The 261,954-nt window shown below is 39.5% G+C and overlaps 2 protein-coding genes and 3 pseudogenes across 5 annotated transcripts, besides 5 other annotated features; 1 reads left to right on the top strand and 4 right to left on the bottom strand.

Moving 5' to 3' along the window:
- Positions 13,858-13,907: an enhancer, noted in NCBI's record as "active region_29518". NCBI's record gives its function as "activates an Ori minimal core promoter by ATAC-STARR-seq in GM12878 lymphoblastoid cells {active_cell/tissue: GM12878}" and the evidence as "EXISTENCE:reporter gene assay evidence [ECO:0000049][PMID:35858748]".
- Positions 27,408-73,747, bottom strand: XK (X-linked Kx blood group antigen, Kell and VPS13A binding protein). 2 transcript variants are annotated; one of them, NM_021083.4, is made up of 3 exons: positions 73,332-73,747; positions 64,990-65,252; positions 27,408-31,902 (listed from the first exon to the last, which is right to left on the bottom strand). In NM_021083.4, the coding sequence occupies exons 1-3, from the start codon at positions 73,574-73,576 to the stop codon at positions 31,076-31,078; spliced, it is 1,335 nt and encodes a 444-aa protein (NP_066569.1). In that variant the 5' UTR covers positions 73,577-73,747; the 3' UTR covers positions 27,408-31,075. The 2 variants fall into 2 exon arrangements, with proteins under 2 accessions (NP_066569.1, XP_011542280.1); XM_011543978.4 differs by lacking the exon at positions 27,408-31,902 and adding an exon at positions 55,231-60,855.
- On the bottom strand, positions 59,261-59,533 carry H2AL1MP (H2A.L variant histone 1M, pseudogene; annotated as a pseudogene).
- Positions 72,935-73,444: an enhancer, noted in NCBI's record as "H3K27ac-H3K4me1 hESC enhancer chrX:37545347-37545856 (GRCh37/hg19 assembly coordinates)". NCBI's record gives its function as "activates a minimal SCP1, AML or CMV promoter by ChIP-STARR-seq in naive H9 embryonic stem cells {active_cell/tissue: H9 hESC(naive)}" and the evidence as "EXISTENCE:reporter gene assay evidence [ECO:0000049][PMID:30033119]".
- Positions 73,445-73,956: an enhancer, noted in NCBI's record as "H3K27ac-H3K4me1 hESC enhancer chrX:37544835-37545346 (GRCh37/hg19 assembly coordinates)". NCBI's record gives its function as "activates a minimal SCP1, AML or CMV promoter by ChIP-STARR-seq in naive H9 embryonic stem cells {active_cell/tissue: H9 hESC(naive)}" and the evidence as "EXISTENCE:reporter gene assay evidence [ECO:0000049][PMID:30033119]".
- Positions 73,445-74,005: a biological region, named in NCBI's record as "H3K27ac-H3K4me1 hESC enhancer GRCh37_chrX:37544835-37545346".
- Positions 73,626-74,005: a silencer, noted in NCBI's record as "silent region_20731". NCBI's record gives its function as "represses an Ori minimal core promoter by ATAC-STARR-seq in GM12878 lymphoblastoid cells {active_cell/tissue: GM12878}" and the evidence as "EXISTENCE:reporter gene assay evidence [ECO:0000049][PMID:35858748]".
- LANCL3 (LanC like family member 3) lies at positions 75,075-187,877 on the bottom strand. Of its 3 annotated transcripts, NM_198511.3 has the most exons (6): positions 187,095-187,877; positions 103,727-103,850; positions 99,879-100,076; positions 92,049-92,256; positions 91,088-91,170; positions 75,075-83,884 (listed from the first exon to the last, which is right to left on the bottom strand). In NM_198511.3, exons 1-5 carry the CDS (start codon positions 187,665-187,667, stop codon positions 91,107-91,109), a joined length of 1,167 nt encoding a protein of 388 aa, NP_940913.1. In that variant the 5' UTR covers positions 187,668-187,877; the 3' UTR covers positions 75,075-83,884; positions 91,088-91,106. The 3 variants fall into 3 exon arrangements, with proteins under 3 accessions (NP_940913.1, NP_001163802.1, XP_011542206.1); NM_001170331.2 differs by lacking the exon at positions 91,088-91,170; XM_011543904.3 differs by lacking the exons at positions 91,088-91,170; positions 187,095-187,877 and adding an exon at positions 186,671-187,033.
- Positions 214,279-218,607, top strand: FAM47DP (family with sequence similarity 47 member D, pseudogene; annotated as a pseudogene).
- On the bottom strand, positions 253,503-254,271 carry FTH1P27 (ferritin heavy chain 1 pseudogene 27; annotated as a pseudogene).

Below are 261,954 nucleotides of genomic sequence, written 5' to 3'. Positions count from 1 at the left end.
TCTGACTCATTAGTACTATTTCTATTAAGTAGGCGAAGCCAATCTGTTACATAATTACACTATGATGAACACCACTACATTTGGGGTATGGTTCCAACCACCAGTTAATAAATCCCATTTTTCAGAGAACACTGACACCCACATACCCACAGAAATCATGTTTGAACTGCATAACCTTATCCCAGGCCATAGCTGGTTGGTTAACTGGTTAACACTACCCTAAGCTGGGCAAACCAGATTATTTTACCTGGAATTTTTGGATACCCTATCTCTGTCCTTGTGAGTGACTGTAATACCTCAAGTGAGTAATACCTAAACTCACCTGGGGGACAACAGAATGGCCATAAGTTTCTATGTGACAAAGAGCAAAGAAAGCTTGTCTGCATCTAGAAAGACACATAATGCTGATATACAAAGGGAAACAGCAATGAGGAATTGAGAGGAAGTCATGAAAGTATTTGAATTTCTGGTCCAATATGGCTTTATAATATGCCTTAGAGATATATATCTAGTACAAAACAAAGCCCATATCAAACCTCGGTGTACCACCATTACATTCATAATAAAATAAGATCATAATAAAATAAGATCCCATTAATTTGGAGGCCACTAAATCAAAGTTTTTAATGTAATTGTTCCATATTCAGCAACTCATGACATCTTATGTATACATAAGTTAAGTGGCACTTAACTAGATCTTGGAGACAAGGAATGATTTCCAAGGAAAACTGATAGCAAGGATGAGATCTGATGAATGAGTAGGATTAATGGCCAGAAAAGGCCATTTGGAAGAGTATTCTGCTATGGATTGAATTGTGTCCCCCCAATATATGTTGATGTCCTAAATACCAGTACCTTGGAATGTGACCTTATTTGGAAGTAAGATTGTTGCAGATATATTTAGTTAAGATAAGGTCATACTGGAGTAAAATGGACCCTTAATCCAACATGACTGGTGTCCTTATAAGAAGCGGATGTGAAGACATGAGGGAAGAAGATCATGTGATGATAGAGGCAGAGATTGAAGTGCTGCAGCTAGAAGGCAAAGAATGCCAAGGATTACTAGCAACCGCTTGAAGCTAGAAAGATGCAAGGATGAGTGTTGTTTCAGAGGGAGTGAGATCTTGCTGACATCTTGATTTCAGACCTCTAGACTCTAGAAATATGAGACAATAAATTTCTGTTGTTTAAAGCTACTACCCAGTTGGTGATACTTTATTATAGCAGCCCTAGGAAACTAATACATATCCCCTATAGAGAAAATGATATGTTTAAAGGCCTAGAAGTAAGAGAGAGAATGGCTCAGTTAAGGATATATAAATAGTTCACCATAGTTGAAATTTATAGGTGGAGAAATGAGGCTGGCTAGTTGAATAAACAGGGACAAGCTTATGCAGAAGTTTGTAATTTAATCTAAAGATAAATATAAGCTTCATCAAATGGTTTAAGAAAGGAAATAAGGTAATCAGACTTGTGTTGTAGAAGAGCACAATGACTTCAGTAAGAAATAGATTGGAGGGGAGTAATGTAGCAGGAAAACAAGTTAAGAGGCTACAGAATTTGTCTAAGTGAGTATTACTGTATAAGAAAGTACCCCAAACTCAGTGGCTTAAAACAACATTTAAAGACGATTTCTCATGAGCATACAGATCAGATGATAGATGGCTAATCTAAACTTGGTTTGTCTGGGCATCTACAGAAAGCTGAGAGTCATATAGACTGGGTTTGGCTAAGATTGGCTTCACACTCTGTGTGTTTTATTTTCCTCCTGGGAAAAGTGAGCAAGCTTGGGCACATCCTTCGCATAGATATGGAAGAGGTTCAGGTGGGCAAGCCCAAGCAGACAAGAATTCTATCAAGCCTCTGCTAGTATCATGTCTGCTAACACTCCACTGGGCAAGACACACCACATGGCTGAGTTAAATTTCAAAGGACAGGAAAACACATTTTGTCTTTTGATTGAAGAAACTGTAAAGTCACATAGCAAAGGGTGTACATTTAGGGAAGGGTCAAAGATTGAGATCATTAATACAATCCATCTGTCGTGGGAAATTACCTTGATGCAATGGTAGCCTCCAAGTAAATCACCAGGCAAACTATCCCAGAGGTCACAAACCATTTACCAAGTAAATTTTAATGCACACAGCAATAATCAAAGGGAAAGAGATGAGATAGGTTCACACATGTAGGACAGTGTTCAAAAAAGCAGAACTACTTTACTTGAATCCTGGGGTATGGATTGGGCATTCATCCTTTCTCTCTGTTGCATCAGTCAGTCTTCCTTGCTAATGGTATGGTTATAAACACCAGAGTTGAGGTTTGAGTATGGGGTCCACAGAGGGAAGGGGCTTGGGAGCAGTGACATGCACTGTCCTCTGAGAGATGCTAAGACAAGTACACCTGGCTACAGTTGTGGCTTGCTAATAAGGCTGCTGAACAGCTAAAAGCTTAATTGTATTTCTTAGGCATAGGACACATGGGACCAAGATGGGTGTCACCAATGGGTGGCCAAATTAAGACTTCATAAATACAGAGTGCTTCACATTCCTGAAGTAAAAATGGTGTGCCCCCTGTACCTCATGTATATTTATCACATATATCAATAAGTATTAGTGTTTCCTTGATCTTTCCATCATTTTATATGTTCACACATATATGTTCTACTTACTTCACTTATCTTACATGCCTTCAAGGTTAATAAGTTATTTATTGCTATGGGCTGAATTATGCCCTTCCAAAATTCATATGTTGAAGTCCTGATGTCTAATATGACTGTATTTGGAGATAGGGCTTTTAGGAAGTAATTAAGATTAAATTAGTTCATAAGGTTTGAGCTCTAATATGATATAATTGGTGGTTGTATAAGAAAAGGAAAAGTGAGAGAAATCCTTTCTTCACATTGAGCACACACAAACTGAGGAAAGGTCATGGGAGGACACAGCAATAAGGCAGTCAATAGCAAGCCCAGAAGAGGGCACTCACAGAACCTGCCCATGCTGGCACCCTAATCTTGATGTCTAGCTCCCAGAGCTGTGAGAAATAAATTTCTGTTTTGAAGCAATCTAGTCCATGGTATTTTGTTATGGCAGTCAGACCTGACTACAACAGTCATCTTTGCCTAGCACATTGTATGAATTTCATTCATCCCATTTATTTTCTTGTCTTTTACAGCATAATTGAATATTCTGAAAGAATATAGCAAATACACATTACACCACCACATGGAGAGATATTAGTGATGTGAATTAGATGAGAATACAGAGAATGGCAAGAAAGAGAAATGGAAAGACTCAAAAGTAATATTTCCATGAATTGTTGACTGAATAATAAGCTAAAATGGGGCTGAGAGGCAGGAAGGGGCCAAGGCTGGCCTCAGGTTTCTGGCTTGGGAATCTGAGTTAATGATAATGTCATCCCCTGGAAAAAATGCACAGCAAGAATAACCATTATGTGGAGAAAGAGAATGAATACAGCTTTTCACAGGATTGAGTTTAGATGAGTTGGGCAGGGACCATCTCTAAGTGGGACATATTGGCTGGTTAGTTGGATGCATAAAGGTGGAGTCCAATAACGACATCTGGCCATCTGGCCTGGAGACATAGGTATGGGTGTCATGGATAAGGATAAGGTAAACAAAGTCACAAGAGAGTGCAGCAGTTAGAAAGGAGGATGCCCCAAAGAAGAACGCTGCTTGGAGATCTTGGTTTGAAGGACAGCAGAAGAAGAGGGGTCTGAAATAGAGAAGAGAAAAGGCAGGCAGGGAAGAGAATGCAAATCTGCAACTATGGGGCTTGGCAACTACTGGAGTCTCAGGTACTACACATTTGATGCCAAGAGTGTAAATAAAAATGGGCTGATAAGTGACCCTTGGTTTAACAATAAGAAGTTGACAGTGACCCCAGTAAGGGGCCTACTGGAAAACAATGAGGGAAGCCAGATGTTGTGGGTTGAGGTGAGGTAGTGAGACACCTCAAAATGTCTGAGGCTGTGATAAGAATGAGAGGACTTGGCTACAATTGGGAAAACATGTGAACACCAGGAGGACCTAGTTTTATTATTTTAAAAAATATAGGAGCTTGTAAATATTGAGAAAGAGTCGCAACAAAGGGACAGGCTAACCATGGAAGATTTTGGATGGGGTGAGATTTCTGAGCCCAAGGCAGGAAGGAAATGGAATTTGCTTTAGACAGGAGGGGCCTCCTCTCTGTAAAAAGAGGGAAGGAGCAGAGTGCAGATGCAGGAGGATTTGTAGGGCTGGGGACAGCAGGGTGAGGGACTTCCTCTTTGTGGTTTCCATTTCCTTTGTGAAAGAGAGGGCAAGGTTATCTGTTGAAAGTGAGGTAGTGAGTAGACATTTCAGGAAACAGAAGACAGTTTTCAATGTTGTATCTTTTGTTCAGAAAGGAGACTTGACTGTAGAAATGCAAAATGATTTCCAGGCCCAGATAAGGGCCCAGTTGAGCCTGGAGCTCATAAATCAGTAATGGTAGGAGTCTGTGGGTAGCTTTTCTAGCTTTTCTTACCCACCCACGAGCAAGTATAGAGGACAATTGAGTTGATCAGGGTTGGTTTTTGCCTGCAGGTGGTACAGAAGGGCACTGCATGAGAGAATTCAGGATTTGTGCAAGAAAATGGCAGAAGTGAACTGAGTCTAAGATGAGTAGAATGCCAAGAAGTGAACACAAGATGGGAGCAAAGTCAAAGAGTCAAAAAGAACTCAAAGTTTGATGAGGTTGAAGGACAGTCATCTTGGGTGTGAGTGAATTAGGAAGCCAGGGAACAGGAGGTGGTAGTCAGAGGATGGGTGTATGAGATGCAGATTTCAGAAGCAGTGCACTTCTGAGAGATGACAGGGTTCAGAGTGTGGCTATGGGAGTCCATGGAGGTGAAGATCTCTGAATGAGGAAGTCAAGGATGACTGAGGCAGGGTATTGGATCCACTGAAGTCACCCAGAAAGATGGCAAATGTTAGCGAGGAGAGGCAGGCTGCAATGCAGTGCCCGAGTTCTTAATAAAGCAACTCATGTGAGGACACAGCAGTACATGGACCACCCCCATTACAAAGGAGGGGCAGAGGGAATTAGAGCCGAGAGGCCCACACCTCAGTGGGGCACAGGGATCTGCATGCAGTGGAAGGATTGAAAGTATAGAAATGTCAATGAGGAGCTAGGAAAAAAACAACTCTCATAGCCTAGTCCACTCTCATAGCATGGCATGTAGAGTAGTTGGAGAGCCAACTGCTGTAGCTTAGCTGTCTGTAGGCCATGGGGTCTTCTGGAGGAAAGAAGGCCATGAAGTTGTGGAGATGTTCAGAGAATAGTTGAGGGTGTAGGGGAGGCTATTAACCATGGGAGGAGAAGTACAGATGTCCGGTGGGAAGGTTTTGTAGGGGATGGGGATGACCAGGTTGTTGCCCAGATGAATTAAGAGAATGTAGAAGAGATGGGAGAATTGGAAGAGCTGTCCTTGCTTGATCCTGTTCCCTCAAATATATTTCAAGAGTTTCTTGGTTCGAGACAAGAGTCCCTCAAATACATTTAAAGAGTTTCTTGGTTCCTTTTATTTAGATGAACCACACTCAACCTTTGCCAAACTTCCCAGGTGGCTCAGTAGCCAAATACCTCCCCACCCTGTTTGCCCTTCTTTTCTTGCAAAGTGGTTTCATGATAAACTTACATAGAATTTGTTCAAATCCTGACCACTGCACTAACAAGCTATAAGACCTTGAGCAACCTATTTGACCTCATTTAGCCCCAGTCTCCTCATCTGTACAATGGGAGGTGGGTATTAATACCATCTTCATTGGGTTGGTGGGAGGACTAAGTGTACACAGTGCACATAGTCTGATGCTCGACATGTGGTAGCTGCACAACGCATGGGTTTTGTCTTCCTCTTTAAATGTGGTATGCAGAATTGAGAAAAATGTTCTAGGTGCAATCTGACTGGTCAAGAGTGAAGGGGGATCTTGACTTCCTATGTTATGGAGACCACACTATGGTTAACCATATCTATGGTGTAACCTCAGACTGATTGTGCTACCCTTTTAAAGACTTGCCTCACATTATTGGCTCATACAGAAGTGTGCAATCAACTACAACCACCAGAACTTTTAAAAATGTATTTGCAGCAATTGAGTTGGGGTAGCTGATAAGACATTATCAGGCCAGCTATACACGAATTAAGAAATCTAATGGGAGGAAATGTTGTTGCATTAGTTTGACAGGGCTTCCATAACAAAGTACCTCAGCCTGGATGTTTTAAACAACAGAAATTTATTTTCTCACAGTTTTAGAAGCTACAAATTCAAGATCAAGGTTTCAGCATGTTTGGTTTCCTTCTGGGGCCCCTTTGCTTGGCTTGTAGATGGTCATCCTCTTCCTTTATCTTAATATGGTCTTTCCTCTGTATGGTCTTTCCTCTGTGTGTACATGCCTGTGCCCCAACTTCCTCCTCTTATAAGGTCATATTAGTTTAGAGCTCACCTTCTGACTTCCTTTTAATTTAAATGCCTCTTTATAGATTCTATCACCAAATTAAGTCACATTCAGAGGTCCTAGGGGCTAAGACTTCAATATATAAATTTTGAAGGGGACACAATTCAGCCCGTAACAAAATAGTGAGGCTCTCTTATTTCTATAAAATACTTGCAGTTAAATCCCTGTTGTTTCAATGACAGGATTTCATTCTTTTTATGGCTGAATAGTATTCCATTGTGTATATATACCACAATGGAATGAGAATTTTATTTTCAAACACCTTCTTGTCACATTTTAATATATATTAGAAACACACAAAAAATGCTGAGAGAGAATATAAATTAAGTTTGATTAACACATAATAAGGGATGGGTGCTCTTCATATGAAAGAGAAAAATCTCTGAAAAAGTATTCACTGAGTGAAGAAGTAAATAATGCATCCCCTTTACCACAGATAAAATGTACAACTGTCAAGTCTAAGGGACAAAACGAGGCAAAATAAAAAAAAAAATCATGTGGGAAGTTTATCTTTTTCTATATTTCAGAACATGGAGGAACACATGGCTGATGTCTGGCCATATGTTCCTCCTTGGAAACATGGGCATAAATGTTTCTTTGAGTTTTAGCTATGGAAGAAGCCCTGGAAAGAATGGCTAGTCTGTTGCTGCTGCTGCCCTGCAGATACGTGCTTGGAGTTCCTGTTAAGAATTTTTGGGTAGACTGCACTAAATTATCCAAATTCTCTTGCCCAGTTCTTATGTGAAGGAGGTCACACAATTTCAAGATGACCACATAGGTATGGAAAGAGGAACCAATATTCCTCGAACATCACCTACTAGTAGGTTCTGTGATAGGTGGTTTGCATTCATTAATTTAATAAAGTATTCACATCAAGAAAAATGCCCAAATAATCTGATTTTAAAATGGGCAAGAGATCTTGATAGAGTTTGGATGTTATCCCAGCCCAAATCTCATGTCAAAATGTAATCTCCAATGTTGGAGGTGGGGTCTGGTGGGAGATGATTAGATCATGGGGATGGATTTCTCATGAATGGTTTAGTACCATCCCCTTTGTACTGTCCTGGTGATAGTGAGTGAGTTCTCACGAGATCTGGGCATTTAAAAATGTATGGAACCTCCCCCGTCCCTCTTTTGCTCCTGCTCTGGCCATGTGATGTGTCTGCTCCCCCTTCACCTTCTGCCATGATTGTAAATTTCCTGAGGCATGCCCAGAAGTCAAGCAGATGTCAGCATCATGCTTCCTGTACAGCCTGCAGAACCATGAGCCAATTAAATCTCTTTTCTTTATAAATTACTCAGCCTCAGGTATTTCTTTATAGCAATGCTGGAATGGACTAATACAGTTCTGAATAGACATTTCTCAAAAGAAGACATACAAGTGGTAAACAGGTATATGAAAAATGCTCACCATCACTAATCATTAGAAAAATGCAAATCAAAACCACAATGAGCTATCACCTCACCCCAGATAAAATGGCTTTAATCAAAAAGACAAAAAATAGTAGATAATGGTAAGGATGTAGAGAAAGGGGAATGATTGTACACTGTTGGTGGGAATGTAAAGTAGTACAACCACTATAGAGAACAGTATGGAGATTCCTCAAAAAAACAAAAAATAGAAGTACCATATGATCCAGGAATCCCATCACTGGGTATATATCCAAAATAAAGCAAGTCAGTATTGAAGAGATAGCTGCACTACCATGTTTACTGTAGCACTATTCACAATAGCCAATAGCCAAGATAAGAATTAACTTAAGTTCCATCAATGGATGAATAGAAAACGAAAATGTGGTATATATACACAATGGAATACTATTCAGCCATAAAAAGAATGAAATCCTGTCATTGAAACAACATGGATGAAACTGAAAGTATTTTATAGAAATAAGAGAACCTCACTATTTTGACTGATGGAAACTATTAATACAACATTCAATTTGCAGAGTTAATACAAGAAAAAATGTTACCAGAAAACTGAGTTATATGGGCCTCTCCATAGTTATTATCCTCTGTGAACACTGTTATTGGCTTCTTTCACCATGAATTAGCTATGTGTGACTTTTATATAAAGTAAAATTTATTTAAATTGAGCCATTCTGCATGTACTATTTTGTGGCTGGCTTCATTCATCCATCCATGTTGTGGTGAGAAGCAGTGATTAATTTATCTTCATAATAGCATAGTATTTCATTTGTATGAATATACACATGCAATTATTTTTCTATTAATGGCATTTGGGTTTCTTCTGTTGGGACATTTATTAAAAATACTGTTATGAATGTTCTTGAAAATGCATTTTGGTAAATATATATGCACATTTCTTATGAGTACATAGAGGTAAAGCTACTAGATCATAAGATTACATTGATTTAACTTTAGTATAGGATGCCAAATAGTTTATGAAGTAGTTATGGTACCAGTTTACACTCTGACCAGCTGTAGCAAAACTTACTTATTTTAGGGAAGAGCATATATAATATTGGTGTAATTTCATGCGTTCCTTAAATATTTGAACGAATTCGCTGGTAAAGCCAAATGCACTTGGAGTTTGTTATGAGAGTAGGTTTTGAATTACAGCCTCAATTTCTTTATAACAGAAAGAACAATTCTAATTTTTATTTATTAAATGATTTTTCCATTTATCATTTTGATACTGATAGTTAATTTAATTCTATTCTCTGCGAAGACCATAATCTCCTTTAAAATGTTCTGAAACTTGTTTCATTGTTCATAATATGGTTAACATTGGTAACTTTCTAAGTACACCTGAGAAGACTATATATTGTAATTATACAGTGCATTGCTCTACATACATCAATTAGGTCAAGTTCATTAATGGTATTCTTTAATCCTAATCAAAACCCCAGCAGTGTTTGTTTATTTATCCATAAAAATCTGACTCTAAGCAGGGAAAAACAAAAAAGGCCACACCCATCTCAATGTATATTATTACTCTTAGGACCTGGGCCTCAAAAGTCCTGACTTCTTTTATTGCCTCTTGATGTTCTTTGCATTTTACGTAGCTTTTATAGCTGTTTGCAGTGGGAGGGTTGTTGTGATATAAGCTGCTCTACCAGAACTGAAAATGGAACTCCTTCCCCGACCACCGTATTTTTATTGTTGGTATTATTATTTCTAATGGAATGAATGAATTTTCTTAAAATAGTACAAAAGAAATATATTCATGGGATTTAAAAAATCTTTTCTTTTTTCATGTTGCTTGAATTTATTGTTATTTAACTAGTGTGTTTCTAGAAGACAGAATGTATAATAAATATAAATCAAAGCTCTTTCAATGCAATGGGTATTATTTACATGTGGAGAAGGGCAGCATTTACCTCAAATCATTATGTTTATGTTTCCAAAGGGCTTGCCCAACTATAGGCAGAGTAAATTCTTTCTGTTTGGGAGACATGTTGCTCAGGCCTAAGGCAAATTTAAGCAAGTCTCATTGAACATAGGAATCTCATACGCACAATACTCAGGGAGGCTGAGGCGGGAGAATTGTTCGAACCCTGGAGGCAGAGGTTGCAGTGAGCTGAGATCGCACCATTGCACTCCAGCCTGGGTAATAGGGTGAGACTCCATCTCCAAAAAAAAAAAAAAAAATTCTAGGTTGAATACCACTTCCGGCAGAACTTTGAGTTTCTATGAAATTTCCCATGGTCATATGTACATAAAGAGACGGCATATGCTTTTTCTCTCTCAGGTGTGGTCCCTGGTCCATGGGCCTTGGTCCATGGTCTTCTAGTTTCCAGTGTTGCTGAAACAAGTTTGATTCTTGCTACTTTATGGGTTACCTGTGTTTTGATTTGTTTTGTTTTGCTTTAATATTTCCCTTCTGGAGGCTGTTGCAAATTTACTTGAACCTCCATGTTCTGAAATTTTGTAACAATATGTCTAGACATAAGAAATTATTTTCAAGGTGATGGCTACTCTGTGGACTCTATCCATATGATGACTTGTATTATTTGGCTCAGATAAAGTATCTTATAATTTCTGGCACTTTTCTCTCATGTGCTATTTCTATACTCTCTTTCTGAAACTTCCATCCGTTGGATGACAGACTTGACTCTTTTCATTCCTATGTTTCACTCTTCCCCTTCTTCATGCCTCTAGTTTCTCTGGAATTCTTCAGGGTAGGTAGGAATCTTCCTGAGCGTTGTCCCCTTCCTCGCATATGTCTAAGTTTGATTTATTTCAGCCTAGTTCATGATTTACCACTTCTCTATCAAAAAATTAAATGGTACCAGCTCCTCTTTGTAGCTCTGGTAGAATTTGGCTGTGAATCCAACTGGTCCTGGGCCTTTTTTGGTTGGTAGGCTATTAATTACTGCCTCAATTCCAGAACTTGTTATTGGTCTATTCAAGGATTTGACTTCTTCCTGGTTTAGTCTTGGGAGGGTGTATGTGTCTAGGAAATTATCCATTTCTTCTAGATTTTCTAGCTTATTTGTGTAGAGGTGTTTATACTATTCTCCGATGGTAGTTTGTATTTCTGTGGGGTCAGTGGTGATATCTTCTTTATCATTTTTTATTGTGTCTATTTGATTCTTCTTTCTTTTCTTCTTTATTAGTCTGGCTAGTGGTCTATCTATTTTGTTAATCTTTGCAAAAAACCAGCTCCTGGATTCATTGATTTTTTTGAAGGGTTTTTCATTCTATCTCCTTCAGTTCTGTTCTGATCTTAGTTATTTCTTGCCTTCTGCTAGCTTTTGAATTTGTTTGCTCTTGTTTCTCTAGTTCTTTTTTTTCTTTTCTTGTTTGTTTTTTTTTTTTTACTGAGTTTTGCTCTTATTGCCCAGGCTGGAGTGCAATGGCGCGATCTTGGCTCACCGCAACCTCCGCCTACAGGTTCAAGCAATTCTTCTGCCTCAGTCTCCTGAGTAGCTGGGATTACAGGCATGCGCCACCACGCCCGGCTAATTTTGTATTTTCAGTACAGACGGGGTTTCTCCATGTTGGTCAGGCTGGTCTCAAACTCCTGACCTCAGGTGATCTGCCGGCCTTGGCCTCCCAAAGTGCTGGGATTACAGGTGTGAGTCACCATGCCCAGCCCCTCTGGTTCTTTTAATTGTGATGTTAGGGTGTTGATTTTAGATCTCTCCTGCTTTCTCCTATGGGCATTTAGTGCTATAAATTCTGGAAAAATAAAAAAGGGGAACTTTCCTTTCGGTAAAGTTGAGATTTGGGTTAGCAGCAGTTTACATTTTTTTTTTTTTTTTGAGGCAGGTTCTCACTCTGTTGCACAGGCTGGAATGCAGTGGCGTGATTTCGGTTCACTGCAACCTGTCTCCAGGGTTCAAGCGATTCTTGTGCCTCAGCCTCCCACGTAGCTGGGACTACAGGCGCATGCCACCATGCCCAGCTAATTTTTGTGCTCTTTTTTTTTTGTTTTTTTTAGTAGAGACGGGGTTTCACCATGTTGCCCAGGCTGGTCTTGAACTCCTGAGCTCAAGTGATCCACCCACCTTGGCCTCCCAAAGTGCTGGGATTACAGGCATGAGCCACCACACCTGGCCAGTTTACAAACATTTTTGACCACAGCCACAGTAAGAACACATTTTATATTGTGACTCGGTGTACTCATAACTGTGTAGAATGGAAACAAAAATTCTCCCAAAGGTTACTTGACTCAACATGAGGAGTGCTGTAGGATATCTCATTTGTATTTGATTCTTGTATATTTCCTTTTTAAAAATGTTTGGTTGAGATTCACTAAATTTATATGAGGATCCATTAATAGTTTGTAACCCACAGGTGGAAGACTTCTGGAACATAAGTTACAAAAGATATAGCAACACTAGGCTAGTAGGGCCCTTCCAGAACAAGCCTTCCACAGTTTCCATGGCTACCCATTTTTCAGGTCAATGAAATTAGTGATGCAGTCAACCAAAACTATCATGGCAATCTGCCCCTCTCTTTCTTCTTCATCAGACCTGGGAATGCACCACATAATGAAAGCAACAGGAATGTGACATCTCTCGACAGTGCTCTCACAGAGAAACCAGGCCAGTTTTTGCAAGAATGGTTTGTTCATATACCTCACCCAGGCTGCAGAAGACCTGACCCCTTCCCTCACCTCAACAGCCACTCAGATGAGAATTTATTTCTTTATGGGTCCTTTGAGGAGTTGCCCTCCCCCAGGGTGTGGAGAATTACTGATGACTCAGAGACGCCAAACACCAGCTCTGAATCAGGGGACATGCCACCTCTAAGCCTCCCTTCGGGTTTCCCCACATGCCACAAGTCCACCAGGCTCCTGCAGCCCTGCTGGCGGTGTGAGGTCCCTCGCCTTAAGCCCAGCTACCCTTTGCCACTGGGCTGATTGCCTACCTGGGTACTATAGGGCCTCTTTCCCATAATGCTGGAGATGGGACCCTGAACTAAAGGACCACAGCCTTTCCAGAGCAGCAGATCGGCTGCCAAATCTGATCTGCAGAGCTATGAGTGGGGGGTGGCAAAGGGAAATTGTGGGTGTGGGTGGACATGGGGGTGATGGCGTTGCTCCACTTTTAGCAGCTGAAGGGAGAACATGTGGTGGCTTGGAGTACCTCAAAAGAGTGGGAGGTTAAGAGTAAGGTTTTGAAAGTCAGATGGTTTCAACTCAATGTTGGTTCTTCCCCTTATTGTCTGTGTGACTTTGCCGTTGACCAATTTTTTAACCTAGTCTGTGGTCTCCACTTGTGTAACTTCTACTTTTCATCTTGTTTTGAAGAATACATGTGATAATGCATATGAATCATGAATTGCCTCACATATAGCATGGGCTCATTAATAGTAGCTGCTATTATTAATGCATTGTTGTTATCATACTGGAGAAGAGAAAAAGGTGGAAAGACTTAGCCAGTGGCCCCTGGAATGCAGCTAAATGCAGGATGTAATGCCTGGGAACTGCACATATAGTGTACCCTATTACAGAAACTTGCCCTTCCTGGTTTGGCAGAGTGTGTCATGCTTGCCTGTTAGGAGGAGAAGCTTCTTGAGTAGCTGTGCTCAGAAGGACTCTGAAGCCATGGCAAGTCCCAGTGTGGTAACAGAGCCTCACACTGAGCATCTCGGCCTGTCATGGGTTTGGAGTGGTGAACATGGGCAGGCCAGCTGAGTATCTGTCTTCCCTTCCCCTTTAGGACTTAATATTTTGTGATTTAGTCATAATTTTTCAGGCTTTTCAAGATGGCTTGTTTTAAATGCATTATTTCTCATTGGGACTTTCAGGGGGTGATACGTAAGCCTCACCTACATTCCTGAAAGGCCACATTCTACAAGGCACATATTTGAGGAGGCTGTTAGGTGCATAATAGAGATGGGTCTAGCATTGGAGGGGAACAGAAGTGGTGGGAAAGAAACAACAAGTCACAGAATAAGAAATATAAAAGGGAGAAAATTAGAACACATGCAGCGTAAAACAGCAAGCTAAAACTCCTGCTGGGCCCTGATGCTAAGGCAGGGTCAATATTCTGTACCTCGATGAGCAAGCACTGCCACCTGCTGGCCAAGGGGAATGTGACTGCCAAGGGATTCCTTTGGAAATGGCATACATGCATACATCATTTTGTTGTGCTTTGAACATAATTGCATTTTTTTTTTTTTTTTTTTACAAATTGAAGGTTTGTGGCAGCTCTATCTCAATCAAGTCTATCGGCACCATTTTTCCAACAGCATGTGCTCACTTTGTGTCTCTGCTACATTTTGGTAATTCTCTGAAATGTTTTAAAGAAATGAAAAATTTCAAACTTTTTCACTATTATTGTATTTGTTATGATGATCTGTGATCAGTGATCTTTGATGTTACTATCGGAATTCTTCCACAAACCACACCCATATAAGACAGCAAATTTAATGGATAAACGTGTGTGCGTTCTGACTGTTCCACAAACTGACAGTTCCCCCATCTGTCTCCCACTCCTCAGCCCTTCCTATCCCTGAGACACAGCAATATTAAATTAGGCCAACTAATAACCCTACAGTGGCCTCTAAGTTTTCAAGTGAAAGGAAGAGTTACACATGTACACTTTCAACCAAAAGCTAGAAATGATTAAGTTTAGTGAAGAAGGCATGTTGAAAGCTGAGAGAGGCAAAAAACCAGACCTCTTGTGCCAAACAGCCAAGTTTTGAATGCAAAGGAAAAGTTCTTGAAGGAAATTAAAAGTGCCACTCCAGTCAACATAGAAATGACAAAAAGGAAAACAGCTTTATTTCTGATATGGAGAAAGTTTTAATAGTCGAGATAGAAGATCAAACCAGCCACAACATTCCCTTAAGCCAAAGCCTAATCCAGAGCAAGGCCCTAGCTCTTCAATTCTGTGAAGGATAAGAGAGGTGAGGAAGCTGCAGAAACAAAGTTGGAAGCTAGCAGAGGTTGGTTCATGAGGTTTAAAGAAAGAAGCTGTTTCCATAACATAAAAATGCAAGGTGAAGCAGCAAGTGCAGGTGGAGAAGCTGCAAAAAGTCACCCAGAAGATTCAGCTAAGATCATTGAAGAAGGTGGCTACACTAAACAACATATTTTCAATGTAGACAAACAGCCTTGTATTGGAAGAAGATGCATCTAGGACTTTCATAGCCAAAGAGGAGAAGACAATGCCTGGCTTCGAAACTTCAAAAGACACTGACTGTCTTGCTAGGGGCTAATGCTGCTGGTAACTTTAAACTGAAGACAATGCTCATTTACCATTCCAAAACTCCTAGGGCCAATATGAATTATGCCAAATGTACTCTGCCTGTGCTCTTGAAATGAAGCACATTTCTAGATGAAAGCACATCTGTGTACAACATGGTTTACTGAATAAGCCCACATAAACCTACTGTAGAGAAAAAAAATCCTTTCAAAATATTACTGCTCATTGACATTGCACCTGGTCAACCAAGAACTCTGATGGAAATGTGCATGGTGATGAATGTTGTTTTCATGTCTGCTAACATAGCATCCTTTCTGCAGCCCATGGATCAAAGAGTTGTTTAAACTTTCAAGTGTTATTATGTAAGAAATACATTTTGTAAGGCTGTAGCTGCCATACACAGTGATTAGTCTGATGGATTTAGGTAAAGGAAATTGAAAACCTTCTGAAAAAAGTTACCATTTAAGATGACATTAAGAACATTCATGATTCATGGGAGAAAGTCAGAAATATCAACATTAACAGGAATTTGGAATAAGTTAATTCTAACCCTCAGGGATAGCTTTGAAGGATACAAAACTTCAATGGAGGAAGCAACTGCAGATGTGGTAGAAATAGCAAGAGAGCTAGAATTAGAAGTGGAGTATAAAGAAGTGACTGAATTGCTGCAATTTCATTTTTTTGTTTTTAATTTTTGTAAGTATATAATAGGTGTATACATTCATGGGTCACATAAGATATTCTGATACAGGCATGCAATGCATAATAATCACATCCAGGTAAATGGGGTATTCATCACCTCAAGCATTTATCCTTTGTGTTACAAACAAATTACACTCTTCATTATTTTAAAATGTACAACTAAATTATTTTTGACTATAGTCACTTTGTGGTGCTGGCAAATACTAGGTCTTACTCATTCTTTCTAACTATGTTTTTGTACCACTTAACAATCCCCACTTCTTCCTGACCACACCCTCTCTGCCTCCAACCAATACCCTTCTCATCTTCTGGTAACCATCATTCTACTCTCCATATCCATGAGTTTAGTTGTTTTAATTTTTAGCTTTCACAAATAAGGAAGAACATGCAAAGTTTGTCTTTCTGTGGTTGGCTTATTTCACTTAACATAATGATCTCCAGTTCCACACATGTTGTTGCAAATGAGAGGATCTCATCCCTTTTTATGCCTGGATAGTACTCCAGTGCGTATATGTACCACATTTTCTTTCTTTTCTTTAAGCTGAAAGCAATGATCATTTACCATTCCAAACTCCTAGGGCCCATAAGAATTATGCCAAATCTACTCTGCCTGTGCTCCAGAAATGAAACAACAAAGCCTAGATGACAGCACATCTGCTTAGAGCATGATTTACTGAATATTTTAAGCCCACTTAAACCTACTGTAAAGAAAACTAGGTTCTCCATATTGGTTGTACCAATTTACATTCCCACCAACTGCATATGAGACTTCCCTTGTCTCCACATTCTTGCCAGCATTTGTTATTGCCTGTCTTTTGGTTAAAAGCTATTTTAGGCAGGGCATGGTGGCTCATGCCTGTAATCCCAGCACTTTGGGAGGCCGAGGCGGGCGGATCACGAGGTCAGGAGATAAAGACCATCCTGGCTAACACGGTGAAACCCCATCTCTACTAAAAATACAAAAAATTAGCCGGGAGTGGTGGCGGGCGCCTGTAGTCCCAGCTACTTGGGAGGCTGAGGCAGGAGAATGGCGTGAACCCGGGAGGCGGAGCTTGCAGTGAGCCTAGATCGGGTCACTGCACTCCAGCCTGGGCAACAGAGTGAGACTCTGTCTCAAAAAAAAAAAAAAATGCTATTTTAACTGGGGTGAGATAATATCTCATTGTAGTTTTAATTTGCATTTCTCTGATGATCAATGATGTTGAGCACCTTTTCATATGTCTGCTTGCAATTTGTATGTCTTATCTTTTGCCAAATGTTTATTAAGATCCTTTGCCCTTTTTAAAATCAGATTATAAAATTTTTTTCCTAAAGAGTTGTTTGAGCTCCTTATATATTCTGGTTACTAATCTCTTGTCAGATGGGTAGATTGTAAATATTTTCTTCCATTTTGTGGGTTGTCTCTTTACTTTGTTGATCGTTTCCTTTGCTGTGCAGAAGCTTTTTAACTTGATGAGATCCAATTTGTCCATATTTGCTTTGGTTGCCTGTGCTTGTCGGGTGTTTTTCAAGAAATCTTTGCCCACTCTAGTGTCCTGAAGAGTTTCCCCAATGTTTTCTTTTAGTAGCTTCATAGTTTGAGGTATTAGATTTAAGACTTTTATCCATTTTGATTTGATTTTTATACATAGTGAGAGATGGGAGTCTAGTTTCATTCTTCTGCACATGGATGTAGAATCATCCCAGCACCATTTATTGAAGAGGCTGTCTTTTCCTGTGTATGTTCTTGGCACCTTTGTCAAAAATGAGTTCACTGTGGGTGTGTGGATTTGTTTCTGGATTCTCTATTCTGTTCCACTGATCCATGTGTCTGTTTTTACGCCACTACTGTGCCCTTTGGGTTACTATATCTCTGCAGTGTAATTCAAAGTTAGGTGATGAGATTCCTCCGGTTTTATTTTTCCTTAGGATAGCTTTGGCTATTCTGGGTCTTTTTGTGTTCCATATAAATTTTGGACTGTTTTTTCTATTTATTTGAAGAATGTCATTGGTATTGTGATAGGGATTACATTAAATGTGTAGATTTCTTTGGGTAGTGTGGACATTTTAACAATATTGATTCTTCCAATCCATAAACATGGAATGTCTTTCCATTTTTTGCATCTTCTTCAATTTCTTGCATCAATGTTTTATAATTTTCTTTATAGAGATCATTCACTTTTTTGCTATATTCCTATGTATTTTATTTTATTTGTAGCTATTGTAAATGAGATTATTTCTTTTTCAGATTGTTCACTGTTGGCATATAGAAATACTACTGAGTTTTGTATGTTGATTTTGTGTTCTGCAACTTTACAGAATTTGTTTATTGGTTCTAATAGTTTTTTTGGTGGAGTCTTTAAGTTTTTCCAAATATAAAATCATATTATCTACATACAAGGATAATTTGACTTCTCCCTTTCCATTTGGGTGCCCTTCATTTCTTTCTCTTGTCTGTTTGCTCTAGCTAGGATTTACAGAACAGTGGTGAAAGTGGGCATCCTTATCGTGTTATAGATCTTCGAGGAAATGCCTGTAGTTTTTCTCCATTTAATATGATACCAACTACAGGTCTGTCATATATGGCTTTTGTTATGTTGAGGTATATTCCTTCTATACTCAGATTTTTCAGGGTTTTTATCATGAAGAGATGTTCAGTTTTGTCAAATGATTTTTCAGCATCAATTTTAATGATCATGCAGTTTTTGCCTTCCATTCCGTTGATATACTGTATCACATTAATCTATTTCCATACGTAGAACCATGCTTGCATCCCTGGGATAAATCTCACTTGGTCATGATGAATAATCTCTTTAATGTGCTGTTGAAATCAGCTTGCTACTATTTTATTGAGGATTTTTGCATCGATATTCATCAGTGATACTGGCCTGGAGTTTTCTTTTTTTCTTTTTTTGATGTGTCTTTGTCTGGTTTTGGTATCAGGGTAATACTGGCCTCGTAAAATGAGTTCAGAAGTATTCCCTCCTCCTCTATTTTTAAAAATAGTTTGTGTAGAATTGGTATTAGTTGTTAAAATGTTTGGTAGAATTCAGCAGTGAAGCCATTGGGTTCTGTGCTTTTCTATGCTGGGAGACTTTTTATTATGGCTTCAATCTTGTTACTTGCTATCAGTCTGTTCAGGTTTTGCATTTCTTCATGGTTCAATTTTGGTAGGTTGTATGTATCTAGGAATTTATGGAATTTATCTAGTTCTTCTAGATTTTCCAATTCATTGGCATATAGTTGCTCATACTAGCCACTAATAATCCTTTAGATTTTGGCAGTATCAGTTGTAATGTCTCCTTTTTCATCTCAGCTCTTATTTATTTGGGTCTTCTCTTAGTTAATCTGGCTAAAGTTTTGTCAATTTTATCTTTTCAAAAAACAAACTTTTTGTTTCATTGGTATTTTGTATTGTTTTCCTCATTTCAAATTCATTTATTTCTGCTCTGATCTTTATAATTTTTTTCTTCTACTAATTTTGGGTTTGGTTTGCTCTTGCTTTTCTAGTTATTTAGATGCATCATTAGGTTGTTTATTTAAACTAACCCTTATTTTTTAATGTAGGCGGTTAATGCTATTATTATCTTTCCTCATAGTACCACTTTTACTGTGTCCCATAGGTTTTGGTATGTTGTGTTTCCATTATTATTTGTTTCAAGAAACTTTTCAATTTCCTTCTTAATTTATTCAGTTGCCCACTACTCATTCAGGACCATATTGTTTAATTTACAGGTGTTTGTGTAGTTTCCAAAATTCCTCTCGTTATTGATTTTTACTTTTATTTCATTGTGGTCAGAGAAGATGCTTAATATTATTTTAATTTTTTAAAATGTTTAAAGACTTGTTTGTGACCTAACATATGGTCTAACCTTGAGAAAGATCCATGTGCTGAGGAAAAGAATGTGTATTCTGCAGCCATTGGATGAAATGTTCTGTAAATATCTATTAAGTCGATTTAATCTATAGTACAGATTAAGCCTGATGTTTCTTTGTTGACTTTTTTTGTCTTGGAGGTCTCTACAATGCTGAAAGTGGGGTGTTGAAGTTTCCAGGTATTATTGTATTGGGGTTTCTCTCTCTTTAGCTCTAATAATATTTACTTTATATATCTGCGTGCTCCAGTGTTGGGTGCATATATATTTATAATTGTTATATCCTCTTGCTGAATTGACCACTTTATCATTACATAGTAACCTTCTTTGTCTCTTCTTATACTTTTGGTCTTGAAATCTATTTTGTCTGATGTAAGTATAGCTACTCCTACTCTTTTTTTTGGTTTCTATTGAAATGGAATGTCTTTTTCCATCCCTTTATTTTCAATGTATGTGTTTCTTTATAGGTGAAGTGTGTTTCTTATAGGCAAAAGATCACTGGATCTTTTTTTTTTAATCAATTCAGCCATTCTATGTCTTTTAATTGGAGAGTTTAGTCCATTTACACTCAATGTTATTATTGATAGGTAAGGAGTCACTCCTGCTATTTTGTTATTTATTTTCTAGTTATTTTGTGGTCTTCTCTTCCTTCTTTCTTTCCTTCCTGTCTTCCTTTTAGTGAAGATGGTTTTCTCCTGTAATATGAATTAATTTCTTGCTTTTTTATTTTTTGTGTATCTCTCACTTAGCAGATCAAAAGCAAGTCTTAGAGGGCTGAGGCCACAGTGCCCCCACAGTGCAGAGAGGACACTGCTTCAACCTGGGATGCCTGGCACTGGAGGCTTGCTGGCCTAGAGCAAGGAGGCTATGAAGTAGAGCAAGAGGCATTAGGCATCCATAGACTGTGGGAAGAGGGAGGCTGTTACTGAGGCCCCTGTATCCTGACAGCCTCCTCCACAACTAAGCCTGGGAAGGACACAATAAATTGGTTGAGGCAATACCAGAGGCTCAGGGGTTTCTCTGTCTCTTCCCATTGGGCACTGTCTGAGGGTCCCTTGTCTGGGGTGCTGTCTGATCCCACATTCCCAAGCAGGAGAGCTGTGGTCATGCTGACAGAGGGCAGAAAGTGGCCCTTTGGTGAGGCAATGTGGAACCCAGGAGCACAGCCTCATCCATGGGAGGGTGGGATGTGAAGCTGAGGGATGAGAGCCTTCCATGGTGCCCCTGTGTAGAACTGCCCAGTCCAGGCCCTTGGAAGAGGCCATGGTGTGGCTCCTGGGCCGCAGCTCACAGTAGACCAACCCAAGCCAAGGCCTGGAAGCAAGCAGAGGACAGGCCCTGACAGCTGAAGAGCTCAGCAGCAGAGTCCAGCAGAACTCAGAGGAACCCATGTGAGCAAACTCGGGCCTGACCCAGCCCTGGGCCCAGCCTCAGGCCAGTAGGTCCTGGTACCCCTCTGCCAGGAGGTGGCACGCAGTGTCTCTCCCATACACCTGGGTGCTGCCATCTCAGGGAAGGAGAAGGGCAGGGGAGGCATCCTGAAAAATAGAGTGCTTAATTCATAGACGTGCAGTCACTCCAAAGAGACAGACGCACCTGGTGAGCAGAGATGGGGACACTGGGCTTAGCAAGGCTGGTTCCTCACCCCCCACCTTTTTTGGTACCCAATTCGGGCAGGAAATCACAAGGAAGTTCAAATCCATCTAGGATATAAAGAAGCTACATTTACTTGAACATCTGAACACAGTGTGAGGAAATCAGTGATTCTGTTACTTTTAGATACTTATATCTGATGACTGATTGACTGTTGTAAGCCCCAGACACCTACTTTTGCTTATAAAGAAAGATTTCTGGAATACTGGAGAGCCCAGATGCAAACCCTGATGCTTGGGTCCCATGCCCAGAGATACTGATTTAATTGGCCTGAGGTGTGGCCTGGCAGCAGCATTTTCAACGACCCCATCATCTCCAGGTGATTCCAATGGGAAGCCATGTTTGGAAACCACTTAATAGAAAACATCTAGGCCAGGCATGGTGGCTCACGCCTGTAATCCCTGCACTTTGGGAGGCTGAGGTGGGCGGATCATTTGAGGTAAGGAGATCGAGACCAGCCTGGCCAACATGGTGAAACCCCTGTGTCTACTAAAAATACAAAACAAATTAACAGGGTGTGGTGGCAGGCGCCTGTAGTCCCAGCTTCTTAGGGGGTTGAGGCAGGAGAATCACTTGAACCCGGGAAGTGGAGGTTGCAGTGAGCTGAGATCGAGCCACTGCACTGCAGCCTGGGCAACAGAGCAAGACTCTGTCTCAAAAAAAAAAAAAAAAGAAGAAGAAGAAGAAGAAAGAAAAGAAAAAGAAAACATCTCCTCATTGCTCAGGACACTCTCTGAGCACATAAATAATACATTAGAGTGAGACATCCTTGTTTTTATTGTAAACACACTTTTCCTGACATGAAAAAAGGGAAATGCCATCCAAGGAACAGATCTTGGCTAATCTGGCATTTTTCTGGTGTACACTTAGTGTACATATCTGTAAAATGTCTTGTCCACTGTAACACAAACCAGATATGGGAGCTACAGGGGAAATTTTAAATTTCTTAGTAACCACAGTAAAAAAAAGTAGAAAGAAGTGAAATTAATTTTAATAGTATCTTTCATTTAGCCTCATATATCCAAAATATTATCTTTTCAACATGGTATCAAATGTAGAAATTATTAAGATATTTTGAATTTTTATACTAAATCTTCAAAATCTCATGTGGGTTTTACACTTAGAGCTCATTTCAATTTGGAATAACCACATCCCACTTGCTCAGTAGTCACATGTGGCTAGTTGCTGCCATACTGGACATTGCTGGTGTTAATATTGTGGAATTAGTATTAGATGTTGAACTGAGTGCTTTTAAAGAGATGGCATTCTAGCATCAAATTTATTTTCCTTTGGAAATATGCAAATGATACCAGGGCTCCAAGAACATAATATTTGTTTTCTCCTATTACCCCAACGCTCTGTCTGGATATAAATTGTCCTGCTGTACCCTGTTAGCTCTTTAGGGCTTAATAGAAAGCTTGCTTTTCTTTTTCCTTCGGAACCAGTTCTCCAGAGAAAGTACACAATAAATTCAGTTTGAGGGGTGGGAAATGAAATGTAAAGCAATACCAAAGAATTCTAAGACCTAGAAAATAAGGTCAACATTCAGGCAGAAGGATTAGGACTTTTTCTCTGTAACTCACGGTACTGGAGGAAATGTGTGACCCTGGCGGCTGAAAAAGACCACTTTGCCTCCTTCCGGAACTCTTGGGACCTTCTCCATCTTTCAAGAAGGAGAAGCTCAGATTCAGTTTTGTATACGTGATACCTGGAGGTCAGGTTACTATGCTTCAATAATGTGAAGACAAGCGTGAAGATGGAGGAACAGGTTGAAGGTGACAGGAAAGATGGAAAGCCTCTGGGGCCCAAGGATAGTTTGCCTGCCAGAATCTAGAATCACCTCTTTCCAAACTGCTTGTTAATATAGATAACAAAATCCTATTGTTTAAGCCACTTTTAACCAGGTGTTCTACAAATTGTAGCTGAAAGCACCCTGATATTATTTATAATAAGGCTAAGGAAGTAAACTGGGAGGTGAATTGAAGACTGTAGAAATCATATTATTTTGATGGATATTATGATAGTAATATACATTTAGTAATAATTTGAAACGATAGAAGCATTTCACCTTGATTACATACTTCCTGTGAAGGTAGATAATGTACTTTTTTAAGGTAGGACATTTACAGTACACTTTTAAAATAAACATATTTCCTGATCTCTTGAATCAAGCTGTAAATGAGAGAAGCCGCATGATGTGTGGGTGATCTATCCTCATTTTAAAAGGAAAAGACTATACCATAAGTCCATAGGAGAAAATATTTCAGCAGAAAAAAAAAAACTTCCCAGGGTAATAGATCCCAATAACCTCAATTACAAAAGACATACTTTAAGGTCACCCTCCACATAACAGTGGTTGAATTTTTAATATTTGTTCATGGTGGGAGCTGGGAGAAAAATGACAAAATTACTTTGACTACAGTGACACTTCTAATCAGTCCTGTCCTATCACTCACAACAGCATTCCCATTGGTTTGAAAAAGAATTGCACAAGTGTGTGCCAGATATCTGTAGTAGTGGAGAGGATCACAATACCTCTGATTCTTGGAGGCCTGCAGCCCTACAGCCAGGCACCATTTTTCTAGAAAATTCTGCCAATCCAATTAAGAAGGTCACCTTGTTAGGGGAAGATGACAAAAGGGAATCATTCTCCTCCCTGCTAGGGTGGCGGTGGGTGTGGTGTTGCAGCACCACTCCAAAATAGAATTTCAAAATCCTGTTTTATTTCTTGAGTGCTATCACCCCTGAAAACCTAACTCATTAACTGTAGAGTTTAGGTAATTAAGATAGGAAGCAAACTGATAAGAAATTAAACCAGTATGCATAATGTATATGTCTAAGGGAGATGGTATTTCCACGGCTTTAGGAAGCAGGCTAATCAGGTTTCAATCAGGAACTCATCATTCAGAGATAGAAAATTAATTCAGGATAGGAGGCAGGGAGGGAGTGAAAGCACAGGCAGAACCTCAAAATTGATTTAGCTAAATCTATCCTTCTTGGGAGGAGGCAAACCCTCCACTCCCTCACACAAAGGTGCATGCTACAGCAGAGTCTGAGTGTTAAGTTTTCTGATAACCTGCAGCAGAGAGACACGGCTGCATGCTGCTGTAACACTCTTTAAAGATGCTCTGGATTCTAAAACCTGCTTAAACCAAGTATTCTAGATCTCCTTGGCCTAATAATTTCCAGAGAAACAACCATGCAGAGAGGGTGATAAGATGTTAGGTCATTCCCTAGAGCAGGCTTCTGTGGCAGACTCAACTTCTTAGCATATTTGGGGTCTACTCTGACAGGGTGTGTGTGTGTGTGTGTGTGTGTTTGTGTGTGTGTGTGTGTGTGTGTGTGTGTGTGTGTGTGTGTGTGTTGGGAAAGGAGAGATTGGGATGCTTCTGAATTTCCAGCTCTGTACAAATCTCTGCTGCTATAAAGTGCCTTTCCCTGAAAAAGAGGAAATGCTCAAAATGTTATTCATTTAATTAAAATGTATAGTTGAGATTTCTGAGCTCTTTCCCAGTTGGAGAGATGTTCATAGAAAATATAGTCTCCTGGAAGAGGGACACCCAGAGAAATATGGTCATAGCAGAATAATATCTACTTAACTCACCTCATTCCTAATCTTTTAAAATTTGGGCCCAAACACTGTAAAATAGAGTTATAACAGCAGGGCAGAGGATGGGAGTGAACTACAGATTCAAATATTAAACAGCAAACACTTGAAGCCTAAAAAGGATGTTCATGAAAAAGAATTACCCAGCTTGCCAATAAACATCTCAAATTTCCAGTTTTTAAGCTATTAGTTAGTACTGATAGCATCTACATATTTTCTTCAAATAACTTCAACGTCTGCTGTAGATCTCCCATTATTCATAGAAAAGTTAAAACTTACTCATAGTTTTAAATAAAGACAACCCCACAGAAGAGAACTGAGTTGATTCACATGGTTTTCACAAGCTTTGTGAAAGCAAATAAAGTGACTGGCACAATTGTTAACTGGAGTATGGATATTAGATTAGATATTAGTATTGTGTCAATATTAAATTTCCTGAATTTGATAACTATAGTGTGGCTCTGTAAGAGAATACCTTTATTCACAGGAAAAACACATCATAGTATTTAGGAATAAAGGGGTGTAACGTTGGCAGTGTAATCTCAAAGGGTTTACAAGAAAGAGAGAGAAAGTGACAATGATAACGGGCATGGAAAAATATTAATAATAGGTGAGTCTGGGTAAAGGGTATAAAGAAATTCCTTGCACTATTCTTCAGGCTTTTCTATTAGTTTAAAATTATTTCAAAATAAAACATTAACAAACACCAAATTAAATAATTTTATATTGACCTACTTGAATGCTATAATTGTTAATACTCAGTTTTTTTTAACATGAAAATATTTATTTTAAAAGACTTCTGCACAGCAAAGGAAAAACATCTACAGATTGGAGAAAATATTTGCAAACCATATATCTGAAAATCTCCAAAACATGTAAGAAACTCCTACAACTCAATAAAAGAAAGCGTTTAATAACCCAATTAAAAGATGGGCAAAGGACTGGAATAGACCTTTTTCCAAAGAGAACATACAAATGGAAAACTGGTATATGAAAAGGTGCTCAACATCCCCAATCATCAGGAAACTAGAAATTAAAACCACAGTGAAATATCACCTCACACCTGTTAGGATGGCTACTATCCAAAAAAACAAAAAATTAAATGTAAGTAAGGATTTGGAGAAATTAGAACACTTGTATACTGTTGATAGGAATGTAAAATAGTACAGCCAATATGGGCAACAGTATGAAGGCTCCTCAAAAAATTAAAAAAATAAAACTTCCGTATGATCCAACAGCCCCACTTCTGGGTATGTATCCAAAATAACTGAAATCAGGATCTTGAAGAGATATCTGCACTCCAGTGTTCATTGAACCATTATTCACAATAGCCAAGATATGAAAATAACCTAAATGTCCATTGATAGATAAATGGATAAAGAATATATGGCATATTCCTAAATACTACTCAGCCTTAAAAAAAGGATACCTTGCCATTTGTGACAACATGGAAGAATCTGGAGGATATTATGCTAAGTGAAATAAGCTAGACACAGAAGGACAAATACTACATGATTCCACCTAGATGGGGTGTCTAAAATAGCAAAACTCATAGAAGCAGAGGATAGAATGGCAATTGCCAGGGCCTGGGGGGTAGGGGAAATGGGAAGTTGTTGTTCAATGGATATAAAGTTTCAGTTACGTTAGATGAGTAAGTTATAGAGATCTGTTGTACAACATAGTACTTATAGTTGTCGATAGTGTATTGTGAATTTAAAATATTAAGAGCATAGATCTCATGTTAAGTGTCTTACAAAGACAAAACAAAACAAAAACAAAGAGGGACAAGGAAATTTTTAGAAGTGATGAATATGTCTATTACCTTGATTGTGGTGATGGTTTCATGAGTGTTTGCATATGTACACATTCATCAAATTGTATACATTAAATATGTGCAGTTTTTTGTATGTCAATTGTGCCTCAATAAAGCTGTTTTTAAAGAGATTTATCCTATAGCTAAGTCTTTGCAAATTCCAAGGCCACCTTCAGAAGCAAAGGAATTATTGAAACAGTCCATGTCTCTCTCATGCTCTGAAATGATCCCTTTAATGACTGATGTTTTTCCCAACCATTTACATTTGATTATGTATGTTAATACCAAGCCATTTCTTTGGTGTTTTATATTTCTGAATCAGTATATATTTATGTTTGTCTAGAAGAGATGTGTATTGCCTCTCTTTTTTGTATTGTGCATGGCAACTGATGGACAACTGAACAGAATCTTAGTATCCAGCAGTGTAATTTTAACAAGTGGAGTAAATGTCTATAAAACAATCAGAGAGGTTTTCATGGACTGTTGTTGTTCTGCAAGGCTGAATCTTAGCACTCTCAAATTTCTCAGCCTACAGAAGTAATTTCCAGGTGAGTTTATAAAACTATAATCAGTTACAATGAAACAATTTTAAAATTTCTGTTTTAAAAATAGTCCCTGAAGTAAAAAGGCCATGTAAGAATTGTATAAAGAATGAAATACAAGGAGAAATTGAAAAATTAATTTATTATATGAAGAAACAGGACAATATTTATTAGCATCAACGACTGCAGAGAAGCAGTCAACGAAAGCTCATATCCACAATGCATTGACTGGTAAGTACTGGCACATACACTCATAACCATAGCACTAATGTTTTAAGGTGGTTTCCAAAGAAATGCTGTATTTGACAATCAATTTTAATATATATTTTCCCATTTACAAGGCTGAAAAGATTAAACTCACATCCAAATAATGCCTTGAATCAGCATTCAAGTTGTAAAGCACAATTATCAAAAGATGTTGCTATATCCTTTATCGAAAACTATACTAAAATGATAAATTCATTTGCCACCAGAAAGTACTTTCTCAGATTCAGTGGGTCTTTTTCTTCCAAGTGCCATGTGTTTGGGTGCTATTTTTGTAAGCAACTAGTGGTAAGAGAAAGGGCACCTGTCGAGAAGACCAAAGATTCGCATATCCACTCAGGAACTCATATGAATGACACTACTTATTTCTTTTCAAACAGTAAAAAAATAAAAATAACCTGCTTATGGATTTGAATAACTATAATAACTCTATAAATATGCATAGCACTTAAAAACATTTTCAAAGCATTTTCACATCTATTATTTAATTTGATCTTTCTGATAACCTTGTGAGGTAGGTTGGAAAAGGGTATTATGGGGAAACTGAGGCATAGAGCAATTAAGTTGTAGTGCTGGACAGGGAAGTGCCAATCTCTACACTGGGCTGTCTCCAGCAATGAGAGGAAGTCTAAACATGTTTGATGAACTTACTTCAATATATTTTGAAGACATACTTCACCCCCATCCAGCCAAATGATAGCAATTCAGTTGGAGCAACTATCCTGACAAGTTATGGGATGTAATTAATTAGACAAAGCACCAAGAAATTTAAAAATTGAAATTATAACTGAAAAACACATTTTAACTCCAAACACATGAGAAAAGTTGCTGGTTTGTTTTATGCCAATAGGACAACCTAGCTCTGCAGTGTGAACTGTAATTTTGCCAATTCAGTAATATAAATAATTTAAAAACAAAAATTATCAGTTCACCATGGCTTATGTTTTCACCACACAGAAAGAAAGTACTGACACCCCTTCCTGAAAGTGAATGGACATACATGTGCCCAAAGCTGGGATACCTGTATATTAAGGGTTAAAACTGACAAAATACCCAAATGAGTTACCAAATCTCTGTCCTTATAAATGTGTGAAGTGGGCTTTGGGTGTCGGACAAACCAGCACTGTTAGTTTGGTTTGGGATCACTCAAGTTGCTCACCTATCTTCTAAATTAAAGTGATTTAGAATGTATTTGAAGGTTAAGATTTTGTAATGGTTTTTGAGACAAGCTTCCAAACCAAGGCTGGAAAAAACCAGTCTCTCCATCCTTGTCTAATTCCTAACATGCCTAGTCAGTGGGAGGCTGGTGGCTACTCCCACACCTCACTCCCAAGGCCTGAGCTGAAGGCATTTCAGGTGAAAAGGGAGCGCTATTGCCCCTACCATTTGCCACTGCAGAGCCTCAAGGCAAGAATCTCTTTCTCACAAAAAGCTTGAAAATATTTGGTGTCAATGAACACAAGTAACTGGTGTGATACAAATATACACTTGGAATGACTAAAGAATGGCCTTACAGCTCTCCTAATCATTATAGAGCCCTTTTGTTAATTAGGAAGAAACAAAAAATGATGTATTAACATGGTAGCTTTATTTTATTCAAAGTCATATATTTTCAAGGGTGTTTTATGTAATACGATTGTGTATCTATGCACATATGTGATTACATGAAGAGTGCATGGAAGTATATGTTGTATGAAGTATTATTTTGATTATATATGCTCACTATTTTAGGCCTATTAAGAATAGTGCAAGTGGTAAGTGATGTGTTGGGATGGAGAACATAGTCTTGAGTGTTATTCTTATTTGGTTAAAAATAGACAAAAAATGATCTACTGCCTGGACACCCCCACAAAGTTAAACCACAAATATTGATAAATCAAAAACATTTCAAATGAGAAAAACCAAAATTGAGGCTCTATAATTTAGGAGCTTATTGATGTATTTCTATGAACTCTATAAATATTAAACAGTATGGATGCCTTGTGAAAGAATATATACTGCTTTCTTGACCTCCGAATGTAGTGGAAACTGATTATCAAATTGCATTTTCTCCTGTGTGCATGAAATTACTTAAAAATTTGACACCAAGAGGAATTAAAAATGAAAATTATCCGAAGTGCAATGGCCAGATAAATACGTTTTGTAGGTTAACAGAGAAGTGGATCCCTATTCCATATGGTAAAATCGAGTCCATAGAGTCCCTTTTGTAAATTTCTCAGACTTTAATATTCATTCTAAATTGGTGTGATCTTTATGGTCACCTCTTTTCAAGTATTTCGCTTTCAAGATTTTAATGGTAGAAATAATGGCACTAGATCTACGCATTTTTCCAAGATAATTGAGGATATGCTACCCAATCCTCTTTAATGAAACAAATAGGGTCTCCGATTAAAGGAAAAATTATATAGAACATTAAAGGGTGTCAGAGGATACAACTGGAGATCTTTATCAAATTAACTCACAATTATGCCAAGTCAAATTGCATTCCATGAAAGACAAAAATTTTCTGGTCATTCCGTCTTTATAATTTAGAAAAAGTTTCTGAAGTCAATCTCTAATTACAAGTGGTAGTGAGGAAAACTCTATTCCTTGAAATAATGAAAATGAAAATTCCCTATACACCTGAACTGGGTGAGAGATTTCTGTGGGGTTTTCTAAAAAACCCTTAAGTTAACCAAGGTAACTCTTCTAAAATGGTCCTGACAGGCAAGGAATGGGGAGGCAGGAGTAAGATGGTAAGAATTCTACTTATACAAGTCGCCATCATTTTGATGTTTTAACACCCCTCCTGATCCAGAATTTCATCAACATATCAAAGAATCACAACTTTCCTAAAATTCCAGGGCTTTCATGGCCAAATTTATCACTCATTTCTGCATCCATGGATGCTAAGGAACAAAGTCTCCAAATCTAGGCCCTTGAATCAATTAGAGACAGCATGCCAGGGTGGCTACAGTTGGCTATGTACAAAAAAGCCCTAATGAGATGAAAATGAAACCTCTGTCTATTCAAAAACCAAACTTGAACAGCCCTCCCTGAAAGCTCTGACAGGAATGATGTTGCTGATGGCAAAACCCTAGTAATCTTTTTTGGTCACCAGGACAGCTCTTGGGTGAAAACTATGTTCAGGGATCATAAAACTTCAGGTTACCCAAACCAGCAGTCTGGAAAACTAGAGAACAGGTAAGCCCCTCTCCTCATTCAACCTAATGAATCTAACCAGTACAACTCAGATTTCAGGGGTAACTTGTCAGTGAAAAGGCCAGTAATGCCTAGAAGAACACAACATGGTTACCTGTGAACTGTGATGCCTTGGGTTGCCCCTTCAACACTCAGAGGTTTTCCTGGCTTCTTCCCATACAGTTCTACATACCCAAGAGCTCTATAAAGAGAAGCAGCTCACAAGGAGTTAACAGCTAACTTCCTGCCTTGTTCCCTGTGTAGGGCTCATTATTTGTATGAATAACGAGTATCAAACCCAGAAAATAATATGCCTGTGCTCTGAGACCTTGGGTCCCATTAAGCAGAGCAGAGATCTTCAGCATTCAAGAACTGACCAGGCTCAGGACTTGTTTTACTGCTAGAAGGTGTCTCATCTCTATCTCTGGATGACTGTAGATCTTCCTTTCCTATCGGCTCACAGGGTTTTTGCTGCCTGCAGGCCCAGCAAAAACACCTGAGCCACCTCTGAAAGCCTTCAGAAACACTGGAAGAAAAGAGCTTTTTGCAAGGGTGGAAGAACTGATAGAATACAAGCATGAAGAGAATGGCTGTGCAGTACCCAATGAGCAGCTGCAGGACCAACAGAGGTGCGCACACATACATATAGATGTCAGTCTTGAAAAGATACCACAGGAGGAGGAGGATGGCATTCTCGATGAATCTTATCATGTAATACACCAGTAGCTGGTACCAATTATGGGACTTGCTGATGAGGTCAGGGCTGTCAATTTTCAGCTGTACAGCAGACCAGCAGAACATGTTGATACCAGTATAGAGTAAAGTTAGAAAGCATAGTACAATGGTGGTGCCCACTCTACTGAGGGCCTTCTCTATGTTCTCAGGGAATGGGGAACCACTGCACCAGAAGAGGATCCAGGGGTACAAGAAGAAACTGAAGAAGTTGATGAGTATTATAACCACCACCCAGGTCTTCAGGACGGAGGTAAAGAGGACCAGGACTACAACTCGAGTGGCAATCTCAAAGCTCCTCCACAGGAAGATACAGACATAGGCCAGAGGCTTCACTTTGACTTCATACTCATCGTACTTGATTTTGATGGCTAGGATGTTGCAGCGCAAGGCTCCATACACAATGGACAACAGGGATATGGTCATGAGGAGACCTGGGGAGAAAAGAGAGAGTATCATCAAGTCTCACCTCCACTAGGAATCCTACTGCAGCAGACACTCTGTCAGCACCCCACCCGCATTCCTTGGACTCTTCTGTTTTATGTGCACAGCCTGACTTCCAGTTGTTAGCATCTGCCCACTGTGCTTGAGTATGTTTTCCAGAACTGCAGAAAGCTGCTGCATCCAGGTGCCTGTCAGGCTGAAGTGCCAAGAATTAATACTCCCGAGAGCGCCCTCAATGCCCCAATTCCAGCCCAGATTAGGAGCTGGAATACAAGTACTATGGCTTCCCCATCCATCAGAGAGAATATCTCTGAGGCATGTGTTCTATGACATTTCCTAGTATTTGCTCTTTGGATTAACTTCTAGTCACGCATGGTGATAGTTGTCTAATAGTTGTCTCCCTTTATTGGCTGCCTTCCCTTCCCTGCCTCATTTCTCTTCTTCCACACTCCTTACATCTTCCTCCCCAGATATATGCACTCAAATTCTTCTCGTAGGGCCTGCTTCAGGGTAACTCACACTAAAATACATTCCTGACCTCATCTGGGCCTGTCTGAATATGTAGAGTCCTTTACATGGTGTGTTTTGTTTCCTCAATTGGCTTCTAAGCTTCTGGGGAATCAAGACCGACCAACCAAATCTGATATTTCCTTTTGATGTCCCTCAGCACATACCAGCAGTAGATATACAAACAGTAATAAGTTGCTCAGTATGTTCCTCTATATCTGCAGGATCTTTTAAACTGATACACTGACTATAGAATACTCACTGTGGTTGCATTCTTAAATTCTGTGGGGAGCTGAAGAAACGAGAACTTCACTGTTACTGAGAGTCTATCTGTCTTGGGCTGAAAGTCCTTAGTGTTTCAAGAAGTTTCAACTCTGTTTATTTCTTAAAATGACTTATGGGTAATGGGTTTATCCAGTTTATAATAGAAGCAGAAGTTTGGGGAGACAAGATGTAGCTCATTTAAATGGAACGTGGTATTACATTCCAGAGCACAGCACTGTTGGCCTTGAGTTGTACTATCTAAGATATATGATGCCAACCCATAAGTAGACTGTGGTCAAAACTGAAATATAATCACTTACTACAGGCTGCCAACATCTCTAAATACTGGCACAAGGAAGGATGGGAAGCAGGGCTATGAGTTAGGAACCGACAGCCTGGCTCTCGTTTTTTTCTTGTCTCACCAGTTTACACTGAAAAAATGGCAACCTCTCTGGGTTCTGTTTTCTCACCCATAAAATTGAGATAATACCCTTCCATGCCTGCTGCTTCATTTTTTAAAAATATCTTGAAATGTTTATTTATTCATTTTAATAAACTTTATTTTTTAGAGTAGTTTTAGGTTCACAGTAAAGTTGAGCAGAAGGTACAGAGATTTCCCATATATTCCCTGACCCCACACAAGCATTATCAACAACCCCCATTATCAACATCCCCCACCAGAGTGGTACATTTTTTTACAACTGATGAACCTATACTGACAGATCATTATCATCCAAAGTTTACATTTACATTAGGGCTCACTCTTGGCATTGTACATCCTATGGGTGCATTGGACATTACACATTGGACAAATGTATAATGACATGTAGCCACCATTACAGTATCATACAGAGTAGTTTCACTGTGTAAAAATCCTCTGTTCTCCACCTATTCATCCCTCCCTAGTCTCCAGCTCCTGGAAACCACTGATCTTTTTATTGTCTCCATAGTTTTACGTTTTCCAGAATGTTATATAGTTGGAATCATACAATATGTGGCCTTCTTAGATTGACTTTTTTCACTTAGTAACATACATTTAAGTTTTCTTCACCATATCTCCTCATGACTTGACAGCCAATTTCTTTTTAGTGCTGAATAATAGTCCATTATCTGGATGTACCACAATTTATTTATCCATTCACTTGTTAAAGGACATCTTGGTTGCTTCTAGGTTTTGACAGTTATGAATAAATTTGTTATAAACATCCATATGTAGATTTTTGGAGGGGCATAAGTTTTCAACTCCTTAGGGTAAATACCAATGGGTGTGATTTGTTTGCTGGATCGCAGGGTAAGAGCATGTGTAATTTTATAAGAAACCTCCCAACTGTATTCCAAAATGACTGTACCATTTTGCATTCTCAACAGCTATGAATGAGAGTTCCTATCGCTCCACATCCCCACCAGTATTTTCTGTAGTCAGTGTTCTGGATTTTTGCCAATATATTTAAAGTGTACAACATAATATTTTGTTATACATATATACTGTAAAATGATGACTATAGTCAAGCTAATATATCTATCACCTCACATAGTTACCTTTTCTGTGTGAGAACACTTAGCAAATTTCAGGTATTATTAACTACAGTCACCATGCTGTATATTAGATCTCTAGAACTTATTTATCTGACATAACTGAAACTTTGTATCCTTTGACCATCATCACCCTATTTCCCAGAGCCATTCCTGCCCCTAGTAACTACCATTCGATTCTCTGGTTCTATCAATTTGACTTTTTTAGATTACACATATAAATGAGATCATGCAGTATATTTCTTTCTGTGTCTAGCTTATCTCACTTAGCATAATATCTTCCAGGTTCATTCACGTTGTTGAGAAATGGCAAAATTTCCTTATTTTTCAAGCCTAAATGATATTCCATTCCAATAGGTATATAGTGGTACCTCATTATTGTTTTAATTTGTATTTCCCTGATAACATATAATGTGGAGTATATTTTCATATGCTTATTTGCCATCTTGTCCATCTTTGGCAAGGTATCTGTTAAGGTCTTTGGCCCATTTTTTTTTTTACTTGATTGTTTGTTTTCTTATTGTTGAGTTTTAAGGGTTCTTTGTACATTTTGCATAAAAGCCCTTTATCAGATAAGTCTTTTGCAAATATATTTTTTCAGTCTGTGGTTTGTCTTTTTATTCTCTTGAGAGCGTCTTCTGCAGAGCAGGAATTTTTAATTTTAATGAAGTTCAGATTATTAGTTCTTTCTTTTATGGATCATGCCTTTGGTGTTGTATCTACAAAGCAATCATCAAATCCAAAGTCACCTAGATTTTCTCCTATGTTATCTTCTAGGAATTTTATAGTTTTGTATTCTGTATTTAGGTCTGTGAGCCATTTCAGGTTAATTTTTTGTGAAGGGTGTAAGGTCTGTGTCTAGAATTTTAAAAATTATCATTTCTCCATTGTATTGTTTTTGTTCTTTTGTCAAAGATCAGTTGACTGTTTTTATGTGGGTCTATTTATAGGCTCTCTATTCTGTTCCATTGATCTATTTGTCTGTTCTTTTGCCACTACTACACTGTCTTGATTGTTGTAGCTTTATCCATGCTTGATTCTTAAAATTCAATTCTATGTAATTCTGTCCATGTAACATAATTGTCTCTATCTAAATGTACAATTTAAAATGTATAGGAATAAAGGTTTTTCCTATTTACGAATAAATGGAAAAACATCTATAATTAGACATAAAAACTCTGAAGCTTTGGTATTTATTTGCCTGGGAGAGAAGCTCACTCTTACTCAAAGCATCAGTTTTTCTCATAGTCTTTTGGCACTGAGTTTAATTAATGATGTCATTCACTGGAAAGACTGGAATCTACTAATCAAATTTAAAAGGTAGAAACACCATTACCTGAGTTGACTGGGAAGTAATTGCACTAAGTTATTTTTCCTGAGAGGCTAATTCAATGGAGCATTGTAAAGCAGAACATATTAGTGATATACTTTGTATATTACTTATACATGTATGTGTGGTTACAAATTTCCAAACTCTAAGGATCCATTATTAAATCATTTTTTCATAGTCCTTATGTTTTCTCCAGTATAAGAAAAATATTTTAAGTGCAGAAGATGAGCTAAGCATAAATTATTACAATCTAAGGTAAGTAGTCACACATGTACAGTATTTATATTGTTATATTTATGGTATTTTAACTCCAAAATATTTATTGCTTTAAGCAATACTATGGCCCACATAATTTTTTCTAGTATCTATCCATTTTTCTCTTGTTCAGTCAATTATTTCCAAATTACATCTTTTTCTCTATCAAGAGAATTAGGCAATTATTACCCAGTTGGTGTCTAGTAGTAATCAACCACAGAAACCTTCTGAGAATGCATAAAAAATATTTTGAAATCATTGGCTTTAATTATCATTGCTACTGTTGGGTGCTCACTACAAAATGTCACAGATAGAAATGGGGTCAGGGAGGGAGACACATTTGGGAGACAAGAAGCTTGTACAAAATGATTCCAATGTACATTTCCAGCTCTATAATTAAGCTGTCATCTAATGAACGATGAGAATGATGCTCATGCAAATACCTACTGATTCAGACTTAAATGGAGAAAAGTTCCCTGACAATATTTCCCAACCTTATCTTCACAGAGCCAACACAAAAGGGGATAAATTGGCAGTACTGCCTATTTAAGTGGCATTTCACAGAAGTCTAACATCCCCTAGTAATCCTAATCTCATTTCCTAGGGGTGTGTATGGATGGAGGCATTTTGCTGTTTTCATTATTATTAGAAGGGAAGACATTACTTTAAGTAAAGCTAAAAGGAAGGCTTTGGCAATATTTCAAACCCTTGGCATACTTCTAAAGCTTCCTCCTACCCAATTCCAGCCAAATGAACTCTTTCCAGATGAACCTTCCTAATTCACAGAGAAATTAATTGTCACTAGGCATGGATTTGTTCATTTCCTGACTTGCCACCAAAAACTTAATCTCTATGTAAAGTTATGGAGAATATTTTCTTCCCCAGAATTCCTCTTAGGAAAGCAATTCTATTTATAGTACAAGGGAACAGTGTGTCTGTTGCTTTAGAGAAATAACAGAGTCTGGCTGTAAGATGGAGGATGGTAGATGGTTGTTTTCTGTATTATGATTACTCTCTGTAGACATTGAATCTTCAGTAAAATGACTGAACTCATGAAATGCTTTTATGGAATAGACTTTTCAAAAAAATTAGTGAATGACTTCAAAGAGGTAACTGGCGAAGCCAAAGGGGATATGGAGTGCAGTGGCAGAGGGAAACTGGAGGAAGTTAGCAAAGCAAGCTTCTGAAAATTAGAATTTTCAACAGATTTCTGAGAGACAGTAATTTTTATCTGTTTTCTTTCAACTCAGTGAACAAAGAGTCTTTCTTACGATCTGGAGCCGGGATCTCCCCACCTGCACTACACTCTATCACTTGCCTCCTCAAAAACTTTGCTGTATCAATTATCATCTTTCCCTTCTAAATTTTCAACTACTCTCTTAATCCTGACTCTTTTCCCCTAGTGTATGAATCTGCCTATGTCAGCTGCATCTTAAAAAAAATCCTTCATTGGTAAAAACACATAATTGTTGAAGACGTGATAGATGCATGGGGGTTCATTATAACATCCTCTCAATCTTTTTGTATGTTGAAAAATTTCTATAATAATGAAGCTATAATTCACAAACATTTAAAGTGAACAATTTAATGATTTTTAAATATTCGCATATAAGTGCAACCATCACCAGTCAATTTTAAAAAGTTTTCATCACCTCAAAAAGAAACCCCATATACTTTAGCTATCAATTTTGCCCCCACTGGTCCTAAGAAACCACTGATACATTTTTTATCTTTAAAATTTTCCCTATTCTGGACTTTCATATGAATAACATAATAGAATATGTGGTATTGGGTGACTGGTTTCTTTCACTCACCATAAGGTTTCTAAGGTTCATCCATGTTGTAGCATGTATCAGTACTTCATTCCTTTTTATGGCCAAATAATATTCCATTGTATGGATATACAAGACATGGTCCATTCATCAGTTGATAAACATTTGGATAGTTTCTACCTTTTGGCTATTGTGAATAGTGCTGTTATGAACATTCATGTGCAAATTTTTGTGTGAACATATATTTTCTTTTCTCTTGAGTTTATAGAAGTGGAGTTGCTAGGTAATATGGTAACGTAATGTTTAGTTGTCGAAGGAACTGCCATAGTGTTTTCCAAAGTAGGTTGCACCATTTCATATTTCAACCATTAGTCTATGAGGATTCCAATTTTTCCACATCTTCATCAACATTTCTTATTATCTAACTTTTTTATTCTAGCCATTCTAATGGGTGTGAAATTGTATCTTGTGATTTTGATTTGCATTTCCCTGATGACTAATAATTTCCAGCCTATTTTCATGTGGGTATTGGCCATTTGTATATATTTTGTGGTTGCTTTTCATTCTTAACTATGAATCAAACTTATAATAGATTTCACATTGTCCTATAGGTATCCCAAAAAGTGTGTCAGAATTCAAAGGCCAGATCTGCATAGACCAAATATATATTATAGAATAAAATGTTAAAAATGCTCAACATCACTAATCATCAGAAAATGCAAATTAATGCCATAATGAGATATCATTTTATACCAGTCAGAATGGCTATTATAAAAAAGTAATAAAAATAACAGATGTTGGCAAGGATGGGAGAAAAGGGAACACTTATACACTGTTGGTGGGAGTGTAAAATGAATAGAAGATCTATGTAAAACAGTGTGAAGATTTCTCAAAGAACTAAATACAGAACTACCATTTAATCAAGAAATCCTACTACTGGGCATCTACCCAAAGAAAAATAAACCATATTAAAATGATACCTGCACTCATATGTTTATCGTAGCACTATTTACAATAGTAAAGATATGGAATCAAACTATGTGTCTGTCAATGGATGACTGTATAAAGAAAATGCGATATATAATGGAATACTACTCAGTCATAAAAAGAGAATGAAATGTCTTTTGCAGTAACATGGACGGAACCAGAGGCCATTATCCTAGGTGAACCAATTCAGAAGAGTCAAATACCATATATTCTCACTTAGTGGGAGCTAAATAATGTGTACACATGGACATACAGTGTGAAATGATAGACACTGGAGACTTGGGAGGGTGGTAAAGGATAAGAAATTACTTAATGTACATTGTACTTAATGTACTTAATGTACAATGTACATTATTTGGGTGACGGAAGAAGTAGAAGCCCAGACTTCACCACTATGCAATAAATTCATGTAACAAAACTACTTGTACCTCTGAAATTCATAAGATAGAAAAAAGGAAAAGAAAAAAAGGATAAAACAGTAATTAGCCTTGTGGCCATCAACAAACATTTAAAATGACAAAAAAGTCCAATTTTATTTTCTCATGCTTTTTGAATTCCCTAAAAAAGGCATCAAAAAGCAAAAGATTTCCATACTAGCATGGCAGATTAGCTTGTTTAATCCATTATTTCTGTCAAGAACAACTAGGCAAACATCTGTTCAAAGGCATCAGAGATCTTCCAAAGCAGTGAGTACTCCTGGGGCTAAGACTTTTGAAAGAAAAAAAAAATCTCTCGAGAAAATTCTGAAGCTGCCTTTTCCCTCAAGACATTTTCCCAAATGAAAATGAGTACTAAGAAACAAATAATATGAATACAACTTATAGAAATCTCTCAAAGCTGGTGGGTATGGGAGCAAATATTGACATTCAGGCCCCATAATGATCCTGGTGTACACCCAAAGCTTTCTAGTAGAAACTCAAAGGACATCAGGAGTAAGGATGACTGGAAAGAGATTAAGCCCTCGCAAAGATTGATATAGATTTCAACCATCTCAAGTCATGACTGAGTCAAGTTGATCTGCATCTAGTCCATCTGACTGCCATAAACAAAAGCAAAATCTTCCTGGAGAAAGATAGTTCATGCAGAGCCTCAAATTTTCTCTAGTTTTTTTCTTACAAATACCTGGCATTAAATTAAAAATAACATGGTATGCCAACAACAAAAAATGGCCAAAATCCAAAAATAATAATAGATAATAAAAATAGACCTGTAGGAGATACAGATTTTGTAATAATCTGACATGGACTTAAAATAACTATAATTTATATGATTTTAAAATTGTGTGACAAAATTGGGAACTTATCAGAGACTGGAAACTATTTTAAAAACTCAAATGACAATTCTAGAACTAAAAAAATACCATAATTACAATTAAGAAATAAACAGGTTTAATAGCAGATTAGATACAGCTATAAAGATAATTAGTACTCACTAGAAGGTAGGTCAGAAGAAAACACTCAAATGGAGAAAGAAAAAGCATGAAAAACTTACAGTAGAGTGGAAATGTCCCAGATAGAGAAAAAGAGAGAGAGAAAGAGAGAAAGAGAGAGAAAAGAATGGCTCTGACATAATATGTGAAGCAATGAAGGCTGAGAATTTTCTCAAACTGCTAAAATATCAAACCACAGATTGAGGAAATGCTACAAAACTCAAGTAGGTAAATATGAAGAAAACCACAACTAAGCATATCATGTTAAAATTGCTGAACACCAAAGTCAAAGAGAAAGTCTTTAAAAGCAGTCAGAAAGTATAAGTAGACAGATGAACTTCAAACGAGTAACAATAATGACAGAGGACAGTAGCATCTCAACAGAAATAATGGAAGCTGGAAGATGAATGATAATCTAAAAGTAGGAAGTAACACAGTCCCAAAGATGAAGGGAAAAGAAATACATTTTCTGTCAAAACAAAAATGAGGAGAGGGAATTTGTCACCAGCAGATCTGCACTAAAGGAGAGATGTTAAAAGTAGTATTTCAGGCCCACAAGAAATGATCCTATGTGGAAGCATGGAGATACAAGAAGGTATGAACAAGGACCAAAAGGGTAAATACAACTCAGTTTTGTAATGAGCGAAAATACCTGAACAGTCATTTCACACATGTGTATGCATGCACATACACACACACAAACATACCCCTAAAATGGCCACTAAAGACATGAAAAGAAAATTAGTTCATTAGTCATAAATGCAAATTCAAACTACAATGAGATACTATACATCTACTCCATCACAAAAAGTAAAACCAAGTGCTGGCAAGGATATGGAGCAACTGGAACTCTCATACACTGCTTATGGGAGTGTAAAATGGTAAAACTGCCTTTGCAGTCTCTACTGAAGCTAAACATTGACATTGCTTTCAGCCCAGCAGTTCTACTCCTGCATATACATGCAACAGAACTGCATATATATGTGTACTAAAAGGCCCGCACAAGGATATTTACAGAAGCATTATTTGTCATAGTCACAATCTGGAAATAACCTAAATATTAATCAAAAGCAGACTGTATCAATACATTGCGGTATATTCATACAATGGAATCCTATACAGCAATGCTAAGGAACAAACTTCTGTTACAAACTGCAATATGGATAACTTTCATGAATACAGTGTGAGTGAAAGAAACCAGAACCCTGATTCCATTTACATAAAATTTTAAAACCCAGGAAAAAATAATCTGTAGTGTGAGAAGTCGGCTTTCTGCTTAGTGGTTACCTTTGGGGGAGGTGGGTGAGGAAAGTGACTGAAAAGAAACATAAGGAGTCTTTTGGGGATTCTGATACTCTTTTGTTTCTCACCTTGGATACAGAACTACATGAGTAAGTTTACTTTGTGATAAATCAAGATTTGCCCTTATGATGAGTATAGTTTTCTGTGTGTACTTTATACTTCAATAATAATATGTATTTGAAAAAACTAGGTACACTATTACTATACTTAGTAGGCACTCGATAAATGTTTATTAGATTACAATTTTTAAAGGCAAAAAGGACTATCATTTCATTGTTACAATGAAGTTGTTTCAGAGATATTTTTCCCTACCCTGGCAAAATGCCAAGTAGAAAATAGACATTACATAAACCCCTATTTAGATTACTATAGCAAAACTCATTCTGCAGATATAACCAGTATGATACCCTAGTACTGTTAAAAGAAAATTCTTAAAGTCTTACTGACTAAGATCTCACTGTTACCAAAATCTCTCTTGAACATCTGCCAGTTTACCAGATGTTTAGTCAAAAATTGAGGACTCTTCCTTCAATACATATTTATATCTTGTTTTGTTCTCAGAATTGTGAGAACAAATACTATGGCCCATCACTCACAACCCACATGATGTGATTATAACTGTATACTCTATAATCCTCAGAGGTCCTGAGTGATTTTGTTCTTTTCTCCCAGCTGTATTTCGATTTCTTGCCTAAGTACCTGGATGACAAGATCTCCTCCAGCTCATCTTTCTTATGCAAAAAATTATTGCACTCTTAATTCATGACAAGGGACTATTGTAAGAATTTTACAGGTATGAATCACTTAATTCTAACAACAATCCTATAAAGTAGATACTGTTATTATCCTCATAATAGAGATGAGAAAGTGGAGACATAGAGATGTTAAGTAACTTTCCAGAGATCACTCAGCTAACAGAGCAGGAATTCCAACCTAAGTAGTCTTGCTCCAGAATCGTAGCCTTAACCAGTAGGCTCTTCTGCCTAAATAAATATAATTAGTCTATTTCCCTAGCAGTGGTCTCAGCTCCACATTTTATCTCTTTTATCACTTGATGGCAGGAAGGAGTCTGCTACCCTTAAAACTGCCCAGGACCCTAAGGAGTCTGGAGAATCCACCAAGCGTACTTTGAGGATTTGTCCAATTCTTCCTTGCTTCCACTGAGCCCAAATTTCACGTCTGTCTTCTATTATGTGAATATTTCATATGTAAAGACCTTCTGAAATCATGCTGGTCAGGCACCCGGGAATGGGTAAGCCTCACTATGCTAAGCTGGTTTCTGAGAATTGCCTCTCAAGGAATAACCAATGATCAGAGAGAAGTGGGGCAGAAGCAGATCCCTCTATCTGCCCTAGCAACTTGTCCTCCTTCCTTATCATCCTGCCTCAGGCAGAGAAAAGGGACATCAGTGAGTTGAGTTACACCAAAAAAACAAACAAACAAACAAAAAAACTCTTCCTTTAGATAGCCAGATCAAGGAAGTAAGATCCTAGACTCATGTATGGGGCCCTCTATCAGCAAAATGGTAGCAGCAAAATGGTATCTAACAGCAAAATGGTAGCAAGACCACTCAGAATCCCAAGATAGAGTTTCTCTATTCTACTGCAGATTTTCAGGTAGGGCAAGGCATCACAAATCCTCTTAAAATGTAGCTACTCATGTACAGTGAACCTTGTAAATAATTCAGCATGGCCATTAGATCCTCCATGACTGAAGCAATTTCTTGTATTTTTCCCTTTGCCAACCCTTGAACCACAGACACTCACAAATATTTGCATGCACATTCTTACCTCCACTAATCTTTTCAACTACCACAATAATCCTCAGTGTACTTTTCCTCCCAATCTATCTTCCCTTCCCTCTTTTCAAATACTTTATTTTTTGTTCTTCTTATTTTATGGTCATGTTTGGTATGTGTCCATGGTTGTAAACAACATGAAAGCCTTTTAGAAACAGGTAGGATATAAAGAATAAACAATAAATGGTTTGGACCTTGTGAGGATATCACTTCTTCTGTGTGTGATTATACCTGCTCAGTGCCTCTAATTCTATGCAGCACTACCAAGACCTACTTACTTTACAGAGATGTGGGTGAGGAATCAGAAGGTCTATACTGGATATTGGATTATTCAAATAGCTATATAAGCAGCAGTTACACGTTTCCCTAAACTCAGGCACAGCCTTGACAAGACACCCTTGTGTGGAGGTGGGTAGGAGGCATATGTCTTCCCGCTGTGTACCACTAAGTAACTTCCATTGACTTGTGGTCACAAACTCCAGGAAAAAATCAGAGCCGACATCATGCCAAAGCCAAACCTAAGTGAAAACTCTTGGTGGGTGGATGGAAGCATTCTCCCCCCTGGCCCATTTGGAGGTGGGTTTAATTTAGGAGGAATGAATATGAACCCACCTTCAAGTCTTGTAGACTTAATATAATCTTATAATAAGCATACACCATTACACAATCATATGGACCATTGTTTAGGTTGCTATAGCAGCTATGTATACTATACTGACTATAGCTGAAAATGACCTCTGGTGCAGAAAACCATTAAATGGAATTGTTGTTAGAAATGTAAGCCAATAAAGTGAAAAAAGTACCAGGGCATCCAATCTACTATCAGATATATACAAGTTATTTCTTTCTTGGATTTGCAATATGTGACACAGACCATAGATGGCCTGCAAAATCTAAAATATTTTTCTTCCATACCTTTACAGAAAAAGGTTGGCCACCCTGCAATAGAACACTTTTCTGCCACAAAAATGAATAAACTAAGTTTACATTCATCAATGTGTATAGTTCTCAAAACTATAATGTTGACTGAAAAAAAATGCAAGTTTCAGAATGTTATTTGCAGTGTGATAAAGTTTAAAGACCTACAAAATCAATATATCCTATTTATGGATACTGTGCCTATGCAGCAAAGTTATAAATCATGCACAAGAATGATAAACTCTGAAATCATGACAAGGAAGACTCACAGGGTGCCCCAACTATACTATAAATTTTATTGCTTAGAAAGGAAAAAAATATATATCTAAAGCAAATATGTCATGTAAAGATTTGATAAAGCAAAGAGGACTATATATACACACACACACACACATATTTGTATATATTTGGAAATATATATATATACACACACACACGTATACATGTATATATTTGGAAATATATATACACATATATGTATATATTTGGAGATATATATATATATACACACACTATACACCTATATAATGCTTTTCTAGAGAATCCTAACACACCAACAGGGCTGTAGACGATTGAGCAACAATAAATGTGTTATTTAAACCATTAAGTCTTTGGTGGTTTGTTTTTCAGCAATAGCTAGCTGATACAGCAGAGACCTCTCACCCCCTTTCCAGGCATATGGCACCACAGTCTTTATTCACTCCAGGCTATTCCCTCAAGTCTCCCTCCTTCAGGAATCTACAAATGAAAAGCAGGCCTCAGTCGCTATGCTTATAAATACTCCTAAACTCCAGGGTACACACAACAAGCTATCTCTAAGGAAGGTGAGCAACTGTTAGATAGGCCTATGGGTTCCCAGCTTCGTAAGCCAGGGAGTGGCTTGGCTACCCTTGTTGCTAGCACCCTTCATCTTGAAATTCTATTTTAAGTGGCTTCTGGAAGGGAGGAAGTAACCTCTCACCATAAATAAGTTACAGAAGATCCTATTCTCTTCTGCCCTTTCTCCCCAGGTAAGTCCTTTTAGAATTGGAAGGTAGGGGTATGTGAGGTTGACTGTGGTAGTGTTAGTTTGTCACTCTCAGAAAATTCTGAAAGAAGAAGACTGGCCAGTCCTTAGTGGCTTTTTTTTTCTGAATGTAATATATTCAGCACATGGGCCAGATGTCATTTCTGCAGGAAAAGGAAAAGTCCCACTTAATTTCTTATTATATAAGAAATAATTTCTAACAAGGAGTACTTCACCAATAGAAGTGTCTTTTGAATACTGACAGCTCCACTGCTGAATATAATCAAGCAGAGGCTGGTGGAATACCTTTCAGGGACACTGAATAAGTGGTTTCTACAGAGTGTGCAAAATCAAACATGATGATCTCTTAGGTCCCTTCTACCTCTAACATTCTCCAACTCCATGAGAAGCAGTGTTGGTTAAAACAACTAACATTGGGTCAAGTGTCCAAAAACTGGGTCTTAGTCTTGGCTTTGGGCCCTTAAACTTCCTAAACCTCAGTGTTGCAGATACTGTGGGTCTCCAACTTAATTGGTATCCTTCCTCTCTTCTTCCTTAAAGGCAGAACTCTAATTCTGATTAGGTACTGCTCACCCTTCCATGTGTTCAAGGAAGATGATCCCAGGTTTGACCACTGGAGTAAATAAAGATTAGTATAGACCAGTCTCCTAACTTATTCTCTGTCACAGACAAATACAAAAATTATACTATTTGTAATTAGTATTCATTGGGTTAAGAGGATGAAGCTGGTCTATCCATTCCAGGCCTTGCCCAGCTGTTCTGTAGGGTCAAGGATATCTACACCTCAGAGAAATCTGTAACTTCGTTTTCTATTCCTGTACCTAGAGATTGGTTTGGCATGGACATGTGACCCAATCTTGGCTAACGGAAACTGAATAGAATTATGTTAAAAAAAAAAAAAGAGGCATTCTTCCTCAGTAAAAAGAAGTACACAGGAAGAAACCTCCCTCTTCATCATGTCTGCATGTAATGTCTAGACCTAAAACTACCTGTAGATGTGTTAAAACATGGCTCCTGAAGTCCTATGAAATACCACCTATCAACAAGTAGGGTCTATATCTTCTCTTCTTGAATCTGAGATCATGTGACTCCTAATAGGATCAAGCAAAAATGATTCTGGTTTCCAGGACAACATATTAAGACACTGAAAACTTCTCCTTCATGTCTCTTGGAATCCTCACTCTTAAGATCTAGCTTCCATGTTGTAAAAAAGCCAAGAGAGGTCCACATGGAAAACAACCAAGGCCTCCAGCCCTCAGTCCCAGCTAAGCAACCAGTATTAAACAGTACCAAATTGCCAGCCCCTAGTCAAGCTGCCTCAGCTGATGCCACATGGAGCAAGGTAAGCCCTGCAGATACCTACACAAATTACAAAATCATAAGGAAGAGAAACGACTGCTATTACTTTAAGTCACTAAGTTTTATGGTGGTTTATTATGCAGAAATACATAATGGATACATGGTCCTCTTGCAATCATCAGGGGAGACACCAATAAGAAGCCAAGGAAGACAGATAAAAAGATGGAAAGTGCCTGGATCCTCGACACTGTTGTGCTAGTAAGTTAGTCAACCATAGGATCACTCTGCCTCTGAACTTATTATATGAAGTAATACATTTTTACAATTTTAAATTGCTTTTAGTTGCATATTCTAACACTTGCAATGAAAACATCTCAAATGATACCCTCACTTTTTTCGTCTATGAAACTGAGATTAATTTAACTTCCCTGCCTAACTCATATTCACTGACCTTACATTGAGTGGTCATATGTGCCAGAACTGGGCATGCACAAACGAGCAAAACAAAGACCCACAGCCACCCAGAGTAGCCCATGATGAATCACTCTCTCCATTGCAACAAAAACTTACACTCATTGTGAAAGCATGAAAAACACAGATAAATGGAAAGAAAAAAAGTACCCCATATTCTCGCTATCTCAGGACAACTAATTGATATTCCAGTGTATTTCCCTTCATACTTTCTGAAATTTTGTGTTTTCTGTGTATGTGTGTGAGTACACACATGCAAAAAACAGATGATGTTGTGCCAAAAGTTTATAAGCTTATATCATGTAAAGCACCACATACAAACATAAAAAGCTATCCCTTCAACTCCCTCCTCACAATATTCCTCTAAGAATATATGAATTAAAGCTATTATCATTAGATTAGTTCATAAAATACAGTTGGTCCAGAAAACAGCAAAAAATTAAGTAAGGTTTTTTCAGAATCTAGTCAACGTGTCTGGCCAAAGTAGATCTCTGGGCAGCGACCTGATCAAATAGAAGATGATTGCATCAGGTTATCAAAGTTCAGAGAACTGTAGTATAAAATTAGACCTATGAATCCTAGCCTATTCAGCCTGCCCCCAAATACAGCAGAAGTGAAATTGCAGGATTGAGTTATTAAGAGTGCTTTCCTAGGAATCCAAGAGTCAATAAACACCTCTGAAATCACTAATTCAAACACCCTATCGTGACCACCACCTTCTATCCATCTGACTTGCTTGCCTAAGAGCTACTACAATTGTTTTTTTTAATTTTTACCAAACCCTCCAGTGAAATAAATCCTCTATTTTCCCACTTCTAGCTAAGAATACTTGGTGTAAAACTTCATTCATTCTCTTGCACAAACCTCAAACATGCTTACCCTTCAATTCTGTCACATCATCTGTGACAGAAATTGTCCCTGGATGAACCTAGCTGTCTTTTTCACAGCTGCATATGCCTAGACAACTGTGATTCAAATTATCATCTCTATTTAGATGACTACTCTCAAACTGAAGAGCTTGAGGCAAGCATCCGGGTGCAGGTGGTTCATTTGGGAGGTAAGCCTAGAAAGCAGAATTGAAGGAGTTGGGTGGGAAGTGGGAGAGGGGAGGAAACAAGGCTAATCAAGACTACATTTTTAAACTGGTTACCACTATAGCAAATGGGGCTCATTCCCACTGGAGATCCACAAAGGATTGTGTAAATTGTACCCCAAATTATCCATCTAAAGGACAGAGAGGCTGAAGTCTTATCCATCAACTACCATCTCCCTTAGTTTGGGGGTGGCCCCATGGGCATTACCTTACCCACACTTCTCATCAGTACCTGAGCTGCATTCCCTGCCAGAGGAGAAAGACCTGAGGCACAAAGGAAGAGAAACACTGCAGTGTGTGCTGCGACACATGCTCGAGATAGGATATTGGCAACGTGCACAGAATCTTTCACCACAGCTGCATGGACATACGGCTCAGAGCATCCAAAGCCTGCTATCAGCCTATGTAGCTCTCCAGGCTACACAGCCATTCCTGCCTCCATACTAAATCTTAAAAATCTTTTATGGTATGTCTTCTTTTAGATGCCCCACAGACACCTCCAACTAAAAATGACAGAAACTGAGAGGAGTCAGAAACACATCCATGGATTTAAACTTTTTGAGAGAATTTGCTGATGGCAACAGTATGGGGCTTCCTCAACTGAGTGGTTTTGCCGAAGGATGAGGCTGTGAGGACCCCTGCCAGGCTCTGGAACCCAGGCATCAGCAATTCTTCTTGAATTGGGACATGTCAATTAGACTGACTGTCCCACCCCTAAAGAATCGGTGGCACTCAGGCCTGTGCACCGGCATTTCCACATTCTGTGGGGCGATGTAACTCCTGTTGTTGTTGCTGGTCTTATTATTTTTCAACTCCAGGATATAGGCTATCTGACAAGTCACCGATACATACTGCAAAATGCATTGTTCAATACAGGTTCAACTGTCTTCCCTCTCAAAATGTCATACAAGAAGTTTTGTTTCCAATTACATACTTATTTTGATATCTCTAAACAATCCTTTGTTGGTTCTCTTTTATTTAATTTATTTATTTATTTTGTATTTTTAGTAGAGACGGAGGTTTCACCATGTTAGCCAGGCTGGTCTCGAACTCCTGACCTCAGGTAATCCACCCACCTCAGCCTCCCAGAGTGCTGAGATTACAGGTGTGAGCCACCACGCCCGGCCATAACATCTGTTCATTTCCTTACAAGTAAACAACAACAGGTTCACATCTGTATGAGCAACATAATTTTACCCTTTTGAAAAATATATTTTAACAACTTTGGAAGTCATAATGAGATGTCCAATAGATTCACCTGTAAGAGTCAGGTAAACATTGCTGACAAGGAAGTGCACCTCATGAGCAGTTAAAGCCTAAGCATGTCCTTTCTTCGCTCTCATAGGTGAATCCAGAGCACCAGTAGAGCTTTGTTGACACCCTCGACTTCTCATTTGAAATCCTCTCTCTACAAATTTTGTGTTTCTGTTTTGTTCTGGTTCACTTAAAGCCATTAAGTTACTCCCCCTTATTGAGAGAAATGGTTTGAAATCCAATTTTAAGGTCTAACAATCTGGAGATCTAAGTGCATCCATGGTTTACAGAAATCTAGTCCCTATTGGGTGACAGGCAACAGAAAGTCTGGTTTGTCATCCTTTTTGTTAGTTTATTTTTCTAAGCTCAAATCACTTAAGAATTTCATGCCCTTTGAGAGGAAAAGAGCTATTAAAATCTGGACTGAGGAGATTTTCTGATTTTGTGTTCACTCTTGATCCATGCCTGAAATTGAAGAATTGAAGCTACAAACTCTATTTCTCTCTATCTGTATGTCTATATGTCTGTAATATCCTCACCTCTGATTGTACGAGTGTGTAATGTTTTCCTACCTATGCACAGTACTAATATATTAGATTATAAACTCTCCCAAATTAAAAGAGTTCTATTCTGATTGGCATATCCAGAAAAATAACTGCTTATATAAATTGAATATAACTAGAATTTCCTAAAATACGGAAATTGTACTATTGATTTTTAAATGTGCTAGTTTAAAAAATGTATTATCCTAGAAACCAACTCAAAACCATTTTAAGAATTCAGACTTCTATAATTTATGTAACTCTTTGGCAAATAAGACTAGTTTAAGACTTTGAGTTTAATGTAAACATCTCTGATTTATCAGTGTCATATTTAATACAAGCATATATTTTTATACTCTTGAGTATGTTTCTCCTAAACTTATACAGCTTTTTGATCAAATGAGCTAGACTTACTCCTGTTAAATATTTAAAATAATTTAAAAACTTAAATCTATTTTTAAGCAACTTGAATCATTGTTCTGATAAATTTATAGTTCCATAGTAATGAGGTTGTGTAGTATGTTACCCTGAAGAGCATTTCCAAAATCTTTAGATAACTGAAGATCTTGGCCATTCACTGGCTTTCTAGATCATTTCTAAGTAAGATAGAATACTGAAAAATTTATTAGTAAGTACAGTTTTCATTTATACACTATTGCTTGTTATTTGTACATGCTACAAAGAGGCTCTATCTTTGGGTCTGTAAATGAACATGTTCATTTCTGCCACACTGTGGAATTAAATAAGGGAAGTATGTGGCTGGATAAAGCTCAGTGAAGTATATTCATGAGATTGGCTAGGCTGCTAAAATGACAGAAATTCACAATTATCTACTCCTTCATTTTCTTTGTGAAATACAAGGGGCTGCTTAAAAGTTATAATTAATACATGTGAATGAGATTACTAGGAATCTCAAGATAATGAAATTTTTATTATGGGCAAAAAAGTATATTTCTGTTCTAAAGAAAAATGACTTGTTCCAGGATAGGAATGAGGAAGAATGGTGAAGGATAAAACCTGAATGAATAAAGAAAGTTGTAGGAGGTTTGCAGAAAGAGTCTGGAAAGGAACACAATTTTGTGTTAACATTTTGCCAAATCTGGCTCAGTATTGATGGGTTTATTTGTGAGACTGTCAAAAGTAAATAGTGGGTTATTTAGAAGCAAATATTTCATTGAAACAAATCTAGAATTAGTTTTTCTGTGAAAATGAGTTTTCTTGGAGTACTGGTCTGTTCTTAATAAGAGGTTGTAAAAGATTACTTTTGGCGTAAATTTGTTTCCTATGACTGCCATAACATATTACCACAAACACAGTGGCTTAAAACAACAAATGTTTGTTGTCTTACAGTTCTGGAGATCAGAAGTCTGAAATCAGTTTGGCTGGGCTGAAGTCAAGGTGTCAACAGGGGCATGTTCCCTCCAGAGGATCAAGGAGAGAATCCATTTTCTTGCCTTTTCCAGCTTCTACAACTGCATTCCTTGGCTCCTGCCTCTTCCCTCCATCTTCAAAGCCAGCAGTGCAGCATCTTGTTTCACTCCTCACATTGTCTTCTTCCTCCGTGATCAAGCCTGCTGCTGCCTCTCCCTTATAAGAACATTTGCCCTCTCCCTCTCCCTCTCCCCACGGTCTCCCTCTCCCTCTCTTTCCACAGTCTCCCTCTGATGCCGAGCCGAAGCTGGACTGTACTGCTGCCATCTCGGCTCACTGCAACCTCCCTGCCTGATTCTACTGCCTCAGCCTGCCGAGTGCCTGAGATTGCAGGCGCCCGCCGCCACGCCTGACTGGTTTTCGTATTTTTTTGGTGGAGATGGGGTTTCGCTGTGTTGGCCGGGCTGGTCTCCAGCTCCTAACTGCGAGTGATCCGCCAGCCTTGGCCTCCCGAGGGGCCGGGATTGCAGACGGAGTCTCGTTCACTCAGTGCTCAATGGTGCCCAGGCTGGAGTGCGGTGGCGTGATCTTGGCTTGCTACAACCTCCACCTCCCAGCCGCCTGCCTTGGCCTCCCAAAGTGCCGAGATTGCAGCCTCTGCCCGGCTGCCACCCCATCTGGGAAGTGAGGAGCGTCTCTGCCTGGCCGCCCATCATCTGGGATGTGAGGAGCCCCTCTGCCTGGCTGCCCACTCTGAGAAGTGAGGAGCGCCTCTTCCCGGCCGCCATCCCATCTAGGAAGTGAGGAGCGTCTCTGCCCGGCCGCCCATTGTCTGAGATGTGGGGAGCGGCTCTGCCCCGCTGCCCCGTCTGAGAGGTGAGGAGCATCTCTGCCCGGCCGCCCCGTCTGAGAAGTGAGGAGCCCCTCCGCCCGGCAGCCGCCCCGTCTGAGAAGTGAGGAGCCCTTCCGCCCGGCAGCCGCCCCGTCTGAGAAGTGAGGAGCCCCTGCGCCCGGCAGCCGCCCCGTCTGAGAAGTGAGGAGCCCCTGCGCCCGGCAGCCACCCTGTCTGAGAAGTGAGGAGCCCCTCCACCCGCAGCCACCCCGTCTGGGAAGTGAGGAGCATCTCCGCCCGGCAGCCACCCCGTCCGGGAGGGAGGTGGGGGTCAGCCCCCGCCAGGCCAGCCGCCCCGTCTGGGAGGGAGGTGGGGGGTCAGCCCCCGCCCGGCCAGCCGCCCCGTCCGGGAGGTGGGGGTCACCTCTGCCCGGCCGCCCCTTCTGGGAAGTGAGGAGCCCCTCTGCCCGGCCACCACCCCGTCTGGGAGGTGTACCCAACAGCTCATTGAGAACGGGCCATGATGACAATGGCGGTTTTGTGGAATAGAAAAGGGGGAAAGGTGGGGAAAAGATAGAGAAATCGGATGGTTGCTGTGTCTGTGTAGAAAGAAGTAGACATGGGAGACTTCATTTTGTTCTGTACTAAGAAAAATTCTTCTGCCTTGGGATGCTGTTGGTCTATGACCTTACCCCCAACCCTGTGCTCTCTGAAACATGTGCTGTGTCCACTCAGGGTTAAATGGATTAAGGGGGGTGCAAGATGTGCTTTGTTAAACAGATGCTTGAAGGCAGCATGCTCGTTAAGAGTCATCACCACTCCCTAATCTCAAGTACCCAGGGACACAAACACTGCAGAAGGCCGCAGGGTCCTCTGCCTAGGAAAACCAGAGACCTTTGTTCACTTGTTTATCTGCTGACCTTCCCTCCACTATTGTCCTATGACCCTGCCAAATCCCCCTCTGCGAGAAACACCCAAGAATGATCAATAAAAATAAAATAAAATAAAATTAATTAATTAATTAATTTTAAAAAAAAAGAACATTTGTCCTGGGCCCACCTGCACGACCTACAATACAATAATCTCCCAACCTCAATCTCTTTATCTGCAAAGTTCCCTTTGCAGATATAAAGTGACATACACAGGTTTCAGGGAGTAGAACCTGAATATCTTTGGGGTCATAATTTAGCCTAAAATATTACCTATGTAATCCTATCCTAAAAGTAGGGATTTGGCATCTTACCACAATAACACTTTTTTTCCCTGACTTTATCATGCCCTTGATTATTCTCTTCAAAAACAAAAAAAATTTGCATTAAGAATGTGTCAAGGTCTTTTGGATGTTTATCTAAACATTGTACTGTCACTTTAATTAATAGATAGCCAAGCTACAACCATTCATGTACTCAGTCACTCATGATCCTAACTTAATTCTCAAATCTTCTAGCAATTTTGCCTTTCAAAATAAAATTCAAAATTTTAAATGAAATAAAATGAAACTCTATAAATCTTTTACACTTAGACTTATCTTTGAGATTTCCAACAGAGTACCTAGAAAATAGGAAAGATTTGTTCTTTCACCTTATAAAAAGACAGATATTAGATAAAATTAGCTTTGTTGCTGTTAGTATTGATGAGTTGCATGGAAAAAAATAAAATCAAAAGAGGTGTTCTTCAGCCTGGGCAACATAAGTTAGATCCTGTCTCAAAAAAAAAAAAAAATCAGCCAGGCATGGTAGTGTGCACCTGTATTCCCACCTACTTGGGAGGCTCAGTGGGGAGGATGGCTTGAGCCCAGGAGTTTGAGGCTACGGTGAGCCATGATTGCACCACTGCACTCCATCCTGGGTGACAGAGTGAGACCCTGTCTCAAAAAAAAAAAGAAAGAAAGAAAGAAAGAAAAAGAAAAAGAAAAAAAGAAAAGAGGTACTCAGCCTTCCCTAGATTAAATCTGAATATGAAATATATTATTAGTATAAATATTTCAGAAGTTCTAGATTGTATGAGAAGTTCCTAGAGATTTGTCAGTGCCCCCACTGTCCATAGTATGTTTCTAATGATCATAGTCCTGCTGGTGCTTTCCTTCATAATATTAGGCAATAAAATTATAGTGTTAACAGTCATCATTTCAGTAGATTTCTAAAACTATCTAGTCACAACTTTCTCTTTTAAGTTATTTTTTTTTTTTTTGAGACAGAGTCTCGCTCTTTCACCCAGGCTGGAGTCCAGTGGCGCGAGCTCGGCTCACTGCAAGCTCCACCTCCCGGGTTCACGCCATTCTCCTGCCTCAGCCTCCCAAGTAGCTGGGACTACAGGCGCCCGCCACCACGCCCGGCTAATTTTTTTTTTTTTGTATTTTTAGTAGAGACGGGGTTTCACCATGTTAGCCAGGATGGTCTTGATCTCCTGACCTCGTGATCCGCCCGCCTTGGCCCCCCAAAGTGCTGGGATTACAGGCGTGAGCTACCACGCCTGGCTTCTCTTTTAAGTTTTATGAAGCATCTTCCCTCATGGCTTTTTAAATTGAGGATACACATCAAATCTTTTTATGGAGGTATAGTAAAATACAGATGTCTAGAATCTACTGTAGACTTACTTCAAAATAGGATTAATCATTATGCTTACATATGTTTTGTTCAAAACTTTTTTACATTGGCTTTATTATCTTATTTTGTATGTCACAATTTCTTCTTCAGTTGTATTATGTTTGTTATGTACTTCCACTAGACTTTTCACTTTATCACAAGTCATAAGTGAACCACAGGCACTTTAAGTGTCTATCATCTCCAGATACTTTTTTTCTTTTGAGACGGAGTTTCATTCTTGTTGCCCAGGCTGGAGTGCAATGGCGTGACCTCGGCCCACTGCCACCTCCACCTCCAGGGTTCAAGCGATTCTCCTGCCTCAGCCTCCCGAGTAGCTGAGATTACAGGCATGCACCACCAAGCCCAGCTAATTTTGTATTTTTAGTAGAGACAGGGTTTCATCATGTTGGTCAAGCTGGTCTTGAACTCCTGACCTCAGGCTATCCACCTGCCTTGGCCTCCCAAAGTGCTGGGATTACAGGCGTGAGCCACCACGCCCGGCTGATACTTTTTTTTTTAAGAATTGTGGTCTCATTTTGTGGCCCAGGCTAGAGTGCAGTGGTGCAATCGTAGCTCACTGCAGCTCAGAACTCCTTGGCTCAAGAGATTCTCCCAGCTCAGCTTCCCATGTAGCTGAGACTACAGTTATATACCACCACATCCAGCTAATTTTTAAAATATTTTTGTAGAGACGGAGGTCTCACTATGTTGCCCAGGGTGGTCTTGAACTCCTGGCCTCAAAAGTTCCTCTTGCCTCAACCTTCTAAGTTGCTGGGATTACAGGCATGAGCCAGCATGCCTGGCTCTCCAGATAGTTTTTTATTTACACTGATGTTTCCCTAATGACCCTACAATCAGCTACAGGAGGGAGATTTTGTCTTCAGCAAAGAAGGATTGTCTTAGAGCACCATGAAAAACGTCACTACCTCAGGTACTTCAAAGACTAGGCTCCTGAACACAGGCTTCTCATGACATCACATCACCACATTTAAGATAATGGTTAGTGGACAGAGTCAGAATTTCCAGAACACCTTAACTGAGACAAATTTGTGTTCATAACACAGTTTAATACAATGTCCAGTGGAACAAAATCTAAGTTTGCAAAGTCCAAAGACCTATACTATAAAATCAGCACTTTTCTCCTGACCTGTCTGGCCTTACCCAAATAAAGCACAAGTGAATATTCTTGGGAGTGAGTTATTGAGTGCTTCCCAAGAAATCCAAGAGACCCTAACACCTTGGTATTGAAGACTTTAGCTTCTTTTTCTCAGAGGAGAACATTAAACACTTTCTCTTTTGAGACCCCTTTTTCAGGATACAATAGAGGAAAGAGCCCCAATAACAGGTAAGGAAGGCCAGGCCATCATTCTACTGTGCTGCCCACTCACCATGTGACTTTATAAGAGCTGATTACTATCACTGGGCCTCAGTGGCCTCAGCTGTAAAATGGAGACCCTGTACTCTGAACCCTATTTACCCATTTTCCATAGAACTATTTTGTTAGGAAAAGAGCACAGTCATAAGTACACATCTCTAGCTGAGTTTTGAAATAATTTTTCCATTTTTCTCACTGGAAACTGATGGGTCCCCAAGTAAACTACACTGTAGGAGACCAGAACCCAGTTCTGCCTCTCCTTTCATGAAGACTCCCTTTCACAGTTGCCTTGGTGAATTCTTTTTATCCTACATTTCAGAACTCAACAATCTCACATCTGCCGCATCTAACATGCCCCACTGATGCTAATTGGTTTCCTTAATATCTTTTGCTTTAACAGAAGTAGTTCAGCAACATTTTCACCAGTATTATGCTAAAGTCCTAAATATAAGAAGGATAAATCTGTTTTCATGAAGACTCTGAAGGAGAAACAATACCAACTGTAGGTCCTGTTTACTGCTTTTCATTAGATTTAAAATCTAAATCTAAATCTAAAAAGTTTGAGGACTGGTACAATGAAATATCTGTTACCAGTCAGTTATGATAAGTATGGACATTGAGAGCTGGCATTTAGGAATCTGTATAGCATCTGATTTAGCCACAACATTTAAATTAGTGGGCTCACTTTTTGAACAAGGTATATACCAGTGCAGTTGTTAAACTCAAATGACAAGTCAAATATGAGTGGCATACTAGTAATACAACCACATATCAGTTCACAATTTACTGGAACAAGAAAAACAAGGAAGTTTGCTACTACTGGTCCTACCCCAATGATATTTTGAGAAGCAATGCACAATATACTACTTCATTAAATGAGATTGATTGTTCTGAGTACTGTGAACTTAGAATTAACTTGTAGTGAGAGTAACAAACTCAAGTATCTCTATTAATCAGACAACTACTATAAATTAATGAAGTGAATCAGATATGGGACTTTATAGGGAAGAGTGTGGAAGGAATGTGGCAAACCAGAGGCCCAGTCTTCATGGTGCAGTAGCTAGTCATCTCTATGTGACTGTAATCATGTGTACCCTCCTTTTTACTTCTCAAGAGAGCCAGAAATCCAGACTTTCAGGTAAAATGTTATTGATTTTCAAATGCTACCAGCTCATTAATTTTCTTTTAAGATGTCTGCTTAGAACTAGCAAACCTATCTGCCATCCAGATTGAGTTGTAAGATGCCACTTTGTAGACTGCGCTTTAGGAAATAATATATTAGAGATTAGTACTGTCAGGGTTGTCCTTAGGGCCATGTGGAAGATGTGCTTGTCTAAATCCCAGAAGTCTTTCTTGCCATATCATGTCCACTGAACCTCATATTTCCAGGCACCTCATTGTCAAGCTGCCCACCCCACCACTGCATGATTCCTTAGGGAGCGCCGTGGAGCACTCCCAGCCTTAGCCCAGCTGCTCGCTTCCTCTTCTGTGCATTTGAGCTGCAAGCAGGCCTCTCTCCAGCAGCTTCAGGTGGGGAGTCTCCTTCAGCTCATCACTTCATGGCAACAGCAGCACCCCCTCCCCTGGCCGAAGTGAAACATCTTTGTGTCCAGGACATGGGTTTCTCACAGCCCAGTTTTTAAACACATAACCGCTATTTCCTTCATTCTCAGGACACTCCTGTGAATTAGCCAAAGGCCAAGCTGGGTCCTTCTGCTTAGACAGAGGCAGAGAGAGGGCGAGTCACAAGGCAGGAGGAGAAAAAGGGACACCAGAGTGGGGACTGCCTGGCTCGTGTCCCTCTTCCGCTGTCTCCTTCCTCTGCTGGGCACTCTCCTGTCTCTCCATAGGGCTCAGCAGGATGTCACTCTCACAGCCAGTGGCCCAAGTGCCCAACAGTAACCTGAGAACCAGACCCAGATGTACCCTGGGGAAGCCTGCCTGCGTGTCTGGGGTTAGGGGAGGAGACAGATGCAGCTGCTTATTAAGGGCCACACTGTGCATATCCAAAGTGGACTCAATCTTTGGGAAAACTAAAGATAGAGGGACTCTCTGCTATTTTACACATGAGCAAACCTGCCCAGCAGGAGTAAATGAAAGTCCAAGATCACATGGCCAGAAAGTGGTGAACTAGGATCTCAAACCCAGGTTGTCTGATCTGTTATTGAATCTGGCTGGGCAGCATCTGGCCAACAGGCAGCAGAATGTGGCCACAGAGGATCCAAGGAACAGGTGAAAACCTAAAATATGGACATTCACAGGCAAGGGGACAGATTGCTACAACACTTGATGTGACACCTTTTTTAAACAGTACAGAGCACAAGTTTTTAAAAGTACAGTACATGCTTTAGAGGCCATCACTCAAGACAGAATTACATAGGTTATTTCTATACCTTTTGAACCTGTTTTTGGCCATTGATAACTCTATGCTGTTCTATGAAATACATGATCATACACAGATTATTTTTTCTGGGAATGCGATTGATAATTGTGTTTATAATGGAATACATTTACAAATAAGTTTTGTAATATTTTGTAACCATTAAGAACTGATTGGATTGCATGTCCTAGGCCAGAGAGCTTTTATATAATGTTACTACTTAATTTAACAGTGTCCACAAGAGGACAGAAGAATATATTCCAAACAATGTGTCATAGTACCAGTTACTAATCCCTGTCTCAAGTCCTCTTTTGGAATGAGGCAGGGTACAAATAAATAAATAAAATAACATGACCATAACTTTTTTTTTTGCATTTTTTCCTTATGTTTTCCCCATCACTCCTCAATCTCCATGTAAAGCCTGTCCCATGAAGTTCATGCCAGCTAGTATGCAGTGTGCCCCCTCTCCACCCATCCCTGTGGCTACTGCCCTCTGACTTCAGACCTTTGCTATTCTGAATAAAGCCTCCCGCACCTCAGTCAGAGTCTGCAGCTCCACCCTAGGTCCCAGCATCAGGTTAGGAATTTATCAAGCCTAGGAGGCTCCCAGCAACTACCTGGCCTCACAAGGCCTTCCAGTTCAAAGCCAATGAGGAAGTCTCTATATCTTTATCCCCAGTCAGCTCCTCCCGCCAGGGCCAGTGCTCTCACCAACCACTGGAAACTGCCCCTTCTAAAATCACTGATTCAAACACCCCACACTGGCAACACCTTCCACCCATTCAGCTCTCTATGGGATAGCTTCTCCTGGATGTCTCAAGGACACCTCCAACCCAAAATGAGAGAACCTGAGAGAAGTCAGGGGCACTGTCATTAAAGACTTTAATAGCATGGGCTGATGGCAGCAGCCTGGGGTCTCTCATCTATGGGAATTTTTGAGGCTGGATGAAATTGTTGATGAAGTCCTGCCAGGTTCTCAGACCCAAGCATCCCTCCTTCTCGGGCTGGGGCACCTCATCAACCTGATGGTGGGTACATCCTCCAAGAGGCATCTGAGCTGCTTATCCTTGTGCATGGCCCTCTCTATGTGTTCTGGTGTGATGCGCACCCTGCAATTGTTCTGGGCCTTCTTGCCTGCCTGCTCCAGGATGTTGGCCATCAGATACTAGAGAATAACAACCAGGAAAACAGGTGTGGATGAGCTCAGGCACTGGGCATACTGACCTCGCAGAAAGCCGTCCATGTGGCTAACAGGAAACTGCAGCTAGGCTTTTGTGGAGCAGGGAAGAATCTCCTTTCTAAGGCTCCTTTTTGCCTTCACATGGTCTTGGTGAGTTTTGTTTTGATCAGCCCTCGTCGATTTTCCCACTAGCCTGAGCCTCTCCAGGTACCAGTGCTTATTCCCGCCCACTGTGCTCCAGGCCCTCCTTGGTCAGGGAGCTGCCTTCAAGACAACCTCAACTTTGTGATATTATTGGTGTTCACTGAGCCCTGATCAAGCCCGGCCTCAAAATGTTTCTGACAGGAACCTGCTCACCCTAATAACTGGACCGTCTTTTTGAGGAAAGTCTAACTTTGTACTTGACTTAAACATTCTAGCAACAACAAAAAAAATGTGTTTCAATCAAAACATTGTCCTGTCTTCAGTATACCAATCCAGGTTCTCTGATTCTAGCTTTGTATTGCCAGTGAGCTCATTTACATTCTTCTGTAAGCTATAAGTCACTAACAGACATGCTCAATGTCTTGTACAGTAGAGGTTCAAATGTCACCCCCCCATGCTGTAATAAAACCAGTTTTACTTCCATTTACATATTCATTTTGATATCTCTAGTCAATATTCCTATGTCTGTCCTTTGGGTTATCTTATAAGCTGGTCCGAAGAGAACATCTGCTTGTTCTCTCATGAGTTAAATAGAATCTTTAAAATGTATTCATTTCTTTAAGTCTGGAACTGAAAGTAAAATATACCTCGCAAACCTGTCACTACCAAGACAAATGGAGATCCATGGCTACAGCAGTCCATATCAGGAACTGGGAATTATTCTTGACATCTCTCACTGCCTCACCTTCATATCCAATCAATCATCACATTGTTCCACTTACGCATTCTTAATATTGCTCCAATAATCCACTCTGACTATTCCAGTCCAGGCCATTATTCTCACCTTGACAACTATAGTAGCCCACTTCCTAGCCTCTCCATTTGTTTCTTCACTCTCTTCAAATACATTTTGCAGAGTAATCAGTTTCTAAAACTAAATTTGATCATGACACTTGTTGCTTAAAACTCATCAGTGCCTTCCCATTGCCTCTGGAATAAAGCTTGAAATCCTGGGATGCTCTTTCCTGATTTTTCTTCACCTGGCTTCTTTTCTTCATCTAGCAGTTTTCAGTTTAAATCTAAGTTTTGGAAACATTTGCCTCATTTCCCAGACTCGGTTAGACAACCCCCAATATACCCTCAGAGAGGCTACTTATCTTTCACTTTGCAGGATTTACCTTAAATAAAATATGCATTTGATTAATAATTTGTGTGATGTTTATATATCCTATTTGAAGATGATTGGGGCCTGCCTACCTTATTCACCACTTTATCCTCAGAGACCAGCACAGGGTCTGAAACACAGAACATACCCAAGAAATACTCATTGAGTCCATAAATAAAGTCACACAAATCTAACCTCAAATTCTGGCTCCTCTATCTGACTATAAGTACAATTTTCCTCCTCTTTTTTTTTTTTTTTTTTTTTTTTTTGAGGCAAGGTCCTCCCAGGCTCAAGCAATCCTCCCGCCTTATCCTCCCAAGTAGCTGGGACCACAGGCATGCACCACCACTCCCTGCTAATTTTTGTATTTTTTGTAGAGATGGGGTCTCGCCATGTTGCTCAGGGTGGTCTCAAACTCCTGGGGTCAAGCGATTTGCCCACCTTGGCTTCCTAAAGTGCTAGGATCACAGGTGTGAGCCACTGTGTCTGGCTCAATTTCCCTCTTTACTAAGATGGAGATAATATTATCTACCTCAGGGACACTGAAAATGAAACACAAGGATGCCTATCACAGTGCCTGGCACAAATCAAGGGTTCATGAAACAGCCATTTTTACTACCAACATTACCACCTTGAGTAGAATAGAGAAGGGCACTGTGAGGGCCAGGCAAGCCAAATGGCAGGCTGCAGGGGCCTTCACAAAGCACAGTAACATTGGTATGCTCACTTAGGCTTCAACCCAACCCATCCTCCAAGATCTGGAGACTTGAGCAAGCCCTTGCTGAGAACTGATTAGACTCAGGGAATCTCAGGATGCCCAAATTCACCCAAGACTGAAGCTCACAGACACAGTGTCCGTTATTCACTGACTATGAGAAAGAAAACTTCCCAATAGCATATGATTCCACTGATATGAAAGATTCATAATAGTCAAATCCATAGAGACAGGAAGTAGATTAGTAGGCTGCCAGGGGCTAGGGGCAGGGGAAATGAAGAGTGACTGTTAATGAATAGGGGACTTATTTTTGGTGTGATGAAAATGTTCTAAAACTAGACAGTGGTGGTGATTGTATAACATTGTCAATATATTGAAACCTACTGAATTGTACACCCAAAGTAGTGAAATTTATGTTATATGAATTATATTGCAATGAAGAAAAACAATAACTCTCCAGTGACCATGTAGCTGGCTCTCCCTTCTCTCCCTCATGGCAAACTCTGCTAATGCCAAATCCATCAATGTTTGCTCAATGAGCACAGAATCAGAGAGAGAGGAGAGAGTTACAGAATTTGAATGCTGAATAGGGTCATGTTGTGATGGACTCTATGTCCTTCTGTCAAGAGGGACACATTTCTATTCATCTGGACTGCATTTAGATGATGTGGCAGACACTGTCAGTTGCCTATTCATTTTCCATTCCTCTCACTATCTTAAGAGAACATGGTTTTGTTATGGGTGGCAATGGGCCCAACCACACGCAGGCCATGACTAGTCTAATCCAATGTTCTCAAACTTTGCTGATAATAAAATCACCTGGAGCCCTTGTTTAAATAACAAAAGGGAAATAAAAAGAAAACACATAACCTTGGCTCCCATCCCAGACACAGCAAATCACAATTTCCAGAGATGAATCCTGGTAATCTATATATTTAACAAGCCCCCAGGTAACTCTAATCATCATCATCAGGGAAGTTTGAGGAATATTAGTCTAAGCCATTGGTGGCAAACATTCCTAGACCTGGCTTTCCTAGCATCCCTTTAAGCTAAATGACTGATCAGTTCTGGTCAGAGACCTAAAGTCATTTCTGTTAGGGAGATTTCTGGAAAAGCTATAGTTTTTAATAAAAGGAGGAAGACAAAGTAAAGTCTATTAGGGAAATTTATGAAAAAGCTATATTCATTAATAAAAAGAGAAATATATCTACCCTTCCTTCTTCAGCCCTTCTTCCTATTTTGAATGTAGCTATGATGGTTGGAAATGCAGTAGCAACCCAAGCAAAAGGCCAATGGATTGGCAGGGACATCAACTTTGCCACTATTGAGCAGCTGAAATACTGTCAGCAACTGTCTACTTCCAATTTCCAGTTAGATAAGAAAAATAAACTCTAGGTTAACTTTACAGTTAGGTGTTTCTTCCTTGCACCAAATGCATTTCTAACCACATGACAGACACTACCAACATTTGCCTTTGTGGCACACCCTAGACCATGCTCCATTCATAAGGGTCTTACCCTTTCCGGGTGAGATATTCCCTCCTTATATATGTTAAGGCAGTGATTGGGGTTAGTCAAGACCTGCATAAATGGCAGCCATCTATCTTTTTAACAAGACCATGCCCACTTCCTTTTTCCATATCTATTTGATTTATCATTTAACTCTCAGAGGACTTCTGTTTTTCCAAGTTCTTTTGGGACATTTCAGATATCCCTTGTGACACTGACATTTTACAAGACAGATTTTATTTTTCCTGAACAGAATTATGTCTGAAAAATTATAACAAGGGTTGGCAAACTTTCTTTGTAAAAAGTTAGTAAATATTTTAGGCTTTGTGGGCCACATTATGTTTATTGCAACTACTCGACTCTGTTGTTTTAGTCCCAAAACAGTCACAGACAATACATAAATGAAAGAGCAGGGCTGCATTCCAATAGAACTTTATTGACAAAAACGGGCAGTGCCCAGATTAGGCCCATGGGATGTAGTTTGCCAACCCTTCAACTGTGAGACAATCTTCACTAAAAAAACTTGAGGAAAAAAATTGGATCTACCTCTAAAAATCAAATAGGCTATCATCACATCTGATTTCTTGCTGTATCCCTGCCACTTGGAAAAACAATAAACTAGGAAAAAGAGTATAGTGGCATGCAGCTTGGTCAAGACCCATTCCAGTTATAATTCCTTAGAGAACACGGATGTTGCTATATTTATTGAGCTTTTACTCCCTACCAGGTGTTGCGGAAAGTATTTACATATAAATGTTGATCCATTAAGGTTCAAGATCTCTACTTAAGATCCTGACTCATATTTTAAGAATCATAATCAGGCAACCTGGATAAGGGAGATGGCTCTAACATGTAAGTATCCTGTGACTCTGACATGAATTATTACTAGCCAGTCTAAAACATAGGCAGAAAGAGGATAAAACTGAGTGAAGTAAAATAAATAAGAGTCTTTCTTATCTTCAATGTTTTCTTAAACATGTATTTTTTCAACTTACGGCTTTTAAATCATTTTGTATACCGATAATAAAACTTACCATAATGGTTTTCGTTTACCCATAATATTAATACTTGGGAGGGGGTTGTTTCCACTTCTCATTTGTAGGCTTTTCATTAAAATCTTGACTCTGATGCAAATAGTGTTTTTTTTTTTTAACTTAACCAAAATCTGCTCTTAATTTGATGATGTGAGAATAGCCCAAAGGTAGAATATTGTCTTGACTTATAAACTGATATACCTATTACAAGTCTAAGAAGACAGGAAAGTGGCCTTGTTCCATTATTCACCACAAAGTTGTTAAGCCAACTGTCTCAACTAGTTTAGAACTAGCACTGAAAGACAGAGTGAAATCCCAAGAGAAGCAGCCTCCAGTAGCTGTGTTTTCAGCCTCTGGTAAACTGTATTTTCTAAAAATGGCCACAGTGGTATTTTTGGTCCCAGGTGATCTTCTAGAACTCTACCATTCCACAACAAGAGTCAGAGTTTGCTTCCCTCTCCTCTCCCTTGAATCTGGGCAGAACTCTGTAAGTATTTCAACAATGAGAAGGAAGCAGAAGTGATGTCCCACAACTCCCAAGCCTGGATCACAAAAGCTGATGTGGCTTCCATCTGGCCTTCCCTCCTTCTTAGAACACTCACCCTTGGAAGCAGCTACCATGCTATAAGGAAGCCCAAACTCACCCACACAGAGAAATCAAATGGAGAAGATCTGAAACTCCCAGCAACAGCCAATATCAAAACATGTGAACAACAAGACATGTGAGTGAAGGGGCCTTGAATAGATTCTAGCCCCCTACCTTTGAGCCACCCTAGCTGATCCACAGTGGATCACAGATTAGGTAACCCTTTTGAGCCCTGCCTAGAATGCAGAGTCATAAGCAAAATAAACGTTGTTATTTTAATTGAGTTTTGAGCATAGTAACTAGAACACAGATTCAGAATTAAGTGCACTTAAGAACAAATTTCCTTTGAAACAAAATAAACTGCATATTTTGCTTCTCATTTTGATCCCCAAATGCAGGCAGAAATAAAAAATACACGTACTTCTTCCAACAGTGACGTCCTGCTGCATGACACTTATGTACAGCTGTAGGGTCAGCTGGGGGGCTGAGCCCAAGAAAGCCTGGATCACCGACGCCCGGCTGAACGCTGATCGGTGGGTGATTAGTTTGCCTTCTGCCTGGCCCACCTCCTTCTCAATCTCCTCTGAGAGGCCATTTTTTGGCATTTGCCTCTTCTTGGTGATACTGACATAAGGCTCTTCATTGTTGCCTGACTGAAAGTAGATGCAGAAGACTTCAAAACACCTGAAAACAAATCAGGAAATCATAATAATTAGAGACAGACAGGATTCTGACTTTCCATGCTCATCCTACTTACCTTTAGCCTGATTCTTAAAGCCTTGACTTGGCTACTCTGAACTATAGTCACTCTTCTAAATCAACTACTCCAAGGACCAGTTCTCAGTATGCAGTCCTCTTGATGCTTTCCAGCAGGCCAATGGGAATTGAATGAGAACCAAATGAAGAGGTAATACCAAAGGCCACTGAAGCAAGGAAATCTCTTAGAGAATGGAAAGTGGTTCCGGCTCCAGAGCCACAGAAAAAATGTGCAGTTTCCCTTCCTGACACATACTAGCTGTGTAGCCATAGCCGAGTCACCTACTATCCCCACCCCAGCACATTCCCTCCACTATAAAGCAGATATAATACCCACTTTGTCATATTGCTGTGAAAAATGGTGATTATATAGTGTGACTGCATGCATGCATGCACGCACACACGTGTGTGTGTTCCACATCCAAAAGATGCCCCAAACCACCCCAGTTAAAGCAGAAGCTATGGCTCGGAAATCCTCCAGCACAGGGCAGCTTGCCATCTAGCATTTCACTGGGAGACCACAACATGTTACCTATCTCTGTTTTCATAAGTCCTTACAGGGCGGGACTAAAGTCAGTCCCAGACTTAATCAGTGACTTTTCCAGACTGAGAGAATACCTGGCTTTTAAAATTTGGATTTCCTCTCTAGGTAAAAATATGGATGCTGAAGTGGGAAGAATACTGATGTCTGTGATTAACTTTGAAGTACATACACACACACACACACACACACACACGAATTGATAGATGGATAAATATGTGAAACAAAATGTTAATTGTAGAATCTAGGTGGTGAGTACTTGGGTGTTCACTATAGAATTCCTTAAACTTGTCTTCTGTGTGTTTGAAAATTTTCATAATAAAATGCTGGTTAAAAATGTGTTTTCCCTAGGAGTAAGAAAAATATTCATGGCCGTAGGTTTGTAACTTGTTAAAGGACTTTTTGTCCCTCCTCTAACATGCACTTTTATAACAACCTTATGATGCTGCCAGAAGATTTTAATGGCTTAATCTATTTCATTGAATGTTTATGTTATAATGTTAACTTTATACTCTCATCCTGAGGTGACTACGGCAACTGGAATGTATTTATAATTTGAAATAATAAAATAAAGCTTGATGTAAGAGAGGAAATGCAGGAACCTTTCTGGTGAGCTCAAAGTGGACATATTTTGTGATTAATACCATTGTTCATTTGTTGCTAGGAGAAAGAAGGTGTATGGTGTGTGTGGGTGTGTGTGTGGGGGGGGGTTGATTTGTGTACGACATTTTGTCCCATGGGGTCAAGAACACTTTAATATATTACATGAAAACAATGTAAAACCACACAGACCAGTTTTTTCAGTTGGAAATAATGTCAATGAAGTTCAGGCCATGAGTTCAATCCCAAGCACGTCCAATTGAATTTTCTCTGAAGGAAAACTCAAATTAATGACTGAGGACTGTATGAGGCCTAGCAACTTTACACTGTTGGACCACTGATCACATCAAAGATTAGAAAACAGAATGAACTGGCCGGGGGCAGTGGCTCACGCCTGTAATCCCAGCACTTTGGGAGGCTGAGGCAGGCGGATCACCTGAGGTCAGGAGTTTGAGATCAGTCTGGCCAACATGGTGAAACCACATCTCTACTAAAAATTAAAAAATTAGCCAGGCATGGTGGTGCACCCTTGTAGTCTCACCTACTCGGGAGGCTGAGGCAGGAGAATTGCTTGAACACAAGAGGCGAAGATTGCGCCACTGCACTCCAGCCTGGGTGACAGAGCGAGACTCTGTCTCAAAAAAACAAACTAAAACAAAACAAAAACAGAATAAACTGATAATCATCTTTATTCTCAAATATGAGATGAATGCGGGTGTGGTTTACTAAGTGCTGTGGGGAATGCAGACAGCTGGATACCCCTGCCTCATTTGGGGGCACTCACAATCTAAATGGGATAGTGGGACATATGCACAATAATAATAATAATAAACGAAAATTAATATTTATATAGCACTTTTAGTTATGACATGTTATCACGTATGATCTCACTTAGAAGAAAACGTATTGCAACAATTTAAATCATAGCATTATGTATAATAGCAAAATGCTGGGAATACTCTAAAGGTCCCAAAAATGAAAGAATAATTAAATAAACCCTAATATATCAATTCAATGAAACATTATACATTCCTTAACATCAATGGTATAGAAGTACATATACCAATATATAAATTTTTTTTAAAAGACAGTCTCACTCTCTCACCAACGTTGGAGGGCAGTGGTGTGATCATAGCTCACTGCAGCCTCCAACTGCTGGCCTCAAGGGACCCTCACTCCTGAGCCTCCTAAGTAGCTGGGACTCCAGATGCATGCCACTGTGCCCAGCTAATTTTATTTTTTGTGAGGAAACAGTCTCACTATGTTGACCAGGCTACGTATTTTTACCATATTTGGTATGTGAAAGAAGCAAATTACAATAGAATCATATATTTTAAATTCCATTTTTTGTAAAAAGAAAATCACATATATAAAAAATATATACAGATTACACACACATACCCACACATACATATAAACAGTGAAATGTTTGAGCTGGCTCATACTGACTCAAGAGAGCAGACTGTTAAAATAGGAATTTTGTGAGCCAGTTGTTAAACAACTGGTAGCTTGATCAATCATGATGAGAATATACGCATTTGAGAAATCAGCAAACACTGAAAATCAGGGCTTGTTTTCCCCAACAGTTTACTAGCATACCATTATAAAAATATTAGTAAAGATATACAACAAAAACATTAGGAATTGTTCTGTCTGAGCAGTCAAATGAGAGCTTTTATTTTCCTCATTGTGCAAATCTGTTTTCTGCTCTTCTGTCATTTCAAAAAATGTTTTACTTGCATAATAAAATCAAGCTTAGAGTTTTGAAAGACTAAAACATACAAATTAAATACCAGCATATGCTAAGAACTGAATGAACGAAATGAGGGTTCAGAGGAGAAAGTAATTTTCTTGATGCGAAGGAAGGGGCTATATGAAACTGGAAGCTTTCTGCAGAATTGTAGACAAAGTAAAACTTCCATGATCAGTTGATGGAAATGAAAGAAGGTCCTAAAGCTCAGGCGGAACCTCTTGTAAGCCACTGTTTTTTCCCAGGTGATACATTTGTATTAGCATAGAGTTTTACATGTAGTCATAGGTGTTTAATACATTTGTAAAAGGCCCCAAGACCTCCTGCCACTGTTGGTTAGGAAAACTGATAAGAAACAAACTACTATTCTTGGAATTCTGCAAGACTCATCTAATTACTCAAAATCTGTTCTTATTTTTTGGTTTTTTATTTGTTTGTTGCTTGAGAGGTCTAAATAAAGCCAGAAATTAGATACTTTTATCAAAACTGAATACTCAAGGTAGTTTTTCAGTATCATCTACACCAAGGGACAGCAAATTTTCTGTGAAGTATTTATAAAAAAGTAAATATTTTATGATTCACACGCCATGGTCTCTGTTGCAACTGCTCAAGTCTGTCTCTGCAATGTGAAAGCAGTTGTAGCCAGTACATAAACCAGTGAGCAACGCTGTGTTCCAATAAGACTTTACCTACTAAAACAGGTGATGGGGGTATTAGGCCTGTGGGGTACAGTTTGCTAACCCCAATGTAGATAATCAGTAGGTTGATCCTTATTTTTTACTTTATCCCATTTTCAAGCATCATATATCCCACTTTTCAAGTATCATAGCAGAAGGAGCTTATTCCTTAGCTGAAATCATGCATGCTGATGTGAGCATAAATAATCTGTGGTACCAGAGACCCTAATTAAAATACTTTTTCCAAAGAAATACTATAATTTCCAATAAGCCACATTATCTTCACATGACACACATGCTCTGTAAGCCTACACAAAACCCAAATTGGTTAAATAGAAAATGCTGCAAAACCTTTGAAAAGCCACTTGCTTAATCTCACTGAACCTCAATTCCTGGACTGTAAAAATAAGATAATGACAGTTAACTCACAGGGTTTTACCATGGATGAAATTAAATACTGTATGTAAAAGCACCTTGCAAATGAAAAAAAAATTCTCTTCAAATGTAGACTATTAATATTTTAAATTCTTTATAAAGTTTAATATAGAAAGATATACTATGGTGAATCATTTTGCAATGTTCTGGAAAGGTTTCGGGAACTTCTTAGCCTTTATTTTATAAGCTCAGATTTTTCATGTACCATTTTTTCCTCACTATACCAGTAATAAAAAAGAAATGAGGGGAATTCCTTGAAATTGTAACTCATTTATATTTATTCCTCCCAATTAATTTATAAAAATTAGCATAAATGTAAAAGAATGATAAACAGAATTTTTAAAATGTTTTTGTGTTTTAGGTAAGAGATCTTTTCCCTGCTCTGGTTTGCTAGAGTATCTATTATAATGCGCAATAAGATTTTCCTTAAAATTATAAATAAATTCAAGGCATTATCCAAAGTTCGTATCATTCAAACTCAGGCTTAATGTGAAAACAATCATAAAAACTGTAACTACCATTTTAAATACAAGACTGATACAAATGAAATATGGTGCTCTCCCTATGCCTCCCTAAAGGAAAGAAGGAGCAAAGCCTAGTTAGTAGTATTTAGTCCAGAATCATTAGTGTAATGTATTGCAGTTTAACTGGGCCATCGTGCTGCATGAACTCAAACGCAGCATCTACCTAGCAAAAACACGAGTTTGGCTAGTACTCATCCAAAGGCAAGAAGAGTTAAACTGTCAAAAAACAATTTAGAAATATTATTAAATCCAATCCATAAGGAAGGGGGTAAGAATCACCATGCCTCTCCTTTGTTTGAGGGAAATAATTTTTATCTTTATGTAAAGCTGATGTCTTAGAGTTAAAACAGAATCAAACAGTCAGCAGGAAGAAATTCCAGTAAGATATTAAGTCAGGCTAATACACAAGAACAAACTGCTTTTCTTTTAATCTGGAAGCTAAGAGACTTGGAACCACATTTTGTATCTCAGCTCTAAGGTCATGGGTCCAATAACTCCTTGAAATAAATCAGCTGCATTAGAATCAGTGACTCCTTGTTGATGGAAGGGGTTTGCCTGTTGTTTTGTTTTTTATCTTTTATTTTGTTTTTGCTCCAAGAAGACAATGGCCCATTCAGAACTTTCTGGAAATAGGTCTTTTTATAGTGTTGAAACTTTATATATAGCTGAGAAGTTATCTCTTCAAAGCACCAAAAGTTTTCTTTCCTTAATAAAGTTAAAATATTTTTATGGTAAAAACTGAAAAATATAGAAAAGTAGATAATTGTTTTATTATATAGTTTTATATATTTTCCAGGATATTATCACTCATAACCCCACTATTCAGAAATTATTATTCTTAACATCTTGGTATGTTTCCTTGAGTTCAGGTTTATACTTGTCATCCTGTTTTTATATATATTATGTCATTAGCTTTGTCTTGGGTTACTCTTCGTGTTTAGAAACACTTTAAATGGCAGCAATGATAGGGTATTATCATTTATTGGATTGCCAAGATGACCAAACTTTTTCTTAATTTAAAATGGAACTACTAATAGAATGTACTACACAGTCCTCTGCTTTCTTCCACTGAGCATAGGGAATATAATTAGCTCTTTTTAAGGAGGCTTGAGAACATAGTCTGAGGCCTCATTTTCTTCACCTACAAAATGGGGACAATTACGTCTATGTCATGGTGAGGATTCAATGAATTGAGGCATGTAAGTACATATCAAACCATCTAGCACAAGAAGCTTTTGAGAAATGTCAGTTCCCCTTTTTCCTGTTACTCCACTTAAACATTATCTGTTTTCTTCTCACAGATAATGTTAAGAAATGATAAGGCCGGGCACGGTGGCTCACGCTTGTGGTCCCAGCACTTTGGGAGGCCGAGGCAGGCGGATCACGAGGTCAAGAGATTGAGACCATCCTGGCTGGCACGGTGAAACCCCGTCTCTACTAAAAATACAAAAAAATAAAATTAGCCGGGCGTGGTGGCGGGCGCCTGTAGTCCCAGCTACTCAGGAGGCTGAGGCAGAAGAATGGCGTGAACCTGGGAAGCGGAGCTTGCAGTGAGCTGAGATCGCGCCACTGCACTCCAGCCTGGGCGACAGAGCAAGACTCCGTCTCAAAAAAAAAAAAAAAAAAAGAAAGAAAGAAAGAAAGAAAGAAAGAAAGAAATGATAAGTGCCCTGCCCAAAGTCAGATCACACTTATTTTACTGAGCAAGAATACAGTCCAGACCACAGGGCTTACCTGGCTAGGAAGGACTAACTCTCTCCTCACTAAATGGCTCCAGGTTGCAGGACTTTTAAAATTCCCCTCCCTCCCTTTCTTTTTCCCCAGACTCTTCCCCAGCTATCAAGAAGTCAGCAGCAACCTCCCACTCCTGCCAGTGTACCTGTTTATTTTCCTTTCTAGGATTCTGCAGCTTCTGGAGGCTGAGAAATTTGTTCACCAAGTTTGCTGTGACTGTGTGCAAACTACAAGTCAGTAGTTTGTGTGTCAGCTGGAACAGTTTTCTTTAATATGAGGTGCAAAAATTTTATGGCCAGGCGTGGTAGCTCATGCCTGTAATTCCAGCACTTTGGGAGGCCTGGGCAGGAGGATCATTTCAGCTCAGGAGTTCCAGACCATACTGGGCAACATAGAGAGAACTTTAGGAGGCCCAGACAGGAGGATCACTGGAACTCAAGAGCTCGAGACCAGCCTGGGCAACATAGGGAGACTCTGTCTCTACAAAAAATACAAAAAAAAAGAAAGAAAAAAGAAAATTAGCCAGGCATGATGGCGCTTGCCTGCAGTCCTAGCTACTCTGGAGACTGAGGCAGGAGTATCACTTGTGCCCAGGAGGTGGAGGATGCAATGAGCTATGATCTTGCTACTGCACTCCAGCCTGGCTGATAAAGCAAGACCTTGTCTCAAAAAAAAAAAAATTATAACTTTGTAAAATTTATCTTGCTCCTCAATGTGTGTGTGTGCGTGTGTGTGTGTGTGTGTGTGTGTGTGTGTGTAAGAGAGAGAGAGAAAGAGAGAGAGAGAGAGAGAGATTTCCTGGTAGGGCTAGCTGAATTTTCTGGCAGCTGAGGTGTCTCTCTGGCCTTTCCATCTCTTCAAATTCCTCTGTCGCCTATGTCTAAAATTCAGTATTATAAACTTATTTCTAATCCAAATGGACGGCCTTTGTTTTGCTTTTCCTATAGTGATGAAAGGTACTAAAACAACACATTTTAAACTCCTTAGATAAGCCAGTCTGTTTTATTACCATGTATTTCTACTTGCTTTGTGTTAATAAAAATTAATTTCCAGAAATGTCACCAACAGTTTTTCTTTACTTAACACACAGCAAGTTTTGTTTTCATGGTGCATTGTGCACCAGCTTTAATGGCTACGTTTATAAGTTTGCCAGGGCCGGAAGACATTTCTAGAACCCCATATGTTTCCATATCCCATAATATTCGTAACGCCACCAAGAGAAAAGAATGGTGCATGGATTTCTTGACTTCCCTATGAGAATTAAATACTGTTAAAGCTTTTAGAACAGTGCTTGGCACACAGTAAGCTCCATGTGTTTGATAAATTAAAATTAAATCACCTGTACATGCTGTCCCCGTAACCACAGCTTAGAACACACTTCCCAAGGGTTTGTGACAACACAAGCCAATCCTGTCAGAGCCTACTTGACCCCAGAGAAACCAATGTCTTTAATGAGGTTGAACCACAAGAAACTGCCATTTTTGTTGGTCAATTTCAGTTGAATGTTGGCTATTTCATTTGACGGAACCTAACAGGAATTCAGTGTGCCCCAACTTTATAACCATTATGCCATGATTCGTCGCGTTCCTGACTGGAATAATGGGGCTGAGGGGCATGGCGGACCGGCTTGGGGCTCAGCCACCTGTCTCCACAGGAAAACCGCCTCCCTCCACTCGAGCAGGTGGGGAGATCAGGCTACAGGACCGAGGCTGCGGCCTGGGGCTGGCTCTGGGCTTCTGCACGCACCTGAAAAGGGGCCCAAGTTGCAGCAGGTGCAGCAGCAGTACGAGCGGGCGGTCGCGGCTGAGGTCGCGGTGTACGAAGAGAAGCGTGAGCTGCACGAGCGCGCAAGGCAGTAGCGAGAAAAGCAACGTCAGCGCCTGCCACATGCGGTCCCCGCCCGAGCGGTAGGTGCTGCTCAGGCTGAGCGCCGCCGTTGTCTCGGCCACGAACAGGAACACGGACGCCAGCACCGAGGCCGGGAATTTCATCTCCGCGCGTCAGCGGCGCTCACCGGGGACGGACGCAGTGGCGGCGGCTGTGTGGCTGTGGCGGCGGCGGCCGTTGCCCGAGGGGCTCCCAGCATGCCCAGCCCCAAACCGCTCCCGCGCTCTGCGCAGCCCGCCGAGGGCACGCGGGCCCGGCCGACCGGCCTGGGCTCTGGAACTGGACCTGGTGGGGGCGGCCGACCTGGCTGGGGTGGGGTGGGGTGGGGCGAGCTGCGCAGCCCCGCCGGGACACGCCCACGCGCTCCGTGCGCCGCCTGCTCGCTCGCTCGCCAGTGCCGGCTGCGTCTCTGTGGTGACCGTCCCCTGGCGGGCCGCGAACCCGCGCCCTACGACGGCTCAGGCCATGGAGCGGGAGCTCAAAAGGATGCAGTTCGCCCTGCGGGCGTCGCGCGCAGCCTCTGGGTCCTAGAGTCCCTTGGGTCCTATCTTGGGAAACCGTTCACATCCCTTTGAAAAACTGCAACCACCCGGGCCCAGAATTGGAGTCCGGGCGCCTTTCTAGCCCAGTCTATTTTCTGGGCCGAGGAAACGCGTGATTCTTCAAAGGGCCAGCATTTCTGGCCTTTTAAAAATAACCAGACCACACAGAGGCTTTTCAAAGTGCAAGTATATTGTCATGCACCCACCACCAAGTGGGAAAAGATTTCACTTTTCACTGTGCCATGTGAGCATGTCCCTTTGTCTTCCAAATACAGTGGTCTGAAGCATTGCTTCCAGTGGTGAAAAGGCGTCAAAGATCGTCTCTAGGAACCTGTCCTTACCTCCCAGAAAAACTGCCTACAAAATATATTCCTCTGTAACTGTAAGTAATTCAGGGCAAAGATCAGGGCCTAATAAGGAAGTAGTTTTTTTTATTCCAAGACAGACCTCTGCTTATTGGTGTGCCAATACCAAGACTAACACAACTCCTTTTAGCCCATTGAACTTTCCACCATCTTCTTGATATCAGGATGTACTCAGTCCACCCCCGTCCCTCAGACCTCGATCAAGTCACTAAATCTTTCTGAAACTCAGGTTCCATAAAGGGATTAGACTTAAATAATTATAAGATCTCTTCCCCTGTTGAAATTGGGTGATTTCAATCTTCAGGCATCTCTGGCATTTTTCTATTTAGGAAAATAATGTAAACACAAATAGAATATAAAGATTCAAAAGGAATCAAACCAAAAAAGAGGTACAGGGAGAGAATGTGGTGGGCTGTTTTTCTGTTTTTTATGTGGCATGAGAAAATCCATTTATGAGTTAAGGGGCAGATTCAGCCAGCAGCTGAGAGGTAGCAGGCCCTTTCCCTAAAAGGATTACTAATGTCTATTTATAGAACCCAGAAGGCCACCATGTCCTGGGCCAAGATACATACACTGCCACAAATACAGAATCAGCAGCAACACTCCACAGAGTATTTGTGTAATGTTTTACTTGACATCATGGTTAGCTTTAAAGGAAAAATTGGTAGCTTAGAATTATTAATCAGGACACTGAATATTTAGCATTAGATTTTATTTTAAGGCAAAGGATTATCACAGGTTTTACATTAAGTGTACTGTACATAAATGTATTATAAGGAGGGGCAATAAGCCAATAAATAACATCGCTTTAAACACTATAAAGTCCAGTTTATAGCGAATTATTTTCTACAGTACAAAACGAATACAGAAAACACATTTGGAAAGATCACAGTGTTTAGAACATTGTAACAGCAGTTGTAAAAACCATAAAGTGCATCTCTAAGCTTCTGACTCTATCTTGCTTATAGAGATTTCATTATACCATGCAGTGGGCTGTGAGCAAACTCCCACATGAAAGGGAAGCAATATCAACTGACTAGTACTATCCCCTGCAGAACAACCAATAACAAAAGCTAAATTCTGATGAGCATTTGCAAGTTGATCCTTCTTAGTCTGCACACCAGCTAACTTGCTCCAGTGATCACGTCTTTCTGTATTATCATTTGCCATTTTGTCCTTGAAAATAATATATATCTTATAGCTTATGATTGCTAATTTCCCTGTCAGACACCTCAATGGGTTTTGACTAAAGATTAATGTCATGTATTGCATTATACTTTTTCACTAGGACCAAAATACCCATTATTTTTAAAAATATTATGTACATAATAATAGACTTATAGAAAGTGATGTTTTGGTATATTAATATGTAACATACCAGAATACTTGAGAATTTGGTTTTATTATAAAATACAGTAGTATGACATTTTGTGATATAGTAAAATATCTGGCAAAATATTCTACTCTAAATTTAGACCTAATTGCTGCAGATGTCTTTGAAAGAGCCTCAAAGTGCCCCTAAGGAAATATAACAATTAGCAAGAGGTCATATAACCTGTTATGGCAAAGACATTTTTAAAAAGCCTTTCATTTTGTGTCCGAGTCTTTCAAAATTTTACTTGTATACAACAGATAAGTGCTGTTTGATTTAGTGCTAATGGAAATTAGTAGGATTTTAAAGTAGTAACAACCAATCACTATTATTTTTTTTTATAATTTTATGTTTTTAACTCTGCATTTGTGCCAAGGCAAATATATTGCAAATAGTACAATTTTATTAATAATACTAATTCTTTGATCAGTTCCTCAAAATTCAGTAGTACTTTAAATAATAGTAGTTATTCATTCCTAGATACAATTTGAAATAAGCAGTTATACTATATTGACAGAGTATTTCTTTGTACCTCCTCATAAGTAAGAAATTGCCCTAATGTGCAGTTTGTGAAATGTATCATTAGGAAGGTGAGCTTTGTTTTTTTCAATGATACAATTATATTTCTGTAAGTATTGTGATTTATGCCAAAAAAGCTTTTTGGAGCAGTAAATTCTATTCGCTGGGAAATACACATTCCAAAACTAACATGTGGTGCTTGACCCAGTATATATTCACCAGTATATGGCTTTGCAAAGTGCTCCCCCTAATAATTTGATTCTACGAAATCCATTTTTTAATGTTTGTTAATTTAGAGCCATTGGATTAAAGATATTAAAATTCAGACTTCCAAGAAGAGTTCCCCCAGATGTTCAAAGTTGAGAAAGCTGTACCTTTTCAAAGATTGGGCCGTCCTTCCTTAACAGATTCTAAAACCAAACTTCTGCACTTAGAATATTCCATTTCTACTGCTAGAGAGTCTATGTGCAACTCATGTTACATTTTGCATTTTCAAGAACATAGGGATTCTACTGCTGCTACAGTATTCAAAAGACATCTTTAATATTGAAATAGCAAAGTCCTAAAAAACAAAGACAAAACGGATGATCTAAATCAATCCACATGTTTGAATATATCCACATATAAGGGTTACCACATTCAATATGAACCAAATTCAGCAGCAGAATTAATTATATTGGTAACTGCCACTTAAGCATAGATTTTAAAATGAAACTTGTGGGGACAACGTCAGAGACCCCACTAAAACCAAGTTGCAAAAAGATCACTTGTTAAAGATTGACAGTAGTCAATTATAGTCTGTATCTTTAAAACTGACTGCTATGTCACAGCTACTTCATACATATTACTAGAACAGTACACATTAAAGCATGTACATTGTCACCACACACAAAATATAAAAATATTGGGAGGCCGAGGCGGGCGGATCACGAGGTCAGGAGATCGAGACCATCCCGGCTAAAACGGTGAAACCCCGTCTCTACTAAAAATACAAAAAATTAGCCGGGCGTAGTGGCGGGCGCCTGTAGTCCCAGCTACTTGGGAGGCTGAGGCAGGAGAATGGCGTGAACCCGGGAGGCGGAGCTTGCAGCGAGCCGAGATCCCGCCACTGCACTCCAGCCTGGGCGACAGAGCGAGACTCCGTCTCAAAAAAAAAAAAAAATAAAAAAATAAAAATAAAAATAAAACATCAGCAAGAATTGCATTACTCTACTTAAGAAACTGTATGTATTTGGTGTTTACACATATACACATTCACATATCCCCCACCACACCCCCACATCTTTTTAGAGTGTTCACCGTTTCTGAAAGAATAAGAGGAAGGTATATATTTTGGTACTTTCTGAAGATCTATGTCCAAGTGCAAGACTTTAAAGCCATCTGTTGGTTTCAATTTAGGAGGTGGTTGTTCTAGAACAAAAGAGATATTGTGGCTCTCGGGTGATTCTGAATACAAAGATAAATAGAAATGGGCCCCAAAAGGAGTGGAGAAAGAGAGGAAAACACAAAGTTTTTCTTATGGAGAGACACTTGTGGCAATTTCTAGGATTCTTATAGACACAGAACTCAACAACTAAACAACGTCAAACAGGTTTTTTTACCCAGGAGAGTTTACTCAATCTTTAATATGTTAATGTACCATGTAATCTTCAAAAGGGGGTAAAATAATAAAACTTTCCTAACTTATTTAATCACAGATTAAATTTTTCCACAGGGCAGCTCATGGTACTGCTGGGCTGCATTTGGGGAAATATTGCAGCTCTCGTGTAATAGGCAGGTTCTGTTTACATTTTCTCCCATAACAACGAAGGAAGGTAGGAAGACTTTATCAATACTAGGAAACAGGAATGGGACTGTCCAATACAATAGCCAACTCACATGCAGCTCTTATACACTTGAAATGTGGCTACTTCGAGACTGGAGATGTATAGTAAGTATAAAATACACACTAGAGTTTGAAGACTCAGTACAAAAATGTAAAATAGCTCATTCATGTTTTTATATTGATTGCATATTGAAATGCTATCATTTTGGATATATAAGGCTAAGTCAAATACATTATTAAAATTAATTTCATCTTTTTCTTTTACCTTTTTGGTAGCTACTAGAAAATTTGAAAATTGCATATGTGGTTTGCATTCGTGGCTCACAGCACAATTCTAGCAGACACTGCTGCTGTATTTGTGAAACTCATGGCTGTTATCTTCTACAGATGGTTACTAATGGCTTCAACCTAGCAGAAGTTTTAATAAGCTTAGTCAAGCTTAATAAATAAGTTTAATAAACTTAATCAACTTAGCTTGAACATATCCTTTCACTGAGATCTATCTAATAGCTAAATGTTGGCTTTTGATTCATATGCGATATTGACTCTCCTTAAGTCAGTCTCATTCTTTTTCACTCAACTACTTACACACACACACACACACACTCGCACACAGAGGGGTAAACTTTTTCCTACAGGGACTAAGAAAAACCAAAAGGGAAGCAAACAGGAAGACTTTGCAAACTGTTTTCATAACCCTGGGTAGTTAAGCCTTATGTATCTTTACCCCCTTCTCCCTCTTCTTCCTCAGTATTGGACAGGGAGAAGAAAGACAAAAAAAGAGAGAGGATAGTCTGTTCTTTTAATCCACATAACTCACCAAACCCTGCAAGAACAAAAACATGGGTGATTCGGTTATTTTAATTAATTTTTTCAAATTCAGTTCAGAGGGGGTAATTAGCAGGTGCACAAAGGCAAAAGAAGATTCTGGGAATTCTGCAGATAAGTGACTTTGCCATTTGTGGAAGAGTCTAGATAAAAATGACAAGTTTCAATGATTCAAGAAAACAAAAACAAAACAAAACAAAAAACTCTAAAGGCATCATCCACCAGGCCTCGATTCATTGGTACTTTCAATTAAAGAAACAAGAAGAGAGATCACACCTCCAGTATGAGATTTATGATAATGGATGAGGGTAAAACATTTAATGTAGCATCAACTTTTTTTGTAACATTAAAAATAAAATTACCAGGTTTATTTATGGAGGGGAAGCAGGATAAATGCCACCACCACCCTATTCTCATGAATAGCCACACTCACTTGTGATCTGACTACTAGGCCCAACTTCTGTTGCTGCTGACCTTGAGGTTGTCTGCCCTTCTGTCCAAAGGGTAATCCAGCTGTACTGAGGCTGGAACTCTTAGCTAAGAACAGACATGGATGGAAGAGATAAGGAGAAAATCTGCCCTCCCAGGCGAAAGGAGGTCACATGATAGAGCAGATACAGGAAAAACATATCACAATGAACTATAATATTTAAAGAGGAGAAGAAGGAGAAGTTGGTGAATCAGGGGTGGTCCTGGGTTAGAGGTCCCAGAAAGCAATAAAACTCATGGGTAAGAATGGACTGGTTCTTTATAGTGTTAAACACGCATCCACAACTCACTTTGAGATACTGAGCTTCAGCAAGCTTCCCCTCACCCACCCCTTTGCCTGCCTTCTCATTTGCTTTCCTTGCCAAATTTATACCAATATTACACGGGCTCGGCAAATTTGAGGCTCAGTCATTTAGCTATTAATTTGGGACAGTGCTGAATAAATAGCCCAGGTCCCCAAAGGAAGGCCTAATATGCAATTGAGAGTATATTTTGATCACTATATGTCACGTGGTTCTGAGACTTGAATTAAAGTGCAGATCAAACTCACCCCAGAATTACTTTATTTTCCAGTTCATTTTCTCTCTACAGACCTGGCTTGCCTGCTCCTTTTCTTGAGTTATTGGCACTGTAATCCTTTGTTCTCAGCAAGCAAAATAAATATTTGCATTAAAAGGAGCTCCTGAGCTAAATCAGTCTATTCCCATGTAGTAAGTCTTGGTGAATCAGAACCTTCTGAGGCAAAGTGCTGTGCTCAGGACTGGTGGTAGAATATAAAAAAATGTACACTTGGTTTTTATCCATCTAGTGACCCAGACCTCAAGCACTACATCCACATATAGAGATTCTATTTGGTTGAAATTCTTATTGGAAGTCATAACTGGGCATGATTTTTCTATGTATATAGTGGGTAAAATATAACATCCCTTTTAAATATATAAAGGATCTGCACATTAAAAAACTCACTTATATCCATTTTATCATTGACAACTTTTATAACAACCCTGTGAAGTAGACAGGGTGATTATTATTATTACTACAGTGGCCCCTAAAAGTGGCAGAGCAAGACTTTGAGATTTCCAGCACAGGGCTCTTTGCACCACTAATGGTTTTCCTTTTAATTGTGTGTTCATTTAACATGGCTAGAAATCACAAACCCATTTGTTTCATTGAAGTTACTGAGGTTCGCTCTTTCAAATTTGAAACAATTTCAGTATTACCATGATTAAAATCTTAATATGTCAAAAAAGTTAAAGAAATAAGCTGCCACTGGAAGAGATGCAATTTAGCACAGACCAAGAAAATGACTGTTTCTCAAGTTATCAGTAAGCAAATACTGTTATCTTAATAGCATAGTCAACTACCTAAAGAAGCACAGGGAAATATACTCTAGCAAACCCCTGTTCTACTCAGTTATCAAGTTACAAGTGGAAGTAAAAGACTACAAACTGATGACTGAAACAGGCTTGGGCAAAATAAAAATGTATAATATTCTGGGGTGTGTGTGGAAGAGATGGTATGTAATTACATTAATGAAACAAAATACACAGAGTTGTAATGGTTTCCAAAATGTCTTGCTATCAAAGCATAATGCAGTCTCCCCATTATTGAGAGACTATTTCAATGTATCCTCAAACATTTCCACTATTACCTTCAGGGTTTATAATTGCTCATGCTGTATATAGTAAATAATATTAAAGTTATACTAGTGGTGGTGAAAATGCCCCTGTAGCCTTTAAGAGACAACAGCCTTAAGTACTACATTAAAAATGCTACCACAGAGAAGGGGGGCAAGTTGGATAATTAAATAAGAAGTAACATGCCACACTTTCCTACAGCAAAATGTAAGAATCGTTTTCCCCTTCTTGGAAAAATAATATAGAAGAGGACCTTCCAAAATCTATAATTCTTTCAGGAAAATGAAAAGTTTCATCAACATGTTTAAGGGCTAAACAAGCCTATTGTTGTTTCTAATTTACCGAAATGTCATTTCATAAAGACAATACTCAAACATGGTCTTTGCTTAGATTTGACACACAAATCAAAATGGTTAGCACATCATCATCAGACCTATCAGAACTTAAAAGGGCAGATAGGCCTGAAAGTGGTCTTGTTTTTCTGAAGTTACTAGAAATGGAACTGATATGATAATGAACTAGAGTATCAGTTCTGAGTGCTTTAGGTTTCAGGTCTCAAGGATGAATTGTGAAAGGAACAGCAAATGGAAACAGAAGGTAGCTTTGAGGGAAAGTTTATTTTGTTCACTATTGTATCCCCAGATTCTAGTCTAGAATACTGAATAAATAAACTTAGAAAGTGAAACCCTGGGTTTGAATCCTGGTTTTGTCCTTTTCTAGCTGTAAGACTTTGGAGCATTTACCAAACACATCTTGAGGGGTTCTTGGACGATAAAAACTGCATGTGTTCCATAAAGCTCTGTATATAGGATGGTTATTATATTCAGCCTATATGAAAGAACTTCTGGACCCAATGTGGGGAGTCATCTGAAAGCTGCTATTTATGTGGTATCACCCCAAACTGAGCATTTTCACTGATGAACAACTGAGGCCAATTTGATATGGTTGTATCTGAGGATGTAAAAATGAAACAGGAAGCTGAAAAGATGTATGCATTTCAAAATCATTTTGTCCTACTTTATTGCAATGAGTGCAAACACACACAGTCATAAAATACACAAAGATAGTTGTTACCTTTCTTTGGTCAGATTCTTTGAGAATGTTATGAATGCTAGAGATCCTTGTCCCCTCAAAATGAGCACACACACACACAAACAAACTGGTCCATACACATACACACACCAACATACTTGTAGGTTTGCTTTTTAGGCAACAGAGCATTCCCTAACTCGTTCCAAAGTCTATGATTCAAGTTAAGAATTACTGAAATAAAGAATAAGTATTTGGATTTACATGGGAATAGATATGGAATACACACCATACACACACACACACACACACACACACACATAATATATCCAAATATTTAATGACTATTTAAATAAGTCTTATACAGTACACAATTTCCTACTCAATCTGATATATGCAATTGCCACTGACAAAATTCTAGGAAAAGGATCAACTTATGCTCTGCATAATGAAGTGACAGATGCTCCTACAGTGTTCTGCAAACCACTATTTACTTGAAGCAGTTTCACAACTTCTATGTGTTTACAGCAGGGTTGAATTTGATATGACAACTTGGCTCAATGAGTATTACAGCCAATTTCTAGTGGACCCTGTATCTTGGAAGGTAAGGTAACCAACCACAGAATTCACTCATCTCTTCATTTAATAGTATAAAATGGAGCAAAATTATTTCCACAATCACTGGTGACTTCCTCAGCCTGTCTGCCTGTCCCAAACAAAGGCAGAAATGACACGTCTTTGTAGTGGTTCCCCTGATCTTTGAAATTAGTGATATTTACCAAGAGCATATTTTATAGTTCAGCTAATAGCTCCATCAAGATTATGTACATAAAGGCATTTTTAAAATTACTAACAATAGACAATACACAGTTCACACTTCCTATGGAGAAAAACACTTTACAGCAACACTTGCTATAGTATAAGTTTACTAGCTTATAAATTTTGCTATTCTAATTGAGCTTTGAGGAAAAAAAAGGAACCAGGAAAAGAGATGTTCTAGGGCCTAAGGAAACTTCAAATTTTAGTATCTGAACTACGCTATGATATGATTTCTTTAAATTGCCCAGGGTAATGAAAAAAATAGAGATTCATATGCAAATATCTTTGCTCAGTAAAAACCATAAATTTCAATAAGTATAAGCACAGGACAACCAAGAGTTTATTTTTATACTTCAGCAACCTGACAATCCATTCCTCATAGCAGTTTTCAGCTGGGCAATTATTTTAATTTTTTATTGTCTTTATTTCTGAATTTAAGGGTAGAGGGCACACACAAATGGTCAAATTCTCATTCAGATTGCAAAGGTATTAGTGTATTTTTTGTCATAGTCTACACTTGCAGTTTGGTTTTCTATGTCATAACTGAAAAACAGATCATTTCTCTTTCCCCTTTTCCTATGATCCCTTGTTTCACATCTATTCCCTGACACATTAAATCTCTGCAGTTTTAAGATGAATTGTGGTATCTTTATTTTGCAGATCCTTTCTCAAATCTGGCATCATGTTGCCTTCACCTGCCTGATTCCTTCCTTCTGATGGCAATGTTAAGGCTCATGGTTGCGATACCATTGAATGTGGCTTATGTGGAAACTGCCTCGGCTTGGCTCAGGGGATCTCTGCAGGGCCACAGTGGAAGATAGAGCCTTCTAAACAAAGACGCTGAAGAGTGGGAATTCAGCCTGATTGGGCTGCAGCAGGTCAATCAGAAAGCACACTGTCCCAGAGAAGCCTTCATACAAGCTGTATATACTTTCAAGGACCCGAGAACCGGCCTTGAATTCCTCGGTAAATAAGAATTGAGCAAACCTAAGAGAAGAAGAAAATATGAACAGTTTAACATGAGTGTTTCCATATTATGGACCTTGGGTTGCTTCTTCCTCTTCTATTAAAGTTTTAGCATAATTTTCTTTCCAGAATTATATAATTAAGTATTTTAAGAAACACATTTTCTCTGTTAAAGAAGAAGATCCATTATATAACTGTGTATGTTTCACAACAAATTATGCTGGCAAGCAAATCCAACTATTCTTAGAGTTTGCAAAGCAAAGCAGTTTGGAATTTTCAAGGATCTCATTCTTTCTGTCATCCAGTAATTAAAGTAAAAAAAGACAGACAAATTGCTCTACTTTTATTTATCTTGAAAAGAAGCAAAGTGATACGTGACTGTTCCTTTAAAAAAGTAAATATGCTGTGTTTCTGCAGACATTACCTCTAAGCTGGGTTTTTGTTTATATATGACAAAAAGCAGAGACTGTAAAAATAAATGGGCAAGATTTTATACAATCTGTGCTGTGAGCAAACAAGGGAATAAGATGAATAGGAAAAGGCAGCAACCTTTCACAATGATAACATCATATAGCAAACGCAGCTACAAGACAGATTATTTTTGAGACATTCGCCTTAAATTAAATCACAGGCCTCTAAATTCCCTATGAAAGACCTTTTTTCTTTTACCCATATTTGCCACAAATATTATTCAGATTATTTTTAACAAGTAACATTTTTACAGTAGTTTACAGCTTCCAAAGTGCCATTACCTACATCATCTTTTTTTACTGACTTGCTCTACTCATTCCCATCAAGAACACAAATAATCACCAATTCAGAGGCTGGAGTTCACAGCTTGGTAAGGCCCAAGCGCTGATACTGTCATAAATTTAGGTTACTGCTACTACATAGGGGGTCTTACAAAGGGTAATTATTTATTTGATTTTTTTAGGGCTCTTAGAATTACATACGGCAACTTAAAATAAATTAGCAGAAAACAGATTGTAATTATATTTGTTACAATTTTTCTATAACTGTTTTCCTGAATATGAAACAATTTTAAAATGGAATTTAAAATTTTAAACAGTAGACTATTAATGCATCGTAAGAGTTACTTCTAAATTTGTAATAATATAGCCAGCATCATGATATAGCTTCAGTTGGGCTCCTCAGAAAAAAAGTTTTCAAGTGTATAAAATAAGCCACACAGGATTCCAAAGGAAAATAATTATATTAAAACACAACAAAAATTTTAAAGCCAAATTTGTGATATAATAACATATGTATTATTTGCTAACACATTAAATTCCAAGGTACAATAGTGGATTTAGTAACTGCTAGCATTTCTGCATATTGTAAAATTAAGATTTTACAATATCTGCAACAAGAGTAATATGACATGAGAATATCTATGAATTCTATTGTTTGCAAAGTCACAGCTACTAATACTTCTGTGACTTACTACCTACATTCAGAAAAGAAGGAAATGTTACATTTAAGTTTGAGACACAATCTCTTTGTCAAGCAAACTCACAAATCCTAGATTAAGAACCCCTGGTATAGTAGAAAGAGCAAGGGCTTTGGAAGTGAGATACACAGATTCCATAATTTCATGTTGTATGACCTTTGGCAAATTTCTCAATTTGACTTTAAAATGGTGAAGTTGCAGAACTGGATAGTGTTATATGTAAAGATAAAGGGTATTATATATCAGGTTCTGAGAATATAGCAAGCATTCAATAAATAGAAAATATTACTTTTTACATAAACATATAATAAAAGAAGATTTATAAAACAAAAAGATGATTTGTAAAATCATAGTATAAAAGAAACCCACAATGTTGCTAGCTCTTCTTCTGACCTTTCCCCCATGCACTCATTTATTTGTTGCATTATTACATGTTATTAAAGTATATATGATTTGGTATCCTGTATTTTTTTCACTTAAAAATATGCTAAATATTTTTCTATGCTTTTCAAAATAATTTCTAAATGATACATAGCAACTTAAAATAGTACCAGCAATGTCTGAGGGTAGCAGTTTCATTGTATTCTGACCTGTATTTTGTGTTATTATTTGTGAAAAATGTTTCAAAAATCTATCCAGTGGTGCAAAATTAAACAAATTTTTTTTTCTAAAACGTTCTCAGTCAAAATAGAAGTCAGCATGCTAATTACAGGACTAAAAAGAATAGAAGACACAATAAAATATGAAAACATTTCATATCAAAACCCATTGATTATGACCAAAACTGAATGCAGAAGAAAATTCATAGATCTGTGAGTTACCATTATTATTAATAAAATGATGGAATGCTTTCTAATTCAGCATGTATAAACTCTAGAACATAACAAAATAAAAGGAAGTAAAAGTGGAAAACAAAAGAGAAAAACAAAAAAAATTAATAAGCAAAACCAGGAGCCAGTTCCTTCAAAGGATTAACAAGACAGAAAAAACACTGGTGCAGCTCACCAGGAAGGAAAAGCATTAGAAATCACAAAGGGCACATAGCCACAGATATAGGAAATTAAAAATATTATGGAACTATATGATTAGAACTCTATGTCAAATATTTGAAAATTCATAAGAACTAGATGGTCTTATAGAAATATGTGCACTACCAAAAAGAAGAGGTAGAAAACCCGAGTGATTGAATAAACATAAAAGAAAATTAAGAAGTTGTCAAATATTTTTATGCAGCCATAAAATCCAACTGTATGTTAAAAAATAATAGGTGACAACCAAGTAATATTCATTTTAGGGAGGTACATATTTTTTAACATGCAATTGTTAAAGTATGCCCCTAGCCAACAGACAAAATGGGCTCCCCATGGCAAACTGAGGTGCTCCAAGTTAAAACAGAACCAGGCAGCTATGGCTGGGTGAGGGAGTGATCATGTACTCTGTGTTCTGAGAAAGACGTTGTAAAAGCATCACAGGACCTTTCTCCAAACCAGTTCCCGTTGTGAGTGCCAAGATATGCCAGCCCTCCACCCGCCATTTGGAAGAAACAGGTGACAAAGACTTCTGGTTTTGAGCTTGGAAAGTAACTAATCAGATCACACCTAAGCCAAACAATCAGAGTCACCTGCCATGGCCAATCAGGGCTCAGCTGCACTGACCAATCGGAACTGAGATTCAATCCTTCATTTGCATAAAAAGACCTGACCCTGGGCAGGCAACTTTGCTATAAAACCCAGCGCTGAAAGGCTGCTTCATTTTACACCGCAGGCCGTGTATCCTCTGTTTGCAAACTGTTCACTGGAATAGTGTCTTTCCTACACATTCCGTTTCAGAGAACTTTTGTTCACACAATGCCCAAACAATACTCAGATATTACCTCCACATTTCCAGTCTTCTACCTGTTAGTGAGAAATGTAAGTTGTCTAAAGAGACCTGGACCCTAAATCTTATAACCAAGACTCTGTAAGCTAGGACTGGCCTGCCAGAAAATACTTAATGGGTACAAAGTTCATTGAGTGATGGATACCCTAAAGCCCTGAATTCACCACTATGTAATCTATCCAAATAACAAAATTAAACTTGAATCCCATACATTTACACAAATTTTAAAAAATTAAAATATTAAAAATTACAAAAAAGAAAATAGAGGGGTTGTTCTGATCCCTTTTAATACGCTTTATAGGGAATAAATGAATTTCATTCATTTCTGATGAAATTTAGCCCAAAGGTGAAATCCCACTAGCCTAGATGATATCCAAAATTACTTTCTTTTTCTATATTTGGGAAACAACAGGTCTGGCTTCCACCTAAAGAGATTAAGAAACCATGAATCAATTATATTAACAGATTTCCTAAACAACAGAGCTTCAAATCAAAGACTTACATAAGTTAGTATTTGCCCTTCAGTGCATTCATGTAAATATCACAAAAAATAATTTATGTTTTCTAAACATTAAATATTAGATAAGTTGACTTGGGAGGGCCTTTCTGAGAAAATGACTTTTGAGTGAAAGTCTGACTGAAATGGGGGAGCTAGGAGATATACGTAGAAAGTGAGCATTACAGGTGGAGGGAACCAAAACTTCCAAGGTCTTGAGGTGGAGTGTACCTGGCATCCTAATGGAATTACAAGGAAGCCACAGTGGTAGACAGAACCAGGAGGAAGAAGAGTAGGGAATGAGATTAGAGAGGTAATGGGAGGCTAGATCATGTAGGACCTTTCATTCGTAGGAAAGACTGGCTTTTACTCTGAATCATATGGGAAGCCGTTGGATTACACTGAACAGAGAAGTGTTATAATCTAACACTTATAATCTAATGTTTATAATGATAAACATTATAAGAAGTGAATATAAAAGACCACGGTAAAACATAGGAGCATTCCTAGTAAAATCAGCATAAAAGCAAGGGTGTTTACTATCCCTCTTATTATTGAACATTGTTATAGGGTTGCATTGTTATAGAGAAGAACCATGTAGTGGAAAAAAAATACCATGCACATGAGAAAGGAAGTAACAGAATCATAGTTATTTGCAGATATGTGTGTATCTATTTAGAAAACCCAATAGAATCAATAAAAAACTAATAGAAACAGTAATGGAGTTCATTAAGGCAGCTATATTATTATGATGTTTATGAAAAGAAAAATACTTATAAGATACAATCTATATTTATATGAAAAATTACATATTAGAATTGATAAACTTCAGTGATGTGTGTTTTAAAAGCTTCCATAAATACCAGTAATAAATGATATGAAAATATAATGAAGGAAAAGAGTCCACTCACAATAAACCTAGAAACATAAAATACCCAGGAATAAAATTAACAAAAAACATACAAGATCTTCTTCATAAGATCAAAACTTTACCAATGACATTTGTTTAAACTTAAATAAATGGAAAGGTATACCATGTTTCTGGATGGAAAAATTCAATATTCTAAAGATGCTGATTCTCATTAAGCAAACTGTAAATTCAATGAAATTCCAATCAAATTTCTGTGAGCTTTTTTAAAAATATGACAAATTGACTCTAAAATACAATTAAAAGAATAAATAAGAGAATGATAGGTGGAATATGGGGAAAATATGGAACTCATATATTTATATAAATTCAGTTTATAAAAAAATGGAATTTCAAATCATGGGGGTAACTGGTCAACAGATGCTATTAGAATTTTTTTTAATAAACAAAAATAAATACCTATCTGAGACCATTTAAAAAGTAATTTCTAGCAGAATCAAAAATTTTAATGTTAAAATCATAAAATTATTACAAGCCCATGTAAATTAATAGTTTTCTAATCCTGAAGTGGGAAGGGTCTTTTTAAGCATAACAGAAAATCTAGAAATTTTAAAGAAAAGATTGAAAACTTTGACAAGAAAAATACTTAAAACTTTGGTATGACAAAGGCTACAAACAAAATTAAAAGAGAAATGGCAAAGCAGGAAGGTATTTACAGCATACATTGACAAAGAGTTACAATTCTGAATAGAAGCATCACAACAGGAAAAAAATGGGCAAAGGATAAAGACAGGCTATTTATAGACCAAGAAATACCTATGGATCTAATGACTTCAATTCTAAAATTTCTGACAAGTGCTTTCACAAGTGCACAGAAATGTATGTATTGGATATTTGGGGAAATTTTGTGTTATTAAAGATTACACAAATGTCAAGTGTCCATTATTTAAGGATTGGTTAATTATCATACATGCATAGTGAATAACTATATAGCCATTTTAAAAAATGAGATAGATTCATACAAAATGAAATAAAGAATGTCCCTTAAAAATTGTTCATTTAAAATTATAAGCTGCAAACATAGCGGGGAGGTGGTGGGCTCACACCTGTAATCCCAGCACTTTGGAAGGCCAAGGCAGGAGGATAGCTTCAGGCCAGGTGTTCAATGCCAGCCTGGGCAACATAGCAAGATCCTGTTTCTGCATACAAAAAATTAATAGTTGTTGTTTTAGTCCATTCTTGCACTGCTATAAAGAAATACCTGAGACTGGGTAATTCACAAAGAAAAGAGGTTTAATTGGCTCATAGTTCTGCAGGCTGTACAGGAATCATAGCAGCTTCTGCTTCTGGGGAGGCCTCAGGAAGCTTCCAATCATGGTAGGAAGTGAAGGAGAAGCAGACACATCTTACATGGCCAGAGCAGGAGCAAGAGGGGAGGGGGAAGTGCTATGCACTTTTAAACAACAAGATCTCTTGAGAACTCTATCACTATACAGTACCAAGAGGGGATGGTGCCAAACCATTCATGAGAACTCTGTCCCCAGGATCCAATCACCTCCTACTTGGCCCCACCTCCAACACTGGGGATTACAATTCGACATGAGATTTGGTAGGGACACAGATCCAAACCATATCAGCCACATATGGTGGCATGAACCTGTAGCCCTAGCTACTCAGGAGGCTGAGCTGTGCCCACGAGTTGCAGGCTACAGTGAGCCATAAATCACACCACTGCACTCCAGCCTGAGTGAGACCCTGTCTCAAATAAATAAATAAATAAATAAAATTATAAGCTACAAACAGTATGTATAGAACTATTATACATATATAGTAGTAGGAGCTCATTAAAATATACATGTACACATATACATTTATGTGAACATACATTTACACATAAAGAAAAGTCTGGAATTATAAAACTCAAATTTATACTAATAACAATGAACATTTACATTGCAGTTACTATATGCCAAGCATTATTTCTAAATGATTTTTCATACATTAACTTGTTTAAACTACCAAACATCCCTATGAGGTAGGCACTATTTTCCATATTTTATGAATGAAGAAATGGAGAATCACTTGTTAAAATGAGCTAAGTGACTTGTTAAAGGTTGTGTGACCTTGTTAAAGATCACTTAACAGTCACTTAGCTCATTTTAATAAGTGATTTGTTAAATGTCACACAATCAATTTGATAATTATCAGCTGTACACTTTCAGTGGGAATCTTCACAACAGTACAGGGGCTACTCTAGGACCCCCTCCCACCTCTGCCAAGTGACAGCTCAGATTCATGGGAACCAGACTACATGGGTGGGTATGAGAGAACACTCTGGCTTAGAAGACCTAAGTGCCACAAAGGAAAACAATATCTTTTGTAACCATTCATGGTTATGGACAGCTTCTAAGTCCCTTCAAAATGAATGCCACTTTCATGCCACTCTGCATTCAGGGAAGCCCCTACTTGTGCTTTCTATCAGATTATTTAGAGTTCATTTATGGTCCTCCTGGCCCAGTTTACCCAGCTTACCAGTCAGAGGTAATATCTATTAAAAGCAATGTTGTCTGGTATACAGCAGATGTTCCATCTTTATCAAGTTTACAGGGAATGAACTATAAAGGAAAATTTTATATTGTCAAAATTATAAATATATATATATTTATGTATATAACTAGGATATATATATTTATATATATAACTAGGATATATATATATATATATAGTCCAGCAATTTCATTTCTAGAAATTTATCTTTCAGATATACCTATACATGTGCAAAATTATATATGCACAAGATTAGTCATCATAGCATTATTTGTAGTACACAATATTAGAAATAACCTAAATATCCCCCTAAGACACACACACACACACATATATATGTATTATAGTTTAGAAATTTGACCCTTCAAATCTCATGTTGAAATTTGATCCCCAGTATTGGAGGTGGGACCTAGTGGGAGATGGTTGGATCATAGAGGCAGATTGCTCATGAACAGATTGATGCCATCCTCTGGTAATTAGTGAGCTCTCACTCTATTTGCTCCCAAGAGATGACTGTTAAAAAGAGCCTGGCACTTTCCTCCTCTCTCCCTTCTTCTCTCCCCATGTGATGTCTGTTTTCCTTCCCCTTCTGCCATGAGTAGAAGCTTCCTGAAGCTTTCACCAAAAGCAGATGCTAGTGATGCTTCTTGTAGAGCCTGCAGAATCATGAGCCAGAGGAAACTTTTTCTTGATAAATTACCCACCCTCAAGTATTCCTTTATAGCAACTCAAATGGATTAAGACATTTACTTATACACTATGTATATAGAATATCTTTGGGAAGATAACCAAGAAACTGTCTCTAGGGAAGTCAACTGCATGGCTACAAGGCACAGTTGATGTATTTATTTTTATGCTTTTCAAACCATGTGACTATATTAGTAATTCAGAAAAATAATTAGATTAAAATTTTGAAAAAAAAAAAGACCCATAAAGAACAGCTGACCTTTGAGCTCGGTAGATGTATTTAGAGTTTCCCGTGAGCCGGTACAGCAGCAGGAAGACATAGGCACTGCCGGCTACTCCATGGCAAATCCCAGGCCCCTTCTTTAGCAGGCCTTTCTGCCATGTGAGTTCCCCACACCGAATACATGTGTCCAGGTACTGCGGTTTCTTGGAAACCAGATAAGCTTTGGCAAACAGATAGGCAATTCCTGTGAAAACATCAAAGATATTAGAGGTGACTTTCAGGACTTAATACTTTGGAGCAGAACTTCCAGAACAATAAAAAGCTCATGAATCACCTGAGTACTGGTAAAACACAGATTCTAATATTGTAGTTCTGATGTGGGCCCTGAGATACTGCATTTCTAACAAGCATCCTTCTAAAGACCACACTTTGAGTAGGAAGGTGCTAGAATGTTCTATAAGAGAATCTTATTTTCCCAGTGAGATTTTAATTTGTTTTAATTGTATTGTGGGGTTGGCCCCGGGAGAAAGAGCAACATTTTTATTGACGTACATAGATTGATAAAATCTAAAATTTAATTTACAAATGGGTTAATATTTAATGACGCATACTCTAGTAAGCATTATGTATATTTGGTTATTTGAAATGGCTAAATATTTGTATTGTAATGAATTTGTAGTTTAAAATTTGTAATGTTTAAGTACTTATAACTATACACATTTTCTTAAAAGCAAAACTGGGAGTTTTTCCAAGAAAAACAATGCTCCAGAAGGATCTTGCCAAGACTTCTACTTTAGCTGTGAAGTGAGTCCTTCCCACCCTGATTGTTCCAAGGAAAGAACTGTTCCTTCAAAGCTCTTCAACAAAAGTAGTATCAGTTACAAGAGAAACAAGAGAAGCAACAGCTATTAATAGAAATGATTTTCCCCAAGTTCTGGGTGTTCATATTCAGTGAGGAGGTTGGTATCACAAGATCACATTCTCTCCTGCATAGCCTACCTTTCTCCTATATAAAAAGTGTGAAAGACTGAAATATAGCTGGTATCTTGACTACCTCATCAATCAGGGTTATCATTGCCTTTCATTGCTTTGACTAGGCTATTTTACAACTCTGTAGAGATAGAAATTGTCTTGTAGAAAACTGATAGTAATGTAAATATTTTCTGTCCCTAGAAACTCACACTCTGTCTGGTAGAGGTTGACTTCCCTCTGCCTCTGTGGAAGAAGCCAGTTTTGCATCTATTAAGCAAATTTATTTCAGCATTCCTAATGGCCTATATAAATATGTCTACTCTTTGGATTTCCCTTTGAAACAGTTGTAACATCTTTCTGGTTCCCTCATTAAATAATGAGCTCAGTAAAATGGTTCATACATATTCTTTTTATATTTGTATGAGAGTCATGATTTCATACCCTTTTTAAGTGTATCCTTTAATATAGCCTGTGGTTAATACTTACAAAGCAACAAGCTCTTTGTTCAGTCAATGCTTTCCAGTCAACTACTGACAATGTTTACCTACAGCATTCTCCTACCTCAGTTTTAGGAACAAAGTACCTTGCACAAACTAAATGATGATATTAAAAGAACTGAACTTATTTATTCATACATTCATTCATTCATTGCATCCATTCATTTGAGAGTAGTCATTGATTATGTACTGTACGCACAGCCCTAGACAAGGCTGGAATCATGGGCATGCCACCTGTGCAGGCCTACAGCCCATACTCCTTAAAAGGGTTCCATGTTGAGTTTAATGCTCTGCTATTACCACCTTGAAATTCTTAATAATTTTTCTAAAAATAACTTGCATTTTCATTTTGCTATGGGCCTCCCAAATTATATAGTCAGTTCCAGCCCTGGGTGATATTGAATAAATGCTAAACATGACTCCTACCCTTCAGGAAGGCACTCTCTAAAAAGGGAGATAAAAATATATGCATATGACTGATACATAATAGGATATATATTTCATGATGCTGCTGGAACATAAAATAAATGGTTCTCTCAATAATACTAGCAGAATCAGAAAGGTGGAAGTTCCCTACGGAGATAGTTAGATGAGGCCTTAAATGGAAGGAGCACTTTTTCAGAACTTTGAAGGATACATAGAGAATTCCAGGCCCAAGATGAAGCAGGGAGGGCATTCTATCTAGCACTAAGATTAGCAAGGGCAAAGACATGGAGGCAGGAAGAAGCCACATGAAGGCTAGTGGGGCAATGTTCTAACCAACAGACCAGTGGGGAAGAAGGCTAGACTGGGTTCTGATTATGGATGGTTTTACAAATCTAATTAGATAGCTTGGACTGTACTCTGTGGTCATCAGGGAATCAATGGAAGTGTTTTTGCTTTGGATTGGTTGGCTTTTATTTTTTATATGACAATGTGATTATTATGGACAAAATGTCCCAATTTTAGTGGTATCAGGAGAGACCTAAAGAAGGGTAACAGGGTAGCTGTGAGCTGGTTATGTTAGCAGAAAGACAAAAATGAAGCCAATGACGTGTATGTTCATCACAGCACTATTCACAGTAGCAAACACATGGAGTCAACCTAGATGCCCATCAGTGGTGGAATGGATAAATAAAATGTGGTACATACACACCATGGAATACTATGCAGCCATAAAAAAAGAGATTATGTCCAGGAACATGGATGGTGCTGGAGGCCATTATCCTTAGGAAATGAATGCAGGAACAGAAAACCAAGCACCACATGTTCTCACTTATAAGTGGGAGCTAAATGATGAGAACACATGGACACAAAGATAGGAACAATAGACACCAGGGCCTACTTGAGGAGGGAGGGTAGGAAGAGGGTAAGGGTTGAAAAACTACCTATTCGGTACTATGCTCACTACCTGCATGACAAAATCCTTTGTACGCCAAACCCCAGTGACATGCAATTTACCCATGTAACAAACCAGCACATGTACCCTCTGAATCAAAGTAAAAGTGGAGAAAATAAAAAATAATAAAGTGGTTAATTGTATATTATGTAAATTTCACCTCAATAAAAAAAAGAAACAAAAAAAGCTTCTCTAAAAAAATAGAAAGTCAATGAAAGAGACATTTCACAGAACTTGGTAAGTGTTTCTATATTAATTGGGCATCTGCTATATGCCAGGCACAGTAGCAGGTGTTAAGCTTTTAAAAAGCATCTATCTTCATGGTGTTTTTCAGCTTAACTGGAAGTATTAATTAGACTATGTGAGGGGAAATAGAAGTCTCATGGAAGCACACAGGAGGGCCCCTAGCACACACTTGGTAGAAGGAGATGACTACTAGAGGGGTGACACCATCTAACCTGATTATTGGGGGTTGATAAGGAATTAGCAAGGTGTACTGGATGCTGTTGATGACCTGCATGGATCAGCTTTACCTTGCCAGCAAGTGCCTCATTTCCCAGTTCCTGTGAAAGTTGGCAACTAACAAAGCTCACTGCTGCATCTTCTTGAGAGATTTGCCCTCAGACAAATGAGAGGCTATGCTATGCAGCCACCCCTCACAGGGATGACACAGGGATACAAAATATTGACTTCCTTGCCTCAAGAGAGACCCAGCTTCTTGATGTAAACTGTGTTTCTTAGCTTCTCCTCAGACTCAGGGTGAAGCTAGTCTCCAGGTAAGACATGCTCCTCTTTGGCCTGTTCTGCTTCCCTGCTCCCTTACAGGTTCCTCTTGATACCAAGCTCTAATTCTAGAACCTGAGGAAAGAGCTTGGTGAAGAAGGAGGGTATTACAGCCAATCAAAGGAAGGTGGGTGGGAAGACCCTGCTCTTGCTGGCCTCTCTCAGGCTCTAGGTGTCCTTCTTAGATGATTGCTTTAGCCTCCTGTCCCCAGGTCTGCCATGCCTTAAATTCATTCTGTGGCAGAGTGAATGACCTTTCTAGGACCGTAATCTGACCATGACATTCCCCTGCTTAAACTACTAAATGACTCCCTATTACCCAGATGCCTTAGCATGACACAGAAAGCCCCTTGTGACTGAGCTCCTTTTCTATTTTCCCACCTCTTTTCCTCCATTCCCTTCTTGAAACTTTTCACTTCAGTAGAACCAAACCACCTACAGTGCTTCCATGCTTCTTACTACCAATGTGGTTCACTTTGCTTGGAACAAGCTTTGTACCTTTCTTGATCTGGCTAACTTACCTTAGGCATCACAACCTCCAGGAAGCCTTCCCTGGACCTGAAGGCAGCATGAGGAACCCCTCTGAGATTTCATTGATCCTATACAAACTTTAGCACTTACACAGAACCCAGTTAAAATTACCTATTTCCATGGCTGCCTCCCCTAATACAGTGCAAACTACTCAAGAGCAGAAACTGTATGTTGTTCACTTTTGTTCCACTAGTGTGTGGCATGGTGTCTGGCAAATGCCAAGAACCTCATACATGTCTGTTGACCATAAAGTGCCCCATTTCTCAACCCAGCACAGGCTGATACTGGGGTATAGATGAGAGATGTAGAAGGAAGAAGGGTGAGATGGTCTAATTGCTGTACCAGGCCATGAGCCCCAGAACGCTTAAAAGGTATTGATCCTGTGGTTCTGGCCAGGGTGAAAGAGCCTCTTCCTGCATCCTGGATCACAGAATGTTACATGGAAGTGACCTCGCAAAACTTCTAAACCAAAATTTAGTAAACCTGTTGGCTCCTAACCCAGCATAATGGAAGCCACAATAAGGCTGCTTAATTAAAAAAAAAAAAAAAGGAATGGTGGGTTTCTTTGCTTTTGATAGGAACCAGGAGCCACATCATTTCATCATAGGAACACTAATTATTGTGCATTGATAAGAAGCCTGAGTCAGTAATGATGTATGACTTTGCCAAATGCAACTGGGAAAAAGAATTATTACTTAATAAATATGTTTTGAGAGACTAAACTTTTGAAAATATGGGATCTAATAGGACCTTGTGACAGCCACACTTGGCACGTATAGCTTCAACACACTGGAGAATCACCACTGAGGTCCATTCTGGGTTGTGTAATTCCGCTGAGGCATGCATTGTACAGTGCGCACTACAGAGCTTAATGACCAACGATATCTGCACTGCAAAAGCCTTGTTGTTCTTTATTCAAAGTCACCTACCCAAGAGCTTTTATGAAATGAGTTTTTTTAAAAAAATACCCACTCCTGTACTTCATGCAGAGTCAAGGAAATGCATTGTCAGTGTTACCACAGCAATGATGTAACCTAATGCGGTTGAGAGTTTCTTTTAGCCACAGCATTTGTTTTAATGATTTTGTAAATGACTTTGGTCCTGTATTTCAGAATTGTCAAGGTTATGAAGGGGTCACATTAATCTTCCTGTAATACTTTACTGCACTTATTGAGAAAAAAGCTATATGCCACACAAGGTATTTAAAAATGTCTTGTTCACAAAGCTCTTGAGGAACAGCCCTCAGGAATGGCAAAGGACCAAAGTATAAAAGGGGGTCTGTGGTGATAAAAAGATTGAGTTCCACTACTCAGTCTCAAAGTGCTCATTTCACAGATAAAGAGACAAAGGCACTAAAGAAACAAAGTCACCCTTTCTTAAGGTCAGTAAACTGGTTAGTGTTGGAGCTGAAATTAGAAGCTGGAGTTATTAACTCAAAGAACTATTTCTACACTGCATAAATGATAACTAGGCTTGTCACCTGTGGAGGTGGGTTGAAGGAGCACCAGTAGGAAACAATTATAGGAACAGATAAGGTATCATTAATGAAGCTCCACGTTGTGAATTATTTCTGGCAGGTTTTTAATCACAGAATTAGTCTGCTGCCTCAAACCATCTGCACTGTTCATAAATCTACTCTCAAAAATGTTTTCCTTAAATAAATGAAAATTATTTTATAGTTCGTTTCCTGCATAGAATTTTTGGAGATGTTGCCAACCTCTGCAAAATCTTGGTGGTCTTTGGACTGCACTGATTAGACTTATAATCAATCTTGATGCTGTTTTTAGAGCATCTCTTCAAAGAAAGACCAATACCCTTGAGGTGGGGATAGGGGTTGGTAAAATAATGGGCCCCACTTAGTTTTTTATTCATTTTTGAATTGGTTTATTTTTGGTAGTCCAGTGAATACATGGACTGAAAGATTTTTCTTTAAAACTTATGTTTAATCTTCTCTAGATACTGAACATGAATGATAAAGGAGGATATAGTCTCCAAAGTGATGAATCCTATGCTGCACTGTTACGGTAAATGATTTACAAAGACAGATGGTATTTAGTATACAGAAAGGATGGAATAATTGCCCTGCAAGACACCCACATCAATTAACTGACCCAGTCATTCATTTTAGTAGATTATCTTCCCACTTTTTTCAGGACTATTACTAGCACATTGAATCCTTTTAAGATATTCTGTGTTTAAATTGGTATGTCTCCAAAATTCAAGGATCCTTGCTGGTATGCTTGGAGGATATCCAGAGACCATCACTGAGAATAATTAAAATAAATGAGAAATGGAAGGATTGAGGCTAACAAGAAGAAATATCATTTCCAGCATGGTAAATAACTTGTTCCCCCCCCGCCCACAAAAAAGGTCAAATTAAAAAGAAATGGGCTCAAATCATAATTGGCAGAAGTTAGCCTGGACATAACACACAATGCATGGATACTGGTACAAGCACACATTTTGAACTTCCTTCCATAGGTAAATGTAGCAGGCAGAAAAAATATGACCAATACACTGCGACTTACATTATTCATCAACTCAAGACTATACTTTCAAGGATTATTATTCATCAACTCAAACTGTACCCCCCAAAATGAAATTATAGTTGGATTAAAGACCATTAATTAATGGGAGGAAAAGGTAATGAAACTCAGGTAAAAAAACTACAGAGAAATCAAATATATTTTAAAACTGTGCTTGTGGGATTGAAGCATGGCCTTGAAAATTAAATCGACTCAGAATCTAAGAATTTTGTATTATTTTGGTATTTTAAATCTCTCCCCTGGCCATCTAACCAATATTAATTTATTTATTTGAATTTAACTTTTTTTCAAATTACCCCTTCTGTGAAGGCTTAATAGCAGTGTGATGGAATTTTTTAAAAGTGGGAAAAAGATAGGGTTTGCTAAATTTCTAGCCTCAATTCCACAGAGTTTACTGGGGATGACTATTCATGTTTCTAGACATTTTGTTTGGTACTGATGGAAATTCTCATTTGAAGAAGTTGTAGAACAGTGCATCCCAACCTTTAAAGTGCATACGATTTGTCTAAGGATACTGTTAAAATGTAGATTTTGATTCAGTGGGTCTAGGGTGGGGCCTGAGATTCTGGATTTTTATCAAGCTCTCAGTTGCTCATGCTACTGGTTCCAGGGGCCACATTTTGAATTGCCAGGCTCCAGATCTGCACTATCCAATGTAGATACTGAGCACTTGAAATGTGGCTAGTCTAAATTGACATTTGACATAAGTATAAAGTATATGCTGGATTTCAAGGACTGAATACTTTTTAAAATGTGAAATATCTCAATTTTCAAATCAGATATACATGGAGATGGTAATATTGGGGGTACACTGGGAACTATAATATATATTATTAAAATTAATTTGCCTGATTTTACTTTTTTAATGAGGTTACTAAAAATGAAAATTACATATGTGGCTCATATTATACTTCTATTGGACAATGTTAGTTTAACTTTATAAACAAATAGATATAGATCATATATTTTAAAATGTAGAGGACCATTTTCAGAAGTTGTTTACTGATCAGGACATTTGGCTTTGAAAAATCTCATCTTGACCCTTTTATCTCACATAGTAATGACATAAGATTAGCTATCCTCACTTCTCAGAAAAGGAACCACCCTGTGGCTAACCTAGATGAAAGGCAATATTTTTAGGTAACAGAGTGTGTGAGACCTGGAGCGCCATGGCACCAGTGCACCAGCTCATTCTCTCTCTCGATGGTCTCGCCGAGCTCAGGTGGCCAGTTGCAGTTTTGTTCCTGTTCCATGAGAAAGTCCACGCTCTGCCATACCAATTCCCGATCTGAGGGCTTGAGATGCTCATGGTAAGAAAGAAGCATCTGAAGAATAGACGACAAGCCGTGAGCTGCCCCTGTATTAACAAACAAGGCATAAAATTCACACAATTGGGAGGACAGCTAGTTTGATTTAGTGAAAAGATCAACAGGATATAAAACAATAAAGCCAATATTACTTGAAAGCTCATATAGCAATGTGATAACTAAGTTGCCTAAGAACTAGGCTTCTAGCAAACTATAGCCTGCAGGCCAAATATGGCTCACTGCCAGTTTTTCTAAATAAAGTTTTATTAAAGAATAGCCATGCTCATTCATTTGCATATTTTCTATTGCTGCTTTCTGGCTACAACAGCAGTGTTGTATTTGTGACAGAGGCCATACGGCCCAGAAAGCTGAAAATATTTACTGTCTCTAGCCCTTTACAGAAAAAATTTGCTGACCAAACTCTGTTTTAGAGAAGAGATCTTTTAAAACTTTGTAATTGAAATATCAGTAGCTTTCATGAAAATGCTCCTAAAATGCTTGAAAATAATTTGGTCTAGGTATCCTAAACATTTATTTTTTTATTCATTCGACACACAAGTATTAAGCATCTACTCTGTACAAGATACTGTTCTAGGTACAGAGGATAGATCACTGCACAAAACAGACTAAATCCCTCTTTTGTAATGTTAACACTAGTTATTGATATTCATTTACTTAATCCTTTACATTTAACACTTGCATATTAGGCACTGTCTAACCCTGGTTATACAGATAAACATGATTTGGTCGATACATTTGAAGACCTCTCCATCCAGTCCAATGAAACGGCCAGATTTGTAAAGAAATAATTAGAACATGACATGATAAGTGTTCTATGAGCAATGTGTACCAGGAGTATGATGGTTAATTGTGTGTGTCAACTTGACTTGGCCATGGAGTGTCCAGATATTTGGTTAAACGTCACTTCTGGGTGTGTCTGTGAGGGTGTTTCTGGATAAAAATAACATTTGAACCTGTTCACTGAGCTAAGCACATTGCTCTCTCCAATGTGGGTGGACCTCATCCAATTCACTGAAGGCCTGAATAGAATAAAGAGTCTGAGTAAGAAATAATTAGTTTGTCCTGCCTGACTGTCTTTGAACTGGGACATTGGCCTTCTCCTGCCTTCAGATTTGGATTCAAACTGGAACTTACATTATTGGCTTTCCTGGATCTGGCTTTCTCAGCCTCCATAATCATGTGAGCCAATTCCTTACAATAAATCATTTAGTTATATAAGAAATCATATTCTGTTTGTCTAGAGAACCATGACTACTACAAGGACTAATAGAAGGAATGGAGGAGAGCTTAACTTGGCCTCAGAGGTGGAGGGGATGCTGAAGGTTCCATACAGACAGTGTCATCTGAGCAAAGTCTTGAGAATTCCTCAGAGAATTCTGAACTAGCAATGGGTATTGAACTAGCAAAGGCCTGAACCTGCCTTTGGAAAAGAAGTTAGCTTAACAAAGGTCAAAGTCCAGTCCCTCTAGGAGTTTTCACTCATTCCCAGTTAGTAGAATCCCGATTAGTGGGCAGTACTAGGGTCAATGTATTCTGATGGCTTGCTCTTTAAACTCAACTCTATAACTTTAAAGCTTTCTTTTTGCATTCAGGGATCTTTTACTTTGCCATACTCAGAACTCTTGACTCCCTGGAAACAGCTTTACAGTTTGTATTCAGTCAAAATTTCTATTGCTCTTAAAATCTGATCATGAAATGTGAAAATATCTTTATTTTGCTGGATTCGAAATTGTTGGGAAAAAAAGCTTGCTTTTCAGGAAAATATTTATGCACTAGATAGAAATATAGTTTAAGCTATATATATGTAAAAAGCCAGAATGTTAATTTCTGTAACGAAAACCTGAAAAATACTGGGAGGCTAAGGTGGTAGGATCACTTGAGCCAGGAATTCAAGGCCAGCCTGAGCAACATAACAAGACCCTGTCTCTATAAAAAAAAAAAAAAAAAATTAAAGATAAAAATTTGACCAGGCATACTGAAGCATACCTGTAGTCCTAGCTACTTGGAAGGCTGAGGCAGGAGGATCAACTGAGCTCAGGAGGTCGAGGTTGCGTGAGCTATGATCACACCATTGCACTCCAGCCTGGGTGACAGAGCAAGACCTTGTCTCAAAAAATAAAACCAGAAAAATGAATGGAATAGATTAGGGGACTATAGCAGACACTGTCAGTGCCCTGGCTCATCACCTCATCTACACTCAACATTCAGATGCATCTTTGCTCCCGCTTCATATCTCAAGCATCTATCATTTTGCCTGAGGCTTTCTCTGGCCACAGGAGTATGCCCTGCCCAAAGGGGCAGGACAGAATTGCTAGGGAATTAATACCTCTAGGAGCAGCCAATCAATAAAGCAGAGAGTTGGTGGATGAATACCCCAGCTTCCTCACCCCTTGGGTGAAACGATTCTGAGATGTGTTCTATAAAGTCTCTAAGATTCCCTAGGGGAACTGAGCCTCAGTTGTCCACAGTTGCTCATTATTACACACTCAATTAGCTTCTTTCTCTTTCTTGTCTCATTTCTCCACATCTCTATCAACACTTTCTGAAATTACCTTTCAAATAAACCTTTTACACCCAAATCCTTGTCTCAGCGTTTGATTTTGGGGAAACTTAAACAGACATAAAATTTCTTTGAGAAAACTCATTGAAGTTGTTTATTAGCTATTCATTCATTCATTTGGGTTCCCTAATTATTTGCAAGCTCTGTGGTGAAGGTCTAAGAATCATGAAGATAAATGAGAGAAAGTTCCCATCCTGAAGGTGTACAAAGCCTGCTCAGGCAGTTAGGCAGGTAAGCCACTAATTACAGTGTAATAAGGGCTCCAATAGAAGTATACGCAGGATGACAGCATGTTACCCAGTTTTGCTTTGGGAGAAAACCTGAAACTTGTGAATCTTTCTCCAGAGAGGATTCAACAACCCTTTTTCCAAAAGCACGGAACATTTTTCAGCAGATTAATGATGTTTGAGCAGAGTCTTGAAATCTGGGTATAATTATTACAGATAGATAAAGGGGTTGGGGGAAGTAGGGCATTCTAGGCAAAAGGAACATGGACAAAGGTGGAAAGAGAACACCGCATGTGGGAGACTATGCTGGACAGAACCTGGAGGGTAAAGATAAAGTTTGAGTCTAGAGAAAGAGGCAGGTGGTCCATAAAGGGCCTTGCAAATCTTGCTCAGTAGTAATGGTAAGCCATTGAAGGACTCAAAAGAAGAGTAACTAATTTCCCTTTTTTTTTTTTTGCATGGCCCAGAGCTCACCATTAGCCATTACAATTCAATAGTCTGTTATAAACACACTACTATTAAAAACTTCAAAACGTTAGTGGCTGAATCCTACTTCCCTATGCAGAGGCACTATTTTCAATCGTGTGTGAAAAGTTTTCACAATGTTTCAGCAAAATCAGGCCAATGAGCTTACAATCTAGAATAAAGATATTAGTCTTTAGTGAAAGTAATTGTTAAAATAGCTACATTTCTGTCAGGTAGACTACGAAAACAAATATTAACTTGTGATTTGTGTTATGTATCAGTATAGGTTTTTAAAGAAAATTTTAAAGTATTTCTTATTAAATGACTAGTAATGACCTATGGCAAAAACAAAATCTTCCAGCCTTTATTTGGTAGTATCTTAGAGACTTTCTCCTTCCTACAGGCCCATGCAAACACCTTCACTTACCCAAGTATTCGGTTCCATAGTAAGAATACATCAGGGGGAATGGTTTCCTCTTCTTTATGGCATACTGCTTCCCAGAGTCCAGAATTGCCTGACAAATTGACTTGATCTGTGCTGGAGTCAGCACCTGAATAAGGAAATCCAGAAGTAGAAGTCAAAGCAGGATCTCCTTTTTCCTTAGACACTGAATTTTCTTGCTTAAGAAGTCTAGCATCATATCCACAGAATCCTGTACTATATGTAAATAAACTTAGTCAACGAAAATTTATTCTTTTTTTACCACTGATTCTTCCTTTGTTGTCAAGTTGTCAAACCTACCCTCTTTAGAAAACTTGCCATTTCGGTGGAAAACACACACCTTTACAGCTATAGGTTGCTATAAAATACAAAGACTACCTTATGGCTGTCATATCATTAATCCTTGTCACAGGAACAAGGATTTGCTCAGAAAAGAACAAATAGTGGTCCTAACTGATTATGCTTAACAAAGCTGTTACTCCTGGTGTACAGTGTAGGTCTGGCCCAAACATCAGACCTTCAATTTGTGTTATTTAGACTGTGCTTATAAAGACTGTACTTATAAAGCCATGATTCTGTGATAAGCTGCAGTATGACGGACTCACTGTAGGCATTTGTACTACCTGAATGAAACCAAAGTCCAATAGTGTCAACACAAAATAACTTCTAATATCAAAATGACTCTGAATAGAGAATGGCTAAAATGTAATGACTTGCAGTCTTCCATGTTTTATTCAATCTGTCCACAGTCGGTTTTAGGACTATAGAGATTAAACGGTTCTCAAGCCTTCAAAGCATCATTGCATTTATTAAGATTCTGCTCAGGTTAGCCATATGTTTTGCATCCTGCCCTTCCTGGGACAAATTAGATGTTCCCTTTGGCACACTCCCTTTATGACAGTGACATTTGCTCTGCTGCACAGCACTGTTGTGTTAGATCTCTCTCTGTTGTGTTAGAGCTCTCTCTTTCTCTCTCACTAGACTATCAGTTCTTTGAGAGCAAACACTGTGGCACCTCATAATTTTGGTATCCTTGGTGCCTAACACAGAGTCTGAGGGGGGTCCTTCACAACCGATGAGTGAGTAAATAAGTGACAGTTTAACTGGTATGAAATTCAGAGCCCTCCCTCCCTTCATTCTTTATTCGCTTCCTCCGTCCCTCTCTTTCCCTCCGCTCCACGATTGTTTCTTAAGCCTCTACTACATTCCAGGCAAGACTGTTCTGGATGCTGGAGATATGACAGTGAGCAAGATAGACAGAACCTGTGCTCTCATGAAGCCAATCTTCCCAAAAGGTAGACCTGCACAGGAAACGTACTGGTCAGATTAACCAAAACTAAAAAACATCTAAGTTTAGTCTGATTGAATGAATCTGGGATCAATAAAAAGTCCGTTGGATTTTGGCCTCTCTCCTAAAACTGACACATTTAATTTTCCTACCCAATATCCAGCATTAGACCAGCCAATTCCTTTTGAAATAAGTTTCTAATGATTTATTCATAAATTGCTCCTCTGATTTACCTGGTATTAGAAGGAAAAAATATAATCCAGCTTTGGTTTCCCAAAATCTAGCATTTAATTTGGAAAAATAATTACTTCATGAGGATACCATTCATTAATTAATTCTGCCAATTAACATTTATTGAGCTACTATTCCAGTAAGGTCCCACACTAGGTGTTGTGGAGAAATTTGAGAAACCATGAGACATATTTTTTCCCTACAGGCAAGTTACCATCCAGCACTGGAGATGAGATATAGACAAGAGTCTACAATAGAGCAACTAAAGCTCATGAGCCTAGAGATAGAAAGAAACAGTAATGCAGAGTAGGTAAGATGGACTCGGCTTCAGTAAGACTACATTCTCTTTTTTTTTTTTCTATTTGCTGAAATAATGATGTCATGGCTTTCAACTTAAATTTCCCTTTTATTAACCACTCTCTCTGTCTCTTAAGTGTACTCCTCCTAACATTCCTGAAGACCCTATCTTCCTATGCTGCATCCCCACTGTCCTATCATATCAGCCCCAAGTCTTCTTTCCTTAGCTTAATAGCAAATTTCTCCTAAATGATTAAATACAACCATTCAAATTGCTACCATAATTTTCATTTGGTATTGAAAACATTTACTCTTTGTGTCTTTATCAGTGCCAACTGATCTTAAGTTTAGTCTTACACTACTTAAAATCTTGCATCATCATTTGTCTCAAATCAACCCCTCTTTCTCAGAAACCTGCTAAAAGCCCTGAAGGGCATGCACTTAATTGGACTCTATCCTGATTGAATCCCATAGTCTTCTGGGAATATATCTGGCTCTGCTCAATATTGATTTTGAATCCATATGACAGAGGAAGTTTTTGTGGTAGGAAACAGTCACTGAATTTTCAGGGATGTATTCATTTGCACTACTAAAATTTTTCCTATTTGACTTTCATGCCTATAACTGAAAATTGGCTTATTTCCCCAGCTGAACATTTATTCATATGTTGTGTGTGTGTGTGTGTGCATGTCTGTGTACGTGTGTGTTTGCCTGCTTATTTTTAACCCAGAAAAAAATCAACTTACACTATATGTGGTGCCCTCCCCCTTTCTTTCTATCCCGAATCCACAGCTTAGAATAGGGAATGAGTTTATAAAATATTATTTCAAAACCTCCCATGGTCATGTATCATGTCTGGGTGGTTTCCTCTTATCTCTCAGAAACACTGTGAAAAACAAAGAGAAACCGGCGCTTGTTCGGCTGGATAGAGACCAGTTATGCATGCAGTTCTTTATCTCTGGGAACAGACAAGACCTACCCTCAGTTTACTGATCAGCAAATAAAAACTAAAAACAGAGTTCATTAAAAGCCTGTGTGTGGGGAACACTGAGGAAGAGTATTTTTCGCCCCCGAACAAACAGTACAGAAAGAAGAAGGGAGTTGAGATTCTGGGGTAAGGGCTTGAGCTTGTTCTCCTGTGTCTGCTTTCTCAAATATCCCTCCACTCTCTGCCCCTAGTACACAGGAGCACAAGCATGAGCACACCCACTGCCTCCAAAGATGGCCTCTGTGCTTTTGAGACACTCTGAGATCCTGGGAATGAGGGAGCAGCATTTCCGGTGGGGGAACAAAAATGACTAGGAATGGCAGAGCGGGGCTCCCTGGCCATCAGGCCTTCACCAAACAAACCCAAATTATTCCCTCTCCTGTAGTTGTAGCCCCTAAGATCAATGCATTTGTTGATATTTTGGATGGAATAGATTCTTTTCTTTTTACATTGAATTAAAATAAATTAAGATATTTCAAAAATACGAAGCAAATCTGAGGTGGTTTGGTTTAAACCGTTTTGTTTAGTTTAACTGATTCACTTTACTGACCTTGTGAAATATTCCTATTGGTTTGGCCTGAGTATGAAGAGACAAGAGGGCAATAAAGCTCATACTATATTTCTTGGCCCTGCCTGAAAGTCATGCTATGACTGAACTACCTCCATGCAGAGGAGAGATGACTTTCTTTGAAAAAAAAAAGTCAATAAAAAGGACCAAACCACAGAATGCTGGCCTCACCACTGACTCCTTCCCAAGGCAAGAGTCCTACCTACAGGAAGTGGCAGTCTTTGCTAGCTGTATTTCTTTTTCTAGGCATCAAACACCTCCTGCCCCTCCCCCATCAGCACTGACTGAATATGCGAATAGCAACTAAGTCTTGGGTGTGCCAGTGTCCTAAGGCATACAATGCCAATCAAATTCCTCCTCTCAACAATTTGAAATGCATGTTCAAAAAAAAAAAAAATGAAGCTGTCAGCAATCCCAGCTGCTGCTGAAGACAGGTCAGGAATGGGTCCATGCATAAACTGAGGTCAACAGGGAGTAAGCAGGGGCTGTGATGGAGAAAAACAGAATAAACCACCCAGCAGTGAGAGTGAAAGGAGACTGACCAGCAGTGAGAGTGAAAGGAGACTGACCAAACACCACATGTTCTCACTCATAGGTGGGAATTGAACAATGAGAACACCTGGACACAGGAAGGGGAACATCACACACTGGGGCCTGTCATGGGGTTGGGGGAGGGAGGAGGGATAGCATTAGGAGATATACCTAATGTAAATGACGAGTTAATGAGTGCAGCACACCAGCATGGCGCATGTATACATATGTAACAAACCTGCACATTGTGCACATGTACCCTAGAACTTAAAGTATAAAAAAAAAAACTTGCAAAAACCAGAAAAAGAAAGTTTATTATATCAGTAAAGAGGGATTAGGAAAAAGGACACAAATAAAAAGAATGTGAGTGTGCATATTCACATTATTTCTATTTTCTAATATTGGTAAGTCTTTTAATTAGTTAAAAAACATAAACTTAACTATAAAGAATAACAAAATTGCCAACTCTAAAGACTTTAAAAAGTCATAAAATGAAACAAATTTAACTGCATGTCAAGTTAAAGGCATAACCGCACAGATAAAATAATTAATTTTTTAAATAATGGTTTTTTTCATTGTGGAAGACAGTGTGGCGATTCCTTAAAGATCTAGAACTAGAAATACCATTTGACCCAGCCATCCCATTACTGGGTATACACCCAAAGGATTATAAATCATGCTGCCGTAAAGACACATGCACATGTATGTTTCTTGCTGCACTATTCACAATAGTAAAGACTTGGAACCAACCCAAATGTCCATCAGTGATAGACTGGATTAAGAAAATGTGGCATATATACACCATGGAATACTATGCAGCCATAAAAAAGGATGAGTTCTTGTCCTTTGTAGGGCCATGGATGAAGCTGGAAACCATCATTCTGAGCAAACTATCTCAAGGACAGAAAACCAAACACCACATGTTCTCATTCATAGGTGGAAATTGAACAATGAGAACACCTGGACACAAGGTGGGGAACATCACACACTGGGGCCTGTCGTGGGGTGGGGGGAGGGAGGAGGGATAGCATTAGGAGATATAAATGACAAGTTAATGGGTGCAGCACACCAACATGGCACATGTATACATATGTAACGAACCTGCACATTGTGCACATGTACCCTAGAACTTAAAGTATAATAATAAAAAAAAAGAGAAAAAAAAAAGAGAGTGAAAGGAGACTGCAGCAGATATGCTAAAAGAAACAATGATACCAAGAGAGAAAGTTAAAGAAAAGTAGCTCGTCCTTATAGCTCCCTCTTCCTAACAGTTTAGGGCTACTCCCTTTAGGGCTTCCTACCAATTTTCCATACAATACCCACCCCCATACTCCGCCCTTTCTTTTTAGTCATTTGAGAGTCTCAGTTTCTTGCAAAAAGAGCCTAACTAGAATAGATATGAATATAAAGCCAAACCTTTCATTTGTCGTTTCATCCCTCACATAAACACATCAGTTTTCCTACCTACCATACTAGATCCTTTCACTCAAAATAACAAAGATACCTGCATCTATGGTGCATGATAAGGTACATGCTAAGACTCTTCTGGGCATGGGACCCGGCATTGGGGCTTTTTTTTTTTTTTTTCCCTGAGATGGAGTTTCACTCAGTCACCCAGGCTGGAGTGCAGTGGCACGATCTTGGCTCACTGCAACCTCCACCTCCTGGATTAAAGCAATTCTTCTGCCTCAGCCTCCTGAGTCACTGGGATTACAGGTGCCCACCACCACACCTGGCTAATTTTTTGTGTTTTTAGCAGAGACGGGGTTTCACCATGTTGGCCAGGCTGGTCTCGAATTCCTGACCTCGGGCGATCTGCCCACCTTGGCCTCCCAAAGTGGTGGGATTACAGGCGTGAACCACCACGCCTGGCCGGGATCTTTTTTAAGCTCCCCAGTGGATTACAAAGAGTGGTCAAGGTTGAGAACTACTGCCATAAAATACTAAGTGAGTGCAAAAATAGTTCTTAAAACCAAAGTAATAATAATATAATACAATATAATAATAATGATGAAGACGAGGGCTAAAGGGAAAACTAGCAAAAGAACTCCCAGGTATAAAGAAATGCCTTTGGTGTGAGTCATGGAGGACTCAGAATTATCTGTCCAGTCTTAAATTATCTGTCCTCAAACTTCTGTCAATTGCCCATTTGAGACCTCTGATATCTCTAAGAGGTATATGCTCCTCAAAGTGTGGTCCATGGACCAGCAGTAAAGGTATCCTGATAGAAATTCAAATTCCCAGGCCCCAGCCCAGACCCAGTGAATTAGAAACTGAATTTTATTTGTTTTAATTTATTTTTTATTGTTTTATTTTACTTTAAGTTCTGGGATACATGTGCAGAATGTGCAGGTTTGTTACATAGGTATACGTGTGTCATGGTGGTTTGCTGTACCTATTGACCTGTCCTCTAAGTTCCCTCCCCATGCCCCCCATCCCCCAACAGGACCTGGTGTGTGTTGTTCCTCTCCCTGTGTCCATGTGTTCTCATTGTTCAACTCCCACTTATGAGTGAGAACATGCAGTGTTTGGTTTTCTGTTCCTGTGTTAGTTTGCTGAGGATGATGCCTTCCAGCTTCATTCATGTCCCTGCAAAGGACATGATCTCATTCCTTTTTATGGCTGCATAATATTCCGTGGTATATATGTGCTACATTTTCTTTATCCAGTCTATCATTGATGGGCATTTGGGTTGTTTCCATGACTTTGCTATTGTAAATAGTGCTGCAATAAACATACATGTGCATGTGTCTTTATAGTAGAATAATTTATATTCCTTTGGGTATATACCCAGTAATGGGATTACTGGGTCAAATGGTATTTCTGGTTCTAGATCCCTGAGGAATCACCATACTATCTTACACAATGGTTGAACTAATTTACACTCCCACCAACAGTGTAAAAGTCTTCCTATTTCTCCACAGCCTCACCAGCATCTATTGTTTCTTGACTTTTTAATAATTGCCATTCTGACTGGCATGAGATGGTGTCTCATTGTGGTTTTGATTTGCATTTCTCTAATGATCAGTGATGTTGAAATTTTTTTCATGTTTTTTGGCCATGTAAATGTCTTCTTTTGAGAAGTGTCTGTTCAGATCTTTGCCCACTTTTTGTAGGGTTGTTTTTTTCTTGTAAATTTGTTTAAGTTCCTTGTAAATTCTGGATATTAGACCTTTGTCAGATGAGTAGATTGCAAAAATTTTCTCCCATTCCGTATGTCACCTGTTCACTCTGATGAAAGTTTCTTTTGCTGTGCAGAAGCTCTTTAGTTTAATTAGATCCCATTTGTCAATTTTGGCTTTTGTTGCAATTGCTTTTGGCGTTTTCGTCATGAAGTCTTTGCCCATGCCTGTGTCATGAATGGTATTGTCTAGGTTTTCTTCTAGGGTTTTTATGGTTTTGGGTTTTACATTTAAGTCTTTAATCCATCTTGAGTTAATTTTTGTATAAGGTGTAAGGAAGGGGTACAGTTTCTGTTTTCTGCACATGGCTAGCCAAGAAACTGAATTTTAAAAAGATCACCAGATGGTAGCATATGCCCATGAAAGTTTGAGAAGCACTGGCTTAAGATACATTAGCTATAAATTATTTAAATTTCCCAATATTAGGTTAGGTCCTGACAACACTGTATATCTGGAGTATACAAATCTGGCTTTCCACAGATTATTTTTTCTAACTATGACTATCGTGGCTTTGGTTTCTATATAAAGGAAAGGTTGATTTTTTAAAAAAAGACAAGTTTTGTAAAACTGCTGTTGAAGATATTGTTCACAGTTTTCTAACGCCTCTGTATGAAGGCCTAAGTGATAAGCTACCCTCATAGCCCACCTAACAAAGTGAAGTGAGAGTTTGTCTTAGTCTTGAGGGCCAAAAGGCAGAGTTAATTCCTGTGCTTAGTGCAGAAACTTCCTTTACCCTAGGGGTTTTGCTATAAACATTTTACCTCTTAAACCTTAATCCATGTTGAATGGTTAATGGTTTCACTGTATTTGTGAATTTTTGTTGTAAACCACCCCAAACACGTTTTTGGAAGTGGGTAGAGCCCAAGGAAACATTTTTACAATATACGGAGTATGCGTCTTAAGGTGACAATGAATTATTAGTGCAGAAGTACAGTTCTAAGTCTGACCTGACAGGCAATCCTTACAGAATCTGAAACAACTGTAAGGAGGTGCTAGACTTCCCACCCTAGGCCTTGCTCAAGCACCACCAACATTATCATGCAAGAGTCCAAAATGCCCTGAGTGCCCATCTGCATAGAATGCAGGGTCACTCTGATATCATAGCAAACATATATGTAACAGAGTAAGAATCTGATATTAACTTAATGTTTTCACCCAGCAATTTATTTCACCCAATCCTTTGCCTCATCATCCTGTTGGTAGGATAGGCTTCTGCCTAGAGAAAGAAGCCATCTGACTACCCAATAAACATCAAAATGACTTTTTTGTATGTCTTTTTTTAAAGTTAGAGCTACTGGAATGAGACAAATGACTTTTGATACGCATGAACAATAAAGAAAAAAGTTTTTGGGTTGTTAGATCCTGGGTTTTGTTTTGTTTTTTTGTTTTTTTGTTTTTTTGATGAAGTCTTGCCCTGTCGCCCAGGCTGGAGTGCAGTGGCATGATCTCAGCTCACTGCAAGCTCTGTCTCCCAGGTTCATGCCATTCTCCTGCCTCAGCCTCCCAAGTAGATGGGACTACAGGCGCCTGCCACCACGCCTGGCTAATTTTTTGTATTTTTAGTAGAGACGGGGTTGCACCCTCTTAGCCAGGATGGTCTCGATTTCCTGACCTCGTGATCTGCCCGCCTCGGCCTCCCAAAGTGCTGGGATTACAGGTGTGAGCCACCACACCCAGCCTCCTGGGTATTTTTAATACTTAAAATTGATACCATAAAACAATGGATTTGAAGGATAGTTCCGAATAAACTCAGGATGGAGATACAAGCTGTTCAAGGTGGGATGAGTTGACATAGAAAAGAAACCAGAAGTTGAAAGTCAGTGTGAGTGTGGTGTTCCTGCTTTCCTACCTCCATCCCATCATGCCAAGCCTTAGGAGTCTTACAACAGGCCTCCAGACAGGTTTGAGGATCTACAGTTTGTTAGGATATGTGCCTCCCTTTTGCCTGGAACTCAGGAAGATGGCAGCCTCAGAGGTGTGTCTCTTGCTTCAGGGTCTGGGACCAGCAAAAGAGATACCACCACGTGGCCTGTCCCACATGAAACAGCAGAAGATGATCCTGAGTTTCCTATGGGCACCAGAACAGAGTAGTAAAACATCTCATCTCCAAAATTAAACTTATTTTTTAAAATTCCCAGTCCAAATTATTTCAAATTAAAAAGTTAGAGAAATTGTTTATACAAAGTCAATATTCACAAGTGGTTAAATTTTTACTTCCTATATCTCTTTGGGGTTGTAGTTCACTTGGAATCCACTAGGTTACAAGAAAGAGCCAGGCCTTTCAGGAAATCTCTGTAGCAGATAAAGATTTACTTAAGGTATTGAGAAGACAGAAACTTGGAGGAGCTTCTTTGAGGAAGAACATCATGAGCACTCTTACAGTGCATAGTGACCTCCAGAGAACATCATGAGCAGAAAAGGTGTTGAGCAAGCTTAAAGATACAAAATAGGGCTTAAGAAAAACCTTCAAGTAGGAAACTGATCTTGACAAACTGAATAATTCATGAGTATTATGTGCAAAGCCTATGCTAGGTTGGAGAAACATGGAATCTTAATAATGAGACTAAGTAGACATGCAAAACATTTAAATAATGAAATATTCAGCATTCATTTAAATCCTAAAAGTAGTACTGTAAAGGAGTAACGTGAATGGAGTAAATATTGGCTTCATAGAGGAAGAGGAATATGAGCTGAGCTTTGAAGGACAAGTAGGAAGTGGGTAAATGAAAGCATGGGGAAGAGAGCATTTTTAACTTATTGGATGATGGGGAGAGTCCTGTGTATTGGGGCAATGCTTCAAAAACCTCAAGGTGCACACACATTACTTGGGGCTCTTGATAAAAAACAAAGATTCTAATTCGGTAGGTCTAGGATGGGGCCAGGATTCTGTTACTAACAAGCTCCTTGTTACAACAGTAGTGATGCTGAGGCTGACACTGCTGGTTCATCAACCACACTTGAAGTAGCAAAGGATTATGAAAATAGAGAGGCTGGTTGCAGCAGAGGATTTCTTTTGGAAAAGGTGAGAAGTTAGACCGAAGGAACAATAGAAGTTCCCAACGACATTCAAGGCAGCGAGAGGAAGCATCAAGCAAAAGTGTTGCATATTATCATTTAAATGATTAGATTACCCAGAAAAGGGACACAGCAACGATAAGAAATTCTCTTCCAATATTCTGCATGTAAGACAGACATGTCCATATTTGCATGCTCCACTGAGGAGCTCTTTTAGCCAGTGTGGCCAGGTTTGTTATTTTCTTAACTGGTCTCTAAATGGGGCATGTGTGCTGGTGCAGAATGAGCAAGTCCCTTCCATCTGGTTTTCCTGATGCTCCCTGATCATTATTATGCTGGGCTATGAGGAATAGGAAGCAGGTTGCTCTAGTTGATGATTATCCTCCAGTCATTAAAGGGATTCAGCATGGAATTTCAGTTATAAACATTTGGTCCCAGGTACCATTTCACAGTTGTTTCTTTTCCCTTCTCATGTGAAGAAACATAAACCCAGAAAACACTAGAAACCAGAAAAGAAAAACAGGTTTTACCCCATTCTTACAGCCTGACTGCTGGCTTTAAAGATTTATCAGAAGTAGCTGGTAACCCAGTCTGCACCAACTGTCACTAGATGATTTTATTCTCTTTCTTCTAAGACACTAAATGTCTCAGAGCACAAGCTTCCTTATCTACAAAAACAGGATTACGTTTGCCCCACCTATCTCCTCAGGTAATAATGAGACTCTTATGAAAAAGCAGTTCCCAACGTTTGACTGCATACTGCAATCACCTGGGGAGCTTTTAAAAATCCCAATGCCCTGTCCACACCCGACACTGATTACATCAGACTCTCTGGGCGTGGGACCCAGGGATGAGTATCCTTTTTAAGCTCTCCACGTTATTACAAAGAGTGTCAAGGTTGAGAACTGCTGACATGAAATACTGAATGAATGCAAAAGTAGTTTTAAAAAGCAAAGTAATAATACTATGATTATGATAATGAAGAAGAGGAGGGCTACAGGGAAAATATGGAAAAGACCTCCCGAGTATAGAGAAATGCCTTTGGTCTGAGTCATGGAGGAATGGAAGGAGAAACCTGATGTGCACATGAATGAACATGCTGGGTCAGGCCAGAAGTCTACTAAATGCCATCCAGTGTTTCCAACACAGGCACCAATGCACATTGTGGGAAGCTAATGAGGAAACCACAGAACACAGCAGACAGTGCACTGGACTAGGAATCAGGAGATCAGGGCTTGAGGCTCCTTTGGCACCATACCCATGGTTAAGTCATCAGACCTCCATTTCTTCATCTAAAATAAAGGGGCTGGACTAGTATCTATTCACTGGCCACAGCTTCTCAAATGTTAGTGTTCCTAAAAACCATCTAGTGATCCTGCTAAAACACAGCTTCCCAGGCCTCACCCTCAGAGATTCTGACTCAGTAGCTGTGGAGTGGGGCCTGAGGTCTTGCATTTCTAACAAGATCTTGGGTGATGGTGATGCTCCTGGCCAGAAAAGCACCTCTTGAGTAGCACTGTACTAGGTGACATCTAAGGTGCCTCTAGGTTCCAAGCTCTATGGTTCTCCAAAGCATTGGAGGAATCTGGTTTTTGAACATAAAAAGGAGAATAGCATGGTGATAAACAGGGACTTGGGGGTAAGATACACCTGAGTTCCAAACTTAGCTTTACCACTTTCTAGTAGTGTGAATTTGTGAGTTACTTATTCTTTCTTAGCCTCATTCTTCTCATTTGTAAAAAGTAGTGATAATAAGATCTATGTCACTGGGTTGCTGTAAGGGTTTCATATAAGATACTTAGCACGGTTCCTAGCATAAAGCACATGCACAATGCCTGCAAGCTATAGTGAAAAGGGACATCTGAAGTCCAATAGTGACTGAACTCCAGGCCTTGGAGGTTTGAGCTCAGCATACTTCTCATAAAATAACCATGCTGTTGCCTACTTCCTATACCTCATCTTCCACCCAAGGACCAGCTTATGTCAGCCTGCATTCCTAAATTGTTCTAACTTTTAATTCATAAACTAGCAATGTATGACCCTTCATGTCTGTGTATTTACTTTTATCATCACCACACTTGCAGCCTTCTCTGTCCCACTTTTCCCAAAATGTCATTCCTTTGCTCTTTCAAAATGTCTCCCAAGTTTATCTGGTTTCTAGATACGAACTAACTATATAACTTTAGACAAATCATGCAACTTCTCTGGACCTCAGTTCCTCATCTGGAAAAATAAGAAGTCAGGCTGAGGCGGTCTTTAATGTGTCTTACACATATAGCATTTTATGATTCAAGTCTTTATGACATTTATAAATCTATATACTGTATATAGATTTGGGCTGTAATTCTTTAATGTGAACATGATAGTATGTTTCAGCAGTTTAATTTCTTAGAGAAAAGGCAAAAAATCTTTTGTGGTGAAACTAGAACACAGGTTCAACTTGTCCTATTCTAGGCATTTTATTTTATCAATATGTCTATTTTCTTATGTACTTTCTTCCTAATAGGAAGCTTAAAGGACTAGAACACTTTGTAGCTTCCTGGCATCAGTTACTTGAATTATCTGCAGTTGTCAGTCTCCTGATGTACCCAAAGTGAATGCCGACATTATTAAGGCTGAATGCTTTGTTGACTATTTCACATCATACCTTTCTCTAAGCCACTGTTAAATGAGTATGTCATTACAGTATTCTCAAACCATGGTTCAAAATGTTCAAGTGCCTGTTTGGTACATGATAATGTACTAGAGAGTATAGAAATATAGGGATGAATAGTTGCTTATTGTCAAATATACAGTAAATGCCCTTCCTATTTTGAAAGGCCAATTCTGAATTCATAGTGGCTTACACTATTAGTTAGCGACATCTCTTTTCTCTTTATTTCTTGCTAACTGAATATCAGTTTTATTAGGCTGGCAATTGTGTCTAGCCCTAAGTGACAGTAATTAGCCTTAGCCAAACATATAAATCCCATTGTCCCTTGCCAAGTACCCTGCATTCCTTGTAGCTAGGGTTGGCTATGTGGCCTCACTTGATCAATGGAGGAATCTGCAGGAGCTTCATGGAAAGCTTTTTGTTTCATAATACATGGAAATAAAATGGACATACATGGCTGTTATCTTCCTTTCCTTTTTTTTGGCTGCCTTGAATATATATGTGAGGCCTGAAGTAGTAGCAGCCAATTTGCATTCTGCAGCTATGAGCACATGAATGAAAGGCCAACATTCTGAGAATGATGGAGGAGAAAGAAAAATTCTGGGATTTTTGGACATTATTGAGCATCTGTACCACAACCAGGACCACCTATATCCAAACTCTTGTTATAAGAGAAAATCTAATCCCTTTTTAAAAAGTCACTGTTCATTGGGTTACTTACAGCCAAGCCCACATAAACTGGGCAGCCATAAAGTGCCAATCTAACAACATTGCTAGCCTTCACTACCCTGCAAAGCAATTTTTGCCCACGTGCACCTCTGTTGCCACAGAAATCTCTAACTCTAAAGCTCTTTAAAGTGGGGCTGACTGCCTGAGTAGGCAAATTTAAATGCAGTTTCCAGTTCTGACTGCACTCACAAGGTTGCAATTGATTTTTCTCGTTAAGTGCTATCCTAGAGCCCAGGGACAAAGAGTAGAAAACACTCTTTGCTGCCATTGCCCTGGGTGACCTCCCTATTTCTTCCACTTATCCAGCTTCAGGTCAGGGGCAATGGACACCCTCCAATCCGTCACCATGACAGTAGATCCTCAAATCCTTAAAAGTCACTTTGGGAAGACAAAGAGGAGGCCTGTGGGAGCTTTAGCACCAAGTGCTATGAAGCAATTATCTTCTTTTCCAGGAGCCACAGTTCCCTCCACTCAAGTGACTCTATTATGTACTACCTATTTTGTCATCATCTCAGAGAGGTATTCACAAAAATGGTCCTGGTTGAACAATATCTGAACAATTTGTGACATTTTAAGGCTTAATAGCTCTTTCACCTAGATGCTTTCAACAGAACAAGCTGAAAAGATATCTTTTCCCATGTTCTTTGACATGGGCCTGTAGGATTGATGGATGCCCTGAAGGTCATAATTGCAGAAGGGAAGGCAGAGATACTTTAAAATTGCTTAGATCTTTCTTCCTTTTTCCTTTAGTACCTTAAAATACATTTTAATAAATGTATTCCTTGGATGTAGAGGAAGCAGTGTGATATAGTGCTGGTTGGGCCATGAATGGTACCTTTTCTGTGTATAACATGAAACCTAAAGCTACGGGGTATGTCGGGGGGTCTGGTAACCATGGTTGGAAAATTCAGAACTTCTAGCTTTGTCGTAATATGGCCCTGAGTCAGTGATTTAACCTCTCTGGCTTCACTGTATTCATCTGCAAAATGAAGTAACTTCCCAGGTCCTTTCTGGGAAATATATTTTATATATATATATATGAAATAAAATGGACATATATGTTTCCATCCTTCTCCCCTTATTCATTTATGTACTGTAGGGAATCCATCCTCTGTGTGATCATGTCCAAAGCAGCAGTTTTGTTATGTTGACATTTTCTGGTATTTTAAAGGGAAAATATTTCTGGTTTCTCTTTTTCTGGCTTCTTTTAATAATTTTAACCAGTAATCTTTAGGAGAGCTAGAATATAAAATTCAGATAGAATCATTTTCTATGTAAATGGCATATCTAAAAAGGATATTTGAGGTGACCAGAGCATGAAGGTGTGATCAAGGGAGTTGCCACCACCATCTGCATCCCCTAACTACCAGGAACAAAAGTGACACCATGGCCAGATTCAATTTTTGTTTTATGCCTAGTGGAAGGAGAAAGGAATAGAGGACTTCAGGGGGAGCTGGCTCTATGGCTGAAGAGGAGAGAAGGTAAATTGACACCCTTACTCTGTTAAGGGTAAGAAGTTACCCAAATTCTCTTCCTTAGATTTAATCTTTGACAAGTTTCAAATGGTCACTGTCAAATGAATGCAGCTGGGGAGCCTACTGGCCCTGGAATGGCTGAGATGAGCAACTGAGATGTGTAACCAGTAGTAGGCAAAGCAGGATTTATAACCTTGTAAGTTAGTAACTAAGGTCTTTGTCTTAGACAAAGATTTGTTCTATGATAATTATTGAGCCCTGCTATGGCTTACTAGGAGAACATCAGTGAGCAAAAGAGAGAAAAGTCTCTGCCACTATGGAGATTACATTTGATACGGTTTGGCTCTGTGTTCCCACCCAAATCTCATCTCAAATCGTAATCCTCACATGTCGGGGGAAGGGCCTTGTGGGAGGTGATTGAATCATGGGGGCGGGCTTCCCCATTGCTGTTCTCAGATCTCAGTTTTCAGGAGATCTGATGGTTTAAAAGTGAGGTACTTCCCTCTTTGTGCTCTCTCTCCTGCCGCCATGTAAATAAGTGCCTACTTCCCCTTCCAACATGATTCTAAGTTTCCTGAGGCCTCCCCAGCCATGTGCAACTGTGAGTCAATTAAAGCTCTTTTCTTTATAAATTACACAGTCTCAAATAGTTCTTTATAGCAGTGTGAAAACAGCCTAATATAACATACTAGTGGGGTAGTCTGAATAAACTCATATCATGCTCCATGTTTTATTTCGCCAAATGTGTCTTATTCTGCCACTGTCCATAATTTGTTATTATTTTAATGAGGGCATGTTTATAAAGTAATCAATATTAAGTGAATTGTGTACCGTCACCTCGTGTTGCCTGGGGAAAGTTTAACAGGAGATAAAACTCATTCATAGTCTCCAATGTGAATTCAACTGAAGGCAATCGCCAAAATTGTAAGGATGGACATATGAAAGAAATGGCCAGCTGCTATAGCACATAATTACATGGTGAGTTAAAACAAAACAAAACAAAACAAAACAAACAAACAGAGATCTCAATCTAGACCAAGACTTTGGGGGAAGTAAGAGAGAAGAATCAGACACTCATTTTTTTTAAAAAAAGCTCCACGTGTGATGCTGGGACACAGACACTGCTTTACAGGGCTTTGCATAGCAAATCCAGCATTATTTAGTATTGCAAATAGCACAGGTGGTTAGAACAAGCAACTGAGCTTAATCTCATGTGGTTCATGTAGCATAGCTGGATATTTTCCTAGTCACAGACTAGACTTTTAATTATAAGCTTAATGCCAGGTACCCTCACTATAAGTTTGCCTCATTAGCTGTAACACAAAATACTACTGACCATTTACCACTTTTTAAATAAACCAAAGCAGGCTTCCCCATGATACTGAGTAGCCTCATGTTTAATATGTAAAGAGAACATGTTCACTAGATATGTAATTGGTCATGAAGCAGTACTTTAAAAATACGGTCTCTCAATTACAATGTGAAGGAACGACTCAAGACAGAATTTACCTACATACATGCATGTTATATATATATATAATATACATATACACACACATATATACATGTATGTATATATATGTATGTGTGTATATGTATGTAGGTACACACATACATATATATACATACATGTATATATGTGTGTGTATATGTATGTATATATGGATATATATATAATATGGATATCTATTACAGTGCATCAACATCCAAGGGAAATAAATGCCTAGGCCCATTTGTATAAGAATATGTACAGCAGCTTTATCCATAAGAGTTAAAATCTGGAAACTTCCTAAATATACGTCAACAGAATGAATAAATAAATGATGGTATATTCATACAATGGACTATTACTTAAGAATAAAAAGAGAACCAATTACTGATACATGCAGCAACATGGCTGGATGTCATGAACAATGAAAAAAGAGGTGAGACACAAAAGAGTATTTGCTGTATGATTCCATCTCTATGAAGTTCAAAATCAAAGTATGGTGATAGAGGTCAGAAAAGTGGTTACCTACCTGTTTGGGGGTTTGGGTGTGTGTGTGTGGGGTGAATGATATTCATTGGGATAAAGGAACCTTCTAGATTGATGGAAATGCTCTGTATATTGATCTGGTTAATAGATGTATGAAATGCACAGTTAATTCACTGAGTTATACCCTTAAGATTTGTACATTTTGCTATATGTAAACTATACTTCAATTTTTTTTATAAAAAAGCAAAAATAAATCAGGGAATTGAACAGCATATCTGTTATATGGTAGAATGAATAGTTTAGCTGTCTGTTAATACATTTTGTCTGAATGTCAAGGCCCTTTGGTTGTAAGTAGGAGGCAACAACTTTACTAGGTATCCTGAAGTAGGGTCTTCCTAAGACTATTGGAAATAGAAAAAAGTACACACCCTACTGGGAAGAGGAATTACATAAAAGAGTACATTACCTCCAGGCTGATACACCCTCATGCCAGGGCTTGGTGACCAGAACACCATGACTGGATTTCACTTCCCCTGCCCTTTTGACCAGGTGCCTTTATACAGGGCACAACCTTGCCTGTCCCCCTATCTGGAAGAAAGCTGAGTCAGCTCCTGAAACCTGAGGGCAGCTAGGACCAAGAAGGAACCAATGCTTGGACCCAGAAATCCTCCAGGCTGTAGCCAGTGTTCTCTCTCTTGGTGACATGGGTCTCTGCCTCTCTTTCACTTTCTACAAGTCTTCTTTCTCTACTTTTCTGTGGCTGAAGGTGACCTCCCATCATATTATCTCTCTCTTTCTTTCTCTCTCTCTCTCTCATTCCAAGTTTAAACATATCCCTAAGTTTTAGTCACATTACAGGATCAAATAGAGTTACTGAAACCCAATTTTAAATTCCTAGGAGAATCTGATACATTCAGCCTCATTCAGGTTCAGCCTCATTCAGGTGTGTTTACACAATGGCATCCACTCTAGCTGAAGGAGCAGGGCCAACTAATTCAAGATGGCTGCAATGATCCACCGAGAGGAGAAGTAGGACGAAACTTCACAGAGAAATGGGGTTATTCTGAGCTAGGCAGACATTCCCAGAAGGGTCTACTCTATTTGTATCAGGAATGTATTTAACTTAAATGAATAGAAAATCTCACTTCTAGTGGCTTAATCAAACAACAGGTCATTTTTCTCATGTAACAAAAAGTCTGAAACTGGCTGACTGCTGATATTGCTTAGTGACTTGTGATGTCAGAGCCAGGATGACACAATTTGCACTTCCTTACTTCATGGTGGACTATAGGCACAAAATGGCTGCTGCCAACTCCAGACACCATGTTTACATTCAAGGTGGGAAGAAATGGGAGGAAGGGGCCACGCGCATGTATTCTCTTTTATCAGGAAACCAAAAGGTTTCCCAGAATACCCTAGCATATTTACACTGACATGTCATTAGCTAGTGTTATATGACATGGCAAACCTGACAGAAAGAAAAGCTGAAAAATCAAGCAATTATTGGCAAAAATCGCTATGTCAAATAAAAGTAGGGTTATATTAGTAAGGACAATGTGGCAAAAAGAGCTCTGGTCGGCAATAGTGTCCGTCACCACACTGAACTATAGGAATCCATATTGTCTGAAAATTTATGTTAGCCATTCATGATCATGTCTGAACACAGATGATGGAAGGCACACTTAATTCCTTTTTCAAAAATGCACTGCTTCTTGCCACACACTATGTCACTATATATTCAATTTTGTGCTCCACCACCTAGGATCCTTTGGCTAGGATTTGCATTCTATTTCCAAAGCTGTTGTGGAGATAATTGGTCAAGGCTGCTTTCTCAGCTCTGAATATAACTGTCTAATCACTACACAAAGGCCTTTTCTAAACCAAAAGTAATATAGAACTGTAGAAAGCATGCTTAGAGGATGCTTGGCTTTCTCTAAATATACTACTTCAGAAGTGATCTAAAGATAACTATTATTTCAATATATGCAAATAGATAATATTCCATTTAAAATCTGTTCCTTACTATGAAACAGGTGCAAGAGATGAAGAAAGTGTTTAAGTAACCAAGTGCAAACAGTCTTCACCTTTAAAAGGAATAGACAGACTAGATGGCTTCTAGGCACCCCCCATGCTTGATATTATACTTTCTAAATGGACTGCAATCATAGTCACTCCACATCATGAGGGACATTTCTAAGAATTGTCTAGATTAGCATTGTTTTTCAATTGAGAGTCAATGTATTCTACGAGGTGAGAAAAATGTCATGGAAGAGGACAGACTGTACTTACCCATATAATAAGCGAAGAAATTCAAATTTCTAGCTGACTTTCATATAAGATTGTCATGAAAGACAATTACGCAAGCTTTTTAAAAAGTTATTTTTTCTAACAGATGCTGGTGAGGTTGCAGAGAAAGGGGAATGCTTATACATGGCTTGTAGGAATGTAAATTACTTCAGCCACTGTGGAAAGCAGTTTGGTGACTTCTCAGAGAACTTAAAACGAACCACCATTTGACCCAGCAAGTCCATTATTGGGTATATACCCAAAGGAATAGATATCATTCTATCATAAAGACACATGCACATGTATGTCCATCACAGCACTATTCACAATAGCAAACACATGGAATCAAACTAAATGCCCATCAATGGTAGACTGGATAAAGGAAATGTAGTACATATACACCATGGAATACTATGCAGCCATGAAAAGAATGAGATCATGTCCTTTTCAGCAGCATGAATGGAGCTGGAGGCTCTATCCATTATCCTAAGTGAACTAGCACAGGAACAGAAAACCAAATACTGCATATTCTCACTTATAAGTGGGAGCTAAACACTGAGTACACATGGATGCAAAGAAAGAAACAATAGACACTGGGGCCTACTTGAGGGTGGGGGAGGGAGAAGAGTGAGGATCAAAAACCTACCTATTGAATACTATTGCTTATTACCTGGGTGATGAAATAATCTGTACACCAAACCCCCCGTGACACACAATTTACCTATGTAGCAAACCTACACATGTACCCTTGAAGCTAAAAGTTAAAAAAAAATTAAGTAATAACTATACATATTCATAGGGTACATAGTGATGTGTTTATATATATATATATTAAATATAGTTATCAGATCAGGGTAATTAGCATCCATCATCTCAAACATTTGTGATTTCTTTTGTTGGGAATGTTCGAAATCCTCTTTCTAGCTATCTCAAACTATATAATAAAAAAGTTGATCTCATAAAAATAAAAAGTAGAACAGAGGATACTAGAGGTTGGAAAGGGGAAGGGGAAGGTGGGGATAGGGACAGGTGTGTTAAATGATACAAAAAGACTATGCTTACCTATGGTTTTTAATGTTTAAATATTTTATTATACACATATAAGGACAAAATTTGGGGGGAGAACATGTTAATTGTGTGTGGGGAAATGTTTAGATATTTGTTTACAGAATATATATTCATGTTACAGCATATTTATCATTATTTGTTAATTTTGTCCTTACTTCATCTCATATTCTAACTTAAAAGTGTAAGAAAGAGAACAAACTTTGGGTATCCATTCAAAAATCAACAGGAAAAGGAATCTTAAATGTCTGCAAGTGGAAACTATATTCATTATCTTTGGGCAAGTTACTTTAGCTGTCTGGATGTCAGTTTTCTCATTCATGAAACGGATCTTAAAAGTCTTTTCTTGCTCTAAAGTTCCAGGTTTCTATTATCTCTGTCAAAGAAGTCTGTCCAGATCAGAATTGTTCCAGTGGCATCAAGTTTTCACTTCCAGTTTTCAAGGTTTCCATGCTGCCCTGAGTCTTATGTCGCTCTTTTTTTTTTAATTCTGTGAGGTTTCCCAGTATCTAGTAATAACATCCCTTTGAATTTATTTTTATTCCTATAATTTTTGTATATAATTCCATAGAGTTTTAAGAATAGTACAAAAATTCTCATATACCATTTACCCATGGTAATATTCTGTTCACATTTTGCCACATTTGCTCAATCATTCTATTTGGGGAGGAAAGGTGTTTTGGAGTAAGTTGCAGACATGATGCCTCTTTATCCAGAAATACTTCAGTATATATTTCCTATAAACATGGACATTCTCCTACCTAACTACAGTACAATTATCAAAATCAGTAAATCTAATACTTATGCAATACTATTATCTAATCTAGTCTATATTTAAATTTTTCCAATAATCCCAATAATATCTCTTACAGCTATTTTATTTTCTGTCACAGGAACCAATCCAAAATCACACATTACAAAGGGGACAGCCAAGATGGCTGAACAGGAACAGCTCCGGTCTACAGCTCCCAGCGCGAGCGACGCAGAAGATGGGTGATTTCTGCATTTCCATCTGAGGTACCGGGTTCATCTCACTAGGGAGTGCCAGACAGTGGGCGCAGGACAGTGGGTGCAGCGCACCATGTGCGAGCCGAAGCAGGGCGAGGCATTGCCTCACTCAGGAAGCGCAAGGGGTCAGGGAGTTCTCTTTCCTAGTCAAAGAAAGGGGTAACAGACGGCACCTGGAAAATCGGAAAATTGGGTCACTCCCACCCTAATACTGCGCTTTTCCAACGGGCTTAAAAAACGGCGCACCAGGAGATTATATCCTGCACCTGTCTCGAAGGGTCCTACGTCCACGGAGTCTTGCTGATTGCTAGCACAGCAGTCTGAGACCAAACTGCAAGGCGGCAGTGAGGCTGGGGGAGGGGCGCCCGCCATTGCCCAGGCTTGCTTAGGTAAACAAAGGAGCCCGGAAGCTCGAACTGGGTGGAGCCCACCACAGCTCAAGGAGGCCTGCCTGCCTCTGTAGGCTCCACCTCTGGGGGCAGGGTACAGACAAACAAAAAGACAGCAGTAACCTCTGCCGACTTAAATGTCCCTGTCTGACAGCTTTGAAGAGAGCAGTGGTTCTCCCAGCACACAGCTGGAGATCTGAGAATGGGGAGACTGCCTCCTCAAGTGGGTCCCTGACTCCTGACCCCCGAGCAGCCTAACTGGGAGGCACCCCCCCAGCAGGGGCAGACTGACTTCTCACATGGCCGGGTACGCCTCTGAGACAAAACTTCCAGAGGAACGATCAGACAGCAGCATTTGCGGTTCACGAAAATCCACTGTTCTGCAGCCACCGCTGCTGATACCCAGGCAAACAGGGTCTGGAGTGGACCTCTAGCAAACTCCAACAGACCTGCAGCTGAGGGTCCTGTCTGTTAGAAGGAAAACTAACAAACAGAAAGGACATCCACACCAAAAACCCATCTGTACATCACCATCATCAAAGACCAAAAGTAGATAAAACCACAAAGATGGGGAAAAAACAGAGCGGAAAAACTGGAAACTCTAAAAAGCAGAGCGCCTCTCCTCCTCCAAAGGAACACAGTTCCTCACCAGCAATGGAACAAAGCTGGATGGAGAATGACTTTGACGAGGTGAGAGAAGAAGGCTTCAGATGATCAAACTACCCCGAGCTACAGGAAGAAATTCAAACCAAAGGCAAAGAAGTTAAAAACTTTGAAAAAAATTTAGACGAATGTATAACTAGAATAACCGGAGCTGAAAGCCAAGGCTCGAGAACTAAGTGAAGAATGCAGAAGCCTCAGGAACCGATGCGATCAACTGGAAGAAAGGGTATCAGTGATGGAAGATGAAATGAATGAAATGAAGTGAGAAGGGAAGTTTAGAGAAAAAAGAATAAAAAAAAAAAAACGAACAAAGCCTCCAAGAAATATCGGACTATGTGAAAAGACCAAATCTACATCTGATTGGTGTACCTGAAAGTGACGGGGAGAATGGAACCAAGTTGGAAAACAATCTGCAGGATATTATCCAGGAGAACTTCCCCAATCTAGCAAGGCAGGCCAACATTCAGATTCAGAAAATACAGAGAATGCCACAAAGATACTCCTCGAGAAGAGCAACTCCAAGACACATAATTGTCAGATTCACCAAAGTTGAAATGAAGGAAAAAATGTTAAGGGCAGCCAGAGAGAAAGGTCGGGTTACCCACAAAGGGAAGCCCATCAAACTAACAGCTGATCTCTTGGCAGAAACTCTACAAGCCAGAAGAGAGTGGGGGCCAATATTCAACATTCTTAAAGACAAGAATTTTCAACCCAGAATTTCATATCCAGCCAAACTAAGCTTCATAAGTGAAGGAGAAATAAAATACTTTACAGACAAGCAAATGCTGAGAGATTTTGTCACCACCAGGCCTGCCCTAAAAGAGCTCCTGAAGGAAGCACTAAACATGGAAAGGAACAACTGGCACCAGCCACTGCAAAATCATGCCAAATTGTAAAGACCATCGACACTAGGAAGAAACTGCATCAACTAACGAGCAAAATAACCAGCTAACATCACAATGACAGGATCAAATTCACACATAACAATATTAACTTTAAATGTAAATGGACTAAATGCTCCAATTAAAAGACACAGACTGGCAAATTGGATAAAGAGTCAAGACCCATCACAGTGCTGTATTCAGGAAACCCATCTCACATGCAGAGACACACATAGGCTCAAAATAAAAGGATGGAGGAAGATCTACCAAGCAAATGGAAAATAAAAAAAGGCAGGGGTTGCAATCCTAGTCTCTGATAAAACACACTTTAAACCAACAAAGATCAAAAGAGACAAAGAAGGGCATTACATAATGGTAAACGGATCAATTCAACAAGAAGAGCTAACTATCCTAAATATATATGCAACCAATACAGGAGCACCCAGATTCATAAAGCAAGTCCTGAGTGACCTACAAAGAGACTTACACTCCCACACAATAATAATGGGAGACTTTAACACCCCACTGTCAACATTAGACAGATCAATGAGACAGAAAGTTAACAAGGATACCCAGGAATTGAACTCAGCTCTGCACCAAGCAGACCTAATAGACATCTACAGAACTCTCCACCCCAAATCAACAGAATAGACATTTTTTTTCAGCACCACACCACACCTATTCCAAAATTGACCACATAGTTGGAAGTAAAGCTCTCCTCAGCAAATGTAAAAGAACAGAAATTATAACAAACTGTCTCTCAGACCACAGTGCAATCAAACTGGAACTCAGGATTAAGAAACTCACTCAAAACCGCTCAACTACATGGAAACTGAACAACCTGCTCCTGAATGACTACTGGGTACATAACAAAATGAAGGCAGAAATAAAGATATTCTTTGAAACCAACGAGAACAAAGACACAACATACAAGAATCTCTGGGACACATTCAAAGCAGTGTGTAGAGGGAAATTTCGAGGACTAAATGCCCACAAGAGAAAGCAGGAAAGATCCAAAATTGACACCCTAACATCACAATAAAAAGAACTAGAAAAGCAAGAGCAAACACATTCAAAAGCTAGCAGAAGGCAAGAAATAACTAAGATCAGAGCAGAACTGAAGGAAATAGAGACACAAAAAACCCTTCAAAAAATCAATGAATCCAGGAGCTAGTTTTTTGAAAAGATCAACAAAATTGATAGACTGCTAGCAAGATTAATAAAGAAGAAAGGAGAGAAGAATCAAATAGACACAACAAAAAATGATATAGGGGATATCACCACCAATCCCACAGAAATACAAACTACCATCAGAGAATACTATAAACACCTCTACACAAATAAACTAGAAAATCTAGAAGAAATGGATAAATTTCTCGACACATACACCCTCCCAACAATAAACCAGGAAGAAATTGAATCTCTGAATAGAACAATAACAGGATCTGAAATTCTGGCAATAATCAATAGCTTACCAACGAAAAAGAGTCCAGGACCAGATGGATTCACAGCCGAATTCTACCAGAGGTACAAGGAGGAGCTGGTACCATTCCTTCTGAAACTATTCCAATCAATAGAAAAAGAGGGAATCCTCCTTAACTCATTTTATGAGGCCAGCATCATCCTGATACCAAAGCCGGGCAGAGACACAACCAAAAAAGAGAATTTTAGACCAATATCCTTGATGAACATTGATGCAAAAATCTTCAATAAAATACTGGCAAACCGAATCCAGCAGCACATCAAAAAGCTTATCCACCATGATCAAGTGGGCTTCATCCCTGGGATGCAAGGCTGGTTCAATATACGCAAATCAATAAATGTAATCCAGCATGTAAACAGAACCAAAGACAAAAACCGCATGATTATCTCAATAGATGCAGAAAAGGCCTTTGACAAAATTCAACAACCCTTCATGCTAAAAACTCTCAATAAATTAGGTATTGATGGGACGTATCTCAAAATAATAAGAGCTATCTATGACAAACACACAGCCAATATCATACTGAATGGGCAAAAACTGGAAGCATTCCCTTTGAAAACTGGCACAAGACAGGGATGCCCTCTCTCACCACTCCTATTCAACATAGTGTTGGAAGTTCTGGCCAGGGCAATTAGGCAGGAGAAGGAAATAAAGGGTATTCAATTAGGAAAAGAGGAAGTCAAATTGTCCCTGTTTGCAGATGACATGATTATATATCTAGAAAACCCCATCGTCTCAGCCCAAAATCTCCTTAAGCTGATAAGCAACTTTAGCAAAGTCTCAAGATACAAAATCAGTGTACAAATACCACAAGCATTCTTATACACCAATAACAGGCAAACAGAGAGCCAAATCATGAGTGAACTCCCATTCACAATTGCTTCAAAGAGAATAAAATACCTAGGAATCCAACTTACAAGGGATGTGAAGGACCTCTTCAAGGAGAACTACAAACCACTGCTCAATGAAATAAAAGAGGATACAAAGAAATGGAAGAATATTCCATGCTCATGGGCAGGAAGAATCAATATCGTGAAAATGGCCATACTGCCCAAGGTAATTTATAGATTCAATGCCATCCCCATCAAGCTACCAATGACTTTCTTCACAGAATTGGAAAAAAACTACTTTAAAGTTCATATGGAACCAAAAAAGAGCCCGCATCGCCAAGTCAATCCTAAGCCAAAAGAACAAAGCTGGAGGCATCACGCTACCTGACTTCAAACTATACTACAAGGCTACAGCAACCAAAACAGCATGGTACTGGTACCAAAACAGAGATCTAGATCAATGGAACAGAACAGAGCCCTCAGAAATAACACCACATATCTACAACTATCTGATCTTTGACAAACCTGACAAAAATAAGCAATGGGGAAAGGATTCCCTATTTAATAAATGGTGCTGTGAAAACTGGCTAGCCATATGTAGAAAGCTGAAACTGGATCCCTTCCTTACACCTTATACAAAAATTAATTCAAGATGGATTAAAGACTTAAACATTAGACCTAAAACCATAAAAACCCTAGAAGAAAACCTAGGCATTACCATTCAGGACATAGGCATGGGCAAGGACTTCATGTCTAAAACACCAAAAGCAATGGCAACAAAAGCCAAAATTGACAAATGGGATCTAATTAAACAAGAGAGCTTCTGCACAGCAAAAGAAACTACCATCAGAGTGAACAGGCAACCTACAAAATGGGAGAAAATTTTCGCAACCTACTCATCTGACAAAGGGCTAATATCCAGAATCTACAGTGAACTCAAACAAATTTACAAGAAAAAAACAAACAACCCCATCAAAAAGTGGGCGAAGGACATGAACAGACACTTCTCAAAAGAAGACATTTATGCAGCCAAAAAACACATGAAAAAATGCCCATCATCACTGGCCATCAGAGAAATGCAAATCAAAACCACAATGAGATACCATCTCACACCAGTTAGAATGGCCATCATTAAAAAGTCAGGAAACAACAGGTGCTGGAGAGGATGTGGAGAAATAGGAACACTTTTACACTGTTGGTGGGACTGTAAACTAGTTCAACCATTGTGGAAGTCAGTGTGGCGATTCCTCAGGGATCTAGAACTAGAAATACCATTTGACCCAGCCATCCCATTACTGGGCATACACCCAAAGGACTATAAATCATGCTGCTATAACGACACATGCACACGTATGTTTATTGCAGCACTATTCACAATAGCAAAGACTTGGAACCAACCCAAATGTCCAACAATGATAGACTGGATTAAGAAAATGTGGTACATATACACCATGGAATACTATGCAGCCATAAAAAATGATGAGTTCATATCCTTTGTAGGGACATGGATGAAATTAGAAATCGTCATTCTCAGTAAACTATCGCAGGGACAAAAAACCAAACACCACATGTTCTCACTCATAGGTGGGAATTGAACAATGAGAACACATGGACACAGGAAAGGGAACATCACACTCTGGGGACTGTTGTGGGGTGGGGGGAGGGGGGAGGGATAGCATTAGGAGATATACCTAATGCTAAATGACGAGTTAATGGGTGCAGCACACCAGCATGGCACATGTATACATATGTAACTAACCTGCACATTGTGCACATGTACCCTAAATCTTAAAGTATAATAATAATAAAAAAAACATCAAGTTGAAAAAAATCACACATTACATTTAATTGTCACTTCCCTTTATACTTCATTAATGTAGGATAGTTCTGAGCCTTTCTCTTTCTTGACAAATTTTCGAAGAGTACAGGCAATTTATTTTACAAGATGTCCCTCAATTTGGATGTGTATGATGTTCCTCATGATTAAAGTTACCTTACGCATTTGGGGCAGGAAAATCTCAAAAGTGATGTCCTGTCCTTTGCAGAACATCATATTTAGAGAGACATGATATTTGACCCATACTGGTGCCCCCTCTTTTAAAATTATGTTATTTCAAGTTGAATTTCTATTGCCTAAAATTGAAAAAGTTATGACTAATTTAAGGATTTAGCTGTTAAAGACCCACAGGCTCTTTTAACACTATCTCAACAGTAAGGTGTGGTTACATTAAGCCTGGTTACATTCAAGCTGGGAAGGTCTAGAACACAGGAGTTTGACAAAGATCACCAGCTAATAAATTAAACGTACTATGGTAGTCAGCTAAATCAGCCAAGTCAGTGGAACATAGATTGGTAGGTGCAAGAGGTCAGGGTCCATGAGGTCAAAATCAGGAAGTACCAGTCAACAAAGATACTGAGCACTGATTTCAGGGCAGAGGTTGTGGGCTTACTGCCCACTGTTATAAAGCTAATGGGTGGAGCTGGCCCTGGGCCCATGGGTGTTAATCATAGACCTCAGTGGAATACAGGAGTAAGCTGTTCCTGGCTATGACAGATTCTGAGGTGCTAGCACTCTCTCACTGAGTAATGCCAATACCTCAGTGTTGGCATTACTGTGTGCTTTCCTCTTACTCTAGACCAGTATTTCCCACATTGTAATGTACATGCTGATTCCCTGGCAATCTTGTTAAAGTACAGAGTCAGTAGGTGTGCTGTGAGGCCTGAGATTCTGCATCTGTAAGTCCCCAGGTGATGCCAGGGGATGCTGATTCAGAGCATCCTTTGAGTTTCAAAGCTGTAGGAGAACACTGTTTTTGGCTATGGCAGGACTGGAGGTGTTACCACTACCTCACATACCCTGGAGTCAGCATTACTGTGAGATTCTCCTCTATTCTACACTATCACATAGAAGCTTCTTTTAATCAATCAGTTCAGATCTCGCTGAAATATCCTACTATGTAATTTAAATAGAAAAAGTGACTCCAAAAAGGTGAAGAGGTGGGAAAGAAGGAGACATATATGGCATACTGCCGAGCCAGAAATAAAGAGAAACTCCATAAGCATTAAACAATGAATAATGGCTTTATTTAAAAGATTCACAAGAAATCTCATTTTGACAGCCTTGACAATGTGTATGCCCCAAGAAAGGATGGCTCTCCCTGGCAAAGAAGTGTTGGCTTTGCATCCATCCTCATTTTTTCTATAGAAAATCATAGTCTACCTACATAACATAGCAAACCTGGTGACTAGAGATCATTTCCTCTTAGCAAGCACCTCTAAATAGGTCCAACACAGCCTTCCCATAATACTCACAGATGTTCTAAAACTGAGAAGGTTAGAATTGAAGTAACAAGGGCGTTACTCACAGGGAACAAGAAGCTGCTTATTATTAATTCACATTCCTGGACCATTCTTTAAAATCAGTGCCTTTGGTAAAGCTCTGTTTTAAAAAGAAGTACCAGTCAGTATTATAGCTCTGTGACAGGTAAATTTGGGACATGGCAGCAGAAACACTATATGAAAAGGCAGTCTAGCAATGCAGCAAATTGTTTACTGCATTTGCTTTTGATTAAAGTGAAACTATCTTGAAGTCTTCAGGAAAAAAAAGATACCATTTTACTCCAGTAGAAGGAGCCTATAAAGCAGTCAAAATCAGTCTTAAAATATCAGTGTTCATATGATCTTGTCAGAGTGAGTTAAGGGTCATCTGCCAAAAAAAGAAAAAAATTCCAGTTATTGAAGCATGAAAAAGCATGACAATGACCTTGAAATAATGATTTCAGGTGCTCAATACTTGCTTAGTGAATAAATGGTTTGCTTCCTCCCTCAGGGAGCTGTCATATTGGTGACCTCATTCACTCATCAACTCATGGAATGCCAATATTAAATCACACACCTATCTTCTGGGAGAAGCTTAGATAGTAAACAATCAGAACTGAGTTGTGGGAGTGAAGAGCTAACTTTTGTTAAGGGTCTCCTATGGCAAATGATTTCTGTCTATCTTTACACCAACTCAGAGAAAAGGGCCCACTGCCATCTTGAGGATGAGGAAACTAAGTTTCTGAGAAGCTAGTAGCTTGCTTATGTCTACACACCTAGGAAGCGTGAGAAGTGAGAAGATGGAATGGAATATTGTTCAGTCTTCATTCTATTGTAATAGGATTATATATCCACATCTTTGCCATGTAACTGTACTGCTTTCCATTGTGGCTGAAGCATATTTCTGTGCCCTATTAATGGTCTTGGCCATGTGAATTGCTTTGATCAAAGGAATGTTAGTGATATAAGCAAAAGCTTGCATAGTTTGTCTTGTCTTGAAACATATAGAGTTGAACCCTGCATACAGCCTGAAGCAGAGCAATCCCAGATGACCTGCAGACCTATTGGCAAAAAAATCAGTATTTGTTATTGAAAACCATTGAGATTTTGGATTGTTACAAAGCAAGAATTGACTAGTACAACACCTCTGTACATTATACCTAGCCCAAATTTGCAGATGAGAACACTGAGGTACTGAAAAGTAGCTTGCTCAAACAGGAAAAAAAAAAAATTTCAAGGACACCTGGAAGAGCTCTCCTGATATCTCTTTAGCCAGAACCGTGTAACATGGCTACCTACAGCAGCAAGGAAGGATGGAGAAGTATCTGACATTGTGAGTCTCGACTCTGGGGACTAGGATCCATCACCATGGAAGAAGGAGAGATAACAGTGTCTGCCATTCCAGTGTTGTGAGGCTCCAAAATCCATTATCTTTATCAGTACCCTGTGTTGTGTTCTATTATGGGTACGCAGAAGCTACCAGGAGGTCCCTTCAACTTGGCATTTGTGAGCTCAATATGGTGGTATGGTTTTGGCTGGTCCTTTGGAACTTCTGCAATTTCTGTAAAAAGAAGATGCTTTGGGTAACTGACAGTCCAAGAAGAACAGGACAGACACACATGCAGCCAAGCTGAATCCACACAGAGATGCCCCATGAGTGAGGAAAAATAAAAACTTTTTGTTGTTGTAATACACTGAGATTTAGGGATATTTGTTAGGTATTTAAATATAACTAACTAAAACAGTGTTTTGAAGTTCATCCAGCCCTATTCCAAACTAGTGATACAGGTGAGCTTCAATTTGTAACCACCCAGGAGTGTCACCACATGGTACTGCATGGTAGCTGCCATAGTCAATGAGCTCTCCAAAGAGTCTTCTATAACTTCCCCTTCTCCCTAGTGCCCGCAGCCTGACCAGGATACAATAGTGTGGGTTTTCTTCTATACACAGGCAGTTGAAAAGTGGCTAAATCTCACAAGGGGGTGCCATGAAAGTGGTGAATGTGAGCTGATACACTTATTGGGGTTACTCAAGGCTCTGAGCATCTTGAGGAGGAAGCAGTGAAGGCCAGGAGCAGTGTTGACTCCCTGATCACTACTGTCACATCCACCACTGCCAACCAACTGCTGATGTTTCAGTAAACGGTGGTATGACCTCTTATTCCTCAGAACGTCAGGTCAGAGAAGCTTCTTAGAGGAGGCAGATAAGAAGAGCAAAGAAAATCCCGGAAATGTGCTACCCATTATATTTTGGCCACAATTAGTACTAAATAAATGTGTCTGACACTAGGTATACAATGGCTAATGAAAGAATCTTGGCCTCTGTTTTCATGGAACTTACAGTGATTTAAATTGTGTTATTTTTACATTAATTTAATAAATTAATTTCCAGATGGACAAAATATTTAAACATCAAAAAAGTAATCATAAAAGTTACAGTAGAACAAAACACAGAGGAATGATTTTATATATGTTAGCAAAATACATAACATGATATTAATATTTTAAATTTTACAAAGTAGTTAGAAAAAGAGCAACAATTCAATGGGAAAAATGGGAAAGGACATGAACAAGAAATTTGCATACAATAATATGCAAAAGACTTAAAACATATGCAAAGATTATCTTCATTCCTAATTTGAGAAATGCAAATTAAAATGAGCTACCATTTTTAATCTTGCAGAGTGGAAGAAATGGGTAAGTAAAATTTATAGCACAGGCGATTTGTGGGGAAACAGGCACTCTCATACACCGTTGAGAGAGGTCAACAGGCGCTACCTCTTTGGAAGGCAATTTGGCAACATTGATAAAAAATTGTCTTAATTCCAATAAATATTTTCCCAGATATACAAAGATGTATGTATAACTCACTGCAGTGTTATATTCAATGGCAAGACTGGAAACAACTAAAATGTCTGTTACTAGGGTACTAGTTAAATGAAGTGTGGTACATCTATATACAATGAAATACCATTCAACCATGAAAGCAATAAGGCAGATCTATATGTATTGATATAGAAAGCTACACAACATATAATGTCAAATAAAAAACAGGTTATATACAGTATGCATAGCATGTTCCATTCACATATGCATGCTCATGGATATGTTTAGGATATTCCTGGAAAGATTCACAAACATGTAAAATTGGTTGCTTGTGGGAATGAGAACTGGATACTGGGAATCTGAGGTGAGAGAAAGACTTAGCTCTCATTTTATATACTCTTTTGTACACTTGGATGTGTTTTTATTTTTGTTTTTACCAAGTACATGCAATACTTTAAAAAATGAATTCTAGTTAATAAAAATAAATCATATAATAAATAATTGAACAGTACTAAAAGTATTTTAAAAAGCAAACAAAAACAAAAACTAATAGCCTTTAAAAATCAATGCTTTTAAAAGAATCACTTTTTAAAACAATGATGTAGTGATTAGATTGGGGAAGGCTGAATTTTCAAGGACTATTGAATTTCATTCAGTAGACAGAGAATGACCTGAAACACAAACTAATGACAGTTTTTCAGCTAGGAAGGGAAGTAGGGTTATTTACATAACTCTGAGGACACAGCAAAGATAATGTCTACATTATCTTGGTGCATCTTCTACTACAGAAAGGCTGAAGGGACAATACCATCAATTTACACCTATGTTATAGCTGGTTCAGGAGAATTAAGTGTTTCTCAGGCACTGAGACACTATAAAATTTCAAAGTGGCCAGTTCTCTTAAATTAGAAAAAGTAAATAAATCCACAACATTCATGCTCTCCTTAAAATAAAGTGGAAATAAGTGCACTGGCTTTCATGGTGGTGAATGCAGGATAGTTGTATTCTTAGGTAAGAACTGAACTGTACCTAGCTAAAAACAAAAAACAAACAACAACAAAAAATGACCCTGCACTCAATGTAGAAAAACTGCCTATGAAAAGGTGCCAATTGTACAGTTGAAATAATATCCTCATAATCCATCAATCAATGAAGTGGTGTTTAGTGAATTTCTTATATCCTCAAAAGGAGCTAAGGAGAAATAGTGCAGTTGGATGTGATATAGCCATGTCTTATGGGAATGTACAGTTGTAAGGACAAAAGTAGGTCTTAATCTGGTACAGTAATGGAGACAGAGTATAGGCAGTTGGAGAAGGGATTTAGAACATAAGCTGTACCTAAAAGTAAGAACATCCAGGTGGGGAAAACAGCATTAGCAAAGGCCTACTGATGGACCACCAGCAAATTGATCAAATAGACACCAGTGCAATAACATATCATGTTGTGAAGGAGAAAAAGATAACATTCAGGTTGAATAGAGAAGCTCAGTTCAGTTTGCAGCAGGCTCAAAAGACATGAAGAAGTGTGCAATTCATGTATTACTCATGCATTTACAAAATTTTGTGCTACCAGATGATAACAGATGATTAGTATAAGGGAAACGGTGGGGAGGCTCCTGTGGTTAAATACTTGGGAAAGTTAAAAAAATTTTTTTTTCAGTGTAGGATTTCTCAGTGTAGTATGAATCTCTAAGAGTGGGATAGAGTTTGCAAAAAAAAAAAAAGTATTTGATAGTAAGTCCCTCTTTTTGCACAATCTCCATTATCATGACAACCCTGTTTGGGAAATGCCAGAGAAGACACAGGGAACCCTTATTGATTCCAAAGAAAGAAAATGACTTGCACAAGATATATAGGCGGTGGGTTGTAAAATGAGCTAAAGTATTGACATGAAAGCATTGGAAACTTTCCTTTATGGGTATCCAAGTTTCTCTCCAACTTGAGTTCCTTTCATGTACATATAATTCTGACACCTTTTTACCACTATAAGAATTGTGATTCCAGGGAAATGTCAAGTTGAAGGGAACAATCTCAGGGGACGGGGGTGGTTCTTAGAAAAAAAGAGACCTGAGGATTAGGAGGTAAAACAATGGTAGAGGAGGAGAGTGTTTGGCAATAATGTCTTGGGAAAGATGAAGGAAGATGAGAGTCATCCCAGGCCACAGAACTGTGAACTATCCTCACGCGGCACCAGGGAGAGGTGTATGAGGGATGCTGACAGGAGGCAATTTGGCCTAAAGCCATGAAGCAGGGCCAAAGGGATACCACCAGCCAAGGGGAAGGGGGCTGAGTGCAACTGGCTCCAATGCAGCTTATTCCATTTCAAGCTTCCAAGTTCCTTCACATCCCTGGAATATGGTGATTAACTAAGGTGGGCCACTTGGAGTTCAGGGTCAACTATCTCATAAAATCAGAAAGACCGAATATTTGGACATACAACCAGACATAGTCCAAAATTATCTTTTAACTAATGAATATTTTCTTCAACAAAGCAAAACAAATCATTTCATTGAAATAGCAGTGAGCTGAGGAAAATAGAAAAAAGTAACCAAATATTAAAGTGATAAAATGTTATTGATATTCTCTTTAGTTAGAGTGCCACTTTTAAAGTTTTATTTCAGTGAATGTGAAAATATCTGTAATGGGTTGCTATTGATCCACCAACACTTATTTTCACCATAAAGATGATCTTCAACCAGGTTTTCCTTAAGCTTAATGCCTGTAGCTCAGGATCCCAGAAGTGATGTCCTTCAGAATCAACCAAGTATCTTGAATTTTCTTATTAAGCAATGGTATCTATGTGTTCTGCCAGTGCTGTGTCAATCTCTGTGTGGAGTCTGAAAAACTAATAAAAGACAGTGCATTACCTCAAGGCTTGTATAACTGGACAAGAATAATAGGGACACACAAATATTGCAAACTGAGGAGCTAAGTAATGATGAAAAAGGACAAAGTATCTTGTTACTGAGATATCCAAATCCAGATGGGTCAATCTGGAAAGGATGAAATCTCATATTAAGATGTTCTTAATTTGGATATAAATGAGATGGGGGCACTACTGACTACTGATGTGACAGAAACAAGGATGTGATCTGTGGAGATCTGGGTTGAGATGTGAGCTGAGTGCCCACTTCTCCAGCTCTTCAGGCCACTCCAGAAGTGTACTAGGAGAGGAGCATGCATGCGATGGTGAGGGCCTCTGAGCTTTGGAAGGGACATCTTTCTAAGTGAGGCATGTGGGGTTCAATGATAATGAATAACCAAAGCCAGATGATTGTTCCAGAGACAAGGTCTCATTTATATGTTCCAAACAGCTGTTATCTCTGGTCTGAAGGTACTTAAGAAAGTAGCTGAGCCCCTCAGTCCAGGCCATGGTCTCATGGTCAGTCTTGCAGTCTTGTCCCCATTTCTGCTTCCTGGGGCAACGGAAAGTAAGACCGCCATAGGAATGTTGGAATTTCTGGTTCTGGAAGTGGGGCCATCGGCAATGAAAATCTGCATGAAGCAGGGAGGAATTTGTGCTGGAGTAGTGCCCCAAATCCAAGGTATACTGGACTTAAAAGTCCTTGAAATTTCTCTGCAACTTGCTTCAGCTTCTGTAAGACCATGTAGACTCTGCAGCTTATCCCCATTTCCCCAGGCCTGATGGGAACTAGGTAGATGAAATTCAATGATTCTATCACAGGCCTGAATATCTGCCTTTAGGAGGGGTTTCATTCTCCAGCAGCCAAGTGTTACCAGTTATCTTTCCATGTCTGAGACTCTAAGAGTTACTTACTCTTTTGCCTTGGGCTTTCTTTCTCTGGAGATTCCCACATTCTGTATTTCACTCTAGAAGTCAACTGGCTCTTAGGAATGTACAGTTCCAGAAAACCCCACTCGTCAATATTGAGGAGCATCTTGGGAATGGCACATTAGGAGTCTACACAGAGGAGAAAACCAGGCTGTGTCCCCTGAGGATTTGTCTACCTTCCTTCCTGGGGGCTTCCCCATTTCATGCCTTCCCAAATGTGCTCCAGAGCTCTCTCCCTGGCTAAGTCTTGAAGGAAGATGGGGTACATTTTTCCAAAAAAATTAAGAGGGAAAGACGTTTCTAGGTAGGAATGACAGTATAAACAATGACTAAGTGTCATGCTTTTATGAGGATGGGGCATCCACACTGAGGGAGAAAAATGCTCTGAAGAAGAGATGTGAACTTAGTTTATTGATAGATTGGGATAGAGAAAAGCAAATAGTTGATGATGCAAATAAGAGCCTTTGAGTAGAGGGTTGAATGAAGGCTCTGCGCAGCTGTTTTCCATTTCCAGGAAAAATAAGCTGAAGGAAATTTCCACTGAATGAGAGGAAACAGTCTTAACATTTGACAACAGAATTGAATGTAAGAAAGTGGAGAGACTGATACCTGCGGAGTAACTTCTCCTTTTTGCTTCCTTGATCAAGGGCAGATTTTGTCACTAAGAACTAGTATTTCATTAGCAAGTTTCAAAATTTAATAATAAAGTATGCTGCCAAATTAGGACCACATAATCTAAAAATAACTTGGTTCTTTAACCCCACTTTTGTAAGTGCCCTTACCCCCCTAAAATTTACAGTTTTTAAATTCCATTTTATATTTCTTCAGTGTCTCATTTATTGTCTCTGTCCATCTCCCTTACTTGGGTTTCAGCTCAGTGTTGTATGAACTCTGCTAAATTTAGGAAGATTCTGGTTACAACTCTAAGTAAAGGATTTTCCGCAGACAATCCTGTCAGGAAACATCCTCAAGGAGAATTTATTGTCAAGCAAAAGTAGATGTGAAAAGGGGATCTTGATTGCTGGTAGAAAAGAATATGCTTTCAAATGATAATCTGTGCGAAAGTGCTATACAAGGTAATGTTGGTAATAATTGTGATAATTTTTATTTGGTCTTTTGATTCTGCACTTTTTTATTCAAACTTAGGATCCCATGCACAAGATTGAATTATAATTCAATCTTGAATTAATATAATTGAGTGCCAGTGTTTATTTTCAAACATTATTCTACACAATTATGTCTTCAAACAGAATAGTGAGGATGAAACATTCCTTGAAATAACCCATCTTTCCCACTCAATTCCACCATAACAAGAGTTAAACAACTGGAGCATAGCCACTAGGATTAAGAGTGAGAGGAGAAGGCCTTAGAAAAAGGGAAGCAAAGGTTTGAAATATAGGATGTGTTAGGGGTTGAATGAAGATGGGATAAATCTTCATTGCCATCTTCCACAATTCCCTGGTTGAATTGTGTCTCTCCAAACAGAGATGAAGTCCTAACCTCTAGTACTTGTGAATATAACTTTATTCGAAAACAGATGATCAAGTTAAGATGAAGTCATCAGGGTGGGTTTTAATCCAATATGACTGTGTCTTATAAAATGGGGACATCTGAACACAAAGACAGTCATGCACACAGGGAAGACAATGTGAAGGCATACAGGGAATACGTCATATGAAGATGAAGGCAGAGATCTACAAGCCAAGGAATATCAAAGACTGCTAGCAAACCATCAGAAGTTATGGAAGGGGCATAAAACAGATTCCCCTTACAGCCCTCAGGAGGGACCAACCCTGCCAACACTTTGATCTGACATCTGGCCTTCAGAACTGTGAGATAATACATTTCTGATGTTTAAACCACCTAATCCATGGTACTTTGTTATGACCACACTAGGAAACTAACACAGGGTTGTAAGGGCAGGAAGTGAAGAGGCAAGCCACTAATCACCACTAATAGTGTTCCCCTTCCTCTAGTTGTTTTACCACAATGCTCTCCTCAACTACTGTTTTAGCAATTCAGTGTCAGGAATGGAATTAAGAGACACAGGGTCACATGTGGTATCTGCAAAAAGCAACACCACAAAAACGCATACACAGGTACCCCTAGCCTGGATTATTATATTTCCATACATACCTGTGAAGCTCCAGTTTGGGGCCAAATGAGGGACCTTGATGAATGCCTTGTGGCCTCCTGCAGGGAGAGGGGCCCAGAGAATCTTGGGTGTGGCAGGGTCAAAGTAGCAGTTTCTGGGACATTGTTCTTCAGTTTGGCTTTCAAGAAGCCCTTTCAGCTGAAGTAGGTCAGAGACAGAGCAGGCTGGCTCCAGGCATCCCACCCTACTTCTGACTGAAGCAGGTATGCTTTCCTCTGTGAATTGGGTTTCTGCACATGATTCCAATTGAACAAAAGGTTCCACAGATTTTTTTTAATGGCTAAAAATTCCTTTGTAAGACTCATATGCTTTAGCCAAACTCATCTAGTAATCATTCTTCATGCACACTTCACCTCCATGCCTTCATTCATGCCTTTCCCTCTTTGGGGAAATGCCCTTACTCCTGATTCCATCTACTCTAGTCTTCCTGGCTATAGGCTGTTGGTGGCTTACTCAAAAGCTTTCCCACTGAAACGCACTTGCTCCCTGCTAACAGCAGCTCTATCCTCCTGGAATATTGGGCTGAGATTACTAGAAGTCATGGAAAGTTGAACAGACCCTGGTATACTGGTAGTCTTATGTTCTAGTTCTAGTAAATCAGACATAGTGGAGATTTGCTGGGAGGCCTCTAGAAAAGAGTTGCCACCTTGATAAGAATGCAGAAGAGGGATCTTTTTGTGCTATGCCTATCTGCTTCTTGCATTTGAATATGGTTGGATGAGAATGTGATTTTCAGAGCTACAGCAGCCATCTTATGATTGATCATAAGGCAGAAAGCAAGAGGTCTAAGGAGACGCTGACCCAGAACCCTGGCATCCTTAAATAACTGAATCAGCGCTGGAGACTGCCTACCTCCAGGCTACTTATGTGAGAAACAAAAACCCTTCTTCTTTAAATCACTCTCAGTCAGGTTTTCTGTTACAGCCAAATGCACTTCAAACTGACAGCATTTCTTCATCCTCCAACGGCCCCTCCAGGAAACATTCACCAGTCTCTCCAACTACCACAGGGTTAAATCAGTCAATCTCTCTCTCTCTCCCTCCCCCCCACCCACTTTTCCTTGTTCCTATAGTCACATGTGTGAGTGTTTCTTATCAGATTTGATTATTCACATTCAAATGTCATTTTTTTGAGTTATAAGCTCTCAAGGACAAGACCTTAATGTGTTGTTCTTCCTCTGATAGAAGTGATCTTTCAAAAGAGCACTTTTAAGTTTTAATGTACATACAAATCACCTTAGGATCTTGTTAAAAGTCAGACCGCTGGGGTCCATCCACAAAGGTTCAGATTCAGTGGGTCTGAGGTATGGCCCAAGAATCTGAATATCAAACAAGTCCCTAGATGATACTGATGTGCTGGCCCAGGGACCACTCTGATAAAACACTACTCTAAGAAACTGTGTACCATTTGTATTATCCTTGTCACATACCATCTCCTACTGTTAACCTTGTTCCTGTTTGTATTATATCCCTAGTAATTTTGTGAACTCCCTGAGGGCAGAAACCATATGCTATTCTCCTTGTTACCTCAAGTTCCTAGCATAGTGATGCTCAACAATCTTTATTTAGGAACTGAATGTATGAATGAGTGAATACAGTCACTGATCTTCTAGTCAGGTTTATTATTCCCATCAGTGATAAATGAGACAAGCTAGTACCTCCCTGACATTTCTGCAGAGAAAGTAACAACTTTAGAATGCTAGTCAATAAAATCCAGCCAAGAGTCCTTTTTTAACACTGGACCCCATTACAATGTAGAGATGCTAGCATTTCGCCCCTGATTTTGGTTGTGTGAAGTCACATATTTTTATGAGCCACATATTTTATATTATATATTTTGTTCCCTCCAGTTCTCTGAGCCAAGAAGTGCCTCTTAAAATAATCTAATAAGTAAATAAATTTTCTTCCAGGCAAAGGCTCTTTGTCACATATATATATGCATTATCTGGTTGGAAAATATTTCAGAGTGGTAGGAGTGGATAGAGAGTTCTTCCTGGAACATTAATGGTTGAATTGTTATAGAGAACACTAAATTTGATTCTTGTTTTGATCTCTGATGGGCCTTGTTCTCAGGAGACCCTTCATGGAGGAAATCCATGGTATTAGGACACAATGGGGAATGGGAGCCTGAATCTCATCCACCACAAAATTGCACTGAGTGTGAGTCAAGGCTACTGATGAAAATATTTCCTTTTGTACAAAAGTGGAAAATAATATTTTTGCAAAACCTTAAATAGTGGCATTATTTTTTAATTATTTTGAATAATATTGCTTCTATATCTACTGGGATCGCTATTCAGACAATTTAATGAGAAATATTTATATCAGCAGGATTCCAGTTCTGTGCTATTTTTTCAAAAGCAAAGGCAATGGTAAACAGGCCCACAGAAAGATATCCTCAACGAAAACTTGCTGAGTTGTTTCCTTTGTGTTCCCTGCTAACAGCAAGGGTGGAACAACCTGCTTAGGCTATGAGAAGAAAATGTGGTAAAGATGAAAATTGATACTAGATTCATTTCCAAGGTGTAAAAAGAACAGACGGAAGGCATATAATTATTTGAGTTCTATTCAATACATTCCAACCTTTGACTATATAATAGCCATCTGTTAGACCCAGCAGTAAACTGAATATCAGTTTAGTTATCATTCAATAGCCATTTACCAAGCACCTAAGCAGAGCAGTTAGGCAATCACACTTGACACCCAACTGCAGGAATTCTAATTACAGCTTCACTGTATATTTGCTATGAGAAGCTGGTAATACCACTATCCTCTTTGAGCTTCAGAGTACTTACCTGAAAATGGGAACAATAATAGAAATTATCTCATAAGTTATGTTCTTGCCTCTCAAAATGTGGTCCATAAATCTGTAGCATCAACACCACCTGGGAGCTTGTTAGAAATGCAGACTCCTAGGCCCCATCCCAGATCTACTGAATTAGAATCCAAATTTTAACAAAATCCCCTGGGGACTTCTACGCGCATTAAAATTTTAGAAGCACAGGGTAGATGATAAGGGAGCAGGCTCTGAGGCCAAACTGCGTGAATCCTAGCTCTACAATTTACCATCTGTGAGGCCTTGGCATGGTACTTAACCAATTTGTGCCTCAGTTTCTTCACCGTAAAATGGGGATAATAATAAAAACCCAACTCATAGGGTTGCTGAGAAAAGTAAATGAATGAATATCTTTAAAGAGCTTAGAACAGGGCATAACACATAAGTGCTCAGTAAGACAGCTGGTATAATAGTGAGGATTGAGTTGTAAATGCTGAGTAGTAAATAACAGAAAGTACTCAGTAAATGTTAGTTGCAGTACACAAAATGGTGTTGAATGTTGTCAGGAAAAAGATTATTATAAAATGGACCCTGGCCTTATTACACTTGTAACCTAGTAGTGCTAATTGTGCTTATATGTGGTACACATGTTTTTAAAAATCACAAGTCTTTCAGAAGTATCCACTCAATGCTAGTCAAGACATCCCTGCCACAGCTTGGAGTTTGATCTAAATTGTAATTCATGAGCCAAATTTCAACTAACACTTCTCTTGACACCATAGAGTGACAACCATGGTAGAAGAAAAAGCCGCTTCCTTTGACATCCTTGTTTTTAAGCAGTTCTCATATAAATCGCTCCCTAAGATTTATAAAGTTGACAACATTCAAGAGTCTCATCTGGTAAGTTGTGTGGAAACAAATTGGTTGTGCCTGATGCCGGGGGAAAGAAGTGAGTTGATTCTACACATCTGCACTATTTCCTAAAACAAAATGTGTCCCGCAGTGGTGCTCAAATTTGGCTGCCCATTAAAATCTCTTGAACAGTTTTTCAGAAATACTAATACCCAGGTCCCACCCCCAGAGATGTTGATTTAATTGCCTTGGAGTGGGGCCCAGGCATGGGTATTTTTTTTACGTTCCCCAAGTGATTATAATGTGCAGCCATGATTGAGAATCATGGCTATAAAACACATTAGGCCCAAAGGTGCCCCCAGTTAGTGGAGGGAATTAGCAGAAAGCAAACAAGAACCAAGGACAAAAGAGGAAGTAAAAGAGAGGATATCCAAAGAGAAAGCTAATCAGCATTCTGCTTCTGTGTCCTGGGTGTCCTGGGATGAACTGGCAGGAATGTGGGTTTACTACAACACTAGTCCAACTAGGGGTTTTGTAAATTTGACTTAGTTCCAGAGAGACATCCCAGGTCCAAGCATAAATCAGAACCCTGAAGTAGCAGGAAGAAAGGGGACAGTTCGAGAAATGTAGGACTGATAAAATGGGGTAATGAGGAAAAGCACACAGAATAGTTGCTATCGAATCCATGCCCTCTACTCATGGCACCTTTCACGGACTTTCTCAAAGCTCATTTTCTAAAACACCAAAACCTAGAAACAACACACATGTGAGTAGAATGGACTAAACATACTGCAGTAAATGCAATGAATATTACAAGCAATAAGGCATGAACTGCTGCTTCACACAACACAGACATAATGTTGAAAAGGCTAACATACAAGAGCACAAACTACATGATCCCATTTATATGAAATTCAAAAATCACCAAAACTAATCAATTATGATAGAAGTCACAAGAGTAGTTATCTTTTGGAGGAGGTCCTGTATGGGCATTGTTTGAAGGAGCCTGCTGGTTAGGTGCTGGAAATGCTGCATATCTTTGTCTGAGTGTGGTTTATAAAGTATGCACATTTAACCAATATTTATTGAGTTGAATACTTAAGATGGGTGCACTTTACTATATGCAAGCTATACCTCAATAAAAAATTTAAAAAGAAACTTATTTGCTACTATTATAACTCATCCAATAAATATTTATTAGAAGCCAACCCTGAGCCAGGCCATGTCCTAGGTGCTAGATACTGAGGTGTGCTAAACAACAGAGCCCCTGCCTCCTTGACACTTACATTCCAATGAAGAAAGTAGACCATGGAACATAAACAAACATATGTAACATGATGTCAGGTAGTACTAAAGGCCATAAAGAAAAATCAAGCAGGGTAAGGAGATGCAGAGTTTGTGTGTGGAGTTGGGGCATGCTACTTTAGATAGCAAGGTCAGAGAAGGCCTTTCTAAGACGGCAACCTCTCATCAAGTTCAGGGTATCTGGTTTCCAGACCACAGCAGAATAAAGGAAGCACAGTAGATGAGGATGGGAATGTCCTTTGAAGGCAGAAAAATTGATAGAAACAGGGAGTGTCAATTGACAGCAAGGGAGAGACATAGTAGCTATAAGATAGCAGGCCCAAGCACTCAGGGGGCTCAACATCAGGGTAACATATCCTTCCCACTTTTATAGCTGTTAGGAATTCCCTGTAATAAAGCTCAAAACAGCCTTCTATTCTATCACTTCTCTCACTGTGTCAACATTTCCTGATCTCTTTTCTACTAGACAGTGAAACTCTTGAAAGCAGGGATTTGGTCCTGTTCATCTTTGTATCTTCAGCACCTACCAAAACGAGGGGACAGAGTGAGACAGTCAATAAATACTTACCATCTGCCTGGCTGTCTGATGATAACTAAGTCACTCCAAAAATATTGTTATAATACTACTTTCCAGAATTCTCTGTGTAAGCATGTGATATATCGTTTACAGTTAAGCATAATACATCAAGTGTTAACTTTTGAGATTGAGTGTTTAAAGAGAACAGTCTCAGCCATCTGGAGAACTCACTTATAAGAAACTCCTAATTTCCCAAAGTTGCTGGGGAAATGAGATGTTACTATGTTAAACAATCCTGTCTTGACATCACCTGATCTCTCTCCTGGGCTCTCAGCTTGAAGCACTGGTGTTCAAACTTCAGGATACATATAAATCACATGGGGAAGGGGGGTTAGAAATGCAGATTTCCAGGTTCCATTCTCATAGATTATGATTCACTATGTGTAGGATATGAACTAGAAATAATAATAAAAACAATAGGCCAGGCATTGTAGCTTACGCCTGTAATCCCAGCACTTTGGGAGGCCAAGGTGGGCGGATCACCTGAGGTCAGGAGTTCGAGACCAGCCTGCCCAACATGGTGAAACCCCGTCTCTACTAAAAATACAAAAAATTAGCCAGGACTCATGGCCCATGCCCGTAGTCCCAGCTACTCGGGAGGCTGAGGCAGGAGAATTGCTTGAATCCGGGAGGCGGAGCTTGCAGTGAGCCGAGATCGTGCCACTGTACGATCGCACCACTGGGAGACGAGAGCGAAACTCCAACTCAAAAAATAAAATAAAATAAAATAATAAAATAAAATAAAATAAAATAAAAGGTACATTATTAGAAACTGCCAGGCAGTATACATTCATTTCACATTCTATGTCACCTAATCCACAAAACAGTCATATGACCTAGGTGCATTTTACAGATAAGGAAAATGAGGCACAGAAGGCTCAGGTAATTTCCCAAGGTCATGCAACTAGTAAGTAGCTCAGAGATTCAAACTCTGGCACTCTGGCTCCAACGCCTATGCTCTGAAGCTCCTCAGTATGTTGCTTCTTGGTGTAGATTTACATCAAGCAGTCCAGTTATGCTGGCGGCCTGGGAGCTTCACTTTAAAAACACTGGTCTATATCAGTCCTTTCCTTTCCCTTATGTATCCTTTTTCTATAACTACTGGTTGCTACCTTGACCCTAGCCATTCAGGGAACCTTTACACTTTCCACACCAGAAGGGGACCACAGGCCCTATCCTCCTTGTTTAAAATGACAGGATGACTATGCCTACATTCGTGGCAAGGATGGAGTATAATAAAGGAGCAAAGGTACCTCAAATCATAGCTTGGGATGGAGGATCAAAAAAAACCCACCACAGCCACGGAGCAGAGGAGATGGCCAAGGTATAAGGACACCCATTGGAGGAGAAGAGGAGAGAAGGCTAATCAGCACTCTGCTTTCTGTTTTGGTCTGCCCAGAAGCATCATATGAAAGATAATGGAAAGATTTGTTCAATCTGCCTAAAGCCTTTGTTTGGCTTCATGAGCGTGTTTGGGCTGGAATAGGACAAGCTGCAAGTGTCAGAGCAAATGCCCCCAACCAATGAGGGACAGGGATTTGTGTATAAATACTCTACTTTCCTAATTCCTTCTAGGGGACAACTCTGGATGTGTTCTACACCATCCATCAAGAGTCTCCATGGGCTCGAGCCCTAGTTGTTCATGGGGATAACCTGCTTATTATCACACATTTTATTGGCTTTCCTCCCTGCCCAATCTCACTTTGCACTCCCTCACTATGTTTCCTGGGATCACCTGTCAAATAAACTACTTACTCCCAAATCCTTGTCTCGGGATGTACTTTGGGGGAACCCAAACTAAAATAAGGACTATATACAGTATAATAAATGTGGTGGCTACTATAGGTGAAGTTCTAATCTTGGTGAATCTCTCAGTGTGTCAGGGAGGGCCACTGTTGGTTAGAAAGGCCACTGATAAATATTTGCAACTTCTGCTTCTCTTATTTAATTCTTTTTTGACTGTCTCCTTCTCAGCTCTGTGACCTGAAGTGTTTATAAGTGGCCAAAATTGGCCTCAGGAACAAAGATGGGGGGAAAAGCAGGGTTGCATCTGGGACTGGCCTTGTAGTAAGGGCCAAGCATTCTATCTACGGGCACAGAGGGAGAAAAAGGAGCAAGATGAGAAACACTGAGCCATCTCTTTGGCTGTTGTAAATACTAATTGAAAACATAGAACATACCTTAGGGTCCCCTTTGTGGCAGACTGTATTATCCAAAAATGGCTACAAAAGCCCATCCACATGTTTTTGTAGCACCTTGCCACTCTCTTTCCCATTGAGCCTCAATGGCCACTGTGATTGCTGTGTGATTATCTGACATTTTATGATATCCAAGGCTAGGTCATGAAATGTCATGCACTTTTGCTATATTCTCTTAGGATGCTCACTTAATTCAGCAACCACGCAATGAAAAAGCCCAATCAGTTCATGGAAAGGCCAATACAGGGAAGAACCAAGGCTTCTAACCCCAGATGAATTCCCAGCAGACAGCCAGTACCAACTTGCCACCCATGTGAATGAGCATCTTGAAAATGGTTCCTCTAGCCCCAAGTTGAGCCCCTCGGCTAACAACAGAAGGAGCAGAGACAAACTGTCCTGCCAAATCCCATCCAAATTGCATATTTTCTAGCAAAATAAATGATTGCCATTATTTTGAACTACTAAGTTTTTAGGTGGTTTGTTAGGCAGCAGTAGATAACTGATACCTCTTGGTTTCCCAATAATGGAAAGCTGACTCAGGGTTTTACCAAAACAATATTTTTTAAAGTCACAGTATATTTTCCACTTTTTGAAGCCTGTACTCTCAGGTTCTCCCCTCAATCTGCATGCCCCTATCTCTTTTCTAAGTCTGCTGTAGCAATAGGGAAAGCTTCACATCTCACCAACTGCAAGAGCTTTCATGTGACTGTAAATATTTATTAATTTATAGATATGTATAGTGTGTCACTATACATATAGGGGTTTTTTTTTATCCCATCCACTCTGGTTTTCTTGGAAACTTAATTTTCCATGGATTTCCTTGATTCCCCCTAAGAAACAAATGTTATTAGAGCAGAGATTGAGTCTTAGGTACTTTGGGTAAACTTAATAAATTCAAGGACCCATGTGGTCCAATCTCAGTGCAGTATCTCTTTTAGCATCTACAGATAATTAAAAAGCAGCTCTTTCTTTACTTGGCTTTCAAAGTACAATAACAGAAATCCATTCTTAATCCACAATAACACTTCCTCATACCCTTTCCCGATTCTCCACCTCCTTTGTCCCTCATAGCTGCTTCAGGACCTTTTACACATCAGTGCTTTCTCAAGCTCCAGAAGCCATTTAAGTTTTATTCTCCCCTTCTCCCAAAACCTTAGTTTAGCCTCCAGATCAACAAGGAATATTTTTTCCTTCTCTAGGAGGATGAAAGGTACAATAAAGACGGCATCTAAGTAGGCAAATATGGATTTCTTTTTAGCAGGTGGAAGGTTGCTGAAAGGAGACTTCAGGAAGGAAGGCTGTTATCACCAATTTACCTAAAAATTTTGTCTCAATATATTGTAAAGCATCTACTTGAATGTAACTAGCTGATGAATACTGACCAAAAGATAAAAACAGAAAATAAGTGGAAATAAACTGTATGTTAATGAAAATATGTGCTTAGACTCTCAGTGGGAATTTGTTTTTTAGACTTAATCTTAGTATCAGGAAATCTTCCCATTCTGTAGCACCAAGGAAAACTTAAAGCACATTTCTGACAATAAATTTGTTAACTGGCCCAGACAAACAAAATCGGAGGGAATCAAATTCTTGTTTTAAGTTTAATTCTCTTTGTCAACTCAATTACCCATTTTGTTCATTTTCAGTCATCATTTCTGGTTCTCTTTTTTCCTATGTTAATGTGAATATTCAAGATGAGTAAAGGCAATTTGATAATTTTTAGTGAGGATTTGGATTCTCAAGAAGTATTTACAATTAATCATTGTCCCCAGTGGGTCATAATTCTGAGCCAGGCAAGAAATTCCTGAGGCATTTGTGCCAACAGTAAAAACCTTATCTAGTAATAATTACAAGGGCAATAGGAAAAGTAAACTTACTAACAGACCCTTCCATTCCCTGATTACTAATACTTAGTAAAATACTTGCTCCAATCAAAGATTTCCCCTTCTGCAGGAAATTCCACATTTATTCTTATTTTCCCGCCTATCCCTCCTATCCCTTTGACCAGTGGTTCTCAGTGTGATCACTGGAGCCACACCATCACTATTCCTTGCGAACTTGATAGAAATGTAAATTCTCTGGCTCTATCCCAGACCCATGGAAACAGAAACTCTGAGGTAGGGCCCAGCAATCTGTGTATTAGCAAGCCCTCCAGGTGATTCTGATGCCTGCTGCATTGTGAGAACCACTGCCTTAAAACATAAAATTGAATTACAATGATACAGTGACTTGAAAGCCAAAAGACCTGAGTTCTGTTCTGTGTTCTGCTATTAGTTTACTGTATGCCCCTCTCTCTGGACTTTGGTTTTCTCATCTATAAAATGAAGGACCTGGGAAACAAATTGTTTAAGGCTTTTACTAGTTCTAGGAAGCAACAAAGTCACTGCCCCCCGAAGCACTAGCTAAGTACTGTAATATCTTGGCATATGGTTCCATTTTTTTCATGTCAGATTTTTTAAAGTTTCAGGAATGGCTAACCCAGTCTTGTCAAAATGACTAAATACCTTAAACAGCTAGAAGCTGTATTTAAAACATTTCTGTCAAGACCAAATCATTTGTTAAAGTTGCTGGTAAATGCACCCTGACAGTTTATCTCCCTCAGAATTTGTCATTTCTCAGCTAGCCAGAAACTTAATTCATCTGATCAGCCCAGGAATTTTGATGTGCAATTATTTTTTATTTGACCTAAGAATAGATTCATAATTCCTCTTCCATTCATAAAAATATTCTCCCTATACAAAATGACTCAGCATTAGAGTTGTTATTAAGATGCCAACCTAGCATATTCTATTGGTAGGAATATTTCAACACATTCTTGCAATAATATTAAAACAATTTTGATGACAAATGTTATGAAAGATTTATATTCTAAGCTGGTACTATGATATTTGTTTTGAAAATATTTCTTTTTATCTGCTGATAAATTCAATTCAGTAATATTGAGCTGAGATTAATCTTAAGCAGAGAATAGAACACGGGCTGGGTGCTCTTTGTTGAATTTCAACAAATGATTCATTCCATCAATTTGTCAAACTTCAGAATGTGACACGCAAACCTGTGATGACACAGATAGACTTTCCAGATTGGATGAAATCCTGACACAAGTAGCTTTGAAATTAGCTTAATCCTTCTATTACTGATGGCACAGAGAATGAAAAATGAGATTTTTACCTAAAGAGTCACTGATACTAGGTAAATGGAAGAGCTTACATAGCCACAATGAAAAATGGTTCAGGAAGTAGAAAGAGAAGAAGGAAATGTATGTTATGGGAGAGGGGAATCATTTAACTTGGCACTTTTGCCTTTAAAAATAAACATTAGAAGAAGAAACTGCGAAATTGCTGACATAAATGTCAAAACCAGCCACTGGTAAAGTCAAATGATCCCCCCAAGCCAGTTTTCAGTCCAAAGAAATGTTTAAAGGCAATGTTGCATTTATTTAGCACAGTGCTAGGCACTGTGGATGGCAAAAGACAAATGTGGTGAAGACAAAAAATAGATGAAGAGGACTAGACCCTCACTAAGCAACTAACTAGGTTATTCTGAACATGTTGCATCTAAGCAAATGGGCTCTTAAGGGAGAAGAATTTTTTCCAGCTTGTATGCTGCATAATTCCATCAAAAGTGTTTGAAACACTGTTGAATAGATAGACTTACATGTGAAATAATCAGGATCAGATTAGGGCGTGGAAGCTGAGCTCGTTTCAGGCTCCTTGGACACGGAGACATCTGGGTAGGAGTACACGTACGTGGGACTGCTGGTTCAGGTAAAGCCTCGTGGGGGTAAATCAGGAGTTTGTTCCTCCTTTGTGTGGTATTTCTGCTATAGAGACAGTTAACTCAAGGGTCTGGGTTCCATCTATTCATTCAACAAATACTTACTGCACACCTACCAGGCACTGGTTTTAGGGGATGCATCATGGAACAAAACAAAAGATTTCTGTCCTCAAAGAGCTGATATTCCTGCATGGTGTAGAGAAATGTGTTAACATAGCAGCACTGGGAATGCTATTCTTAAAAAGGCCTGCTTGCAAGGTTGGTCCTTGGCTGGCATTTGGGAACTTGAATTTTGGGACGACCATTCCCAGGACTGGTAAGACTGGCTCACTGCATCTAAATTGTGCAAACAATGTGACTTATGCTGAACACCTAATTTCCTTCTGGGAGTCTGGAATTTTGATATGTTTTGGGCAGGGGGTGCCTATGTTACCACCCCCCAATAAAAACCTTGGATACTGAGTCTCTAATAGAATGCTCTGGTAGACAACATTTCATGTATATTGTTATAACCCATTGGTAGGGGAATTAAGTGCATCCTATGTGAGTCCACTGGGAGAGGACCCTTGGAAGCCTGCGCTGGTTTCCCCAGTATTTCAATCCATTCAATTCTCCCTTTGCTGATATTGCTTTGTGTTCTTCCACTGTAATAAACCATAACTGTGGCTATAACCATATGAGTCCTTTGAGTTCTCCCAGTGACTCACTGATCCTGGGGTGGTCTTGGGGATCTCCAAAACACAGGAAGAGGAGGTTCAGACAATACAAAATTTATATTATAAATGAACAAGCTGTCTAGTATACTAGAAGGTGATCAGTGTTCAGAAAAAAAGAAAATGCAGAGCAGGGGAGGAGGACTGAGATGTTTTGGTGAGAGCGTGGCAGTGTGTTGTATTAAATAAGAGGGTCCATGTAGGTCTCGTCAAAAAGGTGTCATTGTATTGAATACCTGAAGGAGGTGAGCATGTCAGCCAGGTGATGCTTTCTAGGCAGAGGGCACAGCTCATGCAAAGGCCCTAAGTGGGGAGTGTACCTGTGTTTCAGGAACAGTAAGGAGGCCTGTGTGTATGAAGCAGTAGAAGCCTAGGGGACACAGGTAGGACATGAGGTCAGGGAGGTAATGCCAGGAAGGGCTGTTGCTCATCTTTTAGGGTCCTGTAGGCCATCATGAGGATAATAAGAAATCAAAATAAGAGTAGGATAACTAAAATGGAGTCAGGGATGAGATGAATATACCGAAGATGTGCACCACTGACCTTCATTGTTGTTAAGTGGGCTGTATACTTGCATTGGTCTAAGAAGGAAATCTCAGAAGTTGAGTCATTGTATTTCAGTCTTAAGGTGGGAACTACATCAAAAGCAACAATATAATAGCTTAATAATGGGGTTGCATAATCACTATCCCATCTTTTTTTTGCTTTTCAAAAGAACAACAAATAGCAAAAGCACATAACTGAATAATACCACATCCACTGTGGCCTCAATCTGCAGTTTAATACCTAACATTGGCCCTTCGGAGGCGTAAGGATAAATGGCCCATGATACCTGTGAAGAAAGCTGTCTGGGATTATTTGTGGCAGCCCTAATGAAAGATGATGGCGACAAAGGGGATAGAGGGGTGTGAAATACTCCTCAGCATCTGCCCCTCCCCTTCTCCAGCACACACATCTCACACTTCACAGAAATGTAGAAACCAAGAACACACATCCACACATCTCAATGCATCTCTCATTTCATGCTGCCTCTGAGACCACATGCTGTGAAAAATTGCAAAGCCTGCCACAAAGTCTTTCCCTCTCTGCATCAATGACTTTTGCTATTTTACTTTGTAGCTCCTTCCATCAAAAAGTGGAATCCAGTTGTCTACCCTTCACAACTGAACTGGCTACATGACTTGCTTTGTTCGAACTGGCTGCATGACTTGCTTTGTTCAACCAAATGCTGCAGAAGTGACGGTGCAACACTTCCAAACTTAAGAGGCTTTGCATGCTTCCATCCCTGCTCTTGATTTTGAGCCACCCCTGTCACACCAGTCAATAGCTGGCTAGCTGAAAAACGTATAAGTGAGCCTGTGCCAGGCCAGCCAGTGTTAGCTGACTTTTCACCTAACTGCAGACACATGTGCAAACCCAACCCAAATAAGCCAAGCCTGACCCAGCTCAGCAGAACTATCAGGTGACCTATAGACATACGAACAATAATAATAAAACAAAACCTAAGCCACTCAGTTTTGAGGTCGTTTGTTACGCACCAGTAATAACTGACACATGTGCCCAAGGTGGAATATCTCTGAAAAAGTTCTCCAGATGACTCATAACAAGAGCTCCAAATCTAAAACCACTGCAGAACCTCTTACAGCACCTCATAGGACAAATGCAGATCTGACTGCCATTTCAAAGCCAGAAAGACTTGGAGGGAGGCCAATGACTTCAAAGATGGGGTGCTTAGCTTCAGAACAGCTCTGACATTTTGGCTTGAGAGTACAACAGTTGTCACACTGCTTCTCTCTTCCTCTCCAGCTCACCAGGAGAAGAGCAAATGAAATGTTGGGAACATTCTCTGCTCAAGTACAACAAAGGGCAGATTCTCACATGGCTCAGGGAGGCTGAGCCTTTGGCAAAGTGGGGAACAGCAGGAAGGGCACAGATGCCAGAGTAGCTGAGAAAGAATTCAGTGCCTAAGTGAAATGTCGGCAGGCTGCCCAGCAGGGAAGCTGGCATTGTTTCAATATTGCAGCCTCATTTTGTAGAGGTGAGATAATATTTTCGTCTCCCAATAATAGCAGAGCTGCCCATTTTTTAGGTATATTTCTTAAGCAGCAACTTGTAAAGTTAATTTAAACCTGAATGTGCTCATGCCTATCAACTTCAACACTTCTTTCTTTTTCCCTATCCCCGCCACCTTTTTTCCCTTTTCTTCTGCACAAGGTATCCCCACTAATCATTGTGCTCTGAAAAGAAAAGTTCAAGATATTTCAATAATTTTTCAAAGTCACACCAAGTAGTCTCTCAATACAAGTTGACTAAAGTACAGTGGAATGTAGGCATGATTTGCCAATGAGAATGTAGATCTTAAAATGAGATACAAACACAAGTCTAAGAACCACAGTGGGGTTCTTCATTCATTCATCAATTCATTGAACACCAAGTATGGTGGAAAACAAGACGGGATATACTCCTTACCCTTTCGGGTTTGAGGTTTCGGGTCTGCTCTCAAAGAACTCTCAGCACTGGCAGTGCTCAGGACCCAAAGTGCCAACTTCTGTACAGACACAAAAGAGGGAGTAGTACTTACAAATATGTCAACAAAGGGGCAGTGGAACCAATGGGAAGTTAGAATACAGCACTCCACTTCAATGTTCACATCTCCCCTAGTCTGTCAATTCAGCTCATTCACTCTGAGGCATGCATAAAACTCCTGGAAAATCTAGTTTCTGATATCTCTACCACATTGTCCCACTAGGACCCTGCTCATCTTTTAGATCCTGGCACAAGTTATTTCACATTTTCTTTTGGAAGCAGGAAAGTGATTCTCTAGTAAGAACTAATCTCTTGATTCAAGATCTATCGAAAATGGCCCACCTATATCTTTTCACAATTGACATTCCCTGCCAGACTTCCTATAGGAATCTGTAAAACACTTCTATTTCCTTTAGATCAGTGAAACTAAATTAAAGTTTGTCTTTTATCTCACTTTTCTCCCCAAATTCTAAAATCTACACAACACAGAAATCATTCCTTTTTATCCGGTGACTAGACTACAGATAAAAACTGTATGAGCTAATTCAGAAACAGAAAGCACAGAGAAAGGATTAAACAAGGCAATCACCTTCAAAATGTTACAAAACCAAGTTGAAAAGACTGATTTTGACTGTACATGCTGTTTTTAATTAAGAGAAAAAAAATCACCCCTCCAACCAAAATTGCATTTTTCCTCAATTTCAAAAGAAGAGTTACCTCCTAGTGATTAAATTATTTTAATAAGATTAAATGAAAAAGGGGACAAAAACAGTTACCCAGGCTCATCTATGTATAAAATCCTACTCCAATCAAATCTAATTAACTTTAGCTCATGCAGAACATTGACTAAAAAATCAAAAACAAATATATACTAACATCATTAGAGAAATATTTATTATTCAAATAATCAATGTCTAAAGAAAATTTTTTAAAGAACTATACCCCAAGATGTTCATGTTTTACGCTGCTTCATTCTTTAGGAAAAGACCTTATGGGTTGCTTCTTATCAAAAATGGAATCTTGAAGTGTCCCAAGAGGCATTCTAATGATAATTAATGGTACAGAGTTTTCTTTCAAAATCATTAGAGATTCATTAAGCTGACAACACAAGCTGTTTAATACTTGAACTTTCTAAAAAGACTGCAGAATAAGGGGAGCTGCCATAATTATGACTTTAGAAATTCTGTTGTTGAATTTGCAAACTGCTTTGCATGCATAACATGATGTCTGTTTGCCTTTCCTTTTGAATTCAGGTATAGTTTGTTACTTCAAAACTATATATATATGTATAATTTCTCACTGGGAGGGAGTGGAGTTTGGATGTCAAAATACTGTTTGACCTTTGCTTCTTCTCTCTACCAAAACTCCCAACCTGCCCCAATACACTCACTCTTTTTCCTAGAAATGATCATTGCATTCTGCTAAGAACGAAGTTTAATCACATCAGGCGGGGAAATTTTACTTCTAGCTACTTTTGGCATGGCACCAGTTTGTTGCCTACCCAGTAGCAATCTCTCCCTTCTTTCTTGCTAATAGGACCCCAATATTTTTCAAGGTAGGCCAGATAAATGCAAGCTTTCCAGATTCCCTTACATGGCCATGTAACAGTTCTGCTCAATAGACATAAAAAGAAATTTGCTGGAGATTTATTGGATAGCTTTCGTTTCCCTGATAAGTTCAGACATATCTGGTACAGACTTCACTCTTCTTCCTGCCTTGAACATAGACATGGTATCTGGAGCTTCCACACATTATCTGCAACCATAAGGCAAAAAAGGCAATGAAGTCCAGAGACACTGGCCTTGACATCACCAACTCATTGAACTCATTTGCTAGCAGCCACCAACTTCCAGACTTTTTTATGTATTAGAAAAATAACCCTATTTTAAGGCACTGTAAGTCATATTTTCTATCATTTGCAGCTAAAAGCATTGCTAACTGACATTTATCCAGGAAAGGAATCTAGCATTTGCCCTCAGATCTGGGTAGATTTCATTATTTAAAATAATTCTTGTTAGTTTACTGTAATGTGCTCCTTGAGAATAGAAGCATGCTAAGTATCCACAATGAGCCATGACTGCACACAGACTCAATAATATCTCGTCACTCGAGTTTCACCCAAGACCAAAGGAAGCAATGAAATTATCATTTTATTAAAGCAGTACTCATCCCATGCACAACTGATCATTGATCATAAGTTGAAATTTACAAGGGAAAGCTGTGGCTTTCTGAGGACATCATTAAGTGGCATATCACAGAGGCTGCATCTTTTATCTTTCCTTAGTATTTGGGGGCTTTTCTCTGATATTATGCTATGCAATTACCCACAATATGCTACTCATGACAACTCTTCCCCCACCAAACAGCATTTTCTGATGGAAATAAATTTGACATTTTTCATGCCCAAGGTAAAAATATCTTAAAGTATATAGACATAAAAGGAGTGGTTTCCAACACGAATAGTATCCCTAGTGTCAGCTGAATGTTTTTACTGAGTAGAGACACAGGCAATGACCACTTTGGGTGAGTGGGCTAAGCTTCTGGTAAAGGGTTATACCACTGTCCCACTTGCTAGTTTGTCAGACAGGCGACCTTACAAAAGCAGGGGTTCAAAAGTGTTTCGCATCCTGTCACTTAACACTTGGTCCTCAGACCAGGAACACAGATATCAACTAGGAGCTTAAAAGAAATGCAGAATCTCAGGCCCCATCCCAGCCCCCTAACAAGTTCTCCAAGTGATTCAGGTGCATGAAAGTTTGAGAAGTACTGAATTAGTACTCTAATAAGGTTCATAGCAGGTTACAATACCAGGGTGTTAATTATTCCCATCCCAGTGAAAGGCATGCATCATCTAATATTCAGAGGGCTACAGATGTTGCCTGTGGACACTGAAAAGATTAGCAGCATTTGCCATGGTGGCAAGAAGGAAGGTTACTCTGCCTGTGGCACCAATAATTAATATATTTGACTCATCCAATGATATTAATTTTTCCCTAATGGGTCATTTATTAAGGTCTCTGAGGTTGATATATATTCTAGTCCATCCTTATCCATAGGGGATACATTCTAAGATCCCCAGTGGATGCCTGAAACCTCAAGTACTACCGAACCCCATGTATACTGTTATTTTTCCTATGCATAACTACCTACAATAAAGTTTAATTTATAAATTTGTCATAGTATGAGATTAACAAAAATAACTAATAATAAAATAGAACAATTAAAATAATATACTGTAATAAAAGTTATGTGAATGTGGTCTCCCTCTCTCTCTCAATATCTTATTGTACTATACTCACCTATTTTCAGACTGTGGTTGACCAAAGGCACCTGAAACCACAGAAAGTGAAACTGAGGATAAGGGGGGGCTACTTTATTCTTTAAGATGACAATGATAACAATATTTGTTTCTGGGAAGCATGTCATGGATACACAATGCCGATTTTTTATAAACAAACTTCTTCCTGTCACCTCGATGAGCCAATACAAATATCTCAGAAGTCTGGCAGGCTGCCTGGTTTATGCCACTGGAAAGGGTTACCTTGGATATTTGTGCTACTTGAGCAGCCAGTCTCTAGAATGCTGTCAACAGAGTGCCCACAGAATTCTCAGAACTGGGAGCTTAATTATACCCATCATAGCACCAATTCACTTGAAAAATAAAATTCATGTTTTGCTCTTCTAAGAAGACTGTGAACATCTAACCAAACATGATCACATATACTCTGCAGCCTACAGTGATTATGCCACTGTATGTTGTGGTGCTCTGAACAGTGCACCAAGGAGAGGAGATTAAACTGAGTTTTAAAGAAGTTATTCTAACTTCACTAAGAGTGATCACTGGAAGCTGAAACTTTCCAAGAGAGCATCAGGACTTTGTGTTCTACAAATTAAGCTGGAAACCGTTGGCAAAATTTCTGCTGCCAGCATTATAGTGGTCTAGGACAGTGGTTCTCAAAGTGTGGTACTTGGATCAGCAGCACTGGCATCACCTAGCAACTTGTTAGAAATGCAAATTATCCCACCCTACCCCAGATCTATGTAAGGCTAACAACTTGTGCTTTATCAGTCTGGGTCAAGTGACTCTGATGAACACTAAAATTTCAGAACCACTAGGATCAATAGTATTCAAACTATCATTGGTGAAGAAATAGTCTTGTTTTTATTTAAATGTCTAATCCATAATGGACTGATATTTTCACAAAATAACATACTGATACATCACCAGAGAAATTACCGGAGAAAACTCACTCTAATTACTCAGTCTAATTGTTCATAAAGTTCCTAAGTGCTTACCTCAAATTTCTATACTTACATCGTGTAGACTAGTAACAAATTTGCAGAATGGCACTGACCTGCAAGCCATACTTTGAGTAGCACTAGTCTAGATACTTCGAAGTCCCTTTTCCTATTATAAAAAAACTACATAATTTTATCAATTCCAAGATATACTTTTTTAAAAAAATCTTAACATCTTTGAAATTGGAATATATGTCAAAATCACCATCGGCCAGGAGGCAGTAGGACGTGACTCTCGTGGTCTGTGCATGTGCATCAAAACCTTCAAACTAGGTGTCAACTACTTGGGAAAAAATGCCACAGACAAAGTGGAACACTCTTTTAAGAAATTCTGCATCACTACTGCTTTTGATGGTACAAAGGAAGGTACTTTGTGAAAAATCACGGAAATCAGTGACTGAGGAAGAAGTGATTCAGGACTGTAGAAGTCCGACTGTAAGAAAGTTTTATGAATATCTTAATGAACGTATCTTGCTTATATTTTTCTGTTAGGTATACACATGAGTGATACATGATAAAATCAATGTCTAAATAACTTTAAAAGATAAGTTATACTTGTCCTTCAATAAGTATAAAATCCTAAGTGATAAGAAGGTGTTGTGTCATTTTGATTGACAGTGATTTTTCTCTTTCTTACTGGTACATAAAAATGCATCTTACAAAAGACAGATTACTATAATTGACTAGATACTGCATATCAGAGTGCTCTACCTCGGTTGCACACTGGAATTACCTGAAGAACTTTAAAATTATTGATGCCTAGGACCTGGCCCAGGAGATTCAGATTTAATTTGTCTGGAGCATGGCCTGGACTCAGGAATTTTTAAAACTCCCCAGGTGATCCTAATGGGCAGCCAAGGTAGCAAAGCATTGATACAAACAATGGAGAAGATCATGAATTCAATTTAGACAAAGTCTTCTTAGATATGATACCAAAAATATGAGCAACAAAAGATAAAGTTGATAAACTGGACTTTATAAAAATTAAGAACTTGTGCTTCAGAGGAAACCATCAACACAGTTAAAAGACAACCTACTTTTGTAGGTTGGCAGAAAATATTTGCAAATCATATTTCTGATAAGGGACTCATATCCAGAATATATAAAGAACTCTTACAACTAAATAAAAATAATAATAGCTCAATTAAAAATGGACAAAGTATCTGAGTAGACATTTCTCCAAAGATGTGCAAATGGCCAATAAGCACATGAAAAGATGGTCAATATCATTCGTCATCAGGAAACTGCATATCAAAATGATTATCAGATACCACACTTCATACCCAATGAACATAACTATAATTAAAATGTCTGATAATAATAAGTGCTGTGGCCAGGCTTGGCAGCTCACACCTGTAATCCCAGCTCTTTGGAAGGCTGAGGCTGAAAGATGGCTTGAGCCCAGAAGTTCGAGAACAGCTTGGGCAATATAGCGAGAACCCTGCCTCTACAAAAAAAAAAAAAAAAAAAAAAAAAAAAGGTGGCGTGTGCCTGTAGTTCCAGCTACTAGGGAGACTGAGGTGGAAGGGTCACTTGGGCCCAGGAGTTCAAACTCGCAGTGAGCTATGATCACCCCACTGCACCCCCAGCCTTGGTGACAGAGGCAGACCTTGTCTCTAAACAAATAATTAACTGTTGGTGAGGGTATGGAGAAACTGAACCCTTCGTGCCTTGCTGGTGGGGATGTAAAATGGTGCAGCTGCTGTAGAAAACACTCTAACAGTTTTTGAAAATGCTAAATGTACAGTTGCCCTATGATCCAGCAATTCCATTCCTAGTTATATACCCAACAGAAATAAAAACTTATGTCCACATAAAAACCTGTACACAAATGATCAGGATTATTCAAAACAGCATTATGGCAGCATTATTCATAACAGCCAATAACTGGAAATAACTCCAATGTCCATTAACTGACAAATGGGTAAAATATGATGCATTCATACAAAGGAATATTATTTGGCAATAAAAAGGAATGGAGTACTAATACATGCTACAATATGCATAGACCTTAAAGACATTTTGCTTAGTGAAAGAAGCCAGTCACCAAAGACCATATATTATATTATTCCATTTGTATTAAATGCCCAGAATAGGCGAATCCATAGAGAAAAAAACTAAATTAGGGGTACCTAGGTCAGCAGGAGTGTGGGATGGGGTTGAGAGGAATAGAGGAGTGACTGTTAATGGCTTCAAGGTTTCTTTTTGAGGTAAGGAAAATCTAAAATTGACTGTGGTAATGGTTGTACAACCCCATGAACATATTAAAACCATTGAACTGTATATTTTAAACGGGTGAATTGTATGATATATAAGTTATATCTCAATGTAGCTGTTAAATGGAGAAGAGGCAATATTTGAAGGGACAACAGCTGTGAATTTTCTAGAAGTCACTAAAGATGTGAATCCACAACTACAAGAAGCACAACATATAACAAGTAGGATATTTTAAATGAAATATACACAAGACACACCAAATGAAACTTAAGAAAGCAAAAGACAAAGGAATTCCTGGCAATCAAAAATCAGAAGACACTGTGAACATACTGAAAGTATGACAGAATCGTAACTGCCAGAGAACACAGCTTCAGAATTCTGAGAAAGTACTACCTTTGGCCTGAAATCTCTTTTAAAAAACGCTACACAGTAACAGAAATCACAATAAGATTGTTCTGCCTTTGATTCGCATTTGGTTCATCAGGACAGGAACACAGCTTGCCTGATGAAAAACATAAAATCCCTTAAGCTCAAAAGCAAAATGTTAAAAGCCATTTGACACAACAATTTTAGTAGAACCTCTAAGAAGTCACTTGCGCTAAAGGGAAGAATTGGAGATTTTTCTCTGACTGCTGGAGATACTGATAGGGAGTTATCTTTGTTCAATTATCAACAGCACAACTCAGAAACAGTTGTTCCATACAGGGTGCCACCTTGCTAATTAAAAGCTCATGCTATCTAAGATGGAGAAATATTATATTAAGTCATAGTATGCTTCAGAAAAATTACGAGGACCCATTTTTCCTTCCAACTTCTGATGTAATTATTTCTTCAGGTGTCTTTATTCACTAGGAGAAGGATATGATTAGATATTCATTTCTTAGCTGTGGTAAAAGTAAACTTACTGGAAATAAGCTTTGACTCTTCCATACATATATAATTCATGAACATTGAATTTAACAGCTATTTGGGGAACAACACATTAATATAAAATTAAAGTGACAATTTTCTATATTACTCTCCATTCTTCTTTACAGGAAAAGTGCAAGCCCTTCAAAAGAAACAGACAAAAAGAGAAATTCTAATAGCTGTAAAGTGCATAGCTAGTCAATGTTCAATTTATCAAGAGTGAATGCAAGCTTTAAACATAAGGAGATAAGGGTCCAGAAATATATATGAAATTTTATCACCTGCATGAATATAAAAGTAATGATGATTATTTTTAAAAGCCAAACAAAAGCCTTTTTAGATGTCAGGTATTGTACTAGGACAAAATTACAGTTTCCTAAAAGATGTTTACAATCAGAGAGTTCTACTTGTCAGCACAGAAACGCGTAAGTGGATCATTTGGATCTGTCACAAGCTAGGGATACTTCCCATTTTATAATATACAAGTGGTAGAATTTTGCCATCTTTTGGCTGTCAAAAGGCAGATTGTATGTGAAAATGTGACAATATTCATGACCAACTAAGAATCCTGTCCATCAAATACTTAATCCTAAGTGGCTCTGCTGTCAGACCCATAAAAGTGAAAACACATTTAAGCAGGAGCATGTAAACAGCTAGTTTTAAAATGTAGGTTGCCATTTCTTTAGATTTTTATACTTGAGCCTCAAAGGGGGTTATTTGGTTTCATAAAATTAAAAACACGTCATCTGTATTCCTTCCTTCCTTCTGCAAATATGTATTGAGCATATTCTGTTTGCCAGGAAGGTGCCTATCATTCTGCTCTGTAGTAGTAAAAAGGCAGTGGCAATTAAGAGCTTGGAGTTGCCTCAGCTGAAGGCTCCCTAGGAAACATGTAAGATGAAAACAAAAGTGATTCTGTACGTCCAGTGAGCAATACACCCAAAAGGGCAGCCAGAAATGCCAGGGAAAAGGGAGCAAGAACATTATAAAAATGGCTTGTGAGAAAAATAGCAGAAGAAACTCAGGGAACAAATTTGTTAGAAACTTTTTGCTTTGTGGTTTATTGCACAACTTGCCATCTAATTTCGCTCCACGTACTTAACCATACATGCTTGTCTCCAGCATTGCACTACCAGTCCTTTTATTATGTTCTATTCAGGACTTCTAACCTGTACTTGAATGACCCCCAGACACCTTCCCTCTACAAGATTTCAATCTACTTTGGTGAGTCTAGGGTGAGAGTAAGCAACTAATTCAGTCCTGAATCCCCAAGACTGGTTTAGAAGCTTTGCCCATTCCCATGAAAGTTCTCTCAACAAACAAAAACAATTGCCATTCAGTCAACATTTATTGGTATAATTAGCTAATGGGGAATTTCGTTTAACATTAATGATACTACCAGCCCAAGGCAGCAGAAAGTTCACAACTTTGGAGAAGAATTTGAGTTCTGGACTAGGCTCCATCTCTTATCAATTGGGGGCCATAAGTCCCATAGGTAAATCTTGGGTTGTATCTGTTGTTAGATTCCCCACTGGTTGATGCCTGTCAAAAGTATCCTGCTTGGGCAATAAATGTTATCATTATCCTACTTCTCAACCATATAACCTTTGGAAAGCTACTTAACCTCTCTGCAATGTTTTCTATTTTCTATTCTGAAAATGAATGTGGTAATAATATCCAACTTGAGGAGATATTGCAAGAATTAAATAGGACAGCTTATGTAAAAAGCACTTAGCAACTTAGTGTTCTATATAATTATCAGTTTATCTTGGTTGCAATGACTTGAAAGCATTTTAAAAACTTGGAGTATCTTAGAGTCACTGCCATGAAAAACTGTTATTCTTGCTCTGCTTTAGATAAATGGTTCAACCAGTTATTGTATTCTAATCATCTATCTTTTCACTTTTCATTATTTTAACTGGGCCCTATCCCCATACCCCTTCTCACTGGGTAGAAGCTTAATATAGGTCCAGTACTCATTTTTAACTCAATACTTTACTACGGAAGGCACAACTGTGTAAATAAAGCCATAGGAAGATTTGAATCAACACAGAGCTATTCAACTCTTTATTCTACTAATAAAACATCATCATTAAATCTTAATTTACTATGGCTTATAAGGATATAATGGATATATTAAGCTATATTTTTGATGGGGAAATGTTTGCTGACAAAATTTATCTATAAATGACCACATCATTTCTGTTATTAGATGGCATTCCATAAATGTTCTCCAACAACGCTGTTTAATCATTGAGCAGGAAGGGGGTAAATGTGAAGAACAAAACAAACTGTGTATAAATAATGGCCAAAAAGCACAGGTAAAGTCAGCTAAGGAGCCCTCATTTATTTTCTTGATGTTTATATTTCTCAAAGAAATACATGTTCATTGTTTTAAAAGTCAAGAGCTCTTCAAAATAATAGCAGACTCCTGCCCCCACCTATTCCCAGCCATATATCAACTCCTTTGAGGCAAAAAATTAAAACACTTTTATCTGTGTATTTTTTTAGCAACTTATCTCCATATTTTAAAAATGACATCCTTATACAACTATTTCTTTATTTGTTCATTTAGGCATTATATATTAATCTGTTAACATGGAATATGAAACTTTAGCTTTTTTATGATCTCTCCATACATACTTCTCCTTTCTTACCTACCCAAAATAATAGTATCACATTATTTGGCTAAATCAATATTCATTGAGCAATATCATGTGCAATTAGTCCTACTTTTGTCTCCTTTTTCTCCCTTTGGTATTAATACTCAGCCGTGATCCTGGACTGTCCTTTTAAGACCACCCTGGAAGTTCCCTGTGGCCCCACTGGTATTGGGGCCTCAGGTTTTGTGATCCCATATTTTCCAATGTTTTGGTTCATTCCCTCTTTTTGACAAACTACAAAAAGGGTATCTTTTTGGAGACCTTGCATAGCTAAAGATATGTTTTCTACTTTCACACTTGATTGATAATTTTGGCTGCTATAGAATTCTAGTTAAGAATTTTCTCTATGAATTTTGGAGACCTTGCTTCATTGTCTTTTAAATTTCTAAATTGCTATGAAAAGTCCAATGCTAATCCTTGTATGAAACCAGGTTTCTTCCTTTTTGGAAATTTTTAGAGACTCTTCTTTATTGTTTTCCCATCCAATATGCTGGTGGGTCTCTTAAATCTGGCAACTCATGTATTTCACTTATAAAAAATATTCTTGCTTTTTTTCATAATTTTCCTCTTTCACTTTGTTCTTTTAATTGGGACCGACCACTAGACAGAGGTTAGACATTTCTAATTAATCTTTTCTCTTATTATCAATCTCATTGTCTTTTGGCTGAACTTTCAGGGACATTTATTCAACTTAATATTCTAATTTTTGCACTGAATTATTTTTATTTCTGCTATCTTTTTTTTATTTCTAAGAGTTCTTTTCTGTTCTCTCAACAGTCCTTTCAATAATATCCTGCTTTCATTTCAGACATGTGATTACTTTCTTCTCTGACAATATTAATTATAGATTTGGGCATTTGGGAAATTTTCTTATGCAGTATTATCTGTTTCCTCCAAGATTGTTTTCCTATTTGTATATTTTGTTACCATCACTGCCTTTTAAATCAGACATGTTCCTCAAATGTCTTTTGAATGACCGTTCCTATTTAACAGTTTCATCCTAAAAAGTTCACTGGCAATTCTGGGTATGGGAAAGGGCTAGCCAGTTGGCGGGCTTTAGCACAGCGTGATGAGACAGTGTACCTGCATTTACACTGGGATGAAGTACTCCTCCAAATGTCTGTATCTGTGGTTCTTTTTTTGTGAATGTATCTGATAACCACATATCGTCCTTCAACCTACTGCTTGTTGGAGGCAGTGGCTGCCAATGTTCTGGATGTGGATTTCAGGAAGAGGTTAACTAAATGTGTGTGCAGGAGGGAGGCGCCCACAATTCAGCATGTAAACTTTCAGGTCATTCTGCTTTCAGTGAAGTACCACTGACTGTGCCCTGGACTGTGCCTTGGGCCTCAAAGCTGAGTTTCTTTAATTCAATCTGTCAAAAAAGTGAATCTCAGGGCTTCTACTAAGGTGTGGAGGGCCCAGGTGGAGGAACTGCAGGTTTCCCTATCAAACCTTCTCAGATGCTTCTTTATCAGCTCTTTGAGTCCATCCCCCTATGTCCATATGCTTTGCTTCTAACAACTCTCACCTGCAGGCTTCTTTAGAGCCCTACTTTGGGCTACAAGTACAACTTCAGCAGCATGCCAAGAGAGTCTGTAGTACCTGAAAATGTACATACCCCCCCCACCACCAGCTGGAGCTCATTACTGGTACAACAGTGTACCTCTAGCCTAGAGTGTAATATACACTCTAGAGCTTCCCTACAAGATGAGACAGAGGCTGGAATTTAGCCTAAGATCACACTCTTGCTTCATTTCCTTCCATTCACTGCTTCCTACTTTCCCCATTCTTATACTGGTTTCTCCTTGGAACACTTCCTTAATCAACAATTCCATATTAATCCACATCTCACGGTCATCTTTGGGAAATCTGGCCTAAGACCATCATCTGGTTGCTCAGATTTGGGAAAGTATCTGGGAGTCTAACCACTGTTTATCAAACTTGCAACTAATTCTGTTTTCATACATGACCCACACCACCACTAACACCAGAGATGCCTAGAACCTCTAATTCCTGAATCTTTCTAGTGTTGAGTTGAGTTCAGGCTATTCTTCCAAACATCTTGGGGTGCAAGCCCAAGATCCTTGTGCTTTAGTAGAAAAACATGCAGACAGATTACCTGACTTAAATCTATAGAAATTAAGAAGTTATATAGTCAGACAAACGTGGGTTCTACTACTTTACTAGCTGTGTGATGATAGGCAAGTTACTAAACCTCTCTAAGTCACAATTGTCTCACCTGTAAAATGAAGAAAATATGCTTATCTTAGTGCCTGTCACACAGTAAGTCTTATCTTTTGATTTATTTTCCAGTGGTGATAAGTTTATGGTACTGCTGCCATATGCCCTCACCTAGTTCCCACATTTCAGAGATGTTTGGCCAAGGTTAAGGGTACAGTCTAAGAAATTCGTTCTCGAAATGTATTCCCCAGACCAGCAGCAGCAGTAGCAGTATCACTGGGAACTTGTTAAAAGTGAAAATTCTGAGGCCCATCTCCAGAAATTTAGGGAGTGGAGCCCAGCGATGTGTGTTTTAACAAGCCCTCAAGGGATTCTAATGCATGTTCACGTGTAAGAAACTCTTGTGTCAGAAAAAAAAATAACAGACCCACATGGAGATTAAAGCCAAGACTTAGAACCCAGTTGGTGTGGTACTGAAGATCATAAGCAGAGCTAATCAATACACATGACACCCCCAGCCCCGATTAGGGATAGGGGAAAGTCATAATTATAGCTTTATTATTAGAGTAGTGTAGTTGTTAACATCAAAAGCATTATGTGATAAATGAATATAAATAGGAGCTAGGAATGAAAGAGTGAAGTGCAGATTTAAGTTTGTAAAACTGACAGTGAGTCACATAGCTTTATATCACACAGCTTTCAAATACTAATAGAGGAGTCTATTAATGCAAGAAAAAAATAATTTCTGAGCCCAGTAGCTGAAGAAACACTTGAAAGAATCCTTAACTGTATTAACCGTTTTCTGAAACAAGCTAATAAATGTACATGACCTGGAACATTTGCTGAGGAAAACTCATTTGAAGTTGTCACTTTGACAGTGTCACAACTATTGAAATTCCTCTGAAAATCTGAATTAGTGCTATGTAAGCAAATTATCTCTAGAAACAAAGACGAGAACTTAAGAGCAAAAAATAGCTTATTGAATCCACCACTCAGAATAGGGGGTTGGAGTGGGGAACAGAGCAAGAAGCAAATATTCCAACATCACCTATATGGCAATTTACAGTATCTTCAAGCCAATCAGGTGATTTACTCCAAGAAGCACAAATCAGAGACAAGAAAGCCAATTCTTATAACACTGCAAAGATCCTACAGTTTTTAAAAGAGAAAAGAGTCCTTTCCCTGGAGGAAGTGCAGAGTAATTCACACAAGTTCTTGTTTTAGGGGTGATGCCCACTCAATTTACTTTGACATATAATCTGCCTGAGCAGCTCAGCTTAATCTCCTGCATGGCAGAGCAGAGGGCTTCCCTCCAGCCCTTTAAGGCCTCTGTGTGAAAATCTCAAAGCTTTGCTGTTGCCATCCAGGACATAGCAGCTCTGAATGCCACCACAGGGAATATAAGACAGATTGGCTGAACATCCAAAAGAATACATATGCTATTTAGTCAATGTAGACTGCTTTAGCACCCTACGCTAAAGCACACCAATACTCAGAATCAATATCCAGAACACTGGCAGCCACTGTCTTCACCAAGTAGTAGGTTGAAGGAGGGTTTATAGTTGTCAGATAGATTCAAGAAAAAAGAATCACAGATACTGACATTTGGTGGAGTACTCCATCCCAGTGTAAATGCAGTTACACTGTCTCATCACCCTATGCTGAAGCCCACCAATACTCAAAATCATGGCTGACAGAGGGAATTCGTAGTCTATGCCTGGGAGCATCCTCTGCCAAGCATGTTACCACACATTCTCAGTGGCCCTTCCTAGCACACCTATGAGGTAGGTGCTGCTTGAATTGCATTTTGTTGGTGAAGAAATTAAGCCTCAGAGATGCTAAATAACTTGCTTAAAGTCAATCAGATATTGCAGTGGAGTCTGACAATCCCAAGGCTACCTGAATCTGAAAAGGCTGTTCTTAACCATCATGCTTTAATGTCTTCATTGAGAGTCCAGACTATTTCAACAATTGCAATTTGTAATAAATGTGCAATTCTTTTTGTCTCAGAAGAAAAAAAAAACATTTTAAAAAGCAAGATTATGTTAATGATATATGCATAAGGACAATATATTGTTTCTGGTTAGACACTGGATCTCTTTGGCCTTAGATAGCCATAAAGTCTGTCAGACTGTGTCTCCTTCCTAAAGTCGTTGTGTGAGTGGAGATTCAGCTGGTACCAACAGTGCTTGCTTTGAGATTGGTGATGCTTTTGTTGCCATAGACACCAGATTTCAACACACCACTGAGCACGGGGAATCCATTCCATGCAAAGCAATGGAGCCAGCAGATGGGCACAGTAACAGCTAACTGCGCATAATGCCATAACCAATATTTGTTTTGCCACCTCTCATTTAGATGTTCTTACCAATGAAGTCTGTAAGACTTTGTCTCTCATCTGAAAAACCGCTTCTTTATGACCCAGATAGCCATACTCACACTTTAACAGGCCAAAGTCATTCATTTCTTTGGTTCATTGAATGGTTAAAGCTATTCAGAAAAGAAAATCTGATCTTACACAAAACACTCCTTTATTCAGCTTGCAAAAAGAAAGATCAAATACTTCTTGAAAATTCAGTTTGATCAAGTGGCTAGCACCCCAAGAATAATGGGCCTGTTATCTTGGTAGGTTTCCCTAGTAACTAAAACCATAAAGAAAATAATTAGGAAGAGTTTAGTGATGTGTGCATGTGTATCTTATATACACATGCATACATATATCTGTGTGCGTGTGTGTGTATAATGAAAACAACTTGTTTTTTTATGAGACAAACCAGTCAAGACATGGTACTTGACTGGTGGTCAGAGATGAACTTGTAAAGTTGAATCATGAAGAGAAAGACTTGGACACATCACGAACTGTTGAACCAGTTTACCTAGAGACCATTACCATGTGGGGACACTACAGGACCGCCCTGTCACTTGGAGGAAATCCATTGTATATTGTGTTGCAGCCAATCACATGACAAACATCATTTACTAAATTAACCAGCAAAAGTGTAATTAGTGAAGAAGTTAGTAAGAAATTAATATAATCTATCATTTTCACATTCAAAGGCCAATACATTTAATAAAATTCCATTAAAACAATCTCCTTACAGAGCACTGAGTTTAGTTATTGGCAAAATAAATAATTAAGTTCATTTAAAACAAGTTTTACTGTGTTTATTTTTCCATTTACTCTGTAACAAAAAACTACGAACTATGTTCTCTTTAAATAATTATAATACAGATGTGGTTCCAAGATGGCCAAATAGGAACAGCTCCAGTCTACAGCTCCCAGCGTGAGAGATGCAGAAGATGGGTGATTTCTGCATTTCCAACTAAGGTACTGGGTCCATTTCACTGGGGCTTGTCAGAAAGTGGGTGCAGGACAGAGGGTGCAGTGCACCAAGTGTGAGCCAAAGCAGGGTGAGGCATCCCCTCACCCGGGAAGCACAAAGGGTCATGGAATTCCCTTTCCTAGCCAAGCAAAGCTGTGACAGATGGCACCTGGAAAACCGGGTCACTCCCACCCTAATACTGCACTTTTCCAAGGGTCTTAGCAAACGGCACACCAGGAGATTATATCCCATGCCTGGCTTGGAGGGCCCCACGCCCACGGAGCCTCGATCCTTGCTAGCACAGCAGTCTGAGATCGAACTGCACGGCAGCAGCAAGGCTGGGGGAGGGGCGCCCGCCATTGCTAAGGCTTGAGGAGGTAAACAAAGTGGCCAGGAAGCTCAAACTGGGTGGAGCCCACCGCAGCTCAAGGAGGCCTGCCTGCCTCTGTAGACTCCACCACTGGGGGCAGGGCATAGCCGAACAAAAGGCAGCAGAAACCCCTGCAGACTTAAATGTCCCTGTCTGACAGCTTTGAAGAGAGTAGTGGTTCTCCCAGCATGGAATTTGAAATCTGAGAACGGACAGACTGCCTCCTCAAGTGGGTCCCTGACCCCTGAGTAGGCTAACTGGGAGGCACCCCCTAGTAGGGGTAGACTGACACCTCACACAGCCGGGTACCCCTCTGAGATGAAACCTCCAGAGGAACAATCAGGCAGCAACATTTGCTGTTCAGCAATATTCGCTGTTCTGCAGCCTCTGCTGCTGATACCCAGGCAAATAGCGTCTGGAGTGGACCTCCAGCAAACTCCAACAGACATGAAGCTGAGGGTCCTGACTGTTAGAAGGAAAACTAACAAACTGAAAGTACATCCACACCAAAACCCCATCTGTACATCACCATCATCAAAGACCAAAGGTAGATAAAACCACAGAGATGGGGAAAAACCAGAGCAGAAAACCTGAAAATTCTAAAAATCGAGCGCCTCTCCTCCTCCAAAGGAATGCAGCTCCTCACCAGCAACGGAATAAAGCTGGACAGAGAATGACTTTGATGAGTTGAGAGAAGAAGGCTTCAGACGATCAAACTTCTCCGAGCTAAAGGGGGAAGTTTGAACCCATCGCAAAGAAGTTTAAAACCTTGAAAGAAGATTAGATGAATGGCTAACTAGAACAACTAGTGTAGAGAGGTCCTTAAATGACCTGATGGAGCTGAAAACCATGGCACGAGAACTACGTGACGAATGCACAAGCTTCAGTAGCCAATTTGATCAACGGGAAGAAAGGGTATCAGTGATGGAAGATGAAATGAATGCAATAAAGCGAGAAGAGAAGTTTAGAGAAAAAAGAATAAAAAGAAACGAACAAAGCCTCCAAGAAATATGGGACTATGTGAAAAGACCAAATGTACGTCTGATTAGTGTACCTGAAAGTGATGGGGAGAATGGAACCAAGCTGGAAAACACTCTGCAGGATATTATCCAGGAGAACTTCCCCAACCTAGCAAGGCAGGCCAACATTCAAATTCAGGAAATGCAGAGAACGTCACAAAGATACTCCTCAAGAACAGCAACTCCAAGACACATAACGGTCAGATTCACCAAAGTTGAAATGAAGGAAAAAACGTTAAGGGTAGCCAGAGAAAAAGGTCGGGTTACCCACAAAGGGAAGCCCATCAAACTCACAGTGGATCTCTCGGCAGAAACTCTACAAGCCAGAAGAGAGTGGGGGCCAATATTCAACATTCTTAAAGAAAAGAATTTTCAACCGAGAATTTCCTATCCAGCCAAACTAAGCTTCATAAGTGAAGGAGAAATAAAATCCTTTACAGACAAGCAAATGCTGAGAGATTTTGTCACCACCAGGCCTGCCCTAAAAGAGCTCCTGAAGGAAGCACTCAACATGGAAAGGAACAACCGGTACCAGCCACTGTAAAAACATGCCAAATTGTAAAGACCATCAAGGCTAGGAAGAAACTGCATCAACTAATGAGCAAAATAAACAGCTAACATCATAATGACAGGATCAAATTCACACATAACAATATTAACCTTAAATGTAAATGGGCTAAATGCTCCAATTCAAAGACACAGACCGGCAAATTGGATACAGAGTCAAGACCCATCACTGTGCTGTATTCAGGAAACCCATCTCACATGCAGAGACACACATAGGCTCAAAATAAAGGGATGGAGGGAGATCTACCAAGCAAATGGAAAACAAAAAAAGGCAGGGGTTGCATTCCTAGTCTCTGATAAAACAGACTTTAAACCAACGAAGATCAAAAGAGACAAAGAAAGGCATTACATAATAGTAAAGGGATCAATTCAACAAGAAGAGCTAACTATCCTAAATGTATATGCACCCAATACAGGAGCACCCAGATTCATAAAGCAAGTCCTTAGAGACCTAGAAAGACACTTAGACTCCCACACAATAATAATGGGAGAATTTAACACCCCACTGTCAACATTAGACAGATCAATGAGACAGAAAGTTAACAAGGATACCCAGGAATTGAACTCAGCTCTGCACCAAGCAGACCTAATAGACATCTACAGAACTCTCCACCCCAAATCAACAGAATAGACATTCTTTTCAGCACCATACCACACCTATGCCAAAATTGACCACATAGTTGGAAGTAAAGCACTCCTCAGCAAATGTAAAAGAACAGAAATTATAACAAACTGTCTCTCAGACCACAGTGCAATCAAACTAGAACTCAGGATTAAGAAACTCACTCAAAACCACTCAACCACATGGAAACTGAACAATCTGCTCCTGAATGACTACTGGGTACATAACGAAATGAGGGAGAAATAAAGATGTTCTCTGAAACCAATGAGAACAAAGACACAACATACCAGAATCTCTGGGACACATTTAAAGCAGTGTGTAGAGGGAAATTTATAGGACTAAATGCCCACAAGAGAAAGCAGGAAAGATCTAAAATTGACACCCTAACATCACAATTAAAAGAACTAGAGAAGCAAGAGGAAACACACTCAAAAACTAGCAGAAGGCAAGAAATAACTAAGATCAGAGCAGAACTGAAGGAGATAGAGAAACAAAAAACCCTTCAAAAAATTAATGAATCCAGGAGCTGAAAAGATCAACAAAATTGATAGACCGCTAGCAAGACTAATAGAAGAATCAGATAGATACAATAAAAAATGATAAAGGGGATATCACCACCGATCCCACAGAAATACAAACTACCATCAGAGAATACTATAAACACCTCTACGCAAATAAACTTGAAAACCTAGAAGAAATGGATAAATTCCTCGACACATACACCCTCCCAACAATAAACCAGGAAGAAGTTGAATCTCTGAATAGACCAATAACAGGCTCTGAAATTGAGGCAATAATTAATAGCTTACCAACAAAAAAAAGTCCAGGACCAGATGGATTCACAGCCGAATTCTACCAGAGGTACAAGGAGGAGCTGGTACCATTCCTTCTGAAACTATTCCAATCAATAGAAAAAGAGGGAATCCTCCCTAACTCATTTTATGAGGCGAGCATCATCCTGACACCAAAGCCTGGCAAAAACAAAACAAGAAAAGAGAATTTTAGACCAATATCCCTGATGAACATCGAGGCAAAAATCCTCAAAAAAATGCTGGCAAACCGAATCCAGCAGCACATCAAAAAGCTTATCCACCATGATCAAGTGGGCTTCATCCCTGGGATGCAAGGCTGGTTCAACATATGCAAATCAATAAACGTAATCCAGCATATAAACAGAACCAAAGACAAAAACCACACGATTATCTCAACAGATGCAGAAAAGACCTTTGACAAAATTAAACAGCCCTTCATGTTAAAAACTCTCAGTAAATTAGGTATTGATGGGACGTATCTCAAAATAATAAGAGCTATCTATGACAAACACACAGCCAATATCATACTGAATGGGCAAAAACTGGAAGCATTCCCTTTGAAAACTGGCACAAGACAGGGATGCCCTCTCTCACCACACCTATTCAACACAGTATTGGAAGTTCTGGCCAGGGCAATCAGGCAGGAGAAAGAAATAAAAGGTATTCAATTAGGAAAAGAGGAAGTCAAATTGTCCCTGCTTGCAGATGACATGATTGTATATCTAGAAAACCCCATTGTCTCAGCCCAAAATCTCTTTAAGCTGATAAGCAACTTGAGCAAAGTCTCAGGATACAAAATCAATGTGCAAAAATCAGAAGCATTCTTCTACACCAATGATAGACAAACAGAGAGCCAAATCATGAGTGAACTCCCATTCACAATTGCTTCAAAGAGAATAAAATACCTAGGAGTCCAACTTACAAGGGATGTGAAGGACCTCTTCAAGGAGAACTACAAACCACTGCTCAATGAAATAAAAGAGGATACAAAGAAATGGAAGAACATTCCATGCTCATGGATAGGAAGAATCAATATCGTGAAAATGGCTATACTGCCCAAGGTAATTTATAGATTCAATGCCATCCCCATCAAGCTACCAATGACTTTCTTCACAGAACTGGAAAAAACTACTTTAAAGTTCATATGGAATCAAAAAAGAGCCCACATTGCCAAGTCAATCCTAAGCCAAAAGGACAAAGCTGGAGGCATCACGCTACCTGACTTCAAACTATACTACAAGGCTACAGTAACCAAAACAGCATGGTACTGGTACCAAAACAGAGATATCGATCAATGGAACAGAACAGAGCCCTCAGAAATAATACCAGACATCTACAACCATCTGATCTTTGACAAACCTGACAAAAACAAGAAATGGGGAAAGGATTCCCTATTTAACAAATAGTGCTGGGAAAACTGGCTAGCCATATGTAGAAAGGTGAAACTGGATCCCTTCCTTACACCTTATACAAAAATTAATTCAAGATGGATTAAAGACTTAAATGTTAGACCTAAAACCATAAAAACCCTAGAAGAAAACCTAGGTAATACCATTCAGGACATAGGCATGGGCAAGGACTTCATGTCTAAAACACCAAAAGCAATGGCAACAAAAGTCAAAATTGACAAATGGGATCTAATTAAACTGAAGAGCTTCTGCACAGCAAAAGAAACTACCATCAGAGTGAACAGGCAACCTACAGAATAAGAGAAAATTTTTGCAATCTACTCATCTGACAAAGGGCTAATATCCAGAATCTACAAGAACTCAACCAAATTTACTCAAACAAATTTACAAGAACTCAAACAAATTTACAAGAAAAAAACAAACAACCCCATCAACAAGTGGGTGAAGGATATGAACAGACACTTCTCAAAAGAAGACATTTATGCAGCCAAAAGACACATGAAAAAATGCTCATCATCACTGGCCATCAGAGGAATGCAAATCAAAACTATGATGAGACACCCCCTCACACCAGTTAGAATGACGATCATTAAAAAGTCAGGAAACAACAGGTGCTGGAGAGCATGTGGGGAAACAGGAACACTTTTACACTGTTGGTGGGACTGTAAACAAGTTCAACCATTGTGGAAGACAGTGTGGCGATTCCTCAGGGATCTAGAACTAGAAACACCATTTGATCCAGCCATCCCATTACCGGGTATACACCCAGAGGATTGTAAGTCATGCTACTATAAAGACACATGCACACGTATGTTTATTGCCGCACTATTCACAATAGCAAAGACTTGGAACCAACCCAAATGTCCATCAATGATAGACTGGATTAAGAAAATGTGGCACATATACACCATGGAATACTATGCAGCCATAAAAAAAGGATGAGTTCATTTCCTTTGTAGGGACATGGATGAAGCTGGAAACCATCATTCTCAGCAAACTATCGCAAGGACAGAAAACCAAACACCGTATGTTCTCACTCATAGGTGGGAACTGAACAATGAGAACACTTGGACACAGGAAGGGGAACATCACACACCAGGGCCTGTTGTGGGATGTGGGGACGGGGGAGGGATAGCATTAGGAGATATACCTAATATAAATGACGAGTTAATGGGTGCAGCACACCAACATGGCACGTATATACATATGTAACAAACCTGCACAGTGTGCACATGTACCCTAGAACTTAAAGTATAATAAAAAAATTATAATACAAATAATAAGTTCGGGTTTTCGTGGAATGTATATTAACAGATGAAAAGACATAAATAGACTGTATCTAAAGCTTTCTAAATTATTTTGAGTAGGTCTGTTAAATCATTGTGATTAGAAAATAAAAAGGAAGATGTCTGATCATTTTAAGTTTAAATTGATTTAGAGTTGGAGGAGAAGCACTACTTTACGTCAAACAGGTAAAATCAGTGGAATGACTCTAAAATAGGCTTGGTATCATGATTATCAGGCTCATGCTTTCTGTTTGGGAATGATGTAATAAGGTGTCTCTTGAATTACCATGAAATAATTTAAAATTGCTGGGATGTGATTTGTTTGGGCCTTTAAAGGAATTTGAAAAACTTGCTGTATACAGTGAAAAATTACATCTATTAGGAAAAAGAAATCCATGCATTTGCTCATTCATTCAATAGATGTCAACATATCCCTTAAACCTACAAGGAGATGCAGCAGGAAGTGATTCTTTCCTTCAGTATAACCCACAAACCAGAGAGCTGGTATTCTTGCACCTGTGGAAGAAGTCATCCTCAGTACAAGAAAAAATGATGAAAATCATGAAGTTTGCAGGAGCAGTTACATTTGTTGACAGGCAACCCCATAAAATTGGGGAAAAAAATTGTAATTCAGAGTGTTGTGCTCAAGTTTGCTCCATAAACCAGCAAGAGCGGCATCACCTGAAGCTCAGTAGAGATGCAGAATCATGAGCCACACTCCAGACTCACTGAGCTAAAAGCTGATTTTTAACAAGATCCCTGGGGTTTGTATGCACATTAAAATATGAGGATCACCAATTGAAATCACAGATTTGGCAACCAGCCTGGGGAAGATGGAACCCCATCTCTGCCACTGACTAGCTGTGTGATCTGGAACAAGTTTCTCAACCTCTCTGTTCCTCAGTTTCCCTACTGGATATGATGGAGATAATAATGTTGCCCATGTTATAAAGTTGTTGGTAGTATTATGTGACATATATGTAGAACCTCAAAAAGTCAAACTCATAGAAGGTGAGAGTAGAATGGTAATTGCCAGAAGCTGGAGGTGGGTGGGGGGAAATGGGGAGGGAAAGGGGAGAAGTTGGTAAAAGGGTACAAAGTTTCAGTTACACAGGAGGAATAAGTTATGATGATCTTCTGCACAGCAAGGTGACTATAGTTAATAATAATGTATTCTATACTTCAAAGTTGCTAAAAGTGGATTTTAAATGTTCTCACCACAAAGAAATGATAAGTATGCCAGGTGATGGATATGTTAATTAGCCTGATTTGCTCATTCCACAATGTACACATGTATCAAAACATTACATTATACTCCATAAATATATATAATGATTGTGAATTAAAGATAAAAAATTTTAACAAACAAAATTACACTTAGGTACATTTTGAAAAGTGACATAATACATGAAAAAAACTTACAACAGTGTGTGGAAATAAGTGATCAGTCATCGTTAGTCCTTATTACATCACTGCATTTTATCATTCACTGGGTTCTGGGTCATGCATAACAAAGGGTCTAAGCCATAGCCCATAGAAGTGCCTGCTTCCTGGTAGATCTGTAATCAGGCAATTAGGAATTGAACCCAGCCTACAAAAATCCAGCTTGCCCAACCCTGCTGCCATTTCAAGCCAAACTTCAGGCTTTACTTACACAGTATGAAACACACACCTGCCTTAAAAATGGGAACCGCTCAAATCCAAAGACTGAATGAAATCCTACACATGCATTTTGTTTGGTAAAAGTTGAAAGAAACAATAAAGGGACTCAGTTTCTACCCTGGAAACCTCCATCCTAATTTTATACTCGTCAGTTTAGCATATATTAAAAACTCTGATGAAACCCAGTGAGAACACAGGCACTCCCAAATGCTGATGGAGACAATAGAAATTGGTAGAACATTTTTGGAGGGCAATTTGATAATCCTCTATCAAATAAAAAATATTGGTAAACTTTGACCCAGCAATTGTGTTTTAAAAATTTACCCTACATAGATACTTGCAAAAGTAGGCAAAAATACATATATGAAAAGATATATACATATACACACATATATATTACATGTATACATTATATATGTATATATGCATTTTACAGCAGTCCTCTTTTATCCAAGGTTTTGCTTTCTGTGGTTTCAGTTACCAGCAGACATCCGGGGTCCAAAAATACTACCAGGAAAATTCCAGAAATAAACAATTCATAAGTTTTAAATTTCATGCCATTTTGAGTAGTATGATAAAATTTGGGGACATCATTCTCCTTCCCACCTGGGGCATGAATCATCCCTTTTTCCAGCATATCTACTCTGTAAACCACCTGCCCCATGGTCACTTAGTAAGTGTCTCAGGTATCAGATCAGAAAAGTAGTATATATAGCGTTTAGTACTATCCGTGGTTCCAGGCATCCACTGGCGGTCTTGGAACATATCCCTGGCAGATACGGTGGGACTACTGTATATGTATATGCATGTATATTATTTATGGCACTATTTGTGATAGCAAAAAAAGGAGAAAAACTGGAATCAACCCAAATGTCCATCAATAAGGGTTATAGTATAACCATTAAATGGAACCAGTATAAAGAATGTTACATGTTACATCTCTCTATACAATATGCAAAGATGTCCAATGTACATTAAGCAAGAAAGCAAGCTGTGTAATATATGTATAATATGATAATTTGTATAAGTGGATAAAATACAGGTATTTTATGGAATAGACTGTTCTAAAAAAAGAAAAAACATGTTAACTTTTAAAATAATTTTTTTTTTTTTTTTTTTTTTTTAGAGATGGAGTCTCACTCTGCCGCCCAGGCTGGAGTGTAGTGGTGCAATCTCGGCTCACCGCAACCTCCGCCTCCCGGGTTCAAGCGATTCTCCTACCTCAGCCTCCTGAGTAGCTAGGATTACAGGCACCTACCACCATGCCCAGCTAATTTTTGTATTTTTAGTCGAGACAGGGTTTCACTATGTTGTCCAGGCTGGTCTCGAACTCCTGATCTCATGTGATCTGCCCGCCTCGGCCTCCCAAAGTGCTGGGATTACAGGCATGAGCCACCGTGCCTGGCCTAAAACAAATTTTTAATAAATAAAGACTCATTTTGTTTTATATCTTTGATGAGAGAAATAATTTTTAAGAAAAGGTAGGAAAAACACAGTTGCTGCCATAAAATATATTCCCCAAACTTTGCTAGTTTAAATCTTAATTAATAGTTAATATCTTAGCTTTTATTTAATTGGCAACTAGCTGACAGCAAAAACAAGATACCTTACAGGTGTCATGACACATGGAGGTGACCTGGAAAAGGGAAAAGAAACACCAAAGAGATGAAAAGCGAATGGATAAAGGAGGTCACAAGACAGACCTTGCCAAGGGACGCCAAATGGCAGATGCTTTGGTAACCAACCAGCAACCATTTCCTTCTCCCTTTTTTCGTGTCGGTACCTGTCAATGATCAAGGTTAAAAATAAAAACACTAGCCTTCCCAGCCTCCCTGAAACTAGAACTGGCTAATGACCAAGTGCTGGGCAATGAGTCAGAGGGAAATTCTTCCAGGATAGAATGTTCTACATGACTTTAGAAAAAGATGCAGGGGGAAAAAAAGCCTCAGACCTTCCCTCACCACTTCAGTTAGGGGAACACTATGTTTGCAATGACAGCAGCCATCTTACAACATTGAAAGGTGAAACAGCTCAAACACTGAGAATAGCAGAGAAAACGCCTGGAAAGAGCTTGGATTTGGATAACTCTCCTGAGTTGCTGAAACAATCCTGGAGTGGCCTAGTTTTCCACTCCTTGCTAAGTGAGGTAATAAATGTTCTCATTATTTAGATGACTTTTTATTGGGCATTTTGTTATTTACAGCTAAAAGCATTGCCCCTTATACAGCTGCCAACCACCTGCCTTAGAAATGAGCCAAAGACCCAATTAACAACTTTGCAATAATTTGTTGTTGTTGTTTTCAAATCACAGCAGGAAGATAGATACGTCATATTAAGTATCATTTTCTATCTGATATTCAGAATTACCTTAGGTTTTCTGTTAGTAGTAGCGAAAAAGGCTACCATTGATTCCATTTAGCAGCTACTATGTGCCAAGCACTGTACTAGGTACTTTATCTAGGACTGGTCATCACAGCAACTTCCAAACCAGTCTCCTTTGGCTGGGGAAATAAAATCACATCTACATGTTTCCTAGCTTACTTAAACAAATTAGCATTTCGTTACAAATGTAAACTACAAACCACTAGTTGTACTTGTAACTTTGTCACCTACAGAAATCACAGATGCATACCACACTGTAGCTGTGGAAGGTATCTCAAAATATCATTGACTCTCATCACTGTTTCAAAAGTATCATCATCCTTTAGCCTGCTGTAAAATCTTATTTAATGTGTTGATAAAGGAGCACATACGCTACTGCTCACACATTTTAAAAATGTTTTGGTAACATGGTTGCAATATAATTGACTTCCTTTGTAATTCTGTGTGTTTTATTTTATGCATTTAAAAATATTATTCTAAGACGAGGTCCTGTAGGTTTCACCAGACTGACAAGGAGTCCTTGGCACAAAAGGGGTTTAGACCCCCCATAACCAGTCCCCCTTGTTATCATTCTTAATATTGTCAATCCACTCTTAATACAGAAAACCAGGGCGATCTTTTTAAAAGGTAAGTCAGATCAAGATATTTCCTCCTTTAAACACGAAACAAATGCAGACTCCTAACTTTGACTAACTTGGGCCTCCAGGATCTGATTTTACCCTGCTCATGTCTCCTTCCATGGTTTCAAACTCCTCTATCCCCTGCTCTCTCTCTGCTCCAGCCATGCTAGCCTCCTTCTATTTCTTTGAAATGTCCAAGTCATTTCCTACCTTAGGGGCTCTTGCCCTCTGCCTGGAATGCCTGTTCTTAGAGCAGCCACTTGGTTCCCATGCTCTAGTGATAAGCCAGGACGCTGCCTCCACAGAGAAGCTTTCCTACCAAACAGCAGCCCTCCCCTTTGCCACCTGTCCTCAGTTAGTTCCTGATTACATCCCTAAGAGCACTTATCTAAAAAGACTGATGTTATTTTTTTCTTCACCAACAGACTTTTATTTTTGGTTCACTACTGAACCCAAGCATCTAGTAAGTTGCCTCACACCATGTAGAAACCTGACATTTACTGAATGAATGAATGAAAACCAGAACAAGTCAACGAAGAAGCTCTTATTAATCAATTTACAGGTGAGGAAATTAAGCCTCAACGATGTTAAAATATTTTTCCAAGATCACTCAGTGGCAGAATTATTATTTTAACTGAGATCCTAGGTCTCCCCAGAATCCCTCTGCCGTTGTCTGCTACATTTCCACCAATCAGTGGAAAGCCGAATGGGCCCAATATAAGTTTTTATGGCATGATTTCTTGAGACTTCAATGCCCCATTGCTCAAGGATATCTGCCTAAGAAACCCTTGGAACTATTCCAGGAAGGCCAAGTTAAGTGAAAATACATGCCTGGAGAGAGGGATTCTCTGTCTCTTGCCACATACACATACATCTTTTTCTTATATCTGAACCTTATAAACATAAATACAAACAACAAAATCAAATAAAAAGAAAAGAACCTAGAAAAGGGTAAACTAAGGAAGAAACAAATTAGATAAACCCAGGGGAAATGTCCACACATAAATATAGATCTGCTAAGGTACTGTACGCTAGCTTATATGGACCACAATTCTAGCCATACACTCCCTAGTAGCCAACACAAAGTGAGAAATAGAATCAGTTACATGACATATTTTGACGATTTTAAAAATTCAATCAATTGCCAGGAGTCACACAACTATTACTGTCTCTACAATCTGAGAGCAATTCCTCTTGTGGGTCTTTAGAGTGAAAGGTAGAATATAGTAATCAGCATTCTAAACTATAGACCTTTTAAATAAACATATCAAGCTTCATAGAATGGCGTCTCATAGTATGCCTTAATAGAGGTGGCAGGTATAATGCCAAAACCTATGCAGCACAGTATTGCCTTGCTATTCAAAGCATGCTCTACCGCAACATCAGGATCACCCAGGAACTTGCAGCTCTACAAGATCTGCAGGTGATTCCTAAGCACATTAAAGTTTAAGAAGCACTGCTTTATTGGTTGAGCTTAAGCCATGAAAAATAATTGGAAGAAACTATAATTCATTCATTCATTCATTTAACAAATATTTACTGAAACTTTGGCAGTAGGAAAGGATTTCTTTAAACATGACACCAAAACTACCACCGTAAAGGAAAATATTGATAAATGGGACACCACTAAAATTGAGTGATATTTGCAAACACACACAAAGCTGGGCATCTAAAAATGTGTCAGGCAGTCTTGGCAATGAACATCAATGAAACCAAAAATGTCTACCCTTATGGAGCTTACATTCTAATCAGCGAAGACATAAATAAACAATTTAAGTAAAACAAATCACGAAAGGGGGATAAGTTGAGGGTGGGGTTGCAATTTTAAATAGGGTAGTCAGGAAAAGCCTCATTGAGGAAGTAAAGACCTATACAAGGCCAGGCACAGTGGCTCATGACTGTCATCCCAGGACTTTAGGAGACTGAGGCGGGCAGATCACTTGAGCCCAGGAGTTCCAGAACAGCATAGGCAACGTGGTGAAACTCTGTCTCTACAAAAAGTACAAAAAATTAGCTGGGTGTGGTGGCACATGCCTGTGGTGTCACCTACTTGGGAGGCTGAGGTAGGAGGATCGCCTGAGCCCAGGAGGTCGAGGCTACAGTGAGCCATGGTTGCACCACTGCACTCCAGCCTGGGTGACAGAGTGAGACTCTGTCTCAAAAAAAAATTATATATATATATATATACATACACACACACACACACACACACACCTATACAAGGTCAGAGATCTAGCTATAAATATCTAGAGGGAGTGTTCCAAGTAGAAAGAACTGTAAGAACAAACAGCCTGAGACAGGAAAGTAACTAAAACAGGAAGATGGCCAGTGTGGTTGAAGAAGAATGAGCAAGGAGTAGAGTAGGAGTGTAGGAGGCTAGATCATGTGGGGCCTTCTCGGCTATTTTTAAGAATCATAACTTTGTGAGATGACAAGCCACTGGAGAAAAAGTAATAGGGAGCCACTGCAGTATGTTGAGCAGGGAAATAACATGATGAAAAATGTCTTTTGAAATATTTGTTTCTTAGAGGTAGATGGAACGGCTTGAGTGGGAGATTCTAGCTCAAAGTATATTGCACTAATCCCAATATATGGTGATTCATTCATTCAACTATTTATTAGGTGGCAAAGATGTGCCCAGTAATGTGGGGAGGATCTAAATTAGAGCGATAACTGAGGGAATTGCCAGAGGAATGTGAATATAAATGACATCGGAGGGGAAGAAACCCAGGACATACTGAGAGATTATTTATAGAGAAATGACACAAATTCGCAATTCAATCTAATCAAGGTCTATGGATCACCTACTGAGGACAAAGTCCTGTGCTGGCTAGGATTTGCGGGGAGGGGATGGGGTATAAAACTTCTACTTTCCCCTCAAAGGGCTTCCAGCCTGGCATGCTTAGCCCCTGCCCTACACCTTTCAAGCCAGAAAGTCTTGAATTGACACAGCTGCAGCTGGCACTGGAACTAACTGGTTTGCTCAGGCTCAGGTTAAGACCTGTTTTTGTTGGTGGTGGTGGTGGGTTTTTTTTTTTTTTTTTTTTTGCTATCCTTGAAGCTTGTTCCATCTCCTGGGAGCAGGGGCCAAAGCACCTCAACTCGATTAGTAAAAAAAAAAAAAGACCTGGTTTGGCAGGAGGGCAGAAGAGAGGTCTTAATAGATGTCTTGTGTGGATCAGTGTTGCAGAATGGCCTGAACCACCAGTTTTTGGGCAGAGTCCTTCTGGTCTGCTTCCACCTGTGTGATCTAGTGGTCACACACTCTTCCCATTCCATTCTGGAAAAAAGGCCTCAAGGCATGGAAAGGGGAAGAGGCAAGATTAAGGAAAACAATTGGAAAAAAAAATTTGAAAATTGCCTGCTGCCAGACTACAAGGTGAGGGGAGCAGATGCAAATGCAATGCAAATGATATGTAAATATCTCTGTGGCCTTCTAAAAGGTTTTCTACAACTGGAAGGGCATTTGAAAAACTGCTGGCAGTTAACAGTGACTCAGAAGCAGAGCAAACTATTTCAAGACAACTTTGTGACATAAACCTTTGCTGCCCAGCTAACACAGTGCACATTCTTTAGTAATCTTTTTTCTCACTTGAATCAACCTCACCTGCTATTAAAAAAAAACCCTGTCTGCCTCTGTAGAGGTGATCTAAGTTAATTACTCTTTTAAAACACTCTATATACCTTTAATTTTTCTTCAAACGCCTTTCTCACCTAAATAAAGCCAAGTTAAATGTGTCACTTCCTCCCTAGAACAGTAGTTGGCTCCAGGGGATTATGAATGAAAGTGCCTCTCTCTCCGTTCTAGTCACTATGATCCTTCAGAGTTTTGTTCTTTTTCCTACTCCACAGGAACTGGCATATTCTCTTCTAATAACCACATGCTGATTTCAAAGTGAGTCCAGGAAAAAATATGTATGTGAAAACCAATTCACTTTTAGGAGCCACTGTAAAGTTATTCATCAAGAAAAGCTGCCCTGTCAAGAAAGCTGTGGTCTTGCCCATCCTAAGCAAATATTTTTAAGTGAAATAATGCACATTCAACCACAATGGGGTACATTTCCGGGTACGTTTCCGTCTACATTTATGTATTTTTAAAGGGGACACTCCTATCAGATATGCATTTAATAAGAGCCATGGGTTGAACTGAATAGTAAGCAAAACAGTAAACACATCAGACCCACAGCTGAGCAGTTATTCTTGGTTACAGACCCAGGGCTCCAGAAGCAACTTACCTCCACATCGGCCCCGAAAAGTTCCATTACTTTCTAGCACTCTAACATTCGAGGATGCCTCAGCTTTTGACAGCAGAGTCAAAGGAAAGGAAATCCCTTCCATTTCTGAGGTTTTCATCTTACTTGAAAGGGCCACACTGTCATCCCCCAGAAAGCTAACAGGCATCTGGAGTGATGCCACGTAAAAACACGAACAAAGCGCAGAGACGCCGAATCTCAACAAATGAGAGACTGAAAACGACAGGAAAGAAGAGGGACAAAAGCAGGAGATAGACCTCAAGGGACTGAAGAAATGCTAGCACCACACCAAGAGTAACAAAGACTTGGAGAGCAACTCGGGACAGTGCTGCCCGAGCCACGGAGTCCGGGGAAAGGAGGCCGGGCAGGCGGCGAGCGCCCTCCCGCGGCCCGGGCTACCTCTTACCTCCTGGGCGAGTTTCTGCTTGAGCACCAGCGCGGCACACAGGTAACCCGCGCGGCCCACGAACAGCTCGTCGGAGCCGCACTCCAGGAAGGAGACCGGCGCGCAGACGGCACACAGAGCCCGGAACTTGCCCAGCGGCTGCACGTAGTCGGACCGGCCCAGGGCGTGGTATACGAGCGTGGCCACGGCGTACACGCCCGCGCCCCCGAGCAGGAAGGCGGCGCGGGTGTCGGCGTCCGGTTCGCCCCACTCCTCAGCGCGGGCGCACGCGTCGATGAGGCGCTTAGCCGAGCGCAGGTAGCGTTCCCGGGCCGTGGCGAAAAGCGGGCTCTGCGAGACGTGGTAGAGCATATACGCCACTCCGGCCACGCCGCCATAAAGCCCCCCCTGGCAGGCGCTAGCCCCCGCCGTCGCCCCTCGGGCCTCCGCGCCGCCCCCGAGTGGGGGAAGCTCCTGGAGGATGCGCTCGATGGTGGCGGTGACCAAGGGCGCCACCGCCTCCTCACACTGGCCCGCCAGCAGGCTGCCCTGGTAGTCATCGAAGCGATTGGCGAAGCAGCGCTTGGTGTCCATGCTGTTGCCCGTGCCCCCTAGTGCGGAGCTGAGGACCGCTTGAAGTCGTGCCCTGCAGCCCCGCACACCACCTCCGGCTCTCTGAGGCACTCGGATGCCGGTGTATGCGGCGGGGAAGGAGCGAGAAGGATGAGACGGGAGGTGACAAGAGGAGGCGGGCAAGGAGCGGATGGCCAAGTGGGGCGCCGGGCTGCCGCGAGGCTCCCGAGTGGCCCGGGCGATCGCGGGGGATGCGTGTCCTGCGCCCCCCCTCAGAGGCCGCGCCCTCGCTGAACCCGCCCCCTCCTGCGCCGCCGCAGCTTGGCTGCCTCTTCAAGGGGCCGAGGTGATCTCTGGCAGGACCCACGCGGGGCCCGCGCCACTCCTCCCGCTCCGCCCCCGACTCCTCCCCTACTGGCAGAAGGCCGAGGACGTGCGGGACACTGATCTGGAACGCTGGGACTCAGCATACACACACCTGGCGGTAGAGGTGATGGTCTCCAGTCCCTTGTATACTCAAAGTGTGGTCCTTGGGTTAGAAGCATCAGCATCACCCGGGGGCATGTTAAAAACGCAGCATCTCAGGCTTCACTCCAGACCTATTGACTCCAAATCTGAATATTCAGCAAGATTGCCAGGTGATTCGCATGCACATTAAAGTTTGAGGCGCCACTGAACTAGGCTAGAGTAGCAAGACAAAACTGGGCGCCTTCTTTGAAGTTTGTATTTCATCTTGGTCGCTTCGGAGTTCTCATTATGAATGTTTCAATCCCAAAGGCTGGGGCATTTGAGCACATCATGTTTAATGCATTAAAACGGTGAAATACCCCATACAGGAACTTTTTTCCCAGCTTTGATTTTTGTATTGTTTTCTTCGAGTATACAGGAGTAAAAAGTCAAAGAACCACACCAGGTTAAGGCAAGGAAGGGGCACGCCCCTCCTGCCATGCGTGCATAGTAAAAGCTCAATACATATCTTGAGGTCATTAACTAGTTAATATTAGGATAAACGCTCTGTGAGAATTTAATTAGGCTTTTTATCTCCCCCTTCCCTCCCTTCTTTTCCCATGTTTGTCCTCTTCTGCTTTTTTCCCAAGGGCGTTGTGGAGGGTCTCCTATGTGTCCTGAAACCTGGAAATAGAGGGATGAATAAGATAGACATGGTCCTAGACCCCTTGTAGCTTACAATTCAGTAGGAAAAAACAGAAAATGAACAATTACACAAGCTAGTTGCCTTTCTTGTGCTCAGCTGTTTGAAATAATTCTGCCTTTCCCAAAGTGTTGACTCTTGAAGACTAAAGAGGTCACGTCTCCCAGGAGTATTTGACTTTTGATAGGGACTGTGCAAGACATAAAGGAGTAAGTGGCTCATAGAACAGTTTCTGATACTTTGTGGGGAGAGTAACTACTCCACTTACTTGAAAGGCCAGTTTGGAGGCATTTTTTTTTCCTCAGAAGTGTTAAATGTCACCATGATTGGGAAGCAGATATTAAATACCCTGCCCCTCCACCCTTACTTGATGTAGTCTGGGAAAGAACCTTAGTTTGCCAACATGATTGCCAGGACTGACACATCCACATAGTTCAAGGACAGTATGGCCATCGTCCCCCTTTGATGCTGCCAAAACAGGTTTATTTTTAATAATAATAATAATGATAAAAGTCCACTTTTAGGCAGGGAGCTTGATATGTTAAAGGAGGAAAAGGCATCAAAGAAGCAACAGGAATGTTGAGTTTCTCCTTGAGACTTCCTTCCTCATCCCTCAACCATAACAGACATTAGAGGTGATTTTTGTCCCCTCAGACAAGGAAACATAAAATAAAGCCTTTACCAGCAGAAATGAAGCCTTATTCCACTTCATTCCTCCACACCTCACTCACCCTTGTCATGAATCTAGAGGCAACTCTATTAATTCTGACTCTGATTATTCTTCGAAACACTCCAGCCTAGAGGTAGCGCCAGCAACAACAACAGGGATCTGCTAACTGGCTTCAAAATAGAACTGTGTGTAAACACGTCTCCAAGAAAACGAGCTCTTCCACTTTTTCCCAGTTGTGTCATCTGTCTATTGCCCCAAAATGCTGTATGAAAAGCAATCACAAAATCTAATAGCATATGGCAGTAAATTTAATGTTTATGCATCTAGGATCTTGGCTGGGCTCATTCAGGTGTCTGGAGGTGGGTTGGGTCTTGCTTGGGGAGACTGAGGTGACTGGCCTCTGGCCCATATGTCTCTTCTCTTTTAGCTGGCCAACCCCAGCATGCTTGCACGGCAATGGCAGAGGGGCTAAAGCAAAAGCAGAGACATGCAAGACTTCTGAGGGTCTAGTCTCAGGAGCACACACTCTTTTCTGCCTTAGTCTATTGGCAAATCACATGAGGAAATATAAGGTGTTTTTGTTGAACTTCAAATTTGCATGACAAAGGGTATGGATACAGGGTAGGGTGAAGCGTTAGGGTTCTTTGAAACCCCACCTCTAATTGTCCTATACTTAATTTGCATGCAGTGTTATTTATTTTAATATCACTACTCCACTAGAATATACTCTCCATGAGGGTAGGGCTTTTTCTTGCATTTATTTACTGATATGCAAGATCCTAGAATAGTCTCTATTCTACCACTACTACTGCTACTGCTATTGCTACTACTACCACTACTCCCTGTAGTAGATATTTACTGAAAGTTTATGAAATAATGAATGAATTACCATGAGAGTGCCATGAGAGACTTAAGGTACCCTAAAGTATAGAACACAGAGTGAGGCCTTTTTTGAAACCTTAGCCTGACATGTCTAAACTCCTCCTATATTCTTGGACCCTTTTCCTCTTGTGAGCACAAGAATGTAAACATTCTGCAGTTTTTGCTCTTGTCTGTTTCTCTACAAGATATGGTGACCTCTATACTTTACCTTGAATTCGGGGTCTTCACACATTCTACTTTTGCTAATTAACCCTGTGTGGCAGCTTATATTTTTCAAATATGGCCACAACAATATCTCCTATGCCACATGTTCCTCTGCAATCAATGTGACCTTGACATTCCTCTCATCAGGAGGGAGGTACATGCAACCTCTTCTGAATTCTGGGTGGGCTTATATCTCATTTGTAACCAATAGAATGTGATGGAAATAACACCGTATGGCATCCAAGGCTTAATTATAAAAAGTAATGCAGCTTCCATCTTAAATGTTGCAGCACTCACATTTGGAGCCTTGGGCTGCCTTGTAAGAATCTGACTACCCTGAAGCTGCCTTATCGAGAGGAAGCCCAGACAACATGAAGAGGTCACCTGGAAGTGCTTGGATTGACAGCCCGAGGACAGCATCAACTGACAGCTATGTGAGTGAACCACTTTGGAAATATCCACCCCAGTCAAGCCTTCAGATTACCATCATCCCAGACCCTTCCAGAATTCCTGACCCAAAAAATTACAAACAAAAATATAGTTGTTATAAGCCTCGAAGTTTTAGGATAATGTGTTATGGAGCAAGGTAACTGGAATGTCCTGCTAGCTTCCCATAATCCAATGCTCTGGAAGTCCCCTCTAATCAATAGTCTACACTCAACAGGGCAATGAGCAGTTAGGAAGATAAATATTTTAGAGAAGTCTGGAAGACAGAGAAGTATGCAGGCACCCAAAACGTTGTGTTCTGAAATAACAATTCCAGTTGGATTCTTTAAAAGTAGTGATGACCCCACAAGAAATATGCAGTCTATACAAAATCTTGCCAAGGCCATTTATTTTACCATTATCTGCAAGATTTGTCCTGATAGTCACAGAATTTCTAGCAGCATTTGCTGACAGGCAGCTCCCAACACATGTTTCTGTGATCTTGCTGAATTGCTCAGTTCCTAGTTCTTCTTCAGTACGTCCTTATTATGCAGATTATGCAAAACTATGGATGGAAGAGAGTATTATTGGGTTCATCAAGGAAATCGCATAAAAATTATGCAAAACTATCCAGAAAAGAGAGTATTAAAATCAGGGTTTCTCTTATGCAAATTATTGCTCTCTATGGGTGAATATGAAAAAAAATCAGTAATTGTATAACTGTCAAACCTTACCAATTAAGATTTAATACATTTTATGGGATAATGCATCCTAGAAATGCTTTCAAAAAGTTTTCCAAAATTTTGTTCAAAGGGTGCATCCTAGAAATGCTTGAGATAACTGAATAGTGCTTTCTTCATTCCTTATAGCATATCCTCTGTGGTGACTCATCCCTATTTTATTAGATTAACAACATAATTGGAAACTTTTCCCTAATTCTCCTCTTTCCTTTGCAGTTTTCTGTCCTTTGAATACTCTTCAAAAAATTACCTCATGGCTTGCCTCTTCACCTCTCTTTCAATGAGACTTTCTCCAACTTATTAGTTTAAAGTTACTACCCCTCCACCAACCATTAGTATCTAATGACTACATATTTTACCTATTTGTTTTGTTTCCCATCTATCTCTCTCCACTAAAATTTAACCCCCATAATAACAGGAAATTTTGTCTGTGTTGTTTCCTCTTGTATGCTTGGCATCTAGATCAATGCCTGACACATTGTATGTGCTCAATAGATATTTATTGATGTCTGTGATGCTCTTCATAATGTCAAAATTTTCTTTCCATCCATGGCTGGGTTTTGCTGTCTTTTAGCTGGCCAACCCCAGCATACTTGCATGGCAATGGCAGAGGGGCTAAAGCAAAAGCAGAGACATGCAAGACTTCTGAGGGTCTAGTCTCAGGACCACACACTCTTTTCTGCCTTAGTCTATTGGCAAATCACATGAGGAAATATAAGGTGTTTTTGTTGAATGTCAAAGTTGCATGACAAAGGGTATGGATACAGGGTAGGGTGAAGTATTAGGGTTCTTTGAAGCCCCACCTCTAATTGTCCTATACTTAATTTGGATGCAGCGTTATTTATTGTAATATCATTACTCCACTAGAATAATTTCCTGACCAGTTGCTTGATTATACACCTCTGCCAAAAGCAGCCACAGAAGTGTGCATTCTAACATAGGATTTGATTCTCTTTATTGTCTTTTTTTCCCTCTACTTCCCATTTTATCAATTTAGGGCACTTTGTTAGCCATTATAGGCTAATCATGATCGCCAGTACACATGTAATCCCAGAATTAAAAGCCACCTGAAATAAGCAAGCAAATTGGCACTCGCCATTCCACCTGAAGGAGGGGCAACTGAGTTTGATTAGGTCACATTGGCCAAGAAGGAGCAATGGTCCACACCCTAGCTTAGTGGATATGAAGAAAGTATATGTCAATTATACCTTTGGGTATTACAATGTGTGTGTATGGATGAGTGATTTGAATGACTTATAATATAACATTGCTGTATGGGACACTGCTAAAACAGGTATTCCTCCATTGTAAACTAATGTATCTGTGTAAGGTACATTAAATTGGCAAGTGGGGATGTAGATATTCCTTTAGGTAGAGTAAATTATTTAACTGGAAACGTTTAAGAGCTTCCTACATGTGGTCATTTCTAAGGTTTTCACCAGCATTCAGAAGGGTAGAAGGAAAAGAGTGATTATAAATTCCTATGGTGGTATAGTTCAATGGCTATTAAATAACCTGATAATAGCCTAGTGTTGATAATACATTAACACATCTGCTTTTTGTCTTATTTCTTTTTCACTTGCACATTCACAGTTCTCCTTATTGTAAGAAATTCCAATGTCAAACATGTAAGGTCAAAGTAATTCTCATATACAATTTTTATACATTTGCATGAATGCAAGAGGTGGTACTTAAAAGAGCAGATATCTTCCAAATAATTCATATTATGACTCTGGAATGGCCATGGTCATACGTAGCCAGCTGTTCTCAATATGCGATGACTGCTCGACAGGACTTGACCCAGCATTCTGTTGAGATACAGAAAGGGGCAATAACCAGCAAAAAACAGGGTCTCAGTCTATAATCCAAAAGGTAGACAAATCCATTACCAAATGATTAAACAGAGCTAACTGCTTTAGGCTGGCAAGGATTAACAGAATCATGGAGCTGGAGATCATCTCCAAGAGATCATCTCTTTATGCCTTTCCTTTATCAATAAGGAAACCAAGGTCCATGGAAATCATACAACAGGGAATCGCTGAAAGGTTCTGAAGAGGAGAGTCGTGGGATCATATCTGTGCTTTAGAATGATGAGTTTTCTTGAAAAATTAGAGAACATATTTAAAGGAGGACCATATGTCAGAGCAGTAAGTAGAATAATCAAGAAATGAGGAAATCTGGACTAGGGCAATAGCAGGAAGGGTGGCGAGACTTGGAAGAAGTCAAGAGATCTGAAGCGAGCAGGTTTACAGGGTTTTATGAGCAACTGGATGTGGGAGTAAAGGAGGATAAAAGTCAAAGATTATGGCTGGTTTCTGCTCTGGACAATTGGACCAACAAAGGTACTATCCACCATGCCAAAGAATACATGCAGTGGAATAGATATGAGGCATAAAGAAGAAGGATAATAGCTCATTCAGTTTTAAAACCTGAGTGTGGCTTTACAGTCTCATGATGTAAAAAGAGAAACAGTAAAGCAATAAAATGTTAACAATATGTCCTGAAGGTTAAAAATTCAGAACAACAAGGAGGTTGATAGAGGTGAGCTTTGGAAATTGGTTAATATAGGGATAGTACGGATAAAGGTATGTAGCTAGACTTCAGAATGAGGAAGCTTGACCACCCGGCTTTAATGGTCTTCTACTATCAGCAACATCTTGAGTTTATTTTGAGATACCACCATTCCCCATTCCTAGAACATGTGATTTAAAAGAAGCTATACCATTTCCATGTCCCCAAGAGGGAGCATATATCCCAGGTCTGCCCAAGGAGAAGCAATCCTGAGCTTCCTTGGCTAAAACCATTGGGAAAGCTAAGATAGCTAATGTAGAAGGATTAAACCCACAGCTACTGCTGGCTCTCTTATGACTGCAAGGAGAAAGCATGCTTAGGATTAAACCACACAGAGGAAAGCAGAACTGAGTAATAAAAAAAGTATGACATGCTATAAATAACAAGATGTCTTAGAATAAAAAAGAAAAATAAACCAATAAAACAAAAATTATAATAAAAAAAAGTATGACAAAAAGTGTGACCCAATGACATTATTAAAATGCCTGCATCTGGCCTTCCCTGAAAGACTATTCAATTATGGAACCCAATACATTCCTTCTTTTACTTAAATAGGGGTCTGTCACTTGCAAAAGAAGGAGACCTGGAATAATTCAGGGTTTTTTGGCCATTTGAAGTAGTTTGCTGTGATTCGATTAGAGCAGCTAGGTAGGTATGGATGGGAGCAAGAAAAATATTTGCTGAAGTCACATTTGAGAGGATTATTGATAACAGAGAATTCTATGAGCCTTTGAGCAATGAACAAGTGGAGGTATTGAAATGAGGCATGATGTCAAACTCCTGCTCCACCAAGCCTCACTGTGTGACCTAGGGAAAGTTATTTAACCTTCCTAAGCCTTGGTTCTGTCATCTGTAAGTTGGTAAAGACAATGGGATCTTTCTCGAAGCATGGTTAGGATAATGCCTATAAAGGTTTAACTTTATGTCTAGCTCTGAATAAATGTTAGCATTTGTCCAAAATCATTATTATTCTGTATGTAGTTGCTTTGAGAAGTGGATTATCACTGCCAGCTTACCGCCTAACCTCTTGCCTCTTCCTCTTTTTCTAAGTTGGTTCTCCTTAGAAAAGAGTCATACATTTTTGGTTTGTTAGTTTTCCTTATTCTTTCTTTCTTTTTTCTTCTTTTTTTTAATTATACTTTAAGTTTTAGGGTACATGTGCACAAGGTGCAGGTTTGTTACACATGTATACATGTGCCATGTTGGTGTGCTGCACCCATTAACTTGTCATTTACATTAGGTATATCTCCTAATGCTATCCCTCCCCCCTCCCCCCACCGCACGACAGGCCCGGGTGTGTGATGTTCCCCTTCCTGTGTCCATGTGCTCTCCTTGTTCAATTCCCACCTATGAGTGAGAACATGCGGTGTTTGGTTTTTTGTCCTTGCGATAGTTTGCTGAGAATGATGGTTTCCAGCTTCATCCATGTCCCTACAAAGGACATGAACTCATCATTTTTTATGGCTGCATAGTATTCCATGGTGTATATGTGCCACATTTTCTTAATCCAGTCTATCATTGATGGACATTTGGGTTGGTTCCAAGTCTTTGCTATTGTGAATAGTGCTGGAATAAACATACATGTGCATGTGTCCTTATAGCAGCATGATTTATAATCCTTTGGGTATATACCCAGTAATGGGATGGCTGGGTCAAATGGTATTTCTAGTTCTAGATCCCTGAGGAATCACCACACTGTCTTCCACAATGGTTGAACTAGTTTACAGTCCCACCAACAGTGTAAAAGTGTTCCTATTTCTCCACATCCTCTCCAGCACCTGTCGTTTCCTGACTTTTTAATGATCACCATTCTAACTGGTGTGAGATAGTATCTCACTGTGGTTTTGATTTGCATTTCTCTGATGGCCAGTGATGATGAGCATTTTTTCATGTGTCTGTTGGCTGCATAAATGTCTTCTTTTGAGAAGTGTCTGTTCATATCCTTCACCCACTTGTTGATGGGGTTGTTTGTTTTTTTCTTGTAAATTTGTTTAAGTTCTTTGTAGATTCTGGATATTAGCCCTTTGTCAGATGAGTAGATTGCAAAAATTTTCTCTTATTCTGTAGGTTGCCTGTTCACTCTGATGGTAGTTTCTTTTGCTGTGCAGAAGCTCTTCAGTTTAATTAGATCCCATTTGTCAATTTTGGCTTTTGTTGCCATTGCTTTTGGTGTTTTAGACATGAAGTTCTTGCCCATGCCTATGTCCTGAATGGTATTGCCTAGGTTTTCTTCTAGGGTTTTTATGGTTTTAGGTCTAACATTTAAGTCTTTAATCCATCTTGAATTAATTTTTGTATAAGGTGTAAGGAAGGGATCCAGTTTCAGCTTTCTACTTATGGCTAGCCAGTTTTCCCAGCACCATATATTAAATAGGGAATCCTTTCCCCATTTCTTGTTTTTGTCAGGTTTGTCAAAGATCTGATAGTTGCAGATATGTGGCATTATTTCTGAGGGCTCTGTTCTGTTCCATTGGTCTATATCTCTGTTTTGGTACCAGTACCATGCTGTTTTGGTTACTGTAGCCTTGTAGTATAGTTTGAAGTCAGGTAGCGTGATGCCTCCAGCTTTGTTCTTTTGACTTAGGATTGACTTGGCAATGTGGGCTCTTTTTTGGTTCCATATGAACTTTAAAGTAGTTTTTTCCAGTTCTGTGAAGAAAGTCATTGGTAGCTTGATGGGGATGGCATTGAATCTATAAATTACCTTGGGCAGTATGGCCATTTGCACCATATTGATTCTTCCTACCCATGAACATGGAATGTTCTTCCATTTGTTTGTATCCTCTTTTATTTCATTGAGCAGTGGTTTGTAGTTCTCCTTGAAGAGGTCCTTCACATCCCTTGTAAGTTGGATTGCTAGGTATTTTATTCTCTTTGAAGCAATTGTGAATGGGAGTTCACTCATGATTTGGCTCTCTGTTTGTCTGTTATTGGTGTATAAGAATGCTTGTCATTTTTGTACATTGATTTTTTATCCTGAGACTTTGCTGAAGTTGCTTATCAGCTTAAGGAGATTTTGGGCTGAGACAATGGGGTTTTCTAGATATACAATCATGTCATCTGCAAACAGGGACAATTTGACTTCCTCTTTTCCTATTTGAATACCCTTTATTTCCTTCTCCTGCCTGATTGCCCTGGCCAGAACTTCCAACACTATGTTGAATAGGAGTGGTGAGAGAGGGCATCCCTGTCTTGTGCCAGTTTTCAAAGGGAATGCTTCCAGTTTTTGTCCATTCAGTATGATATTGGCTGTGTGTTTGTCATAGATAGCTCTTATTATTTTGAGATACATCCCATCAATACCTAATTTAGTGAGAGTTTTTAACATGAAGGGTTGTTGAATTTTGTTAAAGGCCTTTTCTGCATCTATTGAGATAATCATGTGGTTTTTGTCTTTGGTTCTGTTTATATGCTGGATTACATTTATTGATTTGCATATGTTGAACCAGCCTTGCATCCCAGGGATGAAGCCCACTTGATCATGGTGGATAAGCTTTTTGATGTGCTGCTGGATTCGGTTTGCCAGTATTTTATTGAGGATTTTTGCCTCGATGTTCATCAGGGATATTGGTCTAAAATTCTCTTTTCTTGTTTTGTTTTTGCCAGGCTTTGGTGTCAGGATGATGCTCGCCTCATAAAATGAGTTAGGGAGGATTCCCTCTTTTTCTATTGATTGGAATAGTTTCAGAAGGAATGGTACCAGCTCCTCCTTGTACCTCTGGTAGAATTCGGCTGTGAATCCATCTGGTCCTGGACTTTTTTTTGTTGGTAAGCTATTAATTATTGCCTCAATTTCAGAGCCTGTTATTGGTCTATTCAGAGATTCAATTTCTTCCTGGTTTAGTGCTGGGAGAGTGTATGTGTCGAGAAATTTACCCATTTCTTCTAGATTTTCTAGTTTATTTGCGTAGAGGTGTTTATTGTATTCTCTGATGGTAGATTGTATTTCTGTGGGATCGGTGGTGATATCCCCTTTATCATTTTTTATTGTATCTATCTGATTCTTCTCTCTTTTCTTCTTTATTAGTCTTGCTAGCGGTCTATCAATTTTGTTGATCTTTTCAAAAAACCAGATCCTGGATTCATCGATTTTTTGAAGGGTTTTTTGTGTCTCTATTTCCTTCAGTTCTGCTCTGATCTTAGTTATTTCTTGCCTTCTGCTAGCTTTTGAATGTGTTTGCTCTTGCTTTTCTAGTTCTTTTAATTGTGATGTTAGGGTGTCAATTTTAGATATTTCCTACTTTCTCTTGGGGGCATTTAGTGCTATAAATTTCCCTCTACACACAGCTTTGAATGTGTCCCCTCCCCCAGCCTCGCTGCCGCCTTGCAGTTTGATTTCAGACTGCTGTGTTAGCAATGAGTGAGGCTCCGTGGGCATGGGACCCTCCAAGCCAGGCACGGGATCTAATCTCCTGGTGTGCCGTTTGCTAAGACCATCGGAAAAGCACAGTATTAGGGTGGAAGTGACCCAGTTTTCCATGTGCCATCTGTTACCCCTTACCTTGGCTAGGAAAGGGAATTACCTGACCCCTTGCACTTCCCAGGTGAGGCGATGCCTCGCCTTGCTTCGGCTCATGCTTGGTGCGTTGCACCCGCTGTCCTGCACCCACTGTCCGACAATCGCCAGTGAGATGAACCCCGTACCTCAGTTGGAAATGCAGAAATCATTCATTTTCTGCGTGGCTCACGCTGGGAGCTATAGACTGGAGCTGTTCCTATTTGGCCATCTTGGCTCCTTCCAGTCTGTTTTCCTTGTTCTTTCTGAATGATTCTTAAATAAAATGTGTTCCGTTTACAAGCCTAGCAATTTTTTTTAGGGTGACAAATTCAACTTCTAGGTGAAGAAAGAAATCATGTTGTGTTTTTCAGCTTTTATGTGATCACCGGTAATAAAGATTCAAGTTGACAAATTGTGTTGTTGATGCATGACACAGAATAAAGTTAATCTTTTCAAGGCTGTCTGGTTCTGCAGCAGAAAGAGTAAACAGGAAAGTAAAAGCATGTGACAGAAAGCTATGTGAATGAGCAGATCTGCAAAGAGAGGATAAGCAGACAATATCTGAGGGGGGACTCTTAGTTGTTTTCAATCTTTTAAGTTCCATAGAAGTTTCCCACAGTTGATCTTTACCAAGCTCTCACAACTTTGGGGAAAAAAACCTCTGTAAGATGTCCTTGGATATTTAGTTATTAGAGCTGCTTCTGGAAATACTGAACAAGAAATTTGCTTTATTTTTGGCTAGAAGGTATACAAACCAAGCTCAGTTGAGAAATAAAATGAGTGTCTTCACTTTCTAATTATATTTTCTCTTTCAATTAAGATGTTCCAGAAAATTATTAATAGTATATTTCTGTGTGCCATCCAAATGGGTGGCTTACTCATATTTACTTGAAATTCACAATTAGAACCTCCACATAACTCAATCTCCAGGCCACCACTACTCAGTAAAATTCTTTTTTATTTAGATAGTGACATTCAGCACTCCCCCCCATCTTTTTTGGTCAAGAAGCTGCACAGTTGGATTTTGAGTTTTGCATGAGACATACAAAATTTGAATTCAGACAGAGTACTAGTGATGCAGAAGTGGTAAGTAGGTAAGTACATATAAATGGTGAATGTAAAGGCATTTCAAAAGATCGAGTCTTTTAAAAAAGGGAACCTGGAGATAAGTCAATGGAATAGAACATCGTAACAGTCTAATAGGCTCCTGCTTCCAGAAAAATGTCATGGAAAAGTAAAGAAATTTATTTTGCCTCAGTATTTATTTTTAAAACTGACATCTATTATCTATTCTAATGGTTCTATTTCATTTCCCAAATGATTAAATATAAATAAAGTGAGACCATTTATTTAATACAAGCTGATTCTTGTTTCTGATGCAGGCTAAGTATACAACCCAAAAAGGAGAGATGTGGAGTGTGAGGCTAGCTAACAGGTTACTATCCAGACATCTCCTCTGTTTTTCCCAGTTAACCAAAACAGCATGAGGCCCATTATTTTCCTGTCTGTAAAACCAAAAATAAAGAGGAGGATTTTCTTTCCTGGGAATTATATTTGTATATATTCTCATTATTATTTTAAAGTTCCTCTTTTTCATAAAATATTTGGGAGAAAAAAATGCACTGAATCTTAGACTTATATACTCCTAGATTTGTAAAGTTTTAAAGTATCATATTATCTACCACTCAAAGAAGGGATCTCTTTGTATCCATTAGGATTAGATTTAGCTGCATCAAAAATAAAAATGCAAAAAAATTGTAAGCACAATAGAAGTTTATTTCTCTCTCCTATTAAAAAAGCCCAAGGTACAGAGAGTGACATCATGAAATGGCAAAATGGGAAGCATTAGATCCTCCTTCCTCCCATGGAGACAGATTTGGCAATAAAACATGGACTAACTCCCTCTGTGAGAAATCCAGACACCAGTTAAGGGGCTCCTGCACTCCAGACAAGTACAAAGCCAGTCACATCCAAGCCTATATGAAAATTCATGGCACTCATGCTATAATCTCTCCCCCAATAGAGTGCCATATGCTTGGGAGAAAACTCCCAGCTTCTAGTTTCTGGCTTCTCCCTGGGGAGGGAAATAAAAGACTGGGCTGTACTTCCAATGTTTTTACTTTCCAGGGGGCTGGATGAGGGACTGGCTTTTGCCCACCTGTCTGGGAGCACTAACAGGGGCAAGCACATTCTAGATACCTGGGGGACCGTGACAACAAAAAAGAGCTGTGCATCACGCTGCTGCTACCCAGGAATCATGGTACAGCAGACAGAGGTCAATAGAGGTTGGCAGTTTCTTATTCAGGGAGAAATAGAAGACTAGAACACGTGTTCAACATCTGGCTTTTCATGGGACTGCCTGAGGTACTGGTTTCTGTCTATCTTGATGTGGGGAGCTGACAGAACCCAGCATACTTTAGATACCTGGGGTTCCACTGCAAGTAAAAAAGGGCTAGACTGTATGGTCATGTTTCTGCTTCAGATGACCCATCGTGAAACAAAAAGACACAGAAGGAGCAAGAGATTACAAGCTCCTTAAAACAAGAAACTGGCAAATCCCTCTAGTTAGGAATCTGCACACATGTCTAGAGAAGACATATTCACAGAAAAGACTTGAGAGGCCCCCAGAATCTCTAGCCAGGCTTGTTGGTTAAGATTTTTCCATGTATAAAGCTAATCCTTAAAGACTGGGAGAGTTGGCTGATTTTTCAAATACCCAGATACCAACACAAAATCACAGAAAGTACAAGACACAAGGAAAAATGGCCCAATGAAAAAAAAAAAGAACAAAATAAATCTCCAGAAATTGACCTTAAAGAAACAGATATGAATTACCTAAAAGTGAATTCAAAATACCTGTCATGAAGATTTTTAATGAGCTCAGGAAAATGATGCATGAACAAAATGACATTTCGAAGTAGAGAGAAATTTCCTTTAAAAAAAGAATGAAGCAGAAAGTTTTGGAGCTAAAGAATGCAATAACTACAGTGATAGAAAAAAATCACTAGAAGTGCTCAACAGCTGACTTGATCAGGCAGAAAAAAAGAATCAGTGCACTCAAAAATGGGTAATCTGAAATTATGCAATAAGAGAAAAAGAAAAATGAATGAAAAAGAATGAACAAAATCTAAGGGTCTTATGGGACACTATCAAACAGACCCCTGTATGCATTATGGAAGTTGCAGAGGGGAAAGAGAAAGAGAAAAAAAAAACAGTTTATTTAAAAATTAATTGCCCCAAACTTCCCAAATCTGGGGAAGAAAAAAGACATCCAGATTCTAGAAGCCAATGGATCCCAAAAAAGGTGAATCCAAAGAAATCCATGTAAGATACATTATAATTAAATTGTCAATGCCAAAGATACAGAATTTTGAAAGCAAGAGAAAAGCGATTTGTCCCACATGAGTGAACCTCAATAAGACTCAGAGGATTTCCTTGCTGACCAGAAGGAGTAGGATGATATATGTACAAAGTGCTGAATGGGAAAAAAAAAAAAAAAACTTGCCAACAAAAATACTATAGTTAGCAAAACATTTCTTCAAAAATGAAGGAGAGCTAAAGACATTCCAAAATAAACAAAATCTGAGAGAGTTCATCCGCACTATACCTGCCTTACAAGAAATGCTAGACGGAGTCATTAAAGTTGAAATAAAAAATGCTAAACAGCAAAATGAAAGCATATAAAAGTATAAAGCTGTCTGGTACAGGTGACTATAGATAAATACAGAATACTGTCATACTGTATTGGTGGTGCACAAATCACTTTTAATTTTTGTATGGAAGTTAGAAGACAGAAGTAACAAAGTATAAAAATAACTATAACTATAAAATAGGTTAATGAATAAAAAATATTTAAACAAAACAAGATTCAACTATATGCTTTCTACAAGAGACCTACTTTATATTTAAAGAACCACATAGGCTGAAAGTGAAAGAATGGAGAAAAGATATTTCATACAAAATATTATAAAAATGTAAACACAACATACCAAAACTTATGGGATGCAGCAAAAGCAATACTAAGAGATGCTAAAAGAAAAAATATAGCTGAATTAAATTTAAAAGAGTTTAATTGAGCAAAGAACGATTTGCAAATTGGGCAGTCTCCTGAGCCAGAGTAGGCTCAGAGACTCCAGCACGCCAGGTGGTAGAAGAAGATTTATGGACATTGAAAGGAAAGTGACATACAGAAAACCAAAGTGAGGTATAGAAACAGTCAGATTGGTTCCAGCTCATAGTTTGCCTTATTTGAACATGATTTGAACAGTTGGCCAGGTTTGGCCAAAACTTGGTGATCAGCAGAAAAGTAGGGTATGGTCTGTGTACAACTCCATTTAGGTTATACTTTATAATATACAGAGAAACCTTTAGGCTGAACTTAAAATATATAAGGAGGCAGCTTTAGGATAAACTTGAGTTAACAGAGATAAGTTCATAACAATACATGCCTGCATTAAAAATGAAGAAATATCTCAAATAAACAATCTCACTCTACACCTAAAGAGATTAGAAAAAGAAGGAAACACTAGCTCAAAGTTAGCAGAAAGAAGGAAAGAACAAAGATTAGACCAGGAATACATAAAATAGAGAATAAAAACAATAGAAAAAATAAATGAAAAAAGATTTGGTGTTTTTAAAAGATCAAGAAAATTGGCAAACCTTTAGACTAAGTAAAAAAAAAAAGACACAAGATACAAATAAATAAAATCAGAAAACGATGAGATGATGTTACAACTGACGCCATGGAAATAAAAGGATTATAAGAGACTACTGTGAGCAATTATATACCAGATCCAGGACCTCTAAGTTTATCTTGGGACCTTAAGAGACAAGGATCGCCCAACTCACAGGTATTTGAGGTTAAACCCATGGCTGGGCTCAGCTTTAAAAGGTCTTACCTGAGATCCCTTGGGGAATAGAGCTCCATCAAAGCCAATCCAAAAGACCTATGTAGAAAGAATCATTCTTGCTGCACTTTATGCAAATAATCAGGCCAAGTATAAGACTAAGGTCTGTTTCAAAAACCGCCAGTCCTATGATGATTTGTTTTTTTAACAAACATGAGGACTGGAGAGAGAGAAATTATGTTCCAAAACTTATCATACATTTGTCATTAAATTCTAAATGCACTAGTTGTTTTTAAGTTTTCACTTACCTTTTAGACTAACCCTGCTTGTTCCTGTGAACCAACCAGCAATCTCTGGCTCCAGCTCAGAAAGAACAAGAGGGATGGATAATGTAAAAATCTGGATCAATATTCTAATTCTGAGCAATTATCCTGCAAATCCTGCCAGGGGATTGGAATCAATAGGATGCTCATTACTCGGAGGTTTCCTTTTGGGAAAGTAAGAACAAGCCAGCTAACCAAAGACAAACACCATGCACCCAAATCCTAGCAAGCATAACTATAGCCACCAGGTGTTTGGGTGTGTCACAGGACATCCTTTTCTCTCTCCCTTGTTGGAGGAGGACTCAGTTCCACAGTTTCACCTTAGCATTCAGCTTATGATAAGGAGTCCATGCAACACCCCCATGAGATACATTTTTGTCCCAAACTAATTCCAAGCTTTGAGTCAAAGCCCTAGGAAAGAAGACTAGATCTAAGGGATCCAGAGGCAGACGACAACAGAGGTTAAAAGGCACAGTGCACGTGAGTGTGGCTGATTCCTGCCGATTAAGCCAAGCCCAAGCTTCCTGTTTCATGGATAAAGGCCACATTAGTATCCATGGCATAAATGAGGTCTAGAGAATTCAAGGCTACCGATAGCAGGGAAGATAGGGCATACGTGGGAAGGAGCAGATGATTCCCACCCGTTCGACCCCCTGCTTCATGGGTGCAAGCCGCTTTTACACTCATGGCCACATCTGCCAAGGTTGACAGGACTTGGGGATGCAAGGACAGAAGAGGCAAAGAGGACTCTCTTCCCTGTCTCTCTCACGTACCTCGGGTATCTGTCAGGCAGAGAAGGGAACCAGGGATGCCTGCTCCCCTCTTTCTAGATGGGTAGCCATTCATCTTCAGTCTGTACCCCTTTCGAATGCATCCTGAACCCCTGGGACTCCTTTGAAAAAAAAAAGTATCTTATTTTTTCTTCTCTCCTCCTCTGTCCTCTCTTCACTAATAGGTAATTGTGTCCCTGTACTATGGAGCACTTCCCTCAGATGCATCCTCCAAACTGGAAAGAGTTAATTTCCCAAACTTTAAACTGGTTGGCTTGGGGTTAGGCTCAGGGGAGGGGGAACCGAGAAGCCCAACATACTGGCAAATGGGTGAAGTATTTTACCAGCTGGGAATTTGGTCTCCCCGTCCCCATGCAAACTGGTAAAAGGGCCTTATAAGTTTTGAGCTGTTGTTACCCTTCCCCTTGTTTCGTTTTGATACATGTTTCCTTTTTTCTTTTTTGAGGAGGAGTCTCACACTGTTGGCCAGGCTGGAGTACAATGGCGCAATCTTGGCTCACTGCAACCTCCGCCTCCCGGGTTCACGTGATTTTCCTGACTCACCCTCCCGAGTAGCTGGGATTACAGGCACACACCACCATACCCGGCTAATTTTTTGTATTTTTAGTTGAGACGAGGTTTCACTATGTTGGCCAGACTGGTCTTGAACTCCTGACCTTGTGATCCGCCTGCCTTGGCCTCCCAAAGTGCTGGGATTACAGGCTTGAGCCACCGCGCCTGGCCGACACATGCTTTCTAATAACCCAGATTATCTGTTCTTGCCTTCAGGCCATCAAACTCCAAACGGTCATAAAACCAGAGCCTCTGACTCTGCTCCTTCTGCTCTGAGGGCGATCTGGCTGCCATTTCCCCAAAACAGCGCCCCTTGTCAGCAGGAAGCAGTTAAGATCAGTCTTCGTTCTTATCCTTATCCTTATCCTTATCCTTATCCTTATCCTTATCCTTATCCTTATCCTTATCCTTATCCTTATTCTAACAGCAGTTAGATGTACTTCTTTAGAGGGGGGAATAAGACAGCCAGGTGGGAGGAGGTCCCCCAGGAAAACACCAACCAGCCTGCACACTGGGTGGAGACACAGGAGTTCGCACCCTTTGCATCAGGGAGAAGCCTGGCCCCACCTCTTCCTGTGTAGAACCTGGGATTTAAACAGCATGAGGTGGGAAGTGCACGGGCAAGAACTCTGGCCTTGCGGAGAGTCCCTCTTCCCCCTTTTTCCCTTTTCACCCAATAAGACTCTGCTTTGCTCACCCTTCAAACCGTCAGCAAGCCTGAATTTTCATGGCTGTGGGACGGACGAGGAGCTAGTCTTTAGCTGAACTAAGGACAAGTCCTGCAACACTGAGAGCAGCTACTGGTGGCAAAGCATATGACTGTGTTGTATGTGCAGGTATTGTAACATTGCTTAGCATTCCGAAGACCTTAAATCACTGTCAAGGACTAAAAACTCCAGTGATGACTGGAAATATCTGTTCCACATCCAAAATAGTCTATTTAGAATTGCTTCCCTGGTTCACCAGGTCTCTATCAAATATCGGTGCTTTTAGTTCCTTCCAAATCATCACTTTGACTTCTAATCCAATGTATTCCTGAATTATGCTGTAGAGAAAAACGCAATTTCCTCCATGTGAGTCTCCCTCCTTAAGTTTTTCTTCCTCACATCAAACATCTCTAACATTAGAAAAAGACAATAGTTTGTAAATGAATCCAGGTGCACAATTGTCCAAATCATGAAAATAACTTCCTAAATCATTATTCATTGATAAATATATTGACCAAATCAATGTAAGTATTTCAGTTGATCAGTTTGTCTACAGAGATTGTGGCTACAAAATGAAAAATCATATTCAGCTTATTCATTTGTTATAAATGTAAAAGGAGCAATGGAAATAGCAATCACAATATCCTGTGCAAAACCAGAAGTCTACTTAATTTTTTTCCCAGAGATACTGGTTTTTAGACTATGGGGCTGATTTTCCTAGCCATGCTATTAAATATAATTGGTTAGGTCACATTCTAAATTAAACCAGTTCATTGGAGTAAATCTCTGTATGGGACACTTGGCATCATAAAGCTGTTTCACAGCGGGATGATGCAGAATATCCTTCAGACTCTTTTCTTTGTAAGGAGTACTGTTAGGTCAAATGAACACACAGATAGTAATATAATATTAGAACTATTTTTATAAAATCACAACCCAATTAACATTTTGTAAAAAGTTCAATAATATCTTAGAAAACTGTGGTGTGTTCACATGTGTATTGAATGCATACATTTGCCTATATATATTAGGCTTTGATCACTAATGTTAAAACCAGCTAAACTTTGGACCTTTATGTGAATTGTGGTATGAATATATATGTGTGTGTATATACATAAATATATATGTATATATATGTTATTCTTAAGAGCTGTGGTTTTAACATAGAATTAACAACCTGTATTTCTTTTTTTCTTTTTTCTTCTTTTTTTTTTTTTGTTTTTTCAGATGGAGTCTTGCTCTGTCACCCAGGCTAGAGTTCAGTGGCATGATCTCGGCTCACTGCAACCTCCGCCTCCCGGGTTCAAGCAATTCTCTGCCTCAGCCTCCCGAGTACCTGGGATTACAGGCGCCCGCCACAATGCCCAGCTAAATTTTTTTTTGTATTTTTAGTAGAGACGAGGTTTCACCATCTTGGCCAGGCTGGTCTTCAACTCCTGACCTTGTGATCCACTCACCTCAGCCTCCCAAAGTGCTGGGATTACAGGCTTGAGGCACCGTGTGCCTGGCCAACAATCTGTATTTCAAAATCGAGGTTAAAATGGTAACAATCTGTCTGTAAATAATACTAATATTGCATATTTTTGCCTGCTCTTCCAATGTTGGACATTAGCTGAGAACATGTCTTTCAGCTGGTTATGTGTATATGTGTACAGTACTCTGTGAATTGGAAATTCTGTAAAAGATGCAAATTTTGCATTAGAAGCCAAGGAATAAGATTAAATCAGCACTCATGGACAACTGAGATTATTGGTTATTCTACATTATTCATATCCGTGATATGAAGTGATTCTGGAATTATTTTGCTTGCTACTAGAAAATAAGCTACGAATAATGACAATTTGTTAAATGCATCTACAAAATTCTGTCAATAGGAAAGTGAGAGCAGTCTTTTTTAATTAAATCAGAGGATATGACACAGTAACATTTACCTGTCCTCAAAGTTTTATTACTTTAACAACACACAAAATTGCCAAGATTTTAGCCATTTGTGAAGTCCTCTAACTGTATACTAGAGAGTGTCATTTGTACCTGAACCTCCTTATAAAATAGAGCTGCCACTGCTCAATTATTTTCTAAATATTGCAATATATTTATATTTGTGAATTGGAACAATGGACCAGATGACAAATGTGCATACAAGGAGACAGGAATACTGTCATATTTTTCTGGAATTTATCTATACCAGAAAATAGGATGAATCTTCTAGAAATATGAAAAATATTAACCTGACACTGTTCATTCTTACCTTTTGAGAACTTGTGTAAGTCATTTGTTCTCTTTTTGCCTCAAATTCTTTATTAATAACGGTAGTGCTGGACTATATCCTATCTGAGATACTGTGATCAAATTACTATGTATCCAGGGATTTCAGCCCTTGACTGTGAATCATTATCAATGGGAGGAATTTTGATTCTGCAGGCTCGGGGTAGAACCTTGGCATATATACTTTTAAGATGGGCCACAAGTGATTCTGATATTCAGCCAATGTGTGGAATAATTCTTCTATGCTTTTTGATTCAAAAAGCAAAATGGAAATCTTTAAGTCTGTATTATTTCTTATTCCTTAACTATATTTTATACCTTGCTGAGAAAAATTCTCAGTGGGTGTAGCAGTGGTAAAATCGCTGCAGTGTATCTCATCATAAGACAAGATATGAACATTGTTACTGGTAGAAAAATGATCAAAACGAATAGTGTATTAATCAAGGTTCTCTAGAAAGATGAGAAAATGTATGTGTGTGTGTATATGTGTGTGTGTGTGTGTGTGTGTGTGTGTGTGTGTGTGTGTGTATATATGAGAGAGAGGGGGTTATATAGGATAATAGGATATAAGATTTATATATATAGAAATAATAGGATAGATACATATATGTTTGTAGATAGGTAGGTAGATAGATAGAGAAATTTTAGGGAATTGGTTTATGCAACTGTGGGGGTTGGCAAATCCAAAGTCTGCAGAGCTGGTTGCGGGTTAGAAATTCAGGCAAAAGTTGATGTTGCAGTCTTGATTCTAATGGCTGGAAACTCAAACGGATTACTGTGTTTCAGTCTGGAGGGAGAATTCCGTCTTTTGGGGGGATCTTTTGTCTTTTTCCTAAAGGCCTTCAACTGACTGGATGATGCTCACCCATCCTATGGAGGGTAAATCTGATTTATTCAAAGTCTACTGGTATAAAATGTTAAATCACATCTAAAAAATACCTCCACAGCAACATCTAGACTGTTTGACCAAATAATTGGGCACCTTAGTCTAGCCAAGTTGACACAGAAAATTAATCATCACAGAAAGTAAACTTACCAAGAGCTAATAAAAGCAAAATAATTCTGAAGTGGGTTGGATCAGAATGAAAATGATTGAGTATCTGAGAAAGGCTGGCAGGTGCCGCATGTGGGTGGAAGAGGCAGCAAGGTTGAAGATAACATGAGTCTGCTGGAGCATGAAAATGGTGTCCTGAGTTAAGTCTGCAGTAAAGGTTGTAGGTAACTAAGAGCAGTCAGAGGCACACGAAGATGTCAGAACTGGGATTATTTTGACTCCATTAAATCAATGCACTTCATCACATTGATTTTCATTGTTTATTTTAATTTTCTTATATACTTAGTCATTACATGCTACTCTGCTCAGAGCATTTTGACTTCCTTGAACATTACTTATTAGCTTGTTGATGTTGGTTTTGCTTGCAAGCTACATTATTCATTTCTGGAGTAACACTTCATACTAAGGCAGTTGTTGCTTGTTGACTGAACAGGCCAGTTGTAATTTCTCTGAACTCTATAGTGATGTCAGTTTTCTTTAACCCAAGAAGGGCTGTTTGCACAAGTAAGTTGCTTTCACTCCTAGTTTTTTTTCACTGCCAGTCAGGTACTCACCAAACTTTGTATCTTCTTTACTCTTCTATCATGACTTCATTATCCTGTGGGTCCACCAGTTATGTACGTGTATCTAAGTGAATTATTTTGTCCACAGGCTCCACTGTCTGATTTTTACATTCCCATATAGCACTTGCTGAAATTTAATTTTCTCCAAATTTTGTGACTTTGGATAATACCATAACTACTGTGGTTTTTTAAATCTTTGAAAGTCTTTGGGGCCTATAAAAGGCACAGGGCTTTAGAAAAGTAATTCTCACATATTGGTGTGTATAATCTAGAGACCATGTAAAATGTAGATGACTGGCTCCACTTCGAAAAAATTATGTTTTACTATATATAAGGAGAGAGGGGCCACAAGTATGCATTTTAAAGACGCTACACCTTTCTCTCTTGTATGATTAATAGTGATTTGCTGATAATTTGTCATGATGCAATATGTAGTTTAAAATGGAAACCCTTTATTTCAGAATAATTTTTGATTTATGAACCAGTTGCAAACACTGTACAAAGCATTTTCATGCACATTTTGCTCAGCTTCCCCTAAAATTAATATCTTACATTGTACATGTATTTAAACTAAAAAATTAACATTGACATATTACTATTAACTAAACTTCAGACTTTATTCAGATTTGTAGATTTTTTATACCCATGTCCCTTTTCAGCACCAGGATCCAACCCAGCCTACCACATTGAATTTAGTTTTCATGTCTCTTTAATCTAAAGTCTATGACTGGTTCTCAGACTTTGCTTGTTTCCCATGACCTTTATGGTTTTGAGGAGTACTTGAGAATTTTGTAGAATGTCCCTGGACTTGGGTTTGTTAGATGTTTTCTCCTCATTAGACTAGGATTCTGGATTTTAGGAAAGAATACTACAGAGGTGGAGTCTTTCTCAGCACATCCTATCAGAGGAGTGCATGATACCAACGTGACTTCTCACTGCTGATATTAACATTGATCACTTGGTTAAGGAGAGGACTGCCAGGCTTCTCCACTAAAATGTTACTATTTTTCCCTTTCCATATTCAATTTTTTAGAATCCAGCCCACACTCTGGGGAGGGCATTTAAATTCCACCTCCTGGGGGGAGAAGTATCTATGTACATTTTTTGAAATTCTTCTAAGACAGAGTTGCACCTTTTTGTCATTTATTTATTTGTACAATTATTTGTATCAGTATGGACTCATGGATATTTTATTTTATATTGTGTTATAATTTTTAAAGTTTAATTCTCATGTTGCTTAAATTGTTTTAACTTTGGCCATTGAATGCTCTTTTAGTTTGGCTCCTGATCTGCTCTTATTCTTTTGTTTTCTGAGAACTTCCTATTTTCTGGCATTACATAATACTCCAGGCTCATCTTGTGTTTTCACTGCCCCCAGCCTAGAATTACTCATTTCTCCAAGGATATCTCTGTTTTGTTTTTGTTATTTTGGAGAATGGTATTTAGAAACCAAGATCTGGACACTGGATGTACTTTTGGCTACTTAGGTGATATTTTTTTCGAGTTTCTCAGCAGACAGAACTATAAAATATATGCATGTATACTAACCAATATGTACACACAACTATAATTATTTCTTTAGCTATTTATCTCTATACATGTTAAACTACTATGTATTATACATTTTTGTTTTGTGTTCTCTGTTGTCTCATTGTTACATTTTAATAATTATTTATATATTCTGGATATGAGTCTTTTGTATAATATTCTACTTTGAAAAGTGAAAAAAATGAAGTGGCTGTAAGGTACAAAAACTGTTTTAATGAACAGTCACATGAAAAATTTTGAAGATGCCCAGTTGCCCTTTAGGAGCTTCAGTGTGTGTTTTTCTCTGGGATTATTTAAAATATAGAAGTTTTATTCAAACCCTCACCCATTTTAGATAAGTGAATACTCATATGAGCTTGCTAGTTAGAGTACTGTTATAGAGAATTGTTGAAGCATTGGCTCTTGAATTTAACATACAGTCCATGGAATTTTTCCAAGTAAGAAAGTTAAAAATAAATCCATATCAAAATGGTCTTACCAACTATGCATTGTAAAATCTACCAAATATGTTGAGAGTTTAACAGATTCTTATAACTGATAAATGAAAATATTTGTGACAAGTAAATAGATCTGTATGATTTCTGCTTCTCCTTTATTTAGACATTGAATGTAGAATATTTTATTTTCAAATTGTAGTAATCCTATATAAAATAACAGTACTTTACTGGATGCTTATTCTGTGCCAGATACTATACAAAATCATGTTATATAGATTATCTTGATTTACACATAATCCATTTCTTGGATTTAATGAGAAACCTAAGAGGAATATACATTGTGCCTATTTTACAGAGGACGAGCCAAAGGCAAGAAAGGCATTGATCATGCCTCATTTACAAGGAGGAACTAGGGTATACCTGCTAGTAATGGTAGAAAATATTGTTCAGCTGCACCTAACAAGGGAAATAAGAAAACTTTTTAAAAATGGATAAGAATGTATGGAAAAAAATTATTATGTGCTGAGAAAATATGGTAAAGGAATAATGCAAGCTGAATTTGTCTATAATTTTTTTAAAAGAAAGCTTTTTCGTAGGTATCGTTTTAAACATCACAAGAGAGATAAGAATTTAACTGATATGATTCAAAGGAAAACCAAGGATTCCAACTGGACTGGAGGGGGATAAAGATATTCAATTTTGAAAGAAAGAAGAGAAACTGTCTTTATTCACAGATGACATTATCATATATAAAGAAAATTCAATGAAATCTACAAAAGTGCTCCTGAAAGTAATAAGTGAGTTTACCAAGGTTGTATGATACAAGATAGATATACAAAAATCAATATTTGTATATACTAATAACAAAAAATTGGGAATTGCAATTTAAATAACAATAACAGTATCAAAAACAATATTTAGGAAAACTCTGGAGAGAAAAAAATGTGAAAGTTGTATACACTAAAAAATACAAAATATTCCTGAGAAAATTAAAAATAACATAAACAAATGGAAAAATGTACCTTTTTCAGTGGTCAGAAGACTTCCTATTTTTAATATGTCAATTATCCTCAAATTGATCTATGGATTCAACCAAATCCTAATCAAAATCCCAACAGGATTTTTTTAGACATTGACAGACTGATTTTAAAATTTTTATAGAAATTCAAAGGACCTAGAAGAACCAACTTTGTAAAAGAATGTTGTTAAAGGACTAATACAGACTAATTTCTAGATTTATTACAAAGCTAAAGTAATCAACAGAGTGCGAAATTTGTGTGAGAGAAAAATCTGGAAAAGAGTGCCCAGAAATTGACCCATAAAAAATATAGACAACTTATATTCTACAAATTTCCAAAGGTAATTCAGTGGACAAAAGATAGTCTTTACAAAAATAGTTCTGAAATGTATCGTATGTACATAGGCAATAGACACGTTTTTTCAAATAAAAACTTTGATCTATATCGTGTGCTGTTTACAAAAAATTAAACAGATTTAAATAAAAAAAATCTTTGTGAACTTTGGGCGGGCAAAGTTTTCACAGATACATCAAAAGAAGCACAATCCGTAAAAAATCAAATTGATAAGTTGGACTTCATCAAATTAAAAAACTTCTCTTTATCACTGTTAAGACAGTGAAAGGGAAAAGCCAAGGATGAAGCGAAAAATTTGCAAATCATATATGTGATAATGGACTTACATCTAGAACACAGCAAGGATTCTCAAAACGAAATATGATATCCAGCAACACAATTTAAAAATGGAAAAGAAATTGTACAGAAACTTCACCCAAGGAAAGATAAAGATTGCAAATAAGCAAATATACAGATGTTCAATTCCAGTAGTCATTATGAAATGCAAATAAACACCACAATGAGATTCCACTAAACACCTATTAGAATGGCCAAAATTAAAATGACTAACCATACCAAGTGTTGGATCATAGGTGAAAAAACTGCAATGCTCCTACACTAGTAGAAGGAATATGAAATAGTGTAAATACTTTGTAAAAGTTTGGTCGTTTCTTAAAAACGTTAAACATACACCTATGATATGATCCCGCCATTGGACTCCTAGCTAAAATTTATCCAGGAGAAATGAAAGTATATGTACGTACGAAGACATGGACACAAATGTTCATAGAATATTTGTCATAGTCCAAAACGGGAAACAACCGAAATGTCCATCCAAAGGCGAATGGAAAAAGAAACTGCGCTCTGTCCATCCCATGGACCACACACCATGGAATGAGCAGGGGCTTGGGCACTCCGTTGCTGACCATACCCTGGAGAATCCAGGCTGCGCAGATGGCGTCTCCGCTGCCCCTCTTCGAGGAAGAACCTGGGCTGCGCGTGGCTCGCGGTCTCCTAGCGACTAGAGTGGCAGGGATCAGGAACCGCGGGAACTGGAGAGATGGCACCCCAGCGAGGGCCACCATGGGGGACCAGAGGCCGCGGGACCGGCCGAGGTCCCCGGGCATGGACTGCAAGCCCTGGTACTGTGACAAACCGCCTTCCAAGTACATCGCGAAGCGTAAGCACAGGCGCCTGAGGTTCCCGCCAATGGACACCCAGAACTGAGTATTTGGTTTTTATTATTATTATTATTATTGTTATTATTATACTTTAAGTTCTAGGGTACATGTGCACAACGTGCAGGTTTGTTACATATGTATACATGTGCCATGTTGGTGTGCTGCACCTGTTAACTCGTCATTTACATTAGGTATATCTCCTAATGCTATCCCTCCCCCAACCCCACAACAGGCCCCCGTGTGTGATGTTCCCCTTCCTGTGTCCAAGTGTTCTCACTGTTTAATTCCCACCTGTGAGTGAGAACATGCAGTGTTTGGTTTTCTGTCCTTCTGATAGTTTGCTCAGAATGATGGTTTCCAGCTTCATCCATGTCCCTACAAAGGACATGAACTCATCCTTTTTTATGGCTGTATAGTATTCCATGGTGTATATGTGCCACATTTTCTTAATCCAGTCTATCATTGATGGATATTTGAGTTGGTTCCAAGTCTTTGCTATTGTGAATAGTGCTGGAATAAACATACATGTGCATGTGTCCTTATAGCAGCATGATTTATAATCCTTTGGGTATATGCCCAGTAATGGGATGGCTGGGTCAAATGGTATTTCTAGTTCTATATCCCTGAGGAATCGCCACACTGTCTTCCACAATGGTTGAACTTGTTTACAGTCCCACCAACAGTGTAAAAGTGTTCCTATTTCTCCACATCCTCTCCAGCACCTGTTGTTTCCTGACTTTTTAATGATGGCCATTCTAACTGGTGTGAGATGGTATCTCATTGTGGTTTTGATTTGCATTTCTCTGATGGCCAGTGATGATGAGCATTTTTTCATGTGTCTGTTGGCTGCATAAATGTCTTCTTTTGAGAAGTGTCTGTTCATATCCTTTGCCCACTTGTTGATGGGGTTGTTTGATTTTTTTCTTGTAAATTTAGAACTGGGTATTTGTAAAGGAGAGCATGGACAGCTTCCACTATGGCTGTCCGTCTCCCGAAGATATGCTCATTTGTAGACTTAACGAGTTCTTACTCCCCAAAATCTCTCACAGAGGTCCCCAAGCTGACCCGAAAAGCAGGCAGAAAAAGCTGCTCAAGAAAGTGGCCCTGTTTTCCAAGCTCTTGCCAGCCCAGCCAGCATGGAAGGCATTTGTAGAGGAAGCCCAGCTGATGGCCAAGCATCCCTTGGCCATGTACCCCAATCTGGGAGAAGATATGCCTCCAGATCTCCTACTACAGGTGCTGAAACCGCTGGATCCTGAGAGGCAGCTGGAGGACGCATGGGCTCGTGAGGGCTGGAAGAAGACAACCAAGGCACCCACCGAGCCTGGTAAATACCCCTGTGGGGAATTCTGCCCGAGGCCTCCTGAGACTCAGGTGTTCCATCTCCACCCGGAGCCTCCCAAGACTCCGGTGTCCAGTCTCACCCAGAGCCTCCTGAGACTGGAGTGTCCTATCTCTGCCCAGAGCCTCCCAAGACTCATTGGGTCTCCAGCCTCTGCCCGGAGCCCCCCGAGACTGGAGTGTCCCATCTCCGCGCAGAGCCTGCCAAGACTCGTCGGGTGTCCGGTCTCCGCCCGGAGCCTCTCGAGACTGGAGTGTCCCATCTCTGCCCGGAGCCTCCCGGGACTCGCGTATCTCATCTCTGCCCGGAGCCTCCCAAGACTCTTCAGGTGTCCAGTCTCTGCCCGGAGCCTCCCAAGACTCGTCGGATGTCCAGTCTCCACCCGGAGCCTTCCAAGACTGGAGTGTCTCATCTCCGCCTGGAGTCTCCCAAGACTCGTGGGGTGTCCAGTGTTCTCCCGGAGCCTCCCAAGACTCGTCGGGTGTCCAGTCTCTGCCCAGAGCCTCCCAAGACTGCAGTGTCTCATCTCCGCCTGGAGCCTCCCAAGACTCGTCGGGTGTCCAGACTCTGCCCGGAGCCTCCCAAGACTGGTCGGCTGTCCAGTGTCCGCCCGGAGCCTCCCAAGAATCGTCGGGTGTCCAGTCTCTGCCCGGAGCCTACCAAGACTGCAGTGTCTCATCTCTGCCCCAAGCCTCCCAAGACTCAACGGGTGTCCACTCTCCACCCGGAGCCTCCCAAGATTCTTTGGGTGTCCAGTCTCTGCCCAGAGCCTCCCAAGACTCGTCGGGTGTACAGTCTCCGCCCAGAGCCCCCCAAGATGCAGGTGTCCAGCCTCCACCCGGAGCCCCCCAAGACGGAGGTGTCCAGTGTCTGCCCAGAGCCTCCTGAGATTGGAGTGTCCCATCTCCACCCGGAACCTCCCAATACTCATCGAGTGTCCAGTCTCCTACTACAGGTGCTGAAACTGCTGAATCCTGAGAGGAAGCTGGAGGACGAATGGGTTCATTGTGAGGGCCAGGAGAAGACAACCAAGGAACCCACTGAGCCTGGTAAATACCCTTGTGGGGAATTCTGCACGAGGCCTCCCGAGTCTCAGGTGTCCCATCTCTGCCTGGAGCCTCCCAAGACTCCAGTGTCCAGTCTCTGCCCTGGGCCTCCCAAGACTGGAGTGTCTCATCTCTGCCCAGAGCCTCCCAAGACTCAGGTGACCAGTCTCCACCCAGAGCCTCCTGAGACTGGAGTATCCCATCTCCACCCAGAGCCTCCCAAGACTCGGATGTACAGTCTCCACCTGGAGCCTCCCGAGACTGGAATGTCCCATCTCTGCCCAGAGCCTCCCAAGACTCTGGTGTCCAATCTCCACCTGGGGCCTCCTGAGACTGGAGTGTCTCATCTCTGCCTGCAGCCTCCCAAGACTCCAGTGTCCAGTCTCTGCCCGGGGCCTCCCAAGACTGGAGTGTCTCATCTCTGCCCACAGCCTCCCAAGACTCTGGTGTCCAGTCTCCGCCTGGGGCCTCCTGAGACTGGAGTGTCTCATCTCTGCCCAGAGCCTCCCAAGACTCGGGTGTCCAGTCTCTGCCCAGAGCCTCCCGAGACTGGAGTGTCCCATCTCTGCCCGGAGCCTCCCGAGACTCATCGGGTGTCCAGTCTCCGCCCGGAGCCCCCCAAGATGCAGGTGTCCAGTCTCTGCCCGGAACCTCCCAAGACTGTAGTGTTCCATCTCCGCCCAGAACCTCCCAACCTCCCAACACTAGTTGGGTGTCCAGTCTCCTACTACAGATGCTGAAACTGCTGGATCCTGAGAGGAAGCTGGAGAAGGCATGGGCTTATTGTGAGGGCCGGGAGAAGACAATCAAGGAACCCACCAAGCCTGGTAAATAGTCTTGTAGGGAATTCTGCCTACGGCTTCCAGAGACTCAGGCATCCCATCTTTGCCCTGAGCCTCCCAAGACTCGTCAGGTGTCCAGTCTCCGCCCGGAGCCTCCCAAGACTAGAGTGTCCCATCTCTCCCCAGAGCCTCCCAAAGCTCCAGTGTCCCATCACTTCTTGGAGCCTCCCAAGATTCGAGCGTCCTGTCTAAAAGAACTGCTTCAGGAAGATACACCAAGCACAACAGAATGTGTTTCTGACTCTCTTCAACATAGATACACATCGAGAAAAATGCATGACTTCAAGTGGGCTCGAGACATGGGAGTTGATGAAGAATCCATCAGGAATCTGTTTGACTTTACCCCCAAGTGGAGAGCAACCTATGAAGACCAACAGATTAAGAAGATAAAAGAATGGGTCTCAGAGCTGCAATACAGAATAAAGCTAGATGAAATGGATGAGGTCGAATCCTCACAGGAAAAAGACTGGGACAGGAAACTCCAGATGGCACCGAATTCTTACACTGCACAGTGTGTGAAGATGAGGTATGGAGTATGGTACCTTAAGCCTAAGCTGGGGAAAAAGCTAAGAAGTGATCAACCTTTGATTGACCCCAAGCTCTTACTTGAAAAGCCAGATGAACCCGATATTCTTGACGATCTTTATGGACCAATTGCCTTTAAGGATTTCATTCTAAGCAAGGGCTATGAAATGCCTGGCATCATTGAAAGGCTGTGTGCCAGGAAGGGATGGACTTATGACTCTGTTAAGACTCCTGTTCAACGTGCAATGAGACTTTACAAGTAGAAAGAAGACGTCACAGACGTATCGGAAGAAGATTAGATGGTTTTCAATTTACTACTTAATTGGGTATTTCTTGCTCTCATTTTAAACATCAATCAGAATTTATGATGACTGGCCCTGTAGATGTACAACTTTGGCAACATCTGTAAATTCAATACCTAATGTTTATAAATATTTCTTAATGACCTGCTTTGGCTTCATTATTTCATATATTTTATCAATTATGTGATTAATATTCACATATACTTTTTCACATTTTTGAAGCATTGTGAATATTACATTATCATGTCAATTATTTGTAAAAATACATAAAACCAGAAATAAAAGAATTATTCTTAAAAACAGAAATGGAGTTGGGCACATTGGCTCATGCCTGTAATCCCTCCCCACTTTGGGAGGCCCAGGTGGATGGATTGCTTGAGCCCAGGGGTTCAAGACCAGCCTGGGCAACATGGTGAAACCTGGTCTCTACAAAAAATACAAAAATCAGCCAGGCATGGTGGTGCGCACCTGTAGTCCCATCTACCCAGAGGGCTGAGGTGGGAGGATTGCTTCAGCTCAGGAGGTTAAGACTGCAGTGAGCCATGATCATGCCACTGCACTCCAGTCTGGGCAACAGAGCAAGACCCCCTCGCAAAAAACAAACAAACAAACAACAACAACAACAAAAACACCAAAATGTGCTGAGTAAAACGAGAACTTATAACTCTATTTATATTGAAATTGTAATGAAATAATTATGACAATTATTTTGTTAACCAAAAATTGGAGTCTATAGCCAAATTAATGTTAACAATTTTTAATAGTAAAATTGTTATCTTCCCCTTTGGGATTACATCAAACCCCCAAAACTGGTTTGAAAACTATTTATCAAAATCATAGTTGAAACTTGAGTTATGCCATTTTATCATCTCAATTGAATGTATGCATTTCACCATGTTCATAAACCTTCACTACAAAAGACTATTACCAAATCATATAAACAGGTGCAGAATAGGAGGTAGCTTCAACTCCCTGGCAAATCTCATGTGCAAAATAGATCTGTATGAGAAAAGCTACCAAGCAACATCAAGTATCCTTACATATCTGTCCAAGTTCAAATAATTTTCATTTCATTCTTAGCAATTTAAAATGCACTCATAAGTTTAAAGTAATAAATTAAGCAACTGCTTTACTTTTAAAACATAGCAGGTAAAACTGTCTGGTATAGGTAAATTTGTAGGTAAATATATCTGTAGTGTAGATCTGAAGTGCACTTTTTCTTTCAGAGATGAAAGAGTCCATCTGTAAATGGGCATATATGCATATATTTCATCCAAGTAAGCAGTGAGATATACATCTGTCTATGTGCAAATTCTATTTCTAGTGAAGTTTTTCTGTGGACATTGTGTTCCTGAAGAACCAAGTCTTTTTTTATGTTGCTTTCTAAGCCAAGGCCTATAATTTCTCTTCAAATTCATCATCATAAACTTAGGTTCATGTCACCACTATCTCTTATTGTATTTCTGCAATAATTTCCAACCCATGTCTCTTCTTGAGTGTATTTTTGTAAAACACAAGCATGGCTTGTTAATTCTCCAGGCTAAACTTATCTAGGTACATAAACACTCACACACACATGCACACACATACACACACATGCTCCTGCATTCCAGACTCCAGTCAATATTCCTTTTCTTATCTTTGTGTCTTTGTACCTAATCTTTTGTATTGTTAGGACTTCACTCAGGCCATGTAATCCTGTTTCATTGCTCTCCCCACCAAGGTCAATTTCATGATTACTTTTATTAAGACCTTATGTCTGTAGACAAAGACACTCATTTTCCAGTTTTCTTCCACTGAAGAACTTACATCGGTATCCTAGAGAAATGAGTCATTAATGCCTTCAAAATCTGGGAAATCCCCATACATATTATTCAGACTTCTGGGAGGCCAATATCATGCCATATGGCTCAGAGTTACTGGTTTCTGAGGTTGTCCACTGAAGCCTTGGGCTTCATGCAGCAGCATCCAATGTTCAGTTCCTTTCAGCAAGAGACAGACCTACTTTTTCACATTTGGTTATGTGACCTTGCACTTCACGGAGGATGTATCCTCATCTACACAATGGACACCATATCATCAAACTCAAATTCTGGTGGGACTTAAAGGATTACTTATTGTAGTGCCTAATGCCTCAGGCATCATTTAGTTTAGAATTAATACTAAACCTATATTTGTGGAAGAGGAGGATGGAGTTGGAAAGGAAGAAGGATACTAAAAAATCAAAACCCAAAGACACTATAAAAAATAACTTTTTGATGGTGTTTATCTGGTGATAGCCTTCACCTATATCACACACAGTCTTAGCCATTGCTTAACATGAAAAAGTGGTGTTTGCTTTGGCTGCACATATACTAAAATTAAGATGAAAAAGTGTAATTGCAAAATAAGAGCCACTGGTTAGGGTTTCTATTGCTTATTGGTAACGGCTACTTCCAGTGAAATAAACTTTCCTCAGAAATTATGTGGGTTTTTCCACATTGTAATTACACCCATTGGTATTAGTTGTCACACAGATATAAACAGAAACGATGTTTGATCTATTTGGATTTTTAACACCAGTTGGACTTCTGAAAATATCCTGACTTCAAATTCATAGGTTTTAGAAAGAGAGAGAATTCAAGAGAGCTTGATATGTAGCTGTGCCTGTGTAGCCTAAAGCTATGAATGGTATATTTCATAAATACTGTAGTAATCAATGGTATTACAGCATCACATAGGTTTCATAAAAGCTTTGGAGAATTTGTCTGTAGGAACATGTGATTTAACAAAGATGAAGGGAATTATTTTTCATTTCTGAGAGTCTGCATGAATGAGCAAGGCCTTTGGAGATAAGCAGAAATGAGTTCATATCCCAGTGCTGCCATGTTCTTATCCTGTAGTTGTAAGCAGAGCAGACGGAGGGAAAACGTGGAGGCTGGGCTGAAGTGGGAGGAAGCTAGGAACACTTCCCAGGGTTATTGCGCACTGGAACGTGTTCCTGGCCCCCAATGACTCCGACAGAGGGGGTGAGTTTAACAGGCAAGGAGCAACACACTCTCATTGTGGGCCTTTGAAATCTCAGCAGGAGGACACCCCTCGACCACCACGGACACTTGAGTTGGCAGGGAAAGTTACTTAGAGAAGTAGTAGGGGCAGAACTCCAGCCAGGGGCAGAGAACAGAGGTTGTCCTGTGGAAGCAACTGTAGTGGAGAACAGTCAGAGATGTGCATCCCCCTAGGCTAGATTTGCTCCCATAGGAGACTTAACCCTAGGGGACCTTTCAGACCTGAACTCTACAGGGCAGTCTTACCCATGAGACAGATCTAGTCCAACCTGAGCACCTCTCAGTCTGCTGGCCTCTTGTGGGGCCCCAGCCTGGCCACAACTGCTTGCAGCACAGCTGCCAGGTGCCACTTGGGGCCCACCTCATAGCTGTTGTTGGACCACACCTGACTGGCAGAGTGCTCCAGCAGAGTGGTCTCTACAAATACACAACAGCTCGTTTGCACTGATGGCCACCCTCCACATTGCTATGCTGGTGCGTATATGCCCAGGCAGACCTAGCCTTCCCTTCCCCGCCAGCACAATGGTACACCTGCACCCTGCCTAAAGGCTTCATGTTTCCTAATTTAAAAATATATTACAAAGCCACAGTAATAAAAAAACAGTATGGTACTGGCATAAAGACGGACATATAAATCAATGAAACAGACTAGAAATCCAGAAATAAACCTGCCCATATATGGTCAACTATGAAGAATAAACAATGTGAAAAGGATACTCTCTTCAATTAAGGTGGTAGGAATACTGTATAGCCACATGCAAAAGAATGATCAGATCCTTGTCTTGCACCATATACAAAAATAAACTCAAGATAGAATAAAGACTTAAACGTGAGACCTGAAATGCTAAAACTCCTAGAAGAAAACATAGAGGGAAAGGTTAATGACTTTTGTCATGACAATTATTTCTTGGAATTCTCACTTCATGAGATTTAGTGGAGGTCAGACCTCACTTCCTTTTACATAATTGAAAATGCCACATTCAGATTTTTCACAACATTCCTTGCAGCTAGGATGTGAGTACATGACAACATTCTGCCAATCAGATGCTCTTGTCAGTACTATCAGGCTTTGAATTGAAGCTAACCATGCCAAATATCTGTGACTATGGAGATTCACCTTGGGTGGAAAGTTTGGCTGTCTCAAGATCGAATTCCCAGGGAAGCAGAGACAGGGTCTTAGTGGCAGCATGAAATGTCCCATGCTGTGGTAGTTCTGACAGAAACTGTATCATCTATTACATAGTGATGGTGGCAACTGAGTCCTCAATAGGCTTTTATGTGGGGTGATTTAGAGCGACATTCCTGCCCCTCAGCCTCTGCCCAGCTTTCCAGCCCTCCCAAAGTTTCAGTGAGCTACACAATTTTCTTTTAATAAATTCCTTTTCTGTTTAAATCAGCAAAAGTTATTTTCAGACTGATATAACCTCTGATCTTTGTAAGTGTCCAGGGTTTCTCTTTTTTCCTGATCTTCGTTGTTCTAACTTTTTCAGTTTGAAATTAATTTTCTTCAATGAAAAAATAAGATAAAAGAAATGGAATAGTTTTGCCTTCCTTCTATCAACTTATGGAACAACCAATACTCCTGTAACTTTTTGTCTCTTCTTTCTCAGAGAATAAAAGAAAGGAATTGTGTCTTGTTTTTGCGTGTTTACTTAATAATCCTAAACTCTCTCTGCCTTTCTGATGCCATTTTTGGGCTTCATGCCATTCCTCCAATTCATATTTGGTTAGTTGCCTCCATCTCATCTTTGTGTTTTTAAGATCTTTGTCTTTCAGCAAATTCTCTCTGCAACTTCAATGAACTCTTCAGCTGCCTCTGTATTAGGCAGGAACTCAACTAGCCCTGAGTTTCTCCAAAAGAGAACTGATGGGTTGAAACCAAGAGATCCTGGCATGGCTTACACTAAGTGCTAAAATAATGATGTGAAATTTTTCTCCCTTTCTCCTGCCTCCTCTTCCTCCTTGTCCTCTCCTCACCCCAGGTTGGATTCATTTTGAGGCAGGCTTTTTCTACAGTTTAGCAATCTTCATAGAAAAAGAGTGTTTCTCTGTGGACACATAAAGGGGAACCACAGACACTGGGGCGGTGGACAGTGGGAGGAGGGAGAGGATCAGGAAAAATAACTGATGGGTACAAGGCTTAATACCTGGGTGACAAAATAATTTGTACAACAAACCCGCATGACATGTGTTTACCTGTACAACAAACCTGCACATGTACCTCGAACTTAAAATAAAAGTTAAATTTAATAAATAAATAAAATGAAGAAAAGGAGTGTTTCTCTCAAGATTTTGACTCTCTTTGGCCTAATTTTGGTCACATGCCCATTCCAGAACCAACCTGGTTGGCCAAACTTTGGTCACATGCTTATGCCTGGGAACATGTTATGAGAGTGGGAAAGAAGTGATTCCCCAATGAAAATTTAGGGTGTTGATGCCAAAGCAAAGGCTGTGGGCTGCTGGGCAAGCAAAATCTTCCCAGCTTGTTTGAGTGTTTCACCCCCACACTTATGAAGCAACTGTCAAAGGGTTTATTCCTGTCTGTGAGAATTATGAAATAACTGCTTCCCAAATATGAGCCCAGACATATCCAGGATCTATGTCAGACAATGTGTATGACAACAATGTACTACTCTTCCTATTCCTAACACTTCTGAATTACCACCATCACTACCCACTTTTTCCTTGTGGTTAATATTAAGTTAACATCAGTGATTCCCCTTACTCTTACTTTCCATTGACAGATAATACATTTATTTGGGGTAGACAACAATGTATCAGATAATCTGTCTTTAGTACAATGAGATTTCTGCAAGTGCCCAGTGGCTGAAACCCTCCATCATCACTGAACCAGTTTTGCTATAATGCTAAGCTAATTGGAAAGCATTACAGGTAAAAACACCTCAAAGTTCTCAATCTCCTCCAAGTTTTACTTATCCTTTTCCACCAAGAAGGAAGATTTAATAAAAAATTTATTTCCGGTTTTTCCATACACTAGCATGTGACCTGAGGCAAGTCTTCTCTACTTTTTAGCATCTCAGATTTTAAATCTATTTTAGAAGTTGGTTGTAAGCTCAAGTGTGGTAAAAATATAATAAAATAATTAAAAAATAAGAGATTATAAGATCTTAGCTATGTTTATTAAACTGCTTTAGTTTGAAATTCAAATTAAGCAAATTTGGACAATTCATTGGCTCATAAAGCCAGGGGAATGACAGGGAAATAGCTAGGCAGAAAAGACAACTGGAATTAGGAACTTGAGTGTTGTTAGAACAGTCTCATTCTGTTTGTATTCCTCTAAGCATAGGGGAATATGGCTGCCTCACAATTCACAATGTTGTCCATCAAAGGGAAACTGAGACTTACTCCACTAATTCAATTTAATAAGCTCCTGCTATGTAACCATCATTATTCAAGGGGATAGAGATATATCAGAGAGCAAAACAAAGTTCCAGATCCTCACGTAGCACCCAGTCCAGTGGCCATAAATTTAAAATTCTAAGGAAGAACTCTCATTAGCTCTGTTTGAGTCATAGGCTTACTCCTGGGGCAATCAGTGATGGTCAAGTGGAGCTTGATAAATGGAATGGTCTTATCTCTAGAAATTTGGATTCAAAGAATGGATCCTGAGAATTTTGTTTTTAACAAGCCCTCCCAAGTGATTGTGATATAGGTAATTATTGAAAGAAACAGAAAAACACTTTTCTCTTGCACAAAGGCACCATCATTTTTTGGCCTTATCTTAGAAAGTCACATTTCTGTCTACATACCCTGATGCTAGTAGCATGCTATCCTCCGGTAATACTTTCTCGTACCTTTGTATTAAGGGCCAACCATGACGATGAATGAAGAACTATACAGTGAAAATAGCAACAACCACATTGAAACAATTGTGAACTTTTATAAAGAGCTGGCATGAGGCAGCAACTCAGGCATGGGGAAGCTCATGGAAAAATGACTTTTCTTTAACACGTGTGACAAGTGATGAAAAAAATACTTTAGGTTCTTTAGAATTTCTGCAACAGCTTTTTCTTTTGGTCATGCTACATGTTTATGGAAGCCTAATTTGCATGGGAATTGGTTGAAGGTAGAGATCAATTTAATCTGATAGGATGACTTCTGAAATTCATTGTCCAAGTGCTTGATGGGAAGAATATCCCAAGGCATTGTAGGTAATGGAGTTAAAGCAGACATACTCAGGAAAGGCCACTTTTCCTGTCCAGGGGGATGTCCCTGCTAGGCGATAGAGAAAAGGTGCATTTTGCTCGGCAACCAGGTTGCTAATCTCATTTGCGTGCTGTGAGAGTTTTGCATGTCTGTATCCCAAATGTGGCTGAACTGAAAATATGTTAGGGGAACAGAATTCATGAAAGGAAACTGGGTAAGACTAGTTTTGATGGCAAAGAAAAGAGATTTGATGAAACTTCTTATCTCCTTTTTCATTTCTAATTATGGCTTTTTGAAAAATCTGTCAGATTACATTTGAATAATTTTAGTAGGCATTAATCACAAAATAGTCCAAAAGACAGAATTTGTAGTGGTATAATTATTTTCACCATTTCTTACATTAAACTACTTTTAATGATAAATTCATTTCAAAGAAAATTTCACTTGGTTATTTTTAAGCATAACACTGCTAAATATATGCTCTGCCTGCCCAGAAAAAAGAACCTTTAATAACATGTGGTTACAGTTCTTCAGATATCACATTTGACTTTCTTAATTAATGCATATGTGTATAAAATGAATGTGTATTCTATCCTATTTGAAAAAACACAAACAACATCTTTGAGCACTTACTCTGTATGGGAGTCTATGAGGTATTGGATTAGGGAGAGGGCAGAGAACAGGGGCACAATGGGAATAAATCAGTTCCCATTCATAAGGACCCTTTAACCCAATGGAAAATACAGATATATAAAAACATAAATGACTAATTGACAAATGCAAAATAAAAAAAGTATTAAAGAATGCTGAGTGTGTAAAACTCTATGTATGTGTATTTATATATCTATGTAGAAATATAGCATTAAAAAGTGCCTTAAGTCGTGATTCTCAGAAAGAGACCCTGAGAAGAGGACTGACATGCAACGGATTTAGTAAAGATATTCCTGGGAGACTGGGGGACCTTCTACTGGGAATGAGAGAAGCAAAAAGGAAAAGATAAAATGACAAGTCAAAGTACCATTTTAGATCCAGTCTCACAGAGGATAGCTTCAACATGTTATCAGGAGTAAACTCTGGAGTGTAAGTTACCCTTCAGAGTTGTCCAAATCTGAATCAAAGAAGTTATGATTTCATACTTCCGCATCTGCAATCATTGTAAAGCAGTTCCAGTAGCCCGAGTGACATCTTCCTCCTGAAGAAAAGCTCCCTGGTTGTTGAAAGCACACCAAAATGAGGAAGGGCCACAAAATCCCCTAAAAAGGGATCCTTGTGCTCTCCACAGCAAATGTGGAATATTTTGCCTAATTGCAAAATATACACTATCTCTCTTTGTAAGTTATTATCATACCATGATATTTCCACTTAATCCTGCTAGGGGGTGATACTTTCATATTTTCATGCCCTATTGTAGGCATTTAAAACATATAATTCTTTAGAATAGATATTTAAAGTGATTTACTGTTGAGTAATAAGTGAGTGAATAAATTAATGCATAAAACAATAAAAGTCCAATTCTTTTAATATGGAATTTTCCTTGGAAGCCATATAGATGAAGTAAAGACTATAGTTCAGGAATTTACAGAATGCATTATTTAAAATTTTTCCTTTAAACCGTAACTGCCTCATAAAAAATGCATCTCATAACTCCATCATTTTCAAAACCAGATGTTTTCTAGTGGTTTTCTATTTTGCCTGAGTAGAAACTCTGCCATGTACATGGCAAATCTCCATGCGGGGAGATGATTTTTGGTTTCAATTATTGATCCATTATATACATATTTAAGGAGGGCTTAGGAGTCCTAGATGTTCAAGGACATCTGGTCCCTCTTCTGAAGGAGCGCCCAGAGTAGGAAGGGCTACAGCACCCACAGCAGATTAATTCTAATCACAGGAGGTGGCATACAGGATGGACCCTCACCTGAGGGCACTTAGGGCGAGCTACGCAGGGTCAGTTTTTGAATGCTAAATTTGCATTTTCCAGGTGAGGAAGGAGGGAAAAAGATGCTCCAGCTGAGATGTTTTCCCATTTCAAGGCAGAAGTAATAATAGCTAGCTAATATTTATTGAGGGCTCTCTTTGTGCCCAGCACTGTGTAACATGAATCAACACAGATTTGTGAAAGACCATGGGATTTTGCGGCAATGTGACTGAAGTAAGTAGAATCTGATTGTGAAGGGTCTTGTGGAATGAGGTTCATAAATGGTGGCAGAGTAATCAATATTATTAATGAACTGATTTCCTGGGGTAATGAGGAACTCCTAACAAGAAACAGAATCATCCCTTGCCTTTGGGAGATCATTACAAACATGCATCTACCTTGGACACAAAAGACTATCCACACCCATGGCCTTAAAATCAGAAACCGTTAAACACAAATGCTCATGACTGTCTGCCTCAAACACAGCAAAACGGAGGTTGGAACAAAGGTAACACTCATGACCTTGATCTTATTAACCCCAATGATTCATTTGAGCACTCTAAAATAACGCTTCTCAACCTTTAACATGCATGTAGATCACCTGCAAATGTTGTTTAAATGCAGATTCTTATTTTCTAGGTTTGGAATGAGGCCTAAGATTTTGTACTTCTGACACGTTTCTGAGTGATACTGATTCTTCCAGTCCATGGACCACAGTTTGAGTAATAAAACTCTAGTTCACTGGTTCTCAGTACAGGATGCACATTTGAACCACCTGGGAAGCTTTACAAACTACTGAGGCCTGTATTCCACCCACATAAATTCTGATTTAACGTGTTGGGGGTGTGTTCTGAGCAATGCATATTTTTTAAATTGCCCAGGTGATTCTAATAAGCAACAAAGACTGAGAACCGTCATAGTTAGTTATCAATGCACAGGTAAATTACCAAGGGTATTTTTAACATGTTGACAAAGTACAGCTGAGAGAAGAAATAGTTTTGTTGAAAAGATGATTTTGGATCACCAGGCAAGATGGCCAAGTAGGAACAGTTCCAGTCTGCAGCTCCCAGTGAGACCAGTGAAGAAGTGGGTTGATTTCTGCATTTCCAACTGAGGTACCTGGTTCATTTCATTGGGACTGGTTAGACAGTGGGTGCAGCCCACGGAGGGCGAGTAGAAGCAGGGTGGGGCATCACCTCACTCAGGAAGTGCAAGGGGTTGGGGAACTCCCTCCCCTAGCCAAGGGAAGCCGTGAGGGAATGTGCCATGAGGGACAGTGCTATCTGGCCCAGATACTACGCTCTTCCCACAGCCTTTGCAACTCGCAGACAAGGGGATTTCCTCAGGTCCCTACACCACCAGGGCCCTGGGTTTCTGGCACAAAATTGGGCAGCTGTTTGGGCAGACACAAAGCTAGCTGCAGGAGTTCTTTTTTTGTACCCCAGTGGTGCCTGGAACAGCAGTGAGACAGAACCATTCACTCCCCTGGAAAGGGGGCTGAAGCCAGGGATCCGAGCAGTCTTGCTCAGTGGATCCCACCCCCACGGGGCCCAACAAGCTAACATCTACTGGCTTGAAATTCTCACGGCCAGCACAACAGTCTGGATTGACCTGGGACACTCCAGCTTGGTGGTGGGAGGGGAGTCTGCCATTACTGAGGCTTTAGTAGGCAGTTTTCCACTCACAGTGTAAACAAAGCTGCCTAGAAATTTGAACTGGGTGCAGAACCCACTAGAGCATGGCAAAGCCACTATAGCCAGACTGCCTCTCTAGATTCCTCCTCTCTGGGCAAGGCATCTCTGAAAGAAAGGCAGCAGCCCCAGTCAGGGGCTTATAGATAAAATTCCCATCTCCCTCAGACAGAGAACCTGGTGGAAGGGGCAGGTGTGGGCGCAGCTTCAGCAGACTTAAACATTCCTGCCTGTCGGCTCTGAAGAGAGCAGATCTCCCAGCACAGTGCTCGAGCTCTGCTAAGGGACAGACTGCTTCCTCAAGTGGGTCCCCGACCCCTGTGCCTCCTGACTGGGAGACACCTCCCAGCAGGGGTCAACAGACACCTCATACAGGAGAGCTCCAGCTGGCATCTGGTGGGTGCCTCACTGGGATGAAGCTTCCAGAAGAAGAAGCAGGCAGCAATCTTTGCTGTTCTGCAGACTCCACTGGTGATACCCAGGCAAACAGGGTCTAGAGTGGACCTCTAGCAAACTCCAGCAGACCTGCAGAAAAGGGACCTGAGTGTTAGAAGGAAACCTAACAAACAGAAAGCAATAGCATCAACATCAGCAAAAAGGATGCCCATGCAAAAACCCCATACAAAGGGCATGAACATCAAAGACCAAAGGTAGATAAATCCATGAAGATGAGGAAAAACCACAGCAAAAAGGCTGAAAAGTCCAAAAACCAGAACACCTCTTCTCCTCCAAAGAATCACAACTCCTCGCCAGCAAGAGAACAAAGCTGGACAGAGAATGAGTTCGATGAATTGACAGAAGTAGGCTTCAAAAGGTGGGAAATAACAAACTCCTCTGAGCTAAAGGAGCATGTACTAACCCAGTGCAAGGAAGCTAAGAACCTTGATAAAAGGTTATAGGAACTGCTCACTAGAATAACCAGTTTAGAGAAGAAAATAAATGACCTGATGGAGCTGAAAAACACAGCATGAGAACTTCATGAAGTATACACAAATATCAATAGCCAAATTGATGAAGTGGAAGAAAGGATATCAGAGATTGAAGATCAACTTAATGAAATAAAGCATGAAGACAAGATTAGAGAAAAAATAAAGAAAAGAAATGAACAAAGCCCCCAAGAAATATGGAGCTATGTGAAAAGATCAAAGCTACATTTGACTGGCGTACCTGAAGGTGATGGGGAGAATGGAACCAAGTTGGAAAACACACTTCAGGATATTATCCAGGAGAACTTCCCCAACCTAGCAAGACAGGCCAGCATTCAAATTCAGGAAATACAGAGAACAGCACAAAGATACTCCTCAAGAAGAGCAACCTCAAGACACATAATCATCAGATTCACCAAGGTTGAAATGAAGGAAAAAATGTTAAGTGCAGCCAGAGAGAAAGATTTGGTTACCCACAAAGGAAAGCTCATCAGACTAACGTGGATCTCTCTTCAGAAACCTTACAAGCCAGAAGAGAGTGGGGGCCAATATTGAACATTCTTAAAGAAAAGAATTTTCAACAAAGAATTTCATATGCAGCCAAACTAAGCTTCATAAGTGAAGGAGAAATAAAATCCTTTACAGACAGGAAAAGGTTGAGGGATTTTGTCACCACCAGGCCTGCCATAGAAGAGCTCCTGAAGGAAGCAGTAAATATGGAAAGGAAAAGCCAGTACCAGCCACTGCAAAAACATGTAAAGACCAACAAAACTATGAAGAAACTGCATTAACTAATGGGCAAAATAACCAGCTAGCATCATAATGACATGATCAAATTCACACATAACAACATTAAACTTAAATATAAATGGGCTAAATGCCCCAATTAAAAGACACAGACTGGGAAATTGAATAAAGAGTCAAACCCATCAGTGTGCTGTATTCAGGAGACCCATCTCACCTGCAAAGACACACATACGCTCAAAATAAAGGGATGGAGAGATATTTACCAAGCAAATGGGAAGCAAAAAAAGCAGGGGTTGCAATCCTAGTCTCTGATAAAACAGATTTTATACCAACAAAGATGAAAAAAGACAAAGAAGGGCATTACATAATGGTAAAGGGACCAATGCAATAAGAAGAGCTAACTATCCTAAATATATATGCACCCAATACAGGAGCACCCAGATTCGTAAAGCAAGTTCATAGAGACCTACAAAGAGACTTAGACTCCCACATGATAATAGTGGGAGACTTTAGCATCCCACTGTCAATATTAGACAGATCAACAAGACAGAAAATTAACAAGGATATTCAGGACTTGAACTCATCTCTGGACCAAGCAGACCTAATAGACATCTACAGAACTCTCCACCCCAAATCAACAGAATATACATTCTTCTCAGCACCACATAGCACTTATTCTAAAATTGACCACATAATTGGAAGTAAAACACTCCTCAGCAAATGCAAAAGAATGGAAATCATAACAAACAGCCTCTCAGACCACAGTGCAAGCAAATTAGAACTCAGGATTAAGAAACTCACTCAAAACTGCACAACTACATGGAAACTGAACAACCTGCTTCTGAATGACTACTGGGTAAATAACAAAATTAAGGCAGAAATAAATAAGTTATTTGAAACCAATGAGAACAAAGACACAATGTACCAGAATCTCTGGGACATAGCTAAAGCAGTGTTTAGAGGGAAATTTATGGCACTAAATGCCCACAGGAGAAAGCGAGAAAGATCTAAAATCGGCACCCTAACCTCATAATTAAAAGAACTAGAGAAGCAAGAGCAAACACATTCAAAAGCTAGCAGAAGACAAGAAATAACTAAGATCAGAGCAGAACTGAAGGACATAGAGACACAAAAAAACCTTCAAAAAATCAATGAATCCAGGAGCTGGTTTTTTGGAAAGGTTAACAAAATAGATAGACCACTAGCCAGATTAATAAGAAAAGAGAGAAGAATCAAATAGACACAATAAGAAATGATAAAGGGGATATCACCACTGATCCCACAGAAATACAAACTATCATCAGGGAATACTATAAACACCTCTACACAAATAAACTAGAAAACCTAGAAGAAATGGATAAATTCCTGGACACGTACACCCACCCAAGACTAAACGAGGAAGAAGTCGAATCCCTGAATAGACCAATAACAAGTTCTGAAATTAAGGCAGTAATTAATAGCTTACTAACCAAAAAAAGCCCAGGACCAGACAGATTCACAGCCGAATTCCACCAGAGGTACAAACAGGAGCTGGTACCATTCCTTCTGAAACTATTCCAAACAATAGAAAAATCAGGACTCCTCCCTAACTCATTTTATGAAGCCAGCATCATCCTGATACCAAAATCTGGCAGAGACACAACAACAAAAAAAAGAAAATTTCAGGCCAATATCCCTGATGAACATTGATGCGAAAAGCCTCAATAAAATACTGGCAAACTGAATCCAGCAGCACATCAAAAAGCTTATCCACCACGATCAAGTTGGCTTCATCCCTGGGATGCAAGGCTGGTTCAACATAAGCAAATCAATAAACATAATCCATTACATAAACAAACAGAACCAATGACAAAAAACACATGATTATCCCAATAGATGCAGAAAAGGCCTTCAACAAAATTCAACAGCCTTTCATGCTAAAAACTCTCAATAAGCTAGGTATTGATGGAATGTGTCTCAAAATAATAAGAGCTATTTATGAAAAACCCACAGCCAATATCATGCTGAATGGGCAAAAGTTGGAAGCACTCCCTTTGAAAACCGGCAGAAGACAAAGATGCCCTCTCTCACCTCACCACTCCTATTCAACATAGTGTTGGAAGTTCTGACCAGGTCAATCAGGCAAGAGAAAGAAATAAAAGTATTCAAATAGGAAGAGAGGAAGCCAAATTGTCTCTGTTTGGAGATGACATGATTGTATATTTAGAAAACCCCATGGTCTTAGCCCAAAATCTCCTTATGCTGATAAGCAACTTCAGTAGAGTCTCAGGATACAAAAATCAATGTGCAAACATCACAAGCATTCCTATACACAAATAATAGACAAACAGAGAGCCACATAATGAGTGACTCCCATTCACAATTGCTACAAAGACAATAAAATAACTAGGAATACAACTTACGAGGGATGTGAAGGACCTCTTTAAGGAGAACTACAAAACACTGCTCAAGGAAATAAGAGAGGACACAAACAAATGGAAAAACATTCCACACTCATGGATAGGAAGAATCAATATCGTGAAAATGGCCATACTGCCCAAAGTAATTTACAGATTCAATGTTATTCCCATCAAGTTACCATTGACTTTCTTCATGGAATTAGAAAAAAAACTACTTTAAATTTCATATGGAACCAAAAAGGAGACCATATAGCCAAGACAATCCTAAGCAAAAAGAACAAAGCTGGAGGCATCACGCTACCTGACGTCAAACTATACTGCAAGTCTACAGTAATCAAAACATCATGGTACTTGTACCAAAACAGATATATAGACCAATGGAACAGAACAGAGCCCTCAGAAATAACACCACACATCTACAACCATCTGATCTTCGACAAACCTGACAAAAAGAAGCAATGGGGAAAGGATTCCCTACTTAATAAATGGTGCTGGGAAAATTGGCCAGCCATATGCAGAAAACAAAAACTGGACCCCTTCCTTACACCTTATACAAAAATTAACTCAAATTGGATTAAAGACTTAAATGTGAAACCCAAAACCATAAAAACCCTAGAAGAAAACCTAGGCAATACCATTCAGGACATAGGCATGGGCAAAGATTTCATAATGAAAACACCAAAAGCAATTGCAACAAAAGCCAAAATTTACAAATGGGATCTAATTAAACTAAACAGCTTCTGCACAGCGAGAGAAACTAGCATCACAGTGAAATTTTATTCTTTAAAATTATCTTCTCCTTACAAATTCAGTTTGTCCTCCCACATTCCATTTTTAATTGTATGTTTGTTTTGTTTTTTTTGGCCTCCATCTTTCAGTCTGGAGGATTTTCTCAGAAAATTACTTTATTTGGTTTATCTGTTCATCCTTAAATATGATGTATTGAAAAACTGACTGAAAACTCTATGGGAGTTAGTTGGGTTTTGCCGAGTGTGGGTAACATGGTAATGTGGTGACATGACTGTCCTATTCCCTTGGGGAACATTTAATGTAAACATCTACAGAGAAGGACTATCCAATAACCTGCCTGGAGGTCACAAGTCAGACTGCCATTGCTACAGGAGCTGAGTGGAGGAAGAAATCTGGGAGATGCAGCATCTCAAATTTTGTCTATAAATGTTTATTTAATCCCCAAGTTTTCACACAGTACTTCTGATCTCAGCTGTGCCCGGTGTTCTCTGGTCCTGAAATTCCTTGCCTTATCCTCTCCATAGACTAATCCCCAGTTGTTGCTTGAGTGTGGGCAGGACAGCCAAATGCTGCACATGGTGAGGGAGGTGTACTGGATTCCAAATGCTTTGTACACAGAAGTTCACCTAATCCTTCTGCTTTTAGCCCTGTCCTCACCCCAATTTTCAGGGTTTACTATTAGCACCAGTCCTAAGCTTTTCAGGGTGCTTCTGGGTGGATCAGATTGGTTCTCAGCTTTCCTCCCTGCCAGTTTAGAAATTACATTTCTTAGGTTTCCTAGGTCATTTACTGCTTTCCAGTTTCCAAATTGTGTTGCTGATATCTTATCTCCTATTGTACTTACCCTTTTAGGTTTCTGTCTTTAAAACATCCGCTTTCCTCTCATTTCAGAGGAGCTTTGGGGAAAAGCAAAAAGAAGATAATACATTTCCACATGCACAATTCCTTGTGGAGTAAAAACTCTTTGTTCTATCTTCTCTTTGTTCTTTTTTCTTTGTTCAGTCACTGATTTTCAGGAAATAAAATCATATTCCCATTTTACAGATAGAACATATTAGGGATAGGCCAGGCACGGCGGCTCACACCTGTAATCCCAGCATTTTGAGTGGCCAAGGTGGGCAGATCACTTGAGGTCAAGAGTTCAAGACCAGCCTGGCCAAAATGGTGAAACCCCATCTCTACTAAAAATACAAAAAAATTAGCTGGGCTTGGTGGTACACACCTGTAATCCCAGCTACTCAGGAGGCTGAGGGGAGAAGATTGCTTGAACCTGGGAGGTGGAGGTTGCAGTGAGCCAAGATGGCGCCACTGCACTCCAGCCTGGGTGACAGGGCAAGACTCAGTCAAAAAAAAGAAAGGAAGGAAGAAAGGAAGGAAGGAAGGAAGAAAGGAAGGAAGGAAGGAAGGAAGGAAGGAAGGAAGGAAATAAATAACATATTAGGGATAAATAAATAAACTCACTTTTCCAAGATGACAGAGTTGGAGGTGGGGCAGTAGCTCAGTATATCCGTGTTGAGGAAAAAGCCAATGCTGCAACACTATGCAGCTGTCACACGCCTGACATAAGTTACTCTAGCCTGCCTGCTCATTGCTTTGCAGTTGACCTCTACCAATGTCGTGGCCAAGTAATAAAAGCCAGAGTTAGTTGCTGAATACAAAATGACCTGTCTAAAACATTCACATATTATTCTTTTTTGCAAAAGAAAAAAGAAAAAAAATTGAACTGATCTGACCTAGTTTTTTTCATGATAATAACTATAATTACCTAACCAAGCTGAACGAGCCTTGGAATTCATCTCAGAAAAACTACCAATACTAGGTTTTGGAAACTGGAAGCATGACAAATTTCTGAGTTGGATCTTTTAGAGACAGGATAAAAGCTGAGGTCATCTAAAATTTAATTTAGTGCCTGAAAGTAGGTCTCAAAATGAAAATGATACTTTACCATTTTAAAGCAGAATTTTCTGTATCCTGTGTCTCTTGAAGCAATTTACTGCATGGATTTCTCTTAGGTCAGCAGGATGGTTAGTCCAAGTTTAAGCCAAGCACAGTTCACAGTCAATTTCTGTTCAGATTAATTACTTTTGCAGCTAGCTGTCAGCCTTATTGCATCAGTAGGAGTCAGACTAATATTGCCAGCAGATCATGTCATAATTTGTTAACGAAACTATTCATTACTATTTTTTGCCATTTCTTAATTTATTTGGGATATAATCTGTATCTCCCTTATTAAAATGTGTCAGATATGCTGATGTTCTGTACAACTCAATTGTATTCTCCTGACTTTATGGATGAAATGAACCTATATAACAAACCTGGGATTACTCCATAAGAATGCCTCTGAGTTAATTATACTTCCTGTTAGTACAAGTCTATTCTAAAATGCACTTAATTGCATTTGCAGACATTTATTTTGAAGTCGGTCATTGTTGGTGGTTTGTGGCTTTGCTCTCAGGAAGAAGGGTGCTATATTTAAATTAATCAATAAAGAATAAATACACTTGAAAAGGAGTTTATGATTTGGTGTTCTTAGAGTGAAGATGTGGGAAGAGAAGTCCTGCAAATGTGAGGAGTCGATTTTACAGAAAATTGAGTCTCGGGTAATTTAGTGACTTTCTCCCACAATGCTCAGTTATTTAATGGTGGAGCTAGGAGTAACCAGTTCTCAGGTGCTCCAGGCCCATTCCCTTTCTACTTTACTATGGGAGCAGGATCTTGCAGAAAAATTTTCTGTATGTAATTTACTTTTCATAAAATAATAATAATAAATAATTTGGTATTGTTTAAATTTTTGTTTAGAAATAATTTAAAACTTGCAAAATAGTTGCATATACAATACACATGACTTTCTGTAGTTTGTCTAAGACTTTTAGTTTATTAATTATCTTGAAAACAGTTAAGATAAATACCTAAATTTCTTACACTTCATTTGTAGATTGGTTAAGTTTTTATTAATTATAATAATATTTAAGTGTATACAAATATAAATATAAGACTTCCATTAAGTTGCGCCATAATCTTAACATATAATTTGTATAAATTTGGTTCTTATAAACTTTAGACAATATTCCATGTATTTGGATTGATAGTTTCACCACTTACACCAGCTGGGTACAATTTTACGATGTCCTTGTTTCTCTGTCAAAGTGTTATTATAAAGTATAATACACATAACTTTCTACGTTTAGATAGATCAATTTTTAACATTTTACAAATGTGTGTCACAGACACACAAACACACACTGAAATACCTGAATGAAGAGACAGACAGATGCAGCTAACTTCATATATTTCCCAAGAACAAGAATTCTGGGACAGGCACCATGGCTCACACTTGTAATCCCAGCACTTTGGGAGGCCAAGGCAAGAGGATCTCTTCAGCTTAGGAGTTGAAGGTTACAGTGGCCTATGACCAAGCCAATGTAAGGCAGCCTGGGTGACAGAGCAAGACCCTGTCTCTAAAAATATTAAAAGAAAAGCAAACAAAAGAAAAAAATTCTCTTACAAAACCATAGTACGTGTATCCAATTCCAGAAATTTAACATTGATACCATGCTCTTTATTATATAATATACAGTCCATATTCAGTTTTCACAGTTGTTGCAACAAAGTTTTTCTGGTCATTCTATTCTTTTTCCTCCTAAATATAATCCATGTTAATGTGTTGCACTTAGTTGTCACGTCTCTCTGGCCTCCTTTAACATGGACTAGTTCCCAGTCTTTCTTTGTGTTTTATGACATGGACATTCTTGAAGAACACAGGCCTGCTGTTTTGTAAAATATCTCTCAGTTTGAGTTTGTCTGATGTTTCCTCATGATTACAGTTGGTTTAGGTACTCTTCTGGCAGAAATACTACTTAAATGGCTGTGTGTCCCTGTTACAGCACCACAACAAGAGGCACATGATGTTAGTTTGTCCATTATTGGTAATAAATCTTTGACATTTGGTTAAGCAAGGGGAGGGGGGTCTTCCAGGTTTCTTAGCAGGTTATTTTCAGCACAGCATGAGAAGCAAGAAAGTCTACATGGCAGGAAGTACCTAAAATCCATTTGTGAGCTAAACTAGATGGAATGCTGGCATTAACTAGAGTTAGATGGGGTTCTTTGCAGTGCCAGCCAGTGTGATTCAGCCCTCAGCTTGTACTATTCTCCAGCCCTCCTCCTCCTGCCAAACCCTACGGCCTGATTCAATGGCAATCTTTGATGGGGCCTGCTGAGTCACTTTCTTAGGAGCCAATGCTATGTAGGTATTCCTTCCTCTACAGGAATTCAAAAAATATTATCTCAAAATCTAAAAACACATGAGTTGGATGACACTACGGTTTGCATATCCTGAGTCCTTTATTGATTGGTTGCAGAGATTTTTGACTGATAAGCCTGGCTTTAATTGAGCTTACTTATGTAATAGGCAGTAATAATAGCCCCAAGGAATATATTTCCCAAGGCACCAACCATAGTAACAGGGACCCCTTCCCCGGCCCCATTTCCTTGCCCTGTCCTGTGCTGAGGTAATTGGCTGAATAGAACAGAGCTTGAGCCGGGCACAGTGGCCCATGCTTATAATCCCAACACTTTGGGAGGCTGAGGCAGGTAGACAGCTTGAGCTCAGGAGTTCGAGACCAGCCCAGGCAACATGGCAAGACCCTATCTCTACTAAAATTACAAAAAATTAGCCAGATGTGGTGGTGCATGCCTGTGGTCCCAACTACTTGGGAGGCTGAGGTGGGAGGATCGCTTGAGCCCAGCAGGGCGAAGGTTGTAGTGAGTCGAGATCGCCCCACTACACTCCAGCCTGAGTCACAGAGCCAGGCTCTTTCTCAAAAAAGAAAACAAAAAATTGAGAATAGAACTCGAAAAACACAGTTGCAGTTGTTTTCCTCAGGGAGCCATCTCACTCTAATGAAGGTTCTACCTGCTACCCACCCTTATCCCCTGCCTTTCCCCTTACTAAGCTGGGATAATGTTAAACATTTTTTACTTGGCAGAAATATTCATTCTTGATTACAAATCACTGGGTTGTCTGAGAAAGGTGAAGTCATATAAAACTATGGGCCTTCAAAGAGGATACTCCACCCTCTTTGGGAACTGATTAGAAACTAACATGAATCGAATAAAACAAAATGAATGAAGTAGCTCTCTATAGAAATGTTTACAGGCCCAACTTCCAAACTTCATAGTTATTTAATCATGGATTGCTATTGGGACGAGAGCTGCTCCCACATTTTAGAATGTTATAGTTAAAAAAGAGTGTTACGAATGATCAACCTGCTAGCTGCCTCAGTTTCTTCATTACAAATGAGAATAACCTGATCTAAAGAGACATGTTTGGAGCAAGCTTGAATTTATTTGGCCTTCTCGTCAAGTCAAGCAGGTTTAGCTTGGAAAAAACTGAATCACACATAAACTAGAAGTGGGGTTGCTCATGGATATGAGACTGTGCCTTGGGAGTTGGTAATAGAGAGGGGTTGTTTTCTCAAAGCCTTTTTGGAGAAAGTCACCATAGGAGTTCCTTGTTCTTCACCCCAAATCTCCATAGTTTCTGCAACTCCGCTAAATTCCACATGTCTGCTCCTTTCTGTTTTCTTACCCTCACCCTTTCTTTTAATTTCCCCAAAAAATCTGGTAAGAGCGGGGGTAGTATCTTAGCTTGAGTTCTCCGAAAAGATGATCCTGGGAGAAGGGTTTAGATACAAGCAGTTTATTTAGGGGATGTCTTAGTTTGGGCTGCTAAAACAGATTACCATAGACTGGGTAGCTGAAAGAAAAATAATATTTTTTTCACTATTTTGAAAGCCAGCAGTCTGAAATCAGGATGCCAGCATGGTTGGGTGCTGGTGAGAGCTCTCTTTCTGGTTTGAAACTGGTAGTCTTTTCGCAGTATCCTCATATGGTGGAGAGCAGAGAAGGAGGAAAACAACCTCTCTCGTGTCTTCTCAGTGCATTAATCACATAATGAGGGCTCCGCCCTAGTAACCTGATTACCTTCCAAAGGCCTCATCTCCAAATACCATCATACTGAAGATTAGCATTTCAACATGTAAATTTTGAGGGGTTACAAGCATTCAGTGCATAGCAAGGAGTAATACCAGGAAGCATAGAGGGGAAAAATGAGAAAGGGGAAGACATTCAATAAAAGGCACATTCATGAGTGAGTTATTACGAGGGAGCTCAATCCACTAGGGACCTGCTGAGAGGCTTTGCTATCTCTCATGCTGCTAATCATGAGACATCATGCCCTAGAATTATCCCTCCAAGAGAAGGAAGGAAATTGGAGAGGTACCCACCAAATTCTGTTCTTCATTTGTGAAAGTCACTTCTAGGTCATTAAATTGCCTGGCCCTTCCTGGCTTGCCTCACAAGTGAGTGTAGCATACTCTCATAGCCAGAGAATGTCCTAGGTCACAGAAATACAGGTACTTAAGGTAAGAAGCCTCTGGTAGTATAGGAAGAAGTAACTGTCCACGGAAGTTGCACATGCTCTCCTGGATAAGCTGAGAGGTTACAGATGGGGCAGCAACAATGAGTGACACTACAGGGAAGGCACCTGAGGCAAGCTGGGCCAGGCAGCTGGTAGGGAAGGTTGGAGTGCCCTAGGCCAACACTTCAGCAAAAACTGTATGCACAGTGATTCCCAAAGACAGGAATGTGAAAGGACTGGTACCCTAAAACTGGTCTGCTAGTGCCTCTTTCCGAACAACCTGTATAGGACCAAGGAACCACCCCGCAACACACACACACTGAGCATACATACACACACTAAAATTCTAGGAAAGCCTCATGCTCACGGTCCATACATTCTATCCTTACATCTTCAAGGAAGCAATAAGTCCATCAGCAGAAGTAATTATTGCAATAGTGTCTTTATTAATCAAATTCTTTCTGTCACTCTGCTCAGTTTTCATTACTTTTTAAGATCATGCTTTGGATGAATTTTTTAAATGAGTTCATAAGAATAGAGCAGAATGAATACCCTATGTGGCCTTTGGAAAATCATTCAAGTCTTCTAAATTACATATAAGAATTTTTAAATATTCAACCCCTATTCATGCTGGGGTGGAAAGGATAAATAAAGCAGCCCTTTTTATTTCTCTCCAGAGTCACAAACTAATTGAGACATAAAACACAGGAATAAAACAGAGATAAAAAATCACCTTTGTCGAATTAAGATTGAATTGCAGAATGAGACTAGATATGTAGTCATAATGGGCCCCCCAAAACTGTGCCCCTAACAATATACCCAAGAATCCAGCCTCCCACTCGTAGCAGAAAAACATTCCCTAAGACATGCAGCACATGGAGATTGTAAGAGTGTTTGAATCTTCTGTACAAATTATAAGAGAGAGACAGAGAGACAGAAAAAGAGAAGTAGAGCTGTAGAGCCACACTGTATTATTTGGGTCTTTTTGGAAGCAGACTCTGAGACAGAGTTAGTAGTGCAAACAGTATATGTGGAGGTAAATCTTATGAAAGATGAAAGGGAGAGGAAGCAAAACTGGGCAGGGAAAGTCTTAGACCATGCTGTGGCTATGACACCTATGAAAGGAAAGAGGTGAGAAAGCAAGATTGAGCGAAGGGGAGAAAGTAAGTTTGGTCAGGGCAAGCCTGGGATCTCAATGCAGATTTGACAAAGTCTCAGTCAACACCTAGGGCAGCTCCAAAGCAAATAATTCCTGTTAATTGAGTCCCATATTGGCAGAAACGGTCAGGCCTTAGCATTTCTTCTGTGTTTCCTCATTGGCTAGGCTTCCCGAGAAGAATGTGGCCTTCAAAAGTTGGAGGCTGTCAACCAGCTGCACTCCTTGCAACTGAGTGGCAAATTCTTTCCTGAGAGGTTCTGCAAGTGCCACACCTGAATGGCTGCCATACACATCTACTTTGTTCCTTTTCTTACTGTTTCTGATCAGAAAAGTTGTGCTTCTTCACTACTGGAAAGGAATAGACAAAGGAGCAGAGAGAGGCTGGCAGTGTTACCAACATGTGATTAGTTCTCAGGGAATAAAGTGGAAACATACATACACACAAAAATACATATTAAGTAGAAGTCCTTTATGGATACATGAGGCGTATGAAATAATTCTCATCCCTTACCCCTTGCCACAAATAACACATAATCCCACTTCTCTTCTAAGGCAGGTGGGTCCTATTAACTGGAGAACCCTTTATGTTGATGAGCTGGAGAGCTAAGTGGGGCTCAACTGCATATCACAATGGAAGAGAAAAGAAGTGAGGGGAAGGATGAAGAGAATGGAGCCTATAACGGTGAGCATTGTATGAAGGACAGAGAGAAAATCGTTGTATCAGGAAGGCCAAGAAGGGACTTGGGAGAATATAAATGTCAATTGAAATTTTTAAGTTGATTGCTTTGAGGAAAATGATGTGAACTCTTTCTTGGCCTCTACTGTGAAATGTTAAGAAAGTCTACATTGTCCTGAAATGCTTTTGTGAAAGTGGATTTTTCACAGGATGCCCAGGAAGGTATTGACATTTATGTCTGAATGAATATGTCATGCAGCAAAGCCAAGTGGCTGAGATAGTAATCTACCTTGGGTCTGCATGGTGCCAAAGCCCATGAGCTCAACTGTTAGGCTTAGACTGCTGTTGGTTGGCTTCAAGGAGAATGGAAGTGGTGCACAAAGTTAATGGAACAGCCTAAGAACTTTGCCCTGGACATGCCAGCATTGTGGAGTTCCTCATTTATGGGGTTGTGTTCCAAAACTAGGGTGTGTCCTCAGAGAGTGTGTACACACTCTTGTTTTCCATAGTTACTCCCACAGGCCAGCCTTTGGCTGCCTCTAGCAATAAATATGGCAAGAGAGCACAGATAGTACACTGAATCGCCAAGGCCAAATAAGAGTGGGGTGAGGTTTGGTCCACTTTCAGTCCCAAGCCCCATGATTCCCAAATATTAAAAAAGATATTAGTAAACAAAATATAAAACAATTTGAAAAAGCTATATTCATGACAATTCTAATATGTTCTATCTTGGGATTATACCAACTATGGTTAAGGGAAACTATTTCACAAAATGGATTAACTGTTAAAAATATGTGTTAATGCCTATCAAATACCATGGAGAGGATGTTGGTTGGATTTACAGGAGCAGTTCCATTTATACAGAAAAAAAATCTTGTAATAGAAAATTTACTCAGTAAGCTGTGCTACCTTATGAATATCATTTGGGAGAAAACAAGTCTAACAGATGCTGTTGGTGCCCTCCCTCCATAGCCCCTTGGCATTTACCATGTTCATACATGCTGTCCAACTTCCAGCTGCCAGCACCTACAACCCTCAGCCTGAAGCCTTTCTTTGGACAGTGGGGCTCTTTCTGATCCTCCCCACAAGCAACCCCCAACCAATGATGGATCGAGTTACTGGATAAATATCCCAGCTCCCTTGTGCCATGACTGGTATAAATCAGAGGCACATTCTCCCAGGGAGATTATGTTCTCCTTGACTTTGGTGATCTTGCTTAATAATGCAAATTTTATTGGCTTCTTTCCATTCCTTGTTTTTATTTCTCTATTTCCTTAATGATAGTTGCTGGGATTATCTGCCAAATAAATTACTTACATTTAAACCATTGCCTCAGAGTCTTCATTTTGTGTTACCATACAGGACTACCCGAGACTGGGTAATTTATAAAGCAAAGAGGTTTATTTGGCTCATCACTCTGCAGAGTGTACAAACATGGGGCCAGCATATTCATGGTTTCGGTTGAGGCCTCCGGAAGCTTCTACTTTTTGGCAGATTGCAAAGGGGGAGGAGGCATGTCACATGGTGAGAAAAGGAACAAGAGAGAGAGGAGAAGGTAAGAGGCTCCTTTAAACAACCACCTCTCCCATGAACTAATAGAGCAAGAACTCACTCATTACCATGGGGAGGACCCCAAGCCATTCATGAGGGATCCACCTCCATGACCCAAACACTTCCACCAGGCCCCACCTCTAACATTGCATATCACATTTCAACATGAGATTTGGAGGGGACAAATACCCAAACCATATCAGGGTCACTTCTGTAAGAACACAAACCAAAACATTCATTTGCCTCACCTGTTGCTTACTAAACAAACTTCTGATTTGAAGTTGAGCTTCTCTAGTGGCCAATTTCTGATCAAAGATGCAGTAATAATCTGTCCTGCTTATATGAGTCCTATTGGTGACTGATTAATGACTTGGAAATATTGTTGGTGTGAGTCAATCTTCTACAACAGGGAGTGGCAAACTATAGCCTGTAGGCTAAATCTGGCCGGCCTTTAAATTTTGTAAATAAAGTTTTATTGGAACACAGCCACATCTACATATAGTCTGTGGCTACTTTCACACCACAACAGCAGAGTTAAATAGTTGTGACAAAGACAATATGGCCTGTAGATTGTAAAATATTTATACTTTATAGAAAAAGTCTGCTGATCACTCACGGAGAAGCTGTTCACCTTTGGGTTCACTGAGAAAGTCAAACCTGTGGTTTTATAAATATGAGGGTCAGAACTTGGGCCAATGGCATCACACCAAGTGGCAGCCCAGTGAGACTCTCAACTTAAAATATAGACTAGTCACCACCTACTCAATTCCTTCCAGTGTTTGATTATGGCATAGTCAGAATTCTATGAATTCTTGTCCATGTCTTGGGAATTCTAGGGTAGAGACAAGAAGGAGGGCATTGGCTAGACAGGAATATTAAGAAAGTGTCTTTTAAATTGAGGTTCATCAACACATTTTAAGCAAACTTCTCTCCAGAAAACTTCTTTTGTTTATTGACCTAGTTCTTGCTAATCATCCCCTCATGCTGTACCCTCTTGGTCCTTACAGGCTCAGCATCAATTATTAATTAATTTGAAATTGATTGATGAGGTCCTCTGTAGATTATTCTAAGCTATGCCACAATTCTAGCTAGCTCAATCTTCTTCAGCATAGAGACTATTTATATTACTTGTCAACCTGCTAGCCCCCAACAATTGATAGCATAGTATTTTGTATACAGCAAATGTTCAGTAAATTATTAGACTGTCCAACATCCACCACACACAGACTTCTATAGATGAGGCAAAATGATAATCAAACTGGAATCATTTGTCAAATATGAAATAATTTTACATAATGTCTCTAGAGTGATAAGGAATGTAGGCTTCAAAAATGCTAAAGAAATGTATGAAATCCCTAGCCTTGGCCATGCAGTGTTATTTTTGACATTGAAGTGGAAGAAATTGCTAAGTCACAAATTTCAAAAGCGACCCCTTCCTGAGTAAGTAATAACAAAGCTAACAAAGAAAGAAAGAATATATGTGACTCATTTGGGAAATTAACCAGATTGCATGAACTTTATGTCTTGTAAAAAATCCTTCTGAGTAAAGACTAATTACTAAAAATGTATTTTTGTTCAGTTATCCACAATCTAGTTGGTGGATAAAACAGGTAGGCCAATAATAATATTCCAAGGAACATTTGGACATTGGAAAGAATAACCTTGCACTATAATAACTAGTTCCACTACCTCACTTCTACTCATTCTTTAATCCACTGTGATCTGACTTTTATTTTCAATTAAGTTCAACTTATTATTTTTAATTTCCTGTTTATATATATACTAGGGCTTAATGAGAGAAAAAATTCCTGCATTTCCTGCACTCCAGTGTTCTACAGCCTATTAAAAGATCCAGGCATATGAAGAAACAATTGCCATACAGAGTGGCAAGTGCCATTAGCAAGAAATGTAGTATAAATGGAGGTAAGACAAAGGAGAAGGTGATCAACTCTGTTTGAGGGTGGGTCTTAGGTTGGGTTCCTTGGAAGCGGAGCTTGAGGCAGGGATTTATTAAAGGCATGCGCTCTGGAGGAAACACGTAGTGCAAGATAGGGCAGGGGAAGGAGTCAAGGAAATAAGTGATCTTGGTCAATGTCTAACCTTGTCTTCACACAAGGCAGATCCTGTAGCATAAATCTCACAGCAGAGAGAAAAGGAAGGGTCCAGGCTTTTGTACCTCTGTGTCACAGAGCCATTGGCTGTCCCAGTTAGCCAAGGGTATTCCTTCCGAGAAGGTCACAGGCATAAGCCATCAGCTGAAGTGCTCACAAGTGTCTGAGCATTTGGGTATTCTGCTGGTCAAGTGGATCTGGGAAGAGCACCAATATCATCTATTAACAGAGGGTTAGAAAAACTAGATTATATGTTTAATACTTTGGGCAGCTCAACATCTGAACACCATTCCTGTTTGAGAAAATAGGACAAGACAGATGGCAGACAAGGCTCCATTTTGCATGATGCTTCCCATTTCTGAGCCTGGTCCTACAGCCTTCCAAGTTCGTTATGGTATATCCTTCTTAAAAAATTTCTTTTCTGCTTTGACTAGCCAGGGTCAAATTTTGTGGTTAGGGAGCTTTGACCGGTACAGAGATTAGAAAAATTGTTAGATCATAGATCATCATAGCCTGAAAAAGATAAGGCCCATACAGGGGGAGAAGAGCATATGGAGAGGAGAGATATTACATATATTCAGGCTGAGTAAGAACCATAAATCTAGGGTGACTATAAAATGTGTTACTTGTGAGTGTAGGGGAAGGTGTGGCAAATCTAGTGAGTATTTGAGAAAAAGACAATGAATTAATTGTGGGACTTGTTGAGTATGAGTGTTCTGGGTACACCCAGAGGGAGATGTTTCATAGGTGGCTGTTCAAGTGTCATGGTCAAGATAAGCCATCTAGAACACACACACACGCACACACACACACACACACATACAGAGAGAGAGAGAGAGAGAGAAACTGGCCACTGGGGGTGGCTAGGCTCAGGGGGAAATAAACACAGAGCAAGAGTTGAAGAGGCCAAAAGCAGAATCCAAGAGGATTATTAAATCTATGTAGTTCTCTATAGATAAATATTTGGCAAACCAAGAGAGGACAGGAAAACCAAGGAAAGAAGGACTAACCAACACAATTAAATGGCTCCAGAGTGATCAAGCAGGGCAAAGGCTGAAAAGAGACCAGTGTTGATGTTAACTAGTAAGTCAGTGATGACCTTTCAGAGGAGGGTTTTATGGAGTTCCTTAAAATATAAAACAATGTATCCTTCCTTCTGTGTCTAGTAAATACATCACCTCATCAACTAGATCCCCTTACAACCTTGTGTTTGTAACTGTTCCCTCTCTGTTGGCTCCTATGCAGCAAAGAAGCATAACTAAAGTACTCTCTTCTCTCTTCTCCACCTGTGGAACTCCAATTCATCCTTCAAGAGTCAATGTCACCTCCACAGCAGGTGTTTCCTGACTCCTCAGGTGAGAATTAGATCCCGTTTCTCTCCTGGAGTCGCATAGCACTTTGTGTTTATTTCTTTTGTAGATCATACTGAAATATATTGGAGGCATCTATTTGTATGTCTGTCCGACTGTGACCAGAATCTGTGTCCTAGTCACCTTGTATTCCTAGTGTCAAGCATAACGTGTGGAACACATGACAGAACCTAATATAAATTGCGGAAAGAATGGCTATTTGGCTGAAAAGAAATAACTGCATGAATGCTCCCTTCCTAAAAATGTTTACCTTAAGTCAATTTCTTGATTTATAGTTCTGAATACATGTTTCAAATTGGAACTTCTGATTTTCAGTATACTTCATACAATAATTAAACATTTGGGAGGAAAACACTCATGCACAGAGAAGTATCCCAAGGGAAAAAAATAAATATCCTTGGTGCATGTGGTACAGTTAATATATCATTACAATAGATTATAAACCAAAACCAACATTATAAAACACAAAATTTGAAATAGATATAAAAGGGAAGAAGTCTATTTCTCCTCATGCCAGGAAGTAGCTTTGCATATTAATAAAATTTAAATGCCTCACAGACAGAAAAATGATGGGAATAGATTGTAATAACTTGAAAACGAGCACACTTTAAACAGCCTCTGTGATGAATACGTGATTATGAAGAATCCGTCAAAAAGGCTAGTCAGGCATTGTTCCACTCTGATGCTTCCAGAAGCAGGATGACTGATGTCCCTCAATTAAAAAAAGGCACAGCAAGAGACAGGCTAAACTGAAGACACAAAGGCAAGAGGTTGAATTGCTGAAATATACAAAGATGTTAGTCTGAAAGGAAACAATTGAAATTCTAGTAAGTGTGAGTGTTCCCTATGTGTCTAAAATATTACAAATATCCAAATCATTCTAGAATATTAATGGAGAGTGAGAAAAAATAAAAGGAAAAATATAAAGACACGTAGATGCATAAAGAAAGGTGAAAAGTTTAGAATATTTGGTAGCTTTAGGTGAATTCAGGGTTGCAGCAAGTTACCATAAACATGGATTGGCAAAGACTTTCTATAAAGAATGAGATAGTAAATGTTTTAGGCTTTGCAGCTACTGCAAAAGACCTCTGTCTCAACTACAAACTCTCCTGCTGGAGTGAAAAAGTAGCCACAAGCAGTAGGTAATTGAATGCGGTGGCTGTGTTCTAATAAAACTATATTTACCAAAAAAGTGGGGGCCAGATTAGGATTGCTGGCTGTAGTTTGCCAGCCCATGCTATACAACAAACCAGTTTGTGATAAACAACAAAATAGATAAAAGCTAGTGTGTGTGTGAGACAGAGATCAATTATTGTTGAGTCAGTAATTGTTGATGTTACAGTAAGTTTTTATCGTATTTGGTCTAGTACTGACATGAGGGTATAGCTGAGCACATTGATTTAAACAGCCTCCGTGATGAATATGTGATTATGAAGAATCTGTCAAAAAGGCTAGTCAGGCATTGTTCAATGTTTTCAGCCCCAAACATCCTAGCCACCCCATTCAATTACCTACTGTTTGTCGTTACTTTTTCACTCCAGCAGGAGAGTTTGTAGTTGAGACAGAGGTCTTTTGCAGTAGCTGCAAAGCCTAAAACATTTACTATCTCATTCTTTATAGAAAGTCTTTGCCAATCCATGTTTATGGTAACTTGCCGCAACCCTGAATTCACCTAAAGCTACCAAATATTCTAAACTTTTCACCTTTCTTTAGCATCTATTTGTCTTTCTATTTTTCCTTTTATTTTTTCTCACTCTCCATAGCTGAGCACATTGATTAAGTCCAGGCATTAGTATTATTTTCAGGTTATCTAGGTGATTTCAAGGTGCAGCCATATTTGGCAATCAGGGTGCTAAAGAGTGCTTCTCAAATTCCAGTGTGCAAATTGATCACCGAGAGTCTTGTTAAAATGTAGATGCTCATTCCGTAGCCCTGGGGTGTGGCTTGAAATTTTGCATTGCTAGCAAGTTCTCAGTTTAGATTGATACTGCTGGTCCACAGACCATATTTTGAGCAGCCAGATGCTAGTGCTGGTTTTCAATGCCTGGCATGCCCAGGCCCTGCGCCAGAGGCTTATGTATTTGGTCTGGGATGCTGCCTGGACATTGAGATTTTCAAAAGCTCTGCAGGTGATTTGGATGTGCAGCAAAGCTTGAGAGCCTCTATGCCAAAGCTCATGATGATATGTGGATTTTACTTATGTTGTCAGTGGCCCTAATGTGTTCTCTTTTTCTCATTCTCCCCCCAGTGCCCACCTAGCCATTCCTCTCCTTTTCAGCTCCAAACATCCAGACAAAGGTGGGGATCAGGGTGAGCACTTCATCCTGTTGCTCTTGTCCATCTCTGAAGAGTGGGAGGAAGTTCAGGATGGAAACAGGAGACTCAGGCAACCTGGGTTTGGGAAGAACAAGAACAGTGTTCTAGGAGTGAATTCAAGGGAAAGCTGGTTGAGATAGAATGGGCGGGGGCGGGGAATAGCACGGAAAGTTGTCACAGGACAACCTTCCTCCTGTCTTGGGACTGAGGTGTGGGGGGTAAGGAAAACAGCCATGTACCCTTCTGAGTCCTGGAGACACCTGACAACCAAACTATCTTCTAAGGTTTTTTCCTTCTCAGTATGCAGGGCAACTGGTTACTAGACATGCAAGAGAGACCCCCAGTGGCAACGTGTAGAAGTGAAGTATTTTCCCAAAGCATAAAGACCACAAAGAAACATAAGGGTAGAGGATGATGGCTTCCAGCCCATTGTTTTTATCAAACTAATGCAAGGACAGAAAATCAAATACCACATGTTCTCACTTATAATTGGGAGCTAAATGATGAGAACACGTGGACTCAAAGAAGGAAACAACAGACACTGGGGCCTACCTGAGTGTGGAGGGTGGGAAGAGGGAGAGGAACAAAAAAATAACTATTGGGTACACGGTTTAGTACCTGGATGATGAAATAATCTATTCAACAACCCCCCATGACAGCAGTTTACCTATATAAAAACCTGCACTTGTTCTCTTGAACCTAAATAAAAGTTAAAAGAGTAGAGGATGATAATGGTGATAAATCATGAGTACCACATTGTAAACATACACTGTGCCAGGCATTACTCTAAGTGATTTACATATATTAACTCATTTAATCTCAACAACCCAATGGGGTTAATGCTTTTATTATCCCTATATTACATATGGAGAAACTGAGGCACAGAAAAGTTGAACAAATTACTCAAGTTTACCCAAAATGAGAGGCTAAGATTGGATTTGAACCCAGGCAATCTGAGGTTAAGAAAACACTACACCAAATTTTCTCTCCAAAACAAAAAATTAAGAAGTCCCCTCAGTCAACTTAAAGTTTGAAACACTCAAAACTTAATGCTTGCTCGTTCTTTCTCATATCCACAGGAGAACGGTCAAGGGACATATATATTTCAATAGGTAATAGCTGAGACAAAGTCAGAGAATTCAGAAGTCCTTACAGTAGGCAGCGAAAGAGATGCAGTGAGAAGACCAAGTTTGACAAAGATGTGTAAAAAGGCGAAAGCATTTTCTGTAAACTGAACTCAAAGTGCCAGAATCCTAATTTTTAAGAAAAGTGTTACAGTGCACTCATACGGAAATGTGGAAGACAATTGTTGCACAGCGAAACTTGTTCGTATCTTAATAAATGCTTATATGGTTTGACTGTGTCCCCACCCAAATCTCATCTTGAATTGTACTCCCATAATTCCCATGTTTTGTGGAAGGGACCCATTGGGAGATAATTGAATCATGGGGGCAGTTTCTCCCATACTGTCCTACTGGTGGTGAATGAGTCTCACAAGATCTGATAGTTTGATAAGGGGAAACCCCTTGGCTCTCCTTCTCTTCTCTTGTCTGCCGCCATGTGAGACATGACTTTCACCTTCCACGATGATTGTGAGGGTTCCCCAGCCATGTGGAACTGTAAGTTCAATAAACCTCTTGCTTTTATAAACTGTCCAATCTTTGGTATGTCTTTATCAGCAGCCTGAAAAATGGACTAATACAATGCTCAAAACAATTTGCTAGCTTTGAAATGATGCAAGCTACCCATGTGTCTTTGACTAAAGCATAGAGTCTGTAAATTTTTGACTTTTACCTTTGTAACCCACAGAAGAAAGAAGACTTTTTTGTTTCTTATTTCTTTGTAACTTTCTTTTGTGGCACAGAAGATAGATGTTTGAAGTATTTTTCCTCAGACATGGGCAACGTTAGAGTTTACATGGATGGAGGTTTCCTTCGGTCAAATAGAGAGTGGACTGAGAGAGGAGAAGAGTTTTTAAAGGGGAACAAGAAAAAAGAAAACATAGAGAAACAAGTGTATCATTTCCATATGAAATATTCTTTATACTAGGAAATAATATCTTTCTATCCAGAGCCATGAAGAAAATGTAAAAGGTGAACTTTTCTCTATATCTTGAAAGGAGAATCCAGAGGCCACACTGAGCTTCTCAGGAACAGGATGATTTTGAGGTAAGCTTGGGGCAGACATTGGGAATAAGGTAATAAACTTGGGGCAGATAAAGGTCAAGGTGGGACCAGCAACTCTCTGGGTGTTCAAACACCTCAACCATCTTCTAAATGTTAGCTGCCCTGCACTTTGGACTAGATTTCTCATACTCTCCCTTATAGTCTCCTTCTGGTGAGCTCATCCAATCACATGACTTCAATACCATCTATAAAAAGTCCCCCGTATGTCTACTTCCAAATGTGACATTTTTGCAGCTCCTTGATTCACATTTCCACTTGGACGTCTAATAAAAATCTGATTTTACATGGCATACATTCCCCGCTCCTCCACCCCGGGGACACATGCAACCATCCCCAGGGGGATAATAACACCATCATCAATCCAGGTGTTCAAGTCCAAACTTCAGAACTTACATTGTATTCCCCCTCTCCCATTCCTCACCTCCTGTCCATGAGCAAAGTTTGTGTCTCCTTGTCAAAAACCCATATGGAACTGGTCGACCTCTCTTCATTTCCTCAGCCACCATCACAGCTGAAGCTGCACTAGTCTCCTAACTGGAACAGCTATACTGGCTCTACCTGGTCTGCACCTTCAACTCTCTGCCACCCCTCTACATTCTTCAAAGCAGTCACTGCCTTGACATTTTGGGGGCATTTATTCTACTTTATATTCAATATCACAAATTTGACCTTCAGTTTTGACCTTATGTTTTTCAGTCCTTTTGAGCTGTTTTTTTTTTTTAAACCAGCTTTAATGGAAGAAATGGTACAATTGAAGGAAAAACCATGAATGGAGAATTCGTAAGGGTAATATACAGGAAATCACCCCCTATCTGTGGGGAAGGCAGCCTAAGGCTCAGTCCCATTATCCGTGTCACTCAGGGTGAGCTTGCCAAAGAGGTACTATGCGATACTGTCCGCGAGAGCCCCCATCTTGAAGCCCAGAAGCAAGAATCCTTAGCACTTGCATATTTTGTTTTTTGTTTGTTTGTTTGTTTTTTCAGATGGAGTTTCGCTCTTGTTGTCCAGGCTGGAGTGCAATGGCGGGATCTCCCCTCACCACAACCTCCGCGTCCCAGATTCACGCGATTTTCCTGCCTCAGCCTCCCGAGTAGCTGGGATTACAGGCATGCACCACCATGCCCGGCTAATTTTGTATTTTTAGTAGAGACGGAGTTTCTCCATGTTGGTCAGGCTGGTCTCAAACTCCCGACCTCAGATGATCCACCCGCCTCAGCCTCCCATGTGCTGGGATTACAGGCGTGAGCCACAGCACCCGGCAACCACTAGGATGAATTCCATACCATGCTTTACACCTTACCATGTTTACGCACCCACAGATACCATGGCCCAAGACTGCACACCCCACCCGACCTCACCCACCCCACACCTCACCCCACCCTACCCCACCCCACCTCACCCCATCCAATCCCACATGCCCTCAAAGTTTATAAGGGGAAGACTAATGTATTTTCCAGCGGCCCATAAAATACCTTTCCCCTCCACCCCCGCAGATCCTGAGCTGCATGCAGATGGGGCAGGGCTGAATGGAAAGACTGCTGGATACCTACTTTAAACCTGCATGGGGATGTGCCCTGATTCCTAAAAGGTGAGAGTGTTGCAGATATGCATCAGCTGGACACCTTTATTGCTTTGAGAACAGATAACTTTATTGCCAACAACAGTAAAACTGAGAGGAGAAAACTGAAGAGAATGTTCTGAAAGGACAACATGGACGCCCCGCGTGGTGGCGCGAGCAGGGGAAGGCACCCCGTGGCTGCGGGACCTGTCTGGGCTCTGGTGTGTTTCTGGCTGCGGCCCAGGGTGAGCTTGTTAAAGAGGTACTCTGCCAGGCCTGCTTCCGGGGCCCCCATCTTGCACAGGTTGCTCAGGTAGCCACCAATCTCTTTGATGGTCTTGGCCTGCTGGTTCAGGAAGTGGTTCTCCAGGAAGTCACAGAGGTGGGGTCGTCGTTCTCCTTGGCCAGCTGGTGCAGCTCCAGGAGGCTCTGGTTGACGTTCTTCTCCAGGTAGAAGGCGCAGTCCATGGCCTGGAGCCCGCTCTCCCAGCCTTGGCACTCTGGCTTCCTGATGTCGCGAAGGTAGATGCGGCCACCGCGCAGGTTCTGCAGGCTCATCAGCTCCTGGGCGTGCTCCCTCTTCTCGTGCCACTGGTGCAAGAAATAGCGGCTGAAGCTCTCCAGGGCCACGTCGTCCCGGTCGAAGAAGAAGGCCATGGACAGGTACACATAGGAGGCGTGGAGCTCCAGGGTGACCTTGATGTTGATGGCGACCTCGCAGCTGAGATGGTTGTTCTGGTGCACCTGCGACAGCGGGCCCAGGGCGGGCAGTGCGGGCGCGAGGAGCAGGCAGGGTAAAGCGGTGTGGTCGCTAGGGTCCCGAAGCGGGCGGCGGCATCGGCATCGGCAGTGGCGGCCGCGGCGGGTGCCTCTGAGCACAACATGGTGGACGACGGAGGCGACCAGTGGAGGGCAGGGTCCTCGGGACCAGGCGGTGGTGGTTGCCACAGGGTCTGCGAAGGGACCGGAAGTGGGCTGTGGGGACCCGTATGGGTGGAGGGGCGCGCGCCGTCGGGTGGATGGTGGTGGTGGCGAGGGGGGGCACACTGAGTTCCGTGGGCAGCCCAGGGAACTAGGCACTGTCAGTCCACTGCGTGATGTCAATTCTGCAGTAACTTTTCTAGTGTCCAAGGACTTTTTCGTCTGCCCCCTGATTATTCCCCTCTATGACAGCTTGTTCTCATTTTATAAACCTCTTGTCTTTCTTAAACTCTGAGAGTATGTTCTGGTAACGTTTTTTTCTGTTTCCTGTATTATATCCTCTTTTTCCCTCCTCCAGAATTAGTTCTATTTGTGCATCTTCCTCACTTTCCTTAAATATCTGGAAAACGTTTGTCCATTCATGATTGGAATCAAGGACTGGGTTAGCCTCGGTGATGAGCATGGATCGAATGCACAGCTGTGAGTCTGGGTGACCAATAGGATTCTCCCATGAACAGGAGGGTGGAGTGTGTCAATTAGGGAGTGCTCATCTCCTTTGGAGATAAAGGTATAGAGCTCCCAGGCAGAGTAGGAACTATTCTAAATGCCCAAAGCATGGCATTTCTCTGGCACTGGAATATGTTAGTGGATCTGTCTTCTAGGTAGATGTCAGCTTCCCTTTAAATGCTCACCCATGTCTGCTGCACCCGGAAGCTTAATTCTTTCTGCAGGAGAGATGTCTCCACATGACAAGGAATGTGATTTCAGATATGTTTTCAGGATCAAAGCTTAAACACCAGAGTAAAGACTCTGTTTTTAAAATTTACCTGGAAAAGTCCTCTATGTTCACGGTTTTGGGGACTCAATAACTAATCCCCGTGTCTTCCCTGCTGAATTTGAAACCAATTAGTAGACATGGGACTCAGCTCACTGAAGAGCAAGCTTACGTCTGTAGCAAAATGAACTTGCTAGTACTTTTCAAATCTTCCAATTAGAGAAACTCGCTGTGGCAGAGTGACTTCATCAAAGCTTATTTGTTTTCATCTTGGTCCACAAGTAACCATATTTTTTTAGCTACCCTTGTGATTTGATGGGGTCTTGTACTGATTTCTGGCTATTGGAATATGAAAATAACTGGTGTATGGCCAAATAAGGCCTAGTTTATAGGACACACCGTGTGCAATCCATGTCTCAAGAAGAGGAACAGACCCTACAATATGACATATCCACTTTGGAGAAGGAGCCTGGAACTTTGAATAACATATGGACAATGTCCCCTCAAAAAAAAAAACACACACAAGAAGAAGAGGAAAAGAAAGAAAGAGTGTCTGTATTTTATTCTGAGTAAATGGTTTTTGTTGAGAGAATGCTTTATGTCAACTAGCAGTTATGTGAGACACAGCTTTAAAGAGCAAAGCACTGCATTCAGCAGAAGAGCACAAGTTATGCTTTCTTCCATTTTGATTAGAAAAATAAAATGGCAGAGTTACATACAAGACAACATGGAACTACTAAAGTACTTTTTCAAGTTGCTTTTATGTTTGATTTGTTAAGGAAAAACAAAAAGAACTTGAAGATTGCCTTTGTAAATATGAAGAAGGTGACTTGCGAAACTAATCTAGCCATAAATTGATCCCAGGAGTACTGGTTCTTCGGAGATTCCTATTGCTGTTCCAAGAGTACAAGTCCTGTATAAAGGAGTGCTTCCTAATGGTTATGGATTTGTGAAAAATGTACCATAAAAAGTTCAGCTCTTTATTTTTCATGAAATGGGTATCCTATGGCATACTTTCTAGAAATATCATGATTGGCAACACTATTTAGTCATTATACTTAAGTATTTGATACTTTTTTTTCTACATGAAGTTTATGGATATATTAAGTTTGAACCCTATGAAATTCCTAATTTGTCAGTTTATTTTTCAGCAGTAAAGTCCCTTTAGCATTTCCTGCAGAGCAAGTGTACTAGTGAGAATCACTGTTGAAATTTGTTTATCTTGGGATGACTTATTTTTTGATTTCTTTGAAGGATACATTGTGGAATGTAGAATTCTTCATCAGCAGTATTTTTCTTTCAGCACATTGAATATGTCATCTTCCTACCTCTAGGCCTCTGGTATAGTTTGAATATATGTCCCTGCAAAATCTCACTAACCTGTGCCCCAGTAACCTGTGCAGCCTCAGGACACTGCTCCCTGCATCCAGGCTGCTCCAGCTCCAGCCTCAGCTCAGATGACCCCAGACACAGCCCCAGATGCTACTTCAGAGGGTGCAAGTCAAAGCCTTGGTGACTTCCACGTGGCATTAAGCATGCAGGTGTGCAGAGTGCAAGACTGAAGGACGCTTGGCAGCCTCCACTTAGATTTCAGAGGATGAATGGAAAAGCCTGAGTGTCCAGGCAGAAGTCTGCTGCAGTGGCACGGCAGTGCGGAGGGGAGATGTGACATAGGAGCCCATGCACAGAGTTCCCACTGGGGCACCACCTAGTTGATCTATGGAAAGGGCACACCATCTTCCAGACCCCAGAATGGTAGAGCCACAGGCAGCTTGAACCTTGTGCCTGGAAAAGCCACAGGCACATAACAAGCTGTGAAAGCAACCATGGGTCCTGAATCCTGCAAAGCCACAGGTGTGGAGCTGCCAAAGGCCATAGGAGCCCATCCCCTGCACCACTGTGCCCTGGATGCACAATATATAGTGTAAGGAGACTATTTTGAAGCTCTAAGATTTAATGAGTTCCCTGCTGGGTTTTGAACTTGCATGGGGCCTGTAGGCCCTTTCCTTTGGCCGATTTCTCCATTTTGGAATGGGAGTGCTTACACAATGCTTATACCATCATTATATCTTGGAAGTAAATAACTTGTTTTGATTTTGCAAGCTCATAGGAGGAAGGAGATGAGTCTCAAATAAGATTTTGGACTTTCATTTGGGACTTTTAATTGAGTTGATATCAGCTGGAAGGAGTTAAGACTTTGGGAGCCTGTTGGGAAGTTATGATTGTATTTTGCAATGTAAGAAGAAAATAAAATTTGAGGGGCCAGGGGCAGAATGATATAGCTTAAATATATGTCCCCACCAAATCTCATGTTGAATTATAATTCCCAGAGGTACAATGTGGGACCTGGTGGGGGGTGTTTTGGTCATGGGGGTGGATCCCTCATGGCTTGCTGCTGTCCTTGCAATAGTGAGTGAGTTCTCATGAGATCTCATTGTTGTAAAGTGTGATGCCTCCCCCAAACCTCTCTTGCACCTTTTCTGGCCATATGACCTGCCTACTTCCAGTTTGTCTTCTGCCATGAGCTAAAGGTCCCTGAGGCCTCTCTGGAAGCCAAACAGATGCCAGTACCATCCTTGTCCAGTCTGCAGAACCATCAGCCAATTAAACATCTTTTTAAATAAATTACCCAGCCTCTGATATCCCTTTATAGCAATGAAAACAGACTAATACAGCCTCCATACTTTCTGTTGAGAAATCAGCTGTTAATATTATTGATCATCCTGTGTATGTGAAGTATAACTTCTATTTTGCCGCTTTCAGGATGTTTTCATTGTCTTGTCTTTTTTACCTTTTGTTTATAGTGTCTTGGTGGGGATATCTCTGATTTTTCCCTACATGGAATCTATTGGATGTGTAAATCAACATATTTCATCATATTTGATAAGATATTGACTGTTCTTTCCTCAAATATTCTTTATATCCCTTCATATTCCCCTTTTTATCTCTTTCCAGAACTCCCTTTATGTATGTTTTGGTACACTGGATGGTTTCCACAAGTACTCTGAGCTTCGTTAATTTTACTTCATTCTTTTTTTTTCTTCCAGATTCTCAGACTAGATAATCTCAACTGACCTTTCTTGGAGATTGATGATTCTCTCTACTTCTTATTCAAATTTGCTATTGACTCCCTCTACTGAAATTTTCATTCCAATTGTTATCCTTTTCCATTCCAGAATTTCTATTTTGTTCCTTTTATATCATTTCTATTTTCTTATTGGTATTATGTATTTGATGAGACATCATTCTCCTGGTTTTCTTTTCTTCTTTCTAAATGATGTTCTTTAATATTTCAAAGAGTTGATTTAAAATATTTGCTTAGTAAATCCACTGACCGGATTTCCTCTGAGACAGTTTCTGTTGATTTCTTCTTTCTCATGTATGGGCAATACTTTTTGTTTCCTGATATGATTTATATTCTTTTGTTGAAAACTGGACATGTTTAACATTATTAAGTGGCAATTCTAGAAATCATCTTTTCCCTCAGCCCATCTGCTATTATCTAAATGCCCTCCAAAATGTATCTGTTGAAACTTAATGGCCAATGTAGTAGTATTAAGAGATGAGGCCTTTAGGATGTTACTAAGTCGTGAGGGTAGATTCGTCATCACTGGTACTAGTGACCTTTAAAAAGCACTGGAGGAAACTAATCCTTTGACTCTTCCATCTTTCTGCTATGTGACGACATAGAGTTCATCCCTTTTATCATTTTTTGCTCCTTCTGCCATGAGAGGACACAGCAAGAAGACCCTTGCTAGATGCCTAATTCTGGAGTCTTGATCTTGGCCTTCCCAGCCTCTACAAATATAGGAAATACATTTCTGGTTTTCATAAATTATCCGCTCTGTGGAAGTTTGATATAGCAGCATGAACAGACTGAGACTCCAACGCTTGTTTTTGTTATTTGTTCCAGTTGTTGTTTGCTGGTTTAGTGACTTTGTTGAACTCATTTTGTAACATCTGTATTCTTTGTCATGTGTGGCCACCGACATCTCATTCCTGTTATTGTAGTGGTCAGCTTGTGAATTGAAAGAGTTCTTATCTAGAACCACCCCTCCTCAACAAAACAAAACAAAACAAGAAACAATCCCCTAGTTTTCACAGATGGGCTCTTTGTGCATATTAGAACACACTTTCCTTTGGGAGGCCAACGTGGGCGGATCACAAGGTCAGGAGTTGTAGACCAGCCTGGCCAACATGGCAAAACCCCATCTCTACTAAAAATACAAAGAAAATTAGCCAGATGTGGTGGTGGTCGCCAGTAATTCCAGCTACTCGGGAGGCAGAGGCAAGAGAATCAGTTGATGCAGAGGTTGCAGTGAGCGGGGATCCTGCCACTGCACTCCAGCCTGGGTGATAAGAGTGAAACTCTGTCACCACCTGCCCCGCCTGCAAAAACAAACAAATAAAAAACACAAAAGTAAACAAAAACAAACAAACAAACAAAAGAAAGAACTTTCCATTTTCAGCTTGGCAGTATACAGCACAGCCATAGCTTTCACTTCCTGCTTGAGGGTAACCTGAAGCGCCCATCACAGCTGGGTGTTATTTAACTCACCAAACCAAAAAGCTAGGTGTGCCCAGTGGTACAAGGTGCGGGGTGCTGTGAATTAAGCAACTGTCTGGGTGAGGGGGGAGGGTATATATCCATGTATGCTGATAACTCCGTAAAATAAATGTATATAAGGATATACAGAAACCTCCCCCTCAAAAAACAGGGACAGGGAGAAGCCTTCATAATATACCCTTTTATATGTTTTATTTCTGAACATTGTGGATATATTACTTCTCCCAACACTTAAAGAAATTCATTACTCCTGGGAAGTCAACAAGAACAGGTAACCTTTTCTAGAATACTGGCTATGAATTACAGCATGAGATAGCAGCCAGTTAGAGATGCAGACAAGGTTTATGGAATTGTGTGTTTAGTGAACATGGAGAGTGAAATTGATCATTAAGGGCTGGATGCAACAGAGAGAACACGGACTCTGAGTCTGAACACCTGGAAGGGTCATGTACACACACACAGACACACACACACACACAAAACGCACAAACCTGCCATTTATTTATTAAAAAGATACGAAGAGACCAATTCCACAGGTCTGTTGCTTAAATAAAGTCTCCTATGGCATGTGGAACAAGGAATTGAGATGACAGCAGAACAGAAATGATGCAAAGACATTACCTCTTTCTGAAGCCAGGTGATTCTGACTCTATCACCTACTAACTATAAGGTTTCAGATAGTGACACTACTCTGAAACCATTTTCTCGATGTAAAATAGGGGAGATCCATGTCTCACAGGGTTGTTGTGAGAAGGACACAGGCAATGTCTGGAAAGCACCTGAAATGGTACCTAACGTAACATGCGCTTGACAAATACTTGCTATGTAAAAGCAAGGAGAAAGATGCATTTAATTTTTTCTTTTGTGAAACTTTATTGCAGTATACATGACAAAATATATATATATATATACATATATATATATATATTCAAGGTATATAATGTGATGTGTTGATATGTGTATACCTTGTAAATGATTACCAAAATCAACCCAATTAGCATATCCATTACCTCACATAGTTGCTTTTTAGTGGTGAGAACACTTAATATATACTCTCCTAACTCTAGGATAGAATACATTATTATTAACTATAGTCATCATGCTGTACATTGGTTCTTCAGAACTTTTTCAACTTACAACATGTGTGTACCCTTTGAGCAGAAAAATGCCTTCTCCTTACAGTCTTTTTATATCAGATGAATCATAACAAATAGAATATCTACAAAGTAGCTTAAGTAGCAAGGCTAACTGCTGTTATTTATCAGGAACCCTGGGGCATATTAAATGTCAGAGTTTATACTTCTGACTCAATTATGACAGGGCTCTACACTGGGTTCTGCAACTCCCTTGGCCTTGTCCTCATGGATACCAAGTGGCTGTTTCTGCACAAAGATCACATCTCCATACCAGCATTCAATCAGCATGACAAGGATGAGGTGAAATTATTATTTTCACAAAGTGCTGTCATTTATCAGGCAAGTAAAATTTTATTAGAAATCCATGTTATTTCCATTTATGTATTTGGTGAGAACTCATTCATCTGGCAAACTCTAGCAGCAGGAAATAGTAGGAAAGCAAATATCTTGAAAGAGAAAAACAATTTTCACGATTCATTTTGACTAGTTATTATTTATCCCAAGACACTGTCAACACCATGACTCTTAAAACTTCAATGTTCTCTTACTAAGGAAGAAAGTATAGAATGGCTTTTGTATCAGTAATGGATAGTGTCTGTCATAATCTCTTTTCTGAGATAATTGATTAAATCATGAGCATATTAGATTAGATAATTCAGGCAATTGCTTTCTGCCAAAGAGTAGTGGTGGTAGAAAATGTATGAGAAAGCTACAATAAGCATTTTGGACAGTGAAAGACCATTGAAATGTTAAAAATCTCCGGTGAATATTTTTAGGTAAATTTAGGGTCTGTTCCTACAGATACTAAATATTTTAGTCTTTGCATGTCATATAGTCTCTGTCTCATCTACTAACTCTGACTTTGCAGTTAATACCCAGCAATGGGCAATATATCAATAAATGGGCATGGCTCCGTTTCAATAAAACTTTATTATAAAGACATGGTTGGCTGAATTTGGCTTATAGGCTATAGTTTAACAATCCATGGTATAAGACAGACCAGTTTGTGATAAAACAAAATGGACAAAATTGTGTCTGTGTCTGTGTGTGTGTGTGTGTGTGTGTGTGTGTGTGTGTGTGTCTGTATGCAAAATCAATGGA

Source organism: Homo sapiens, chromosome X (genome assembly GCF_000001405.40).
Source record: "Homo sapiens chromosome X, GRCh38.p14 Primary Assembly".
NCBI lineage: Eukaryota > Metazoa > Chordata > Mammalia > Primates > Hominidae > Homo > Homo sapiens.
This window is presented reverse-complemented; position numbering and strand designations above follow the sequence as displayed.

Excerpts from the sequence above, each read along its gene's own strand:
- LANCL3 (NM_001170331.2), bottom strand. The coding sequence starts at position 187,667 with ATGGACACCAAGCGCTGCTTCGCCAATCGCTTCGATGACTACCAGGGC. Across the intron at positions 103,851-187,094 it reads AGCAGAAACTCGCCCAGGAG|GTGCTGACTCCAGCACAGAT; the intron begins GTAAGAGGTAGC and ends TTCCTTATTCAG. Across the intron at positions 92,257-99,878 it reads CTGGTGCCATGGCGCTCCAG|GAATTGCCTATCTGTTTGCC; the intron begins GTCTCACACACT and ends ATGTTTTCACAG.
- XK (NM_021083.4), bottom strand. The coding sequence starts at position 73,576 with ATGAAATTCCCGGCCTCGGTGCTGGCGTCCGTGTTCCTGTTCGTGGCC. Across the intron at positions 65,253-73,331 it reads CAACTTGGGCCCCTTTTCAG|GTGTTTTGAAGTCTTCTGCA; the intron begins GTGCGTGCAGAA and ends ATTTGTTTTCAG. Across the intron at positions 31,903-64,989 it reads GGACGTCACTGTTGGAAGAA|GTCTCCTCATGACCATATCC; the intron begins GTACGTGTATTT and ends TTTTCTCCCCAG.